The following is a 288,358-nucleotide window of genomic DNA, read 5'->3' as shown; positions in this document are numbered from 1 at the left end:
CTCTCATAGAAAGCAATCTTATGCTATGCTATGCTATAATATGCTATGCTGTAAAATAATAAATGTAAAAAACATAATATAATATAAACAATTTCCAAAAGTTCTTTTATTGAAAACCAGAGCATTTTGCCTTCATTTCCTTTCCAGCTTAAATTTATTCGTGGACAGTTTGTTCCCACTTGTTCCTGAGCCAATACTGTTCTTTAACTTAAACACTTCCTTCCTGTCTCTGGCTTTACCATCCTGATGTATTTAAAGACAGCAATCTTATCCCTTCTCTGCTTTTGTTCTGCTAAAATTCTAAGCTCTTTCAGTGTCCTTTCATGAAATAGACTCTTCCTTCCCCTGAGAATCATAACAGCTTGTTTCTTGCACTTTTTCGAATTCATCTCGCCTGACTATGAATGAGGAATTGAACACAATATTCCAGATCAGGTTGCATCCAAGGCTGCTACAGTCACATTAATATTCTTCCTTCCTCCGCTGGAAATGTCTCCCCTGACATATCCCAGTCTTTTACTAGCTTTTTTCACCATCACTTTACAATGGCAGCACACAAATTATCCCGTGATTGATGAATGCACTCAAATACACTTCCTTCCCATGGCATCCCATTGATAAACTCTAAGATTATTACAAGGGCTTTGCTTGATTTCATTTATTAGCCTTTAATAATTAAAGTCCTTGTACTTCATAATTTTATATGCTATTCTATTTACATCACATCGATCTGAATGCCAGCTATCTCTGAGTAACATCCTTTTACTACTCCATATTAGCACTACCTGCCATTTTCAAATATTCAACACATCTCATTAGAACATTTCTACTTTTTGAGTGAAATTTATTAATCACAACATCAAAGGACCTGCATCCTGAAAATGACTCTTTATTATTTGCACTCTTAGCACTTAAGCTTAAGACTTTACAGTTCAGCATTACCCATTTCTTTCTTTCCCATTAGCTGTATGCACGTTAAACCTTTTATATTTATCTCAATTTTTCCTAGCAAATCTCCATATGGAATTATTGTGAGCTTTATTAAAAGGTGAGTTATGCAATGATCTAGATCAATTAGATCTTTTAAGATATTTCTGCTACAAAACCCAATTATCTTTTGAAATAAAGATAACTTCTCGGTCTAGCCTAATCTTTTTTTCTGAGACCTGTTCTTTATTGTCCCATTTCATGTTTTTCTCATTTTTTCTTCAAAGCTTCCAGCTGTCCAAATCACAATTCCACAATCCTAACATGTATTCACTTACCATACAGTATTTTTCTCCTGCACCCTTCAACTCCACCTCTCCCTCTATCTTTCCTGATTTTTCTAATGCCCCAAATCCTTACCACCAGATTCGTGACTTAAAGTGTCACTTATTTCAAAATTATTTGTCCCCAAGGCAATTATATCTTGTTGAATTCATTTGAATCTTGTTGAATGGCTTCCATTTCTACTCTCTTATTTCCCACAGCAGGTAGGCAGCATCACAACCCCAATTAAAAATTTTGACCAGCCATTCACTTTATACTGAGATTTATTAGATTTGTTCTGTCCCTTCCCTGTCCTATCACACTTCTCAGCCCTACTTCTACCTTCATTCTCTTCCTCTTTGTTTTTTCTTCTGTAGAATATTATTACAGCTCTTAGCACATATATTCTGCTATTAAAAAATATGGGGAACTTTTACAACAGAACAAATTTGCAGCCAAATGAAACTTATCTTTCTACATTAATTTTCCAGTCCTTGCTGCTGACTCTGAGTGTGAGGGATAAACTGAGCACTCAGATGTATTGTCCATAAACTAAACTCGTGCTCTATGTAAGATGTGAAGAATGCTAGTATCACATACTTCTTAAAAGGTGTAACACATACAGGATTTTCAAGGTGATTTTCACATAAGAGTTTCTCAGACCAAGTTTTTTCCCACTCCCTACCTAAAGGAGCAGTGGAATCAGCTCAGGAATGCAGTCAACAGGACTTAGAATCCATAATGCACTGTAGTACTGAAAACACTTGTTGGTTTCCATCCTGTGATAGCATTCAGATAGTCTGTTTCAAATAACTCAGTCTTGTTCAGCTTAAGAAGCATAAGAATATGTCTTAACTCTTTCCTTTCCTTCATGGACAGGAGGTGGGGGCTGAGGGGACGGAGCAGGGAGGAGAAGCCAAAACTGCCTAGATATAATTTTTTTTATTTCAGGGTTAACTCCACCTGATCATCCCCTCTGTGGCAGATGGCTGATGCTAGGCTTGCTTCTGGATTTCTTATGGAAGGTGTGAGCAGGTACTGAACACCCCTAAACACCACAAATTAATAGAAAGTTCTCTTGTGCTGTTCCAGTGGAGAACACTGTTCAAATACTACAGTCCTCTGAGACAAGCTGTATTTACAGAACTCTGCCTAACTGCTGAGAGTGCCACTGTTTAAAAATTTACACCAACCTGCACTTGCACCTCAGCAAACCCACATTTTAGAAATTAATGAAAAAAATAATAAAGGCTCCAGTTTTCCTATGTTAGCCTTGAGGGCCACACATATTAATAGCTGCTACAACCTTTTTTTTTGTGAGATGTTGAATTATTTGGACATGCTGTAAAGCTATCTGGCACTTTGTGACCTAATAGAAAAGCAAACCTTAAGAATTTACTATTATACAACAGTAACCTGGAGAGATAAATACTCTGCTGAGAGGGAAATGTAAGTTGCAGAAAATTATTAATAGACATTGCTCTATGAAAGAAGAGTGACCTACTCCCAGCTAAAATTTCTTTCTCTCTTGTCTAGCATTTCACAGCCTCCCTTATCTCCTTCCAGCATGGAGCTACATATTTCTGCTTTCCCAGCTTGTATGCAGAGGCCTTTAACCCCTTAAATGTGGCATACCCAGCAGACAAGAAAAGAATTTTTTTGAAAAGATGACAACTGTTTTCAAGTCAATAGATCGAATGGCGTATTTCTTTTTTTCCTTTTCTGTTACCTTACTGATCTTAAAATTGACATATGAGTGTAGCTGTAGGAAGGATGGTAAAACAACTATGGGATAGAATTATGCATAGAAAGAGCTGTGGAATAGGCATGTGGAATACCACAAAAGAAGGAGAAGAAAAGTGAAGAATAAGAAAATATTTCACTGCGTTTAGTGCCTTTGGTGTAAAAAAAATTTGGTTTGGGATGTCACAATTTTGTGTCTGACCAAGACAGGTCAGAACAGGGTGTAAACTAGTTCTTTATGTGTTATGAACACCTCTTTTAATTATTTTTTCTTTTTTTTACCTTTTTTCTCTTTTTTTCTCTATTTTCTTTTTTTCAGCAGGAACATTTAAATCTATATCCACATTCACAGATAGATTTCTAGAAAATCACAGACATCATGTGCTGAATGTGCACCAGGATAACCAAAAGCAAGATAGTTTCAGAAAGATTGCTATATACCATTATCACTTAAAATGATGAAAAAAATTTGTAGAGTGCCAATCCACCTAGTGATCCAAGTGATTGGTACATGATCCAAGATGAAGAGGTGAGACAGTGAAAGGAAACAATCAGCAGGAGAAACAAGAATTGCTTCCCTTTACTATCTCACCTCTTCATCTTGGATCACGTGCATTATCACTCTCATCCAAATGCTGTGCAAAGCCAGAGGCAAATACAACAAAGGAAAATAGCAGAGGTCCATCTTTTAATTTTTTTTGCTTTTGCCTTCCGGGAACAGCATCACCCTGATACAGCTTGCAGTAAGGAGATCAGCAGTGCAGCTAGAATCCACTTGGTTCCTCCCTTCCCTTTATTAGTATCTCACTGGCTGGGGACTGGTGTCTCAGGAATAAATCACTGGAAATGGTTTCCCATCACTGAAAAGTACAATGTCTTGACTGAAGTGTAGTATGAGCAGCTTGGGATAATGCAGTCACGGATAAAAAAGAGAGGTGGAACTCCATGAAAATGCTTTTTATTACAGTTTACCAGAGCTCTGATGGTAAAGTTATCTTGCAAGTGAGCACATTATTTAGACATTCCCTAGGATCAGTAATCTTGAGCAGCAGTTTGCCTGCAGCTTCAGTGATCATCCTGTGACCCTGATGATAGGCACAGATTAGTGAGAACTGAGTTTTTGCTCTTCCAGGGTGACAGGTTCATTTGATATTATCTTGTGAAATGTACTTACATTTTGTGCTTCTTATTCCCCTTTCTATCAAAATGAGTATAATTCCTTAGTTCATCACTGTAGCATTGTGAGACTAAGACTTTCACTTTGAAGATCTGAGGTGTTTGGGTATGATATCTACAAATGAAAGATCCTAAGAGATGCCAGTAGAAAAATAAATTAAACAGTTAAAATGCAAAAATGGAGAAGTTTCTGTTTTCTGTCACTTCTCCAAAAATGGAGAAGTAGAAGTGCACATGAAAATGGGGGATGTGTCCACATTCAGAAAGAACATCAGACTACAGTCTGAGGTTATGGCAGTCTATCCTCAACTACTCTTTCTGGAAGATGTAGAAAAAGGATATAGATATCTGGATGCTTCATTAAAGAGATATTTATGGAGACATTTTAGAAGACCTTTTGTTGTCATTTAAAACTTGGATACAAGGTGAAATCTCATCTTTACAGACAATAATCAAATTTTTTTCATGATTTAAAAAAAAAAGCAGGAACTAAATCTCCTGAGGTAAAATTGTGAGGTTGATAGGCATTATCTCCATGAAGACACACACTTCTGTAATTCTGTACTTTCAGGGTCAAAGCTAAAGTTTGAAATATATACAAAAGACATAATAAAATTATCTATTTCAAGTTTAAGTAAGAAGAATTCAACTTCTAAGAAGCCTTAATAATGCTTTGGAGGATCACGTGAAAGGTCAAAGTTATCTCATGTTTTGCCACACTTATTATTGATAAGACAGAAAGTTAAAAATAATCATAATGTCCAGCTGCACTTTCTCTCTGGTGCTAATGGGGCCATTGATCCTTAAAATAATTGAACTGGACTTCACAGAAATCAGAAATATTGTCATTTGGGTCAGTGGCAGTACTCTTACCTTTCATTCTGAATGTCACAGTGTTTATAAATCAGCATCTGTGAGTTCTTGCCTCACATGGAAATGTAAGGTAATGCAGTTATTTGAAAATGGATAAAAAATTGTGGGAAATCAGCCTCTTTATATGGGATAATCGTAGCTTTATGGTAGCAAGCAGAGATTTCTAGCATTACAAAAAGATTATTTGGTTCATCTGACATGCCCTAGTGAGGATTTAGCAATATGCAGAGTTGACACACACCCCAGATATTTTGGAAGCCAAGGTGGAAGGCAAGATCCATGGGAGATCAGAGGACATATTTGCTCACCGAATGGCAGGTGTGTTCCTAATGAAACCGCGTTTACAAAGGCACCCCCTCAGAAAGAAAATTTGCTTCAGACAGATGTTTTTAGTTCCATGTGGAAAGCAAGCAGAACATGAGAATAGCTGCGAATGGATTTCACTGTGTGATTTTGTTTTGAATTAACACTGCTTTTCTCTCTGTATTCAGCCAGCCACAGCAGGTGGGGAAGTTGGTTTCCTTTATTTAGTTCAGAACTGAAAAACTAGACTTAATTTTTTTCTGGCAAATTTTGCTGCAGAGAAGAATTCATTGGTTAAGGATAAAACATCAAGGGGGAGGGCAGAATGCCATTGTGTAAGATCTATAAATACACATTGGGTTTATATATATATCACAAATGCAATTAGACTAGGAAGTGCTGTGCTACTGTTATCTTCATGGAACAAATGTTACTAAAAATTTCTCTGATGTATCCCCTATCAGATGCCACAGCATCTTTTTTTCCAAAGTACAAAACTGGCTTTAAAAGCTGTTACAATAATTTTACTTTTCTGGTGAAGGTCCTTAGCTATAACTAGAGCTTGCTCCTATCAAAAATGAAATTAAACCTTCCATGGAGGGTGGATGGGTTGTTCTTGATGTGAAAAGGCGTAAAAAACACTGTTTTAAGGAAATTTATTCAACACAATCTACATTGGATTACAGAGGCTTCCAATAGTATTTGGTTTCCAATGATCTTCAGAGGTCCACTGTGCCTGTACAGCTTCTGTTTGTTTTATTCTGTGAGGAATCAGTTACCAATAACTTGCTTTTGAAACACAGCCATCACATCACCTCACGTGATGTGTTAGGCACGAGCTACTGACCTACTATTAGCTTGATCCCTAAGGATCCATCCCAACTCCCTCTGCGTATGATCTGCCTTATCACAATGGCAATAGTCTGAAAACTAACATGAGCCACTGGATTAAATAATCCCTAAGAATGCATCAGTCAAAATACACAAAGGCATTTTATGTGCATATGGAACACACTGAACCCTTAGAGTTATAGATTAAATGAACTGAATTCAATTGCTATGGATGGGGAATAAAGTCTTAACTTGCTAAACCTAAAATGGATGTGCCAGGATCAAACAATTAGAGCAATCAATGGCAATACTATGTAAATAGGGCATCAAAGATAGACTGCTGGAACAGTCCATGGAGCTCAGCATTCAAGTACAGCACAGACTGGCTTTATTCTATTCCAATCCAGGGAATCAAAAAGGCAAGGAAAAATAAAGCAAAATACAATAAGCAGCCAAAAAACAGGCTGCTAAAGGCAAGGGAAGAGTGATATGAGAACAAAAAAGAAATGTTTCTCTTGCAAAGCAACACTTCTGGTTTTGATACACTGCATTTTCCCAAGGATTTAGGATTTATTCTGTAGCAAGCAGAATATATTTATGCATGCTAATTAAATGTAATTCTTTGTGTAGATAATACTTTTTTTTCACTCATAAATTTCACCTCTGAGGAATGTTACAGACTTCAGTAGATATTAGCACTTTTTGATTGTGTGTTTCCTGCTCTGCTGCCTATTCCCTAAAAAACATGTATTTCTTGATCTGGGTAGAAATCAATTGTAGTGTCCATCACCTGGGATTTTCAAGGACTCTTAAACTGTTCCTATTCCTGATTCCTTTGAACTGAGTGGTAAAATCATCTCTACTATTAGCAAAAACATAATTAAGACAACATTGTGTGGAAGTTTTCTTTCATATTTTTTTTCTTTTGATTTGCCTATTACTTGTTTGTTTCAGTTCTACCATTTTTGGCTTATAAACAGTTTGAATAATAATAACAGAGGCATCTGAGTATAAGCAAGTAAAAAAACAACCTCATTTCATGAAAATAAAGTAAAATAGAACTTCCACATAAGGTGTTTCTCTTATTTAAGGATGTTTTCTATGTAGTCAAATATGGATCTGTGTAAGATCTCATAAAGAAAATATTTTTTTACTAATGCATGGCATTCTGCTTCTATATGAAGCCCACCTGTAGAATATGTATAGCTAAAATTCTTGTCTGTGGTGGCTGTTCTACTCACTTGAACTGGAAGTTTGAAACTTCACTTTCAAATGGACAATGTCAGTTACTTACAGGCAATGTTTTTTCTGTTTCTGCCTAAAAAGTCATTTATACAAATTTCAGAGTTATCCAAAGCTCCTTCTTTGGGGACAGGGCTTGCAGTAGGGTTGGTTGAAACCACAAATGTTCAGTAACTGAACAAACCTCTGCTGCAGTGAACATTTGTGCAGCTTAAAGAGAGCCTGAAAGCACTCCCCCAAAGTGACCAATAGGGCCAAGATGAAGGGTTTAGACTAGCCCGATAAAATAATTGCAAGATCTATTTGGATTTCAGACACTCAAGGCAAATATACCCTCCAAATTCATCTAGCATGTCTGGTCTACCTTGCAATTATTACTACTATTTATTAAAAAAATGGGTTTATCCCTTTGTTGAACTGGGATATTTCTGAAATCTGTTTTATTTCTTCTTGCAGAGGAAAAAGAAAAGTATTTCCTGCCACTCCTGCGCCAGAACATGTCCTTTTTATTTTTCAATTATTCTCTCATCAGCTGTGTCCTGAGACTTGATTCCATATTGAAAGAGAGTTGAATTCTATCTATTCTGCTGGTGACATTCTGTTCTATGCTTGTGTTTATTTATCCTAGAGCACTAAAATCAGTACCTTCACCTCTGTGACATACATGACAGACAGCCATTTTTGTGATGAACTGAGTAAACAAGAAGTTTCTGGGAAGACAACTGCAGGTTTTGCCTGGATTTTTTTGATTGCTTTGCAGTTGCTCAGTTTCTTTGAGCTAAAGTTTTCCATTACTGGGCTTAATTGACAAATAAGAAATAAATCTAGTAACATGATATTATAACATGATAGTCTTTCTGGAGCCTGTGAAGAAGCATATACCTTTCAGTGACCTTTTTACTATAAAACATTTTCTGTTGGTGCAGTGAGATTTCACTGGACTGGGTTTGACTTACCCTTAAGGTTTGAATGCTGCAATTTCTGCACGTGACAGCACATGAAATTTAACCTGGGCAGGCTTGAGAGTTGAGCAGAGGGACACCTAATGCAGTTCAGCAATGGCAAATGCAGGCTCCTGCACCTGGAGAATAATAACCCCATGTACCAGCACGGGCTGGGGTCTGAACAGCTGGAAAGCAGCTCTGCAGAGAAGGACCTGGGGGTCCTGGTAGACCAACAGCGTCCTTGTGGCCAAAAAGGCCAGAGGGATCCTGGGGTGCACTGAAGACCTTTGCCAGCAGGTCGAGGGAGGTGATCCTGCCCCTTTACTCAGCGCTGGTGAGGCACATCTGGAGTGCTGTGTCCAGTGCTGGGCTCCTCAGTACACGGAGCTCCTGGAGAGGGTCTAGTGGAGGGCTGCGAAGATGATTAAGGGATTGGAGCATCCCTGTTATGAGGACAGGCTGATGGAGCTGGGCCTGTTCAGCCTCAAGAAGAGATGACTGAGAAGGAACTTATCAGTTTGTAGAAGTATCCAAAGGGAGGGTGTCAAGAGGATGGAGCCGGGCTCTTCTTAGTGGTGTCAAGCAATTGGGACAAGAAGCAATGGGTAGAAACTGATGCACGGAAGTTTCACCTGAACATGAGGAAGAACTTTTTCACTCTGTGGGTGACTGAGCCCTGGAACAGTTGCCCAGAGAGGTTGTGGAGTCTCCCTCACTGGAGTTAATCAACAACCATCTGAACACAATCCTGTGCCCTGTGCTCTAGGACGGCCCAGCTTGAGCAGGGAAGTTGGACCAGACAACCCACTGTGGTCCCTTCCAGTCTGACCCGTTCGGAGATTCTGTGAGATTCCTGAACTGTTACTACCAACAGATGCTTTACTCTCTGCCAGCATTTTTTTGTTCAAGCTGGAGACAAAATTAGATTGAAAAGGCTGAAGATAACCTAGCAAGGAAAATGTTCCTTGCAAAACAAAATGGAACATATAGTTTTATAAGAACTTATACAACCCCTTTTTAAGTCTTCTATTATCAAAAATAATATTATATATAGAAACAGACACCTCTTGTAATACACGGTTCACAAGACAGGATAGATGTGTTTTCTGGTCCCTGCACCTGAAAAAGGAAATACCTATTCAACATCCATTAGCACTTTTCTGCAGGCTTTCCATATCATTTAAGCAGAAAAAAAAAAAAAAAACAACCAAAAAACAAAAACCCAAACAAACAAAAAAAACCAAAACCAACCAACCAAACAACACCAACAATAACACAGAAACACTACCACCACAAAAAACTCCTGGGATAAATAATATCCTGGGTTTTTTTGTGTTAAACTTCACTAGCCTCACTAAAAAGAGTTAAATGTAAAGCATGGTAGAAAATATTTTCAAAGAATTGATTTTTTCTCTTGCAGAGAGTCTTTAGAAGAAGTGAAAGAAACCTAGCAGTGACAAAATTTGCCATCAATGGAGAATTTTTCTTCTCAGGCGTCTCTGATCCTTATTTCTGACTGACTGACTGCTCTTTACTCCCAAAAATCATTTTCAATGATCACCACTCAAAAGGTAGCAAATTCATATCAAATGTTAGGACTAAATATATCTCTCACAATGCATCAAACTACATTTTCTCTCCCTTTTGGAACCATTTTTAACATTGTGCCTGCAATTTAACAAATATAGACTGAGTATGCCCCTATACACCTGTAAGTACTATTCCCTTCATCAGAAAGCTGCAAAGCATTTCATCTAAAAGCTTCTATCAGAACAAAAAGCATTAATTTATTCACCTTTAGAAATTCTATCTTTCTTCGTTGCTAATAATGCTTTATTATTGGTGGTGGTCACCTTAGATGGAGATATTTCGCAGCCTTCTTCTGTAATGTTTCATCCACCATACAGGGAGACTGCTTCTTGATTCTGAGAAGTTTTCCTTAATATGCTAGTGACACCAATCCATCCCTCTAGAGGTTCTGGGAAACTTTGGCCACCACTTTGCTCTATTCCTGTTTCTGCAAACAGGAATAGAGCAAAGTTTTTTCTGTGAAAATTCTGTGTGTGAATAAAAGGCTAAAGTAGTATTTGTGATGATGCATCCACACACTCTGCTATCCTTTCATAAATGTGACAGAGAAATTATTCCATTTATTGTAAACATTTCTCACACTTGGTTCTAAATTTTCACAAAGCAGTTTTCATTCTCAGGAAAATGGATAGAGCTACTCACTGGTATCTGGCAAACAGAAGAAATTCAAGCAGGTGTGGAATAGTGTGTAAAAGTGATACATCTTCCTCCTAACCTGCCTCTTCATTAAGTCGTGGCTATTTTCAATCATTTACTTAGTAGTACTATATGCATTCATTTTTAATTTGCCTGCTTTCATGAGACAGAGTATCTGTACACATTGGCTTTCTAGAGTTTTCCAGTTCCACTGTAGACCCACATTTCTGATCTCAATAGATACAATACCTACACAGCAGATGTTCCAACATTTTTGACATTTCAAGTAAAAATATTTTGTTTCTGTAATGCATGCAATCTTTTTTCAAAGTTGAATTAGGCAAAATCAATCCCTTCTTTGAGAGGAAAAGCTCAGAGCTCTTGTGGTGGCAACTTTAGCTGGCTGTCAGGTGCTCACTAATCCACTCTCTTGCTCCCCCTCCTCAACAGAATAAGGGGACAAAATTGCATTAAAAAAACTCATGGGCTGAGTTAAGAACATAGACATCATCCACTAATTATCATCAAAGGCAAAGCAGACTCATCTTGGAAAAGATTAAGTTAATCTATTGCCAATTACAAATAGAGAATGATACTGAGGAAAAAAGAACTAACAAAAAAACCCCCAACTAACCAACTAACCACCCCAAAAAAGCCACCCCAAAACTAAACAAAACCAAAAAACCCCAATACACCAAAACCCTAGAAAAAAGACCCCAAACCCAAAAGCATATTCCTCCCACTCCCTCTTCTTCCTAGGCTCAACTTCACTCCTTCATTTCTGACACTTCCAACTCCTCCCCACCCCTGCAGCTTCCTTCAGGCATCTCCACCTGTTCTGGTGGTTTTTGGGGAGCATATTCTCTCTCATGCAATTTTTATTAATATATACAATTTTGGAATTTGGTTCCAGGAAAGCATTTGATTTCAAACAAAGAAGAAGAGCCTATGTGTTTTTAAGTATTTCTGCCTTAAATTCAACAGAATAGAATAGGGGAGGTAACTATGACTATATATATAACACAAGTCTTCCTAATCCACCTCTTTATGCTTACTTTTGATACAGACCTGACACAAATATTTTTCATTTGTTTTTCGCACAGTTCCTTCTTCATTAATATCTTCTGAATAACCACTTTGATCTTTCAACCCAATGTGTGTTCATATGTGTGTTTAACCAATTTTCAGAATTTGTATTACAAACAATTATTTTCTTCCTGGTTTTTTTCACCATGTAAGCATTTCAAAGGTAGAAGCCAATTTAGCTTCACAGAATACCTGTGAGTTTAGACTGTAAGATCAACTTCATTTTATAGCTGAAGAAAAAAACTGCCAAAAGCCTTTGCTAAAATGATTGTTTTCACCTATTGTGAACACTTTGATTTGAAAGTAGATATCAGGGATCTCTTTTTCAGCTACTTGACCAATTCACGTAGTTTAATAGAAAAACAAGTTTACAGCACCCTTGAAATTCAGGGATGTGTCTGTAAGCAACCTCAGAAGTGATCACACAAAGCAAAGTCTTTCCCTTCCCGAACTCCAGGTGCTTTGTGCCTCAAGCATCCAGACATATCTCTGCAGACTATGGCTCAGCATATTTCAGTCAACGCCTTCTTTCCCAGACTCTGAGCTCTACAAGCCTATCTTTGAAGTTATATTATCTCCAGAATGACAGTATTTCTTTCTATATATTCATCTGCTGTTTCCTTGCAACACTTTATCTTCAGATCTCTGTTTTCCTCCTCATCAATCTTGTCCTATGGTATTAGGCTCTTCAGTACAGCTAAGCCCTGGTGTATTTTTAAGTGTTTTAGGAAAAGGTTTGGACAGGAATGGTTGTGAGTCTGGCAATAAAGAGGTTACAAGTGATACTGAAATATGCAATTACAACATATTTGAGGACATGCTATTCAAAATGTACTTTCTGGGGTACTTTCAAGTCAGAAAGCTTTCGACCACATATTCCCAAGTCATCCTCACTTCACTGCATCAGAGCTGGAATTCTTCCTTTATTCTGCTTCCTCCCAAGTCAAGTACAAATGGAGTTCCTGCTTTAATCCAACTTGGATGATTTTTCTGTGGCATTAATACCTCTGCTATTCATTATCCTTTCCAAGTTTCACTTACTGTCCCTCTTCAGAAAGGGAATATTGCTATTTCCGTATAACTTTCCACTTCTCTGTAACAATCAATACACAACCTTAAAATCTTGTAAGGTGTCATATATCATATATCACCATATATCACAAAAAGAATGTAAAAAAATTTGTACATCATCTAATTTAAATCTAAAATCTCCAATACATCCCATGTTTCTTATCAAAACCAATTTCAGACATAGAAATAAAACTTTATCCAGACAAGCCACTGAAAACTTCCTCCTCTCTGATCTCTTCCCTCACTCTTCAGACAGATATTTTTGGACAGGATAAATGGAATCTCTATTCACTCCTGATGATAAAATATCTTTATCAAAGAACTGAGAGAGATGGCATGTTTTGTCTTACACTTCATAGTTGTGAATGCTGTATGAAACCTGGTCATATTCTCTTTCATGCTTTACTCTCCATGGCTCCGAGGGCTTTAAACTTCTGCAGAAATTCCTTCAGGTATTCAATTCATGCTGGAAGGAAAAAAAATTACTAAGAGTAAACTAGTTTCAGGGACTCCTTGCAATAGTTAAAGAAACCTCTATTCCCATCTATCTCAGAAGGAACTTTTGAAAGAACTTCTGCTTTTTTAATCTTAAATCTTTCTTATCCTGGTAATCTACCCAGAATAATCCTCAACTAAATAAGGACCCATCTAATATAACTGATTTCAAGTTTTAGTTTCAAAACTTCATCAGTTCTTAAACATAGTAGTTCTGATTTTTTAAAACATAATAAAAAAAAAAAAACTGCTTCTTTTCTCCCACTTGTTTTTATTTAAAGAAACCCTCCAGTGGTGTTACCTGACATTTAAGGAAGATACAAATCTATATGGCCTAAAGCTACTGTCATGGTATAGAAAATTCTAGCCCAAGTGATTAAAGTTTCAACACAAATGACAAAAGATAATGGGAAGTGTCTGGTAACCTAGCTAAATATATGTCTAATTACAGACAGTGATGATGACGTTTCTTGTAATATGCCTACATTTTTCACTAAAAGAGTAGACTTTTATTGCTTCATTCCTTTTCCGCTATTCCTGTGTCTTATCACATCTGCTTTTTTGTATGCTTTGTCCTCATCTTCACCACCCCAGTCTCTGATGCTCATATGGCACGACCTGAGTTCCTGTGTGGTGAATTCCTGATTGATAGCGAAGTGGTCATGAAATGAAACTAAGATGATTGATCACTCTTAAGAAACATTGATCCTTGACTTTAACATTATATCTTAATGTTTTACTGAATATATGAAATAATTTGAGCTTATAACTTAGTTGTTTAAAGGGTTATAAGTATAAAGTGTTTCATCTCATTGCTGTTTATTTGGAAAACTTCTGAATCACATATTTTATGGTGACTGACAACCTACCCTTGGCTCTGTATTAATCCCAAGGAAGGAAGCAGCCAGATCATTTCGCTGACATCCAGTGTGTCGTTGAATATTTACTGAGCTCTGAGTTAACCAGCACAATACTTGCTACTTCATATGCCAGTATTGTGGACTTAGGGTTTTGGCATTTCTTTCATTCTTTTGTGATATATACACATTTAGTGGCTACTTCATCATTCATTTTTTAAATTCAAAAATCCATACAACATCATATTACTGACAAAAAAAAGTCCTTTACAAAGTGCTTACTGGGATGAAGCTTCACGTTTGGGCAAGCTGCACAGAGGTCAGAAAACAACTAAGATATTTAATAATATAGAAAAACTGTTGACAACTATTACAGAAAAAGTCTCATGGATGGTTCCACCAGATAATTTTCCGTCATTTCAATAACAACAAAGTTGCAGTTTCAACGTCATGAAGAACTGACATGAAGTTGTGTTTTCTTGCCTATATCTCTGATGGTATAGTTTTGTATCTCTCTGGCCATTAATTCCTACATATTGCTGAAATGCAATACAAGTGTAATGAATCAATTTTAACCTTCTTTGCTAGCAAAATTTCTCTTTCCACATTGCATTATCAAACTGTACTCTTCAACCCTTTTTGAATCTTCAGAGTTTTGACAGCTGCACTCACAGACAATGCACATTCAACTTCCTCATTGCTTTTCATGTTTCCAGTAAGTGAATACTGAACAGGACATTTTATAAAGCCTGTCTTGTACAAAGGCTTATGTTTGCTATATCCAAACAGTTTGGCCACCTGTGTTATCTAAGCTCTCTTTCTTCCTAGTTCTTTTTTTGCCAGGCTGAGCTGAATTCTATTAGATTCAGTTAATGTGCACTGTCAAAGAAAAAGTTCTCTATGACTCGGTATCATGCACTTGACTGTAAAAGCTAAATATTTATCCTCCTCTCAGAAATATTTCCCCCATTTTCAGTCAAAATCCCTGTTACCAAATATTCCATAAGTCAATAGTGTGCATTAGCACAGAGGCTTTTGTCACAAGGGGTCATGTAATTGTCATTCTCTGAATTGCTGCCTTTCAGAGAAACTGGCATTCTGTAACTGGCTTTAGGAATGCATATTAGAGTGGTCAGCTTTTGAAGCCACTTAAGGTAGTTCACATGCTGAAATTGTATGTAGAATATGAGCATTCAGAGGTCTTAAAAACATTTTACTTGTCAAAAAACATGTTAAGATGCTTATGAATTTGCTCATAATGAATCAGACTTATCAGAGTAATTTAGCACCATTGGAAAATGTTACATCTATCTTCTATAAACAAAGGAAGGAACGATGATTAAGAAACAGATTACAGAGAAATTTGCTGTAGTGCCAGAAAATGCAATAACATCTCCCACCACAGAAAAATTTTGTTTGTATTCTAAGAGGGCATGTAAAAATTTAACACATATTTAACACCTAACTATATATGCACTATTATACCTAGAATAAGTAAACCCCTAAGCTCATGCAAGGCCATATGTGTCCTGACAGTATGATGTTTGAGAAGAAATTCAAGCTTCCTTCACATATGATGGGTTGATCATGTTGTTATTTCATCCCAAATCAAATTGACCTGACAGCCAACTCAATTTGCATCTTTTTCAGAGAGCTAGGGAATTTTGCCTTCACTCTCACTTTGTGAATATGTAGTTTTACTTTTCAAAGACCAGAACAGGGAAAGAATCCCACTTCAGTGTTTACTGAGATGTTTTATGGTTTGATTTTGTCCTTACTGGGTGCAAATTTAAGAACACCTGTATTAATGAAAGGCAATAATACAGCAGTTCCAGAGAAGTGTTCAATTCCTCTGAGGTGGGTTCTGCTATCCTTTCGGGAGCTACCACACACTACAGCCTAGACACACTCATGTGAAAATACCCAAAATTGGAATGGTTAGAAGAAAATTCCTTTACTTTCTGACAACCCAAAAAAACCACTGACCAAATATTTTTCCAATCAGACTCTACTCTAGATACATAGCAGCTACAGCCACTATTTCTCTAAATAACATTCAACTGACATACTCCAGAATAAAATTTGGATTTGCTTTGTGCTTCTGTAGTTCTCATACAGGTAACCTGTGAAATTATATATTTGCAGATATTTCTCTCTCTAGATCAGTCTGACATAAATTGGCCTGCTGTTTAATTACACCTCTAAATGTTATAGGTGGACACTAAAATAAAATATTGGCATGATGACTCCAGATCACCACAGCAATGACTGCAACTACCATATTTATGACAAAGTACTGGTTTATATGTCTCTGTGTTGAATTTGGAACTTCTTTTTCAGTTATTTAGTGGTAAATTGTTATTTTTTTCCTCTTTCCCCCACAACAATTCTTTAAAGACATTGCATATATTCTTCAAAGACATACGCTTTTAAAGGCAACATCATGCTGGCTGACAAAGGGCAAAAGATGAATAGAAAATATTCTTTTCTGCCAACTTATTCCTAATCCAGACAACAATCCAAGCTACTTATGCAGTTCTATAGAGATCCTTCTGTGCTATGCATTATACAAAACCAAACAAAGAGGTAGTTCTCCTGAGACTGCTTTTAATCTACTTCTAAGATGAAAAAGCTACACATGCATAATAAACAAACCAGCAGATTCATTAAAAATTGTTACTATAATCATTTATCTGTGGCCACAAGACTTACCTTTTTCATTTTCAGGAGTTTTAACATTGTCAGTAAACAGAGTCACATTTTTTCAAAGAGAAACTTGTAGGTGGAAAATTTAACTGGCTAATATTTGTACTGGTCCATCAAATAGCCTCAGTAGCCATGATTTTTAAAAAGCTGAAAATTGTAAATTACTTCCCCCAAAGTTCAGAAATACTGCATAAGGGTCTCATTAACCTCATTAATAGAAGGCATCAAAATAGCACATGATGTGATGACTACAGCCTGGAAGAAGAGCTCTTTGAGACCAGCATTGCAGAGAAGCACCTGGGGATGCCGGTGGATGAGAGGCCGGACATGAACCAAAAGTGTGCGACTGCAGCCCAGAAAGCCAGAGGTGTCCTGGGCTGCATCCAAAGCAGCGTGGGCAGCAGGGCCAGGGAGGGGATTCCGCCCCTCTGCTCTGCTCTGGTGAGACTCCACCTGCAGTGCTGCATCCAGCGCTGGGGTCCCAGCACAGGGAGGACACGGAGCTGTTGGAGTCTCCTATGAGACCTTGCCTATGAAGACAAGTTGAGAGAGCTGGGATTGTTCAGCACAGAGGAGAGAACACTTGAGGGACACCTGATTATAGCTTTCCAGTACCTGAACAGAGCTTATAAAATAGAGGGAGAATGGCTTTTTACATGGGCAGACAGTGACAGGACAATGGGTAATGATTTTAAACAAAGAGAAATTTAGATTAGATGTTAGGAATAATTTACTCAGAGGGTAGTGACGTACTGGAATGGGTTGCCCAGAAAAGTTGTGGAGGCCTCATCCCTGGAAGAGCTCAAGGCCAGGTTGGCTGAGGCTTTGAGCAACCTGGTCTAATGGAAGGTGTCCCTGCCCATGGCAGGGTGTTTGGAACATGATATTTTAGGTCATTTCCAGCCAAAATCATTCCATGATTCTATGATCTTCTTTGAGAAACCCTGTGCAGTCAGCAATGCTCACTTCTCTAGCCTAGCAATGGCAAGAAGAGCATTCATACCAGATAGACTCCAGTCTTGGTCTTTCCTGCATTTAGTTCCCTTAAAATGAGGTCCCTGCGCTGCTAGGGTTAGGATAGTGTAAGATTCTAGAAACAATTGTGATTCAAATGCTAAATGTAGCAATAGATTTTGAGACTTATTTGTTTTCAAGTTAGGTAAATACATTCTTTGTACATAACATATACTAAGTAAACTGAGAAATACTCTATGCAACTTACAATCATTAAATCACACTGTTATGGCAAAAAAAAATAATACATGTGCATTTATATGTTGCAGTCTTCAATCATCTTGAATTTAAAGTCATAAAAGCACACCCTAGATACAATAAAAGTCTGTTTTATTATATCAGAATATCTAGCAAGATTCTGATTTTCGTCTCTCTCTTTTTTTCTTTTTTGCATACTGTTGCAGTCTATACAGTCTATATAAAAATATAGACACGTCTCTTTATGAGTCATTGCATAAATTAAATTATATTGGGTCTAAGAAATATGTTGTCATCTAAATAGCAACCTCATTAGAGTTTATTATGAATATTACTTTTATTAAGGCCAATGGCACCTGGCCTGGATCAGCAATGGTGTGGCCAGCAGGACCAGGGCAGTGACCGTCCCCCTGTACTCGGCACTGCTGAGGCCACACCTCCAATCCTGTGCTCAGTTCTGGGCCCCTCACTGCCAGAAAGACATTGAGGGGCTGGAGCGTGTCCAGAGAAGGGCAACGGAGCTGGGGAAGGGTCTGGAGCACAAGTGCTGTGAGGAGCAGCTGAGGGAGCTGGGGGTGTTTAGCCTGGAGAAATAGAGATGAAAGGAGGTCCTTATGCTCTCTGCAAGCACCTGAAAGGAGGTCATAGACATGTGGGGGTCAGTCTTTTGTCACAGGTAACAAGTAATAGGATGAGAGGGAATGGCTTCAAGTTGCACCTGCAGAGATTTAGATTAGATAGTAGGAAAATTTTTTTCACACAAAGGGTTGTCAATCATTGGAACAGACTATACAGGGAAGTGGTGGATTCACCATTCCTGGGAGCATTCAAAAAACATGTGGATATGACACTTGAGGACATGGCTTAATAGTGAATGTGGTGATGCTGCTCAGCTGATGGTTGAATTTGATGATCTTAAAAGTCTTTTCCTACCTAAACAATTCTACAGCTCTATAATTCTATTACTAATGTACTATAATGCTGACTACTGTTTCTGTAGTTCCTGTAAAAAATCTGTATACTTTATTATGTGGAGAGTAACCCTCACAGTTACATTGCACCAAGATTTAAATATGCAACAGCAAGATTTGTAAACTGTTTTGTATTTCCTGAAGGGTAGCCACAGCAGAGAAGTAAAACCACTAAAATGAACACATGCAAGAAGAAGTAAATGAACTTAAAATACAGAGAGAAATGAGGTAACCAAGGATTAATAAAGCATATCACCAACATTCTCAAATAATGAGAGATGCATTTCATTGATACTACTAATAAAACTTATTATTAAACTTTACAGTAGGGCCTAAGCACCTACTGAACTGGACATAACACAAATGGCGGCAAAAGACAGATGTTACAATCTCTCACCCAAGAGATATAACATTAAATAAAAAAAAAGAAAAAAATTGTACAGTGGTAGAGTGTACCAATAAAAGTATTTGCAGAGGCTCAGGAAATATTAATGCCATTTTATAATGTACTCAAAAGATTTCATCTGGAAACTCCATAAAGTTCTAGCTATTCTCACTCAGAAAGGAGTTAAAATTGCAAAAGTAGGAGAGAAAACTTCCTAGCATGAACAGGGAAATGAGAAAGGTTGGCTTTACAGACAGCACTCAAAGAGCATGACTTGCTCATTTTACCAAAATGAAGGCTGTGATGTGGAAAGGAATTACAAGTAATTTTTTTTACAGAACTAAGGAACTAAGGGATGGTGTAGGAAGATGAAGTAGGATGGTGTCAGAAGGAAAGAGAACCAGTGTGGAGGTAGAAGAATCACATAAACTGCAAGAGAGACTAACACTGAAAAAAATGTAGACCAGACAGAAATAAATTTAGGTTGAAAATTAGAGGAAGGATTGTTTTATGAGAGAAGTGAGCTTCTGGAACAAGCTTTTGGTCGACCTGGTACATAAAGGGGAACCCATATCTAAATTTTACATGGCCCTGATCAGGTTGTCTCACTGATAGCAGGGAGCTTGAGTTTAAAGGCCAGGGCTTTCTTGCAGCTGCCACACTTCATATTGCTTCCAGGAGTTCATTGAGTTTCACAGCAATGAACCTTGATGAAATGACAGATCAGACACACAGAAGAAATTAGTCTTATTCTCCAGCACTGCATTATAAACCTTCCAGAAATTAGCACAGGCTTGTTGGAGTTTCTGTTCAGCTTTTGGTCTCTACTGTCAAACTCTGGTGACACTCAAAACAGCTGGCATGGTGGATTGAGTTCAGACACGTGAAGAAAATCACAGTACTTATGTGCTGAAGTCTTTTTTTCCTAGCAATGACTTTTCATAAGGTATACCACAGAGTGTGTTTGCTCTTAATCCCTGAAATTTGACAGGGTATAGATTTTTATAGATACAATCACCATGGTAGCCCAACACTTTCTATATTGGGACTCTTCAGCACTTGACTTGATCAGAGACACTCTTTTAATGGATTTCCAGAAGAGTGTGAATACTTTTATGCTAATTTTACTGTGTAAATTGGATTTAAAGAAAAAAAATCTCAGCTAGAAAAATATAATACTATCAAAATTCAGGTGACGCATCTTCCACACTTTCTCTGTTCTTGGAATTGAAAGAATTGATCCAGACACTCAAATGTATATTCCAGAACATCTGCTAAATTTTTAAGTATGAGCTCAGAAGAAAATACAGTCAGCAGTTTCCACTTGCTTTTTTATCCTTGCTATTACCAAATAAAAGTAATCTGAGGTCAAAAATGATTCCCAATAAAATGCAAAAGCTGTGAAACATAAATCTAAACTGAAGAAAATAATCTTATTAACTATCTAAATATGTTAGTAGTGTTCCTTAATCTTGAAGAAAAAGTCATCTGCTAGATTTTATTCTGTTAATAGCTGGAGGATGACTCAGAATAAACCAGAAAAAAGCTAAAGCAGAGAGTGTAGTAGGTCTGGGAGCTGTGTGTATAGATCTGTTTATAGGGAGAGATGTGCACAGCACTATGCAAATATAGAGGGTGCACCCACTTCTTGAGGGCTACAGCATCTCATGGCCCTGCAGACACCAAAGAGCACTGGAGAAACATGGATGAGTGTAAGACCAGGGGCAAGGCTCACCTGCCTCCTGTGCTAAGGGGAAAATTGTTCCATCTTTTGAAACCACTTATTTCCTCCCCTTGGAGACACTGATGAAGTTAAGGCTTTGCAGACAGCGAGGAATAGGCAGAAATAAATTGAAACATATACCATGACACCTCAAAAGGCCATTTAAAGTTATTCAAATGTACAGAATTTCCTACATGGCAAAACACAAGACATAGAGCAAGTGTTAATTTCCTGGAGGTTTCTGGGGACCCTCCATAAGTTTAGGTCAGGGGCAAAAAAATCAGAATAAAACCCTGCCAATCTCTTAATTATTATTACCGTTTCCCCAGGAAAAGGATCTCTGCTGCAAACAGCACTATTCATGCAAGTCTTTGTTGCAGAAAATGTCTAGCTTTATTTAACAAATATTTTATTGAATGGTCAGCTACAGGAGTGCTAGGAAAACCTCTATTTCACACAACATGAGGCTTCTACAAAAGTATAAGTTATACTCTTAAATCTCTTTCTTCCAGCCTTGCTCCAGCAGTGCAGTAATTTATTTCATAAATAGCCTATGTCTGCATGCCATTTGCATTTTTTGTGAAGACAAGACATAATTCTTCTATTGAGTGCAGTAATCCAGGAACTACTGCGTGGTTTGCACAGGAGTTGCAATGACTGGCCTAATGTGCTGGCTGAAACAGAAAAATTAACGATTCTCTGTATTACTCCTGCACCTAACTTCCCTCTTCATGTCCCAAAATAACAGCAACCTTAGACTACAGATGTTTAGGAGTTGTGCATGTTATATAAACGCATAACCGATCTACAGAGAAGATGATGCTGAGAGAATTTTTATGAGTTTAAAAAGAATAAAACTATTACAAAAGGAATTTTCAGAACTGAAAAAATCTTTAATTGCTGTAAGAATAGGAGAATCTGTTCAAAACTTCTACTTCAGCAGTTCACTGATACATACAGCAAATGCTTTTAGGGTAAAGGAAACAGTACAATTGGATATTTACAGATAAACCAGAATTTTCAGAGATGCAAATTTTAATTTAATCTTGTAATTCATCATAAAATAAATCCCAAATGCATTACAGAGCATCAGTGAGAGATGAAAAAGGGGGATAAAATTAAGACTGATTCATTGCTGTTACCCCAAGATAGTTGTGCACCCCTCCCAGTCTTCTCACTGGTGGGGCGGGGTACGAGGCAGAAAAGGCCTTGACTCTGTGCAAGCCCTGCTCAGCAGTGACCAAAACATCCCTGTGGTATCAACACTGTTTCGAGCACAAATTCAAAACACAGCCCTGAAATACCTACTGTGATTTAACTCTACCCCTCCAAAAGCAGTATTCCAGGAAAAACACCAGTTATTTTATTCAACAGTATTTTCTATCCCCAAATCCAGTTTTCCTAGGCTTCTTAGGAGTATCTTCTATGCATTAGGTTATTGCGGAAAAGAAAAATTACCTTCTTGTCTTTCTAACGTACTTATAACTCAAAAATATGTCTATTTTATTATGAAACACTTAATTTGACCTGATTATTTTTAGTTTTAAGTTTTAAACAAGTAATTTACATATTTCCATATTCTTCATTGGACACTCTGAAAATGCCACATCTTTGTAATCTCTTGCTACAGACCTACTATTTAAACTGGGGAGTTCATTCTGTTGTTCCGTATGCTGTATGCTTGAAATGTCCAGAAAAATTGAAATGGAAACAGCTTTCAGTGCAGAAGGTAATTCTACCAAAGTTAATCCTTTGTGAAAACATTTTCACTGGGATTTTTTTTTTTTCTTGAAAGGAGGGGTAGTTAATAATGAAGGGAATAAAATGTGACAGAACAAGAGCATGAATTAAACCTTCTTTAAAATTAATTAAACCTTTATTCCTTCCTCATTGTTTCATTTGTTTAATCTGTCTCTAGACAAATCCAGTGGTCAGATTCAAATATAAGCCCTGTTTTCTTTCTATTTCAGGCAAAAAATCAGAATTTTAAGAGCTCCTTACAGCCCTGATAACTCAGGACCCACAGATTTCTGAAAAGAGGCAAGGTTACATAGTAATTTAAGGACCTGCCTCTGAAAACTGCTGTGAAATGCTCTTAGTATCTCCTGTTCCAAGACAGGGCTCTTGTAGATGTCTGTGGATATTTTTGTAGCAGCATAATTATTGCTGGCAAGGACACCTCAAAACACTTCTTCTCCAAAACTTGATTGGTCCTATGACAGCAGCTGACCTAGTGACAGCTACTGACAATGGCTTAAGCACAAAAGTATCACTGCAAGGTGAGAATCATTTGAAAAGTCATTGTTTGATGGCCATTTTTTTCCAGCTATAATAAATAACTTCTTCTTCTTCTTCTTGTTATATTCTGTTTAGCAAAGCTCAGCAACCAAGTGATAAAAGGGCTGTTGAAATTCAACAGCAAAGTGAAAAGAAATGCAAGAAGGAAAAAATATTGATGGATGCTGAGGACTCCACATCAACCATCTTCACTAAGAAAAAACTGTGAGAACTGCTCTGGATAGTCCTCTGAAAATGTCAGGAAAACACTCAACCAGGAATTCAGGTAGCAATTGGATATCAGGGGTCATTCCAGAACAAATTGAGAACAAGCTACAAGAAATCATTGCAACACTTTTTGAACCCACAGTTTCCATTGGAAAGTTTCATAAAGTTCTGAATAAATTATTGCAAAAAAGTATCCTAGATGAACACTGTTATAGAATATTTTGCACATGACAAGCAATTACATAGATTTCAGCAGGGAAAAGAAATATGATAAATTTACAGGAAATATCCATTGACGTATAAAAGGAAGAAAGATATGTCTTTATGTATCATAGCAAGATAACTAGAGAACATTCCAGGAAATAATCAGGCAGTAAGTATAGATCAAATATGAAATTAAAATAAAATAAAATAAAACAGAATAAAACAGAATAAAATAAAATAAAATTAATAAAATAAAATAAAATAAAATAAAATAAAATAAAATAAAATAAAATAAATAAAATAAAATAAAATAAAATAAAATAAAATAAAATAAAATAAAATAAAGATGTAACTGTAAAATTAATGACTGCAGGATGCCATGAAATGTTAAAATACAGGGAGGGCTCCAGCTAGGTTAGACATTCTCATGAGGTGTGTTACTTCTGCGGTTTATTTTTGTTCTGCTAACAGGCCCAAACTAGCTCTTGATTATCATGATTCCATCTTCTAGATTATTATTTGAACTGTCATATTAGGAAGTAACTCAGCTGGATTCCCATCTCTGACCTACAAAATAATCAATTATTTACACAATGGTGCACTGCCATCAGGATACATCAGAGTTTCCCACATTGGAGTACCCAGCATGTATTAGGACATTCTTCTACATTACGAAAAGTACAGAAACAAACCCCATCAGTTTGAAGAAGAGAATCCTGCCTACAGCCCAAAATGGGCAGGAAGGGACAGGATTCTCTAATCTTCAACACAGGCTTTAGGCAGCTAAAGTACTCTGATCTATTCTACTAAAAAGAAACTGCTTGGTGAGTTCAATAGCACTTCTGAAACTTCGGGTCCTTTCCTCTGCCATCAAATCTCTCTGTGATTTAGCAACAAGACTACTGTAGATTAGCTAGGGTCTGTTAAATGGAGGTTGGCATAATCACAAATGCCAGAACAGCAATACATTTTCTCTGCTACTATAAACAGCAGGACTTGAAAACACACAAAATCCACGTGCTTGCAGAGAATCTTATGTAGGACTGTCTCTTAAGACAGGTTTTCAAAATACTGCACAGAGTGAGAAATTTATGCTTGTCACAAGCCACACATTGTTAATGCCCCATGTAAAGGGTTCAACCAACAGCAGCATCTGTTTGAAGCAGGTTCTGATTGGAGCTGCATCCTCCCCATGACCCCAGAGCTCTGCAGCCTTGCAGTACACACACACAGAGCTACTCCAAAAGCTCTGGCAACACCATACTTTACTTAATGTGGTGAATGCAGTTCATCACAGGGTACAGCAAGATCAGGGATAGCTCCAGGTGAGGCGAGCCAGGGGCCACAGTCCTACACCTACAGGGTGCAGTGCCACTGACACAGGGAGAGCAGCACAGGGTCCTGTCAAGAGCCCAGTGGTCATCAGGCAACAAGGGAGCAAGTCAGCAGCAAGGTCAAGCCAGGAAATCCATGCCATATCCTAGGAACAAGACACCCCTACAACAGGGCTCAGACAGGGACTAGTGGTCCTGGACTAGGGTTGAATGGAGCCCTCAGTCAGAGGTGTGGAGAGGTCCCAGGCGAGGCTAGTTAGGGCTGTCAAGGACTGTCCACGCCCTCAGGACCCCTACATCTATATGTAAGGGAAATTCTCCTGCACCTAACAATCATGTGCAAAAATACTTGTCATCTGAGCTGAGATGCAGATAACAGAAATGGAAAATGGAAAGTACTGGGCTGTAAAATCATAGCATACTGCCCTTTGCTAGTTAGCTCACTGTAAAAGAGTTATTTTCACATTTCCAGTGTAACTATCTGACATAGCTAAATTGAGTTTAAAAAGCTTTTAAAATAGAAATGTGTGGGATTAAAAAAAAAAAAAAACACCTCATTTTATAGTACTCTTACAAAAGGGAGGTTGTATGTGCCCTTATTGAGACAATAAGCAATTCATCAAAACAATGGTTCTGCTATAATGTGAGCTGTTGGTAGTACTGTGCAGAAAGCATAGAGCAGAACCAGGTGCCTGAGCCTTAAGGAAAAACCAGCAATAATGTTTCCATCCTGTTTTGCATCTCCAGAATACATTACTTCATTAACTACAGCTAGCTGCAATAACAGCACAGGTGAGACAGTGATGCTGTCTTTGATTATAATTCTCACCCACCCAGTCTGTGCTGGGAATTTACATCAGCATCCACCCTCTTTCCTTCTTGTCTCACTGGCTGTTTGCTTTCAGTACCCAGTAATCTCATTTTCCTACACTGGGGCTCAATAAATTCACTTCCCTAAGAAAAGACTAAGAAGTCCTGGCATCTTGCCAGCATTTGAAGGCATCATCACAGTGTGACATTTTCAAACAGTGCTGTTGAGGGTGAATACATGATCCAGCTTCAAACAAAGACTGACACTTACCACAGAACCTGCCTGGGTTACTTATAGCTTATTATGTCTTGTTCTTGTTGCTTTGCATGTGAATCAGGATATATGTAAAATCAACATGTATGGAAACCTTTCCATTCTCCACCAGTCACTGAAAAGGTTTTTCTTTATATTTTAAAATGTCTGGGGACCATCTTGCATCAGTCAATTTTAGTGTCCTGGAATAATCAAAACCTCTTTAAAAAACAATAAGTTTGTTTGAAAATTTATCTGTTTACTAATGGAATTTGCTGATAATGATTGCCTGGTCAAAGCTTTTATTACTTTCCAGTCTGTTTTCTAATAAAATTTACATCTGCAATATATCAATAGGCACATGATCAAGTTTGTTTATAAAAAGAGCATTTATGAGATGGAAAAAAATCAATACACTAACTTTGGATCCTAAAAGCTAATTTATAGCAGCATTTGACATTAAGTTCAAATAGTTGCTTCATTATTTTTGGGCAATGTTTATGAGAGGGGGAAAATCTTCTCCAGTGTTCAGTGAACAGGAACTACACAGAAAAACTTCTGTAACTGATATAACTTGATGAAAAATAGAAGTCTACTAACCTCTACCATACTGGGTTTGCACAGCCAGGTTTTGGAGGCAGGAGGCTACAGTGGCAGCTGCTTTGAGAAACAGCCTGAAGCTCCCCCCATGTCTGTTAATGCCAATTCCAGATGGATCCACCACTGGTAAAAGCTGATCCCAGCAGTGATAGTGGTAGTGCCTGGGATGACATAGTTAAGGGGAAAAAATTTAGTGTGCAGAAATAGTTGTGGCAAGAAAAGTGAGGAGTGAGAATATGAGAGAAGAACAACCAACAGCAAAGAAGGAGGGAGAGGATGTGCTCCAGGCACCAGAGGAGAGATTCCTCTGCTGTCCCAGGTGCAGCCTGTGGTGAGGCAGCTGTGCCTCTTCAGCCCATGGAGATCCATGGGGATGCAGAGATTCACCAGCAGCCCATGGAGAATCCCACGCCAGAGCAGGGGGATGCCCAGAGGAGTCTGTGACCCTGGCAGGACTTATGGCTCCATGGAGAGAGGAGCCCATGCTGGAACAGGTTTGCTGGCAGGACTTGTGACCCTGTGGTCATACAAATAAACTTCTGGGCCTAGAGACAAAGTCCTATACAGGAAACAACTTTTATAAAAGTACCATTCAGCAGTCATTTCTCACTGCCACTCTAGAAACAAGTTTATCTTTTTCTCTCATGATAAAGGTTTTTTTTCATTGCTTAATTTCATATGCCTCACTTTCTTAGAGATTTTCCAAATTACAGTAGCTCTGTGCCTCACAGTCTTCTTCTGTCCCAACAACAAAATATATGTAAATGACTAAAAGAAACCCCTAACCCACATTTCTGAAACTTTAGTAACCCTACAAAGTATCATGGTTGCTTACTAAAATGCTCTGACTTTGAAACTATCTATATGAGTTGATTACTTTACTTTAGACTAGAAGAAAAATCCAGCAGCGTGGAAAAAAAAAGAAAAGAGCAATGAAAGGACATGCCAGATTATGTGATGCTTTTGTTTCAGTTGGAGACCCAAATATCAGCCTACTTCTGCTCCAATTTCAATTTTGTTGTGTTATCAAGCATAACACCATTTCTGATGAACAATATCATCAACACTAAATCTACCATACGTGGGAAGCCTACATTTATAAATAATTATAACATATCCATATTTACCTGGGGATATCTAGGTATAAATCATAATTCTGAATGTTTAATTTTGTATCTGTATCTCCTCAACAATACTTTATAGATAAAAAAGACATTTATAGTTGAGGAAAGTCAAACTATGCCTGAATATTTTGCAGTACAAGAAGCAAAAGAAGACAGTGATTTTTGCAGATATGTCTCTTTCTTAAAGTGTGCTCACTTTTTGAGGATCTTCCCTGTGGGAGACAGAGGAGTAGAAACTCCTGCAATTAAAGGAGGCTTTGATTTACAACCCTGGAAGAGACTAGGTCTGGCTTAATTGACAGAGATTTATAGATCTTAAGCAAAAGGATTACAAGCTTGTGTTCCTATAATTATAAGTAAAATTGTACACTGGGTGTTCTGGTGGAGGGTTTTAAATATAATAGTGTGATTTTATATAGTTTAAGTTAAGAATGTAGATGGTATAATAGAGACATCTGTGTGTACGTGACATGAGAAGTTATTGGTCAAGACACAGCTGCATTGCAGTGAGAAGTGCCACAGGTGATAGGTCATTAATCTAAAACAAAGTGTTGTTTTAAGTACCTATTGGATTAGGAAGTTATAAATTATGATGTAACTCTAAATCTTGTGACTAGTCACCATTATTGGGAGGCGTTGTAAAAGCTCACGCCTCGACTGATGCGTTTGTTATTTTAAACAATAAATTTGTGTAATCGCCTAGTCCCATCCCTGGAAGTGATTTCCTGAACGTGCAGGAAATTTGACACTTCCCCACTGCCAAAGAACCTGCATGCTGAAGTTCTGAAAAACTGGTGACATGGCAGTAAATGCTCAGCAGAGAATTTAATTTCAAGCTCATTAACTTTCTGAAAACAATGCTTTTGAACAGAAAATTGGTTATCCGTTTCTACAAACCTAAGTCATGATCCTGAACTGAAACAAGAGCCCAGTTCACAAAGCAGAATTTAGAGATGAGACAGTGCTGTGCATCATGAAAAGAGGCTTTAAAATAATACAATAAATAAAAATGTCATCTTCCTTCAAAGCCTAGTTCTACATCTGTGCCTAAAAAGCATGAGCCACATGACAAAAGTCTGTAAATGTTCACTGAGACTTAAAGGTCAAAGTATATAATATCAGTCAGTCAATCTGTCAAGCATCTGTTTGCATTGATTTTCACAGACTGTTCTTTGAACACACAGGTGTGGGTTTTAAACCTTTTGCTGGCAAGTTACGAAGCATCACAAGGGTCCTTCCCCATACTTCAGCTTTCTACCTCACATGCCATCTTAGTATCTCATCCTTGCAACATGACAAATCATTCTCCATTGTACTAACTTTGAATAATTCCTCAGAGGTAGTAGGGTTATTTCCAGGTTAACTTATATGTGTGAATAATTTTACAGTAGCAAGACAACACTGTGTAAATATTTGGGTCATGTACTATGTCTGAGGTATATTTGAATTGCATGATTGAACATGGTCCCACATTTTTTTAACATAATACACAAATACCAAACTTTTGAGGTTTACATATTTTAATTTCTTAAACTCCTATTAACAATAATTGATAGGGATTTTAGATGTGCTGGCACATTGGGATTCATCTTTTGCCAAGGAGAAAACTCTCCTTGACAAGTGACTGCAGTAAGCCTTGACTGCTTGGAAAGAATCTGAGCATGTCTAAACCTCTCTCAACTATCGCTGTTTTTATTCGTACCTGACATCCTTCTCAGCCAGCTCCTACTTCTCTGTTTGTCTGGGGTTTGTTTCCTATTAAGAACTTTTTTGGTGGGCTATCCGAAGCAGTACACTTTGTTTCCTCATGTGCATAGTACCTGAAGGAATCCCAGAACACTTTAGCACTAACAACGAGAGCAACCTTAAATATCTTGGAATACATACCACTAGATTTCTACAAGGTTTCTTTCTTCCTCTGCCTGAGAAAATAGGCCTAGAGTCTTGAAAAGTATTTTTACTAAAAAGTTCACCAACTCAGTGTAAGCCTAAGAGCAACAGACTAACTATGAAAATGGATACTGTTTGAGAGAAAAAGTCACAACAAATTTCCAGGAAATTTTATCAGAAAACCAGTCTGTTTTTCAATTTGCTATAATGTTCAGTAGCTTTGAATATATGAAGATAGCTACACATTAACATTCCCTTCCCCTCTATAATTACTGAACATTTCTAGAGCTACCAAGGGAGAAATACAGCAATTTTGATTTCATGCGAAACAGCAATACTCTTCCAGACTATTTTCTATTGTTTTTATTGTATGTTTGGCACATTGCAAGACTTTTCATTTTGCAATTTGACAATGCTTTTAGATTCAGAATAAATTGGATATATTTTTTTCTTCACTGTAACCACTCTATATGTCAGTATTTTCACTTGCACGGATCAAATGCTCTCAAACTGTGAGATGAGCATTCCTGATGCGACTTAGATCTCTTCCAGAGCAAGATGTACCAAGTCCAGGGAAAAAACCAAAATCAGCATTCATTTTATCTTATTTTTCACCACTGGGGATAAAACAAACCTAGAATTTTCTAACTTATGATGGATAGAATTGGTGCTTCTTTTTTTTCATGACTTCCAAGTAGAAGTGAGCTGACAAAGCAAGAAACAACACCAGGACTGTACATCCAGATGTTGTAAACTTTCACAACTGTGTGGTATATCTAGAGGTCTATTAAAAAGAACTTAATCCACAGAGATTTCCATTTTGTTTACCTCCGTAGTGGAAATATACTAGGCTGGTTTCAGTTTGCATGTTTTTGATTTTTTTTTCCCCAAATCTGATGGTACTTTTATCAATAAGCCTTTAAGTTAACCTTTCAAAGGTATGATTTGATTATCTCTTGGGGAGAAATAATGAGGAAGAAAGTTGGTTGATAGAGTATTTCTAGAAGGGCAAGATTCTCTTCAGCTTTGAAATCGCATACGTTGAATTGGATGCTCAATTCAGGGGCGCAGGTATCCAGATATGGGGTGACAAGTTCATGTTAAGAACCAAAGCTTGGAAATAAATCATGCAATATGATTTCTTCCTCATAGTGGTAGGCCACGCAGTACGGATGAAACAAAAGATTAGGAAGAGAACAGATTACAATAATGTACTGATACAGTACAGACTGATAGTCTGCCTGTTAACGTGATTTGTCCTTTATTATGCAATATCTACTGCTCAATCTGATCTTGTTTTAAGCTCTTTCAAATTAAGAACATATTTGTTCCCTTAGGTCAAGATCGCCAGCTCCCAATTCCCATGTCAATGACATCTTCAGCTAGTGCCAATGGCAAATCTTGAATTATAGATAACAGATATTTTATTTTAAAAAGGCTAAATATATCTAATACTTCCCCATTTGCTAAATCTTAACTGTATTTAATAATGGGCACTTTGTAAAAATATTCTGCATTTAGGTGGAATAGCTGTATATTTAGATCTGGATAAACTAGCTCAGTATTACCAGTTTCAAGGTTTTTTGATTATTTGTGGGGTATGCCCAGCCCCCACCCTGGAGGGACGTCTGCTGAGATAAGGAGAATGCCTAAACCTCTCAGCAGAACTCCCCTTGGAAAGGCAACCACTTTTGCAGTTATGGCAAGAAGAAGAAGACAAAACCAGAATCCCCTGGGAGACCCTATGCAGATCCTTTGTAACCCATTGGCCTTTACCCTCTGACACCCACCCCCTGTATCCCTATAAAGCCAGCCCCCTGCCCCTGCGAGGGCAGAGCGAGCTCGTCCCTGGCTCCCCTTCGCCGAACTCATAAAGCTGCCTCGTGCGGAACAGCCACACGAGCCTCTCGTCTCTCTGCCTGGTCTGGCCTGGAGGTGCCCTGCAGAGCTGAGCTGGAATCACGAGCTGACAATCACTAAAGAGCTGACAGCTTCTGCACGGGCCCTCCTGGCCAGCAGCTGAGGGAAGACACCGGGCCTTGGGAACTCGATCTCTTTTGGGACCATCTCTCCTGACCGGTCACAGCTTCCTTGGTCAGAGATATTGACCCCACACCAGCTGCCATAATTATTCCCTCCTCTGCTCTGCAGAAATTCCCTTAATTTCTTGTAGTAAGTGATACTGCTTCCTTACTCTGACTTCATCCTGAACAATCACCTTTTTTAGTGAAGTCAGGACTCTCCCTGTCCTATAAAAACAGGGTTTCTGAGCCTTTGCATAAGTTCCTGTTAGAAAAGTAAATTTCACCTTCAGTTAAAAGCCTCCACATTTTCTAGGGGAAGAAACTATTAATTTGTGAGCATGCTCAACTAAAGACTGAGAGTTGTCAACATACTTTCTGTAGAAACCTACTTGTTCATACCAAAAAGACAAAGGCAATTATTATATCAGCTCTCATTCTTAAAGATAAACCTGTTCAATATTTAGAAGTTCACAATTTTCCCAGCTCCATCAGACTTCAAGAATTTACTTTTTTAAAATTTTTGTCTAATTTTAATCATTTTACTGGGTTTGCATAATGTGAAAGATCTATTTCTCCATATAGGTAGGTATAAATCTATTCAAAAGACACTGAACATTAAGAGGAAAATTTAAGAAAAGACAAGCACAGTGTCCAATATAATTTTGAAGAATCAACAATGAAGCTTGAGAAATAATTTTTTCTCAGTTTGACATTCAGTAGCTACCCTGTTGGACCACCTTTTTAATCCCTTCTTAAAGCTATGCTACAGAAGAAGAAAAGCCCTACAAGATTTGTAGCTAAAATAGTAAAATCAAGCAGTTAGAACTGTGAAAATCAAGAAGTTGGAGCTGCATTTGTGATTTCAAATCTGTTCCTTTTAAGACATAATTTACTTTAAACTCTCATCACTATAAACTGTCATTACACAATTACTGTGAATATTTTCCACATAATTCTTACACGGTATGTAGTCATTATTCAAGTGAGTAAATATTTAGTGGAAAAATTCAACCCATCTTTATCTACAATCACAGAATCATAGAATTATTTAGTTAGAAAATACCTACAAGAGCCTTTATGGGAAGATCTGATGAATGTGCTACAATGATGCACTGGCCAATAACATTAGCAAATACTAAATTTGACATATTTTCCCACATTAAGCTCCCTTGAATATATGTAATATTTATTTACATGACTGAAGTATTACCATTTTTCTAAGGCTGCCATTTCTTCTTCTGGGACTGTATTGTAGCCTAAATCCTTAAAATGTCAAAAAATGTTGAATGTAGAAATCCCCACTGCTTGTTGCTCCTGGTAGCCCGCAGCACTGTGAGGCAGTCTATAAAAGATGGAAATGAGCAGATATTTCATCTTGTGCACATGGAATAGCAGTAATTATTCAAAATAAATGCAAAGACATTTTCACTGAGAATGTTTCCTTCAAAAAACAGTTTGGTCTGTATAATTTAATAAAATATACAAAATAATTTTTAAAAGGGTAGAAAGCCTACTGAATGTAATGATGAAGATATGAGAGGGATTCAGCATTTTATTCATTGGAGAGTTAGCACAACCTACACACAGACAAACACAAGTCCTTAATTTGAAAATGAAGGGTTGAAGAACAGTTCACAAAATTTCCCCCAAGACCCTTTCAAATAAGTAAGACAAAATACCAGATTCTCATATTAATGATGCCTTTTCCTGGTCTTAAAATCAAGACTCAAACATGGTTAGAAGGGCAAAAGGGATTTTACCTTGGTGTTTATTTTAAGGATCCTTAGGTGCACATGTCCAGGTCAAATGCACCTCAATGCACACCACAACGCACACCCCCAAAAGATCTGGTGCCACATTATAGGTTCTACTAATTAGCATATTTATCAAAAATTCCCCAATGAGAGGCTCAAATGAGCCCCCCTCCCCAAGGAACCTTCCCTCTGGATGGTTCTTTCTTAGTTTACAGAATGTGTTCTGGAGAGGACCTTCATGTCTGGGGCACACTGATCCCCAGCTACGAAGCCTCTAAAATGTTTGGTCTCCTGGCTGAACAAACAAGTCCAAGAATGTAGGCTAAAAAACACTAAGAATACAGAAGTTATAAAAAGGTATAAAAGGGGTATAAAAGAAAAGGCAAAAAATCGTCATGGCATCATTAATAACATAATTTATGTATTGCTTCTATTAAAAGTGTTCTGTGAATATTCAATCTTGTGCCAAAGAGCATGTCACTTCATGAGTTTTCTGCTGAGTTTCCTTTTGAACATTCTCTGTACAACATTAAGTGCTCAGCTGAAAACCAGCAAGCTGTCACAGACAAACTCACAGGTGTATACAGACATGCACACAGGAACTACAGGCACCTGATTCCAGGAGGGTCCCTGCTCCTGTGGTTTCTGTCAAGGACTGATCCAGGAACCCCAGTTCGGAAAGGGCTGCGTGCAGACACCACGGTCAGGGGAAAAGGAGCAGGAGGCAATGTCCCAGGTGCCAGAGCAGAGATTCTGCTCTAGTGACCACAGTGGAGGGGATACCCACAACCATGGAAGACCCCATGTCCCAGTAGATGGATAGTTCCTGAAGAAAGTTTTCACTATGCAGAGCCCACTCTGGACCAGGGGGAAAGTGTGGACTGACCACAATTCTCACCCCTTACTACTCTACAAAAGTAACATTCTAAGAAGTCTCTATGAATTTTGCTTACTCTCAAGCTAAATAGACCAACATTTTTTATTACATTTATAAAGAAAGAAAAAAAATAACACACTGCATACTGACTTTTACAAGAACATTTTCTTTCTATTAGGTGTGCCAAAAAAGGCTTAAGTGTGATTTTTCCTCCATGGAACCTGTTAGACAGCTCAGGCAAAGAATTCCTTCAAATATTTAATACATGCAAAGTTTTTCATGCGTCATCAGAAATCATGTATACTTTTTTCAATTAATAAGTTTTAATTAAATCTTTCCAGAAACGTCTGATTATAGATCAAATCATGATTTTGGAAGGTAAAAAGAAATGTACAACTTCTCAGCTGTTGAGTAGCAGGTAATTGCCAGTGAAACACAAGAAAATATTTTTAAGCCTATTAACACTTTCCAGTGTTTCTTGAGTAACTCTTAAGATGTAATTACCAAGAAAACCACTTAGGTTTTGATTTGTCCACACTTCTATTCCAGAAACTTCTGATCTGGGCTGGAGGCTACAGTGAATGACTCTTGGCAGCTTTGGCTTAGGAAGTCCTGCTTTTCCTAACCAGTGAGATGGATTTTCAGAGACCTCGCTGGGCTTCATGCTTCGGCACAGCTATCTGGCTACTCATATTTCAAGTGCATATTTTAAAACTAACTTTACACCTCCAACCCGCACCAGCACCACAGAAACAACTGCCACCTAGACCTATTCACAGACGATTTGGTTGCATATGACATGACAGCTGCTGTTGATTCCGTCTTAATATCATTAACCTATGAAAATACATTCACCACAACTGCAGCCTTCCACACTGAACTTCATAAAGTAGTTCAAATCATTGTTTGCTGCAGGTCATTAAGAAACTAGTAAACAGACTATTTAACAATGATGCTAATGTAAATTTTCCATGACAGCAGTCACTGGTATCCTGCTGACAAATGATAATGTCCTCACAACGTGTCCTTAGAGCTCAGTAATTACTTCTGTATTCATGAGTGTATTTGGCTGGAAATTTACCTGATCTGAATGTAAAATCTCTCTGCAAAGTTTAAATGTGCTAAGTGCATCAGGTACATGTACAACATGAATATGTTCAAAATACCTCTAAAAGAAATAATATGTTCACCTCACACATTACACTATCTTCTTCCCACCACTCAAGGTTCTTCCTGAAATACCGTTTTATTGAACTGTTGCTTTAGCTCCTTACCTTACAAGATAACACAATAAGAAAACATTTCAAGGAACAAAAAGTGAAATGCTCCAAAAGAACTGTAAAAAAGATAGCTTTAAGAGTGTCTTGGCTACTTGTGTCAAACAGGCTTTTGATACTTCAAACATCACTTGCATATTTTGAAGCATGTTTTTATGATGATCATTCTTTTAAGCTGCTTTTAAACCTTCTAAACAAGTTGAAGGACAACATTTGAATTCCAGTAGTTAAGAAAGAATAGTTAATATTTTAAAATGAGATTTATATTTTAAAGTATCCACTACTTGATTAAATTTACCTCCAAGTGCATAAAGAAAAATAATACTGTATTTGAAACATCAGTGATTACATTCAAGAAGTCAATATTAGAGAGGGATAGTCTCAGAAAATAGGACAATATGCATTCTTAAAAGAGGGATAATGGGGATTACAAAGAAAATAGGGCACTTCACCTAACTTCAGACTGCATTCAAATGGAATAGATGTGTACAAAGAAAACTTAGAAACACCTGAAGAATAATAAAATCAAACAACGTGTATTTTTCAAAAATGAACTATGTCAAGCCAAGCTAATCTCCTGGGGCAGGATAACTATATTACTGGGTGAGCTGATTTTGGATGGTATAATTTCCTTGGTAGTAGCTGGTTTAGGACTCTGGTTTGTATTTGTGCTGGAAGCAGTGCTGGTAACACCAGGCTGTTGTAGTTGCTGCTGAGCAACACTTACACAGTTAAGGCCTTTCCTGCCTTTCAACCCACCCTACAAGCAAGAAGGCTCAGGGTGCACATGGAGTCGGGAAGGGGACATAGCTGGGACAGCTGACCCCAGCTGACCCAAAGGACATTCCAGACCATCCGGTACCGTGCTCAGCATATAAAGCTAATGGGAGAAGAAGGAAGGGAGGACATTCAGAGTGATAGCGTTTTTCTTCCCAAGTCACTGCTATGCATTATGGAGCCCTGCTCTCCTGGAGATGGCTGAACACCTGCCTGCCCATGGGGAGTGGCAAATGAATTCCTCGCTTTTCTTATGTGTCTTTTTCTTTCCTTATTAAACTTTCTTTATCTCAACCCCTGAACTTTCTCATTTTTACCATTCTGATACCCCAATCATGCCGTGGGGAGAGTGACCAAGTAGCTGTGTGGTGCTGAGGTGCCAGCTGGGGTTAAACCATAACACAGGGAAGAAGAATAATTTTGCAGTATCTTGAGTACAGTAAGAAATGTAATATTTTTCCATCTTAAATTCTCGTAGGAAAATAAGGGAAATGTCATCTAGGTGAAAAAAAAACATAAAGAGACTGTGTGTGACTTCTTGGAAAGCCCTTCTCAAAGAATAACTATCAGTATCAAATGGAGATTTTCTTTCAGACTGTATCCCTCAGAGATTTCAGGCCCAACTCCATTCAGTGCTTTCATTAAAAAGTATGGATTAAAAAGTTAAAAAATATTGTAGATGAAATCAGTATAAGTGAGGGTTACAGAAGTCTGGAGAACAAACTGAGAATCCAGAACTGTCCTAATAAATACATAATCTAGAATTAAAAATAAATTAATGAGAAAGAAATAAAGTTCAGAGTAAAATCACTAGTAAGGAGAAATGAATACATAAAATGCCAAGTGAGGAAAGAAGGACCTAGAAGTTTAAGAGAGTTAGGAAAGATCTGTGAGTCAACAGTGCAGTATTTCTGCAAAAGAAGGAAAGGAAAAATCTGTTGTCAAGCATTTTGCAGGTAAGATAGGGGTGAGAATCACTTCCTTCTACTTGTTTACAGGGACAATGCAGCTGAAGGAGTGCCATTGGCCTTCAGTGCCATAGTCCAAAACACACATAGTCACTCTGGAAAGAATACAGAAGAAAACAGCAGGAAAGAGAAGAGGGCTCAGAAATCCTTAGTAGTGAAGGAAGACTGCAAAAATAAGTTTCTCTTAGTCTAGGCAGACAAAGGCTTGATAGATCTTTTAGGATATGGCAGATTGTTAATAGGAAAGACAATGATCAATTGTTACCAATTGTTCATGTGAAAGAAAGACAAAAAGAACCCAGTGTAACTTGCAGTAAAGACTATATAGGTGATATATTAATAAAAAAAATATTTGAGAGGAGAAAGCTTGAACAGGACACCCTTGGAGAGTCTTTTAGCAGAAATTCTAAAAAAAAGTAGTAGATAAAAATCTCTGTAGGAAGCTCTGGTGTATTTGTTCCTTCCCAGAGCCAGAGGACTGGACGATATAACCTTTGGAATCTATTCTATCCCTGCATTTCTAATTCAATGACCACATGATGTGCTTTAGTAAGGACCACTTACAGATTTTTTTAAAAGAGTGCTCCAAGTGACATAAGGTTAGATAATTTCACCCTTTCTCAAAGTAGCATCTTCTTCCCCTAAAGGCACCCCTGCTTGCCTTGCACTTACTTACACATTACAGTGCTATTTAGCACAGCAAAGGAATGAGAAAGTTAACATAAAGTTTATTTTGAGTATTTTTTATAAGTATGTATACATCAATGATTAAGACAAAATCTGACCTGTTTTAAAAGATGATCAATGAAAAAACTTTCTACCAATAATGCCTAGTCCTTAGAGTATGTATCATTGCGTATCAACTATTAAATAAACCAACAGCTTATAAATTCATTTCTTTTCAGGGACATTAGTGCTAGATGGGATCATTACAGCACTAAATTGCTTCATAAACTTTACTTAATAATGCAACAGATAAACCCACCTCGATATGGCATCTTCACTATGTATTTCTGAAGAAGAAATGACTGGATAAATACTGACATGTCTTGACTGTCAGAATACTTGTAGGAGCTTATACTTACAGCATTTAGCGCATCAAAGACTGATTTTCTAAGGGAAACAGATTCTACTTCTGCAAACACAGCACATGGCTATAGCTGAATGACAGCAATTATCGAGTCTGCAGCTTTTGCGGTGTGGGGGACAGGGGCTGGAAGCCAGCTAGAGCTGAGCCAAAGAGACAGATTTATTTAAGATAAACTTTAACCCTACCATGGAGAGAATAATACAAGTTTGAATACAGAAAGGCCAAAACTGTGGGCTGACAATGCATCTTCAAATCCAGGCAATATTGTATGAGCTCTAATTAATGTGAAAATTAAGCAGAAAAAAAAGAATATGTGTGTGTGTGATTTGAGATAAGCATTGCATTACTTGATTGTATGTTTTTTTCTGATGCTGAGAAATAGCTTCATGTAAGTAAGTAATGCTTTGGTACAAAAGTATAGATTGTATGACAGCAGGATATTTGTCTCTCAGACATGCAGACAGGTCTGTTAGGGACTGGGAAACGCAAGACAAGATCACAGGATATAGGTGAAAAATATAATTTTTATTGGCAATAAACCTCACTAGAACTAATTTTTATGAGCAGTTTAGTGTATCAAACTGCAGTTACATTCTGTAAGTATGATTTTGCAGAAACAGTATTGAAGGTTTCCTGGTTATCATCCTTGAAATATTTTTTATCAAATTTGCTTCACTTCATGAGTTAAAAAGACAGGGCAGAGGCTTCTTCTCAGCAATTGCACCATTTCCTTTCTCTCCCTGGATCTGGAATTGTCCTTTTTGCTCATCCAGCATCATCAGTGCTGAGACTTCTGCAGTTGGAGCTGCTGAGGTGATTCTCTGATAGTGGTGGCACAAGCCACACCGAAACCAGCTCACCCCTTCATGTGGGTGACAGCACTTGGGAGGAGAGCAAGAGAAATGAGCTAAAAACTATCACCTTCAAACAAAGGTGAACTTTGGGGTGTTTTTTCACAGGTAATGACAATTAGGTCAATACAGCAAAATGCTATGGGTAGTGAACAGAGGTTATTCTTTATATGGTTCTGACATCTTCCTCACCCTGCTGAGTCAATTATGTCACAGAGGTTATGGCAAAACATTTTAATGAGAACTGGCAAGATAATGAAAAATATTTTTCATCAACTTTTTGGCAAAACAACCCCAAAGTACAAAAATGTTTAGGGGAGAAATTTTTTTTTCATGGAATTAGAGTGATGTTTTAATATGTTTTTGTGGATTTGGTTTTAGTTTGTTGGGTTTTTTTAAAATATAACCCAAAGAGACAGTCTTTTTTTTATTTAGGAAAAAACAATTTTTATTCATAAGAATTCACATTCCAAATATCTGTAATTATCTAAATCGAGCTTCTGTCTCCTGATTTTCTTCTGGTTTCTTCCCCTCTCATTCCACACCGAATTCAGTTTCACTACAAAGCATTCACCTGCAGGGGGTTGTCTTTGTTACTGTGACTGTTCTTTCCTTAAGATGTAGAACCAATGTCCTGATCCCAGAAAAAAAGGGAATTTTTAAGTACTGTGTGATTCAGAGGGGCCATATGCATGTTTCCTGTCCATGGCAGAGGAACATGTGGGCAAATGACCTTTCTTAACCTGTACCCTCCCCTTCAGGTAACAACCTGACTTTTTGATGTGGGTGATCACTAACCAGACTCCTCAAATATTTCCAGGGGAACCCTTCCTTTGCTACTTTAGAAAAGTACTCTATAGAAAATGAGAATGAAATACACCTATTTTAAACCCTATTTCACAGAAGTTTACAGACAGTGAGTTAGTCTAACTTGTACAGTACCTAGAAGACTAGCAATAACACGTTTTGAATTCAGGAATTATTATAAGTGATGGGCAGAAGTCAGCATCAACAGAAGTCGATATTTTTCCCTGTATAAACAAGACCAGATGGGCTCAGGTGGAATGCTTTTAAGTTGCTGCATTTTCCCCACAAGCACACCTCTAATTGATGAGGAAATTGCCCTATCCTTCAGAATTGCCTGGCATTTACTACTGCAATAAGCTGTATTTAGGAAAGAAACATTGCTTCAAACTTTTGTATTTTCTCAGGTATATCCCATGATGCAGCCCAGGTTATTAATATGGACAGAAAAAAAACTATTAAACCATTATAAATGTAATGAATATGAGATCAAATTTAAAGGGCATAGATTCCAATTTTGTTCTTTTATCAAATTCTCAGGGACTGAAGCTGTCTGGGAAGTATTGTGGAAGAATTTCACAATACTAATTGATTGAGAAATAAAATGGCAAATAAAATTCTGTATCAAAAAAAATACAAAGCAGTGCACATGGGAAAAATAACCTTAACTATGCATACACAGTGATAGGCTCTAAATTAGCTATTACCACTCAGGAAAGAGATATGGGAGTCTTTGTGGATAGTTTCCTGAAAACATCATCCTCATGCTCAGAGGAAAATGATGTTTTAGGAACAATTAGAAAAAAAATGAGTTAAGCAGAAACCAGTTTTACACCTGAAAAAATGTGTCCTATTTCATGTGTTTTTCAGAAAGACATAAGATGTGGCAGAGAGAATAGTGCCAAGAAGGATTGATATATAGTATAGACTATGAGATATGGGAATACAGAAAGTGACTGAAGGGTGATATTATATAACAGTATGTAAAGCTATGGATGATATGGGAAGGTAAACCCTTTTTATTTTTGCCTTTGGGAATTTCCAGGAAATGGTCAATACAAAATAAGGTTTAAAACAAACTAAATATACTACTTTTTTAGTATGGGGTTATAGAGCTCATTTGCATAGGATGCTGCCGGACACTGGAAGGAAATATAAGGCAACAACAACTGTAGGCAACTCTTCAACACAAGGACCTCCAGAAAATCTTTAGTTTAGAAGCCTCAAAGCTGTGACTGCCAGGAGGTCAGAGGACTCAGCAATAAATAACCTCTCCCAAGTCCCCTAAAGTTTAAATGAAAAGCTGGTCAGTTCTCATACTCTTCCCTAATAAACCTCTGTAAGTTAATGTTACACATAGGATACTGTTATAAATAGACATTGAGTCTAACTTAATTTGGCAGTTCTTAATTATATCAGTGTTACCACATTTTTCTCAGACTGAAGAAAAACCTGACTGATATGAGCACAACTTAAATTATAATCAGGATTTCTTACTTTTCACAACTTCTCATTTCATGGTCACGGTGTCTTATAGTATCCCTTTAATTTCTTCAGGTCATTAGGTTTGCAAAGAATGATGTGAACATGCAGCACACTAGAAAGGAGTAGGACTGGTGGATGAACACGTTCAAAGCCAGATGAATTGTATTACAGTTGTTCCAGTATCAAAATAAAACTCGTAATGAGAAGTACTATTAAAAAAAAATTAACTGTTCTCTCTACCCAAGAATTTAGATGAATGAAAAATAGTAAGAATGAAAATGGGAGGACAAAATCTTGCAAAATGGAAGAAATTGCTGTAACGCAACTTCCTGAAAAAGGGTTCTGCTACAGAAAGGAAACTGTATCTTCTTCTGGTGCTCTGCTCATCTATTCAGTACTGCTGGTATCACTTCAAAAGGTGACATGAGACCATGCCAAAGCATGGAGTGCAAAAAATTCTATGTAAGTGGTTCATATCTTCTTTACTTTTTATTGCCTAGAAGTGCTCAGCATTTCACAAAAGACATAGCCTTGTCCCAGAGTTTACAGTCTAAGGGATCTATTTGACAGATACGTGAGCTACAGCATTTCATAAGGCAAGAAAGGACAGAGTGTTGACTCAATTGGTTTTGCCATCACTTATTTATTACTGAAGCATTTCAAGTGGCCACACAGTGAAAGCTGCAATGAAAATTGTATTTGAAGCAAGACTAATATAAATGAAGGAATCCCTTTTTGGGATGGAGGTCTGTGCCCAGATGATTGCGCGACAGGGAGCCGTTGTGGTGCAGACATTTGCCTACTCTGACTCATTAGGAGCCCTGACAAACGCCAGGGGCAGGGTGTTGTCTGTTTTAAAGCTGACATTGCCTCTGTGCACCTGGAATCTGCTGGGAAGGGGTGATGATGGATCTTTATTTTTGTGTCTTTTGCTAGTGAAATTGTCCTTCTCCTTTTCTCATCTCTGTGCTCCTAATTGTCACAATCTATCCTTGACAATTGGCATGGCTTTATTTTCCCCCTTTCTCACTCAAGACCTCTTCTCCCTCACAACATTATGTATCTTCAGACACACAATGGCATGCCTTTTTACTAGATGGTGTAGCTGGGCTTTGTATTTTGGATGCAAGAACATATGAATCAAAGTTGCTACTTCAGCATGTGGATATTTATCTACTACACCCACAACACAAACTCTGTCCACAGTGGAAGGTGTCTGTCTCTTCCATACCCTGCGATTCTTCTGGGATTCCCATAAGATGAATGCCTCTGGTATCTTTTCTGTAGTTTTATTCCTCCTACCTAACATACAGCCTTCATCTCTTCTTTAGAGTAAATCTTCTCATATTATTCCAGTTCCTGCAGGGTCTTTTCATACAGGCATTTTGTTCAAGCACAAGACTATCTGATCAAGGAAATAGCCAACAGTTTCCAAACCTTGCCAGAGGGGAAAAAAAATACATATTCTTGCATCTTTTGCAGCAGGGGTCATTCACGTGCTGCAGCAGATAGTCAGCCTCAACCTGAGAATCTTCTCTCTAGTCATGGCCTCCAGCCAAGGCCAACAGGAGCTGTTTGTGCCCTAAGGCACAGCAAGCCTTCCCCACCAACAGTCAGCACTCCAGAGAATGACCTCCTCTAGTCTATCACTTCCATACAACTGATGCATTCAACAAAGCTTCTTTCAATAATTTCTTAATTTCTCTTACATTTCATTGTGGCACTCCAAGATCTGTCCCTTGCTCCCTTAATCACCAGCCACAGCCTTCATAGTCTGCCTGCCTATGAAGTGGGAACGAAGGGAATCCTGGGACCTCAGTTCTGAAATGACTTCATGCAGCACCTCCCCAGCTGCCACCAGGAAAACACATAGGCTCTCCCTTCTGGTCTCCTCTTGCTTGGCAGGGTACAGATATATTGGTTTGTGTGGCAAGGCTGGTATGGAAGGGTGTGCTGCAGGGGTGGCCTCTGTCACAAGACACCACAAGCTCCCAAAAGGAGCCAGTTTCATCCAGCTCCAAAACAGACTCATCGTTGCCCAAATCTGATCTCCTCAGTGACGCTTGATGGCACCTCTGGGATAACATATTACAGAAAGGGGCAAAAACCACTGCACAGCAGCTGCATGAGAAAAGAGTGAGAAAAATGGTGAAGAAACAGCCCTGCAGATCCCAAAGTCAGTGAAGAAAGAGGTGAGGAGGTACTCCAGGCACAGCAGCAGCCCATGGTCAAGGCCACAATGGAGCAGATATCCAGCTGGCCATCCTGTGGAATACCCTACGCTGAAGCAGGTGGAGGTGCCTCAAGGAAGCTGCAGCCCACAAAGAGCTCATGCTGGAGGAGGTTCTCTGTCAGGAACTGCATCCCATGGAGAGCCTCCACTGGAACAGACTGTTGGTGAAGAACTGCTCCCAATGGGAAAGACACACCCAGGAGCAGAGAAAAAGCACGAGAAGAAAGGAGCAGCAAAGTGTTATGGACTAACCAGAACCCCCACTCCTTATCCCTCTGCACTGCTCATGAGGAGAAGGGAGAAAAGTCATGAAAGAAGGAGTGAAGTTGAGCCTGGAAAGAGGTGTTTATAGTTTTGTCCTTGTTTCTTACCATCCTCTTCTATTCCTCACTGGAAATAAATTAAATTAACTTTACCCAGTTTGAGTGTTTTACCTGTGATAGTAACTGGTGAGTGATCTCCCCATCTTTACCATGACCCATCAGCTTTCTCACCTTATTTTTCACCCCCTGCCCTTTTGGGAATGGGAGAGCAGCTTTGTGGGCACTTGGCAATCTGACGAAGTTAACCGACCAGAGTGGCAGTGAGTCTAAAATCTTATCTCACCTTTCCTCCCCTCCAGCCTTAATCTCGATTGCATCCCTGCTACCTTTCCTGTTCCAGTTCTTCTGTCAGAAAAACATTTTGATCAATTACTTGATCATCTGCCATTCACTTCTTGAAACTTACTGAAATGGGATTTTTCCCCTTTGAAACTACAATTCTTTACTTTTTTTCCCCCTTCTGTCTTTTAAACAAAATTTCTAGAGTATCCCCTTCCTTTCCTCTGCTTTCCACAGCTGCAAAAATGATCCTGAACTGTCTGAGCAAGGGAGTTTCAAGTGGAGGACGGGGTTATTTACAGGAATAGCACTGAGTGATACCATTACAGGAATACTGGGTTCATCTCTGACAGCCAACATTAGAAACCAAAGCTAGAAAAATGCAGGTTTTAACAAATGAGAGTAGATATCAACTTGAACAACTTACCCAGGGAAGTGATGGATTTCCTGTCTCTTGAAGTCTTTAAATCAAGATTGGATGTTTCTCTAAAATATATTGTCCAACTCCAACAGAAATTACAGGTTTGATGTAGGAACTGGGTGAGACTCTTGGTCAGATCAGGTTAGAACACTGTATGTTCCACATACAGAGCCTATCATTGTGCAGTCTCAAATTAATTTAAATTAACATGCTGCTACTGTGTTCGAAAAAGACCAAAGCATATTGCTCAGCTCGATTAGCAGGCAGTAACTTGCTGATCCACTATAACGGATATATGTCTAAAATCCTAATATTTAATACTTATTTGGCATGAATTCACATGCCTATGTGCCAGCAAACTAACGAAATATTTTACCTGTTCCCAAGTTCACCTGCTCCTAGTGGAAAAGAACCAGCCAGCCATGGAAATACTATCTAATTTTCATTGCTTTTTATTTGTGTTTACGAAGTCAGAAAGTTAAATGATGAAGAATGGAGGAAAAGAGGAACCAACTTTTGGGGAGAATCCAGGGAAACAAAGGAGGCAAAGCAGGAAGAATAAAAGAAAATCAAGCAAGAGCAAAAGCAGAGGCCACAAAAAGACATGGGTAAATAATGTGAACAACCCTGCCGTTTCAGAGGAAAGACTGGAAAATATGAAGGGAAAGTAAACAGAAGATTTACTGAAACATAAAGGAATGAGTATTCTGAAAGGCAGGTTAAGTCTGTTTGCCATTGATCTGCAAAGAAATATTTCAGGAAGTAATTAATTTACAGGAACTCCACAGTCTCCCAAACACACGCACACACGTGTCATGCACACAGCTGCACACGTCCATGATGCTAAGTCTGTCTGTCTGTCTGTCCATCTCTGCTTTCAATGTTCTCTGCTTACTCTCCTGAGTATGTGGTAGATGCTAAGGAGCTCACAATCATTCTTCACAAATCACTGTCACCCTCTGCAGCAAATAGAGTGGTTGCCTTTCACCCTGCAACAGGAGAGTTTGAGGATACAAGGTGCAGTAAAAAACTAAGAAAGGAAACTTGAGTGAAAGGAGACAAAACTCTGATCTTGGAGCAAATACGTGTGTTTCAAAGCAGAGCCACAAAGTTCACCTTAAAAAAATCAATATTCTTTCTTATTGCCAATTAACATTTTAAAATTATGCTACTGCAACTCCAATCATTCCCTGTGACTGACAGAAATATGCTGTAAAGCCACAAACTAGAAGCTCCCTTCTCTGACATACAGCTATTGTTGGATGATTTCATTACCTATCATTTATTATATATATATCTTTTAATTATTAACTGCAATAGACCCAGACTTCTGGCAGCTCCTCTGGGAAACTTCCAAGGCTTGAAAAGAAAAATTCAAAGGTACAAAAAAAGGACTAGACACTAAAAGAGCTCCATTATTTTTTCCTACTTAAAAATATTAAGGAAAAAAAAGAAAAAAAATGGAAAAAAGAAAAAAAAAAAAAAAGAGAGAGAGAGCGCAAAAAGGAAGCAGCATAGGAACAGTGAAGTTTTCCTTTCCGTTCGCTCTCCCTCCCTTCAGCATGAGTGCCACAGCCCTGAGCGCTTCCCTGCTCCCGTCCCTCCGCTCCATCCTCTGCCGCAAAGCCCGGCAGCGCGGAGGGGTCCCGCTGCTCCCGCGCGGAGCGGAGCGCCCCCCCGGGGAGGGAGGGACACGCCTGCCCAGCCGCGTCCCCCTCTCCGCAGCCGCTCAGCACGCGCACGTCCGCCCAGCCACCTTCATTAATAACAATTAGTACTTAATAGCAGCAGCCCCAGTGATGGGCTGCCGCGGCCGAGCCTCCCGCGCCCCGCGCCCAGCCCGGGGCACTGACCTTGCCTGGCCCTCGCACCCTACGCCCGCGGCACAAACTTCCGCGCCGCTGCGCGCCCGCGGATGGGAGAGCGGCAGGAAAAAGGCGGGGGGGGGGCAGCTGGGGCAAAAAAAAAAAAAAAAAAAAAAAAATTAAAATAAACCAACCAAAAATCCCCACAAAACAATTAAAAATAACGGCAAATGCCGTGTGTGCGGCCGGCGCGGGTGGACTCCGCGGCAAGGCGCGGGGCGGAGCGCGGCGCGCACGGCGGCGGCTCCCGCCCGCGGCGGTGCGGGCGGCGGGGGGGGCGCACGGCGCATGTCCGCCCGCGCCGCGCCTCCGCCAGACGCTGCCCCCCGCCGCCAAACTCACCACCATCTTCTGCATGTGCAACATTTGCAGCCGGACACACACCGCTCCCCGGCGATGGAGACTGCGGGAAAAATCCGCCGCGGCGGCATGGCTTACTGAAGCGGCAGCCGGGAGAGAGGCAGAGCGCGAGCGGGAGAGGATAGCGAACAAATACTAAAACAAAACCACCAGACAAAAAAAAAAAAAAAAAAAAAAAAAAGAAAAAGGAGAAAACCTCTCTTTTTCTCTCCCTTCCTTTTTTTTTTTTTTTTTTTTTTTTTTTTTTTTTTTTTTTAATTCCTGGTTTTGTGTGTATCCTGCTCGCCCTCGATGCCTCTTTGAGCAGCATCCAGCGAGCGAGCGGGAGAAGGCGAGACAGAGAGGCAGAAGAGAAGATGAGGATAATTTGCAGACAGCTTGTCTTGTTGTTTTCTGGCTTTTGGGGACTAGCAATGGGAGCTTTTCCTAGCAGCGTGCAAATAGGTAAGCGCTGCATTGGGCTGCGTGCGTGTGTCCAGGGGTTTAATCCTTTGCGAAGTGAGTTGGAAAGGGGGCTCTGAAGGCAGTTTTTGCAGATTTCTCCTCCAGCACCATCCCATTTCCCTGCCTTCACGAATCATCCTCGTGGTTCTGTATATGTGCCTCCGTGTGTCCGTGTGTGTAAATATTTCTGTGTGCGTTCGCGTGCGGGAGGGAGGATGCTTGTCTTTTGCAGAACTCCTTCCAGCCCCTGGTGTGCGATATCGGCACGGCAGGAAGGGGTTTGGGGCTGATGCCCCTTGGCTGCTTCATCCCCCTCCGCCTCCCCTTGCTTTTGCCTGACTCCCGAAGGAATGGCGAGTCCTGGGCACCGGAGGTTGCGGTAGCCGGCAGGGATAGGGGGTAAAAGGCAACGCCGTCCTTCGTTTCTCTCTGTAGTTGGAAAGTTTAGGGTTTTGTAAGTGTCTCCCTGTAGTCCTGTGCCCCATCCTCACCCATTTCCCATCGCCTCCTGCTTCCCTCCTTTCGGACGTGTTTCAGATGGGACGCAGCTATCTGAATTCTTTCCAGCTCAGCTCCATCACTGCATCATTTATGTGGACTTGTAAAGATGCTGCTAATAAGGCTGAGCTGCTCCCTGCCTGCACATGGCTGCAGAGGAGAAAAGTTCATTATATTCCTCTTCACTGCAGATTATCCTACACCGAGTTGGTATTTTCTTTTTTTAATCCAGAAAGCATCGTTCCGCTTAATCAGCCCGCCACTTAACGTGAGAGGCTGTTGAGCAGCTGAGTTACCAGTGTGTTCGGTATCAGGGAGATGGAGGCTAAACACTTTAAAAGGTCGCTGTAATCATGACAAATCTGGGTATTTATGTATGAAAGGCTGAAAGCCGAGAAGTCAGAAAAGAAGCATGAATGCATCAGGGAGGTTAAAATCGATTTGAGACAGTGATTTAAAGGCAGTGGTTTTGATTATGAATATTATTAGTTCCTTATCCATTAAAGTCTTAGGACTTGCCTTACTGTGCAGCTTTGGGAGAGACAGTTGCTCAGTCTAACAAGACAGTAAGTAGCTTGCAAATTATTTACCCAGCTTCTTTTGCTTTTTGCCTTTTTTTTCCCCCCTGTTTTTTGTAGGTGGTCTCTTCATCAGGAACACAGATCAGGAATACACTGCTTTTCGATTAGCAATCTTTCTTCATAACACCAGCCCCAATGCATCCGAAGCACCTTTCAATTTGGTTCCTCATGTAGACAACATTGAAACAGCTAACAGCTTCGCTGTAACAAATGCCTGTAAGTAAACATGCCACTGATCTGACCACCTTACGGGTAAATTGCAGTATCAAGAACAGGAAAACACATCATTATCTTGCATTGTAAATACATCAGGAAGTCTGTCTTTGGTACAGATACCCTGCGCAGAAGAGCAAAAGGGGCAGCAGTCCTTGTTAGTTCCTAACTGGAGCAAAATCCCTTCTCCTGCCTTCTGCTGAGTAACCTGATGTGACATTTACTTTAGTGTTATTACTGTAGTTTCTTGCTTCCTGGTTTCTATGGAGATGAATTTTGTTGTTGTAAAGAAAAATTATGAATGTCTCAATAAGTGCATTAAACCCCACAGTTACTCTTGTTTGCTTCTGTGCATGCTGTGCCTTGAGTGTATTTGATAATATATGATAATGTGTGTACTCCCAAATGCTTTTCTAATGGCTGGAAAGGAGACAGGGAAGCAGTGGTGTGCAGGATAATAAATCTGAGTTGCTTGACGCTGCAGTTGATCTGGTGATGTCACTTGAGGCAGCCCTGCTCTTATATTCTAGGTTGTAAATGTCTCTTACCATTTCGTAATGCATACATCCTGTGGATATGTCTCTATGCATCCATACATTGGTGCCAAATCAAGTTAGTATCTGATCTACTTGATTTCACAGACCACCTCAACTGGAACAAATATTCTCGTCCTACTATATATTTTATAAACACACACACCCTCCCACATAGACACAGATGCACATACACAATGAGAGGAAGACAGAGCAAGAAATGCCCTTAACAAATGAGGTAATATTTAATTAATTTATTACTAAAAAAAAAAAAGCAAAGTCTAATTAGCTGAACTTGCTACACTTCAGTCACCTCAGGGTCTTTATCAGTGGTAAAAAAACATGTCCTAGATATGCCTAATCTCTGAGAGGGGCAAAGCATTATTTCTATTTATTTTCGTGTGTGTCTGGCTTCTTAAAAGGAGTTCATGTTATTATGTAAGACAGTGGTATACAGTGGGGCAAAGCTGAAGACTGTAGTAGCGTTACTACTTTGATGTTCATATTTCAGGACTCTGTAGGTTTTCCTCTGTGGCTCTTAAGTTTTTGAATCCCTCCTCTTCATTCAAGAGTGAATTGCCTCTGGAAGTAGATGCACTAAGCAACATTGCTGAGCGAGTTTAAAATAGCAACATGCTGGAGAATGTCTTAGTGTTCATCGTGCTTTTAAAATACGTGCCGTGTTTCTCTTCACTTTCTCACTGCCATCTCTGTGGCACTTTTTAATATGTAAACGTACAGTATGCTGTGCAGTTCTCATGAATAATTTATTGTATGATTGCTAAATTTATTTATACGAGTCTTTGCTACTTCAAGTTTCAGATGACCTTGCCACCTTATTTAAGAGGAAAAGCTTCTGAGCTGCCAAAATGGCTCCATTCATTTTAAGCAGGAAAGACTGATGTCCCATAAAGTGTGAATTCTGTATAAAGCAATGTATTAGTTGTGTTTACCATGGAAATCAATATCAAATTCCCTAAGGTAAAAACATTTCAAAAGATGCTTTGAAACTGGAAGGAATCAGGTCTATGCAGGTGTAGTTCATTGAGAAAATACTACAATTCATGTCAACTTTCGCAAGCAATCATATTATTTATTCCATGGAGACCAATGACACAGTACTTTTTTCAAACTTACATTTTTAGTAAAAGACGATGGGACTAAAATATTTGTGTACTAAAATCAGTAATTTTAGGTGATTTCAATTATTTTTGATTCTTCCTATGCATCTAGTTCTGAGAATTTCTCAGGCTGTTGTTACTTTCTGGATTAAGGATATTGCTCAGTATTTCCATTTGAATGTTAGTGAAGTAATTCTGATTTGCACAAATTTTAAATTGTCTAAAATTGCACCATTTTTCTGTGCAAAACTAAACACCTTAAATTCAAAAAGTGTTTGCTCAAAACTTTGCCCATTTACACTATTTGCAGCAGATTCTTCTCTCATTCCAACCACCTTGTTATTTTTGCCTTAATTTAACTGAGGAACATCTCTCCCATTATGTTTGCTGTCATTTATAGAAATAGTGATTCATAACCTGATCCTTTTTTCCCTCTTTAAGCTGAACCCAGTTTCAGTTCCAAAGTGTTTAATGGCTTTAGAAATGATGAATCCATGTAGTATGGGGGGAGGCAGAGAAGAAAGGGAAAAGTATATTTATGTGCTCATGTGTGTATGCTCATATAATTCTATACGTCTGTGTTAAAAAGAAATAATCCTAGAGGCCTTATTTATGTTTCTATTTGCCACTTAAACCCACATGTATTTTTTGCATTAGTCCAAGTTTGTATTTATTTCATGTTTTGCAGTCTCATGGCAATAATCTGACTACATCATCTTTTTAAAAACATTTTAATACTGAAGAATATTTTTTAAACAACAGATCTTCTCCTAATGAAATGTAGGCAAACCGACTGACAACTGAATGAACATATCTCATGTTCCTTAAGCTAAATGTGAGCAGAATCCTGCAAAAATCAATTGTCTGATAGCTGGAGGACACTGGCTTCCATGTGATTGAATTTGCTGGCTTGACAGAGGCTTCTAAAGCGCAGATGTGAGTTTTTCTAACCTAATTAAAGAAACCCCCACCATTAGCTCTGAATTAAGTGATTTCATGGCAATATGAAATGAAAACTCTTTACTGAACTGCTGTGAAACGGTGGCTTTGGACCTTGCTATTTGCACAGAAATTACTCAGAGCACATGTCCCCAAATACACAGCACAAAAGCTTTAGAACTGCTGGACTGAGATGAATATGCCTGTGAGTTCAAGCATAAAGCTCTGAGACATTACCAGTTTCCTCTGTTTCTGTTTCCATTTGCTTCAGAGGTTACTTGTGAAGATTCAGGGCCTGACCCCTTGCATGTGTCAGGGACAGTAGACAGATTATTCCAAAGGATTATGGATGGCATGCCAGCAGGTAACTCACTGCAGCACTGGAAAAACTTTAATGTTTTTTTTTCTTTTCACTAGGTAAAAAACATACATCAAAATGTTCACCCAAGAGTACTTCTGGAACTGGAATCATTTTGTGTATTCAGTGTCATAGCTAATTTCCAGTGGTTATGTGTTTTTGTTTTCTTCAAGCAGGCCTAGGACATCAGTATTTTTATTTTAAATCATGAATGCATATGAAACATGTTGCTTTAGCAGATAGAATCTGTTGTGAGTTAGCAAAATTGATCCGACTTACATCACTCTGGAGATTTCAGTCCTTTTTCTTTTCCCTTCACATTTACGTGTTTCATTTAAACTCTGTTCATTTCTTTTGCACTACATACATTATTCAGAGAATCCCTCTTACTGACAGAGCTGAAATTATTCCAAAACATGAATAGTACAAGATTCTTACTCATCAGAACACAATACACCAGAGCTGAAACATTTGTCTATTGGCATATGTTGGTTTGCACCTTATAAGTAGGAAATTCTGTTCATGATTAGAAATCTACCTGCATTCAGTTTGATTTCAGATGCTGGAGCAATACACTGATTTTTGGAGAGGACTGTATATATTTATTCTTTAGCTAAACGCAAAATAATTTTCTTCCCTCCGTGCACCATAGTACATTATTATATCTCAGCAATGCAGTCAACATTAAACATGCTTGAATACTTAGGAGAGGTAGTGCTATAATTTTAAAAATAGCTATTTGCCTTTCAGCTCTTGTTTTGAGGCTGAGAATTTTTCTGTTGAAGTTTAAAAAATCCTTAATGTATGGCAGTCTGCAGTTCTTGCACAGAATTACGCTAAAGGGGAAGAAGAGAGATTGATTCAAGTCTTTCATTAGTTTCATACCAAAAGTAAAGCTTTTTTCTCTTTGAGTCTGTTTGACTTCATGTGTATTCTGATATGAATACACCTAATAAGTGTAATTTAGGGAAAATCAGACACTTCTTTCCTCTTTTGCACAGTTCATTCTTACTAGATTTTAATCCCAGTAGGTACAACCCTCCAGAACATAACCTTGTTTATTATGTGCCACATGGATGAAAAGAAAAGTCCACTGGAATTAAAAATTTTGTATCTTGGAATAACTTTCCTCTTTCTTCAAGAGTTAGTGCTTTGATTCTTATGCCCTCTAGATTTATGTGGGGTTGATGACCTGGAATTGGAGGGTCTGATTCTGCCTCACCAGTGGGAGTGAAGTTTCTGGGGAAGGTCTACTGAGGTCAGAGGCAATCCTGAGGACAGACAAGAGCCTCTCTTGCCACCCTACCCCCTCTGTGTGTCTGTCTCTGGGCTTGTGCATGCTGCTGAGGGGAGAGGCAGTGTCATTTTGGAGTTAAATTTCTGCTACCTCCAGAAAGCTGAGGAAATAGACTTGCATGTAGTATTGCCCCTTATATTGTGACTGTCTGTCATTTTACCTACAGCAGTTTCAGCTTTGATTTACTCAGCTGCATCATAATGGGATTTTCATTAAATTTGGTTATTAATTCTGCTTTATAGTTACAACTCAATTTAGCAATAGAAGCGTAACCTTGGTTGAATAATCAGTGCCATTTAAAACCGTGGTGTTCTTTATTTAGAAAGTGAGGTTTCATACAGCTGAATGGTGTTTTGCTATCAAGAGCAGTGCAGTATTCCCAAGGATGCAGTTTGGAGTGTGTTGGGAGTTACCATACAGTCAGGTTTTAACTGCAAAAGCAAATAGTGTACCAGTTGGCTAGAAAGATGGAACTGGATTAAATTTTACCCTTCTAAGATAGGTTTAATTACAAAAATCTTTTTGAAGTGAGTGTGTTGCTTTAATACATTTTATTTATCTCAAGCTAGACTCCAATTACTGAAAACAATTTCTGTTAATATTTTTATTATTAGCACTTGCTGATGAAATCAAAGAACATGTGTGTACTTGGGTGTCATCTGCCATAGGAAGGATTCTGTATATTTTTAAGAGATAAGAACAACCATATTTGAAGAGTTTCATATCTCTAAATGTGATATTTGTAAATAGCCATACAACAGAGAGAAGATCAGCTGTCAATATCTCCAGTCCATCAGAGTCTGGTTTTAATTTTCAAGGTTATTGTTGAGAAAATAAATGATGGGCCTTCTCTGACATACAGTCAGATTTCTACCCTAAAAATCCAGAACATCCATTTCCCTGGCATTAAACACAATTATTGTCCTAGCATGCTACTGGAATGACTAAAACTCTAAACTCAAAAGCTTTATAGTAGCCTATAGAAATAATTTAATGTTCATTTCAGAGGATTACTAAGAAAGATTGTGTTCCTTCATTCCTCCTGCAGAAGCCAGTGCAGTGTGCTACGTGTTGTGTAGGACAGAGCACTTTAACAAGTAAATTAAATTGATTAACTTCAGCTTTATCATTGTAATCTAAGTTTGTATGCTAGTCAAAATAACTCATGCATTTCATTTTTAGGTCTTGATTGTTTTGAGACTTGCTTGTTCATGACCAGGGAAGACGTCTGCTTTGATTTCTTAACCGTTTTAGATCCTACTATGAATTGTGCAGTTTCAGATTGGGAACAGGTGAAGTTCTTTGTATTTAAATATGTTGGACCAAATAATCATTTCTCATAGTTCCTATTCCTTAATATATGACTGATTTAAGGGTATGAAATTTGTGCTAGTGCAAAAGTGAAGATGTCCCTATGATTGTACCAGCATAATTATAGGGGAAAATTGGCCTCTTCTGTGGATTTCCATTCCTCTGGGTACTTAGTTTGAGGCAAAGATTTTGGACTAGTACAGCACCAAGTCTGCTTCTGCAACTGAGGTGGGCATACCAAAGTTATGGGATAGGACACAAAGTCAAACTAGATAATTTATTCCTGTGTAAATAAAGAATTGTTCTGAGTTTTGGAAAATAAATTCACTCAAAAGTATCTGATCACAGTGTCTTGTTTGGAAATTTTGGTGTTGTTTTACTTTTAAAAATTTTCTCAGAAGTTTTAACATTTTCCTCTGTCTAGTTTGGCTTCTTACATAGCTTCTGATTTTTATTATGGTTTTTAAAGATCTTACTGGGTTTTGTCAATGTTGATATGGATTCAGTTGCTTGTCAATGCAGTTATATCTTAAGTAATCTCAAAAATTCTATATTAACGATGTCTGCTTTCAGGCACCCAAGTTCAAATAGAAAGGCTACCCTGCATTTTGGCACTCAGAGACATTCTAGTATTTTCCAGAGTCCTTAGCAGCACCTGCCCTCCTGTTGGGAACTGCTTACTCCTGAGGACTTGGGAGAATATGTCCTCCTCTGTGCAATAATGCATAGGGCAGGTGTCTTCTCTTGGTAGTGCTACTTCCTTGTGAGGACTGTGTTTCTTCCCTACTCTTTTTCCCATGGTCCAGATGAAGTGTCTGCCTGACTTGTACAAATAATTGCAGCTATTGAGTTCCTGCTTTCTTATGGTAAGAAGATGGAACCACAGTGACACATATCTTGTCAGCCTTGTCCTGGCAATGCACTGGGAAGACCCAGCTCGTCTTTCCTCTTCACCAGTTCTTCCAGAGCTGACTATAGAGAAATTTTACGTTGGACATAAAATACGTAAACGTATTCCCACGTTTAAGTGGGAATACCAGGATACTTACAACAGAGCTACTGTAATGGCTAGGTTTTGACCAGCTATGCTAACATTAATAAATTCCAATACAAACACTGGCCCTTGTCCTGCAGTTTTTTCCCCAGACAGAGCTGGTTTTGATCTAAATAGTGGCTCTACCTGAGCAGTGATTGCAGATTGGAACCTCTCATAAAGAAGGAATAGTAGGAATCCATTTTTTTTGCAAGGTGAATATGTTCTCATTTTTCATCTCATAGCTCAAATTTTTAAAAGTATTAAATTACTTAACTCCTGTTATTTTTAAAACCCAAAATGTTTAGACATTGGACCCCTGGTACATAATTGCCTGTTTACAAAGAGAGTCAGTTGGGCTACTGTTTTCTTGTGTTCCACAGGCTATTTCAGTGTTGTATTTATATGCAGCAATTGCTCCTGAAGCATGCAGGCTTGTGCAGTACCTTTCACTATATTCATGGCCAACATGCAGTTATTTTTTCCGGTAAATACAAATACAACCCAGGAGAAAGAAGTACTTACACGTTTCACTAGCTTATTTATTAGATTATTTGTGGGGAAAGGCATTAAACACAGTTTGAAGTCATATTAAAATACATAATTATTTAACTACTCAAAACAGCTCTTCTGTTTCTCACTTTCAGACCCTCTGTGGGGTAAATCTTGTGCCATTTCTGCATGCACAGTCTTCCAGTTGCTTCGATGGTGTATTTTCATAGTAAACTTTTAAACCCCTAAATGGAACTTCATTTTTAATTGCACATCATCTTTATGTACAGTTCAGGTATTCTTAGTGCATATCCATCAAATTGGTTTAGGAAAGTTTACAGGTAGAGAGAGTTAATTGCTGAAAAGAATTGAGACTTTTATGCTTTGCTTGCCCGTGGCCAAGGATATGGAATTTACATTTTCACATTGCGATGTAAGAGGGTATGCATATGTTAATATTAGAAATTATTTTGCAAAATAATTAGGAATTATTATAAAAAATATTCTGGTTTTGTTAATTTCTTCCTCAGGTATGCATTATGCTTCATTCTTGATGATCATCAAGGTCCCTTTCCAACCCAAACCATTCTGTGATTTCTTTTTATTAGAGATTTCACTGATATCACAATGTCAGGGTCAGATCTGTTTTCCCAGTGGGTAAAGTGATTCATGTAATACATATTCAAGGTAGAAACAGCAGAAAGAGAGGAAATAGTGCAATGAAAGTACAAAACATAGATTATTATTTATCCCCAAAAGCTTCCTGTTCTACTTTAATATTCCTGATGTTCAGTAGAAGTGTTTCATGTGAGTAGTTAATGTGAAATATAGATCTGGATGATGCTGTGTTAAGGTCTGGAAAACACTGAGTATAAGGGAAAAAGATATCAAACACGGATACATTCATGTAAAATTCAGGAGAAAAAACTATAATCTTTTTTAAATAGCATGTGTCCATCAATACACTGAGCCCTCTGTTTCCTCACCTAAGTTGATGAGAGGAAAAGGGAAGAAGATTTTACAGACATTATGTCTCAGCAGAGTAGTGTAGGATCTTCATTTAGTGATTTCCTCCAGGTTTTCTGTGTGGATCTGTCCCAGAGAGGTTTGCTAATAAAGGCCTCCAGCCTTCGTAATTTCCATTCGTTTAAACTGCGAGGAGTGTTTAAGAGTGGACTTTTCAAAAACACTGGAGCTGGGAGGATAATTTCCTTTAAAAATCAATAGTCATGGGCTCTTGGCTGAGTCAGGAGTTTTTCTCACTTACCCTCCAAGTAGAAAGCACAAGCCAAGTAAAAAGTTGGCTTCTGGGGCTGCTTGCACATCCTGTTAACACCATCTCTGTATCTAGCTGTGTGACCTCCAGTTGAGAGCTGGTCAGGGGTCTTTCTTTCTCAGGTCCTTTTTTTAAAAATCATTATCTTTCTTCAGTGCTTCTCTTGGGTGATGAAAGCAGCAGAGTAATACTGTAAGTGATATGTTATATAGATAATCATTAGAGTTGCTGTCTGCAGGCACAAGCAAAGGTCCAAGAAAAAGAGCGTAAGAGGAACTTCATTGGCATCTCTTGCAGGATTACGTATGTCCCATGAACGTGTGTGTCTGGAAGGTCAGGTGTCGTGCCATATGGAAGTGATCCAAGTTACAAGTCCTTACAGATGATGTAGGAGAGATGTGAAAGCAGTCTGGGGGAGGAAATGTTGACTGATGGCTATGAGCATCATTGCTTCCAAGAAGAAAAAGTAAAGGTCACCAAAATAAGTGGGAGTGTGGATAGCATGTAATAATGTTCACAGATTATTGTATTCTAAGGCTAGATGGGACCATTTTGGACACCCAGTGAGATCATCAAGATGCTTGTCAGCCAGCCTCAATACCTTTATCCAACCTGTAATTTTTTTTCCTGAATAAATCCAGTGTTGACTTGAAGACTGGAAAAAATCACAGATAAACTGTCACATCATCAGCACATCATTGGGATATGTCACCCAGTGTCTTTACCTGTGCTGAATGTAGGAGCCATACAGAGTAGGCAAGAAAAAAAAAAGTCCACTGGGTTTGTTGGTCTTTACATAATCAACATGATTTTCATCCAGTTTTCAGAGTTGTGCAGCTCCCAGAGCCCCTAAGATTTGTTCTGGATGGGTGGTACAGCACAGAAGGGTGGTGTGGGACGCCCTTAGTAGCATGGCTTAGGTATGCCAAGACATGTGAGGACTTAGTTTTTTCAAGTTTCAACTTGCCTTGAAAAATACTTAAGGTGGACACAAATGGTGGGGCTTTTTCCCTCTCATAAGAAAAAAACATCTCCTAACCCCAGCAGGGACTGTGGCTTGAAGCAACAGTAGTAGAAGCTTGGTAAATACGTTCCAAGACCATTAAGTACATTTTTGCTAACAAATGTATGCTAATCCCCATTGTTTGTATTCACAGACTCATCTACCTACAAGTACAACTTAATGGTCATATATGTTACACATATTTCAGTTTCTACGAGCCACAGAGGATGTGAATCTATTACTGCTTTCACCTGGAGTCTTTGGGCTGTTAAGAGATCAAGAGTTACGAATTTAGCTTTGGAAATCCCTAGTTTCATCTGCTTTGTGTGTCAGAGGAGATTGCATCCTGAACAAAACATGACAATGAATGAGATTTAAAACACAAGAATATTTGCAGAAAGCAAAAGACCGAATAAAGGAATACAAGAAGTGCTCCCATACCTGTCTTTGATGATCTGTTGCACTATTCTGAATAGCAAATGTATATAAGAAAGAATAAAAAAAGGACAAACCCTTTCTTTCCTTATACTATGTATGTCACTAAAACAGGGACAAATAGTAACAGGAGGCCTCAACAATTATTTATTGGTGTACTAATAGCTGTATTTACAATGTCCTGTTTACAACCACTCCATCCATTAAATGTTTTAATTAAATAATTTATCTTTCAGTTATTATTAAAATCAGCTGGAAAATGTAAAGCTGCTTTCAGACAACTCAGAAAAAGAACCAGGCACAGTTAATGCGAATCCATGTGTGCAGCAGATAATTGACAAGGTTTCAGCAGGTGCTGTGTGAGATGATTTGGAGCTCAGGTGGCAGGTGGTGTGCCCTGGTTCTTCAGGCAGCTTTGCAGATTCAGAAATGAGAGATTACCTGGAGTAAGGGCTTTAATGAGTTTGAGATCTTGCTCCTGAAGCTCCTGAAGGGCTCTTTGCCCACCATTGACCCTCAGTTGGGAGGGAGAAGGGGTTCAAAATACATCAGGAGCTGTGTTTTAAAGAAACACCGTTATTCAGTGTTGGAGAAAGAGGTTTCAGAGAGCAGACTGACACGGAGCACTACTTGCTTCTTTGGGTATTTTCTGCTTCTGAAAACAGCTGGAAGGGGTGGCTGGTGTGTGTGAACCAGGGATTATAGCTGGTGTGAGCTGACATGACTTTAAAAAACTTTAAGGTGAACATGTGGTTGTGCCAAGCTGGAAACAGTATAGAGGGGGAAGTAACACCTAGTCCACGTGTCCAATGAAGCACAGGAGGAGTTAAAAAATACCAGAAGAGCATAAGACTAAATAGTACTCTTCCAAGAGACACAAATAAAATTCTGTTCTCTTCCATCAGCTATCTTCCTCTCCCTGGCTTTTTATTGTTACATGCCCCAGCTTTACATAACAAAATGGGAGCAGTATTCAAGATGCACCACCAGTGGAAGCAGTTGACATGATGCTTCTCATGCTCTGCACCACCAAGAAGAGTATCTTTGCATCCCAGAAGCTAAGTCAGAATGTCCCAACCTTACCTTAAAGCTAGGGACAGGCTGTTGTGGCTTCTGGGTTCAGCACCAGAAGATACAGCAGCTTATTAGCTCCTGTAATGTATTGATTGCAGATAACTGTCAGCTTAACTACTGCAGGGAAAGGAAGGAAAGGGAAAAAGCAAAAAAAACATTTGCTTATTGGTTACAGACAGAAAAGAAATTATGTCCTTATATGACCTCATAAAATCTCTGCCTGTTCTCATCTCTGTCTTACTCCCCCAAGTCAGACTTGGACTCCAACATGTCAGCACTTTGAGGGGGTGGTGGTGCTGTACCACAAAAATCAGTTCATGCAGATGAATTGGATTGCTTCTCTCCACTCTTTTCTGGGTCTCTAACAGATGTTGAAGAACTACTGTATTTTTATTTCCTGATGAAAGACCAGAAAACCCATCATTCTTTCAGTTACTGTTTATGATGGGAATCTTTTGCTCTTCAGCTGGCAGGCACCAGAGCTTCACACCTTAATCACATTTTCTTTGTCAGATGTTCACATACTATGCTAAATGGGAGACTAGCAGAAAATCCTTTGAGCAATTACAATAATAGGATAATAATAATTATTGCAGTTCCTTGCACTTACATAGTGTCCCTGAGATTAAAATGAGATCCAGCATAATGTTACCCCTTTGAAAAGGTATGGATATCCCCTGCCAGCAGCATCACCTCGAGAAACTGCTCTCCAGGGCCTCACCCTCCTCCTCCCTTATATTTGATATGGTAAAGCAGGGCTGTACTGCCACCTTTCTATTCACGTCTGTGAGCAATTGACTGCACAAATGAAGTCATGAAAGAGAATGTGAACGAGAGGAATTGGCACCATGAACAAGTTTTTTTTTCCTCTTGTGCCTATAAAAGGCAGGAGAACATTAAAGGATAATCTCTCCAGTTCAGAGGGAGCATGCTTACATAAGATATTTTTCTTTCTTGACTGCACATCATGTAGGTCTTAGAAGTACTAGTTAAGAGAGTTAAGTGTGTGCCACCAAAAATGTAACACACAGGTATTGCTTTAAGCCTGTTGATTCCTTAAGATGTACATTACAATAATGTACTGCCTTCCTGTCTGGTACTGTCTGTGAAAGTATTGTCTGCAAACTGTTGGATTATTGGCACAGTAAATTAGCAGTTCCTATCCACTGAAATAAAATCCCTTGGGGCCTCTTCTTGGCCCAAATAAAAGTGTCTCACATTTAACTAAAATTAAAAGGTTCAATGTCAAGCTTTCAAAACTTTGTACCTATTGTTAGTGCTGTGATGATGATAAGTTCCTTATGGTATGTGACCATAATAAAGTACTGCTACAGTTTTTGCACTGAGACAAAAATAGAAAAGTGATTGAGAATCCTAGGGTTTGCTTTTTTTTTTTCTTGTTGATATAGGCTCTAACTTTCCACATTGAGAATACAGAACAATTCCAGCTTTTAGTAGGAACCTGCCCCTTTTTGTCACCTCTCTCAGCAGACAGAGATGGAAGCATTCAAATCCTGTCAGAAGACAGGAACAAAGCAGACTGTCTCCCTACATCTGTAGCATGGGTGACTGAAAGAATTGTCATGACCATTAATGTGGCTGGCTATCCTGATGCTTGACTTCAAGAGACAAAATAATGGCTCAGACATCCTAAAATCGAGGATGTACCACAATTCTGCTCCCTATATAGCCAGTTGTAACCCACATCAGACCTCCGCTGCAGGCAGCCTGGGTGTGGCCATTCCCAGTGCCACACTGGATGAAATACTTTTACCACAGGCCATCATCATTGTATGAGAAGGCAATCTCACTCTCTTCTCTTCATCCTCACCAAACAGATGTTTTTGTCCCTGATGTCTGTTTGGCTGTAATCCCCTGGAAATTATAGCACCTCACAGTGGCCTCAAAGGATTGCAGTCAGGGTTTGGTGGAGTATCTCATTTCTGCCACTGTTTACCCAGGTAATTCCACCTCCATTTGGCTTTGTGAAGGACATGAGGAGAGCAGAACATGGCTGGCAGTCCTGTCCTTCTTGGGGCCTTTTTCTCCTGCATCTACAGTTCATCCAGTAGAGCCCCTAGCCAGATTAATTTTTGGAGCTTGGACTGTTTTCTTAGGATTGTTACTTGTGTTTCGAATTATGCACTTGGTTGACATTTTTTCTACCCAAGAAAGGAGGTTTGGGATAATAGGAACAGGTCACTGAGGCCACACTACAGCATTTTGGGATGGTGTCTTAGGTTGGTGTCTTAGGTGTCTCTAAGGTGCAGAGACAGATACATGCAAAAACATCTAACTTGGTTTCTTCTGTCAGTATGGAGAGAAAGCACTATAAAATATTTAAATACCTTTAAAATGGTGTATTTTGGCTTTATGTGGAGAACTGTAAACCTTTAGGAGATGCTTTTCAGGAAGAGACTTTAAGTACTTTAGCACTGCACATCCTGGCAGGGCAAATTCTGTTGGAAGCCTGGATGGCAGTTAATTTACTTAGACCAAGTTGTTAATTTCTGGTTGAAACTGTTGCCCAGAAGTCTGTGTAAATGTGTATAGCTGACAGAGAGCTATCCTTCTGTACATGTATTTTTGTACTACTTTCAGCCACTTCAATGATCAAAATACTAAATCTAGCACTCAGACAGCTTTTGGATTTATGACAGTCCCTGAAGGACTTTGGCTTACAGTTATACATATAGGTAGTTTTGAAAATTTATGACAGAAATAATAACTCTGTGATAACATTCATCCAATTGCTTATTTAGAGCACCCAGTGGGAGAACAAAAAAAAAAAAAAGAGCAGCTAGAAATTCCCAGGGCAAAGCTTTGGCTCAGTGTTCTGCTGTCCCTCACAGGGTGGGGAATTCAGAGACATTTCAGAGACTTAAGGCAGTTTTCAGAATTTGCAGAGATGTAAAACCAAAGGGAAATTTGTCCCTGAGCAGCAAGTAGTCCATTTAACTGTATTTTAGGTGCTGTCCTTACATATTTCAACTTAATTTTTGTTTTCTAATATTCAGGGATGTGCACATGCACTGTAGAAGCATTTAGTGAGTCACCTCTGTCCCACTCCACATGCTCAGAGGATGATGGTGATTTTCAGCAGCTTGTTCTGCCCCTCTTGCTCCTCTGTCATTGTCCGTGGTGTTGCCCAGAGCACACTCCGGATCTCAAGAGACTACAGCAGATCTCTTGGGTGTAGGCAGTAATGAGGGCACCCTGGAAAAACAAGAACAGGCAGCTGGAGATGAGTGAAGTCAAGTCCCAGTGAACTGCCTGATGTGGTGTTGCCCTTCCTTCTGCCTTCCCTCTTGGGCTGTCACATCCACCAAGCTTTATGAAAGGAACCTGCCAACTATCAGGGATAATTTTTACATATATATATTTCATATTTTTTGTCATACCTGCCATCTGTGTTTTCTGCATTCTCTAGTCAAAAAGACCAACTGTGACCTGAAGGAAAGTCCTTCTGCAGTGGGGGCAGAAGATGTCCTTCTAACATGCATATCTTTGTTAGTGATGTGATCAAGCGTGAGCAAGAGATGTGACCATTCAGGTGTGATCTTTCAAATATGCTTGGGATGATGGTTTTGCTTTGATGTTGATTTTTTGTTTGGGTTTTTTTGGAGTTTGTTTTGTTTTCTCTCAAATTCAAAACCAGTAAGAATCACCTGCATAAATCTTAGAAATCTTAAAAAAAAAAAAAAAAAAGAGAACTCCGAAGTGGGTGAATGTGGGCAGAGCCGGTACTTTCCATTTCAGCGAGGCACACGGGGGCAGGTGTTGTGTTGGATTGATGCTGTTTCACGGGTCATTACCGCCCTGCGGAGGAGCTGCTGCCTCACCGCCACCGGGGATGTGTCAGTGCTCCCACGCAGGGCTGTGGCACCCCCTCACTGCAGGACGCGGTGTCCCTGCAGCTGCCATCCCATCCCAGCTGGGCCTAGGGAAGGGATGTGTACGCACTCGGGTGACAGGCAGGGCTGGTTATCGGATGGGGGTGAGGTTTAGCTGGTAAAGTTGTTCAAAAGTCGGGGAAGCAGAAGCTCTTTGAGAGTAATGGAACAAACCTGCCCTGAGCGCCAGCCGTGCGGAGCAGTGCCCACCTCCGTGGCTGCCTGCCAGCTGCTGGGCTCCAGACATGGAGCTGCTCACCTGCATCCCCACAGGAGAGGATGGTTGGGCAGGGGGCTGGAGAGGGCATCAGCATTTCTTCCATAGAGGTAAGAGCCTAAAAATGCTGATTATCAGCTTCAGGCTTACTGCAGGGAAAGTCCTGCCATTAAAAGCTCAATTGCAGCCACTAAGATGAATATAAGTGACTCCAAAAAGAGGTGATTTCAGAGGGAAACTTTCAGACTTTTTAATAAGCAAAATAATTGGTGCTTGTTTGTATGCCTTGAAATTACGTGGGGTTTTTTTTCTTGCTCTTCAGGGTTAATACACTGTGGCCATGTCATAAGAGCGTGTCTGCTAAGTGTTTCTAGCAAGACATCTTGAAATGCTGCCAGAGACCTGGAGATCTGCATACCTTGTTCTTAACACAGAGCGACAGCTTTGAATCACACATTGTACCACTGCACAGCCAGAACTGTAAATACCGAATTTTAATTATCAGGTATATTCATAATTTATTAATAGGAGGTAGACAGATAGACTGGGCTGGATTTGCAGTGCAAGAAAGATAAATGGAAGATGGTGCATAGATAATAGATGCTTCAGTAGAATGTGTAGAATTTTTCTTTCCTCCATTTTGTCTTGCTGCAGCTATTTTTCTTGAGCTCTCAAAGACATTCCAGGAAGAGGGGCTGGAAATAGGACAAATGTACATTCATCACTAATGTTCAGAATTCTGAAACTGAGCTTTAAGTACAATGTGAGCTGTTGAATGCAAAAGCTCCAGGATCAGCCATGATGTTGTGTACGTTTTGTGGCAGATATTTCTCTAGTTACTTAATAGCAGCCATTTAAACTTTGGATGTATTAAATAAAGTAATTCTTAGCCACGTCCATTCCATTTGTTCTTGGATATAGAAATTTAACTGACTTAATGTTAAATATTCCAGGAATTGCTTATCAATTTAGGTGATATGATAGATGATATGTCATTGATTTAATTACGTTAAACATGTTTAGGTAATAAACTTTCCACAGTCTTTCTCTTGTTAACATACAATCACCTGCTTCAACAGTTGTTTTTCAGGCTAAATTAAAAGTAGTGTGTAAGAAGTGTAATGTATATTCAGTATATCACATACTCAACTGTAACTTGAGTCTAGATAGCAGAGCACACGATTGCCTAACCATCAGGCTGGCTTTGGAGAAGTAATCAGCTATAAGAAAATGATGAGTACATAATTTTAGATCATTAGAGATAATTATTGTAACTAGGAATGCTTTTAACCTAAAGGTGAATAAATGGCACCTCTGCAGTATATATGCCCATGGCTTGAAATACCATTTTAAATGGAAGATGTAGTGGAAGAAAGAAAATGGAATTTCTTTGTTTATTCAGAATATCCTTTTCTCTTGTGTCTTTAGACTCTTAGGATGAAAATGACATTTAATACAATGCACTGTTTGTGTGAAGGCTTAGTGTCAGATGTATGTTACTTTGCTCCTAAATGGGATAGTTCTTTGACTGTCTGGATCCGGGCTTGGCTGGGAGGCTCCGCGGCCTCCACCAGTCCCCACACCTGGGTGTTTGGAGAGTCTGGGGGAACACAAACTTCCAGGGCCAGTACCTTATTTTACTCTACATCATGCAGTTTAGTTGGGAACATAATTCATAGATTTTAAGTGAAAAAGGTACTTGTAGTTTTTAAAAAGTCAAAAAAAGCCGGATACCCCATTGATTGCCTACTGTGAAAACACCTGCTTATAAAATGATATTCAGAAGCATACTTAAAAGGTCATGGCAGGCAGGTGAAGTTCCCACCGGCTGGAAAAGGGGAAACATAACACCCATTTTTAAAAAGGGGAAAAAAGAAAGACATAGGAAACTAGAAACCAGTCAGTCTCACCTTGGTGGCCAGCAAAGTCATGGAGCAGGTCCTCCTGGAAGTTATGCTAAGATTTAGATTAGGTATTAGGATGACATTCTTTCCTGTGAGGGTGGTGAGGCACTGTAACAGGTTGCCCAGAGAAGCTGTGGATGCCTCATCCCTGGAAGTGTTCAAGGCCAGGTTGGATGGGGCTTTGAGCAGCCTGGCTTAGAGGAAGGTGTCCCTGCCCCTGGCAGGGGTTGAAATGAGACAGCCTTTCAGGCTCCTTCCAGTTCCACCCAGTCTATGATTCATTCATTTTCTACTGATCAGGCATTTGGTGCCTTATTTCCAGGAGTGGTGTGCTGACGACACACGCTGTTCCATCAGCCAGAAAGCTAATGGGAGATGCTGTTCTCACTTCTCTGAAAAATAGGGCTGAATTTTTCTCCCAATTGGATCACCAAATGTCAAAGGCAGTTTATTTTGTCCCAAAAAAAAGGTTGGTAGGGTTTCTGCTGAAGCACATAAATGGTTTCACCCAATTACAGAATCAGTAGTTTGGTGAAGTGACTTTAACTATCAACTTCTGTTTCTGTTTTTGTTGTAAAATAAGTAAAATCAGCCAAAACCAACTTCTTTTATAGTTTCCAGGACAGCTGCAAATTTCAGAAAGATTCAGTGCTCAGCTATCTATGCTGTGTGTGCAATAACATCTCCTAAGCAAATATCATGGCAAAATGACTCGAGGTCCAATTTCCAACAGTTTATTCATGTATGCGCCAAACAGAGAAATTTCATTTTTTTTAGATGTTCTCATCAGCAATGATCTGCTATTTTAAAAACTGAAAATACGCAAAAATGTTGAAAGAGAAGGAAATCAATGGCATAATCATGTCAGGGCAGGATCCTATTCCCCATCACTGAGAGTTTAAGGGGGCACTTTTATACTTCAGAAAGAAATTACACCCTATCAGCTACAAGTTACTTGTAGCCAGCCTACAAGTGAAAATAATCATTACTTTATGATCCATCCAATATGCTTTTAGCAATTCTACTTTAAAACACAAGTTACAGATGTTCTTCAAGGCTCATCTCAGAAAAAAATTCTTTTTGTGCTTTTTCAGGAAAACCTATTATGTCAAAATCATTGCAATTACGTGTATGCGTAGAGTTAAGCATATTTCCTTCGAAATGCTCAGCTGAACAAGGCATTGAGAACATGTCATTGTTCTTCAGGCCAGAGCACAAATATTTTACAAATGTGGGGAACAAAGTGAAATACTTGCTTGAGGCTAAGGAACCAGTTGCCAGCAGGCTTGAAAGGGACTAAATTCCCTCACTAGCTTCTTGACAGATGGAGCACAGTCTGAGAGCCACTTACTTATTTAGATATAGGTGTAAGAAACTTCATGATGGTTGTGTTTTATGGTTGTCTTTATTCTCTGTGAATGCTCTGTCTGAAAGATAGGAATTTTTTTTTAAAGAGCAAATAAGCTATTACATGGCAATCTAATATTATGAAAGTAAAAATGGTGCATGCGTTCTTGGCTTTCTTGTTTTTATCTTAGAGTGTTGTCATGAACAAGTTTATAGCCTTAGCAATATGTTTTATTTTCCCTAGTAACATTAAAGCTGTCATTTAATTTTAGTGTGGGATATACAATTGCTAGTTGGTTTATCATCAAATTTAAAGGGTGTATTCCTGGAGCATGGAGCACAGTTTTTACCCAGGAAAATTAATTCCCTGATTGTAAATGGCAAGAACAGCTGCTGAACTATTGTTTTACTATTCTGCTTTTAATTTTTGTTCAAATAATATATTAAATATGTAGTGTAAGCTTCTCACATATTAATCTTTGCCTGAAAAAAAATTCTGAAAATAATCCTTCTGTTTATTGTTGGGTTGTTCTAAAGGAAAATTTATGTCTGTGCTGACTTTTTTAATAACAATTGAAGTATGGAAACAATTGTTTCCAGAGAGCAGAATGAAGCTTCAGAGTTTAAGTAATAACGGTGTAAATTAAAGTTATTTATTTCATATATTTTTTCTGCATTTCCTCAAAAAAGTTTTTAAGCAGCAGATTCAAAACAAACAAACAAACAATGAAACAACAAACAGATGTGTTTTTTGAATGACAAGTGGTAGTCCTATGGGACCTTTTTCTGAAGAAAAATGGGGATGCAAGCAGTTTGCATGGATTCAAGTTCAAATTAGCTGTGCACTGGCAGAAATCCATGAGTTCAGACCACTCAGAAAGACCCAGGAGCGGTAAATATAAATAGTTGAGTGCTGGGAACATATTCAGGGGAGTTACTCACTTCTGGGCACTTCCGGAGATAGGTGGATCCTCTACCTGAGGCAAAATTGCCATTCTTGATCTGGGGCAGGTTTCCAATCCTGTTACAATTACAGGCTCTTTTATGTGCTCCTGTGCTAATATAAGGACAGGCTAGACATGATGGCAAATCAACGTCTTTGGAGTGCTGGGACTGACCTGAGGTGTCTTTGGACAACTGAGTGTTGTTTCCAGGAAGCGAGGACCACCCAGGAATGCTGCTCGTGCTACTGAGCACCGGCCTCTTGTGGCTGTAGGTAATGGCACAAGATGGAAGGACGGGAGAGGCTCAGAACCAAGGAAGCAATTTTGTGTCCAATGCAAACACCAGCACTAATGAAAGCCTCACAGGTATTTCCAGAGGAGAATGTACCCTTTCTATGCATAAACATCAAAGGATTCGTAGGGTTACTGATTAGGAACTGCAGCTTCTTTTAGTTAAAGAAGGCATGGTTAATTAATGATTTTGCGTTCTGATTAGAAAATTAACATTGCTAATGCTGTTATTAGATAACTGAATTTCAGTATTATAAAAGCCTTTTGAAATGCAATTTGACAGAGCATATATCAGATTAAATTGGATTGATTATGGGAGTTTTGAAGTTGTTGATTTCTTTGAGAGCTCTGTTAACGAAGCATTATATTGTAACAGAATCCATTAATAGCACTGTTCTCCTAAGCTAACGGCCTATTACCCTCAGTAGGTAATAAAGTGCAGACGTGAGGCACCATGGCAGTCAGGGTAGGAGACAGAATTACTCCACTGTGTCCACTGCAGATCTTCATGTACACTTCTAATTTTGTAGTGCTGGGGGGGGCCCTGTTCTCACCGTCAGCTTGGGTCACCTAGTCCCACAGAGCACTGTCATGAAGCAAGACCATGGTTTGGCATTGTCTGTTAGCATCAGAGGACTGGCGTGATAATACCACGTGGCAGGATGGTGCAGTGACAATGTTCTGCCGGTTCCAGGAACTGGTGAAAAGAATTGACACCCTGGGACGTGTGATCCTCCCAAAATGGCAAATACTACCTGCGTATCCTCGCCTCCTCAAAGCTTTTGTTTTGCACTCTACATATGCCAAGGCAATTTCTACAGACTTGCTAACATGCGAGGTATCTAAGTGGGCAAGATAGTATTATGTGTTTCCCCCCCCCAGTTGGGGATAGTAGTCTTATGTCCCAGAAGTACTGAACTGATTTATTTACCTCATATCTCTGTGTAAAACAGACCTTTCTAAAAAGTGTAAGAGTACCTACAGACATCTACTGCATATTTAGGAACATCATAAAATTACTAGTGTAGAGTGATTCAGCTGATGGCCGTAAGAGTACTGGTGTTTTTTTCTTTTTGTTTAGATGCATGGCACATTCCTTTTTTTTCCAAGACAAACCGGTTAATAGTTGAACTTAGTGATCTTAAAGGTCTCCTCCAACATAAAAAACTCTGATTCTTTCTAGTTTTGCTCAGTTTTTTTCAGGTGAGGTACTTTTCTCCCTAGAAGCCGAAGCAACTGTGTTGTACTCTGGGGTACCATGCAAGAAATGAAAACTATGCACTGAATATTAAAATAAGGAGGCCAGCCTCAGAACTAATAGCAACTAGAGGTTTTGGCTGAATACCAGAAGCTCTTTTTAGTTCTTATAAAAACTTCCCTGCACTGGATCTTGGCCAAAACCTTATCTTGGCAAAACCCTATATATTCAAAACTTTGGAGAGAAAAAGCTTTGGTGTCTCATCTCTGAATGTTAGTGCTGCATCTGTGGAGTTCTTTGCTACTTTCCCATCCATTACTGTAATGGTCCCAGTGAAGGCAATGGGCAATGCCACGGTACAACTAAAGATTGTCATCCAAAATCCCATGGTGCATAGATACACCAAAAAGTTATTTTTCATCTTCTGAGATTTTTTTATAGCAGTGATGATGCAGGAAAAGAGATTTTCACAGCTGGCAGCTGAAAACTGGACTTTTTGAGGTCAGGAATATAAGAGGTCAAAAAATAAAATCTGTGGTGCTATCTGTTGTTACCTTTTGCAGTAAAATTGCCCTTAATGTAGATGTTTCCAAGTCCACAGTTAGATGCTGTGGTTGTCTGGGAGCCCTGAAAAAGAAGCAGCCTGAAAAGGAAACAACCAGTAGGGAAATACATTATACAGCAGTTCTCTTGCCATCCTGGCATGCAATGTCTGCTTCTTTATGCTTAGGAGATAAAGCAAAACTTTTGCTTTATTCTGTAAGGAGATTTTTGAGGGTGGCAGAAAAACCGGGGATGTGAGAAATGCTGTTCTTTCTGGAGATTTCTATTAAATCACATGCCCCACATATCCCTGCAGGATCTTGACTGTAAGAGGCGAAATCCGGGCTCGGTAGAGGTTAATAGGTCTGAGAGCAATAACCCAAGAGTACCTAAATGCACCTGTCAAAGACTGATAAGAGCCGAGGTCTGTCAGCTGCATTTCTGTAGTTCCGGAATTGTGTCAGCCCAATTTCCTCTCTATTTTATTACTTTTCAGTAGCACAAAATTCTTAGAGGAGTGTCTGGTGCCTTGCAACCCCTGAAACATAATTCAAATTATTTGCCACAGAACTACACTCACATACCTGGAATACTAAAATTCTGCCTGCAATGCAGGGTGGAGGCAGTGGCTAGTTAATTTTTTTTAAAGCCCCAACGAAACAAAAAAAGCAAGACATGACACTGTTGACTTTTGATGTTAGAGTCCTCTTTGTTAGACTGGGGGGGAGCTTTGGTGTAAATGGCTTTACACAAAGTTAGTTAGATTGAGTTCATTGACATTTATCTGAATTAACATTGGCTCTTAACTCCTTTAACAATTTTTTTCAGTAGTTTCAGTTTCATTTTGAAAAGTACTCTCCACACCCAGAGTTGGAGACTTGTGAAGCAGTCCTGTTGTTAATGTGGTCTCTTTCAATCAAGATAACAAAAGAGAGTAAAAAGCAGAAGGAAAGGATTTACTGCCATGAGACAAATAGGAAAGTAAGAAAAGCAGTTCCAGGGCACTGGAACATGAGACTAGTTGCCCTGTGACCTGTGCTGTTTCTACCAGGATGTAGAGATTTCTGGAGCCAATGTGTTTATCCATGCCATGGTAACTTGTTCAATTAGTTTATCTACCCTTCGGGACTTTGCTTAATCCCCTTCTGAATTTGTGTATCCTCCTGAAATTCCCAGCATCCTGGTATGGGAAGGGAGGTGCAGACACATCCTATCCATGACCCACAGTGTCTTTCCTGGTTTAAGTTATGAAATGAATAGGAAGGAGTCAAATCTTCAGCTACTGGGAGTTGCTTTTCTGGAGTTAATTCAGAAAGCTGCATCAAGCTTTGATTAAACCAGACAAAATGTTTCCTCCAAAATATCATTTAGCCAAACATGCAGATCTGTTGCTATTGATATATTTCATTAATCCATTTAGATTTTGTCAGTATGTCTGACAGCATGTTCTCTCCCTGTCTGTCTCATCTCCTTCAAATTAGGTATACTAAAATACCAATTTCTAGATTTAGTATTTGACATTTTAGTTTCGAAAACTACTTTGAATTCAGTGTAAAACAATGAAATTCCAAAATTACTCAAACACAGAAGGAGATTTTTTTTACTTTCAGATATGTTTCTGACTGTTTTACTGTCAAGGAAAAGAAAATCCCCATCCACATAAGATGTTGATTTCATTTGCAGAATTTCAAATAAACCAAAAAATAAGTTATTCGCACAGTTTTCCTCCTGCGTCTTCGGAAGACTCACATTTATTTTAGAAGCCTCAGATGACAATAATTTGTATTGTAATACTCACTGGTGTGCTCTAGTCTTGCAAATAATAAAAGAACATGCACGCCATTGGTACATTGCATGGAGTATCACAGGCAGTAGTACTACAATATCATACTGGATTCCCAAAATAAACAGTTAACTGTCAAAAATTAGACCCTTCATGCAGTCATGAAGTTGTTACAGTACTCCCTGTCCCCTTAAGATTCTGTGACTGCTCAGTCAATCAAAATCCAAGTGGAACAACTAGCTCTTGAGGACACTGGATTTGTCAAAGTCCTTTGAAGAGGTGGCATTTGATTAAAAAGATCAAAATGACAGAGTAAAATTGTCTGTAATATCTGTGACTTCTTTTCCTGAAACGACTGCACTAAAATTTTTAAACATAGAAAGTGTTTGAAGACTTCATTTTGGAAATTGTACTTTTATGATAAGTAAGCCCAGAACAATTTTAAAGTATATTACAATGTATGAATGATCAAAAATTGCAAATGATTTAATAAGTGGGCACAATTTTTTATGTCATGTCAGTGAAGAAAGACAGCGAAGCACAGCGATCAGGGACAGAGCTGAGATGTAGAAGACTAACCCTGTAATGTTACAGGTGGCTGTTCTCTACCAGAGTAATTAGAACCCTCCTTTCCTTGAGAAAGTAGAAATTCATTTGCTTGCTTTACTCTCAAATAATCCTTATGACAAATCAGTGTAACTAGATCATTTAGATTTTATTTTCCCTATATTTTTTTCCTCTCTGCATTTTATCACACTCTGCCTAATTAGGAAGACACCCATGATAGGTGATAAAATTGCTTGAATATTGGAGGCCCTTTTTTTGTTTTATTTTGAAGCGGCAGAAAGCAACTAGAATCACCACAGGTGTTCATATTCAGTGCTAAATATTGACCTAATAAATGTTTAACAGGAATTTATTTTGTAAAAGCCTTTTAAAAAAAGGCAAAACTTTTTAATTCAAGCTAAAATATAAGTTGGGGAGAGGATTTATGTTATTCATGTACTGGGAGTCATATCAGAAAATTTACTAGGATATGCATTTTTTTTTCTCCTTTTTTTCCCTTATTTTTTTTCCTATACAAAACTAGCACGTCCCTTTGTAGAATTTTAGTTTTCAGCATCACATGTGGTAATCTCTGAAATAAAGGCATTGGTTAACTACTACAGACTACAAATACAGCCCAATAGACCATATGCATCTTCTCCTATTTCCACCTAGGATGTTTCATAAGGAGAACAAGATTTTTTTTTTTTTCCAATTGGATGGGCTTCTGGTTGTGCAGACAGTGAATGAGACTGATTTAACATCAATATTCTCAGTAAAATTAGACAGATGTATTAGTAATCTTGCTCCAGTCTGTGTGCTGACAAGCAGTGCATGAGTAATGAAGAGGTCTTTCCAATGTGACCCTACTGGGGAGCACTAATGAACAGGGATGTGCATTATTAGTTGATAGTACATACCAGAATTAGAACAAAGAAATGCAATTTAGGGTGCTGCTTACATATCTAAGGTTCTAGCTGCTTTGTTTTAGGAAACAGAATAGGAGTGGGACTTCTGAGCTGGACCTGGACAACTAACGTTTTCCTTGTTTTTTAAGGAATTAATGCTTTTTCAAGAAAAATGTAGAAAGCTTCAAGAAATTATTGTTCCTGGCTTTACAGTCAAAAAAGCAGACTTTCTGACCTGTAAAAATATTTCCATTTAAATTGCAGTATGGGTGAACAGATAAATTCTTTTGAAATGAACAGTCATGTCCAGTTAAAGATAATGAACACTTTACTTAAAAATGGAAATACATTTTTTCAGGTTTTGACATCCACTGTTACCTCAGAACTAATAGTCAAACAAATGAACTGTTTTCTGGCTTCTTCTCTAACATGTGCTAACAGACCTTATATTTTGCTTCCTATTTGCTGATTTGGTGATAATGGGCAACAATACTTACGACAAAATCTTTTTGTATACTTTAGATTGCAAATTAACTCTTCCCGTGTATCGAAATTGCGATCAGTTCCATAGCAAGAGAGAAAGTAAGATATCACAGAATAAAATTTCATGTCAGAAACACTGCAATCCATAGGTGCTATTCAAGTGGGATTGTCGTCGTGGGGAGTTGTCAGAGGTCCAAGGATTAAAGTCACCATAGCACATTGCTCCAGGGTGGCATTAGTGGCACATGGGCACTGCTAAAACCCTCGACACAGTCATGCACTGGACAAAGGCAGATACTCGCCACCCAAGGCAGACACGATCTTTTGGTGCAGTGGTGTGGCTGTTGAGATGACTTTTCCGCTCCTTCAGACTTGCAGCTGTGTGTACAGGGGTGGAAAGGAGATGTGTGATGAGCTGCTGGCTGGAAGCGGAGTGTGGAAGGAAAGTAGCAACTGGTGCTGAGTTCACTCAAGGAGTCTTTGGCCCCTGGAACAAAGATATTCAAAGACACCTCCAAAGACATTGAAAGAGAGAGCAAAATATTTCGTGGAAAAAAAGCTTATCTCTCTCAACTTTTAAATTATAGATAGATGAGAATCATAGTATAAAGAATGTTTTTCACTGTTATTGAATAATATATGTTTAGGATAAGGAACACCTAGTTATTATCAGAGCATGAAATCATCAGTCAGTTTCAGCTGACCAGCTAATTTGAGGAAACATCTGGTTTGTGGTCTGGATGTCCCCCAGATGACTGAGGAAACCAAGAAAAAGTGCTTGGAAGCCAAGCAGTCTTCCACGTCCAGTACAGTGCAAAGTGATTTGTTTTGTTTCATTGACAATGGTAAAAGCTGCTTGGTCTACCAGACCACCTCAGAAGTGGTAATATTCAGGTTACACAGCTGTATGAGGAAGTTCAAGGCTTGCTCTTAACTAGAAGCAAAGTAAATGTGATTCTAATCCTCACGTCAAAAGTAGTCTTTCAAAATTTTTTTACTTTCTTAAAGCTAAAAGTTAGCCCCTAACCTGTATTCTGAATCCTGTAAAGTTGTGGAAATAGTGGAGGAAGGTAAGTAATTATTTGTGTAAGTCATTCTTCTGTTCATTTTGCTTAGATTGGTTTCAGTGAGAATTTGTTTGATCATTTGTATGTACAATAGATGCAAAACCAGCTAGCCCAGCCAAACTGGGTAATGGTCGGTTTTTACCAGTCTGGTTGTGGGTCTTCCAGGTGAAGTCCCTCTTCATTTAATGGAGATAAGATGAATTATCGTCCAGTGCAGAGCACCTTTGTCTGCAAAAGTAATGTCATTTTAGTACTTCTATGTACTAAAGGATTTTGCAAAGTAAGTATGTAAATTTTAGAGGAGGGAAATGCAAGAGACTTAATTTTGTTTCTTTTTCTTTGTTTATTTTTATACTAAATAATTCAGAAATGTGTGTTTCGGTTCTGTTTAGCTATTTTGCAGGTTCCTCTAGAAAAAAAAATCCTTATAAATTAGAGCAACATGTGCATATATATATTTATATGTGTTTTTATATATATATCTGTATGTGTATAGATGCAGGCATGCATGTATGTATGTTAGACTTACCCTAAACCTGGTTGTTGGTTCTGATGCAAGTTTGACACCTCTAGTGAAGTAACTGTAAATACTTTGGGAAAATAAGATCTTAAGGTTAATAAAGGCTGTGTGAAAGTTGTGCTCCTTTTGTTTATGCTTGCATAGATTAACATGTTTCTGGGAATGGTTGCACCAACCAAACTAGCCAGGCATGAGATTTCTCTGCCTTTAAACCATTTACTGGCTGCCATATTGGTTTTCTAGGACTGGCATGGAGTGCTGTGGGACTGTTGGTCCAGTTGTGGGCACTGGAGGAAATAATCCATGATTTGAGCTAGATAGAACAAAGATAGAACAGAAGAAAGAGCAGAGTACCCCGATTTCTCTGAATGGTTTCTCCCCTTCAGATACGCAGCCTTACGCCACATGAAGGTGTTTTCCTTTCTAGAAGCGTGAATGGAGATTAAAGCATTTTATCCCTCAACTCCCCCTCTTGTAGAGAGGCCAGGACGAGGGAGCCTGTGGGAAGTGAAAGCCCTTGGCTAAAATTAAGGTAGCTACAAAGAGCAGTGGAAGTTTTTACTCTCTGGAAAAGTTGGCTTTTGACCAAGGATAACCTTAAGGCTTACCCGGTGGGAAATTTAGCATACCTGTTACTGTGACCCTGCCCTAGTAACCTGTAGCAGCTGAGTCAGTTGGCAGTCCTGCTGTTTTTACAAGAAGCATTCATGAGCTTAAAGCAATTCAGGGTCATGAAATGAGTTTCTAAACCTTATGTTTTCACAGTAGAAAAATAATGCAAATATATTTTACTCTCTAAACCATTCCTTGTGTTCTAGTAACAGGCAGTTCATATATTTTTTGTTGTGGGACTGAAATATGTGATTTAACTATATAAATATTTTGATAACAATCTGAACAAGTGATCTCTTTAGCAAGCATTGCTTTAAAAGAACAACTAGAATATTAAGTGAAGCTGTAGTAGCTTATATTTTCATTTTACTGACTGATAAACATAAACATGTCTAATTAGACTGTTAAGGAAACCTTCCTGTCTGACCATTCAGGGAGCATTCTGGCAGTCAAATCCCGCTATTCAAGACTTTTCACTGCTGGGGCTGAAGCCGCTTTGCAGCAAGACAGCCAGACAAGGTTTCCTTACTGGCTCAACCCCAGGCTTCCCATAGCAGGGTCTGAATCCTTTAAGTAATTTAGTCAAGGTGCAGAACACAAAACCATCTCGAGCTGGGTTCCATTGAGGAGAGACCCCAAACAAAGGACACCCTGGGCTTTCTTATTTTATACCCTTTCAGTATAAGCTCACAACAGTCTGGGGTGCTCCTGCTGAGTCCTTGGCTCCTGCAGTGTCTCTGTGTGTCCGCTCTCCTGGCTGGCCCCAAAGGTGTGTCTGCTGTGCAAAGGGACAGCACCAGTTCACAGCCTTTTGCCTCGGGCTCCCATCATTTCCTGACACCCAGAGCCCAACCTGCAGCTCACACTGCAGCTGCACACTGAGCTATCTGCAGTAAATGCATTCCTCAGCAGGACCACCAAAGTTTGTGTTTGCTGGCTGTTCACAAGTTCCAGAGTGCTCTACTATCCCACATGCTGAGTTTCATGTAGTTTACCATTATGCATCATGAATTTTGTAGAATGGGCATTATAAAGCTTTACCTGATGTTTTGTTAGAGTCACAGTGGTTGTACACTGAGGATTTGTCATGCCTGACAAACCAAATAATAGATTCTCATGTACTGGGACCATTGCCCACCAGTACACTCAAAATTAAGCCATGAGGGGCATACTTAATCATACTGATTAGACAAGGAGAGTTAGAGATGCAGAGGAAGAATTTCAAGTTGAGTAAAACTCAGAGGATATATCATACCTGGTAAATCCCTATGCCAAGGTATCACCTCCTGCTTTCAGAAGAGGCAAGGGAAGGAGACACAGTGGAGCCATGTGTCTGCCTTTGTCCCTGCCAGCACAGCCCACCTTCATGACAGTGAACCTTGTGGGTGCAGTGACTGTGGCTGCTGTGGGCTCCTGTCAGTGTACTAAGTGCTAAGCATGGCTGGAAATTAAGAGAATTACCCTGTAACTCATAGGGGGCCTTTCTAGAAGGCAGTTGTCATACTCTGTTAAAGATTGCACCTCTTGGGCTCTATTGACTAAAAATTATAATTTAAACCTTTAAAATGTATATCACAGTGGCTGTAGACTGTAACATGAACCAGCTTGTACTGTTTCAGGTTGACTGACAAGATAATATGTATTTAAATAAACAATGACAGTGGGGCTCCACCAGATTTCTCTGGGATTCAAGTGGCAATTAAACATTGCCAGTCTTCTTTGTACCACAAATTAAGGAAGAGATAGAATAATCAGTAAGGAAGCTTACAGCCAGAAAACACCATTTACGTAAAGTGATCATTAATAGGAAGTCAGTATTTACTGCACTGCAAATACACAGTCTTTCCTTTTGTAAAGAATTAACCACAGGCCCATGGTACGTGTCTTTTCTCTACAGTGATGACTAGCATAGCTGCAAACAGCTATCAAATAAATATACTGCCAAATGCTATTACCACTTGTTCTTGCCATAGAAATAAGAAAAGCTTACACACAGTTCTTAAATGAGGTCAGTATAAGTAGCTCTGGGCAGTAATTCAGAATGTCCAGTTGCGTCACTTGCACAAGAGGACTGTGACTAACAATAGCTGTCTGGTACCAGGAATAGTGAGACCAGCTTGGGGTGGGATGCTGGATGTGGAAATTCAGGTTATGGGTTATCCAAGTGCTGCTACCTCAGGCTCAGACCTTGTGGACTTTATAAAGGAATCTGTTACTTCAAGATGTTGGGTTAGATTTGCAATACAAGGTAAAAACACAGCAGTGTTAACCTTGAGCTGACATTAAGTGTGGTGTTGCCACTGAATAACAGCAGGAATTCACTGCTGAGGAGAAGTCACACCTCAAAATTAAAATTGATTATGGACTTAAGAAGCATAAAATCAGCTCGAGTGAATGAAATAATAGCTTAACTGGCAGCATTTAAAAAAACCAACCCAAATTGCTCATTTCTATCAATGCACTGAAACAGGGACAAAATCTCACTAACGTAAACTGTAACAACATCTATTCATTTTCAAGGTGGAACTGCTTGACAGCGTGTTTGCTCAGCTCAGTAAAACGTGGTGGACTTGACAAGAGATAATAGAAATAAATCACTGTCTAAGCCTAAATTCATTATAGTATTGCAGTGATAACCTGTACGTAAGGTTGCACCGCCAAATTTACTCTCATAAAACATTGTTATAGCTGGGTAATAATGCTGAAATGTCAGTCATATTCAGGCAATGTTCAAATAATTAACAGACAGATTCATAACCATTAATATTATAATTAATATTAAATATTTTATTGCTTCAAATGTCCTAGCACTTGCCTTAACTGGAGGTGACTTCTTTTTGAAGCTAAAATAAACTCAACAACCTGATGTTTCCAAGTGTCTGAACAGTGGAGTTTCTTCACCTAGGATAATGGATGGATGGAAATGTATTTTTACATATATGCTTAAGGGAGTATAATTTTCAGTCCTTATATTTAACATTCATGGTATATTCTTGAGCGATGAAATATGTTCTCTGTCTTGCTTGAAGATAATTTTTACTAATACAAGTACTTTTTTTAAACCAGATGGAAGACAAAATGTGATCTGTGAATTCAAGACTATAGTGAGGGTTCTAGTGTTGCTGCTGAATTGGAGTAAAAAGTGTATGTGTTTCAAATTGAAAAAAAAAAAGTACATTTATACAATGGCTTTGAGATAGTTTTTAAAGCAGCATAATACATATTTTATATGTGCCGATCATAGTAAGGGGTTTCTAGAAAAGGGAAGTACTTTTCCAGATACATTCTTTTTTACAATAAACTTTTGGAAAAAAATGTTGGTTTTTTTTTCCAAGGGATTTCTGTAGATTGTTTAAAAAATGAGTAAAAAAAAAAAATCTTTAAATAAAACTGATGACTTTTTACTTTGGATTAAGAACTGTTTATGCTTTTATTTTCATTCTTTGGATATGAGTAATTGAAATCTGTACTTTAGCCTGTTTTAAAATACTACTTCAAAGGACCAAGGAAAATGAAATTAATGTTTCTCCAATGAACAAAGCAAAACTTTCTTCCAAAAAATTTTGCAAAAATACCTGCCATTTCTAACCTACTTTATGGTGTATGCTTCCTAGTAGTGAGAAGCACATGAAGACAGCACAGCTACATTCTTAACTGTCAACTTTCTCAGTATCAGGATGAATATTTTTTTTTTTTTGCAAAAAAAGGCAATCATATTTCCAATTAAAAAGAAAAGCCATGTACAAACTGGAGAAGCAAATGCAGTATCAGAGAAAATGCCTCTATGAATTGTGTAAAACCAAGTTACTATTAAATTTACTTTGCCTTTTGAAAATTTTATTATATAGTCTCTGTAAAGAGATGATCTGACATACCTGGGCACGCTATTCAACCATATGTCTTGGCTTTTCAGTGTCTTTTGTGCTCTTCTGTACTTTGAACAGATGTGATGTATTATTTAGTGTCAGGAAGCCATCACTATTTAGTTACAGAAACTCTAGCTATAATACTAAAAATGGAATATTATCTCCTCAGAAGAATTTACTATAAAAGTAACACCAGGCTGTAATTTTGGAGGAAGGATACAAAACGGATGACATTTGTGTCCACTATTGATTTGATTTGATTTGATTTAATCTAATTAAAAGCCAAATGAAATGTTCTCTGAGGAAATGCTGCTAAGCAAGAACTCAATATTTGGGCTTTACGTTTCTTTGTCAGCAGTGGCTCACCTAGCAGTTAGGAGCATTATGAAATCTTTTTAATACCTGAGGTGCTCCCAGGTTTCCTTGTAGGAACCACTTATAACATGGTTGCAGGCACCAGCCACAAGCCTCGCCAGGGTGGGCTGTCTGGCTGCAGTGCGAGCCAGAAATGTACTTTCCCAGCTGAAGACCTAAAATATCCTGATGTGCCGTCTTGGCTTGTCACCTCAGATCCTCATCAGGCTGTACAGCATTTCATTGCTGAGCAGAGACATGAAGGACGAGCTTCTGACCTACATTGTACGGGATGGCTATAAAGCACAGTCAGAGCCACATCAGTGGTACACAACTCTTTCTAATAGCATTTTGGGGAGGTTTTTTGCCAGATGAGGCTGCCTGTAGGAAGTGCAAGGCAGGGGAGTGTCAGGGACTATGATGGGAGCAGGGTTCTTTCTGCTTTGACAGAGAAAAGATGAGCTGGTGCTGATAGAGTGAGTCCATGTGGTTCAAACTGTTAGATAATAATTTCTAGGATGATCAGTTATCTTTGTTGCAAGAGTAGCTGCATGCCATTAACACTTCGTATGCAGCAGGCAAGATTGTGTTGTGGAGATTTGTTTGGCATGGGGGAACTGATGCTTTGATTTCTTTTTGATTTTTTTTTCCCCGCTAGATCCCAATAGATTCTTGGGAGCCAAAGGATTAATCCTTAGAAACCAGACCTGTGTGGTATTGAACTAGGACTATACTTTTTATACTGAAATTTCTGTTTTCTTTATACCATGTTTGTGAGTATGGCTGAGACAATACCGGGTAGTTCTTGGTTTGTAGGTGCTTTGGATTTTGGGTAGCATGGATACACTGTGTAAATTGTCCTAAAAAACCAGTAACATAGGTAAAGAGGCTTTACTTCTCCATAATCTGGCTGCCTTGTGTATTTTTCTCTTTGGACACTAAGGTACTGAAACCATCACATAGATTTATGACTTGCTTTGAGAACTTACAGCAGCTCAAGTTTTTTATGTGCCCATTTGTCGTCTATTTTAAGCGGACTTGGTGGATACTTTTTATACCTGAATCAGTGTATGAATCCCTGGATATTATTCATGCATAAATTTTCTTTCAAAGGCATAACATTTTTCATGCATTTAACTTTTCAGTCAAACAGAAGTGTAATGGTAAGTGTTGATTTAGTATAAAAATATGGAATGTTGAGTATATAAAATGCTAATTTTAGAATCTGAAGTATACTGAAAAGCAGATAGCTGAGAGCTGCCTACGTGAGTGTTTAATGAAGGTTTAGACTGCAGGGTGTCATATTATGGATGTGTCACACTCTGATTGTCTAGTTCAATTGTTCACTGCCACAAGTCAGTCTAATGGAAACATTTAATTTCAAGTCACAGATTGTGGTTGCCATGTTTACCGTATACTAGTATTGTCTGTGGTTGTAGTTTGAAGGGGGTAACATCTAAGACATGCTGTGCTATGCACTACAGCAGCGTAAGGAATCAGTCCCTGCCCAAGGGGCAGGAGATGATCAGTGGAGAGAGTAGGAGTGCCTTCCCCCAAAAAATAATAAATCAACAGTGCTCATATGAGCAGGTGTTGGTAAGGTAGTAGTGGTACTAAACTGTACAATATTTATGAATAAAACATGTTGGTATGAGAAAGGCAGAAGAAAATAGATATTTTAGCCTAAATTTTCTACTACAGATGTCTAATATCAAGTGCTTAAGTGCTTGAGAGGTGTCAGAATGTCTTACTATTGCCATTGAAATTAACTGATGGGGAGGCCTGGGGGCAGCTCTCTCAATCAGACCTGACTTTGTGGATTTGGAGGTGTTGGCCTTCATATCCTCCTCATGCGTGTGTTCCTTCATAGTTTGTATCCAGAAATTTCTTGTAAAGGTTGTTTATTTACTACATAATTAGAATTCTAGCAATTTCTTACATTTGTAAGAGTATACTAGAAAGGCAGAACCAGAATAATTAAATGACACAGGAGAGACCTGCCTGTATCCACAAACAGAAGTTAAACAGTGCAATTTTGTCAGGACCATGGATATGTAAACTCTATACCAACATCTGCAACATACTCTGTTATTCTCTTCCTATTTAAAGGTAAATCCCTGGCTTCTAGGAAATGAACTCAAGGGTTTTCCAGTATTTCTGGTACTGTAGTGTTTAGGACTTGATGCTCACAAAAATGAAAATCTTGGAAACTGTCCATTTTCCTGAAGGATGCAGAGGGAATTGGCCTTTAGCATCTATGGAAGAAGAAAATCAAGACAGACAATTCTTCAATATGAATTGTTTTCAGTGCTGTTAGGAAAGCTGCACCCTCCTCATTTTCTCTGGGTCCCTTTCTGCCTCTCCATGAGCTTTCTTTAATGCATTTATTAAATATTAACTATATGGAAATGCAATCTATTAAATTACAGGAAACAGTCATGTGATTTTATGCTTTGAGTTTTGCAAAATCAGTAAGGAAATACATTAAAACACCAGTAGAGATGTAGTGTAGTTACATTCACTTCTGCCATGTAAGTCTGTACTGAATTTGTCTTGTTGGCATAAAACCTCTAGAAAATTGATGTTTTTATACAAATGTCGTAACAATAGACTCATAACAAAATGAAAGCACTTGTTCTTTCTACCTTCTTACTTAAGTCACCTTTGGAGAGTATCTCAGTAATAGAAAGGTAAATGTAAACAATAATATTAATAAGCAATGTTTCAAGGCCAAGGGTATGCTTTCAGCTCTAATCTAGCTGCTTTTCGCACCTCATGAGTGCCTGCAGGGACTGAGAAGGGTGAGGCATGCCCATGCTGAATTAGGGAGAGGCAGAAATTGACAGAGGGCTTCAATTTGCAGTAGTTGTTTTACCCTGGTTTTTTACATCAGCCTCCTGAAAAGAAGTTTTTGGCAAGTTGTCTTGGTTGGAACTTGCTGAAAAACAGCCAAAGAAGCTTTATGGCTTACATGTGCTGATGCTGAGTGTGCAGTAGCATTGTTCCAGAATCTCCTTAGGAGGCTTCTTATGCTGTGGCTGCAGTTCCTGCCAGCTGAAGTGTCTGCACCAGGGTTGTTGGACCTGGAGGTGTTCCCTGGTTCTAAGGTCTGTCTGTGTATCCCACCTGTGCCGCAAATCCATACTCCGTCACAGACTTGTTTGTGAAATTGTATGCTTACTGCTCTCAAATTCATTTAATTTCTAACCCTAATTGCAGATAAGATGCAAGGCAGAAGTGAGATAAAACTCACCCTGAATAAATAGTGAGATACTGAATGGTGTAAACATGTTGGGAATTTTGCATGTTTCTTAGAAAGTCTTTGCTAACAACAGCTTGTTACTAGGTAAATCAGCTAGTGAGACTGGGATTCAGTCAGAGAATTCTTCCAGAGTGTTTTCTGTGTATTGTATCTTTTCCCATTCCAGTGCCCTGATATCATCTCAAGCTCCTGCCTTGTTTGGATATGTGCTTCCTTGGGTCATTCTCCACCCAGGAAAGTCCTACTGTGTCTCCTTGCTTGGCAGTTTGAAAATTTTCAGTCTGTAAAGGTCCTTCATTTCTTACAGCTACTATGTCTTCATGTCTTCCTCCAGTCTCTCCTGTCCTCTTCACCTGCATCACTAGACCTTCACCATCTCAAGCAGCTTTATACAGCACTTGTGGCATAAAGAGATTCTAGCAGATCTTGCCAGCCTTGCAGGTTTGGCATCCTGTCACTCATATGTCAGGAGAAAATATTCCTATGAAAACAGCTGCAAGAACATGCCCTATTCTCAGATAATTCACAACATATTTAGGAAAGAGCCCTTAGAGAATAAAAGCACCTACTATTTTCATTTGTTGTGGAACTGTTTACTGTTTTATTCATTGTTAATTTAGAAAATGCTTGCCATAAAACCTGTGCTTGTTTGAACCTAAGTGCCTGTGACTTGTTTGAACTGTTACAATATTCCTTCCCGTCATATATACAAGTTACTAAAAATGTTAGTTCAGTTTTAAATTACTTACCCTTTGTGCAGCTGCTGAAGCAAAAGCTTTATCATAATCCTTTCTACACAAGTGTCTGGCACAGAAGAGGACTAGTAACAGATATCATTAGTATAAAAAAAAAAATAAAGTGTCCATTTTGAACTGCATTAATTATAAACTTTAAATCCTGAATATGGACCCCAGTTCCTGAGCTCAATTACATAGCCTTACGTAAAGATATTTTCTCTTTTATAAAGCTTTTTTTTCTTTCTTATTTTTAGTGTGTGCAATCTAAAAGAGAAAAAGGACATCCTGCACTCATAAGCAGAGCCTGCTATGTAACCAGGGAGCAATAGTTCTGCAATAGACAGAAGTACTGTCGAGTTGCATTGTATCCTATGTGGAATTGGTGAGCATGTGAATTGATCTGATGTTACATTTTCTCTCAGTTGTCACCAGATAGGTCACCAAATTTATATAGCACCAGTCACTGTCTTATCTCTATTTTGTATTACCCAACATGAAGTAAAAAGCACTAGGTAAACAGCAGAATGGTTCAATACCCTGCGCTGATTTATGAATACATGCAATACGGCTGTGAAATAAGAAGCAATTGCAGTGTAGAAGAATGATGTGTAATTTTTGGGCATTTTTTTCAGGAAAGCTGAAATTATATTACCATTTTGTAGTAAATGTGCAGTGAAGCCCTTTCTTACGAGAGGATTTTAGTGTCCAATTAATGGCGCTGTGTCTTGCTCGAATTTGAACTCCTAACATGAACCATATAGTGTGCTGCAAACTTGCTTGAGGGAGCAAAGGGTGGTCTAGTCAGCAGTGCACCTGCATGACCTTTACATTTCTCTGAAGGATTGTGCAGCGCCTGTTTCCTCTCCTGCCTTCTGTATGGGGGAGGTGTAGAGTATCTCCTGCTTATCATGCATGCACTTAACTCCTGTTAATCCTTTTGGGAGCGACTCTGTGGTATCAGAGCAGGTATATACTTTTAATCTCTAAAGCAGCCCGCTAAGAGGTAACTGGGATTTATAGGTTTTATCAATTTGCAGCAGTGCGGGTGAATAAAGAGAGTCTTTAAAATAAAGCAACTGCTGACTCAGCTTACATAGAGGCTTGGGAGTAAAACTGAAAATTCAGCAGTGCTAGTCCCTCCTCAGGTATCAGCTGATTGAAAGTATTACCCTTTTCATGCCGATCCTCTGAGACTGGTGTAATGTAAAGTACTGGAGATATGGGTGTCTAAATAACAGTAGATCACTAGTGTTTGGAGACCCTTTAAAGGGTAGCTCCTCAGGGTATCCTTCCACAGCAGACAGGGAGAAACTCAAAATATTAAGGTTTGCTTTACATCTGAAAGCTAACAAAACTGTTTAAGTAAATTCAGGAAATTCACTGACATGGAGACAGTTCACATAGATTCCCTTTGCTGTGAAAAGGTAGGAGCATCTGCTTTTGATCACTTTTATATTCTGATTACCTGAGACAAGTAAGGTTCGATAGTCATCCTAACTCGAATAACAGCTGTCCAAATAGCTCACTGCCAATACATGTTGAATAACAGTATCATTGTGTAACATCAGATTTATGTAATATGCTATTTGTCAGATCACAGATAATAGAAATGCAAGTTTGTTGTATGGTGCTGGGATGGGCACATTTGGGATCCACATTTGTGAGCCAGCCTCAATAAATAAAAGATCACTTCAACCCATAATTAACTGTGTTACCCTTCCAATCCAGTCCTAATGGCTCAAATGTCTGTTTAATGTTTGCAAATATGTTGAAAAATGGAGCTGAACAAATAGTTTACAAATAAAGAGCAGTCAGAGATGCTGTTCCTGCTACTAATTTTAAATCAACATACTTTCAGACAGTTATCTCCTTACATACTGGTGATATGATGAGTAATAGGAAAAAGTACAGTGGAATAAGAAGGCTGATACATAGAAAATAAATATTATTTCGTGCAGTTAATAAAAATGAACAATGGTGTCTAGAAAAGATGAAATTTCAGTGGGGGTTCTGATATTCTCCTGTCAGTTAATTCCTAGTATCTGTTGCTTGATTAATAATTTCTATAAAATGATGGCCTTATATTTGTGTCACTTGATATTTTTTTTTATTTCTGACTATATAAAACCATTGTGCATGGTAGTAATTGGTTAGGGTGCTTTAAGAGCCAGAACCTTGTTCTTAATTGTCAGAAAAGGGTTTTTTCAGGTACTATTCACAGGTGCTACTTCCTGAAAAAACTGCATTCAATTTCATATGACTGTATTGCAGCCAACTTCTGAGTTTTAGAATGATAAATAACATTGAATTATATGTTTTAAGGATGCAGAAATTGCAGTATTTCTGAGTCTTACTCTCATTACCCAGTGCACGTTGATTTTGAATAAAATCTTCACGTATCTACTAAATGTCTTCTTCAGACTGCAGAATATAAGAAACAAGTACTGTGAAAGAATTCCATAAAGTAAATATTGCTTATACATGTAGAAACAGAGGCATTTTGAAATTTCAAATGCAATGAAAAAAAAATGCAAATAAAAAACCCACTGTGCTTGCAGATACTTATGGAGAAATTTCCTGGATCGTTAAATGCCTCTTTTCATTCATAATATGGAAGCATAGCAAGATGCATCTGGTATTTCTGTTGAAAGAAATCACATTCAATTTTTTCAACTTCCTGAAGCTTAAGACATTCATGATCTGAATAACAGATTTTACAAGAAAAAGATTTACAGGTTAATACTAAAGGCTGATAACATGAGAGAAGATATCAGAACGCTAAATTATATGCATAAATCCAGGTAATGAGGGTGTGGCACAAGTCTGGAAAAAGCTTTATGAACCTGGGATGTGTTTTAATTACTATTCTATATAGAGAAAATAGTTTTCTAAGAACTTGTGAAATCTGCAGTTGAATTACAAAGAAGATAACATTACACAAAATGAAGAAACATAAATTTGGAGTTTATGTTCGTTAACTTCAAAGTCTAGGGATCTGCATATCATCTCAGAAATGAAACAAAAGCTGAACCATAAATCAGCTGGTGTTCATTATAATTTACATACATGTATGTAATTAGAAGTGAATGGAACAGTAGAAAAATACCATAATTTACTATCTTTTCTTTAGAATTGTCTGTAAACATTTTGTGTCTTAACTGTTAGCTAAGTCACAGCTGTAAGTTGATGTCTTTCAAAGACAAGAAATTGCAAAGCAGGTCCCATCATGGATCTGGGGACTCCACTAGAACATTACTTATTGGGATATTTTGGCCTGAGGTTGTGGGTAACTGAATTCATTGGCAATGGAGCTGTTCTTTGCTGGGGCTATCTGCTGATGCTTTTAATGCTGGTAACTCAGCTCCCTGTTACTCCATGTTACTGCTGTTGTACATCTTGGTGTATGTGTGACTGCTGCCTTCCGTATTCCCTTGACCTTTTCCTTGTTTGAGTGTGGAGTCAAGCATGTTAGATTGAAATGCCTTCACTGTTGATTTAAGATTTTAAAAAAAAAAAAGGCTTTTCATTGGGGCATTGAGTCTAGGAAGCACTCATGGGCTCCATTTAGTTTGCTTTGCTGTTGTCATGGTGAACTCCAACATGGAGGTGAAAAAAATGGCCTGAGGTACTAACATTTGCAGCTCTTCCAGCCGCCTGCAAAATAAATATGTGTCTGTGACCTTAAATTCTAGGATGTAGTTTTATACTATGTGGTGAATTTCTGTCCCTAAAATAAAGGCAAATTTTAAAAATGAACCCCTTTGAAAAATATATTTATTTAAGTCTCCAAGATCACATTTTAATAGTTAATAGTATGGATTGTAACTGCATATTGCTGCTTTGAGGATGTATATCTTGGTTCTTGGCTTTCCTGAGGCAGACTCTAAGATCCTGTAATCCTCACTGGTCCAACAGCAGAGACAGTCTTGTAAACATGAGAGTTTTCTCTATAAAGCTGTCCTTGCAAAATATATCTGTGCAATTAGCCCTCTGTCACTCTCTTCAGCACTTGCTCCTGCAAATACAATGTTTGACTTTTCAATGGGTCTAATTTAGATTAACTCTTTGGATCAGGGTGGTAATTTCCCTGTCTGTTTACATCTGTGGTGCTATTTAAAGATGTCATATTGTTGACGAAAATCATAACTTACCAGACATGTTTTTACCCGGTAATGTCTGGTGAGGCTATCTGATTACAAGGTGAATGGGGAGAAAAAAGTGCATTGCTGGAGGGGCTGGAGAGCTTTTTTCAGACTTTGCATTTTCTGAGGTGCTATGTGAGGGAATTGTGAATGACTAAGGAATTGTGTAGTGTGTCCAAGGGCTCCAGTTTCTTTTGCAGTCACTCAAAGTGTAGATCATTTCCTAAGATCTCTTCTGTTTGAAAGCTGTGCTCAAAGGCTCTGTGGAGAATGTTCTGTTGCTGTCTGGGTACCAAGACAAGAGGGGACTCTCCAGCAGGCCCAGATTTCCTTTGGGCCCACTTATGCTGCTACTTTGGGCACATGAAATGACCTGAGAATGGGCATAGCTAACGAGATGACTTGTGGCAATGTCCATTGGGATCTGGGATCACATCTGTCACTGCACATTGCACTGCCTTATCTCTCTGAAGCTCAGAAAAGTCTCCTCTTGCAGCTCAGAATAATCCTTCCTTTAGGTGATGTTTCTGTCTTTATCTAGCTCTTCTTACATGACTTCACTTTTCTTAAACCATGAAATATATTCCTTCAGCACTGGAAGAAGACCTGCAAATATATCTGTCACTGGCCTCAATTCAGACTGTGGGAATGCGGCAGGCTGGCTGCTGCAGAACTTTCCCAGTAGTTAAATCTGTATCTGTCAAAGCTGATGTTTCATTTCTCTATACATCTCTCTACTCACATCCCCAAAGTTAGAAGCTGTGTCTTAGAATTATATGAGTCTGCGTATACAATTTTGTACTTGGACCTGAAAGCTTAGGACAATTATGGACTATTCAGGGCTTTTCACCTTGGCCAAGCTGTATCCCATCTTAGCCTGTGTGGCTGAGTATGTGTCCTGTCTGTGACACCCACACGCTGAAACAAGTTCTAGCTAGTTATCACTGAGGAGAACATTTATGTGCACAACCTCGTGTACAGTCCAGATCTAGTAGGTTTTAGCTATATTCATGCATGTAACTTGAGTGATCTGATATTTTATCCTTTACATATGAACTGAGCCAACTTAAGTCACTGACAGAGCAGCGATACAACAAGGGGGAATACAACAAAGCTGCTGTCTTTGGATTTGAATGTGAGATGGAGGCGGCGCTCTGTACGCACAGTGTTTGCATGGGAAAGATGGAGGTTTGACGAGTGTAGTGTGTAAGATTTCATGCCAGGAGATGTTCCTGAGGTTCTCCTGAAAGGTTTCCCATAGCGCATGTGAGTGTGGAACTGGCCACATATTCTACGAATCAGTGTCAGTATACATAGCTCAAAGAGGTAAAAAGTTAATGGAAGTGCTTTAGGATAAAGCAAAAGGAAATAGATTTAATTAAGGCATATAGCTCCGGGTGCCTTACAAGTATGTAGATTTTTTCCTGAAAACTGCACTGAGCAGTTTTGCAATTCCTGTCATTTGATTGAGAAAACCATGAAGTGTCTGTGGACTTCTGACTCAAACTCACACAGGAGGACTAGAGGGCAGAGTCAAACCGATGTTTGGTATGCATTTACAAGCTCATTTTCAGTCTGATCTTAAAATAAAGTTGTAGCTAGGTGCACTTAACCGTACATCAGTGCCTCTATGGGTAGTAAATGGGATGGTGGAGGGCTGTCATTTAACAATTTTTTTTCTTCAAACCCTTCTTCAGCAGAGCTTAGTATTTGAATTACCTGCTGACATTTTATTCTTGCTACGAAAATTGTGAAAGGGGAGGAGAGAAAGGCTTTATTTTTACATGTCCTGAATAAAACTGAATCATTAACCAATTTAAGTATTTAGTGCATTATTATAATTGATGCAAACATATAAGAAGGTGGCGGGGGGGGGGGTATTCCACTATTTTTTGTTACTGCTTTGCTCTTCACTATTTTTTGTTACTTGGCAGTTATGAAACAAGTATTATTGATGATGGCTTTAAAGCTGGAATGTCTAGTAGTTATTTAGCATCCTTGCTTTTTCTTTAAGATGCCTTAAGCTACTGGAAAAATCATTTACTATGTCCCAAAATTTCCTGCCTTATTAGTTAAAAGAAAATATTTCCCTACAGATATTTTCACATGTAATGCTATTTCCCGTATTTCACAAGCTGTTTGCAGTTTAAACTTAATCATATTTGCCTCTCTGTCACTGAGGCTCTTAAGAATTACCTTAGAGATCTAGATATTATTTGGATATTTATAGCATAATTAGATTTGACGTATGATACTTTGTTTATCTCAGTTAATGCCTAAAGGCTTGATTCTGATCTGAGATCTGCAGAGGCAGAGCACCAAATTTGGAATAAGCACTGTATTGGAAATGCTAATAGCAGTCTCTGTCCAAAATAGTTACCCTGCTCTCCTCCTGTCTCCTAAAATGTGTTAGATTGGAAGGATGTATTTGTATTTTTTTTAAGAATGAGGTAATGGGAGGAAGTGGAGCCAGTCTGCAGCATTTTAGTCTTCTCTCATGGTAGTCTCTGTAGATATAATTGTATAGCTAACAGAAGAATGCATTTTATTTTCTCAAATCAATATGTCTTTGATCCTTCAAATGTACCCTCCCACAAAGAGACACAATCACCTGTACTTTTGATTTATATTTTTTCTCTGCATTTTTAGTAAAGCAGAGATCCAGATATAAAATTCAGCATTCCTGGAAAGTGAGTCTGGACTGGTGATGCTCCCCACAGATCTTTTTTCTCATGAATCAATGAATTAGTCATCACCCAGAATTTGTAGTTTACCATCAGTAAATGAAAAATATTTTTGGTTATCTTTCTTCATATGCATTCTCCAAGGATAACTGCAGGCTTCTGACTGCTATGAATTCACATCTTTCCTTGCTTTATAAAAGTTTAGTATGATCCTATCACAATAAAGATACTCCCCATAGCACTACAGCTAATGCTGTACTGCTAGAAACAGTTGCAATATGTGTTAGCTGGTGATGCAAAAATTCTGACTGCTGAGTACTTGTGTTTGGAGCACACTGAATTACAACACAGAAATTTATATCCTTCCTTGTCTTGCATGTGCTGGCAAAACTCTATCAGCATCCTTCCCCCAGACAGAGGTTTTCATCGTATATCTGATAGCATAATGCTAATATCTTTAACTAAGCTGGTTTATCATGTCGATCTTGAAGGCTGGTGGTATTTGAAAGCAGGAACACTTGGCTGGTTTGCCCACACTGAAGGTATGGGGAGTCCTCCTGTTCAGCTCTGAGAACAGAGTGTACAACAGGAAAACCCTGGTGTAAACTGTTTCAGATGTGCACTGCTTTTGGTTGAAGCCCTCAAATATATGTGCCAAAAAAACCAGTGCTGGTACTGCAGCTCAGAGCTGGGCCTCTATAATTTAGCCACACTTAGCTGATCCCTAATTTAGGTGTTGGGTAATGCAGCCCGTGGACTCCAATTGTTAGGAAATATTTCAGCTTCATAACTGTCTCCTTTTGTCATTTGAACTCTGATCAGAGTAAATTAAATTCAATGGCCATAGTCATGCTTTGTGACTGCTATCCCTCTTGCAAGAGAAGCCCTTTTAAGAACATGTAAGGCTCCCAAAATGTTTATGTATAGGCGGTCTCTTTCAAGACATGGAGTGCACGTGTGGATTTCCTGAATGAGATAAAGTAGGGGAGAGGTGTTTTTGAATTACCTGTTTTCACAGACTGGAAATGCATGATTGTGTTTAGAAGGTTATTTATAATGTTATGTTTATGTTTGTATGGAAAAAAATATGCTAAATTGAAGTTTGCTGACATGCAATACAGGTTTAGCTACACTTAAGAAGAACAATGCACATAAAAATACTCTGCAATTCTCATAAAAATACAGGCAGAGAGACTGATTTTTTTCTGGTTTAACCTTTAGATGAAGAATGCTGTTTAGTATTCATAAGGCAGAGGGTAAAGTCTTGCTTTTTGAATTCTGATGCATTGTTGAAAAAAATGTCTAGTGCTGAAAATCACTGTTTCTATAGAATTTAATTTCTTGTTGGACTGTTTGTGTCATTTTAGAGAAATATGGCTTTATTAAAGAAAAGACAAATTAATATCTTTTACTCATTAGTCAGAGGTTCTGCATACACTAATTAGCACTATGTTATTTCTCAGATATTCAAATTATAGTGTACAAATAAAATGTAATTGCTAATGATTTGTACAAAAGTTATCAATTTCATTATTATAGAATGTTGATACTGTGGAAAATTATTATGCCTTAAGTATTTTAGACAAGAGTAGGGCCATAATTATTGTTCCTATTAGTATTCCAGTATTTCCCAGAATTTACTGAGTGCTTTAGAAATGTAGAACACAGCATAGCCTACATCTAAAAAAATGCTTAAAACAGCGAGAACAGATGTAATGTGCAGAGAGTCAGATTGATGGTAGGCAAATGTCTCATTATTTACAGGTTTGCTCCTGTCTGAGTCTAAATATAACACGTTCGTGGTATTTAAGCCGTTCCTGTCTACACTGATCCATCTAAGTCAGGAGTGACCAGCCTGTGGCTCTTGTGTAGGCGCCACGCAGCCCCTGCCACGGCCGTGTGTGGAACCACCGTGAGGCTGCCCATCACGGGCATCACTGGAGAAATAAACCCTGGAGCCATGGGAGCTGGAGGATGCTGCCGAGGCCGGAGGCACTGCAGGGCCTCCAGGCTGAGTTGAGCTGGGCTGGGAAACGCTCCCAGGTCATCCTTTGCGTTTGAACTGCTGGAGAGATTTGCATTTGCTTCCCTGCTCCACTGCCCCCTAGCCCCGTTCGGGGATGGGCTGTCTCTTTCATTCCCATGAATGTGATTGCACAGCATGTAGTAGCAGCTGGATTTTGGGCTGCTTCTAGCCTTTTTCCTCCAACAGTTCTGGCTAGGTGAATGTAGGCTTTGTACCTATGGCCTCTACAGTGCATATCTGAGAGCTGCCATAGGGAAGAAGAGTGACTCAAGGAGACACCTGGCAGGGAGCTTCTCCAGACATTTCAGAGCAGGTGATCCCATTGGAGTTGAACCATGGAGGGAAGTGAGGGCATAACTGTGAGAAATGTAACAAATGAGGTGTGAATAATGCCTTCATGAGTATTTGCTTTCAATTTGCCACAGCTGAAGATCTCAGAAGTAACACTGGTGAGAGCTCAAGGTGATGCTGTGATGAGAAGCAGCAAGGGAGACCCTGTCAGAGATGACTCTTACATGGAGCAGAAAGTAATGAGTGTTGTTTCTGTCAGGCCAGTGTGCAGGCATCACTGTGAGTTGAGCTGGTGAAGGTGCAATAGGAGAACAAAGCAAAGAAGATGTGTTATATGCAATGTGAGAAAAAAAGTATTAGACATGACTTGTGGGAGGGAGGTAGATGAGGAAAAGGGGTCAAAATTGTGTTGGGCTATATCAAAACTGCATGGTGAAGTAATTCCTGGCAGAAACAGAAGAGCTCTGTTTTGCCATGGTGAGTTTGAGCAGGTACTCTGAAATTATGAGTGAGGTTGATTTATAGAACTGAATAAATTGATACAGGCCATCACTGAAGAAGCAGCTTTGCTGTGAGTCACCTATGCAAGAATATTACCTAACAGTGTTTGAACATGCAAAATTGGAAGAAAAAAAAGAAAAAAGACAGCTTTAAGAGAAATCAGTGAATATGGGTAGACAACTGCATTTGACTGAGCCAAAAAAATATAATGGCTGTTCTCACTGTTTTCCAGTTTCTCAGCTCATGGTAAATTAACCTGTCAATCAGTTTGAATTTACAACAACTGAAAATCAGACCTACAATACTGAAACTAGGTAGCATACATAAAATGGGCAGAAAGACCCAATAAATAACTTATTTGACCTTTATATATTATTTATAAAGGGCTATGTATGCAAAGCACTAAGCATCTTCCATTTTCAATAACCAGCCTGCAGCAGATCCCATAAAAGCATTGCTTCAGTCTCATATTGAAGGAAGCCAGGTTTATCAGGGGGTTTACCTCAGGCAGTGGGATATGGTGACTTCTGCTGCCTTATTGACATGAACCAGCTGTGTAGTGATACCCAAAAGAAGATTTTAAACAAACCAATGCAAAAAGTAAGTGTGCCTGCATGGAACTGGTGGCAAAATAATGACAAAAAAACCCCAAAACATTGAAGTCCTCTGCTACAGATTAATTTTAATATGGTTTATGTTTAAGACCTTCTAAGATTAAAAAAAAACAGAAACCCATAACCTTAAGGCAGATGAACCTGAAGTTATGGTTTATGCAGGGATGCTAGCTGAGAGTGGACCATGTAGGAAAATTATTGGAGGTCAAAAAATTATTTGTATAATGTACCACATTTGTAACAATGAGCAAGAGGAAGCTGTTTCAGTTGTGCAGTTCCTCACATAGAAAGGGTTTACAGTCACAGTCAGGATTTGCAGTATTCTGCACTGGGTTATTTAGGTACAGGTTCACTGGTGCTTAATGGGCTGAGATCTACAGACTGTGCTTTGGATCAGTCAAAAGTCTGGTACCAGAAGCTATGACTCTAGCACATGTAATTTTAAATGCCTATTTGGAAACAAGAAAGAATTTCATGTTTTGTAGCCCATTGTTTCTCTTAATTTACAAATATACCTGCTTGTCTTTCTCAGATCTGATCAGGCTGACTTGCTGTTGCAATTGAACAAATAAACAAAAAAGCATCAGAAAGTTTTAACTTTCAAAAATCTGTAAAAAGTTCATCAAAGTTTTAATAAATCGATTTAGATAGGGCAAATAAACTACTGTAGTTTATATCATGGGGGTGCCTAAACAAGATTTTAGTGTGGTGTCTTCTGAACTAAAAATCTGTTTTCCCAGGGTGTTACGGTAGATTGGTTGATAGCAAAGGCTCTTACTTTTAAATACTGGCTGGGTTAACAGTAGTTCATTTCTTAGATGGGATGATGGAAATTTCTACTGGTGGAAGAAGGCAATATTCAGCTACAGGCTGTATTTGGCCTTCTTGAGAGAGGCAGAGCATTCATTGCTCACACTTTAAGCTTTACTAATGCAGAAAATTGTGTACATTGGGGATTAGCTGGATTTCCTGTCAGAACTGTGTTTCTTGTACAAATGACTTAAAGGTGTGCCTTTTTTCTTTCAAATCTTAAGGTTGTTTTGTCTTCATGAATTCCGTTTCTGCTGCAATAGCTCAGTTTAGCTGCCCGTTTTTTTACAGTGCATAGATTGGATCTTCCAGTGTATTTTGGAAGGTTGAACTTGATCTTGGAGGTCTTCTCCAACCTTAATGATTCTATGATGTCCTGTTGGTGTTGGTTTTCCCCCACCTCATGAAACTTTCTGAGTATTCAGCTTGTAGTTCAGTGTGTCTGAAGCAGCAGAGGTTCTCCCTCTGCTTATGGGGCAGTTAATCTACATGTTGGAATGGCTCTGTTGGTTCTTACTACTTGTCTTAAGTCATGCATTGCATTTATTCTGTCCTACTTGAGTGTGCAATTTGTGCAAGCCAAAGTATCTTTACTATCCTTCTCAAATTTAAATGTGTGCAGACTCACAGCTGTTACTTTTCTGTCCTTTAGAAATGTTTCTTCTGATTGCTTTGAGGAAGCAAATTTAATTTTTTTTTTTTTTTCATTTTCTTTCTCCCCTTTGTCTCTCACTTTTGTATGTTTGTATTGTTTGGTTGGGGTTTTTTTTAAGAACAAAAAATAATCTCATAAAGAATGTGGTTGGCTGACCTTGGCTAAGGTCCACCTTACCAGTTACTGTCATGGACAATACAGACATGATTTTGGGAAAATTAATTAAGCAGCTTTTCCCAGGCTCAGCTGCAGTCCTTCCCTCTTGTATCCTTCACTTTGGCTGCAGAGCTCAGCCATGCCCTGTGGTGGGGCCATCGCAGGCAGCCCTGGCCTCCTTCAGTGTGTTCCCTGCAGCCCTCCTGGCCAGTGCCTGGGTGCTGACACCCTTACAAAGAGACACAATTCAATGAAAGCATCCAAAGGAAAGTTCTTCTTCCCAACCCCAAGTACATTTTCTCCATTCTGTTTTCTAGTACTTTGGGGCTAAAGCTTTTTCTGGTGTGGGTGTGTGTATGAAAGCTTACTATCTTGTTTTATATATATAAATTTTATATGTTTCAAATTATTTTATTTAATTCCTGAGATTCTTCTGCTTCTTGCCTAAGTTTATCTCCCCCACTCCACTGGTTGTTCCCTCCGTTTTCTTCCCCTCCCACAATCAGCTGTTAATTAGAGTTTTCTGCTCTGTATTTACCAGACTTACTCTGCTTTTTGGTGGTCTGCTATAGTTTTCCCATAGTTAAGTATCAGAGCGCCAGTCCATGTCACTGGACCCATTCACTTCTTCCTCTTCCCATATGCTTTGGGCATGAACCTGGTTGATGCCCAAATCCTTACCCAAACCCTGCCTCTTTTACCCTTTTGCACAGCATTACCAATTCCAGCTTGCTTCTTACTGTACTTGTCCACTGCTTCCAGGAGTAAATGTGCTTTTCTTCTTGGACTCCTTTTATTGTTTCCCGTAGTCAAAATTGCTTCCATAACCCTCAGGCATTTGGTTGTACACTGGCATAGCCATACTACCTTTTACCTTAGCCTTCTTTACATTTAACATTTCTGTTAGGTGTATATTGATATCTTAGATATTTTCCATATATATATATATATATATATCATTTATTACATTTATTTTGTACATTACAATATATGATATATTAACATTTCCTCACCTTAAACTTTAGCCATCATTAGAAATGGCTTAACATCTTTCCTAGACTCTGTCACCGAACTCTTGTTTGAAAATTATTTTTCTTACTGTGTTAGGTATCCTGTATTATCTATATTATCCTATATCATTATGATTTCAAACTTTTCCTCTTCCACAGCTACAGATGACTTAATTATTGGAGTCTTCTGTCAATAGGATAACTGAGGTTGAACATGGGAATATTTAGACTCTGAGACTAAGTTTTTTGGGGGAACTAGTTAAATATTCCTGATCTGATAAAAGCTTAACAATAAAAAGGATGTTAAAATATCTTTGTCAAATCCATCTCTGGACAGCTTGTAAGCTGAGCACTGAGTTGTGTACACGTGGTTTTAGCTTAGAGAAATGTTATCTTCGGAAGTACAAAAATATAATCACTGCAGGGCTCTGTTTAATAAGTTCAAAATCTGAGTCACCAAAGCTTAATTGCAGAACAACTGGTATTTTGTGAAATGCAAGTTAACTAATTTAGTCTTACAAAATTATGACTTCCTGTTGTCATCCTTTTTAAAACTACTATCTATTTTGATGTGCTTGTTTCAGCTCTTGGCAGTGATGAAGGTGTATGTATTATTTATGATCCTTGAATGTCAGGAGGTGTATTTCCAGTTGCATAGCTCTCAAAGTTAGACTGCTCATTTCACGACAGGTTTTCTGAGTAGCACTAGTGTCAGTGATGACCAAGCCACGTGTTAAAAAATCCTCTTTCTGCTTTGCTTTTAGACATTTATAGAAATAATGAAGATCAGATAGCTGTATTATATGGCATATACTTACATATCTTTTGAATAAATTAAGATGGAAAATCAAAAAGACTGCTCCTCTACTGCTCCTTCTTCCCTCTGCCCTGGCAGCAGCTGTTGTAATCATCCTGTTCAGGAGGCCAGGGGAAGTGTTTTGTTCCATCATGGGAATTGTGGTCTGACCAGAGACCTCTGTTTCAAGTGAGAATGAAAAATTGTCTGAAAAAGGAAATTATTAAGGATGGACAGTTCCAAAACAAAATTTTCTGAGTCCATTTAAAAAACTGAAGTATTTTATTTGAAGTATAATTATTTATTTAGATTTTACTGATGAAAGATGGGAGTCTTCAGGTAGTTGTGAGTAGATGTCAGAGACCTCTACATTTATAGAAATTGTATTTTCCTAATAATATTCCTGTTTAGATGTCAGAAAAATAGAGGGTTTTTAATCTTATTCTACACTGTGATATTACCCTTGTGGCTCTTTTACTGATATTAGAACCATTAGTTCTCATTAGATATTTTTATTGTTTCGAAATTATTTGGTAGTCCTTGGTTTTTAACATGTGGGATCTCGAGAGATGAACAGATGAAAATTAGAGGAAGGCCAGTAAGTAATCATCTGTTCAATTAAAAATACTTCATGTTGTTTATGAAATCCAACCCAGACAAATGTCACAATTTCTGATAACTTTTCTCTTGTGTTAAATACACAAACCAAAAATAATTATAGCAAAAAATAATTTGAACATGTGCATATACACATGTAACTACCTTTTTACTTCATTATTTGTATACTGTGTCGTTCTCTGTTTTGTCCTTATTATGTATCTAAAAAATGTGCATAATGTGGTAGATGTAATTTAAAGACAATAGCCTTGCAAAAAGAAGATATTTTGTCACTGCCCATGGGATGCAGTACAGTGAGGAGAAAAATTGGCAGCATTTTGGATAAGAGAGAGCTCTCTATCAGAGACCGCTTAAGGCATATCTCACTAGCTGCTTGATTTCCTGATTGCTCAGCATTTTGCAGAAGATTGGAGTTACACTAAAAGCAAAGTTATGTGTTTTTGACAAATTATTCACTATTTCTTTGCTGCAAGGCTAGTGCAGAAAACAGCTTGCACTTTCCTAGTTTTTCGCAGAGGAGCCTTTAGGTGAAGCAAGGCGATAACCTCTCTTCACCCGGCCAGATGAGTGTAAACCAAAACACTGCTCAGTACTGAAGTGTCAGAGTGCTCAGTCAGGCACAATGTAAGCATCAGGAGGAGGCTGAAGTGCCGGTGTTTCCCTCAGTATCCATCAGCTCATTGCTTTATCTCTAAGGAGAAGCATCCCTGTCCCTCACACACTTTGTGGTGTAACGCTCAGGGCTGTGACTGCCTTGCCTTCCCAGGTGCCCTGCATAAAAGGAGTGAGGCTGTGCTAGTGGGATGGAACAAGATCGAGGCTGATGGTTCATCTACCTTGGAGGTGTCACCAAGGTTAACTCATCCTACACCCTGCATCAAAGCCACTTCCATAAAGAAAAAAAGATGTGTCATTGCCGTAGGAGACTGCCTCCTGAAGGGGATGCATGGCCTAATACACAGACTGGACCCACTCCTTAGGGAAGCCTGCTGCCTTCCTGGGGCCCAGGTTAAAGATATGAACAGAAAGCCTCCTACCCTGGATATGGCCCTCAGATTCTTATCCATTACTGGTTATCAGGTAGGCAGTGTTGAAGTTGCGCCAAGAAATCCAAGGGCAGTCAAGAGACTTCAGGGCCTTGGGATGACCGGTCAAGGAATGAGAAGCACAAGGTGTGTTCTCTATCCATCCAGTTGCAGGGAATAATGGGGCAAAAAATGGGAAGAGCCAAGAGATTCTCTTAAATGTGTGTACACCTGTGTGATACTCCTTAAATGCTAAATTGAAATATATTTCAAAGACCTGTATTTATTTTTTTCACAATTTTTCCACTAAGTTCAGGGCATAGATCACTTATGAAGTGTGTCCTCTGTCTACATAGCTTCCTAATTTTGATAATAAAGTGAATCTGCTCTGCCTGCATAGGAACTGACTTCCACAAGTGTTCTGTTACAGCTCTGTTCTGCCACTTACTTCCTTGAGGTAATGCGAAGATATGACAGTAAATAGAGAATAGAACGACAGGATGAAATATAACCTCTAAAGAGCAAGGCCTTTGCCCTATTCTGACATGTCTAGACCTATGCCTTAGGCTGTGTACAGTGTCAAATAATCAAATTGTGTTGTTTAAAATACTCATTGATATATGTTGTTTTATTTTCTGATGCTGTGGGATGACTTCAGGCTAGATTTTGCCCTTGTGTGTGCAGAAGCAGTTTTCACTGACTTTGTGGCAAGGTGACTCCACACAGAAGTGGGATATTGTCCCTCAGCCTTTATGGCAATGCAATTATTTAATCAATTGGAGCTGTGCTTTTGTGACACCTCATAGTGCACCAAATCCATAATAAATGATCAGTCTGGATTTCTGGGTTTAGTAAGTGATTTGGAATAAAACATGTTCCTCTGGGTGTTAATAACATTTTCTCATGGGCTCGTCCATGCATAAGTGGGTGTGACTTTCTTTATGTTTCTACAGTTGCCTTACTTGTGGTCCAAATTTGTATTGGGATAGAACAATATGATTATCAAGTGCAAATATGACCTATGTTAAAGTCCATATTTTCAGACATATATGCACATTTGTGTTCATTGATATTAACTATTGATAAGCCTTGGTTGTTAATGTTTTGGGGTGTTTTTTGTTCTAGTAGCTGTGCTGACTTTGATCATAGTAGTTACTTACTCCTTGCAATGGGCAATGAAAATTGTGACATCTTTCAGGCAAAATCTGTAAGAGGGCCTGTTAACCAATATCAGTACCCTGAGCCGTATGAAAAGGGGCAGAGATAGTAGATCAGAGATAGGTATTACTCACCTTGAGCACCAGCCATGTGGGAAAAGCCTGGGGGTGCTGGTCTTGCTCAGCCTGAAGCAGAGGTGGCTTTGGGAAGACCTGACAGCAGTCCCCAGTGCCTGTGGGAGATCATCTAGGAGATGGAGCTGGACTCAGTGAAGTGAGGCAGGGCAAGAGATAGTGAAAGTAAAGTGAATCAAGAGAGGTTTAGACTGAATATTTTTTTTAAATGCACCTATGAAGACAGGCAGTGGAACAGAACGAGCAGATTTATTGTGCAGTTTCTGTCCTTGGAGATTTTCAGCCTTGACCAGGTGAAGAACATGATCTGATCTCAGAGCTGACCTCCTGTGAGCAGGAGGTTGGACCAGAGACCTCCTGAGGTCACTCCCAGTCTGAGCTATCCTGTGATCCTATTGCTTCCCTCCTTCAAGTTTACTTGAAATCTCTATTTGCTTTTTCTGAATTTTGATCTCAGTTAAACTCAAGGATTAAAAGTACCATGGTAAGGAAATCCTGTGGGATTGTGCTGAGTTTGTCAGCTCTGAGAGCAGAACATTATGAGAAGGAACATGATGCTGGAGTGCTGGAGGAGATGCCTTTGAGTCTCCAATCTAGTCCTCTCTATTCTCACAGGCCACCAGCTGACAGGCCATCCCTCTTCTTCAGTCTAGAATGAAGGAGAGAAGAAAATTAGGCAGCTGGTTTGGTTAAACTATCTCTTGATCATATTATACTTCTACTTAGAGGAAGAATTACCCAGCAAGTGTGGATGAAGTAGATGATCCAGGCATTGAAAACCAAGAAAACACAAAGACTGGTGTTTTTTTTAGTCACCTCAGTGTGATTTCAACAAGGCACACCTTAAACACAGCTGAACCTGGAAGAAAGTTAAATTATCTAGGTTATGTTTTATCTTAGGCAAAAGAGTAACTAATGCATCTCTTTTCTTTTGTGAGTAGGTATAGAAGCATAACTATTGTGGAAATGCTACAAAAATAGGCTAAGAAAGAGACTGTAGAGAAAATCAAGTTTTAAAAGGACAAGTTTTCTGTGCTTCTGTGTATTATGCCTTTTTCACAACAACCCTTTTACTTCAAATCAAGCTGTGAAAAATATTCTGTATTTTTCTTCTGAAGCTTGAGTAGCATCTATGTTTCTTTGTTTACCCATAAGCAAATCAAATTAATCAGGAAAAGAGTAGTTAGATTTTGCATAACTGTGTTGGAGAAAAAAATACTTTGCTCTGTACATTTTTCCTGACTGATTGAGTTTAGATGCATGTCAGCATTTCTTTTAAATCTTTGGTTGATTGGAAAGTCATAATCAGCATGATCAGCATTTTCTAGAGTTGAAGAAGTTGATTTTGGCCAGTAATTGCATATCTGTGTAATAAAATCATTGTGGTACCTAACTACTAATTGAATCTTCTGTATGTTAGAAATGTAAAGATCATAAAACATTTTCAAGACAAATATAATGCAACTTTTTTTAAAAAATACATGCTATGGTAGCTTTGAGCTACCAGAAATTAATAGTTTTTAATGACAGAGGTACTTATATATGTTAGCATATATGCATTAAGAAATGTGTTGCAATCCTTTTTCAGGGAAAATTTCCATTTCTGTTAATGAAATTTTGCTTGAAAAAGAAGAGTAAGCAAGGTAAATCTCAGTGAAAGGAAAAACTTGCTTTATTAGAACTGTTTTGAGTACATCTTGCTGGAACCAATAAAACTGTGGAAAACTTTTCATTCTTTTAAATCTAATTTTATAACTAAAAAATATATATATATATATATTTTTAACCTGGGTTTTTTTAAATACTCTACTTATATTGGTTTCTTTTTCTCCAATGTGCCTGTAGGCAGTACCAATCCATTATCCTAAGGCAGTATTTTGATCCTTCAGAGCACTTTGGAGAAAACCAGCATGTACAGAAGCATTTCTGCACTTGCTGTTTTGTGTGATTGAGTTGGTTCCACATTACCACAGTCACATTTCATCCACCAACTCTTCAACCACTGTTAATATTTTTTTCTCGTTTCCCTTTCCCATATATAGCAACAGATTGACTGGGAATTACGAATAAATATATGCTAATTAAGACAATAAAGTAGTTTAAAGATACACAAATGTTAATAGGATTTGAAATAAGAGGTAGCTTGAGGCCACTGCTGTAACTAACAGGCCATTTAAAAATTATTAGCATCAGGCCCAGTGGACCAGTAGTAAAGTATAGCTGCCTTTTTAGTACATTATCAGAGCTAGCAGCCCCTAGACCCTGAGCTTTACTCCAGTGATCACAGCTGTGAACTGTGCTGAACTAATTTTGTTTATTCCTGCAAATGCCAGCATAGAAGCTACTTGCCTTACATAATGCCTAAGGTGATATATACAATATTTTATTATTCTTAAAGCAGTCTTTACAGTAAATTAATTTCAGTACATCAACAAAGACATGTTCTTGCATATCAAGCTGTTAAATGTTTTATTAAATTTCAGTGGTCTGTTTTGATGTACAAAAGAGCACAGAGTATATTGCTCATTTTGTTGACCAAACAATTCAGTGAAGTGACGGACTCTGTTTTGGTCAGCCTAAAGTTCAAAAATAAACAGAAAAAAACATAGGTTTCAATTGAGAAGACTGCTGTTGGAACAGCAAAAGAAGTTTACATAAGGAGATTTTAAATCTCTTGTGATAAACAGGATAAAAAAAATTTGTAATGGCAAAGTCTGTTTGACAATCTGCCTCCTTTTCCCCCAGACCCCACAGTACACCCGCCTTTGGTCCATTCACAGAGATAACTGGGTGCCAGCCAAACAATCTCAGCTCCCTTCTTATGTCTTCTCTTCTAAAACTATCACCAGTACATTTGCCAGCTCTGTAGAAATCCCAATTATAGATAGTCCATTTCAAAATGCCTTATGGATGAAGCCCCATTCCTGCCAAAGATGTGAGAGAACAAAATGAGAGAGCTCGTGCTCCTGTTTTAAATTAGTGAAATTGTGGAAATACTTATGATGGTGCCTGAAAACCTGGCATAGAGAAGACAGAATTAGCTGAAAGCTCAAGAAGAAATGAAGATAACTGCAAACATGTTTTTGTCACTGCTTCTTTTTTGTCAAACATTTTCCAACTACAAAAGTCATGATCTCTGCCTTCAGAAGGTGTATTTTTTGTGAAATGAAGAAAACTCATTGCATGTAGAAAGATGTGAAGTGGTGCATAAAACTGAATATTGACAGCTGCTTTAGGCTTGGACCAGCAATGCCCTCTCACTTAAATGATTCTGAATACATTTTGCCATCTTCTTGTTGTGCTTTACAGACTACTGTTCTCACTTATAACCTCACAACTTGACAATGTCATAGGAAGAGAGATGGAAACAGCATTTTGGATTATTGTGCCAAAAGCAGGATAGGAACCCAAATATCTGCATCACAGCGTACCTAAGGAGAGCAGTGGGGAGGTAGTTTTTGAGAAGCAGTTTGATTTCTTTGGGTTTATGATTTTAAATCAGTAGGTTGTACTGCCATCTTTTTGTGTGGCTGCAAGAAAGATTCTGGCATTACTGTAGTCAAGAGTGTAATAATTAAATTTAGTAACATCAATTGATTTTGACGCGAGTTAGCAGTTTTGCTCTTAGAGGAGAATACAAGGTATGCTAAGCAATTTCTGCCTATGAAAGGTGATGGTGTGTTTCAGAATGGCTACTTGAGTCAAGGGGAGATAGGTCATGCCAGGCATTCAAAGCCTTTACCTCTGTTACACTGTCTTCTTTTAGTTTGGAAGCCCTTAAGAGCTTCGGTTTTGGATAAAAACACCATTTTGTTTAATGTTTTACAAGTACAGAGTTACAAAAGAGGTGTTCATTCATAACAGAAGTTATTTTGTGCAGAAGTTAATTATTTCATGTGAAACATTGTTTTGTGTGTGGTAACGATGCTTTATGAGACAGCATAAACATTCTCCTCTCATCAACTGCTAGGCCCTCAGACAAGCACATTCATTTCCATAAGTATCTCCTGCCCCAGAATTGAAATGAAATAAACTCTCCTTGATAAACTAAACATGGAGAAGTATGTAAGACAAATATGTTAGACACAAAGTGATGTACTTTATTAGGCTTATCTGCATACTTCTTTCAGAGACACCTAAGGTAACATCTATCTTTTGATAGTAGAGATTTGTGTGTTTAAAACAAGCAGCTGTACAGAATAGAAGAATTTCTGTACAAAAACAGAGAACATGCATACATATTCTTCTGATATATAGACAGATATGTTTAGACATGTATAAGCTTCTTTTCTTAGGTCTTGTTTTAGCTGAAAAGTGTTCTTTAGAAAGCATACCCCATTCATGGCATTTGGCACTGGAAACTGCCTTTCGACGTCATTAAACACGGCATGGCCAGAATATCTTTTGCACTCGGGTCTGATGAGGCTGGTTTTCCATTTAGAAGGCAAATAGCTTTCACTGTAAATACCCTTGGTCAAATGGTTAATCTATATTTTATTTTTAAAAAGATAATTCCTTTTTCCCATTACTTTAGTTATTATGTAAGACCTATAGCTATTGCAAAATGCCTTTTATACATGAAAGAAGTTGAAAGATTAGTTTTTTAGAGAAAGAAAAAAACAGCTTGATGGCAAAAATAGAAGACAGTGGAACATGCATTTCTAATCATCCATGCCAAGCATTTGATTTTAAAATCACCCATTTGTACTGTGGCTGATTTCCCCTGGCATAATCATGGGAGGCTAAGAAGAAGCCCTCATAAAATGAATGGAGAAGAAACTTCAAGGCACACTGGGAAAAAATGTGCAGAGGGTATGGGGCTAGCTTGGGGTTTCTTAAATTTTGGACTTCTTCCCCTCCAAAGACAATGATTGCCTAATGTAATTTTGATAAGACATCCATAGTAGTCAGAGTCTACATCTGGAAAAATTCCTCAACTATGATCACTGCATTATCTGGGGAAAACAGGCAAGCTACAAGATGCTGGAAAAACCTCAGCACAGTGAGATAGTTGAAACAACAAGGCAACATAAAGGACCAAGTATAGAAAACACAATCTGTTTGAGTGTTCAGCATGAGATGTCTGAAGTAGCCATGGTTCACAGATATATATAGTCACCCAAGCAGGCTAAGATCCAAATTTCTGGAGAGAAAATCTCTTGGTATGGATTTGGTTTTGTCAAGTTAAGAGTAATAATGCCTAGGATTTTTGAGGGAGGGCTGCAGTGTGAAGTACAGAATGATGAAAGAAGTCTCAGAGAATCCATGCTGAACAGGTCAGTGATGAATAAGTGTATCTACATTTATCTTACTGATTCTTTGAAAATATTTTATTCTTGACTCCAACTATATGAGGAACTTAAGTGTTAGAATTTTGGTTTTCAGAAAACTGGTTTTTGGAAAACTCAGAAGAGCTAATTGACATGTCTTTTTGGAAATTAAAATGGGACTTTGAGTGAAAATTTACCTTGGCTTTCACTTCCCTATCCTTCCAGGTACCATTAAGCCAGTTCACTAGATCAAGGCTAGGAAAAGCAGTAAAAACAGTAAGATTGTAAAGTTTATGAGGTAATTCTGGGCTGTTGGAAGCACCTAAGTTCTGAAAAAGCCATCATTACTAATCCTCATGTGGAAGAAGAAACAATCCAAATAATCATGAAGTACATTTTAGATGTACATGGCAAAGTAAATTTCACATCTTTTAAAAATTTTATTTACTCTTCAGAACACACTTGCACTGTCACAGGATAAAACTCATGGGAGCATAAAATCTCTCATCCACTCTAAATAAAAGGTCCTTAAATGTGGGTAAACTAGTAGAACAATTGGCACTTGATATATCTCAATCCCTGAAATGACAGTGCAGAAGATACTCCTTGACTGGAGAATAGCTTCAGAAGAGCCTTGTGCACTTTGTCAGCGACTGCTGTCCTGCCAATACCTAGTCACAGGCTGCAGAAGGCAGCAGCACAATTTTGTTTCTAGATCCTCTGAAGAGTTTTGTCTCTCTGATCAAGCTGTATATGATCTCATGATGTGCTAGCACGTTCCATTTATCTGACAGCAACGCTGGTTTCCAGTTATGCTTCCTACCATCAAGAGGAAGGAAGTAATGGAAGGACAAACATTTTTTCAAAAGTATTCAGAAACTTTTCATATGCAAATCCTAGTTATGGGGATTAAAGAAATTAATGAAAATGTTTTTTTTCAAGTTAAAATATGTGTAATTAGTTAATAGTGGTTATTAACCCATGGGAAATTGGGAAAAAAAAACCAGGTAAGATTTTCATCACACATATCCTCTTAACATGAAAATTGTTTTCAGAAATTAGAAACCATGTTTTCTGGATCTTTAAAAGATACTCAGATCTAAGAGTGACCAAGGAAGCAGAGTTTTATTTAATGTTATTTATTCAACATCATATGATGAATGTCTGTTAATCTTATTGAGGCCAAAAGGAAACCACGGCTTCACTCATTCTAAATAGTAAACAGCAAAGTGGGAAAAATTATTTAAGATTATTTCCTTGCACAATAGCATGAATCAAAGTAAACAATAATTTAAGTTGCTGGTGAGGGAACTCTTGATGACGTGAAATCAGCTACTGAGGAAAGAAAGTAGAATCCCAGCCCCACCTGGGCCAACACATTCAAAAGCCTGGACAGAGATCGCTGCACTTCTGGGGACAGCATGTGTTGCCTGGAAGATTAAGGTGGAAGAATAAGAATTTGAGAAACAGACTCACCAACAAAAGAACAACAGAGTTCTAGTGATGAATCAAATGACATCACTTCCCTAAGGACAGACTTTAATTCTAAATATAAAACTCTAAACAGACAAAAAATAACATCTTTGGTCAAGTTTGAATGAAAACCATGCTGGAATGAATCTTCACACTGGACCAACTTAGTTACATCTTTCATGATTACCTGCCTTCTATTTCTTCCTTTGCCAGATTTTTCAGTGGTCTGGGGAGATAATTCCTAAGCCAGAGGGAGCAGTTAAATGTCTAGTCCCCTTTTAAAGTCACATGGAAGCGTTGTACCAAGCATCCTCAATACTTCAAGAAATGCTTTTCTTGAGCTTCCTCAAATTACCGTGGTGTTCATGGGGTTTTTTCAGTTCAGTAAAATCAGAACACAACATTTGACATGAAGAAACAGCATTGGTTCAAAATGTGAGTTAGAGAATCACAGCATCATTAAAGCTGGAAAAGACCTCTAAGACCACAAGGCCAACCTTCTTGGAAGAGATACAACAAACCAGTACATTAGGAAAATGTGCTTTCAAGAGAAAATCTAGGGTATGATTTAGGATGCTCCGGCATGTGCTCATGTTAGAAGATGATGGATCTTTATAATAACGTTGGAAATCCCCTGCCCCCAAAATTTAATACAATAATAGAATAATATAGGTTGGAAAAAGACCTCTAAGGTCATTGGGCCCATACATAAACATAACATGCAATGTCCACCACTAAACCATGTCCCAAAAGTGCCACAGCTGCATGTTTTCTGAACACTTTCAAGGATGGCAGTTTAAGCACTTCTGTGGCACTTCTGGGCACCACTTTTTTAGTGAAGAAATTTTTCTAATGTCCAGTCTAAACCTTCCCTGGCACAACTTTCCATTTCCTTTTGTTCTGTCACTGGTCACCTAGGAGAAGACAGTGACCTCACCTGGCTACAGCCTCCTTTCAGGCAGTTGCAGAGAGGGATAAGGTCTTCCTTGAGCCTCCTTTTCTCCAGGCTAAACACCCCCAGCTCCCTCAGCTGCTCCTCACAGCACTTGTGCTCCAGACCCTTCCCCAGCTCCGTTGCCCTTCTCTGGACACGCTCCAGCCCCTCAATGTCTTTCTGGCAGTGAGCCCCCAAAGGGAGAACAGTATTTGAGGTATAAATTATGGTAAGGCATTCATCAAAACAATTTAGGTCAGGAGCCTTATTGTATGGCTTCGCCTCTCATATCTCAGATTAAATTCAGTTAATTCCTGTCAATGACAGTTTTGCTGGCAGGAGTACTGCAAAATTACCGTGTATTTCTCCGAAATAAAGAAAAAATTGTCTCTATTTTTTTTCTGTAAACTACAAATAGTTTTTATGTATAAAAAAAACCTGTGGTAACACAGCTATGTATGAAAAGCTATTTTTATGTAATCAACTGCACACTTCATAAGATACCAGGCTATTTAAAATTGATTAAACTGATTTGATTTTTTTTTCAGCTCTTTTTCTTCTGGAAAGAAAAACTTATTTTTAATATGCCTATTTTTTGCCTTTTCAAGATAAATTTAAAAAAAAATGGAGGCCAGCATTGTAAAGAAGGGGGGCATCAAAGGGTTACTTCTTAAAACAAAATTCATATTTTCTTTGCTCTGTCTCATTAAAATAGGATATGGGGGAAGGTTTTATAAAATCTTAGATTTTGAGGGGAAAAACAAGCTGCAAAGTAATTTGTTTCACTACAAAGAAATGTTTGGATGAAGTTCAAATTTGAACTGAAAGAAGTAATATGTCTTGTAAGAAAATGAATCTATCCAAGAAAGAGAGAAAATGTTTAATCAGAGAAGCACAAAATGTTTAATCACACAGACAATCTAGATAAGTTATCAAACATGATTTCTCTAGATACTCATTTAATGAGGATGACTTTTCCCTCAGCTGGCAAACTGAAAAGGTGATAGGATTTTGCAAGAAGATCTGTGACCACCAGCAGTATCAGAGTTGAAATGTTCACCTCAATTAAGCAACTGGGAATTTTACGATTGATTCCATAAACCAGTTTTTTACTGTAGTCCAGTCTAATTTCCATGCAATCTGTTATGCCTCTCTAAGCTTTTATCCTGAAGCAGGAAAAAAAATTTCAAAGGTGGCTCTGGACATTTTGTCCTTGAGTAAACCTGCCAGTGTCATAGGAACTTCCTATCATGTTTAACTTTTTAAAAAACTTGTAGTTCTGAAAAGCCTGGAAGTCTCACATGTTACTGATATTTTTATCAGCTTTTAAAAACATCCAAAAAAGAACTTCTGTACTGATGTGGATTCTCATTCATGTGGCTATGAAAGGTAAATGCTGCATGAGGATTCTCTATGGGAGAGCTTTCAAAAAGAGAGTTTGGCAGAGTTAGGGATACACACGTGTATGTGCATTGCCAGACAGCTATAAATATCAGATCCGTGGTGTGCACAGGACTGGAGGACAAAGGCACAAAGACTGGTTGATTTATTGTAGACAGAGCAGTAAAGTGCTTTAAAAAATGAGAAAAGATTTGGTAGCATTCAGCAAATGTGAAATTCGTGAGGGGTGTTCTATCAAAGAAATTAGCCAAGGCACAGAGGAAAAAGGAATTTTGTAAATAAACCCAGTGGAAATTTTTTTCTTGTTCTATAAAAACATTCCATTGGATTTAAACTATGTGGAATTATATATTAATGAAAGTAAAATACTTTAGTGGTGCTCAAGTTTTCAGATGGAAAGTGTTTAAAGATTGAAGCAGTTTCCCTCACAAAAGTTTATAAACAGCCAAGCTACTTTGTGTTCTTTATCAAAAAATGAGAGTTGTCAGCACTTCTTGGGAAAATAGATATACATGATCTCTGAGAAATACCTGCAGCCCCTGGCTGCAAGGGATCTGTGTCAGTCAAATGAGATGGCCCTCAGAGAAGGCTAGCTCCAAATCACATTGAATCTGGGGATGGAGAGGGAATTAAAAATACAGAGGTATTTTTCCTAAATTGAGATTTTGGGAACAATCTTAAATCCATCTATCTAAATGTAGGTGCCAAGCCTTTCATAATTGTGTAGTTTCCTTTTGCAGCTAAGAAGGGAAAGGTACTTCTAGTGGATAAATCAGTACACTTAATTTATCACTTTTTTTTTCTATTTTAGAGACAGAAAAAAAACCCTAGAAATTAAACCCTTGACTTTTAGGTGGTAAGAACCAGGTGAGACAGACTCCTACACTCTCCCTTTGTGCCCCTGTTTACATACAAAGACAAACATGCTTTTTGCACAACTTCTTTTGCAATTAGCTTGAAGGAAACTTTAATCAATGTATTAATTCCTGGAGAGACAATCTTTCCTCCGTATGAAGCATGGAGAAGAGTTCAGCAGGTGGATCTGCAAGCCAGTCTTGCCTGGTCTCAATGGTCTTCTCTTTTATTCTGAGCATCCCTCAGGGAAACCCTCTAAAGTTAATGTTCTGTAGCTTAGTGATCTGGTATAAGACACTGTACACAAAATACCATATTACAATCTTCAAATTTATTTTAAAAGAAGAAAATACCATGCATGTTAGTTAAGCTAATTCAATTCCGTTTTCCATTCAATAGGCAAGAAATGCACTATCACTTTCTGATATTGCTTCAGGAATTGTCTTTGAGCAGAAATAGTCTTTTAGAGACAACTCACAAAAATGATTTCTGGAAATGTAACAATTAATTAAAAAATGTAGTAAGTTTGAATCATGTTTTTCAATGTTCTCACATCTGCAGCTGAACAAACAGAATTGCATATCCCGAATTACCATTTGATTTGGCACATTAAATCAAGGCTTTCATTGTTCTTAGGAGAGTATTTTTAAATGACTGGTAAGTCACTTAGAAGAGAGTACTAGAAGTAACCCACTGCTATGAGTAAAAAACACTCATGAATTTGCTCTGTTTGATGGATCTGTCTGTTGAACTCCATTTAACTACTCCTGCACACTTTTTAGTACCTGCTTAATCTTATGCATACAACCAAACACAATGACCTTTAGGACAAAGGCTTATGTGTTTTTAGGGGTTCAGAATTTACTATGGAACTGCAAGATACATGTCCACTAGGTATAACATTCACATACATTGGGCTAGCACTCAGAAGCACTTGAGACAGCTGGACCATTGTGCTCAACTTTTTACAGATATCTAATAGGAGACTGGCCTTCCTGTCAAGTGCTTATACTCCTCAATAGAACAGACAGTGTAAACTTTGAAAACTGAGACATGGGAATGCAAAGTGACTTGCTCCAGGGGACTGATTTAGTTTCAGAGATTCAGTACCCAACATACCAGACTTCTCATTATGCAATGTCTTACTATAGGAGGACAAATGTTTGAGAGGAATAAATACTCAAGGGGGTAATACTTGTGATTCATTGGGGATTTTTTTTATTTTTTATTTCTAAAGCTGGACCGATCTTAATGTAATCTCTTTTTGTTCACCTCAACCACTAATACAGTGTTAAATTTTAGAGCAATAAGCTGGTTTTGGTTAAAGTAATGCTGTGATATTATTTCTGGTTATAATGCTTTAGATATGTTGCTACCTGACATGTGATGTATGTCTCCTAAATGCAAGATAATTAATTTTCCTGAAGGAGTTTGTGATCGAAAGACAAAGGTACATGATGATTTAGAGGGTGCAGGGTCTATAAACAGAACATGAATAGGGTTTTGTTGAATGTTGTTGGATGTATTAACTATATAATGTGTAAAAAAACGCCTTGTTTCTCTTTTGTCCTATTTTGGATGACCGTATTTAGAGGTATCCTATTCTACTCCAGACAGTTCTTAAGATGGTAGTAAACTGGTCCTAATACATCTGTAATTTTTTTCATCTAGCCACTTTATGTAACACTGTTTTCTCTTTTATAATCCTGTCTGTCATCTTATATCAGTGATTTAGTTCATCTCATTAAGTTTGTCTCAGTGTTGGGAATTTTTCTTAATGCAAGAGCATAATTTAGTATTAAACAGGCTGTCTCAAACACAACTGAGGAAAAGCATATGTGTATCAAGTCTGTACTGGATTTGGGTGCAAGATAGTTTAAAACTGCAGAGGGATGAATTTAGATCATTTGTCTTTTAGTTCCAGAGTTCTAGCTAGCCTTGTGTCCTCTTCCAGGAGGTGGAGGTCAGTGGAGTGATCAGGAGGAGGTGGATCTGAGAGCACAGAGGACAGAGATTTTTGGGATGATCTGTGCAAAATGAACAGAAAGATCTTTGGACATTTTAACACAAAATGCCAACCTCAAAGCTATTTGAGAAATACTGCTTAATCTCATCTCAGATGTCAGAGCTTTCACAGACATAAGTTGATAAATCATTTGACCTTGGGAGGCAGGTTCATATTTAAATTAAATGATTCTCCCTTCTGTGCTTCATCTCACATGTAGAGCTTGCATCTCCATATGGGTAGGCTGTTCCTCTTGGAAGGAGTCCTTTAGGTTAGGAAAATTCACACAGTATTTTTTACATCAGTGCTGCCAGGTGCACAGCAGCTGAACAAAAAATAGTGTATATGACGGTGACCCATGAAGACATGGACCACAGATGGCATTGCAGACACACCTCAAATGAAAGTCTTCATGTGCCATTATGGTGGCAAGGAAATGTGACTCCCTAAATATGCTTTTTAAATTTGTTGCTCTCTGAAGTTTACCAGATCAAAGAATAGTAGAATAAGCTAAGTTAGAAGGGACCTTCAAGGATAATCAAGTCCAGCTCCCGGCCCTGCACAGGACCACTCACAACAGTCACACCCTGTGCCTGAGAGCATTGTCCAAATATGCTCCTTGAACTCTGTCAGGCTGGTGCAGTGACCACTTCCCTGGGGAGCCTGTTCCAGTGCCCAACCACCCTCTGGGTGAAGAACCTTTTTCTAATACCCAGCCTAAAGCTCCCCTGACACAGCTTCAGGCCATTCCCTCAGGTCCTGTCACTGGGCACCACAGACAAGAGATCAGTGCCTGCCCCTCCTTGGCTGGGAGGAGGGGACTACGGGGGCAGCCTCTGTGAGAAGATGCCAGGGGCCACTCTCATGTCAGACAGAGGGAGTTTTCAGCCAGCCCCGAAACAGACGTGCTGCTGGTAAAAGCTGAGCATGTCAGTGATGCTGTGGTACCTCTGTGACAACACATTTAGTAAAGGATAAAAAACACTGCATAGGAGCAGTGAAAGAGAGAAGCCTGAGGAGGAAGGAGAGTCAGACACAAATTGTCATTGACCAATCACAATCCCTAATCCCTGTCGGAATGTCAAAGCATAGGAGGAAGAGAAGAGACAGCAATGAAAGACTGTCCTCATATCTGAAAACTTCCACAATGTAAACTAGTCTTGAGTCTTTCAATTTGGGTGCTTCCATAATTTGGGTTTTTATAGCAGATGTGGGTGTCTGTCAGTATATCTGTAACAGCTAACTGTGCCAGGGCTTCCCACACAGGTGTTGAAAACATAGGGAAAAGCATTTTAAAATGCTCATTCTAGAACCTGTGTCCTGGAACACTCAGGGTCAGCGAGTCGTGACTCTGAAGCAGCATCTGTCATGTTGCTTTGGTGTTAGGCTGCAGGTCTTCCAGATTCCTACATATATGGTTCCTATAACTGGTACCTGTTTGCTGCTGAGCAAAACTAACACTGTTGGCAGACCAGCTGTACACTCCTTATTCTTTGCAAATACATTGTTTAGAGGATTTAAACTATCTGGGTATAACTTGGAAATAAGAAGTTGTTGGAATTTTTTGCTTTTCATTTTTCAGGGTAAGATTTGTGTTTTAAGTTAGGGAATTGTCTTTAGAACAATAGCAGGAGCTTTGGAAAGTATTTCTCTTATAGAGAAAGAAGACTACTGTGACTTGACCATGTGTGTCAGTAAACCCTTCAGTATATACAATTTTTTGCCATTTTGGCATTATGATATCTTTTCTTAACTGAAGGTCCTGTGAGTCACCTGTTCTTTTAAAGTGATTGTACAATCTGCTAGAAAAGAACACATCTAATTCATATTACAACTACTGCATCAGCACTATCTTGGCTATTTAAGGTGCATTGCAATGGTTTTTTCTGGAGTCTGTTCTGAGAGGAACAGGCTGGGTGGAGAAAGGATTGAGACTAGCCCTGGGGAAAAGCCTTGGAGGTGTTGGTGGATGAGAAGCTCAGCATGTCTCGGCAATGAGCACTCACAACCCAGTAAGCCAAAAGTGTCCCGAGTTGCATCCAAAGCAGCATGGGCAGCGGGGCCAGGGAGGGGATTCTGCCCCTCTGCTCTGCTCTGGTGAGATCCCACCTGCAGTGCTGCATCCAGCTCTGGGGTCCCAGCACAGGGAGAAGTCAGTTGGAGTCAGTCCAGAGGTGGGACACTTAGTTGTTCCCAGGGCTGGAGTGCTATTCCTGTAAAGCCCAACTGAGAGAACCAGGTTTCATCCTGGAGAAAAGAAGGCTGCAGGGAGGCATAATTGCAGCCTTCCAGTACCTGAAGGGAGCCTGCAAGAAAGATGGAGAGAGTTTATTTTCAAAGGCATGTAGTGACGGGACAAGGGGGAATGGTCTTAAACTTTAAGAGGGTTGGTTTAGATTAGATATTAGGAAGAAATTCTTCACTGTGACAGTGGTGAGGCACTGGAAAAGTTGGCCCAGAGAGGTTGTGGACTCCCCATCCCTGGAGATGTTCAAGACGAGGTGGAATGGGGCTCTGAGTAACCTGATCTAGTGGCAGGTGTCCATGCCCATGATAGGGAATATTGGAACTCGATGAACTGTAATGTCCCTTTCAACCCAAACCATTCTATGATTCTATGAGTCTGACCTCTGCATTCATCTCATCTGTGGTGAGACCAATGGCATTGAAAAATCTGCAGGAGAAAATAGTATGTGTAATATGGATAGTAGGTTGTCAGCTATGAAGAGATATCTGGTTTAAAGACAAATTATTATTCAATATTTTTCAAAGAATGGTCATAAAAGTGTTCTTGTCACTGCTTTATATTTATGAGGGAAAATATCTTGAACAAAATTTTCTTAGAATGCTAATATGCAACTGTTTTACCAAGCATAATTTAGTACATTTTTAATAAGTAAAATGCCTTTAGAAGTGTAAGAGAAATGGAAAAAGAACTGGGAAATCCAGGTAGTCATGTTTGCCTGGAGGCATTTTCTGAGAGCTGTAATGAGTCGTAATGCAAATCCTCCTGGCTTTGCTGATTTTTGTGGTCGCTGCTGATTACTGTAAAATTGATTCAGGAGTGTTGCAGCATCTCTGCATATGTTAAAGCTTCATCTCCATAGTGTCACAGGCATTTTTCCTCTCTGGGGGTTTTGTACTGAGTAAGAAAAAATTCTCATAACCCTCATCTTAGTATTTTTTCTTATCAAGGAGCAAAGAAGGACACTCTTCAGTTACTTCCCAGTCTTGATCTCAAGTACAATAGCACAAGTTTTCTTGGATCGGCTATTTCAGGACTCTAATGGTACTCAGATAATGTTTTATCACATTTGGATTTAGACTGTGGCAAGGATAGTTTCCTTTGAACATGAAGAATTATTATTCTGTTACTTTAAGTTATAAGAACTTCAGGGTCATATAATGTTATTTAATGAAATTTCAAGTTTGACTTTTTTCTCCATCCTGAGAATGAATTCAAGCTTTAACTCCACTAAGTGTACAATTTCACAGCTTGGCATTGATTTCTTGAATTTTTCATCATGTGGATTCCTACTGTAAGGACCGTGTATTACAAAAAGTACTCTGTGCCCCCGTAAAAGTGCAAAGTACAACAACAAGTACCTTTAGGAAGGATTTTGTCTAAACAAGAAACACATTAAGTAACTGCCATTTACATATATGAGGTTTGTGTTCAATTATTTCAGTTGTCAGGGTTAATTGAACTGTATTTAAAAATAGAGAAGCCTCCCATATCCTCACAGAAATATTTGTAAAACACAGAGAAATCCCTCTGCAGAGGAACATAATACAGGATGTGACTGAATGAATGACTATAGAAGGAAGATACAAGAAACAAGTGTTTGAAAAGGATTATTAATAAGAAAGTTTGGGGTTTTTTTTAAAAAAAAGGAGCTATAAAGGACATTTGCTTCAGAAATGAGAGCCTAAGTTAGGGCTTCCGCTGAAAAATGAAACTTTTAGAGGACATTAAAACAGCAGTAGAAGGTCATTTACATATTTAAATAAAAATACAGGAAATAGGAAAATAATTAAAGCTGTTCTATATTGATGATGGGACAGAAAAGCAGATAAAGGTGGTTTGGAGATTTAAAACTGATAGATATTTCATATTGATTTTCACTCAAGGAGAATGTTGATCTTAAAAGAGGTGTGATGACTAATGGGAACAGGGAAATTGCATCTTTCTTCCTTGGTTCTTCAAGAATTGGTTTACTGAAGGGCAGAAGCAATTACAAGTGCCTCTTACTAGACCTGTTAAGTAAGTTCTGATATGTATGATCAGTGAAGTTATAGAACAGATTTTGATGGAAAGAAAGCTTTAAAATATGGATATACACTAAAAATGGCATAAAATGCAACCAGAAGTTCCTAAGGTAGACAGTATAGGATTGATCTGTATATTCCAATTTCACAGAGAATGTAATAAAATAGACATGTTCTTACGAGAAGTGATTTATGGAAATGGGGACAAATGGAGTCAAAAGGCAAGCATGAAACAATGGAGAAGATGGCAACAAATTTTGGTGGAAGAGGAGGTACCAGGCTGGAGAAGCACAATTACAGGAGGAAGATAATAAGTGTCTAATTTTATAGCAGACACAGAGCTAAAAAGTCAGGGTACCATGATGGAATTTGCTGGAGAGGGAGATAAGTACATCAAACAGAGCAGACTAAGACTTTAACCATAGAAGTAAATAATTTTGAGGAGTACAGTAATAAGTGTGGCATGATGGAAAACAAATAATAGTGACTAATGAAAATTCTATGCTGTAAGCAGAAACTCATCATTTGCAAATGGCCCAGAAGGAAGGAGGAGCAGAATTTTGATCCCAACATGCTCATCAGCCATCACTGAGGTTCAGAGTTAGAAGAACACAGTGTTGTCTTAGGATATGTCAGCAAAAATACTTTATAGTAGAGATGGGGGAATAATGTAAAAAGAAGCAGAAAGCCTTCAGCTGAAATTCTCAGCATTTTGGTCATCTGTGTTCAAGCAAGATGAGATGGAGCTGGGAAAGCAGAGAGCAATGCTCCCTGTGATGACTAGTGGAACGGCAAGCCACTAATTTGGCAAATGCCGATTTGAGGGGTCTGTGGGAATCTGTTTTGTGTGGTCCAGCACGGAAAATACTAAGAGGGTTTGTAAGAAATGTGCATATTGAAGGGGAGCTTAGGGAAAAGAAGAAATCTTCTGAAAAAGCTTTACTGATATAGAGTCTGGCTATAAAAATGGTTAGGATGGGAGCCATAGCAGTGGAGGAGCACATAAAATCACAAAACTGTCCTCAAGCCACTTACCCCAGTTCTGACATCAGAACTGGGTAAATCACCCAAATCTTAGAAGAAAAATGCACCATTTGTATTTTCAGCTCTTTATGCAGTAAATGTAATGTGAAAAAAATTAAAGCTGAACTGATTTGAATTTGCTAACACTGTACCCTGACTGCACTGCACATGCAGAATGATTGTGACCTCCAGGCTAGTGGGAGGGTTTCTTAAGTTTTCCTGTGTTTAGGCAACATGTAAGAACGGACTGTGAGAAGAGAGGATCTGGATCAGGAGAGTATAGGAAATACATATACTTGTATATCATGATCCCCTAACTGACTGTTCCTTTCTCCATTTTCTGTGATTCTGGGATAGGTAACACTATTAATGATCACACAGTTTCTAATAACTTGATTTGTGCTTCAAAGGAATGGGATGTTTTTTCCTTAGACCCTTTATAAATTGATAGAAATGCAGTATTTGCTTAAGAAAATACCCATATGCCTGCTTTTATGTGCAGAGATCAGTAAAGTCCTTACCCAGTCTGATGAAATCAATAGAAGTCCTTCCCTGTGTCTTAAATGAGTCCAAGAGCAAATCAGAACTCAGAATATATATTCAGGTCATTTGTTTTCTGGTTTTTGGGTAGCACAGAGTAGAAACAAAAGGGCTGGGGCAAAAGTGTGATCACACTGACTTACTATGTTTTACTTAAACTGCCCTCTTAAAGTCAAGGACATTATTCATGAAGCAGGTTTTTTTTTACTCAATGTCTCTAGAAGTGTTTTAATGTACCACAAGGACTTCCTGCTTAAAAGGGAACAAAGGTTCTACATTGTTACAATTCAGAATGTCCAGATTTCACTTACAAGGTCAGTAACATTTTTTTGATAATTTTCACATTTTAGAATGTGAACATTTTTCAGTTAAAGGTAATGGAAATGCCTGATAGTATGCAGAGCTATGGCTAAACATTATATGTTGATTTTTTCACTGGTATGCAAAAAATACATGTTATTTATTTTGTATTTTATTTTAGAGCAAAACCACTATAGATGCTTCAATGAATGGGATCAGAAAGTCACAAAATGCTATTTAGCTATTTATTTATTGGTTTCCAGAATAAAACACATGTGAGAATTTAATTTAACTGTACAGGCAGCATTGCAAATCTTCAAATTAAAAACTGGTGGATGTTTGAATGTGTAAGTACGTATTTACAGATTCTGTCACTACTTACACTCTTTCTTTCTTTCTTTCTTTCTTTCTTTCTTTCTTTCTTTCTTTCTTTCTTTCTTTCTTTCTTTCTTTCTTTCTTTCTTTCTTTCTTTCTTTGTTTCAGTTTGCTCCCAGTATTCTAGAGGAGTTTTTGCCATTTTTGGACTATATGATAAGAGATCAGTACATACCTTGACCTCATTCTGCAGCGCCTTGCACATCTCCCTCATCACGCCAAGTTTCCCCACGGAGGGTGAGAGTCAGTTCGTGCTGCAGCTGCGGCCATCCCTGAGGGGAGCCCTCCTGAGCTTGCTGGATCATTATGAATGGAACCGCTTTGTTTTCCTGTATGACACAGATCGAGGTAAGTTGTGACCCAGCTTTCTTATCTTTATCGTTCAAATGACTTCTGCAAGAGCTGTGAACTTTTATGTCCCATTGAGAGCTTGGGGAGCCAAATTTTAAAGGGCCTTTGAGGTGAAATACCTCTGACTGAGTAGGTGTGTGGCTGAAGGAAGATATCCTTCGTCTGCAAAGATTGGGTCTTGGATTCACATAGTATGTAGTCGACCAGCCAAAGCCTGTGCTTTGTCTAGAATACTAAAATCTTACAACTAATGGTAGTGGAACAAAACCAAGGTGCAATAAGCAGAATGTTACAGCTCTATTCACTCTTCAATTCACTTCGTAAGTGACAGCAGCACAAAGAAGTAGAGAGGAATGGCCGCTTCTCTGCCTCTGCACTGGTGTAAGCTGAGATGGGAGTGAGCCTATGGGACTTCCAAGCTTTGGAAGCTCAAGGCAGAGAAATGCTCTGCCCTCAGACTGTGCCAGAGTAGTGGAGGTGAGAGGCAATACCTACCAGGCATGAGGTATCCACAGGCCAGCAGAGGGAGGGAGTGCTGCTGCAGCCCATCTTCTACTCCTTTCATCTGGAGTTACCTCTGTGATGGACTACACTTTTATAAAATATACAGTTAATTACAGAAAAGGGTGCATTTTCTATCCACAGTTTCCATTCCACATCCCAGAGCATCTCAGAACTGTTTAACTGGTAAAAAAACTGTAAGTGCATTACTGCACCTCACCACTCTGTGAGGAATTGAGAGGTAAAAGCTGTTCTCTGAGTTGTGTGTTCATTCTGCTGGGAAAGTCCTCTGCCGTTGTTTGTGGAATAGGATTGAGCCAAAATAGCTGAGCTTCTGTGAAAGAGGCAAGATTTTTATGTTGATGGCTTGCTTTCAGTGGGGAAGCATGCAGCATATCTGTAGTCAAATAATTATTTTACTACAGCTGTTTCAATATAGTTCCCCATGCGGACAGTCTATTCCAGAATTAAAGTGGCTTTATTCCAGTATAATTACTCTACAGAAGAAATAGGGAATTACACTGACCTAACTAAATCTGTTTAATTATTTGATTGTGGCTATAGAAGTTAATTTTCTCATATATACCAGCACTACATTTCAGTGAGTTTTTACCTTGATATGCTGCCTAAATACCTGAATTTGAATCAAAATGAATAATGTAAGAAAATGAAAGAGTTTGTATTGTATCATAATTGTTTGTTTGTTGTTTTTACCAAATTATTTTTTTAATGCTTGCTGGACCCATAAAGGAAGTTCTGGGAAACATTATAGGATAGATTAGATAACTGGAAAGAGGAAAATATGGCAGAATTTAAACACATTTCTATTCAAGATGTAGTTATGGATAAAAAGAAAACAAACACATAATTACAGATGTGGTCCTGCAAGTTCAACAGAAAAGAAATGCACAACCTGCAGTTACCTTTCTCATCTAAATTCACACACTTAATTAGATTGAGGCATTATTTTTAAGCATGTGATATCACACCAAGGACAGTTTCAGCACACAGTCTGTAACAGTACAGTTAATAATTAATTCTTATGGCACTGAACTCAGCAACTCTGAACTCATCAGCATGTCTTTGATAAAGACATGACATTTTCCAGCTTGGATTCAGGGGACACTACATTGGGTAGTCTCTCAAATTCTGGATAGGTCTTGTGATGCAGTTTCATGCAGGAGAAAGTAAGATTCAGTGTATCTTTGGTATTAAGAATACTGTAAAGACACATCATTGTTGAGTAAATTTTCTCTACCTTTACACAAGACAAAATTTCAATGTGGACCTGAGATACAGTTAAAAAAAAAAAGTAAACATCACCTTACTATCAGAGTAACTGGAAAAAGAAAAAAAAAACTAATTAATGTTGAGTTGTAAAAATCTCTGTCAGTGAGGCCAGAAATTAACCTTGTCGACATTTTTGTCAGAGATCCTTCCTTTACCTGCCAGATGTCTCCCTGTCTCTCTGAGCAGTCCCATCAAAGCAAATTGAAGGAAGGTGAACCCTCTCATCATTTTGTTGCTGGGCTTGCAAGTTGATATTTGCAGCTTAAGTGGGAAGCTATGAATAAGCTCTTATGGGGGAAGGTAAGCAATAAGCCTAAATTCCAGCCTGACACAGTAGCTAACAGTGAAGAAGGCAGTATTTAGCAGCTATCAGTATTGTAAAAGGCAGAAGTCCTTCACAGAAGGTAGAATGACAAAATACACTTGGGCAAACCTTCAGCAGCAGCAGTGGACAAATGAATGTTGCTTTCAGACCTGCTTTCCCAGCCTTTCTGTCCTGCCTTCTTCTTGGTTCTGTTGCATGTGACTCGGTTGCTGCTCAATCTTAGGGGTTGAACAATGAAATCATATTATCAAGGTAGGTTTCTCTGTTGCATCATTCCATTCATCTTTTTGACAGCCCCTCAGCTCCCTGCAGAACTCCAGTCTGTGTACTGCTGGAGCCACCGATGCTAAGATTTCAGTTCAGGCCAGGAATGGACTTTTGTTGCATCTCTCCAAGTCATTCCCACGTACCACACCTGGGGTTATACCCTGTAGCAGTCTTGCACCTCACAAACTCTGATGAGGTGGTGGCTTCAGCTATTATGTTAAGTCTCCCTTTCTGATGTTCTGCCAAACTCACAGACTGGAAAATCACTGTCCTGTGACAGAATGAAGATACTAGGGAGAATGGCAAAAATACAAAATTAATTGGATCTAGCAGGGGACATTATGGAAAAGGACAGCAGGTTTTGCAAGAGGCATTAGACCTAAGACAAAGATGAAGGAAAATTCAGCTCATTATTTAACATGGGAAAGTGAGCAAGTAAAGAGTGACACAGAAGGCTAAAGCCTGAAGGGTCCTTTTGTTTCAATAGATTTCTCTTTCTCTTATCCTCCTTCCAGGTTCAAAAAGGCTTAATCATGACCCGATGCTTAATACAATTAATATTAACAGCAAAGTGCCAGGAACACAGACAGGGCAGGGAAAAAGCATGCTGAAGAACATTTATTTGAGTTATGCAAAGCATAGTAGGAAAGGGCTAAAACAAAAACCATGCCTCCTAAAGATACCCAGAGGAAAGGGAAGTCCACCAGGAAAGAAAAGTTCAGGTAATATTTGATATTATCTCTAAAGGGAATTAAGTGAAAAACACCAAATGAGTAGAACAGAAGAACATTCAGTTTATATATGTTGTTTTATTGTGACTGAGAGGTATTTAATTTAAAAAGAGGTATACAATGAAGTGGAGCTGTGTATCTGTAAATCCATGGGATTTTTGACCTAGCATAAGTATGCCTGTAGTGTGATTTCACTAGTTGGTGACAACATTTTCTGGCACCAGAAAGAAAAATTTGGATCCTAAAACCACAAAAGAAGGCCGGAGGAGTTTGTGTGACATGTGAGAAGCTGTTCAAGAATAAAAATCGTAGAATAATTTAGGTTGAAAAACCCTTAAGGTCAAGTCCAGCCATTCACCTAGCACTGCCAATATCTAATATAGACTTGAGAGATGCAAGTATTGAGCCTGCAAGAGGTCAGTGTTAGTTTTCCACACTGTGTGTAGCCTTTTTGAGAGCTGGAATGGCTGAAGTTGCCAGTTAAACTGCAGAGATTACCCAGAGCTGAGGAGTCCCTGGATGGAGAGTGGTAGAGGGGCTGTAGAGCAGCATGGGGCCATACAGGACACCAGGGAGGATGGCAGCCAACAAGCTGGAAACTGCTTTCACAAAATTTCAGCATCCATTTGAACTCAGCTGTGTTTCCCAGCAAGAGTTTTCAGCCCCTGACTGTGACTGAAGAGTGGGAGCGCAAAGGGGAGAGCTACCAGCTGGCCTAGCAGTTGATCCAGAGGCAAGGACTATGAAATAGTTATATTCTCTAGAAATTAGGAAACATGTGTGAGCCTGCTTATGTGCCTTGTTAATGCTTTTTTCTTCCCCTTTCCTCCTTTTAATTACATGTTCATGAAGCCAACTCAGTCATGGCTGCAGATGAGGAAAAATAGTTCACTGTGCACAAAGTAAATTTAATTTTCCCACATTTCTGGATAGTGTTTTAATAGCAACTCCTTTAAAGTCGAAAGTGTTCTATGACAATCTAAACCTGGCAGAAGGGTTTACAAGTACTGGTGGCCTGTTAGAATTAATCCTACAGTACACAGAGTAGCAATCTCTCGGCTTTTGTCTCTAAGAACTTATGGAGGATAAGTGAGTCCCAGAAGAGAACAGAGATGTCTGGAAAAGGCAAATAATGGTACATTAAATTTAAAGCTTTCCCTCTTATTTCGAGGGAGATTATGAGTTTATTTACAATCAGTTTATCAGGCTAATCGAACTTCCACCTTTGGCAGAGTATCTGGCTCAGCAGTAAGGATAAGGTTTGGGGTATCCATGATTAGTACCTCCAGTGATACTGCATCAGGCCTGACATTCTCACATAAAAAATAGAAAACAGAGATTCAACTACAGCATGGCGATTTGAAAAGCAGAAACCATAACCCCAAAATTTTTGCTAATGGCATATTTTAAAAGTAGGAGCAGGTCTTGGGTGAGGTGCAAGGGATTTGTCTTTGAATTTGCATGACAGCACAGAAAAAGACTTTGGTGGGTAGTGAGCCTGGCCAAGGGATGATTGGTACAAAAAGGGTTCAGGGTTTAAAGTGATCCTGACAAATAGATAGATGAAGAAGATGAAATGTGATAAAGGTGGTGTAAAGGATAAACATAGCTGGGAAGAATCATAGCTACAAAGTGCAGAGTAACTGTCTCAGCGTTGGTACAATGGGATATGTTTCAGGGGTTGTGGCGAGACGTAAGTGTAATGTAAGTACAGAAAGCCATACTGGTTATTCTGAAATTTCGAAAAAGAATGTTGCGTGTGAGATGTGAAAGCTGAATATCACTCTCACCTGGCTGTCCATGCTGCTCAGTCACGTGTTGAGACTTCCACTGCAAAAGAGGACATCAAAAATTTAAAAAAACCAAATTTCCTTGCCCTTTGAAAGCACCAGATGCTGTTTTCAGCTATAGCAAGGGCCTTTAGTACAAATGTGGTACAAGGATCCATGCTGGAATGTCACTGTGATCACTGACCACCATATACAGATACAAGTTTCAAGGGTCCAGTGAAGAGAAAGAATATTTAAAGAAAAAAAAAGACATGACCAATTAGAAAAAGCTTTATGAATTGAAATTTTGCTTTATTTTCTTAATTGTAGGACAGTTAAGGAGCAAAGGTCAATAATCGTTTGTACCTGATGAGATCAAGGCAAGAAATAGAATTATGTAGGCAGATTTAAAGTGTTACTAGGAAAAAATGCTTCAATTAGGTTGGAATAATCTGATGAGATTCTTACTACTAGAGTAAGATTATTACCACTTCAGAGGTTTTGAAGAGGTTAGTAAATATCTGCACTGGTGATCTGCATTTCTATATCCACCTCAGATGATCTCTTATATCCCCTCAGGATCATGTATGTAATTGTCATGTCTCTAGGAAATTGGGAATGACTTCTACACAGTACTTGGGACACTGAAAAGATAATTTTTTAAATTTTCTACTATGGAACAACTTTCAATAATATATTATTTCTATTCAATTATATATATATATAGCCTTTGTAAAACATTTAGTGTGTTCTATTATTGAAAAATCAGATCAAAAATATTCTGAGTGATCTAGATAAAAACACTGCAAAGCCAGGCTGAAGGACTATCATTATAATATGGTACTCAATAAGTTAAGTTATCATTAACAGGGCATTTAGGTGCTGAAAGAATTGACCCTACATCGAGCTTTAGTTGATATTTTTACTGCACTTCTGAACACATTTTTTGATGACTCACTTGTGAAAGTAGTGGTAGTATAATAGCAAGCTGTAAAGTTATTTCAATACCTCAATTGAAAAAGCTAGACTTACCAAAGTCAGTAGTGATATAAACATATAACTTGCATTTTTATGTGCATAAAAATACTGAGTCAAGGCTCTTATTTCTGAAAGAAAGTTAAAAGGACCAAGTGTTACTAATAAAAAGCAAATTGCAGGTGACCTTACAACAAAATATTGAAAAAAAATGGTTTTGACACCAAGTGCTCTTTATTTATTAATTTTTTTCTGTGTAGCACTGTTAAGCCCAAACCAACATCATTCTTGCCTTAAACTGCTAAAATAATGTCACATAGTGTTTCAGGTAAACCTGAAAAAAACAAGTTATGTCTTGGATTGTAAAGAATATTATGTTGGGAATCTGTCTTTGTTCAATTGCAGTCATCCACTTGGTCTTGGGCCCTTTTTTCATTACTATCACCAGGAAGAATTTGGTAGGATTCCCACAATATGAATTTTTCATCCTACTGACCTTTGACAAAACGTTCGACAATAAAAAAAGAAACATAAGTTCATGTTTAGGTCCACTGAAAAAAGAAGGTTCTTACCTGCATCATGCAGTTATGTACCAAACTTTTGTGAAATAAAGATCAGTGTTGTCATGACATTGAAGAAATACTGATAAAACAAACAGCATTCAATACCTGGTCTCATAGTCTTTACTAGACTGCACTAACATCATGGTTTGTAGGTTTGAATTTTTCCATATTCCTCACTAGACCTGATAAGAAGCTCTTTGTCTTCAGCAAACACTCTACATGAGTAGTGCATGTCACACATACTGGGATCCAGCTACCACTGTGTTTGTTTTTTACCAAAGTTACATTGTAATTTAACGCAGGCCAATCTGAAATGGTACACAAAACACAGAAAAATATTGTTTTGTCAAATATCAGTGAGTTTAGAGACCTGCAGTAAGTTTGTCTTATGATCTACTGTTGTCTGTACTCAGTAACAGTAAATTCAATGCTTTTTGTGAAATAGAGCAATGTACTTTATCCATCAGTAATTGGCTTGCAGCAAATTTTGTTTTGCCAGTGTGAGATCATTAATAATTATACGAGCAACATGCCAGCTCGTCCTCATCTTCTCAGCATGTGGTAGCAGCTTGAAAATTCAGGTAATAAATGCACACGTGAAACTAAAACGCAGCTGGATCCTAAAATCAGCATTAGTAATGATACTGTGACTTTCCATCTTTCCCTTGTCTTACCACTAAAGAGAAGCAATTCTGGTAAATCAACAGGGTCATCATGTAATTTATTACATGTGAAAAATTGTCCAAGAGCTTTCAGAATGCTTCATTTAACAAAAATGCTTCTCTTATTGACTGAAATGATTGAACATTAGATCAAGGTTGAAATTAACAGAAAATGTGGGTATTAGAATCAAAAGCTGATCATCAGGTGTACAGATGAGTCTCCTAACTTTAGATGTGGCTCAAAATATGCTGCATCAGAACTTCTCTGTGTGTGTGGTCATCTGGCTAAACGCTGAGAATATGGAGTGCAGACTAATATGCAAATGCCATAAAAATACATAAATCATAAAACATTAAATAAACTGCTGCTTATTATATTGCTAGTGTGAAGAATTTGCTTTGCTTTATTCTGACTTAGTGGGTGTCATGGAGAAGACAAGAGACTCATGATAATTTTAAATACTACTTTTTAAGTTGCCATGCCAGTGAATCAGCTCTGCCCTTTCTAATGATTTGTTTGTGACAGTGTAGTAGAATCCTTAGAGCTAAGTTCTTTTCTCAGTAGTGTTTATCTCAGTTTCACACATGTGTAATTCAAGATTATGCCTGTAACTTCTATATGCTTTTATGTTCCAAAATCCAAATGTAAATAACATTGCAACTTCCAATGGCTTGTTCTAATAATATCAGAGAATTAGAGAATAGTTAATTTGTTGTTACCTGCATATATAATACAGTCCTTTAAATAAAAACATGTCATTTTTATCTGGTTTTTACACACATTCTGTATTTACTTGGGAGCAGGGAAGGTATGGTCAGTAATTCTGAATGTCTGTTTCTATTTGCTTAAGAGCTTTTCCACACAAGGATGTGGTTAAGAAAAAAAGTGACTTCGTACCTTTTTTTCTGGAAAAAGCTCATGTATTGGCATTTTTGTTCTTGATTTTCTGAGTAGTAGAGTTAAGTTCAGCTGCTTTTACAAGTTTCAAGTGGCAACTCTGAGCACATTTCTGATTTTATTATTATTTGATCCCAAATAAAAGTAGGTCTTTTATATATGCAATGATTGGACTTGTATTCATCTTTTCTGTGGATCAAACAAGTTACTTTCAGAAAGCAAAGTGTTAAGCAGAAATTTGTGTTACAGTTCACTGGTATTAGCTTTCATATTCATACTTGGGGTAGACCCTGCCCTTCTTTACATGTATCTCTATCAGTGGTGTCACATTTGACGAACCCTGCAAAGAGTTCTCTCCAGTGAAGGCAGCCTTACATCAGCCTAACCAAGTGCATCTTTTCTAAGTCTGAGGCTGTGCTATGTCACCACTACACACTGGTCAGTAGTAACACTGCAGACAGTTGATAGATACAGCACCCAGCAGCGTGGACCGCCAAAGAGGGCCTTGAAAAGACTCAGACGAGGAAGCCAGCCACACATCCAAATGCTTATGCTTTAGAAATTCCTTTCAGTATGGACATCCGACTCCTGCAGCTGCTGAACGTAGCCTTTTATATGGCCACAGGTGTTGGCTTCAGTGCTGGAGCACAGAGTGGTAGCAAACAAAGGGGAGTATAGTCAATGCTGCCAGAGACCAGACGTGGTGCCAGTGTAATACTGAATGTAAAACAAATACTTGTGCCAAGTTGTTTCTAAATGCATTTTAGATAGAAAAATTAGCTTGTCTTTTGGGAGTATTATCTATGTGTAGATGAATCTTCCAAGTTTTAATACAGTATAAAGCAGGCTTTTTAAAAATAAAAATAAATAAACAAGATACAGACTTACAAAGGTCAAGACATACTATTCCATTTTTTATGCAACTATTGTTTAAAAAATAATCAAAATGTATAAGACTAATTTAACTCTTCATGATCCCTCCTTGGCATATTTGTGAGACATTTATCCCTTGTGTAGTGTGAGTTACTTCTCCAGAGCAGGAAGTAAAGGTAATTCTGCTTTAGAGTAAATCTGTGTTTGTATATAAGGGCATTTCAGGAGTTGCACATTCTTAATTCAGATGATTGAACTGTCATCCTATCATTGATGCAATCTGTGATTTTAGGACTACATTTTCTGCATCTGTAAAGAATGCATTTCCGATGTATTTAGATGTTCACTATTCTGAGATGCATTTTCCCTGTAAATGGAATATATTTTAGGTGGTTCCCTCATAAATTACTGCTGAATCCTATTTGCATACATATTTATACAAATTGTCTTTGGTCAATTCCAAAAGGGGTGGTTGAAGTGTAGACATCCTTTTAAAATGACTGACTGCTTATCACAGTGCTACAGATGCTATTTCTGCCTCTGTACAGGGAATTTCCTGCACCAGTATTTACAGATAACAGCATTAACAGCTGCTTCTGTTACCAAAATTCCAGTGTATGTTTGAGGTATTTAGCATTTTTCAATTGGAAGGAGAGTTACCAAAGGGTCCTTTAATCCTGGGGTCTCAAAATCCCTCTTTTGTACTACTACCTTGGTGGGTTTTAATATTAATGCACACCTGGATGTTGCAGGATGTTTTCCTTTGGACAAGGGGAATACATTTTGCTCCAGTGTGACTTCATCTGCAAATGGCAAGCAGAACATTTAATGTAGTTTTGAAGATCTGGGCAAAATAAATGATGAGAGTGTCACCAAAGAGAGGGCTTGTGAAAACAAAACCGGTTGCTAGCGTAGGTCCTTGGAACAAATATGCATTTTATGTTAACTTGTCACTGGGGGAAAAAAAAAAGAAAGAAACTGTCCTGGGAGTAAGGACTTGTATCCTAGATCATCCCTTTCCTAAGGGTGAGTCCAATCAGCATGGGACAGTGCGCTTGGGAAGGCCCTATATAGATGCTTTTATTTCATAAAAGGTATTGGTGCCATATTTCCTCTGTAGTTGAGTTCAGAATAAGAAAACTAAATAAAATTGTCAAGCATTATGTACACATAATAAACAAGTCTTTAACACAGAAAAATAATAAGCAGCATTTTTTTGAGTGTGCTTTGTGGGACAAAGAAGTCTCTCGTACCAGAGAAATGCATTTGCAGATGCCTGTCATAAAATGGCTTGATATGTATGAATCAAATCAAGTGGAAAGAAAGCAGTTTACTTTGTCAGTAAACTTGATAAAAGTAAGGCATTGTGATATCCTTCCTGTAAAAAACAAAGTATTCTCCTTTATATAATGGGATAAAGAGAGTTTCAAATAGGTCTAAATTATTCAAAACTCTTCTAAGAATCTTTAGCTAATGGTAGTTAAATAAGGCAGCTTTGCCAAATTTGCATTATAAGCAGTTTACATTTAGAGTACAAAACAGGTCATGAACCTGACCGTTAAACACAAGTGACTGTCCCAATCACAGGCTTATCAATTATTTTTGTGGGGAATCTACTTTTGTCTGGATGCAGAACAGCTGAAGTCATTTAAATATCAAAAATATTCCTATCTTACAAATTCATATCATGCTACTGAAAAATATTCTAGCAGTAATTTTAGATTGTATTTTCCTTTTAATTTGTATTTTCATTCTCATTAAGCATTATATTAAAACCAAACTGTTTTTACAACCTTGAACTAGTTTGTCTCAACATCTCCATTATTTTGTTTCAAACCTATTCAAAACAAGAAATTCGTCTAAAATAGCCTTTTCCCATGAAAAGCATTTCCATACTTGTTTTTCAAGGAAAAAGTTGGGGAAAAAAGGTCCCAGCTAATTCTGTCAAATATTATTTTACTGAGAAAATAATATCCTTCTGAAGTGTTTAATAAATGTGTTTTAAAAGACCAGGAAATCAGTGTATATATCTTTATATTTGTGCCTTTCTCTAGATTGATTTCACATCCAATTTCTCCTTAAAATAAGCAAAGCATTCTGCCAGGTATTTCCTAATGCAGCTACATGCTCTTGATCTTGAGGCAGAATGAAAATCTCTGTTCTGAAGCCAAGGGTGACGTTCACAGTGTGCTTTTCTGCACAGGACTTCTATTATTCTGTGAAACATCCCCTAAGCCCCCCCACTCGATGCATCCTTCTCTTTCGTGATCTCTTCATTACCGCTTGTGAGAAGAGGAACTTCCTTTCTCCTCTACATCAGAATATCCATTTGTGGGTTCTGAATCTGTGGACTGTGGATGGAACTGCAGCAACTTTATCTTCTGTCACTTCAGGAACTCTGTTTGGTAGGGCCTCCCAAAACTCATCTATTTTGTTGCTTGCGTTTCCACTGGTTCAGGGAGGTTTAATTATTTTCAATTGCATTATCTTGTGAGTCACCTCAGGATCTACCTCTGCATTCCTGCTTTCACATATTTGCCCAGATTTATTGGCTTGATTCTGCTTTTCTTTTCCTCCTTGATAACTTATATTGGCTTTTTTTCCAAACCTTCTTCTACTCCTTTTGCCACATTTTCCTGTTCTATCAGTACATTCCAGTAATCTTGATCCATTTTCAGTTCTTATACATTATTTCAGACTCTGGGAGCATCCCACTGCCATCTATTTTTATCTCTGCTATTTACAATTATCACAGATCACGTTTTTAGCTTGAAAAATTAGAAAAACCAAACATGTAATTACACTTAAAATTAGCCTGTGGCTGTCATAAAGAAAAAAAAATTGTATTTTTGTCTTAGGGTGAACAAATAGTTATCAATATATTTTACTGCATCGGCATTCCAGTTTGAATGAAATGAAAGTCATAAAAAAACAAAAACCCAAACCAAAATCTGCGACCAGGTATCAATTATTTTTTGGTTTAGTCTAAATCATTTTATAATGAGAAAAAATTCCAGTTTTGATTTACTTACTTTATTTCTGCTAAAAATGTCTATGGATTTCACGTGCGTGAATGACCAAACAGCAAAAGGAGAGGTTCACCAAGTGCATTGTCTTGTATCCTCAACTGCACTTCCAAACTTGCTGTCAAGTGATAATAGGAAATGCATAGAGCTGCAGTATTTGATCTGTACCAGAAGATGAATTCACAAGTAGTCTAAACACCAAATTACATAATTTCTCCTCCCGCAAGTCAGGCACGTTGCAGTGGCCACTGCACAGCTGCTGGCCTGGGCGACATCCAGGCAGACACAGTCACAATTGTGTCTTTTCATCTGGGTCATTCTGAATTCCTTCAACAGGAAATGGAACACAAGCAGAAAAGTTTTAAAAACATCCCAGACATGAATCAACAAAAACCCCAAACATCTGCTCATCAAAGCTCATCAGAAAACAGTGTATTTTATTTACACTACTCTTCTGGGTGTGCTGAGAATGCCTAATGAGGCTAGAGATCACCGGAAAATATTGCTGGTATGAAGTGTCCATTTCACTTTCAGAATAACTGGCCTAATCTCCCCAAATGATGTGAAATACAGTGTATTTCTCTACCATTTTGTTATTTATTTTAGCATAAAGTGATACAGTTTTTTTAAAAAACACAGGTCACTTCAAATCCAAGCTGGCTAAACAAAGATACAAAATTTTAAACAATATTTTAATTTTTTTGAAGATAAAATGGTTCTAGTAAATGCAGAAACCAGGATAATAGAAAACACAGTTAGTGTAAATGCATTCATCAGAGATGCAAGAAACATTTTCACACGTAAGGAAATGCAGGCTCAGATCCTCAGACAGAGCAGCTCAGCATAACCTACTGACTGCTTCCTGTACTGCCAGGGAACTAGGCCACTGGGTTTAAACATTTGATATTATATAGCTTTTCTGTTCCACAAGACAGATCCTATACTCTGTGCTCATGCAGGATTTATGAATTTTTGTGTCTTTGCAAGAGGTCACATTACGGGGGCAGGCCTCATTTCGGCTTTGTCCATAGTAAGAGCTCAGATACCCTGTTCTTCAGCAGTTGGTGTTTTTGTAGAGCTTCATTCAAGCTATTACCTGGAGAAGTGGTTAATTCAAAGGTGGTTACTGACCTGAGCTACTTCACTTATTTCAGGGAGGGGCTCACCTCAGCTACAGTGAGAAAACAGTGTCTTTGGCTTTGTCCTTGAAGACATCCTCACACCTCCGTGCGTATCAGAAGGGAAAAAAAATTTTCTTTTGTTGGAGTAAAATTTGTTAGGGAGCAAAGGGAATGTTTTAATTTTACTTGTACACTGATTTTGTCTTATTCAGGCTCTTTAAACGGTTCTTGTCATCAAAACAGCACACAGTATTTCCTCTGAGGCTTTTCTGTTTGTGTTCATAGGGAAGCATCTTCCTTAGCTTTTAAAGGTCACTCTCTATTGGTCTCTATTGGTCTAAAGGTCTATCTCTATTGGTCACTCTCTTATAGACACAACCTGGAGATTATGTTTCTGTTAGTAAATTCCAGAAGCAGCAATACTTTCATAGTGTTGGTTTGGAGAAAGAGGACATCAGCAATGAATGACTGGAGCAGCTGTAAGTCACGTAATGGGTAATTATTCTTTGTAAGTGTAGAAAGAAATCTTATTCTGCATGTCTGCTGTGTAGCTACAAAATATTGCTGTCGATGCCAAAACGGATAAACACCTGCTAAAAGAACTGTGAAGAAGATTATCTCTTTCTTACACATACACTTATGAAACGTGTACTACACACTGGACCATCTCCAGGTTTTTTCTCTTTCTCTCAGCATTTTTCTAGCCATTGAATCAGTTGTTCACCCTGTCTGCCTGACCTGTGGAAAAGACATCTGCTATGGAGAGAGGCCAAATATCAACATATGACGTGTTTCAGTTTTGTGGTGCCAACCTTGTAGGATAGAACCCTTGTTTGTTTTTTATTCGACCTGCTTTTGAGTTTTGTCACATGATTTTGTCATTGGGATGTGGGGCCAGTACTCTTTTCTGCTTCTTATCCCTTTTCACCAGGCGGGAAAGAGCTTGTTGCTGACTTCTCTCTACCTGTGCAGCTGTAACAATGCTCTGCCAGCAATGTTAATGCTCCCTTGCCAGTTTTTAAACATTCTGCCAAGTAGAGAGAATTAATAACAAGATCTGAATCATCTCTAAAATAACCCCTGTGTCCTATTCCTCCAGAATGAAGTCATTTTTCAGCTCCTGTCCAGGGTAATAAGAAGGATCTGCTATACCCCCTGGGCTGAGAAGTGTGTCAGGGCGGGCCACACCCTTATTCAGCCTACCCTTTTGCCTCTGCAGCTCTAAATGTTTAAAAACCTCTAGGCCATATTTTACAGTCCATGTCGTGCTGCTCAGCTGGTGCAAAGTGGATGGGCTCCAGCCAAAGCTGGCGAACGGCCATAGCCTTCCCCTCATGCTCGTGAAGACATCTGGGACAGGGCAATGCTGTCCTTGTGCCCGTGGCTCCTCCGTGGTGTCACATGCAAGGCAGCCCAGGCCAGAACCCCCCACCCTTGGAGGGGAGCCCTCAGCTGGGCTCAGCCCTGTGCATATGCTGAGCAGCCCATCGTGCCATGGCTGACATTGTTCCCTCTGAGGACATCCATGCTTTAGAGCAGAGCTTTTGATTTTTAGACTAAAACTCAGAAGAGTTGAAACAATTGAAGGGTTTGAGCAGAGCTTAAACTAATAGGGAAAAACTAGTAAACCTGAACCATAGCTGATAATATGTGCAGTATACATGCCTACTATATCTTGAGCAGAAACTTTCCACTGCAATGTGGGCTTAATTTGTTTCTCTTTCTTTCATCTTGTTTCATCCTTTTTTACTCCATTTGGAAGCAGAAGCAAAGATCTTAATGAGTCAAGATGAACTGTCAAAAGTTAATAGTGGAAGATGCTTTGGGATAGCCATGCTCAGTTAGTATCACACCTTCAAGAAGTGCTAACAAGCATTCCTTTTAGGTATAAAAGTATTTAATTTTTATGTCAATGGGAAAACTTGGCCTTTAGTCTCCAGAGACCTCAGAGTCTGCGCAGAGCCGAGGCAAAGGAGTGGATCATACTCCAGTAAGCTGTGGCACCTGTTTCTGCTCCTTTCGTTCCTGTTGCAGCTACCAGTGGCTTGCTTTGGCTGGGTGTTGTGTTTTCCTTCCCCAGTGATCCGGAGAACAAGCATAAGCTGGTACACTCTGAGCTTCTCCCCTCTCTTCTCTCCTGTCTCTCTTCTACTACACATCAGTCATTAACTTTATTTCCTATTTACATGGTATCCTTTGCTTGTCTCCAGCTCTCTGTAGTGCTCTTGGTTTTCCCTTGGGCATGAGGACTCTGAGGCAACAGTTCTGCAGCTCTTTGTTTCTATTTCTTCAGCCTGCATCTTCTGTCTACTGTTTGGAAAGAAGGACAACTCTAACTGCTTGCAACAGCATCCCTACATACCACTGTGGCAATTCTGAGACTGTAGTGTGGCAAAAGGCAAACCTCTTTGTAGAAATGCAAACACTCTCGTAATACTTTGGCGTTCACCTGTCAGTGGCCGTGCCTTGGCCTTGTCCTGCCCTAAGCATGTGAGTTGCATATAAATACATCATATCCCCTTTTGCCACTGCTTTCATTAGTAAGGGGTTATACTACATTGGCTGTGATAGTAAAAGAGTATTAATTGGTATGTCTGAAAGAGCCATCTGGTACAAGCCACTAAATTCTTTCTGGTTCTCTGCTCCATTTGTAGTAAAGAGGCAGTTTCTGAAGGCCTAAAAAGTTATCTGGCTTGTAAAGAAAAATCCACTCTCTGGCAGAGACTGAAGTTATGAAATTTGATCTACTTAACTAAAAATCCTATTAGATGGATTTACACATGGCTCTCTGAGATCAGGCTGTCCAATATAAAGAATAGGACCTGAGGTCTTTTAATGGGACCTGAAGCCTTAAAGCTGTTTAATGCTGTCAGGAATTTTTTCCAGGTTACTTTTCCATGGTTCCTTCAGATTCTGTTGATAAAAACAATGCAAACTAGGGTCTGATCCATATAGACCTTGCAGTTTGGAATATCATTGTGTCAAATGACTAAATCTGTTACATTAGAATTTGATAAATAGTACTGCTGTAATCAAGAAAAAACTAAATTTTTTTGCCACAACTAGCTACGTGGCATGGCAAGATGGGTCTCCTTTGAGGCTGTTTTGTGCTCTTAAATAGTCAATTCTCATTTTAGCTTGCTGTTTTAAATCCATTTTTTCTTGACTTCATAGTGCTTCATCTCACCCCATTCTGCAAAACTATGTGACTTAATTTCAAAGCTATCAGTGTATAGTGTTTTCTTCCTTGAGTCTCTTGCTTGGAGAGCCAGGCGGTTTTGTGAAGCTCTCAGCACTCCTTTCTGTCCAAAAAGAAAACATGAAAAAGGAAATTTCTGTCCTCCTCCATTTTATAAAAGATGTGTGATCCCAAAAACTGCACTGGCTCAGAAATCAGATGACAAAACAAAAATTCAAGTATATATTGTTACCTTTAAATTCCTTTATTTTTATTAGTCTTGTATTTTTATTTGTTTTAAGTATCAAGCAATTGCTTTGAAAGTTTTTTTGCTTAGTTAAACTTTCGTTAACAAGATCCTGCCAAAAAAAACCCCAACAAATGAACCCCCAAAATCAGCACCCTGCTAAAGATCCTATGAAATCCACAATTTCTAATAGTTTAGTTAGTTGGGATTATCCCCTTCTCCATTATTGTCTTTTGATTTCTTCTTATCATCTAGATAATAATGTTCCTGTAAGTGAGAGAGGTGTTTGCTTGCATCTTGTTACCTTCTTTCCTGTAGCTGTCAGAATTTTCATAGCCTGGACAGGAGAAGGAAATGCATATAACAGCCTGCAATAACTAGAGAATAAATTTTCTGCATTTCCAGCAACTCAGGGTACTCAGAGTCACCCTTGCCAAAACTTGGTGAGAATGTTTTCTCCCTAAAGTGTTTGGTATGGTGTTTCTGGGCCCTGAGCAAACACCTTTTCCTCCAGCATCCTACAATCCAAGCACAAGAAGAGGACATTGATGTATTGGAGAGGACATTAATGTATTGGGCGCACGGAGCACTTACTGGTTGTGAGCAATATTGGTACAGTGTGTTTTGCAAGGCAGGGTAGCTTACTTTCGAAGTAAAATAGTATTACTTTTAGGTGAAATATTATTGATCTGAATTAAAACACCCTGCACTGGGTTTGCATTTAGTTACCCTAAATGATGATAAAAATGCAAGGCCTTACATATTGATTCCTCAATCTTGAGACCATTGAAGTTTGCAGTACATTTGGCAAGTGAATATTGACCTTCACATGATGATGGTTAATGTTATCTCTTAACACTAAAATCCTAGTCTCATCTAAACAGAAGTGTATATCTTCTTATTACCTGTCCTTTTCCCACATGGATTATTGTATTAAAAATGACAATATATGAATTTAGCTTGGCCTTACTTTGAATCATGCATATACTTGAATTTTCAAATAGGGTGTTTGAAATTAAAATAATGTATTAAAGAACTCTGGTGAGACATAGTGGATTTATAAAAATAGACAACTGCAAATACAAACACATAAATATTTATGGTGAATTTTCTGTTTATATTTTATGTAGCATAATCTTCCCATCATAGGATTAGGTTTGGTCTGCCACTGGTTTGTGTGACAAGACATTTAGAGCAGCTCACATCAATCAAAATAAATCATAGTATGTCATGAGTTAATATCAACACTACAAATGTGAAAAGTTTTTAATGCATGGCTATTGCATGTGCATGTCTTGTCCTGGATTAAAAGGACCATTTCGGGCTGAAAATGAAATCCTAGATGAACTGTTTTTCAATTAATAAAACAAGGGATACAAAGCTTTTAAAATACTTTGTGATTCATAGATACACTTCACAGAGTGCACATGGCAGTGGCTATTTCTTCAGCCTGTGTCGCGGGTTGGGTTTGTAACCGGGCGGAAAGACCAATTTAGTGTAGTGGTTTTGGTCTAAAATACTCATTACTGTTTATCTTCTGTGAGATAAGAATTAGGAGAAATGCAAAGCAGGCACCAACTTGAATGAATATAAAGAAGTTTATTAACAGACCTAAAAGAAGAAAAGAAAAAAAATTATACCACCTTTAGAACTCTCCTCCTCCCCCCACCTTCCTCCCTTCTCCCACTGACAGTGTAAAGACAACCCTTAAGATGTTCAGTCTGTTTACCACTTCCATAATAACCTTGTTCAGTCCATTTAGAAAGAGAAGTCTCTTTTTGCTCATGCTATGAAAACAGTATCACACCGAGACAGCCACCCACTTCCAAATATTGTTCAGTCCATTTAGGAAGAGGAGTCTCTCTGCTCACATGTGAGTCCCTTCCCCCGACTTGCAGCTTTTCCCGCAACTGCTTTCGAGGGTCCACTCTTGAAAGTTTTCTGGGGTACAATTTTAAGGTTGAGCTGTTCAGAAACAAAAAAAACAGAGGCCCTTCTCCTTCCCTGGGAGCAAAGGGTCATCTTCATCTTTAAGACTATCTCTGGAAGCATCTCTAGGAATTGAGGTTTTTCTCCTTTCCTCTTTGGAGCAAAAGTCCTCATCTGGTTCATCTGGTTCATCTCTCTCTGTCCAAACTTCTCATGAAATTACAGCTGCGTCAGCATCTGCCTATCTCAGCGCAGGTGCTTCTGCTTACGAGTTGAACACTCCACCCCCCATATCTTCATGAAATTACAACGGGATACTCTGATATATCATAGCTTCACAACAGACTTTCAGCTTTAAGCATCTCCTCTCTCTCTTCCCTCAGGTTTTCAGCTCTTCACAGCAATAAAAGGGTTAATCTCACCTCGGCCTTGCAGCTGGAATGTGGCTTATCGCTGTTGGTCACCTGGCCTCTGCCGGACAGAGGTGCCGCTTTGCTGAATCTCGGCCGCAGTGGAGGGGGGGGTTCCGAGCCTCTCTGGCCGCCCACGGCAAGGCAGTGGGGGGGGGTTCCATGGCTGGAACAGGCCCATGGCTCCAGGCTGGCCGTGGCCCGGCCCGGCCTGGCCCAAGCAGGGCCTGGCCGGGCCCACTGGCCCCTGCACGGGGCCTGCAGCCACCTGTGCCAGCGCCGGAAACGAGAGAGAGCTGGGGTGGGAGTTTGTCTATTCTTAAGTGTGGATCACAGAGGCAGTCACAACTTTAAGTGGCTTAAAGAATTGTCCATATTCAAACTGGCCAGCTGATAGGTTCTATCAGGTCCCAGAGGAAGCTGTAAGCACCCCTTAGCAAGGATATCCCTTCCGGGACTATGCTTGCTAACCTATGACAGCCTGATTCAGCTTTCACTGACAGTGGTAAAAATCAGGAGTAACTCCAGCAAAGGCAGTGGAGCTACCTGGGATAAGATGAGAACAAAATGAGGAATTTATTGTCACAGCTGTGAAGAAAATATATTGCAGTGATGGATTATTTCTTTTTGGACTATGACGCAGCTTGAAGGAAGGAAAAATAGTAGTGGCCTATAAGCAATTGATTTTTTTTTCCAATGCTGAATGAAAATAGAGCCGCTGTTAGCCATTGCTCTTATGCAGAGACACAACTGAAAAAGTACAAAGAAGTTGTACTGGATGTGAAGATCTTTTGCAAAGATATTTTTGCTTTAATGATTGGAATACAGTATTTTGCCTTTTTATAAAGGAAAGTATATGTCTGAAAATGGTGACAAAGATTTGGCTGGAAGACAGCTTGGAGAAGTGTATGCCAGAGACTGCCTGAAATATTCTTTGCAGATTAGGGTATTTTAATGTATGTAATTTTGAACTATTGCATTCTTCAATGACTGTTTAATTCTTTAGCTAATAAATGATGGGTGACTTTGGGTTAAACAGATCAATGAAGACTTTAATTTCTGGAGGTTTTTCAAACTGCTTTAATTCCTCTCAACTTTACATGCATACAGGTTAGTATCATGCTTATATTTGGTTAATACTGAACACTGCAAGTCACCACTACCTGGTGCTAGTAAAATTTAATAAGCCATTTAATTTATCTTTTTCTTGCTGTCCCTTGTCCTTTTCAAATTAGATCTAACACTTGGTTTTGATCTTCAGCAAAAAAAGTGCCACTATATTTTTCTTCTCATGAATCAAAGTGCAAACTGACAATTCTAACTGCTTAAAATGCAGAGGGCAGAAGATTCACTCAGTGATAGAATTTTAATAGTCAACAAGACTTCAATAAATTTAGTGAAAGGAAAGCAAAAGAAGGATATCACACTCTTATTTTTGTTCTGTAAGATTACAAAAGAGCTGCTAAGATGGGGGATTCAAAACTTCTATAGAAAATTACTTGGAACACTCTTTTAAAGTAGCCAAAGAAAACCTTTGAGGAGCAGAGTCCTAGGCTCAGAAAATGCCTAGTGGGATGAATCCAGATGCTGGGAAATGTAAAATGTTGTAACTATGGGACTATGACGAGAGAGGGAAAGGAATCTAACAATTAAATACCCAGGGACAGATAGCTGTAGATTTTATTCTTTGCCTTTGAAATTAATCAGAGGAAATAGAGAAACTATCTAATAAAGAGAATAAATAAGGCTGTTGTTACAAGAGATCAGGAGTTCTCTTTCTCCATTTGAGTGCATATGAACAAAGATATGGTAGATTTATAGATCTGTAGATATCCTAGATTGAAACAGCCATGGAAAGGTGGCCATTTCAAAACACTTGAAAAATTTTGTACACAGTTTTGCATTATACTGGGAAAATGATACTTACAGGATATTGCTGAAGGTATAAATGTAGCATACCTCAATTATCAATTGGACACTGTGATGAGTAACAATATCTTGAGCTATACTCTTGAGTAGAGCCAAAGAAGTACTATTACAAGGAAGACAACTCATGGCAGATTATAAGCCAGTAACTGAATGTAAGGGAGTGTGATAAAACTGATAGAGAGTATAATACAAAGCAACTGCCTTTTGGCCGTCTTGTGAGGCAGCTGGTGTTGCATACTGTAAGAGGTAGGTTCCTGGATGGGTTGGGCTTTGTTTTGTTCAGTGTCAAATATTAAAAGCTGCAAAGTACAAAATATGGCACTGACTCTCAAATACAGTGATATAAAACCTGTCTGTAAAAGTTCTCTTGCCCAAATTTCTCTTGGATAGTTTGTCCAATTGCATTCAGTGTGGTAGGACTGTGGTAATTTATCCTAGGTGACAGTAGGTCTCAGAGTTTTAAGATAAGCTACATAAGAGAAGAGACTTCAGCAAAACAAACACTGAGAAGTAATCAATCTTTAACTCCTGATTGAAAAACTACCACAAAGCTAATAAATTGTTTTTAAAACTAATGACAACATAAAGTGAAAATCTAGTTTTTGTGGGGAAGAAACATTTCATTCTGTTTTTCAAGCTGAATCATACAGTTTCCTCACAGGAAGCAGCTCCCATGTTTTCTGTTGTTAACTGGTAAAATTCACCTTCAGTTGATGACATTGAGGTAGTACAGCTGGCTAATGTCTGTGTGGAAAATAGGAACATTCAAATGCTTAAAACTAAATATCAAGCTACTTTTTGAACAGCAATATTATTGGGTTTGGGAGCAATAAAATTATAGATTTAGATGATGGAATAGTAGAAAGATAGCTATGTGTGTTTCTGTATCATTTGTTATTGTGTTGCCTAAGCAGTGTGAAAGATACTCATACATATGGTGCCATGACAGTCAAAGTTACTGCAAGCTCTTTCATCACAGAGTGGAAAACTTATTCAGATATCTAGAACAACAAAAAAAAACAGAGTACCCACATCCTAGAAGATGTAGGGGGTTGCCATAATCAGTCTTAGGATAGCCATCAACCCACAAAAAGACTGAATCTTATTTTCTGAACTAGAGGAGTAAAAGTTCTGTGAATACTGTAGCAAATAATTAAAGTGTCTAATGAAAATAAAACACAAAACCAGCAGGCAAATTCCTCTGTTTTCTGGTAGCTTAAAAATGCCATACTTCAAATGTAACAAGACATATATAAAGAGGAAAATGAGCCTAAAAATCTAAAATCACATTTAGTGATGTCTTAAACCAAGTTTTTTTGTAGATCTCTGATGCCTTTATCAGGTCTTACACATCTACACTGCTTAGCAAAAAGTTTTTGTGTTTATTGTTAGCACTTGCCTAAAAGTAATACTTGTGATAAACTGTCAATTAGCTAATTACTAAGCTGCTTCGAGAGAGATTGTCTCACTTGGTCTTTCTTCACTGGTTTCCAATTCTGTCTTACCTGTTTGTTCTGTTCTCTTTTTTATCCTTGACGGTCACTTCAACTGACTAAGTGACCAGCCACTGAGCACTGTGATTTGTGATTTCAACAGCAGGCATCTGGACTTCACCTCTACCTGTTCTGCTCTACATTACACATTCATTCTAACTCATGGACTGTTCACCCTATGATGAATAACTATGTTATCACTATCTACTAATTAAGAATAGGTGCTGTACCATATCACTACACACAAATGAACTCCAGCTGAATTATTTAGGCAACAGTCAACTGACTGCCAGATGTTGTCTGAAACAAGGTAAAACCTGTCTGCATGGTGTGGCAGGACACTGGCTCTTTCTCCTTTGATTATGGGGACTTCACTCTTCTCCCCATCTCTGTCTTCCAGCTTAGGGACTGGATGGATACCTGGCGTACAACTGATTTTACTAATAAAGACTGAGGCAAAGAGGTACTTAGTACCTGAGCCTTTTCCTCAGCCTTTGTCACTGTTTTCCCCTGCATCTAATAAAGGATGGAGGTTCTCCTTGGCTCTCCTTTTGTTGCTAATGCATTTATAGAAACATTTTTAGTCTTTTCCAGCTGTACCCAGATCAAGTTCTAGTTGGGCTTTGGCTCTTCTAATTTTTGCCTTTCATAACCACACAACATCCTTGTAGTCCCTCTGAGTTGCCTGCTCCTTCTTAAAGTCTCCTTTTTACACTGAGTTCTGGCCAAATCTCTCTGCTCAGCCAGGTGGGTCTTCCTTGGAGCTCATCTTTCAGCACATTTGGATGACCTGCTCCTGTGTCTTTAGCATTTCCTTCTTGAACGATGTGCAACCTTCCTGGACTCCTTTGCCCTTCAGGACTGCCTCCCAAGGGATTCTGTCAACTGAACTGCTAAACAGGCCAAAGTCTGCCCTCTGGAACTTTTTTTTTCACATAATATGTATGTATTTCCAGATTTTTAATGTCACAACAAAGTGATTTATAGCAACATCCTAATAATGAATAATGCAATTATAAATAATCAGAACAGCCTGAGCAGTAGTTCACATTGAGAGCCTGCGAAAATAAAAAAGCTGTTTATTGTTAATGAGTGAAAGAATATTAACTAGAAAGCCGATGCTATGATATGTTCCTAGTAACTTTTTACTAGAAATAGACATTCATTTGAAAACATGCTCATGTACAAATTACATTGTGAGAGTTAATCAAAGAACCTGTAGCTAAATTAAAGGAAATATAATTTTCCTTTTGGCTGATTCTTAACTTGAAAGGGGTCTGCCCCAGTTGCAGTTTTAAAATGAGAAACTGGGGTATACCCTTTAAAGGATTAATGTGTCTGCTAAAATGAAAAAAATGCAAAATGAATGAACAAAAAGCCATGTTTAGTTGCTATTAGAATTCTTTTCAAGCCTTCAGTTAGTATACAATAGAAACTTCTTCATTGAGAAAATACCATAGCTACTGCAGTTTTGATCAACACCCCTTCTAAGTCTTGGATGTTTTGTTCATCTTGGATTACATTTATGTATTCTGTCTTTATATGAGTTTCTTTCTTCGTTAGACTTTTAAAAGTGGGACCACAGATAAAAAGAGGGTGTGAGATTGTCTTGTTAGACATGGGCAGAATTTCTAACCTGACATTCTTTCTCTGTCTAGTTTCTTCTTCCTTTTCTTTGAATTATAAAGCATCATGTTTCTGATGGACACCACATAAATGCTGAAGAAATGCAGCACGTTGTACTGTTCCTGTCAGTCTGACTCAATGAGAACTGAGGGGTTATAAAGATGAGTTAGAGGACTGTGTCCATCACCTCGGCATTCTGCCATATACGGGGCAACAGTTCTCCCTGAACTGCTGCACCATGGGCCACTCTGCCATAGGGTCAGTCCTTCAAGCACAGGCTGCTCCAGCATGGGTCCCCCATGGGGTCACAAATCCTACCAGGAAACCTGCTCCAGCGTGGGCTCCTCTCTCCACGGGTCCCTGCCAGGAGCCTGTTCCAGCATCGGCCTCCCATGTGTTCATAGCCCTCTCTCAGGCATCCACCTGCTCTGGTGTGGGTCTCCTCCATCTCTGTGTCCCTGTGATCGTCCAAGGGCTGCAGGGGAATCTCAGCTCTGGCACCTGAGGCACCTCCTGCTCCTCCTTCTTCACTGACCTTGGTGTCTGCAGGGCTGTTCCTCTCACATGCTCACTGCGCTCTTCTCTGGTCACAGTTACATCTGTGCTATAACTTTTTTTTCCTCTTCTTAAATATATTATCATAGAGGCTTTACCATCATTTCTGATGGGCCCAGCCTTGGCCAGCAGCAGATCCATCTTGGAGCCAGCTGGCATTGGCTCTGCTGGACATGGGAAAAGCTTCTGGCAGCTTCTCACAGAAGCCACCCTTGTAGCCCTCTCTGCCACCAAAACCTGGCCATGCAAACGCCATGCAAACACACATCTGAGCCAGTAGCAAAACAGACCAATATCCCTGCTAAAATCACAGAATAATTTGTGTTGGAAGGGACCACTGGATGTCACATGAAAATTCTCCCACGCGAATATATGGGCGAACTTCAGCCTTAGAAAGGTTGCTCAAAACTTTCTCTAATCAGTTTTTTGTATCCTCAATGATAAGGATCCGAGATCTCTGAGAAATCTCCTCTTTTGATTAACTTCATTTTGAGAGTTGAAAACTCTGGGTCTGGAGCTTGCATCTGTTGGGCCTTTCTTTTACGGTACATCACCAGAAGAGTCTAGCTCCGTCTCCTTTATACTTTTCCATTACGTTGCTGTTGAGACCAGTAAGATCTCCATTAGCCTTCCCTTCTGTTGCTGCCTTCTGTCTTGTGTGAGGCCTGTGAAGGATGTAGTTATCTCAGTTTAAATTGAACTTTGTGAACCAGGAAAGGCTTTGGCCCAGTATATTTTCAAGTGAGCAAAGCAATTATTTCCCAAAGAGTTAGTATCTTTTGGATACTTCATTTTGAATAGCTATTCAAAATGAATAAAGAACCTTATTTGGAGTCACTTACATCAGTAATAGCCTTTTTCAATCTTAGTTATGCTGTCAGTAGTATAATTTTATAATAAGAAGATTTTTTTTCTCTGTCTTGAGGTAAAACTAACTGCAGAGATGAAGACTGCACATTGTGTTAGGCTTTGCTGGTTATATGCCCTGTTAGCAGGGGGAAAAACAAGCTGTGACACTGCTCCATTCCATATTCTGTAGATTATCATCTCCCCTCCACCCCACCCCATCCTTTTCCAAGACACTCGATGCAGTAACAGATCTTGAAAAGACAGTGAGTGTCAGGATTGAAATTTTTACTGGCTTCAGTGAGTAGTGCATGAGGAACTGGTCACACAAGGAGTAGGGATAATCTAATGGCATGGAAACGTCCCACTTCTTAGATATGCAAACACAGAATACTAAAGGGCTGAATTTTTTTGCTTCAGTGGCTTTGTAGATGGGGGCTGTTTCCCCAGTCTGCTGCATCTATGTGAGCTGATGGAGAAGTCTAAAGGAGGCAGAAATAAGAGGCCTGCTGTGTCTCTGACCCCCAGCACTCTCCTCACAGCAGCTGGGCTGTCAGGAGGGCATCTCAGTACACCTGGTGCATGCCTGGCTCTGGCTGCTCCCACTGCAAGGAGGAAGCAGGGGACTGAAATGTGACTTTCTGGGTCACCATGCACACCCGAATCTGCCCCTGAGCTATGCAATTACACATTTTCCTTATTCAGGCATCATGCTGACTATGTGATCCAAATAAATTCCAGAGCTTCTTTTCATGTAGCTGTGATTAGATAAGTTGGCACAATGGCTGTTTCATAGAACTGCAGTGCACTCTGTCTATGTAGAGTGTAGAGAAATGCTGAAAAGAAAATTCTGAAATAATTCTTTCTTCAGCTGAAATTTGGTTCAAGTTATAAATGAAGGGTGTTTTTGAAGGCAGTTTAACTGGATATTTTTCTCTCCTGGGAGATATGTGCAAAGTTCTCTACCCTGTAGATAAGGCAATGACAAACCTAAATTTGATGCACTAAACGTCATACTTCTACTTTTTTTGGTGGGCATACAAAGGAATTATGTTTACAATATGAATCAGCTAATTGCTCCTGATAGGTTGCTTGTACCAATTTAACTTTCCTCCAACAGAGACAGCTTTTTGTTTCTTTTCTTTGAAAAGTTGAGTGCCTCTTATACAGCATAAAGCTTCATAACCGAATTTAATGCTTTTATGAACATCAGCAGAAATACCTTTTATTGGTTTTGTTCCTGATGGAATTACTATGCAGGATGAAAATTTTTGATCTTAGTATAACTCCTCCAAACCATAAATATACTAATGGAGAACATTAAACATCAGACAATTATAAATGTTCATGTGCCAGAAAATTTGAACTATTGTTCTCACAGATTGTAATTTCTTTTTTCTGAGTATGTGCAGAACTATTCATTTCTCAGTACTGCTTTTTTGTACTTAATTTTCATTTCATAGCCACCTTACATGTGATTTATGATTACTGAAAGTTGCTCATTCAAATTTTCATTGTTATATTTGTTCACACAGCAAATTTTTCCAGTGTTGTATATGGAAGGGTGTTGTGGATTTTGATGTGGGGGTGAAAGAATCAAAGTCAGAAAAGGAGGGAGGATAATTAGATAGATAACAGCGTACATTCCTGAACGATGGTATGTAATTGTGTCAGAAGTCTGTCCCTGAACTGATGTTTTTCAGGCCTTGTACTAGAACTGAGACAACATCTGATTTGGATGCATTTGTATTGTGACTTTGCAAAAATGCAGGATATGATGAGATAATATAATAGGAAGCAGAAGCACTTGTAGCCACTGTAGTCTCTCCTTGTCACTGCTCGTGTGCAGCTGTTGTATGTAAAGACTGACAATTCTGTGAGCTCAGGATGAAAGCACTAGAGGGAAAGAAAAATCAGCTACATTTATTCCATCATACATTGTCAACAACAGCCAGGCTGCAATTTTAAAATGGATGCATTTGTTTTAGATCTGATTTTGAGCCACTGTGCCAGGACAAAGTTAAGAACAGAAAGTGAGGGAGATTGAGAACTAATAGTATCATCCTGACTCCTTTTTGGAAATAGGGTGTCTCGCATGCATACTGAAATATGTCAGTCTGGTATAGAATAGTGACTCCCACATACTTTGGAAATGCAAACAGCAGTGCTGCACCATCAGAATGGAATCAATATTATTAAATTACTAAAAATAGCAAAATTAATGAGGATCTTAATGAGGAAAATGAAAAAAAAAAATCAAGAAGTTTTGCATGGGTTTGAGAAAAAAGCAACCAAGTATGAACACAAAAAATAATTATGGTTATGAAGTGATTTATACAAAATTTTGCTTCAGTATTTTTCAGCAGTGGTCAAATTATCCCTATTCCATAAAGAGGGACATACTTGTGAGCAGTCATTGGAAGCCTTCATAGTTTTCATAGAGTCACAGTAACATAATTTGTCCCATATAATTCAGTAATGACACAGCAGAGTTTATTTACCCTTTTTTAGTTGGCAATTTTATTTATTAACAACTTCCTACTGTTTTGAAAAACAGAATGATGTTACATTAGTAACATACAAGTGTTCTATGACACTGCATTGTACCTACCCTGGGATCACTGAAATATATCATCTCTAGGTACCTGTCAAGGACCAGGCCTTGGCATCCAGCTACCTATTAAGAAAGTTAATATTACATGAAGTGAATAGGGGCTGGCCAAGTTCTTTGTCTGTAAAATGGGTTAGTACCTGGTGTCTGTTGCAAAAACATACACAATAAAGTCCATTTTTTGAGATGTTGAGATCCAGGAATACTAGAAGCTATTGAAGTCTATGAAAAAGGAATCTGAAGGTTATAAAAGAAGTGATAATTAATATAAAATAGAGGTCTTTTTTCTCATTTGCTCTGTTTTGTGATTTGTCAAATCACATGGCAAATTACTTCCCTTGTGAAGGGAATAAAATCTGTATGTTTCCTGTCACATCCTTGGAGCAGGCAAGAAGCCATTTATGACATAAACTGATGCCCCTTTTTTGCCTTTTGAACTATTTGTTATGTACTAGACTTCACATTTTTATTTTAAAAACTCCCCGAATTAGTAAAGTGATGTCAGCTACATGTAGAAGGCCAAAACAACCAGCTGATGATGATTCTTCTTCAGTATCTGTCAAATACAATTTTCCAAATCATGGAAAAGGCAACTTGCTCAATAACATTCTACCTCCTCTTATGAAATATATTTCATAGATTACATGCAGAAACATAGAGAGAGGAGCACACTGAGGCATCCTACTTTGTTTTTTCCTGCAGTCATTATTCAACTTTCTGGCTTCTCCTGAACTTACAAAAAGTACAACTATTGATAGTACTGAATTATCACTGTTACCTGGTAAACCCTGTCACTAGTGCTATGAATTAGCAAATGAGCAGCAGTGAGTTTATTTCTTATTTCCTTTCCTTTTTCATTCCTTCCTTCTGATTCTCAGTGTACTCTGGTATACAACTTTTAGCTTCATATGGCTGCAAAGATGTTTGAGGGAGTCTTGGTAAAACAGGAGAAGGTGGCAACAACAAGGCCCAGGTACAAAATGTCTGAGGACCATTGCAGTGCTCTGATTTTTCTGCTCTGTAGAAGAGCATTCAGTCCCCAAAATGGTATTCACTTACAAATGGCAGAGTTGCTGAAAGGAATTAATGTGGGAGTGTGACATAGTCATGACTATTTTTTGCCTCCGGTAGGATGGAATAGCTTCTAACAAAATATCCAGGTGATTGTTTCAGTTAGTATTATTCAAAGCCTTTGGTTTTAAGATTCTAGCTTTTCAGATGTAGAATTCTTGGTTCTCATAGATAGCTGACAAGGGATTCATTAAACATAATAAGAAATGAGTCAAGACAATGTGGGCTATGCCTACACTTCATGTTATGCTTTGATTGGGAGCTTGCTTTTTTGACCATTTTTGTCATATTGCATGGAGGTTTCCTGACTGCTCAAGAAACATTCCAAAAATGGGTTTTCCTCAACAACCTTAATGGATTGATAGCATGACAGTTTTAGAATGGAATTAGCAGCAGAACTACCCAAACACAAACTACCAACAAAATGGAAGTAGTATGTTCATACGAGTATTATTTGTTGGTATCATCATAGCACTTGAGAACTGTAGTAAGTTACTTACACATAGAGGTACAAAAGAAAGACACCACCGTTACTTACAGTGATGACATCTAGGCATTAAACAGCACAGCAAGAAGAGAGCAAAAGATGGGAGTTCAGCCATATATAGGGAGGCACGAAAAGTATTCTTAGCATCATGGCAGCTTTCTTACAGGTGTTATGGAAAAGCAGTCTTTCAGGGAGGGTAACGAGGTGACTAAGCAAATGCTCACAGAAGTTCTGCTCAGCCTGCAGAGCCACAAAGGAAAAAGCTGAGTTGAAAGCTGGAAAATTTAGTAAGTAGATGTGAGATTCTCATCAGTGCTCCTTGGCATGTGTGAAATAAGTGATAATATGGTGGAGTTCGTCAGAAAGGGCCTTGAAAGTGGAGAGAAATATTTAAATTTGATGCCATAAGGAAAGAAGAGCATAATAGCAGGAATACAAAGAAAGGGATATTATCACTGTAAAAGTGAGCTGAGACATTGAGTAACATTATGGATGGATATGAGTGAGGAAAAATTATGCCTGTCAGAAATTAATAAAATAATATTGAAATAGCTGAGAAAAAGTATGGAAGCTATGATAAGTTTGGACTGCAGGCTGGATACAATACACAAATACTAAGGCATTCAAACAGCAAAGATAATATAGTACCATTAGCATGTTTAATGTGATGAATTATTGGAGTTCTGATGTGTAGGTTAAGAGCCTGCCTTATAAATAAGATGTGGTGCTTATGTTATCCCACTATTTAAGTCAATAGGCAGGTCAAAAAGGAAAATTATTCATGTTGACCCTGAGCTGGTGAGGAAAGAATAGAAAGGCAGAGCACAATTTTCATCTGTCAAAAACACAGGCTAGACTCACAAATGCACAGGTTGTACATTTGACAATGGCTAAATATCTAGGAAAGTAGGGACAGAATACAGGTTTAAATGCTTAAGCAGAAACTTTAGCTGACACAGACAGGTAGGTGGGAAAGCAGATGAGATGATCTGAGAGGGACCTGGCAGACAAATATGCTTAAAGGGGTTGTAAGCAGTGGTTTCAGAAAGCTTAGAAAGAAAGGAGATTAAGGTAGTAATTGTAAAGGCAAATGGATGTAAGATTGGTACAAATTCTGGTTCTGATTAGGAGAGAAAGATGATAACTAATGTGTATGAAGAGTACATACCTGTATATGCATATTTGTAAGCTTATAAAATAAATACTCCAAAGGCAAACACAATTCCTTCTTTTTTCCACTGTTGCCTCGTTGCCACTTTATTTCAATATGAAGTATGTGGGTTGGTTTTAGAATTCAGCAATTTCTTGACAATAAAAAGGGCATAACACTGCCTTAATGTGTTAAGGGTCTGTATTAAATTGTTCTATTAAGAGCTTTGTTCCACTAATTATATAGGTAAGTGCTAATATAACTGGTTTCTATTACATTTAGAGTACAATATGCAAGAGGACGGATGTTGCTTTTCTAAACCTCCTTTGTTGCAGAAAAAGATAATGAGAGCTATATAAAGTCCTGAAATCATAGCCAATTTATCAGGCCTGCTATGTGAGCTAATGCAAGACTAGACATACTGCATTGTCTGCTGATCGTTTTATACCACTTTTAATGCCTAGAAATGAAAAGAAGAAAACTAATGGGGAAATAAAGAGAGAAGATGGAATATATATAATGTATTTTTGACACTTTGAATCTCACTCTATTATTAGTCTTTTATATGGAAAAAAAATCCAATCAAATCAGACAAGTATTCAGATTTTCAGTTTTATCACATACACAGGGATTTTAGAGGATGCTCCAAGAAGTGTTGCAAAATAATATATTTCTCATAAGGATCTAAAGTGAACAATGGTTTTCTTAGTGATGATGTTTCATGATATCATAATTATCTGTTATTTATACTACAACAGTAAATCCTGTGTCAGAATTTCTTTTATAATACTATTACTAGAAGTCTACAATTTGCTTTTGAGGCCTTGCTTTAGTCTAAACATTGACTTTTAAAATGTAAGCTAAATTATCTTGTTTTATGTAAGGAAAGGAGGAAAAAGATAATAAGGAGCAATGGTAATAATTTAGGCATTTTCATGTTCTGATAACATAAAACTTAATTTGATTCCTGGTCTGAACTGTTGCATTTAGGCCTAAAAATCAAAATTATTTGCATATCTGGTTTTTTAGGATGACATCAGAGGTCTTGACCTAGTGGGGATTGGGAGGCCATGAGAAAGCACCAGGCGGACAGAATAGTGGGAGAGGCTCTCACGTTCTCAGCTGGTGAAAAATTGTGAGTGTAGTCCCATCCCAGTTGTCTGTGTCTGAATTCAGAGAGCATATGGAACAAAAAAATGGGATTAGGTGTCTCTGTACAGCCACCAAGCCAGGACCCTGTGTGGCGTTACAGAAAGCAGTGCAGTGACTAAAAGGCTGGGAGTGTTGCAGGGCAGGAGATGAACAGGACCCAGAGCTGTGCTCTGTGTGAAAGGGTTACTGCAGTGTCCACAAAATTCCATATGGGCCAACTGGCCCAGAGCGTGGGGGTCAGGAGCAGAGCACAGATATGCAGGTGTGGTGCTACCTCTGCTAAGTGCAGTCAAGAGGTGGAAGTGGAAGAAACCTTCAGGCAGCTGGAGGAAGCCTTGAAATAGCAGGCTCTGGTACTCATGGGGGACTTCAGCTGCCCTGGTAAGGGGATAAGGTAGAGGGCAAGCAACATAAGAGATTTCTGAAGCACATCCAGATGATTTCTTGAAACAGCCAGTGAAGGTGATAACCAGGATAGACCTGGTGAACCTGCAGCTACCAGCAAGGAGGAGTAAGGCTGGAGATGGGCAAAGCAGTTGGCAGCCTTGTAAGCGGCAGCTGTGTGATTCTGAAGTTCAATCCAGAGAGGTAATGGAAGACTCAGAGCCCTGGCCTTAAGGAGAGCAGCTCATTTAGGGATCTTCTTGGCATGGTCCAACAGACTTCTACCCTGTAGAGGAAGGGGTTCAGGAAACCAAGTTGATCTTCCAGGACAGTTTTCTCAAAGCACTTAGATTATCCTTTTTGATGTGCAGCAAGTCGAGCAAGCATGGAGAGTGCTTGAATGGGGAGCTCCTGACAGAGCTCAAATGCAAAAAAGTAGGTCCACTGAAACTGGAAGCAGGGACAGGCTCTCTGAAGGATTACAAAAATATGTCTCAAGCATGGACCTGTGGAGTAGAATGAGAGTAAACAAAGGGGTGTAAAGTGTATCTGAAAGTGTATTGGCAGAAGAAGCAGGAAGAACCTCTGTGAGTCCAGTGTCCAGTGAGCAGTGGAAGAGTGGGCAGGTACACAAAAATCTCAATGCTTTTTTATCTTGATTTTTGCTGGGAAGACCTGCCCTCAGGCCTTCAAAATCAATAAGTAGCAGAATTGGAGTGAAGAAGGACTGTGTCAGAGACCTTTTAAGACAGTTGGTTTTTATTCAGACCCATGGTACCAGATGGTTTCTATCCAAGGGTGCTGAAGGAAGGAGCTGACATCATTTAAAGGCTGTTCTCTATGGTCTTTAAAGACCTTGTTGTTCAAGAGGAGGTTCATGATGACATGGAAAACTTCATACCCATCTTCAAGCAGGGGAGGAAAGAGGATTTGGGGAAGTCTTGTCTTTGGCTCAGTCTACTAAAGAGTTATGGAGTAAATTCATTTCTGCATGTATGAAAGACCAGGAGGTGACTTAGAATAGCCAGCATGGATTTACCAGGGTAAGACTGTGCCTGGCCAATTTGATTGCTTTTTATGATCAAAATACTGACTCCATGGACAAGGATAAAAAATGGTAGAGTTGTGAGTAGATGTGTTTAGTTGGACTTTTGCGGGGCTTTTGACATTTTCTTCTGTGCTGTCAACAACTGGGATACAGTTTGGGGGCATGAGTGCTAAGGTGGGTGTACTGTGAGCAGCATTAATTATACTGAATGGGTTGTGATTATCTGTACAAAATCCAGTTTGCAGCCAAGTATTGGTGGTTGGTGGTGGGCCTTAGGGTCTGTTTGGGTTTTACCCTAGCCAGAAAATATGTACCACACAGCTGCTCACTCACTGCCCACCACCCCACCCCACAGTGAGGAGGAAAATCAGAAAGAAAAAGTAAATCTTGTTGGTTGAGATAATAAGATTTTAATACTTGAAACATAACAAAATGTAACAATACTGGTGATATTAACAATAATGATAGTACTTAAACAAGAGAGAGGGAGAATAAAACCAAAAAAAACCAAATGATGCACAATACAATCACCACCTGCTGACCAATGCTCAGCCCGTCCCCCAGCAACATGGTCAACATGAAAGATTAGGTCTGCAAAAGCACTTAAGCACATAATTCCTATTGTTTTCTGTAAGATTTTTCTGATATTTTGTGGTCCTTGTTTTTACATTCTAGATCCTTTTGAGAAATAAATATTATTTTTTTCTCTAGTGGGTCTTGTTGCCTATAATTTAAATACTTATATTTTCATAAAATCACAGCATGGTTTGGGTTGAAAAGGACCTTTAATGATCATCTAGTCCAACCTTCCTGCCGTGAGCAGAGACATCTTTCACTACATCAGGTTGCTCAGAGCCCCATCCAGCCTGGTCTTTGAACAGTTGCAGTGATGGGACATCCACAGCTTCTCTGGGCAACCTCTTCCAGGGCCTCACCAGCCTCACTGGAAAGGATTTCTTCACTGCAAAGAATTTCTTTCTTATATCCAATCTAAATCTACCCTCTTTCATTTTAAAACCATTGTCCTTTGTCCTTTCACTACAGGCCCTGGCAAAAAGTCTCTCTTCATCTTTCTTATAAGCCCACTTTATATATTGAAAGGATGCAATAAGGTCTCCCCAGAGTCTTCTCTTTTCTAGGCTTAGCAACCCCAACTCTCTCCATCTCTGACTGTTCCAGCCCTCTGACCATTTTTTGTGGCACTTCTCTGGGCTCGTTCTAACATGTCCATTCTTTCTTGTACTGGGTGCCAGAGCAGGGCATATACTCCAAATGGGATCTCAGGAGAGCAGAGAGTAGATGGGCAAAATCACCTTCCTCAACCTGCTGGCCACGCTGCTTTTCATACAGCCCAGGATATGGTTGGCTTTCTGGGCTGCAAGCACACATTGCCAGATCATGTCCAATTTTTCCTCCAGCAGTACTGGCAAGCCCTTTTCATCAGGGCTGCCCTCAATCCATTCATCCCCCCAGTTTTTATTGTGATCAGGTGCAGGACCATGCACTTGGCCTTGGTGAACTTCATGAGTTTTTCACGGGTTCACTTCTCAAGCCTTTAAAGTTCCTCTGGATGGCATCCTATCCATCTACCAAATCAGCTGGACCACTCAGCTTGGTGCCATGTGCAGACTTGCTGAGCATGCACTCAATCCCATTGGCTACGTCATTAGTGAAGATATAAAATATTACTGGTCCCAACATGGACACTTGAGGAACACCACTCATTACTGGTGTCCATTTGGGCATTGAACCATTGACAGTATATCTTTGTCCAATGCAGTCATCCAGACATTTCCTTATCCTTCTAACAGTTCAGGCATCAAATCTGTATCTCTCAAATTTAGAGGTGAGAATGTTGGGGTGGATGATAGCAAAGACTTTGGAGACTTTAATGTAATTTTTACCTTTTTTAGCATTTAGAATTTGGGAGACAGAGAAAGGGACACATTAAGTACTGGTAATGAGATTGCATACTATAAACATTACTGTTTTCATTCCTCTTCTTTCCCAAAGAACTATGTTAGAAAGACAGGTATAGTTTATATTAAGGCACTTAACATATTTTCCTGTGTTTTAATTAATCTCTAAATTTACACACGTATGCATTTTTCTTTTTAAGTCTCTTTAAGAATTGTTTTTACATTTTACTCTCTTTTTCATGTCTTTTGTTGATTTTTCCCCAAAACACGAATGAAGGAGTGATTTATTTGGCAATTACAGGTTCATTTTGAGCCTGTGTAAAATCTTACCATGTTCAAGTCCGTATACATTACTAAGAGGAGCAAAAAAATTGTATTTCTTCATCCTTAATGTTTACAATATATATCATAATGGTTTCTTAAAAAGCAATATTGAAGACCCAACAGGCATGTGAAACTCATTTCTCATGCATGAGTTGCGCCTTTCCCTACCCCCACCAAAAATGCTGCCTAAATGGATTTTCTTAAGCACTCATCTTTATTAGTACACATTCCAAAGAGTAGCAGATTACTGTGCGTAACTCACGATGTTCATTGATTCATTGGAAACCACTGTTCTGCTCTCTGAGCTCCATATTTCACCTTCCTTCTCCTTAAGTATCAGGGGTTTTTTTGCATATTAAAGATTTTTCAAACAGCCTTGAGACAAGTGTCAGGGAAATTAGATTATCATACCTCTGGAGAACTGAATTTACTTGGATACCACTCTTCAAGGCGCTGTAGTATTCAATTATCTCCTGAGATTTCATGCTCAGTTATGTTAAATAGTTTATGAGCTTCTTAACACTTTTTAATGGTTTTGTATTTCTTTCCAAACTTACAGCAAATAAACAGTTAGTACTTTGAAAGGATGATTTTTAGTGTTCATGTGCAAAATGCTGATCAGGATGAATAAATCTTTTTTATTAATATTTGGTGCTGAAGACTTTTAGCCATGTTAATTCTTCAAGAATTCTTCAAGAAAGAGGGAGTCTGAGAAGACCTGCTAAGATGATCACACTATGCACCATTTGCATCATGAAAGAAAAGAGGCTCTTCTGCAAATTAAAAATTAATGTATTTCATCAATATATTAGGAGAATAAAAGTAATGGAAGAAATAAAACTTCTTAAACTAAAGAACAGTGTTGAGTCAAACACAAAGTAATGCAGAAATGGCCAGAAAAGCTAATCTATATTGGAAATAAGATTATTAAGTAAAAATGGAAGAACATGTGGAACAACTGCCACATGAGCTTTATGGAGAAAAGATTGTGACACATTTTTAAAAGGTAAAGTGATGATTCTTGTCTTATGGTTAGATTTTTTCCAGGTGTTTTGTCACAGAATGTGTTTTACTGTTTGAAAAGGGAAATGTGTGTTGTTCTAGTATCATGTGCTTCTAGTGTAGTGTTTCTGTACCAAGTTTTGAAAATGGCATACATACACTTTTGGGGAAGATACCATATTCAGCAGTGTATAGATAGGGAACAAAGATATTTGGTAATTTCTAAGTAATAAGGGTAGTTTTGTAGAGATCAAACTCACTTTTCAGATTCAAACATACAGTAATGATAACTGCAGAAGACTTTGAAAAGACTATATGCAGTGTAAATTACCCATTATCAATAACCAATCTATGAACTTTGAGTACAAAATAAGAACTTCTGCTGTTTTACTTGCTGTAAACTTTTTTCCCCCAGTCCTGGGCTTTGTATTGTCTTACTTTTGCAAATGTCATTGCCATTAGGAAAAATCAACATTATCTGAATAATCCAGGAAGAGTCCAAAATAAATAGACAGTGATCCTGTTCAAATTCTCCATGAAATCTAGGATTTAGTTTTGTAAACTGAGGGACATTAATATTGTCAGTCTAGGAAGACCAGTAAGGTAAAAGATAGATCAGGCTTCTGAGAAGATGAAAAACCAAGACCTGTCAGGATTTTATTTACTTGTCAAGAAAAAGTAAGTTTCTGAAAATGAGATGCCTGACCCTTTCATAGAGTTTGCCTCTCTGTTCCTTTTTTGTGTCTCACTGTCTGGAGAGGAGTTCTTCTGACTGTTTGGGTCAAGTAACTCCTCTCTTTTATTAGATACACCGGTCTTTGACAGGGCTTTTAGGAAATTAATTCACCTCCTTTTGGATTTCATCCCATGCCCAATATCTAACCAATATTTTCAGGAAGACCTTTTCTCCTCTTGCTGTTCACTGGGGTGTTATGTTTTACTTGTCAGATTAAAAAAAAACCCTCAGATTTTGACCAGTCAAATGAAATGGCCTCTTGAATTAAAAAAAACAAACAAACAAACAAACAAAACAAAACAAAAAAAACCACAAAGAAACAAATACACCAAGCAAAAAACCACCAACAAAACAAAAAAACCCTGCTAATTGGCAAAAGCCACTTTGAAAAGCATTTCCTGTCTTGCTGGCTGTATTTTGGCTGTATTGCCATATAATGGACCAAATTCCCTCCATAGTTACTGGAAGGATTTTGGGTTTCACTGGGACTGTACATACACACACAAGCACAAATTAATCTCGGTTTAGGATCATTTTTTTTCATCCATAGCGTGGGATAGTGAGTTGGTACAAAGACCTGCTTGTGGGGAAAGGAGAGGATTCAGCAGGCATCCAGGACTGGGCCCAGCTGCTTCCTGATGCCAGGAATGAGCCCTCTGTGTTTATCAGATTGCAAGTAAAAGCACCAGATGAAATCCTCTATTGAATTGTTAGAGGTGAGGTGGGACTACATAGCAGAGAAAGGTTTAATTCCCATTTCCTGATTTGGCATATTTGAGTGTGGGCAAGAGTAACAATAATGAAGGCTCTAGAGAATTGGAGGAGGTTTTAACTCAAGGCAATATACCTGTGCTACATAATAAGGAGCAGTCATGGGGTTTATATGATTACCACCAGTATCTTTGAACTTGATTACTTCAGTCTTTCATTAATCCCTAATTTCAGCCTTGGAGTGGCTAGACACTTAGAGTAGCTTGGCGCTCTGTTTTCTAAAAAATGAAGAATAAGTTACTGAATGTGATTTTATTGACTAAAATAGATTGTAGGGATGTTTCCCAAGCTGTTGGGCACTTTCCACAGACTTTTTACCTTTTTCAGGTGAATACATTATATTTGTGGATTAAGTCTTTGTTTTTGTTGAAAAGGAGCATTTATATAAAAAAAAAAGAAAAGCACTATAAAACAGATACTGAGATCCAACACTAAGTCTATGGGTCTGTATTTCTGTAAATTTACTGAGGTGTCTATAAACCCCTTTAAATGCAATGAAGTACTCTAATGAAGATTTAATCTTCAGGGAGAGTCCAACATGAAGTATCTTACAAATCCTGAAAAGACCACAGGAGCAATATCAGGAAAAGAAAATCCCAGGGTGCTAATTTATCAGATGTGCCCATTTTATTGTCTGCTCTTTCGGATGCCTGGTTTCCTGCTAAATTTTCTCTTCTGCTTTGTTGGAAAATCAAGACATTTTGCAAACTCACAAAGAGACAATCTAGTATAAAATTTGATTTTTAAGTGTATTTAGCAATCCCAAGTGACTGACAGTACCTAGGTTCATTCTTTTTAGGTCATTTTTGTAGGTTTATCCCATACCAGTAACTTGTACTTCAAATTGTATTATTTTGAAATTTGGCCTGTGACATTTATAAGAACTATTGTTTAGACATGTCTGCTGTTATTAGGGTTACTGTGTAAAAGGAGTTTCTCAGGACCCTTTCCAGAACACAGATGGAAGTTCCCAAAGATAAGGTAGGCATTGGCACAGGCCTTCTTAATATAGCAAAGTTAGGTATTTTGCCACATTTTAATTACACGTCTTAAAAGCATCAAGTCAGAATATCTGTGCAGCTGACTTTGTTAAACCTGAATTGTAATAAACCTGCAGGATAGGAAACCCTTGGAGTGCCAGAGTATAATGGAGAAGTGTGGCTTTTAGGTGAGAATGTGCAAGAAGATACGATGAGTGTAGTGGTTTGGTCCAAAATACTCATTATTGTTTATCTTCTGTGAGATAAGAATTGGGAGAAATGCAAAGCAGGCACCAAACTTGAAAGAATATAAAGAAGTTTATTAACAGACCTAAAAGAAGGAAAAGGGAAAAAAAAAATTATACCATACCTTCAGAACTCTCCTCCTCCCCCCACCTTCCTCCCATCTCCCACTGACAATGTAACAAGACAACCCTTGAGATGTTCAGTCTGTTTACCATTTCCATAATAATCTTGTTCAGTTCATTTAGAAAGAGAAGTCTCTTCTTGCTCGTGCTATGAGAACATGATCACAACGAGACAGCCGCCCACTTCCAAATATTGTTCAGTCCATTTAGGAAGAGGAGTCTCTCTGCTCACATGTGAGTCCCTTCCCCCGACTTGCAGCTTTTCCCACAGCGGCTTTCGAGGGTCCACTCTTGAAGTTGTTAGGGGTACAATTTTAAGGTTGAGCCGTTCAGAAACAAAAAAAAACAGAGGCCCTTCTCCTTCCGGAGCAAAGGGTCTTCCTCATCTTCATCGTTAGGACTGTCTCTGGTCCATCTCTAGGAACTGAGGTTTCTCCTTTCCCATTTGGAGCAAAAGTCCTCATCTGGTTCATCTCTCCCTGTCCAAACTTCTCATGAAATTACAGCTGCGTCAGCATCTGCCTATCTCAGCGCAGGTACTTTTGCTTACGAGTTGAACACTCCACCCCCCATATCTTCATGAAATTACAACGGGATACTCTGATATATCATAGCTTCACAACAGAATTTCAGCTTTAAGCATCTCCTCTCTCTCTCTTCCCTCAGGTTTTCAGCTCTTCACAGCACTAAAAGGGTTAATCTCACCTCGGCCTTGCAGCTGGAATGTGGCTTATCGCTGTTGGTCACCTGACCTCTGCCGGACAGCGGTGCCGCTTTGCTGAAATCTTGGCCAAAGTGGAGGGGGGGGGGTGGTTCCGAGCCGCTCTGGCTGCCCACAGCCCTGCTGGGGGGGTCATCCTGGAGCCGTGGCCTGGCCTGGCCTGGCCCAAGCAGGGCCTGGCTGGGCTCGCTGGCCCCCGCACGGGGCCTGCAGCCACCTGTCCCAGTGCCGGAAACGAGAGAGAGCTGGGGTGGGAGTTTGTCTGTTCTTAAGTGTGTATCACAGAGGCAGTCACAACTTTAAGTGGCTTAAAGAATTGTCCATATTCAAACTGGCCAGCTGATAGGTTCTGTCAGGTCCCAGAGGAAGCTGTAAGCACCCCTTAGCAAGGATATCCCTTCCGGGACTATGGTTGCTAACCTATGACAATGAGGTATTTAAAGACAGTATAGCTTTCAGATTTGAATATTACTGTGTTGCAGCATAAAGACCTTTTCTCGTACCAGTTTTGAGTGGCATGAGACCACAGGTTCAGTTCCTCTTGGGCTTCAGTTGACATGGGAAGCCTGGAGCGTGCCTGGAGCAAGTTACTGTTCCAACAATGGAAGTTGCTTTTCAAGCTGAATATACTGGTGAAATACCAGTTTGCTGCAAGTTACCTCCCTGGTAAATGTTCTGTAGCTCTTGTTAGCATGGGATGCTGGGGTTTTTTTAAAGTTTCTTTCTTAGCCAGCTATTAACTGTCCTGGATATTAAGTGACTCAGTACGTTCCGGGGTAGAAAATTGCTTTTGCTGTTGCAGTCCGCTGAATATGTCATAGACTTCACCTACATAGTTCTCCTCAGCCAGGAAGTAGCTAGTATTGACGTACTGGGATGCTGACAATGAATGGTCAAAAAGGTCATGAATTCTAAAGAATAAAACTATGCTTACCTATGGTGGACATATTTCACCATGTTTTAAGTGTTCAGTTTTCGAAAATAGTGCAAATAGTCATTTAAAAATCAAAATCTGTCGCTTCATATCTTTTTGAAATGATCATAAAATACATGCAGCAGCTTTTTAAACCATGTGCCAAAATTGTGCACATGTGTTGTGACCACCCTGAAGTTGTGAAACTGCATGTATATGGAGGATATATTACAGAAAGTTGTACAGAACAGGTGAACATTTCTGTCTAGAAGTGAATAATCTTTTTCTAGGGGAAAAGTATATCAAGACAATATTTAACATAAGAATAAAACATCAATTCCAGTCCAGACCATGATTTGTCATGTTTATTACCCAAATTCACCTGTAACATTTAATATGCTTGGTGACAGGACAGCAGTTTTAGTGTCTAGTCCTAGTCCTACAAAAAAGGGTCCCCTTCCTGCCTGCCTTCCTTACAGCTGTAAAGTTTTGCCAGCATACTGGGATTTCATTTTCATATCTGGTTCTTTGTTAGTTTTAACTTCTTTTTGTCAATTACATTTTCACCTGGCAGAGAATTAGTTGTTATACAGTTAAAATTCAGTGAATGTATTAAATGGATTTTGGAATTAAATGGTCTCAAATTTTAATTACATCAGATTTCAAATATTGGACCAACTTCTTCTCCCGTGAGTAGTTCTAGCTAAAGTCAATACGAATATTTTATGAGTTATGCAACGGGATTTGTCCTGCCTTTTATAAGTAATCCTAACACCCACACACAGAATATTTCTCTGGTTCTTATTCTATGAAAATGCAAGTTAGAATATGGACTGTGTAGTGACTTTTCTGTTACGCTGAAAAAGAATGATAGAAAGGAAAATGCCAAGTAAATTATTTAAATTATTTGCTCTTAAGCATATTTCAAAAGAAACAAATATAAATAAAAATAAGAATATATGTGTATTCAATATATGTCTAATTTGTATGGTATATTTTTTATCATCCTACTTTTAAATTAATTACTGAATATCCATTTAAAAGCAAGTTGTTTTATTTTCAGACTGATAAGTATGAATAATGCTTCTGAAAATGTCTTGTTGACCTAATTAAAAACAAAAGTAGGAATAAACAACTTGTCCTACCTCGGAGTCTGTTTGGTTTCCAAAGTCATCTTTTTTGATACCTTTTTCTGCACATGTACTTGGTACAGTACCTGGGACAATGAGGCCTTTGAGCGAAACATTACTTATGTAAATACAATTATTCCTATCAATGGCCCTGAAATTTTATCCACATTCTCTACTATAGGCTGTATAGAGGCCTATATTTCATGATAGTTGTTTCAGGATCAGAATGACCTTTTTAATCATAAAAATGCATTAACACCAGACTCTTCCACTGGAAAAGGACTTGTTCATTTTAACTACCATAGAGATGAAAGCTAAATAGTGAATATTACCATTTTCAGACAGTGATAAAACCTTAAAGAAATTTCTATTAAGTAATTACAACTCTTTTTCTTCAACAAATACATTCCTAAAATAAGACATTAAGGGTTTTTTAAGTCTTCATTTAGTAATACACAAGTCAACGTGCTATCATCAATAGAATGCTAAATGTATGCTGAAACTGGTATTTTGTAGAGTATTCTCCCATGAATAGATGTTTTATGTTTTCTTTATTATGTTCAGGAGAAATCTCTCCTTTTTGTCTGTCATGAACAACCCCAGAGGACACAACGTGTTGCTTCAGAGTAGCTCCAGGCCAAGGAAGCAGCCCGGCCCCAGGACAGAGGTCCTTGGAGGGGGTGTGGGGAACAACACTACACAGGATGACTTTACAAATTTACACAGTCCTCCCAACTGCAGCAAGGTTGTTTGGTGTAAATGTCCTGCAGTGTGTCAATATTGAGATTTTTGTCCTCCTATCATCTCCAGTGTTAACAGCTCAGCAGGGAAGCTCCTGCTGCTGCTTATATCTGTGCAAATTGTCTCTTATGAAACCATCTCATCAGGGACATAGGCAAATGTCCAGTTTCTGTAATGGTGATGTTTGTTTATTTACAATTAATTAGCCTGAGATTTGGCTCAATGATTTGGAACCTGAGTTAGCAGGTAACTTTAGCAGGAGGAATGAGGTCACCCTGTCTTTTGTACTTTGGGACACTGTACCCCGTACATCCCAGCCTGGAGTCACAGCACAAAGCTACCATGTGAGTGCTCCTTCAGGGTGCCACTGGGCATAATTCAATACCACAAGCAAAACACAATGTGCTTAAGAAGTTCTGTGCAATTTTACAGCTGTAGCCTGGTCTCCTGGAGACCCTTTAGGATCCCCAGCAAGGGAGCCAGGTGTGATGCCCGCTTCCTTCCACTGTGCTACCATTGAAAATGCCCTCAAGAAATAATTGCGGCCCACTGCTCTTTTTGGAATAATGCTTCAGGGCTTAGGTTGAAAAGGTTGGACATCACTGCTTTAAGAAAACTGGAAGACTCAAGTCTACATTGTATCTCTTTAGGAAAATAAGACAGTTGAGGTAATTTATAGCGTTTAAGATACTATATTGTAAAATCATACATTGTCAATCGTTTAAAAGGGCAGTGGAAGCACAAGCCAAAATGTGTAAAGAGAGCTATTAGTGGGCAGCAGGTTTTTTCCCAGTGTTTTTGAGCAATAAGCATAGATAGTGTTGTTCCTGGCAGCAGTGTGTAAGAAAAATTAAATAACATTGTTTATTTAGATGGATTATCATCTCCTATAGATTTTTAGAAATAGATTTTAGTTCCAAGTACAGAAGTGGAGACATCAAAAAAAAATTGGTGAAAGTAGGATTTTTCTGGTTTTGCACTAGTACAACTATAATGAGTTTACTATTTACTATTTTATTTACAACTTAAAGTCTAAAATGCCAAATACAGGTTCTAGGACTTATAAAATATCTTACATCTATTGAGCAGTTCCTGCATTCTCACTTCTCATTCCTCTCAGATACAGAAAGTCCCTCTGTAATGTCTTATTTTTCAGCTCCTTAAGTTTTTGCAGCCAATTCCCACATCCTCTGCAGCTTTTTCAGATACTCTTTTATAAAATAATTAGTCACTAAAGACGAGATTGCATTAAAGGTTTCCCACCTTTCTGATAAATATTCTTTGTACCATGCTGCAGAGTAATTTTCTCTGTCTTTCTGCCTTTGGCAATTATTTTATCATTGTTTTCATACTGTGGGTTTGCTGGAGATGTTTAGACTAAACCACCCAGGACATGCCCAGTCCTAATGATCATGACACAGTGTACTCAGGGGCATTCAGTGAAAAATGCAGAATTCCATGCTTTCCTGACCAGGAATTCTGAGAGGGTCTCTTGCTCCCACTGCTCTCCAGCATAACAGTTATGCAGATACCAAATTGTGCCTATTGTTTCTATTCATGGAGATGCCCTAAGTGGAAATACTTAAGCAATATCCATTTTTATTAAGAGATGTTTCCACTCTTTTGAAACCGTTGTAATTTTTTCTCCCTGGCAAGTCCAAGGCAGAAATGCTCACTTCTGCTCATTAAGACTTGGGATTACACCAGAGTGTGCTTTTCTGTGAATAAACAGCTGTTCAGGGGAAGGAAAATACCCAGCTCTAAAATGAACAAACTTCTTAAGATCATTTGCTTTCAAAATGGTCAATGCAAGTGCCATTGTATAATGAAACGTCACAGGCACTTAACTTTTATGGAGCAGTTATTGACTGGTCACTCTGTTCATTTTCAGACATTAATGCCAAGGTCAGTTAAAACTAACCAAAGTCCAGATCAACATATATTTCATATTAGAAACTTGCCAGGATTTTATTCACAATTTTCTGTCCTGGTTTGTTTTCAGACAGGCCAATCACAGCTTTCAATGTCTGTATTCTTTTACCTGTTATCTTTTCATTATACCTTGCCTATTTTCATGTTTCCCACTAAATGTCACTTCCTACAGCTGAAATTTAATTTGAATTATTAAATATATTCATTCTACCAGAGCTTTGAACAGGAGTTTATGATTACTTCTTGGCATATAGCTTGCCTCAGTGGGATGTAATAAATTAGTCTAATCATATGGTGAGTACTTACTTCGTTCTGTGTTTGTTCCTGCTAGGAACTGAAATTGTCTCTGTAATTGTATGCAAATCCCTTGACCAGAATAATCAAAGGAAACCTATGTGTAGCTGCCCATCCTCCACAAGAGAAGCATAAAAGAACCTAACTTTTAATTCTACTTAAATGAAATTTTGTATCTTCATATGTGAAATGTAGATACAAAATAGAAGAATAAAATTGAAAGTCTATGAGTAGCAGATACTGTGATAATATTGCTGATTGCTTTTTGTCCTGCTCTTTACATATGCACAACATTATAGTGTTCATGGCATTGAACCTGAGAAATACTGATGTTGGGATGTTTCATTTTAAACGTGGAGGAGTGTCTTCTCTGCCAAAACGTACATGAGACATGTGATGGAAGGTTTTATGGTTTTATGAATTTCCTTCAAGAAGGTGCCTGTTTCCTTCTACTGCCTGAAGAAGGACACTGGAGGAACTAGCTCAGAGTTAGCCATCAAAATTTCAGTTGAGATAAATTCTCCTGTAATTCTCTTACTCTAAAGCATGGTTTATATATTGGCCTCAAATCATCTTGATTTGCCTCTTTGACCTCTGTCAAATATTTTAGCATTAATTTTTTAAACATGGACACCAACAAGAGATTTAGCTATGTAGGAGTAGTCCATTGTTCTCTGTGAAGATCATATCATTCTCTTCCCTGTTTCTCTGTTTAAGTATCTAGATGTTATATTAGCTGTCTTACAGCATTGCTGGAAAGGATCAGTTCTGTATATCAATGACTCTGATAGCAGTATTTGTGAAGACACTCAAATGAGGCAAGGTTACCAAGTGCCCTTTGCTATGCCAGTTCTTTTTGGAGGAGTACTGAAAACAGGGAGAAGAGAGTAGAGGAAGCCAAAACAATCAACAATCTCTGTTCATTTCCCTTCTTTGAAATTTTTGTCATTTCTTTGCATGCTGCTTTGCACAGGTTCATATGAAGCAGTTACAGATATGCATACCTATAGATGTTATTTACTTGTATGTACATGTATATGAACATTTAAAAGAACTTATTAAAATGTTTTGTTGTTTTTGGGTGTTTTTTTGTTTTTTGGGGGTTTTTTTGTAGGATTTTGGGGTTTTTAAGAAACTCAGATTGTGAGCCATTTTCAGGGTTTAGTTGAGAGTGATATTTTCAGTCCTTCACATTAAATGCCCGGCAGGTGCATTATTCAACATCATAGAATCATTTAGATTGGAAAAAGTTAAGATCAAGTCCAAACATTAACGCAGCCCTGCTGTGTTCACCCCTAAGCCATGCACCTCAGTGCCATTCTACATGTCTTTTAAATGCCTTGCAGGATAGTGACTCAACTCCTTCCCTGGGCAGCCTATTCCAAGGCATGACAACCCTTTTCATGAAGAAATGTTTTCCTAATAGCCAATCTAAACCTCCCCTGGCACAACTGGAGGCCATTCCCTCTTATCCTGTCGCTTGTTACGTGGGAGAAGATGCTGACCCCCACCTGGATTATCTCCAAATATTCAGTTGTTGGGGGAGCAATTAACTTCTAATAAATTTGTGGTCCATGTGTCAGTTTATAAGAAACAGTAAGACTTACTTCAAATTCACTTCAAACAAGTGGTAACCATAACCGTAGCATGCAGATTTTAAGTCCTGTTTTCTCAGGGCTTGTTACATTTTTCTGGAAAAGGTAAATACTTAAAAATGTAGATTTCAAAAACATCTTAACACAAATGAAATTTAAAATTAGAAATAATGTGTCTGGGATCTACAGATAGAACTCATGGAAGGAGTAAGATCCTAAATATTATCTGCTGTCAGTAAATATGGACATGGCCACAAGTGCATAGAGATAGAGTTAAGGTTGTGACTTCCTTAAAAATGAATGCTTGCTAATGTTGCCTGTTGTTTCAGTCTGAAGACTGTTCTTCCTATTTTCTCTCTCATGCAGGTATTAGAAATGACACATCCAATAGGCAGAAATTGCCAGATATTTTATAGTAAAACACTACTTTTCCAACAAATCCCTATAGAAAAGAGGCAGAAGACCTGACATCAAGATCTTCATTTAGTACCCACAGTCAGTTCTGTCCTAGGGCACAGGTGTCTTATTGAGGCAGATGCCTTATGGGGAAAACTAATATGTGACAATATAAAGACAGCACCATAATACATTAACCAGAATAATTAGAGTACTGCTAATTTGAAGATATACCAGCTCCTGAGAGCTTTAGCCGGTGGTGTTCATATCCTTTGACATGGTTCTTTAGGATGTGATTTACACAAACGTCTGTGTACATTTGTATACCATCACAGGGCAAAGTAAATCCTGTTAAATTGAGACTAGAGGGGTAAGTTGTGGGGAAGCTAGCAATTTCTGAAAAATAGCTATGCCTGAATGAAGATACTGTGTAAGAAAGATAATTTATTAGTATCAGTCTAGATTTTAGTGAATTTAAGAATTTTGGCAAAAAGTAATAAGGTAAATATTTGAACATATGGTATTTTCTTCCAAAGTAGGTTCAGTTTGTCCTCTTTTCTGTCCTTTTATTAAAAATACTGATACACATTACCCCTAATGCTTGTCCCAAGATGACATATCAGATAACTGGTTATTTAGAGAGACTACATAGGTGATCTGGCAGAGGGTAAGCATAACACATGGTTCTAATTTTTCCCCACTGTTTTCTTTGCGCTTGTTGGCTTAATTGCTGGGGTTTTTAGGTAAATGTTTGCAAATTTTTGATAGCACTGTAATTACAAGCACTTTCTGATTTAGCATTTAAATTTCTGTAGTAAGAATTTGCCAGAATTTGCTAAGAATGTGTCTTCCTTGCTGCTTGTACAGAGGAGCCAAAGACCTCTAGTCTGACCCAGTCATAGCTGAAGCCTATGGCATAACTAAAAATAGACAAGTAAGAGCAAATAATACATAAAATACTAACAAGGTACAAAAATTTGGTTTTGGCATGTATCTGTAAGTACCTTTGGATGTTTTCATCTCCATGCATGCTTGTCATAACACACATTATGGGACTGCAAAGTCAAAGGCATTTAGTTAAGTGGGAAGGGTAATGGTATCTGAAAACTGTGAAAGCCCAACCAAAACTATCAGGCTGGCTTCAAAACCAGGGCTTTTCTTCAGTCCCTCTCAAGTTCCCACTTATCTCTATCACTTGGCACTTTGATGAGACACCTTTTTTTCATATAAAGGCTGCAGACTGAAATGCAAAGGGGGAAAATCTTGCTGCTGAGTGGGTGTAGCATAAATGGGAGCTGACATAGCTTGAATCTTTGATCATGAATTCCCATTGTGGTGTAAGCCAAACCTCCTTCCATATGCTCCCTGAAAGCACATTTCTTAGACTATGTTGTTCCACTTAAGACTTTTTTTTAAAAAAGAAGTCATGGTTGTAATATATTGACAGCATTTTCTTGTAGCTTTATGATCACCTCAGGAAGGAAGGATTATTAAATATTGCAGATGAAGCTGCACAGGTACCAGTCTCGACAGGATTAAGGGAGAGAAGGACAGAAAGTCTGACCATACACCATTACAAGGTCTTGTTTTGAAGGTAGCTCTCAAACACCGAGAAAATATTCAAGGTCATAGTTGTCAGGGAGGCAAGAAACATGAACTCACAGGTAGTTTCCTTTATATCATCAAATATTCTGAAGTATATGGAACAAAAGTACAATAGAGGAGATGGCTGAACTGGATCCATCATTTCCTCAGCTTTGTTTCAGAACCATCTGTAGTAAAATTGTCCTGATCATAGATGGTATAGGTGGCTTAATTCAGAATCTACATCATAGTAGATCTCTTTGAAAGTACACAGAACTTGGAAAGCTAAGTAAACCAAAACATGGATTTCTCAAAAACAGATTATGTGAGATAAAGCAATTTTCATTCTATTACAAAATAATTGGTTTTCTAGACATTGGAAAAAAAGTAGATGTCTCATTCTAGTGCAAGTTTTTATGGTTTCCATGAATTTTTTCCAAATGAGTGTATTGGGTTTGTGTGGCAGAGGTTTGATTGTGGGTCTGCCAGAAGTTTGCCCCATGTCTGATAGAGCCAAAGCCAGCCAAGATGGATCTGCCACAGGCCAAAGCCAAGCCCATCAGCACTGGTGGTAGCACCTCTAGGATAATGCATTTAAGAAGGGGAGAAAGCTGTGCAACAGAGATAAAAGTGAGATTGTGAGAGAGAAACAGCTCTGCAGACACCGGTGTCAGTGCAGAAGAAGGAATAGGATGCTCTCTAGGCCCCAGAGGTGAGATTCCCCTGCAGCCCGTGGTGCAGACCATGGCAAGGCAGCTGTGGCCCTGCAGCCCATGGAGGTACACAGTGGAGCAGGTTATAGAATTGTAGATGTTTTGGGTTGGAAGGGACCTTAAATATCGAGTTCAGACACCCCTGCCACAGGCAGGGAACCTTCTGATGCCTTGAGGTGGCTACCTGAAAACAGAGGCTAAACGCTGTTAAGAGAATAAAGTGGGTATTTGTTTGAAGGGCCTTCAAAGGCACACCTTGGGAGTCAAAAGCCTCTGAGGGGCTCCACCCAAGATGGACATTGAGTCATGGGGTTTTCACACTTTTATAAGTTTGGTCCATTTGCATATCAGGGTTAATTCTCCAATTACAATTTCAAGTAATGATGTAATAACCCCAAGTTTGCTCCCCCTGTCCAGAGGCTCAGTTTACATATTTCAGGGCCTGGGACAACAAGGTATCCTTGAGTTCAGGCCCAGAGAAGGTTTGTAATGTCTAACCAAAATGTGAAAACAGTAGCTAACAGGCTATATGAAGTTTCAGTGTTACACACTAGGCAGTACAGGATCTGAAAAATATAAAAGCTAAAACCTAAGGCATCACTTCCAGTAGACCAGGTTGCTCAGAGCCCTGTTCACTGTGGCTTGAATGTCTCCGAGAATGGGGCATAGACAGCTTCTCTGGGCAAGAATGACCTTCTACAACCATATCATATACATGGCTGAAGAAAGGAGAGGTGGAGGGAAGGTGTTTAAAGATTTCTTTTTTTCCTCATTATTCTACTCTGATTTGATTGGCAATAAATTAAGTCAATTTCCTCAAGCTGAGACTGTTTTGCCCATGACAGTAATTGGTGATTGATCTCTCCCTTTCTTTATCATGACCCATATTTTCCCTCATCCCATCCAGTTGAGGAGTGAGAGTGACAGCGGGCCTGGTGGGCACCCAGCATCCAGCAAAGGTCAACCCATGGCAATGAGCTAAAAAAATTTTGCCTTGATGAAATTTCTAGAAGATCTATAAAATACTGATCACACTTGAACTCAGAAAGAAGTATATGAAATTCACTGTCAAATAAAGAGGTATTAAGTATTGATCCATTCTGGTTGTAGGGGGTTTTTTTTCCCAGTATCCTTGTTAATGATTTGTATGAAGAAATATAAAATACATTTGTTAAGCTTGCAGAGGATAAAAATTTAAGAGGACTGTGTGTACTCTGAAATATATTTTTTAAATACATCACATTTTCACAATTGTACTTTGGGAAAAACTTGGATCAGTTGCAACATATCCAGAGGAAAGCAAGGAAAAATGTCAGAATCAAGAGTAAAACACCTTCCACAAGGAAAAATGGAGAGAATCATGCTTTAGAAACAGAAGTACAGATAGAAAAGAAATGTAACAGCAGTCTTCAGTTACATAAAGGATTGCTTTAAGGAAGAAGGGAACAAACTGTTCTCCAGGCCTACTAGAGATAGGACAAGAATGAGTGGCTTTAAATTATGCCAGGGGAGACCTAGGTTAGACTTTAGAAAACATCTCCTAACGATAAGGATAATTAAGCAATGAATATATTACCTAGAATGTGACAGAATCCTCTTTAGAGTTTTTTAAGGACAAAGAAAGATATCTATCTAGAATGTTTTAAATACAATTTATATGTCTTAGGGGATGGAGGGATTGAGAGGAATAGATGGAACTATTTATTGAGTTTCCTGTCTTACTTTCCAATCTTTGTATCATTCCTGTGAATTAGACCCAAGAAGGACTCAGAACACACCTGCAGTTCTATCTTCCACTCTGTCATCTGAATTGGCCAATCCGTATTGTTGAATGTTTTGACTCCAACTCAATCTGCAGAGAAAATCAAGGGTGCAGGGGATTGTGTTTAAGTTCAGGAAGCTCTATGCTGACCAAAATTTGAAACAAAATTAATATTAACATTAATAAAAACATAATAAACACAAGAATGAAAAATGAAATATACATGAGTTTGAGTGCTTGTAGTTATTGGTGGAATGTATGGCCATGCATCCCTCATAGTGTAAATTTCTTGTATGATTTTCGTCACTGTATTTTCTGGATTCATCTCAACAAGATTTGCCCAGATAAAATAAATGGTAGATATTTTCACTAAGCCTCATGTCCAAACTCCTTCAGTATTCATTGAAGAAAAAGCACCTTTAAGATAGATATCTAAGACCAAAAAATGGGGTTTTTATGGGATACATCTCTCCTTTGAAAGCTTGGATGATTAACTTAGACAACTACTCTATAAACAGCTAGAATTAAGCAACATGAATCCAGTTCTGAATATTAAATATATTGGCTTATCCTTACCAAATGGTTTATTGCTTATTCTTCACTTCTGCTGTGTGTTGGATTTATAAAAAACTTACCCTAATGTGAATTCCTTCAGTTGGAAGTAGCTTTCATAAAGTAGCTCCAGCACTGTCTGGGGCTTTTGGGATCATAACAAATCTTGGGAATGGGATTTATTCCTATTTGAAAATTAACTGGCCCTGAAAGAGAAGCAAATGAATCTGCATTTCAGTAGTGTGCAGCATATGAGCCCATATAAGCCCATCTTTGGAAAAGACCCATCGTCAGAGATGTTTTCTGTGCCTGAGGTCATAACAAATATATTGCATATGCTCTTTCCAAGTTTATTAACCTGTTAACTCGGTGATTCAGTACTGTTAGTCTGCTACCCATAGTAAAATAAAGTCTTAATATGTAAATATTGCATCCCCTTCACTGCAGAAAATTAATAATAGGTTACTGCACAAAAGTTCCAAAATGAGAATTATGACTGGGGGTGATACTGTTTGGAGCAAGCAGCTACTTCACTGTCTGTCTCCTGTCAAGACCATCAGGAATGATTGCCTGTGCTTAGAGGGTTGGAGAAATGGTTTCCCAGAATTAAAAGGCTGCTGGAAGATGAAAGTTATTGAAATTTAATTATATCACTGTAAGTGATCACTGACGTATTTTCTGGTGAAAGCAAGCAAGTAAGCAAGGGGAAAAAAAAAAAAAAAAGAGAGAGAAAAAAAGGGAAAATGTTCATTTGAGCAGAAAAAATAAGTCAAGATGGTGCTCCTCTATCTCTTCAGTTTATCCTGAACGTGCTGAAGAGATTTAGATACCAGATTTTACCTTTTATTTAAATTGAAATAAATGGAATTAAATCATTGCCTGCTGAAATGAAATTGGTTAGGGGAAAGCCTAGATGAAGACAAAAAAGCGTGAAAGGCAACTGAAATTGTAAAATCAAAAAGATTTCTCATGATTTCAGCTACTTGGCTGGAGGAAGGTTGTGTATAGGCTCCAATTACAGCAATGTTGCAGTGAGTAGGAGAAATCCTAGACTACAAAATTGCCCATTTTACACACTTTTGCCCCCAGGAAGATACCTGACTCTGAAGAAGTATTAATGTCTCTACAGCACCAGGTGCACATATGCTATTATTTTTCTATGGCTGATGCATTTTTTGATGAAAAAATGCCAGTATGTTGTGGAATGAGGAAAGAAGGCTTAAAAAATCTGAGATTTTGTTTGTAATGTATTTAACTGTAGTATCAACCCCAATACATAGATGTCTTGCAGTAGGGATCTCCAGCTTTGATTTTATAGGAAACAAATAGAATAACTTCTCATTTTCATGTTTGGGGAGGGGGAGTGGTTCATGGGGTTTTTTCCCAACATTATGAGTGTGTGTTATCTTTTGGGGAAAAAAAATTGAAAATAGCAGTATGGTAGTTCATCACAATTCCACCTGTCCAGAGAACAGAAAAGCAAGGAGAGAAGAGATGAAGAAAACAAAATCTTTGCAGGCTTGCCCTCTCTCTGTTTTGGTTCCAGGATATTGAGGTGGAATTGGTACTATTGGTCCTTAAGCAGCTGTTAATAGTATCTACATTTAAGCAGTGACCTACAAAAATCAGTTGGTAGACTTCTCATAGCAGGTCATTTGGGTAAAATTCCCCAGAATACAGTCCCATAAAGAGGAAAAAGAAGTCCTTCTTGCATATAATGTCTTTGCATTTGGGGAAGACTTCAGCTGTGCTTTCAAGGAAGTTCTGTTGGTGTTCTATTTTGTTCATAGATTTGCAAATTAAAAAAAAAAAAAAAAAAAAAAAAAAAAAAAGGCAGGATCCATGAAGGACCAGGAACTTCTTGATACAAATTTCCAGGCTTCAAAGTTATGCTTGGACACGACCATTTGTCTTTTTTAATAAATGAGTTATCTGCATTTCAAGGTTGAATTAGTTGATGAGGAAGGGTTACTATAAAAATTTGTGAGAGAACTTAGCTTACTTTTGTATATTGGCATAGTCCTAAACATTTTCTTAAAAAAGTTGTTTACAAAAACATGGATTGTGCAGCTCAGCTGATATGAGCTAGCCTAGGGATTTTTTGGTTTGCTTTCATGCAACAAATAGTATTTCGCAATAAATGGGAGGGAATGTATTCCAGAAAATTAATCATTCATCTGTCTGTAGCATAACTGAGGATAAACAGCAGGTAAACAGAAAATAAGTACCTTTTAGATGACAGCTATAATATTCATGTCTGCTGTCTTTACTTGGGCAAACATCTTTCTAAAGATTAGGAATTTTTCTTGAATAGAAATGCAGCATTCAGTTTCTGAGAACTATCCCAGGTTGGTTTCAGAGGTTTTTGCCTTATAAAATGTTTGCAGAAACCAATTTTTTTCCCCTGTCAGCTGTAGCCAATTATTTTGGACAAATAAGCATTCTCCACAGCATGTCTAATTTTTATGCCAACTGAGCCTGTGAATGCCTTTATTCATTCTGTGTAAACTTCATCCTTGTCAGTCTGGTATATTAGAAATTGTTCCTGCACACTGAATAGATGACCATACCACTGATTACTTGCATAGGGATTCTGAACCCTTCTGATGGAGGTTATTGCACCATACCCACTTATTGCTGTTTAGTTGTGTTGTGCCTATATGTGAAAACCCACATCTAAGTGCCAGCTACTGACAAGAAGCCTCAGAAGCTTCAAATACCTAAATGAAGGCAGTTGCTAATGAAATGTGGCAAGTGAAACCTTGATCCAAGATAGAAGAAAAGGTTTTCTATGTGTTTGTCTGATATTTGTCATGCTTCATGCTGGGATAAATTACCAGTTTGATCAAAATACATCTTAGTTAAGTTGTCCAAGTGAAATAAGAAAGGAAAGAGGGGATGTCAATTGCTGCTTCAAACACCATTCATTCTGAATCAAAGAAAATGTTAATTAGTGTCACGAAGCTGAATTAAGTAAATGTTGACTGCCTTGGTAGCAAAGATCAAGTCAAATTTACAATGTAAGTGAAGCAGGAACCCCTGTAACATTGGAGTGGTTTTAATATACGTCTATATATGGAAATGAATAGGAAATGAAGCAAGAAATACAATGTTTGGGAAAGAATCCCATCATGATTTGCAGAGATAATTACAGACAAAAAGGAGATTGAATATAGCAACAGGAAAAGCAGAATAATTATGCAGCAATTAACAGGAAAGCTGATGGTTCTTTGAAAAAAATAACAGTCATCGGGTTAAAAATATATGCTGAGTAGAGAAATGTTTTAATACTCAATATATTGAGTATTTGAATTCATTTCCTGCAATAAAATACTGTTTCATAAAATAAATGTCTCATTTATGCTATAAAATATGTTCTGCATTTTATGTATTTATTATAATTGTTAGTATTTTTATCTAAAATATGTCATCTGAATTGGAGGGAAAAAATCTAATAAATGTTCATTTTGGAGTGCTGGTGCGTAATGTCATAATGATAAGAAAATTCACAATTTTAAGTTAATATTTCAAAGACTGCAAATGTTATAGGAGCCAGTAGATAAATAACTACTCATAGGTTTGCAAGAAAGTCAGGTTCTCATGTGTCCTAAAAACTTCATATTGCCATGATACTATCGTCTACTTTTATTTGACCGGAGGCAAACTCAGATTTCTGTTGTGTTGTAGGTCTTCTACTAAATAGTTAGTTAGGAACCACACACTCAAAAGTGCTCTTTCTGAAATGTAACTTACAAAGATTCCTCTTGAAGTCTGTGGGAATAGCTCATAGTTCTTCTACAGGGAATCTGTCATGCAGTGGCATTTTTAAGTGCATTAAAATGACTCCTGGGGGTCATTGCACTCTGGCATGGGATCCTCTTGTTGAAGAGGGGAAGAGGCTACCCCTGGGCAGCCACATCACTAAGAAAAAATTTTAAGAGGTTAAATCTTTCATTTAAAGCTAGTGGGGAAAATTCTGCCAGATAATGAGTTAAAAGCCACAATACTTCCTGTTGTGGTTCTAAACAGAAGGACCTTCTCTGAATTGTGTCATTTGTATGAGCATGTTATTGAGAAACATACCTGTTCTTCTGTTCTTTTTGTCTTTTTTAAACATTAACTCTGGGTGTGAGGTGTACAATCTTCATTTCTTTAAACAAATTCCCGACTTACTATGGATGAAAAGTAAAATAATACATGCTTTCTGCTTCAGGAGTTGGTTAGGCAAGTCAAGATGAGGCTTGCAAGCTGTCCTAAGCCATGTCATAAGCTCCCCTGCTGCCTCTGTACTGCACATCCCCAGTGAGAAATTAAACAAGAGCGGGAAGAAGGTGAGGGGATGGTGGGCCAGGGCAGCCTGAGACTGCAGGCAGAGAGCCTGCCCTGCAGGTCCAGGGGGAGACCTCTGACAGGACACTGCCTTTCCCATCTGTGAATGGCCTCAAAGACAACACGGGCGGCATCAAATAGTGGTACAGATAAAGAGCAATAATCCTGCCAGTAGTAACAGTTAATGCTTCTCTGGTGCCCTTCATTCATTGACCTCTAATCTCTTTACATACATTGATTCAAGCTATATGGAAGCTCTGTAACAGTTTAATATAATTTCTATTCATACTGGCATATAAATGTGTTGTATAATTAAATGAAACAAAGACTTCTTCCTAGGAAGCATTAAAAGCTGCTTTTAATGCTAGGAAGCATTAAAAGCATTAAAAGTGTTGTTATTAAACCAACCCAAACTGAAGCATTTGAATGCTTTTGTGGTATGCAAATGCTTCCTCTGAATGAGTGGGCTCAGATTTTTCCTTTGCTGTGGTGAAATGCCCAGATACGGAAACTTTACAAAACTAATCTGAGAAGCTGAATCTGATGCTTGAGTGGAAGAGTTTGTTTGTATGAATCGTATGGCGATTCTCCATAATGCTCACTCCCAGCATTCTGATCACAGCCATTGCAGGTTTTGTTAATTGCCTACTGTGTGCAGATCATGACAAGCAGCATAGGTAGGGATACAAATATTGTCTTACTCCCTTCCCCGCAGGAACAAATGTTGAGAGACCTAATATTGATTGAGGACAATTCCTATTCGAAAAACGCAATGATTGTGTTACTAGTGTATTGTATCCTTCTCTTTTAGGTTATTCAATACTTCAAGCAATTATGGAAAAAGCAGGACAAAATAGTTGGCAAGTCAGTGCCATCTGTGTGGAGAATTTTAACGATGCCAGCTACAGGCGGCTTTTAGAAGATCTGGACCGAAGGCAAGAAAAGAAATTTGTAATAGACTGTGAAATAGAGAGGCTTCAGAATCTCTTAGAACAGGTAACACCTGCTTTTAACATTACTGTAAACACATTACTGAAACTCCAGATAAGATTGCATTTTGTTTATTTTCTCAATGGAAATGAAACTGATTTTTTTTTTTAGTTTTTTTTTTTTACTTCATGGGCCTGTATTTGTTTGTCCACTTGCCTGTTCCATTTTCTTTTCATATACAATACTTCTCTTAGCAGCTGGCATGTCAGGGCAGAGAGCCCCTCCTTTTCTCCTCAGGAGCTTGGTGGTGAAAGGTGCCAGCAGTCAGGGCAGCTGCACGTTTGGTCCCACTTTCCAGCACCTCCATGCCTGATACCTCCTGCATCAGGGTCAGAGGGCTGGTGGAACAATATGGTGTTGCAGAATTGCCAGTGTGCTCTTAGTCTGTACCTTCATGGGGGTAATGCTGTGTTTTGTTTGAGAGAAAAAAATATCATGTCTAAGTCCTTTATTCTTTATATTTGCCAAGTGCCATAGGTCATGTATTTCTAACCATAAAAAGCCTCAAAATAATTGTTACAAATATATAAACTGCTAGTTTTAGCGCCTTAGCAGGGTGTTTAGGAGCATGAAGAGCAATAGAATAAAAGTGCTATTGGACTGGGAAGAGAGGTCAGGTTCTTCCATCAGTTATTCATGGAAACATGCTACTGGGGAAAGAAAATACTGAGTCAGACAGACTGGCTTGAACTGGGTAGTATCGCTACCAGCGTGCAAAGTGAATATCGAGCCCTGCAGCTCTGAAGTGGCAAATCTACCTCTATATAGTGTTTATGTGTAAGCCCTTCCTGAAATGATGGAAAAAATTAAATGATGCTTTGAAAGAAAAATTTTGTCAAATAACAGGAAAATAACTTACAGTTAACTATCTGCTTCTCTTAGGATCCCGCATATTACATTGCTGTGGTGCAAGTTCACTGTTCGGTGCCTCCTGCTGCTGCAGGAATTGCAGGGAATGAATGCCATCTGCTGGTGCTAGACCCTCTGCCACCATTCAGCTTCTCTTGGTTAACGTATTAGAGAACTTTGAAGATTTTGTTGCAAAACCATTCATGATGCATCTGCCTCTGAAGTCACTGAAAAATGAAATGTCATTTTTGATACAGGAATTCATAAAATAGTACTCATAAATGCATAAAATAGTACTCAATGTCATATATACATCAATTTTGCTTTCACTGGCAGAAAGTAAAGAGGGAAACTGAGAATGAATAGTGTGGCTGATGTAACAAGGACTTTGACTATTGCCAAGAAAAGAACAGACAATGCTGTGTTTCTACAGATAGCTCATTTGGCCATTATATTCTTCTTTATTCTGAACGCCGTTATGTTTTAACGGATACTTTCTATGGCTTCTAAGGAAATCGTCCCCCAGTTCAGCCTACATTATAGTAAAGCAGAACATCTATGTGGGGGTCTTCTAAATTACATTCAGAAAAACAATTTCTCCCTCAGCTCAGTGTGTGCACATGATGGTACCTGATTTCTTTTAAATGGCGTGAAAATGTGACATAGAAAAAGTACATTCTGTTACCACAAGTCTTGAAGTACACCACCACCCTGCGTAGGTGATCCTGCTGGCTATCCACTCAGTTTCAAAGGAAAATGAAGTCACTGAGTACATGTTTGGATCTCAGTGATCTCACGTGTACATTTTACTTGCATCCAGGAGCTGCTACTTATTTTTCTTCTAGATCAGCACTTGCATAGTGAGCTCGTACAGGTCTGGATTTTGCATAGGTAGTTAATGCAGGCATGCTAAAAAATAAAAATGGAGTGTGTGGGCACAACAGACTGAATGACATGGTGAGTTTGTCTCACACCTCTACAGGACAAGCCTGAAAGCTAATTGAGCTGTTTTTTCATTAACTGCACAGGGAGACTTGAGGGTAGGAGTTAACACCTAACATGCAGCATACTTGTATCACTTTTAGGAAGTGATTTATCTGGCTACTGTCTAATTTTGGGTAGGATAAATTTTACCTAGGAGATGAGCTTTTTTGTACTTGTGCTTATGCTTATTTGCTCCTAAGTGTAAAATCTTTGTCCTAAATCTGTGCTAGTGAAGTGAAAGAAACTGGCTTGTGGGCTTACAGATTTTTTTTTCTTCTCTCAGTAGTTACTGTCTATGTATATAACATATACATACTTATATTTGCATGACCTAATTAAATTGGAAGTCATATATCATGTGAATTCACTTCTTCCCCGATATGTCTGGAGATTCTCTCCATCTTTCTACGGAGCAGTCACTGTAAAAGCAGGAATGGCATTACAGCCAGGCTCGAGAAAGTGTGCAGAGAAGCTCCAGCTTTACTCTCCATTCTGAAGGTCCTCATCTTCCTAGACAGGCTGACCTACAAATGGGCCTGAGGTGCTGGTTTGGGGTTCCAATATGACCTTCAAAGACCAAATGCTGCTTTAAGGATGGGCAGTTAGAAGCAGTCTCAGACACAGAAACATTTAGTTTTCAAAAAATAGGAAGGAAGAAATTAGCAAAAATAAATTAGCCCAATGTAGAAAATGAAAAATAATAACCATTTTCAAATATCAGCCATTGACTTTTTCCCTTTGCTTGAGGGCTTTAATAACCTGTAGCAGACAGGTAAGGTGGCTTCACAGATGGACTAAAAGTTGGCATGTTCTTCCCTGCATACACAGAGGAATTGATTAAGCTTCAGTGAGTCTAATTAACTCAACTTCTTTCCTGCCTAGTTCTCCTGTAATTGAGAGCCTAAGTTGTGACTATACTGTAATACTTTGCAATGTACAAGTAAATGTTCTGCAGAACATTTAGGAAAAGTAATTAAATCTCAGTAATGAGACCATAACTCAAAGTGCTTTGCCCTTAAATCTACGCTAATGAAGAGAGGGAAGCTGGCTTGTGGGCTTGTGGGTTTCTTCTCAATTGACCGCCCATGTACATACACGTTCACACTTCTCACGACTGCGTACCTCAAGCAGTGAAGTCTGGGCACTTTTTCACTGGCTGTGTTGTAGAAGTGAGCTTGAGTGCTCCTCCCCTGCCTATACCTGCTGCCCACTTTCTGACCTGGTAGTTTCTGCTTGCTGCCCTCTTCACCTGCTAGCGGAGAAAAACAGCACCTTGCTATTTCCTCACTTCTTCTACAACTTTATTGGCACCATCTCCTGTTTCCTTTTGTCTCCTGTATTTCTTAGTTTATTAGTTTTTCTCTTTTTTTTTCTCCTCTCCATGTACCTTGGTGTGTGTGTAGAAGCTACCCCCACACTCTGTACCTGAGACTTGTCTTCACAGAAAGCTTCTCTCCTGGAACCCAGTGAGGTATCTGAATTCCAGACTCCCCCCGTGCACAACGCAGGATGTGCATTTTTTATCATGAGGTCTTCCTTTTAGGTTTCATGTAGCTGTGACATTTTGGGCAGTGCCAAGTCTGTATTTCTTTTTATAGTGAAATACAGAGAAATGCAGTTTCATTTTCAGATTTCCTTTCTAGAAAGGGACAGTAGGGCTGGCATTACATTAAATCCAGAAGATGGATTCAGCCTGCACTCAAGGGTTTATATCTGGTTTGCTTGGATTGCTCCCTCTTGTCTTCATCTCAGCAAAGGTTTCAGACTTTCCCTCTCTAAGATATGCCAAGACTGTGATGGTTTTCTTATTAAAGCTCTGCTGCTCTTCTTCGGTCATGTTCACCCACACAAGACTGAATTGGAGGTATTTGGGGATTATTGGAAACATTTTGCATGGGTTTGGTGTTAGTGCCAGTTGGCATGGCTCAAAGCCCTGTTTAAACAAAAAACTGAAGCAAGGCATCCATTTCTGCGCACATCAAAGAGTTGTTCCCTCTATGATCAGTAAGAGAGACAGTGTCTTCAGCCTGAGTCAGCAGATCTCCACCTACACTTACTAACGTGCTGTAACTTAAACCTACCAAGATAATTTTAGCTCCTTTTCATCCTTTATTCTCAGGGTGGTGAAAGAACACCTTACCTTCTTAACAGCTTACAACAGCCATAACCAGGAAAACCTTTTTGTTACTGGAAGTGAAACTCATCCTTTACATTCCTCTGGCAGACCTTACCATCCTGCAGTCCCAGGCTCCGAAAGACACCACACAAACACCAAGACTATTGCCAGAAGTGTTTTGTTTACTTTCCCACTTTAAGCAATGCACATGATTTGTCTTTGGGAAGGGGAAGCAGGCCTGCACCCATTTTAATTGACCAGTGTAGTCGTGGTGTGTGGCTGGGGGAGGTGTGGCTCTTGGCATGGACTGCTCCCTCCCCGTGCCCCTCGTACTTGGGGCAGACCCACAGTCTTTAACACAAGGGGGTTCAATACTTGGCATGACCACTGCTGCTCCCCTGCAGAAATAACCCAAAACCAGTGTGTTTCACTGCTGAGCAGGAGCCGCAAAAGCAGTAAAAATAAGACAGAAAGTGTCTCTGTCAATGGCAGGGGGGTTGGAACTCAATAATCTTTAAGGTTCCTTCCAATTAAGACAATTCTAGGATTCCATGATCTTATGAAGATCTATTCCATGTCAGCTTTCCACACAGCTTTCAGAAAGTGTGTTTCCATTTTGGAGAAAGCACATGTGTGCTTAGTGGTTATAGAAAACTTTTTTATGCTTAACAGAATGTGTTCTAGAACCTTGTAAGTGATCTAAATCTGATTCGGGTCTCCCCAGTTTATTTACGTGGCCCTTTGTTTCATCTGTTCATACACAGCCATAAAAAAAATGTGCAACAAGTTTTTAATTCAAAACATAAAACCTTTATTTATGTTGCATAAGTGACTAGAGACAGAGGCAAAGCCCCATTTTCCTAAAGGCATGAAATTAGGGATTGTTTTTACCATTATCTTTACAGATTACTAGGACAAGACAGAGAAAGGGAGTTAAAACAAAGACACAGAAAAATAAAATTATATCTGCATAGTTTAATGTAACAGCTATAGCTTATATAGCAGAATGCATTTCTAGTGATTCATTTTCTGTCAAGGACCGTTATGTCCTTGTTTACCGACATCCCTTTTTTTCACGGCACTTTCAGCAGGTGGTCTTTTAAAAGCACAAAAATATTCTGTTAGAATGAAAGGATGAAAGTCAGTGAAAGGGATGGAAAATTCTCTGCTTCTGGGTCTCTTCTTTACAAGCTGTGTTCCTAAAGTGCTGCCATGAATTTAATACAAAGAACTTTCTGCTTAAGATGAAACGAATGCTTGAAGCCCATTGTAACATCATTTCCATTTCCTTCCAACTAATCCACTAACACTGGCAGCAAGCTGTACAGCATCTGAGCAGTCCAGGCCAAAGGAGTCATTTGCCACATACGGCACAGCAAGAAACACACAACTGTTCATTGAGAGTTTTGCTTCTTTTCTTACCCCTTCTTTTCGTTTTATTTTTCTTCCTGCCTTTTAAAAATAGTGTATCTGTTTGCATTTTTTCTCATTCAGTGAAAATCAGAAGTCAAGTCAGCCTGGGGCTGAAGGGTATACCTACTAAAATTAGAAAATTATTACTTTAAACTGATATGTATTTAATACTGAGTTTCTATCTGAAATGCAGAATCCATGTTTCAAAATAAATATGCCAACAAATTATTTATTACTGAGAAAGCTCAAACAAAACTAATCCACACACCTGTTTAAGCTGAAGTTATGAAACCCCAAGACAGGCTTCCCAATCTAACAAAGTGGTTATTTTTTAATTTTTTCCCCTACAGAATTTTATTCACATTAGTATTTATTTATTGATTGATTTGTATAAGTACAATCTGAAACAATCGAGAAACTACATATACCAGATGGAAACAGTGTTCAGAAGTACTAAAACAAGTGATAACCCTTTGGTTTTTCATGGGCTCTGTTTTTCTCCTAGACCACCACTTCCACAAACACCATAAAAGTTTTCTTCCCAGAAGTGTACTGAGCAAGAAGGCAATGGCAATTACTATGGCAAATCAAGAAATGTGTGGAAGGTGTCAGTACCCGTGACCCTGACTAGGAGCTGTCAGACAGGAGGTGTAGTGTCCTGGTGCTTCCTGTCCTTTCGGTGGCTAAAACAGATGGATCTCTGTTCTCCACCCAGTAGCCCATATTAATAAGAACTGTACAGACTTAATGCCTTAGATGTCTTAGACAATGTCTTAAAGATATTGTCTTCCTTTCAAATATAACTGAAATTGCCTAATGTGTTAAAAAATATTTTACTGGAAAATTGATAAACAGACCCAGAGACAGCTCAGTAGCAGAAAAGTTATTTCCTTAGGAAAGATGACTGAAAATGTATAGCAAAACACACACATTTAAAGAAATGTCCTGGCACTCTCTCCTAAGATACTTTACCTTCAGTAAATATATGTCACAGATTTCTTTCATTATTTCTTTGCTATTTTACAAGCAATGATGAAGTGCAATAAAACAGAGATATCGTGGTCAGATTTGAAGAATATCACAGAAAATAATTTTGAAGATTTTGGTGAAAACATACTTTATTTGCTCAGCCACTGTATTTGTTCTTTTTACTTCTTCAGAGACTAATAACCCTTGCTATTGGAGAAGCAGACTGTCATTTTCTCAGCCATAGCTGAGATCTCACAGTTATTTCTTCTAGTTTGTTCAGTGCTCAGAAATGTGTTCAGGTACACAATGCAGTCAATACTCCAAACAGATTTGATAATTACAATGAAAATTGTAAGCTAAGAGTCATTTAGATGATGAGGGGTAGGGTTATTAACTATAAATATTTCAGCCCTTTTCTTCTGGTCTCTGAATATTTTTTCCTTTTTGCTGTTAATATGTACCAAAAAGACACGTAAAATGATGTAAGGAAGCTTTCAAAACCATGAAGTGCTGAAATTGAAAATTAACAGTTTTGTTCCCCTGTCCCTTTTTTGCTAGAATTCTCATTGTCAGCTCGTATTAAGCACTGCAGAGCAAATAAGGCACCAAAAAAATAAAAAAATAAAAAAATAAAAAATAAAAATAAAAAGACTGGACTCCTGGAGCTCTGAGATTTGCTTTCAGACACATTTTGGAACTGGTTTTGAAATTCAGACTGTGACATACTGACATGAATAGTTCTATTCCATAAATTTAGTAAGAGAATAATTGGGATTGGAAGTCACCTCTCAAGATCACTCCTGCTGGTCAAGGGGGCAGCCTTAGATCAGGTTACTCATTCGGTCAAATTTTGAATGCTCCAAGGATAGAGATCCCACAACACTTTTATTTCCTGTTTCACTACTTGACTACCTCATAGAAAAAAATGAATTCCTCATATCTATCTGGAATTTTGTGTGTTGCAACCTGTGTCCTTTGCCTTTTGTCCTATTGTTGTACCCCTTGAGGGACAGTCAGGTACCCTCTTCCCTACACCATCCCATTGGGTATTTATAGGTATTGCTAAGATCAGCCTGAGCTTTTTGTTCTCCAGGCTGGTCCAGTCACAGCTCTCTCAGCTTCTCCTCATATGACAGATGCTTCAATACCCTTTGTGGTGTTTCTCTGGACCTGTTTCAGTATGTCCATGTCTCTTTCGTACTGGGGAGCCCAGCAGAGCTGAGCAGAGGGGCAGGATCACCTCCCCTGACCTGCTGGCAGTGCAGTCCAAGAGGCTGTTGGCTTTCTCTGCCATGAGGGTTCATGACTGGCCCATGGTAGACTCAAACCAGAAGCCCAGGAGCCTTCTGGCAAAGCCTCTTCCTACCCGGTGTGCACCCAGCCTGTCCTGCTGTGCTTGGTGAGTCAGGCTGAGAGTCAGGCCAAGAAATAAGGCACAGATGTACACAGAAGAGCTCCTTTGATTTGCAGTACTCTCTTTACACACCTATAGGCAGCTCTTGAGATAGAAATACCTTATGAGTGAGTGAACTGTGTATCATCTTGTATTGAATCTTGCAAACCCATAATGTGCTTGCATCAGAATGAATACTGGGGTGATCAGATCAACCTCATGCTACATTGTGTGACCACATCTAAAAAGTTCTTCACTAAGCCAGGCAGGTGCTTCTCCAGCATTTTGGTTTCTAATTCTCTGCTATTGAGTACACTGTTACTTCTTCCTTATTTCTAATAGCCCTCTCAGGAAGATTTTTACCAGAAATTCAGTTCAGTTGTGTCTCCATAATGACCTTCATGTGAAGCTCAGCAAAGCAAGCTGAAAACACAAGCTAACTGTAATTGCATTTTCCTAGGACCTTTATGTATACTTCTTTCTGAAAGAGAATATTGCTACTTCTAATTTCTGTCTTCTAGGGCTTTTCATATGCAGTAACATGACAGTGTGTGTTTCTATTTATACAAACAGATATGTCCATAAACACATCCACATGATGAGGACTATATTCAGAAAATAAATGTTTCTCCTTTCTGCATGAGTGGCAATGGATTTCCTTTCTTCTTCCATCTGTAGCAGTCCGTCCTCTCCCACTGTCTCCATCTGACAAAGTTGAAACCTCAGCATTCTGTGTGTTCAAAGCCTTCCAATGTCCACTGGGAACAGCATTTTCTTCTGAATTTTGCATAGTGAATCAGTTTTGCTGTCAGAGATCATCAGTCTAGCTCCTGGTGTACCAGATAGGCTGATCCAGTGTATTTTTTTCTTCACCTTGCTCTTGCCAGCCCATAAGAATTAAATAGGATGTTTCCCAGCAGATGAGGACTTTTCTCAGCTCTGTCAGTGCTCTGTGTCATCAAGATCAAGCCTCACTGCTCATCCAGGGCTTATTTGCCTTTAAACAGAGAGGTGAAAACTGTTATGGAGCATCTGGCACAGATTTAACACTTCAATGTGCACAGCTGAACTAGTATATAATAATAAAAGGAATTACATTGTCCTGTGTAATATTAAAATTTACACATGGATGTGAAGTTGTCACAAAGTACTAGTGTCATTAATCTTGTAAAAATTGCAAGCCAATAAACTAATTAATAACAGCTAACAATTGTTATTAATAAGCTTGATAGGGAAGTAGCTGCTCAGTGTCTTGAATGCTGTTCACAGTTGTCTAACTCAGTTGTTGAATGTGTTGCTTGACATCACTGACACCTCAGTCTTAAAGGGTCTTGAGATATGTTGCTGAGAAATATCATGTATGTGTTTGCACTGAAAACAAAATCTCTCTGAAAGGTAAAGTGGAGCAGGTTGTCACAGCAAGAATTAGTAGCAGTAGTAGTAGTAGCAGTAGTTAGTATTACCATCAAAATGAAAGCAAATAAATGTGTGTGCAGAGAAAAAGTACAGAAGATGACATATTCCCCTGCTTCTTGATCTCCTCTTATTTTGTCACAGGAGTGCTAAACTTGAAAAAGTAATCTTTGACTGCTGAACTTCTCAAAATTGATCAAATTGTAAATTTGGCTGGTTTTAAAAACATTTGTTTTCTCATCTTAGTTTCCAGTGTGTCTACTAACTGAAGATAGCACTTGGCATTTTTGCAAATCATATTTAGATTACTAGCATACTTTATTTAAGATAATAATAAATTAAAACATGATACTTTGCGATAAATTGCAGCATAATACAGGAAGGCAAAAATTACCCAGACACGTGAGTTACACAGAGTACTAGCTCAAACATTCCTGCAGAGTTTTTTCTGCTTCCCTGTTTTTTGTGAGCACAGAGGTGTGTTGGCACAAAGGATCACTAGCACAACACAGATGAGTATTTATCAGGAGACAGCACGGCTTTTACATGTAGTTTAATGGCATAATGTAGATTTCTTTATCTCTTGTTTCAGAAATAGCATGGGATGTCTGCAGTTTTCCCCCTTTGTCAATTAGATTTGCATGAATAAAAGGCAGGTTTAGTTCTGCTCCCACAGAACCACAGGAGCAAATCATTAGCCAAAGAATTTGGTGTGTGCACAGCACACAATAGTGTGGGCTGGCAGCAGCACTGTTAGACTTGGTACCACTTCAGGGACATAGCAACAACTCTCTGTGTATCTCAGTCCCAGAGGAAATGGAAGATTCATTAAGTGCCTTTTCTTCATCATTCTTTACTCTCCATGGCTTTTTTTCCCTAGAGGTCTATGGAGTTGCTTCTAAGCAACACTGTAATGTCAATACAAACTGATAGTTCTTCTCCTTGAAGGAGCCTGCCGCCAGCACTGCCACCAGCAGTTTCCTCACCCTGCAGAGCCAGGAGGAGCTCTGGATAGGCTCATTTCTGTGAGGAAGCTGGGATTTTGCATACAGTATTTGTCCCACATTGCACAGTAATAAGAAAGCATTTTGTTATTGCGGCACACAACGGATGAGGTTTGGACATGAGAAATAGGGTATTTCAGTTTCTGAAAGAGCAAATAGGCAGTAGGAGACAGAGGATGAATATGAATGCATCAAAGGATTTGTGAAGTGATCTTCTTCTTACACCCTTCATCTCTTTACTTGCTTCCTTTTTCCTTACAAGTCTGCATATCCTATTTAGGATAGGAGTAGGCTTTGAATGCAAACAACTTTAGCAGCAGAAGGAAGCAACTAGCCATGCTCAGGGCACTGGTAAATGACCTTTGAGCCACCTCTCCAGGTTTTCTTCCCCAGCAGCTTCCTGCACTGCACAGGGCTCTCTGCTTTGCCAGCTGGTGGTGAACATGGGGTCTGTGTGGGAAGCATTGTTCTCTGCCCAGGCGTGTGAGGGGCGTGTGTGCATACCCCTGTTCTGGCTCAGCACCTGCCTTCACAAGAGAGAAAAAGCCACATCCGCTTTGTTTTTTGCCTTCTTTAGCCTCCTCTCTAGTGGCTGTCCACCCTTTCCCCAATAAGAATGCCCTTTTCTGAGCACTAGTTGTTAAAATTAGGCTTGTTTCTCATTTGCTTTTTTTATGGCTTTGTGAAAGATTTATCCTGGCTTCAGATATTGTATAAAATCCCACTTCAGTTGTGGTTTATATCATCACCTTTTCTGCTGCAATATTTCAGCTCAGGTCTCAATCTTCTGTCTTTAACAAGTCTCCACACTTTTTATATTGTGTTAGACTGACTTCATTTTATTGCAGGTGTTCTTTTTCTTAAGGCAGTGGATTGTGACACAATAGCAAAGCGGAAAGCCTTTGTTAAAGTCCAATTGGTAATGCACAGCTATCACCCTTTGAAGAGATTTAACTGAAAATAAGTCCTTTTCACTCCAGCTGTACTGACCTCCATCTTCTAGAAATCATAACAAGGGACATTTCATTCTATAGAAGTTAAGCATTCTTCTAAAATAATTTATGTGCAATATCCATTTCACAGTAGTAGAGCACAGAGGATGACTTGGGGCCAGGTTCCCTGTTCAGATGCTGATGCAAGTGTGCGAATGGTTTTATCAAAGTCAGTGACCTTGCTACTCACAGAAAAAAAAAAGAAAATAATCAAAGCAGACACTGGTAGCCCTTCTTTTCAATAGTAGAACAGTTTCTGAATTTCCTAGACTAGGCTATTGTTCAGCTAAATGGAAAGAACAGTATCGTATGATAAAGTCACAAGGTTCAGATTTGTGTCAAAAGCCTGAGTTGGATCTCACTGGCCCTGCTTTTACCAAACTTTAAACTCAGTGGTGTAATTCTAGTTACTTTTGATTACCACAGGAATTCTGAAATCAGAATAGGGCATTTTCATAATTGTGTTATAGTAAATCAACAACTAAAAATTATCATAATGCACTGCTCTTTTTAGTTTCTTACATGTCAATGCATTTTATAATGTGATTAGATCCTAATGCTGATTTAGGTTTTTTTTGAAGTTCACCTTTCTGCAGACACTTACATATGCAGTAATATTTGGGAAAAAAAAACCAAAATTGTGTTAGATTCTGAAATAAACTTGATAGCCTGATGGCCTTAATATCTCACCTTTTTTTGATTCTGTTCTGTTTCATTTACAGAAATTAGGTATTCACTTATAGTGGGACTACAGGGTAATATATGGAATGACTGTTGTCTTCCCTGTTAATGGCAATTTGGGAAGCAGATTGTATTTTCTTTTTCATTCTTCTTAATACTGATGACTATTTAATAATTTCTTCTATTTTACAAATGAGCGTATAAAAAAGCTCCAATTCTAGTTAGTAGTCACCTTGGTCATTGAACTAAACCTGCAAATCAACATGAAATGAAGGCAGTTCTCACTGCTCAGCCTTTTGTTGTGTGAATCTTCCACGGGCCCCACAGGTGCTCAGGCCCTGTCTAAGTGCAGCCCACAGGTACACAGAGTATCTTACGGTGTCAGGAATGGGTTTTTTCGCAGTCAGTCTCCTAGTTCCTGAGTTTCACATCAAGGTTGCACTGCAAATACGTGAACTGGTTTTTGTTTGGATGAGGCTGAACAAGATGTGCCCTGAGGTGTAGTGTGAGTTCAGTCTGGTGACCAGACTAGAGGGAGTCCATGGTAAATCCCTGAAATGTGTGCTGTGGATGCCAGCTGCTTAACACCAACACTTTTGCTGTACAGGTCTTACCCTGTCAGCTGCCCTGTTTGCTTATGTAGATGTCAGACAATGCCACTCTGCCTTCCTTCTGGACTGTGATTGAACTTGGGCCTCTTGGTCTGAATTTAGGTGTGCACAAGGAAGTACTTGGGTTTTTAAAGTGCCCCCAGACTTAATGAACTTCTATAGCAAAGGCTTTCTGGAACACTCTCAACTGTCAAAATCTCAGGCCTGTTTTGGGTTCTGGGTAATATCTACTCTTACATGTATGGAATGGTGGAGGTCTCATCTCACAAAACTTTAGCCACTGTTAACCAGTTAAAGCACAAAGGAGAGTGTGAGAGTTCATATTCCAGACTGAGTATCTATCAAGCTCCTTCCCCTGTTACAAAGAGACTTAAGTTCATTGCCTCAATGTCTCTCAGGGAAGAAATGCAGTGAAGTGAAAGGGGGTTGTTCAGGTAGCAAGAATTCATATCCTGTTTTGTAGATCATAATCTGCAACTTCGAGTTTTTGAGAAAGAAAGGTGGCTGCGTATATATTTTGGATATTCAAAACTATAAGATGTTCACAAAAAGCTATTTCACTAAACAGGCATTTTTTCCCTAAACTATAACAAATTCCTGGTTTCAAAGTCTGTGTGACCAGTAGCTATAATACTTTCCAAATTCAAAATGAGAGTTGTACCCAATCGTGGTTGAAAATAGAAGCCATCACTTCTCTTTTCCGGCTGCGTAATCAGCATTTTTAGGGTGAAATTCATCTCTGTTAACATTAGGAATATAAAATGTAGGTGTCTACATCTGAGCTAATCCCCATCAACTCTTTTTCTAGTCAATGCAGAAAAATATGCACTTTCAGGGCACAAGCTGTCTAATTAGTTCTACACATGTGCTACAGAATAAGATGAATCATTTCCTCAAAGTGCCTGCTCTTGCCACTGACTATAAGGGAAGTTAAGACAACTACGTGATACATAACTGTGTACTTGTATCACTCACCCAAAGAAACAAGTTTTGAGAGAATACAATGAAAACATCAAATCACAGGTTTTTCAAAAATATCATGTATTATTCACATCAAATCTAGGAATTCTGCAGTAGTATCTACATTCATTTCTTAGGAACAAAAACAGAAATAAATCTCAAAAGGAGATTCGTCCAAGCTGAGGGGGAATAGATTAACAACAGATCTGAGAAGAAAGGTGATGGAACTAGATGATCTTTAAGGTCTCTTCCAATCCAAACCATTCTATGATTTTATCATCTTAAATTATGTCAGTCCACTTACAAACTTTCAAGTTGTGATGCTGTATTTATTTAAAAATGTATTTTTTAACCTATATCAGTTTTCCTGTAATGGGGAGGCAAATATTTTCATTACCATGCACTGCTGAATGAGTACAGATGTATATGCTTTGTTGGTGTCAGAGATCATATTCCTTTTGAAGCCATTGACCCAGCCAGGATTTGAAACTTTTTATTATATGGAAAAATGAATTACTTGACAGTATCCTCCTCACACATGTTGAGCTTATAATAGGGAAAGTTGTGACTTCTCCCTCTCTGCCACCCCCAGTAAAATGGTAGCAATGGTATTTAGTCACTGATCTTAATGGGAGTTTTATTAAGTCTAAAATTCATTTATGTGAAGGGTTAACAGTCTGGTCATGGCTTGGGGGGTATGGTGTATTTTGGGATTTTTTAGGTTTGTTTTGCTTTTTAAATACAAGCATTTTAGCTATAGACTATACATATGAAGCCAAGTTTGGGATAGAGTAGAAGAATAAAAGACAAATTGCTTATTTACATAATTACTTTAAAATAATGATATTAAAATATTTTTGACCACATACTTGTGCCAAATCCTTTGGATTTTCCTTTCCATTCTGCTGCAAAAGTGAATTAATTTAATGGAACAATAGAGTCCAGAGTCAAGCATTTCCAAGTCTTAATCCAGATTTAGATCCTGGATCCCTGGGTGTCTTTCATCAAATTATTTAGTCCTTCATCAGCTTTTCTTCATCTCCAAAATGTGTTTTTTCTCACTTCTTACAGCACTGGGAAAAAGGGCTGCAAGACACAGTGAATGTTTGCTCTGTCTTTTGTACATGAGGTGTGATCCCTAAAGTCAAGAAGTCGTCAATTCTTCAGGCAGAGTCTAGAGCTAAGATTTCAAAGCTGGAAAGGAGACAGATCCATAAGTTTCCCATTACTTACTGAGTAACCTGCACTTCTTGGAAAACTTTTAGCTTGTGTCTTATTTACTCATTTCAAGGGATGCTAAAATGCTTTATGGAGAGGTAAAAACCCCACATATTTGAGCTACATGCAGACTTTTTCTAAATGAGTGGTAGACTATCAAAAATAAGAGTTCAAAGGACTGTACTGTTAACTGCAAGCTGCATGTTACCGGTAGTACTGCTAGTTTCTTTAGTAAAAGCAGCTTTAATCTGCAATGCATCTATTATCACCATTTTCTACTGACAAAATATTACCTCATTTTCTTTTTTCAGCACATTAAATGAGAGTCATTCCATCATGGAAATTGCAATAATATTGATACGAGGTGCTGGTTGACATAGTTTCTATCTAAACCCTCTGGCTGATCTTGCCATATAGTGGTTGTTGCCTTTTTTGCGTTGCTCGATGGTATATTTTGGTTAAACACTCAGACAACCTTCCTCTGTCCTTGCTCATGCCCATTCCCAAAGCTTTAAGCATTTTACTAAGAGATGAATAACACTTGTAGTACTTGACCACATCAAGAGCAAACAGCTTTGATCCCAAGAGATGAAACCCTGGTTTCATTCATAAATTCTGCACTTATTTCAAACTAAAAAGTAAATCAGTGGGTAGGCTTTCTAGCTAATGTGTGATCTCCTCCTTCTGAATTTGTGTCCCACAGATAACTGCTCTATTTGGTAAAATAGTCTACTACAGTAACATTTTTAATACAGAAGGCATTTCAATTACCAGTTCATTACTTTACTCACTGTAATTTTAACTTTCTTCCATTATAAAGCCCCTGGAAAGTTATAGTTACGTTATTGCAGAAAGACTCTCAACATTGTATTACTGCTGCTATATATTTTGGTTTATATCTAGCTTTCTATGAAAACACCTTCATAAAGAAAACAATATGACATTGTTTTTCCTTTTTTGTCTTATTTCTCTCCCACAGATTGTGAGCGTGGGAAAGCATGTTAAAGGATACCACTATATTGTTGCCAACCTGGTAAGATACTTTTCTAGAATTATACCCCTGCTCGGTAAGTGAAACACTCAGTTTTACTTTGAAGTTACAGTACTTCACACAACATTTCCCATCTGTCTCTAATATGTTGCTGTACATAATATGTTTTTTATGATGTGTAAAAGAGCTTGGGTTTCTTATTACAGCCATCTAGATATAAAGGGCACAGTAATACAGTAACACTCGTAAATTTTATCACAATCAAGGTAGGAGAAAGAACTGATAGGGGTATCTTGAGGCTGAACTATAATTTACAGAAATACAATGATTTTTGACTCATCTTTTTATTATTAGTAACATAACAATTCTAGAGGTAACTTTTATACATTCTCCAGGGAACATTCATTTTCTGGTAAGAGCAGCTGTTTCCACTCAAATTACTTGTTCAGTATTTTTACTTTAAGTCTAAACTGGACATTCACACATCTAATGTTCAGAAGAGGGCAAAAAAAGAGTAAATGCAGTATTTTGTTATTTAAATGGCTCATTCTTTAAGCCAAAATACCTGCCTGGCAAAGCGCAGTGAATGCAGGACAGATTCTAATGCATGCTTTAAATTGTTCTCTTTCTACTCTCCCTCAAGGAATTTTAGTTGATGTGAAATATTTTATTGTTCTTTGCTGGACTTGAACCCTAACTTAGTATCACTTCAGATTATTTTTAAAGCCTCAGGCATTTCAAATGAGATATCTGTACTCTTAGGTCTTATAAATTAGATTTTTCAGCATTACAATTTTAAAGTTACCTAAGTAATTTTTCTCATGCAAAATAGTTGCTGTAAACAAGGAACTGGATGTTGCAGTGAGCTGCTAGTGAGGTGTGCAGTGGAGACAGGCACATCTGATCTGCTTCAGCAGGGGCACAATTTGTTATCCACTGTCCGTTCAATTATGTGGGTAATACGACTTCCTGATGCGTCACCTTTTATATTTACTGTCAGTATCCCTTAGGACATGAATCAAATCTCTGTCCTTAGCAGGTATTTTTTCCCCTGCGATATTGGGTCAGTACCCCAGTATCCCACTATGTTTTTTCATAAATATTTCTAGATTGTGATGTACAGTTATGTTTTCACTGATAAATACTAATCAGATGAATTTAAGAAAATAAAAATAAGATACCTCTGTGCTAGCCTTAGACAAAGCATCTAGAAAAGGAGCAGAAAGATTTATGCTTGCTTCTTAGTGCTTTAGCAGTTTGTATTATGCAGTTTATTGAAGTTCAATTCTGTCTCTAAATGCAAATTTTAGTAAAGAAATTGTTCTTTATATGTGCTGAAGAGATTAGCCAGAGAAACCAATAGGTCAGGAAATATATGTACTTCATTTTCTCTTTCAGTGTTGAGGTTCACTCTAGGTTTTCCATATATAACAGATCTGAGAGCTACCACAGTCCTGTTTAACAGAAGCGTTACTCTGATGTTGTTTTCCTTGCACTAACAGTGAGATCCTCATATGCTGTCTCTGCCTTCTAATGTCTATTATATTATCTCATTATCTCAGACATTTTCAGCCTAAACAATGAATCGTGGAGTAAATGTATTTACAGAATAATGTTGTTCATTTTTTAAACGTAAAAAAAAAGAGGGATGCATTTTTTTAAAGCACTAGTACAGTGCTTATTCAAATCTGCCAACTTTGATGGAAATTGGATTAAGCCTTTAATATTCTGCAGGCACTTTTCAGTTGATTTGCCAAAGGCATTTCTTCAAAAACTGTCTTCCATTCGCAGCAATGTGTTGCTAAGCTGTCAAGACCACCCTAGCAATAATGTGGCAAATTTATTTCTTGGCTTTTTTTTTTTTATTACACAAATGGAAGTTATGAATAAAGATTCTACATTATTCTCTGGTTTTAAATTTTGCCTTCTAATGGAATCCTGTTGTGCATTCTTTAGTCTGCCATGCTTACCTAGAACAGATTGGACCCACAGTGGTGTAGGAGGGAAAACAAAATCTTAAATTGATTTTCTAGGGATTCAAAGATATTTCTCTGGAGAGATTTATGCATGGAGGAGCCAATGTGACTGGATTTCAGCTGGTGGATTTCAGTACCCCAATGGTAACTAAGCTGATGCAGCGCTGGAAGAAACTGGACCAGAGAGAATACCCAGGATCTGAGACCCCACCAAAGGTACTCCCTGATCTGAAGCACTACCAAAGATATCACTCCAGCATTCTATTTTCTGATTAACATTGTTGAATACATGAATGAAGACTTTGATATTTATGCAGAGGAGAAGGCAGGTGATCTTACTGTTACTGGCCATTAGTCATGCCTATCCTCACATTTGCATGGAGGAAAAAAACTGCAACACATTTTGCTGATGTACTTAAATGTCTCTTGTCGCTTATCCTCCAACTTCACCCCTTTACTGACAGCAGTTATAGGTCAAATGCTTAACTGACAACTTAATTTCAATAAAATTTACATTAATTTGTCTAATTATCTATGTTTACTTGTAGTGCAGATCTTTCCTGACAGGTGAATTCCTCTGTATGAGATATTACTGCAATTGTAAATTTGCTAACTATAAATTTTCATATGGAGTTTCCTCTGGAAATTTTCCACCTCAAAACCTCGAGTAGAAATCACATTCAGGCATGATTTTAAAGTTAAATCTTATCCCAGTGTTCCTCTATCCTAATCCTTCACAGATTGATAACAAAATATTTCTTTCACATATAATTTTCCTGGCAGGCAAATCACAGCATAGATATAAATATGACTTCATTAAAGTAATTCTGTTACTATATGCACTAATGCATACCACACGTGGTTGAAAATGGGCCCCTTTGTGCTGGACACTATGCAAAGATAAGCAACCAGCCCTCCCTTGGCTGGGAGATGGGTAGCTTGGCAAAGTCTAGAGAAAATATCAACATGGATATTACAAGATATAGCTACAGAATTCAGTAAAACTCCAGAAATTTATGTGAAAATAAAAGCCGAACAACCACAAAAACAAACAAACCAAAACCAAGGATGCCGTGGGCTATGGAATGCAGACATCCCCAGTTACTGGTGACAGGAAAAATTCTACCTATAGGACTCCTTGCCACAAAAACAGGATTATTCTGTCTCCTTCTGAGAAGTCAGCATGATTAAATTGAATCACAAATAAATCATCTAGGGATAACCAAAATTTGAGATTATAAAGATAAAGCATGTCTCAAAGACCTTATAATCTGCAAGACGAAAGGAAGGAAATTAGATTTGAATAATGGAATTTGAATTTTGGAAATTGGAGAGTATATCAATAGCAGCCCTGGGCATGTGAACAACTTTTCCTGATGCAGTGTTTTTGTCAGAGTACCATACTGAGAGAACACCCCTTTGTTAATGTGGCTCCAGGCGAACATCTGCCGAAGACTTGCTCTACACGTTTCGTTTGGCATGTTAACAACCTAAAGCAGTCGCTGTAGTTAGTGTGGAAACACAGACTGCTCAGGGTGCATTTCAGGCAGAGAGCCAACACAGGTTTTCCAATTGGAAGAACCTACTCTTGATCATTCTTAGCAATTCCAGGGGCCTGGATGTCTGCTAATTAGCTGCGCGTTTTGTCAGTTACATTTTCTCAGTGAGTTACTGTCTCTTTCTTTTCTTTTGAATAAATTGGGTGGATGGGGTTATTCCCTATTGTATAAGGCAAGTGGGAAAAAAAAAAAAAAAGAAAAAGACTTGAATATTTCAGGTTTAATTTGTTTCTTTTATTAATTCTTAAGATGCAGATTTTTTACCCTTAGGAAATAAAATTTTAAAGCTGGACCTAGTGACATGTCCTGCATTTGTCCTTTAGACAAAATTGCTTTTGATTTTGAGGAGAGCTGTTTTCTAAATGAAGGTGTAGAAACTGCTGCATAATGAATCAAACTAGAATTATCTTGAAACAGCAGATTTTTTTAAAGACATGCCAACTCTCAAGGGCTGTGTTTGTCCATCTATTTAGTATACATCTGCATTGACATATGATGGAGTGCTTGTAATGGCTGAAACTTTCCGTAATCTTAGAAGACAGAAAATTGATATTTCAAGGAGAGGAAATGCTGGTGATTGTCTTGCCAACCCTGCAGCCCCATGGGGTCAAGGAATTGATATGGAAAGGACATTAAAACAGGTAAGGGGAAGCTTTATTCTAGTGATCTTTTGGAATTTTGGATACCAGTTGGGCGCTATATGCCTTCGAAAATAGTATGCACAAAGGTAGTAATAGGAGAGGGGAAATTATTTTGTACTTGGAAATTGGAAGCAGCTTGGGCTGTTCAGGTTGTTCTGATTTGTAACTTGGAATGAAGGAATACAGGAACTACTCTATTTGAAGCTACTGTTAGATCTTTTGAGATAGTTGGAACTTCCTCCAGTACACTGCTGAATTCATCTTACTATTGCAAATAACCTGACTGTACAATGTCATTTAAGGAAAAAGGTATAACCACATAATATAACCTTTCAAATATGTTTCTGCCATCTTCAATAGACTTTTCCCAGGGAAATCACATAGGTAGTTTTGGGGTTTTTTTCTTTAAAAAGAAATAACCCAGAGCCATTGTTCTCTGATGTCAGGATTTTGAATTCCTGATGAATATGGATGCCTAGAAAGTTCCAGATCTCTGTCAAGATGATTTAGCCTTTCCTTTGAATGGGACAGTAAAGAAAATAAAAATCCTGTAGTAGAATTTAAATCATTGCAAATGAGCAGACTCCACTCAGGAGAAACTGCTGAGGAGAAGTGACTGCTGACAGAGCTGGCAGCTCTGTGCCTGGAAGCCAAGGTTTCAGTCCTGGAGAAAAATCAACAGAGATAGAAATGGACAGAGGGAAAGAGTAAGTGATTTCAATCCGTATCCTGACTCTTAGGGAGAGAAATAAAGCATTTTGTATGCTTCACCTAATCTGTGGAGATGCACAGATCTGTAACAATTGAGAGAAACGTTAAGTCAGGCTTATGTGTTCAGGCAGACAGCATGAGCCTTCGAATTCTGCCAAAGAGTTTTTCATGGCCGGATCCTGATAAAATCAAAGCCAGCAGCAATATGGCCATAACTTCTTTGGGACAAGAACCACAATTTGGGTATCCTTCAGTGACACAGTAAAGTGCTGAAAGAAAGAAAAAGTGTTCTGGTTTCAGCTGAGGCACAGGTGGTGGAAAACTGTGACAGCCCCTAGTAAGGCTTCACATCTGGCCTTCTTCATTCTGATGCTTTGAAAACACCCTTTTCAAACCCTACCCATATCAACCCTGTATCATCTTTGCTGGGGCTAAGGTTGTTGTCAAGTTTACCTTGATGAGCAGTAAATACTCAATTTGTTCATTTAATCCACTGGAGTGGGACAAAGAAAGATATGTGAGCTCAGGCCAAACTTCCTTTAGGTTTTTTTCATATGACCCCAGGAGCAATGAGAATGGTAAAAAATGTGCTTCTCTTTAGAACCTGCAGGTGGAAGGTGTTGAGCTGCATAGCATGAAAGAAGAGAAGGTCCACTGTGTGTCTTTGTTAGCAGTTAGATACTGACATAACTAAGCCTGTTTTGAGCATGGTTTGACAGGAAAAACGAATATAAAGAAAGTAGCCAACTTTATTGCTTTGAATGGTTCTGCAGTAGTGTTTTTATGGTAATGTAAGGATGGAGCCAAGATAACTTGCACTGCTCTGTGACATTTGAAATAAAGAACATAAGACTGGATCTTCGTGGTGGTTTTTCTTCCATTTGTAGGTTCGAATACAAGGTTTGACTGGAAATGTTCAGTTTGACCACTACGGTCGCAGAGTCAACTACACCATGGATGTCTTTGAGCTGAAAAACACGGGCCCTCGGAAGGTATGTGCTCATAGCATTTGCTGTCCTTGTATCATATAAGTGACTTGTGTGTGATGAAAAGGTTATTCCAACTTGTATTAAAGTGGAATCTGCAGTTTAAAAAGGTGTAATAGATGGATATTTCTGGTGAAAGCAGTTTTTAGCTGCATTTTCTACTAGGTGTTATTATTCAGTGCCTCAAATTGGGGAATTCAAAAACAAGTGTGCATCTTGGAGTGGTGGGATGTCAGTCAGTCAAGCATACTAATGAAAACCAGCTGGATGACATGTTGCTAGGCTGCTGGGTGATGGGAAATGGTCAGAATTCTGAATAGCAGGTATTTCTTGTATCTTACCCCAAGGTTTCTGTCTGGAAAATTAATGGCATTTTTAAGCAGGTCGATTTGTATGTTCTGTGTAAATATGAATCATAGGCTGTAACTAACACAGGGCTTTTAAGGGTGAAAGGACAGAAGAGGAGAGAGGTGGAAGAGCGAATGACCTGAATACTTATATTTTCTGAAATTAATTGCAGTATCTAATCCTGTGTGCTTGATTGGTTTGGTTGTTTGTAAGCAAATGCACATTAATATATGTCTAAGCAGATCCTTCATGTCTGAATGCTCACTCAGCCCAATCACTTTAAAAAGATAAGCCTGGGTACTTTGTTGATCCTTCCTCTTCTGTGCTGAAATGTCTCACAGTATAAAACAAATAAAAGCAGAAAATGTACTCAGGCTCAAGAATTTTAATTTTTTTAGAGCTGTTGTGGCCTATTTTGTTTGAGAGATCATCAGAACAAGAAAAGGGGGCAGATGATGGTGAATAGGATATTCTTGGTGCTTGAGTAGGGCCAAAGCAATCAAAATTGAATTAAATACTCCTCTGCTGTTGGCCAGAGGTGAAAGCACAGTAAATAGTACCACAGGTGAACTGTGTATCCCTGGGGACAGTTGCCTGCCACAGTGCTGAGGAGGCAGAGTGTTAAACTGCAGACCAGAGCAGAATTACACACTTGGATGAAAAAATTGCCACTATATCACAGTATAGAGCTGTACACCAGAGAAAAGCATGTGCCTGCATATAAGGCCTATTGGTGCAGTTGTCCTTTGAAAGTGTGACAGATGGATGAAGAATAAATTGGGAAAGGTGAGTCTGACTTCCCTCTCTTGAGAAGTCCACTGTCTTCTGCCAGAAAGTATGTCTGGTCTTGCTACCAGTCCTGCTTCCTTCCTGTCTCCACGCTGCAATGTTGGCAGCCAGGAGGATACATGGGTGGCTGGGGTGCACTGGAGGAAACCATGAAATATGCCCTTTTCATCCCCTATTCCAGTTGTACAGGAGGGAAGGCAAGGTGCAAGAGATGTGTTTAATTAGGTCACAACTTCAGTAAATCATTAGGGAATTTGCTTGTCAGCAAACTTTTGAAAAAGGTTGATATTTCAGCCTTTGTCACCTGTTTTGGGAGAGGTGTCTATCTGGCTAGGCTGCAGGGATGTCCCCATCCTCTCTTCTTGCCTGCAGTTTCAGGGGAGGATGTTTGCAAACAGAGGAGTTATGTCTGTGCTGTGCTGGAGGCCCAAGGTGCTTTTCTTACCTTTCAGTCATGCCTCTCTGCTACTCTTAAGTCATGACCTGTATTTGATGTAACAAGTCATGACAACTTTGACAGATCTGGCTACTCACAAGAATTTATTTCTCATGTATTAGATATTGCTTTATATGTGATCTTTGGACCAGTTCTGTGGTCCAGCCTGATAAATCCTATATAATACATGAGAAATGGTTATACTTAATTGAACTAAGAGGCCTTCACTTTTAATGCCTTCTTCTCACATCCAACATAACATGACTTATGAGTCACCCAGCACTATCCTTTCAAAACTGCCTTTCCAGTCAGAGTAACACATGAAAAAGTGATTTTTGTTGCCCACGGCTTTAAATATGTAAACAGACCATTATAAAATGGCACAGCTAGACAGAGGCAGACTTCCATATCATTTAGTAAAATGGGAAATACTAGCCTATGCTCATGTTAGTTTCATTTATGCAGCACTTCTTACTTGGTTCTTCTCTGAAGAGCAGTAACAAAACCTGCTGCTGAGGGGAAATAGTGTGGGGACAAGGATCACGGAAATGTAATGGAATGGCTCCTGTTACTGGAGGGTTGTGATCAAATGATCCAGGCTTTTCATTGGGGCCCAGGGACTGCACCAGAGGCAATAAGCAGATGCTGAAACACAGGAGATTCTTTCTCAACATTAGGAAACACTTTTTTACTGTGAAAGTGACCAAGCTGTGGCACAGGTTGTGCAGGGAAGTTGTGAAATCTTCATTCTTGGAGATATTCAAAAGCCATCCAGACATGGTCCTGGGCAACTGGCTTTAGGCTGAACAGAGGGGTTTGACCAAATGACTTCCAGAGGTTCCTTCCCAGCTCAATAATTCTGTGATTGTGTCATTCACCATGGATCCTATCACCAAAATTTTAAAAAAGTGAAAAAAAAAAAAAGTAAACAAAGCATATACATTACACACACATGGACAAGACAGTCTAAGATTTCGCTCCCAAATTCCAACTTGGCAGCATGAAAATTAATTATAAAATTTTTTTGAGTATTCTCTTGCCTTTAGTGGCTTGTGAGCTCCAGCAGGATCACTTCAGTGGTTACTACGAGGAGCACAGGCCTTCAGAAAGGACACTATTCATTCAAATGCCAAACTGTTACGGCAAATTTACTTTGAGGCAAATGTTTTTTTCTAAAAGATAAATTCAGCCTCGGTATAAGCGGATGCAACTGCCATGAAGTTCAGTTGCAACCCAAATAGAATTGAAGGTACTTTTATAGCTGAATTCAATCCTACCCTTTGAGGAGTTTTTTCCCTTCTGGAGTTGAGGTATTTATGGGAAAGCATACTGTTATTTAGTGCTCCCAAAGTGACTGTGTATCTCTATACTTATACAAGTGTCATGACATATCTTTCATATTTATTCAGTAATCTAGTTCCAGAGTTACTTTAGCTCAGGTTTGAGCTGAACACATACAAGCTCACACCATTTTAAAGCTAAAATTCCTTTAAAAGATGCCTGCCATTTCTCAAATAATGCCTTTATCTCTGTCTGAATTTTCATATGGTACTTACTTCTACATTCTTTTTCCTCTTTCCGTCTGAACTTCATAGCAGTGAAGATTTGCACAATGAAAAATCATCATTCACTATCATAATAGTTGCCCAAACTGCCAGGTTTTGGTGTACATATTTTGCCTTTAGCTGGTCACAGTTTTTTGACAAGAACTCCACATTTTCAATAATCAATTGTATCTGTGGCTGAATGGCTGTCTGGATGAAAAAGAATATTTGGTAGCAGTGCATACTACTAGGAAGAAAACCTTCCTCTCCACTGTATCAGCATTGCTGACACTTCCTGTTAGCTGCAGACACCTAAATCAAGGCTCCAGTGCTGTAAGAGCAATCGTAAAAAAAAAAGGAACATTTCAACTAAGTATGCCAGAACTTGTGCATGGACAGTTTGTGCTTGTTTGCTTCACTAATAGAAAAAAAATCACTCACGTTCAGTCATACTGCTCTAAGGACTGTTAAAATGACTTACCTCTCCATGCATTTTTTTCAAGAAGGAAACTGATGAAATAGTAAATGTAAGAATCAAGAGGAAGGTTGACTGTTTTAATAATATGCAGAATATATATGTAATGCATATGAGACAGGAACCAGAAGCACTCCCCTGCACTTTTAAACTCTCGTATCACTTCACTGCATTGAGCTGAACAGGTCATGGAGGCAGAATCCTATGTGATGGGGAATTTTTGTCAGGGTTCTACAATGGCCTTGGAAATAGTATTGACTGCATAACTGATTTGATCATTTAGCCAGTTTCTGTCATACTGAAATTTTTCATCCAAGGCACAGTGTCCTTTTGTCCTGACAATTACATTGAAGCTCTGCCTGGAGCCCACTTTCCACTAAAATTCCCATTCCTCTACTAGTAAAATAGACAAGGCATTCCTCTCTCCCAGCTCTTGGTCTCATGAACTCCTAATTAATCAAGGAAGAGGGCAAGGGGCAATTGCTGCTGACTGGTCCCAGCTGCTCCCGGAAACTGAGCTGTGCCCGGTTGAATTGCATCTCTTTGATAGAAACCTTTTAAATCCTGTGTCTGTTAAATCATGACGGGAAGAAAGATCAGTCTCCTAATTCATTGGGTTCTCAGCAAGAGGGGGAGCCCCTTTAGGTGGAATTAGAGCACTGTTCTACTGACCTGTTTGTGTTCATGTTGTCCATTTGACATTGAGCTGAGTGCTGTCAGGGCTGGGTCAGAGGAAAAAGCCCCAGCAGCCTTGTCAGTGGATGCACAGACAGCCATGATCTAGCTGCAGAAAAGAGAATGGGCAAGAAGGGGGAAAGATAGGTTTGGGGGTTTTTCTCCATGGGATTACAAAAATGACTGATTCAAGTCTGCCTCTGGAGCAGCTTATGGCCAGCAGTGAGCAAAGGCAGCTGTTTCACCTTAAAGCTGCTCTGGGAAGGGTTGTGACAGCCTAAATGCAGCCAAGGCGAGAAAAATCCAATTTGTTCCACCTCCCTGTAGGTACTTCCCAGAGATACATTTAGTGAGAATTCACTCTCACCATGCTTTAGAGTCAGTGGGAAAAGGAAGCACCTTTCTATGAGGGGTGCTTATCCTACATGAGCTGAGTCACTGTCTACTGGTACTGTCTGTCCTGTGAGTGTGACAAAAGCTTAAATAACAGGGCTTCTAATGTAGGTACTAAAAGGTCATTGCTAGCAGTTAAGTGGAACAAGCCTGGTATAAGTCCCAGAGTTGGGGTCTCCTGGGAAGCCCATGATGGAGCAAGGAATTGAGATCAGCCATGGGATTGCAAAACTGTCATCCAGATGTCTTTCATTCCTCTCTCTAAGACCAGAAGGTCTGGAGGACTAATGAATGAAAATATTCTTGTGGGGAGCAAAAATATTTATATTTCGTTTATGCCCCAGGAAGGCTTCAAACTAATGAAAATGGAATTTAACTTGGGCCTCTGGTTGAAGTAGCCCAGATCATTCAGGAGCAGCGAAGAGGAAGTGACACCAGGTCTGACTGTGTGCAGCAGGAGTGCAAGGAGGTACACCCAAAGTGATAGATGCATACCCCCATATCTAACGTGACAGCACTTCCTTTGGACAGGATCGTCTTTGGATCACTCTGGTTTTCGTATAGTAATTTATATCTGTAGTCATGCAGAATGCAGACCTTACTGCAAATGATATACATTTTGTTTTGCAGGTTGGTTATTGGAATGACATGGATAAATTAGTTTTGATTCAGCATGAACCTACACTTGGAAATGACACTGCAGCCATTGAGAATAGAACAGTAGTTGTCACTACAATTTTGGTAAGGTGTTTCTTTTTTTAATGCTTATACTGGTGTGTGACACAATCTCATTTCTAGTTATGATCTAATTTAGTCTGCCAGTTGCTAGGTTAATGGGAGGATGAGAGCCATATATCTTAATTACACTGACTGTCATGTCTGCAGAGATTTTTTTTGGTATGCATTTAATATAATGATTCACTTGAAATCAGGTTTTTAAAACTGAGTTGTGGTAATTTTTTTCTTTTATTCAGTCTTTTCCATTTTTTACTAAAGAAGTCTCAGAGATATGGGTTCTTACAACATCTAATTGATAAATCTTGACTCAGAAAAACTGGAAGAAAATAAAAACCCAAAGCCTTTCAATGACAGACTAGAACAGAGGGTATAAAATGAGATTACTTTAATGCCAGCGTCCCTTTTTCTTGGTAAATTATAAACTCAACAATTGACTTTAGTAAGAGCTAAAATTCTACGTCGTATGGTTCAGTCAGCCAGTCAGAACTGGATTATCTACTGTTAAATGTGAATGAAAACATGAACTTAGTAGATGCATTCTTAATATGTTTATTCAGCATTGCAGTAAAATTTTCATTTTAATAAAATCTAAATATATTTGGAGTTTGATATTCCAGGATTATTGTGTTTTAAGAGTGGTTGCAAAGGAGAATGCAGTTGCTTCATTCATTTACATTTTTAATCCATAATTTTTCAAAACAATTGTTTCTTAAAAATCTGTATTTTAAACAAAATATTTAACAATTTTTTCCTCTGAAGTCAGACATGCCCTTTAAAGCTGATGCTTATCAAAGCCAACTGGCAAAGGGTGACCTTTACGTGACCGCTTTTAAGATTTTACATCTCAGTTCACTGCCCTTTTCACCTGCTTCATTTAGACAAGACATGTTAACCCAATAAACTCTGTCTCAAATGGGAAAGAATATTCTGTATGTGTTATTAGGAAATAATTTTTCTAACTTGATACGGAGTTTAAAGTAATCCAAAGGAAAGTGTCAAGACATTTTCTAACTAAAAATACAGTTAATTACCAGATTTTCAGCAGTGTATGTCAGCATTTATGCATTAAGTATGTCTTAACAAATCTCATGTTGAAGGTTATCATTTCAGGATACAAAACAACCAAACTACTATACAGGAATTCAGAATGTAACTCCTAACCAAACTGTGTAACTTAATTTTATTTTTGCATGGGAAATTTTAAATATATGTATCTCTTTCCTAAAAAAAAAAAAAAGAAAAAAGAAAAAAAAAAGATTTGGTGATGGAAAAAAATATACTTCAGTACAGTCCTCCTCTTTTCAGCCTCTGATGAAGAATCCTATTTTAAGAAATTGATCAAGGAAGAAAAGAGTCCCAAGATGCTGCGAACAGTCCTAACTAAGGCTCAAGTATTACCCACCAGTCTAGTAACATTGAGCTAATTTTTCCATATGGATTACTGTTCCTCTGACTGGATGACCAGGCACTGAACCACCAAGAAAAGTTCTGTGACTAATCTGAAATGTCTAGAACAGATGACGTTAACCTTCAACTTTGCCAAGCTGAGAAGAGAACGATGTGAATTACAAGCTTTCAGTCGAAATTTTCCTCTCAAACCAATCCTGATATGTTTGACTGAAGCTCTCACACACGAATACTGTAATTTCCATAAATAGCTCCAAGCTTAGGAAAAGCAAGTAAAATATAGTAATGAAAAGTAATATAAAAGGTTCCTGTTCACCAGAAAGGAAAAAAAAGGAAAACAAGAAAGCTTTTAAAAATGTGTTATCTTGCCTGTCCTGTTTGCATTGAAGCATTTTGATGTGCATAATAAATGTTATCTTCAAAAGACCTTTTCCAGCCCCTGTATTGAAGGGACTGGTGGGATCATTTGCAAAACCAAAAAACTGAATTAATATTCCAAAGCATGCCCTGTGTTTATGCAGCATGTCATTTTTGGATAAATGCAATTTATTGAAAGCAGCACAGCTTCTTGACCAAAACTGTCCCCTTTCCATGTTTCTAAACCACAGTGCAAGAGAAATATATTGGAATTTGGTTTGAATAAGAATATATGGTGAATTCTGCCTTATCATGACCATCTCCCACATACTCCTCTGGGAGCTGCACACATGATGCTGAAGGCAGGATAGAACCATGATTCTTAATATTGGCCTGCTAGGGCAATGTGTTTAGCATCCACAAGCATATGATCACACACAAAGAAAGGAAATACTTAACTAGAATAACTTCCAGAGTCCTGTTATTTTTCTCTTCTTTGTTATGTTGCAAATGCCACAGAGACTTTTTCACCTCTTCATTTCCCTCTTCATGTTGAAGGGAAGTTGAACCATTGTGGATGACACATTTAATTTTGGTTGCATGCATATTTTCCAACATTAAACTGAAAAGCTTCTGCAAGCAGTGCTGTCAGACTTTTCAGTCTTCAAAGACAGATGTCATGGCAGCATAGGAAAAGTTTACAAGTTTTCAGCATGGCTCGCTTTAAGTTTTGCCTGAAGCCAAATAGCACAAGTTGATTTGTCCTCTGTTTTTTCAGCTTTTATGTGTCTATGCTTACTTTGCTGTATGGCTGTTGCATAGAAACTGCATTATAATGAATTAGCTCTGCACTCAAAGAACTTAGTACAGCATTTTCTACTTAGCAAGATGTGTTCTTCATTTGTAACATAGTGAGAGCACGTAGAAGTTATTTTACATATTTGGTTTAGGCTCTCAGCCTATCCCCAGTTAGCTATGTGGTGCAGTAGCAGCCCAGAGACAGGAGGCAGCAGGGGCAGCTGATGTTCTTTACCATTTATAGTTCCTATTCTGCACCTGATGTGATGCACAGCCTCCTGCACATCTGGAAAGGACGGATTTCCTACCTGTGCAGAAGCATTCCCTTTGGGCTGGGACGGTAACACCTCCAAATGCACAGTAGGCCCCTTGCATGACTGGAGAAGGGATGCTCTTTGCAGCCCTGCCCTAACACTAAGGTAGAGTGAGGGACTTGTCTGGCTAGGGAGAATGATCAACTCTAATGCAGGTTCAGAAATATGGTCACAAGCTGTTGAGGTAGAATTTAGGGAAGTAGGCTGGGAAGACTAATCCAAACTCTCAAATACCTGTCATGATACAGCCAACTCTGTACTTAACTCTGAGACTGCAAAACTTAAAAATCACAAAATTCCTTTAAAACCAAAGCTTGATGATGAGCTGCATCTGCATTGTGGCTTACAGTTCAATATCTTAATGAGATACCCTTGTGTTGGCAGATTAAGTTCCAAGGGCAGGATCCAGTTCATAACCAAGTCACCTAGATGTAGATGACTTTACAAAGGGTATTGATTCGGTTGCTTTCAGTGACATTTAAGATGCTCTAGGATACACAGACTGTCCCCCATTTCTTACACTGGCAGGGTGACCCTTGCCTGTCTCATGCTCTATATGTGACCTCTCCATCTGGGTGTCTCAGCTGGTGTATGTACTTTTTCAGGCATGTGGGGTAAGTTGTGCCCCATGTATGTAAGGCCACAAAGATTTAGAAATTGATTCAGTGACCCATAGGTGGATGCCTTATACTGAGGGTATCAGACCTATCTGTAAAGGGCGTGCACAAAACACCTGCAGAACAGCACCTTGGGGTCAAGCAGATCACCTTAGGGCATCTAAGATGACAGGAAACATTCATTAGGTGACTGAGAACCACCATCACTGTTTTGACTGATATACTCTTTATAGAGTCTTACCTCAGAAATTCTAATTATAGCCTTTTTTCTCATAATAGAAAAATATTTTTTCATTAGAAACTTTATTAATTAAATTCTTCAGTAGACTGGAGAATAAAATGAAGTTTATTGCATGACAATAATAAAGACTTCAAACCGAATCCTGGACACTTTATTCAGAAAAAAAAAAAAGAAAAAAAGGTCACCAAAAAACCTTCCATTGACATTTACAGAAGTTTCTTTCAGAATAAAGTGTGATAATGTGTCCCACACCTGTTCTAAAAATCAGAAGTTTCCTTGCACAGATATTTGTCACGTTTACAAATTATTTTTGCAATGGTGAACATTTTGAAAACCACTTTAGAATAGGAAAATCAAATTTAGATCTGTTTGTTATTTGGGTTAGTTACTTTGTCCAGCTTCCCTTATAGTACGAATCATCAGTTGTGAGCATTTAACTGTACACATGAATTTGTGGCAATGTGGTGGAATGATTTGTTTACATCTATAAAGGTAATTGTTGCAGATATCAACTTGTATTTGCAAATGTTAAGTATTGTTATAAAATTGTGAATTATATGAGTAAAGCTTGCACCATTTCAAATATCTGTTCTGTGCTAGTCATTGGTCATTTCAATGTGGGCTTTTCCTTGATTCACTACCCCATAAAATACTATTAAGCAGCTGAAATCTTGCAAATATTGCAGTGTTAAACCTCATTCAGCAGTAAGTCAGAGGTGTGTTTTATATCAGTAGGTTAAAAGCTCATAGTCCAAAAATATAGTAAGTACAAATATGGTGGGGAGAGATAATCTTTCTACTAGACAAGGTGCTATAACTGGAAACAATGAAAAAGTAGGTCTATGTTTTCAGCTATTTCAGCTGATCTAACAGAAGATATTACCTCTCCACAGACTACTTGCATCTCTTGCGTTTTTAGACTACCATGACTACACTAACATTGCTACTAACTTCGAAAATGCTATTGCAATGGATTATACAGAATAATAAGCTCTTTTTCAGTGCCACAGATAGAAAAGAGCATCAAGATATGGCTAAGTACATGCTTATTGATCTATACAGATCTTTCATGACTTCACAGTGTGACCTTGAAAGTTTATCTGTGTAAGTTACTTGTTAGCAAACCAGTAAAACTTGCCTTTCAGTGTCCTTTCATTGTAACATCTTCACACCTCATCAATTTGAAACACCCTCAAAGTCTTAAATGGACAGGATTTAAAACTAGGGCTACTATTTGATTTTTTTTTTAAATACAGTGTTTATCAGAAACTCACATGCAGTCCCACCTGTATTCCACCATCAAATTTTACCTTGAAAGCAGATACCTGCTTATTTGTCAGGTAAAAGTAGGCACTGCAATTAAAGAGGTATAAAATAGGCTAGGAGGGAAAGCACAACGTAGTAAGCAAGTGGTTGTAGGTGTTGCTGTTATCTTTAATTGTATCATTTCACACTGGCAGGTCACACTCAGTGGCTGCTTCCTTGAAAGCAGTCACAGCAAGCCATGCTACCTTACTCTGTAAGATAATTGCATTACACAAAATGTTCCCTGCTGTATTTTGCTCTAAATCAGTGAGATCACAATAAAGAAAGGGAGGAGGATGGGGAAGAGAACCGATGTGGTTCCTCCAAGTACCCAACAGATCCCTGTCAGGTCTTGGTGGTCACTCCACTGGATGGGATGGCCTCTGCTTGGACCTACCAAGGACAGGATTGGGCCACCCCACTTCCCTTCTCAGTGTTCCCTCACAGAACTCCTGGGTAGGAGGGCTGAGGTTCATTTAACTTTTAACAGAAAAAATGAGGCATCTGTCACTTTGCTTTGCTGCACAGAAACAGTTAAAATGCTTTTTCTGCAGCAGCCCTGCCAGTGGTGAGGTGCGGGCAGAAGCAATGTCTGGGTTTTGGAAGGAAGAGCTAGCTGAGCTGGCATACTCTGTGCATGTCTTCTTCCATTGCCAGAATTATCTCCTGGTGTGACTCTAGGTGCATGCCTTTGGCCAGGGATCTATGGCTGAATCAGAAGAGCTAGCAATCACTAACTCTGTTCTTTGGAAAGCAAAATTGCTTTTGAGGTGCAGCAAGCAATGTAGCTGAAGCTTGTAAGGAGATTCACAAATGCAGGACACTGGACAGACGTGGTTGCCCTTCTAGCAAGCAGTTGGTTAAATCACAGACAGGACACATAGTATTTTTCAGGTCTGTTTGTTTTAAACCTTTTTTTGTGCAATAACATGTGGAAAGACCTCGATTTTGGCTCTTCCTCTCATGCAAACAAAAAGCCTATGTGAGGGAGGAGCATTTTATACATGCGGCCAAAATACTTCTGAAAATCAAGAACTACTGCAGAGATCAAGATCTTCCTGCTTTTCTCTCTCCCTCCCTCTAGAAGATCAGTAGTTGAGATCAAGGTGATTTAAGTGGGGATAGGAATGCAAGAAAAGGTGCAGGCTGCTGGTAATACTCCGCAGTTTTCCTTTGAAGATGCAAACTCTGTATGGGCAAAGGCATTGCACTGCACTCTTGTAATACCACCTATCCTCCCTTGTTAGACACCTAACAGAGACTACAAAATTGTTGTTGCTTACAGCTGATGTTCTTGTAGTTTCAGTGAAGCAGACATTGTTGCACTACATGTTTAAATTTTTTTTTTACTAGTTATGTCTGTAGGAAAGATGTGAATAGGGCAGAGTATTACCAAGGTTAGTGTCAAAAAACCAACATTTGCCAGTGCTAGCCTAGCACAGAGAAACTTAAGTTGCCAGTATTTTGTGATGTAAATTCAAACAAAGGGTGACCTAAGTCACCCTTTATATTAGACAAATATTTCATCTAGAACTGGCTCTGAATATGAATTATGTGAAGTGATTTAAAATACCATCAGAAAGTATAGTTTCATTGAATAATTTCTAAAGTCTGAAGTCACACAGAGCTAAAAAAATAACCTTGATTTCCCAGTGACATAGTGTTCACTATTGCGATAGTATGGTTTACAGAGGGAATGCAAGACCCACTTTTCAAGACAGATTTTACTTGTTTCCAATGGCACTCACTGTCCCAAAATATTTGGTACTTCTTTTTCATGCAACATGTATGGTCACTGTCAACTTAATACCATTCTTGTCCTTGCATATCACTTAAGTTCATCCTAAACAACCTTGCAGAATCTGCACTGTTTATTTTAAAGTGAAGGTGCGTATTTCCTTGGGGATATACTTCTATGTTCTCACTAAAATGTGTGTAGCCTCTTAGTAACTATGCATTCCTCAACAAGGAAGTCACTCAGGCTCTGCATCTGAAATGTCATAGGCAGTAACCACTCTGTGTTAGAGGATATGCTTACTTACTGAAGCAAGAAGTGTACATTGTACCTTCATGATCTCACGGTCCTTTGCACTGTATAGGCCCTGTCTCTATTCATGCTTTAAATTTAGCATACCCTGCACTAAGATCTTTCATTTAAAACAAAGTAAGGTTGATAATTCTTGTGAAATATATAAGCCAAATTAGTGTAAAGAGTATACCTTGCCAGAAGGATTTTTGTTCATACATTTTAATTTAAATGTGCTTATACTGTCCATGAACTTTTGATAAAGTGTGTGCTGTTCAGTCAGTTCATGACATGTTTTTTTTCCAGACTATATTTGGTACACTTCTCCTTTACAGTTCTACTTCTTTCATTATAGGAAGCCCCATATGTTATGTTCAAGAAAAACCATGACACGTTTGAAGGGAATGACAAGTTTGAAGGATACTGTGTAGATCTGGCATCAGAAATTGCAAAACATATTGGTATCAAGTACAAAATTGCCATTGTTCCTGATGGAAAATATGGAGCAAGGGATCCAGAGACAAAAATCTGGAATGGGATGGTGGGAGAACTTGTTTATGGGGTAAGCATACCAATTTTTGAAGCAGGATTTAATTTATCATAGTATAAGTCATAAAATAGGAAATATATGTGCATTTTATTTAGCCTTGGGATCACAGAAAAGAAACAGAATCTCATTTCAGATCTGTGTGCTTTCACTTATTTTCAAGACAAAATCAAATAGTTTCATGCAAGTTCTTCTATTTATTCAACTAGTACCCTGGAACATTAGAGCATCATAGTTTGCATATCCCTTAAAAATTCATTAATGTTAGAGATCATCTATTCCTGACACACTGTAAAACTTATTTGGGAAGAATATCACTCATTAATTCATTTTCATGGAATGGTGGACAGATCTTTTAAAAAAGATGGGATTCTTGGTCTAGATTGAGAAACGGAAAATCCACCATCATATATATTACACATAGGTAACAAACCACTACAGACAAGTAGATAATTAGGCAATTCAGAATGAAGACAGACTTTTAAGATGACCATCAATAATAAAATTTAAGAGCAAACCTGGTAAGTTTAACAACTGAGAACATTATGTTATAGAGTGATCTGGAGAAGGATTCTTCAGAATACCATAACACTTAGCAATTCTGTTGACACATAAAGCTCCAATATTTAAAGAAAATAGTTCCCACAAACCCAAAAAAATATTTGCAGTATCTGGGATTACCAAAAGTAGCAAAACTCAGAGCTGAGCTTGCTGATGACTGCAGTTGCCAGTATCTGCATTGAGAACAATTCAGAATTCTTAGGGAAACTTTTCATTTCAGTGATGGAATAAAAAAAAAAAAAAATCCTCAAATACTCAAGTGCAAATATTTCCACCAAGAACTCATAACGTGCCTCAGCTTCCCCATAAAAAAATTCCTGCATACCTTTTGATCCATCCCCAGTTGCATTTTTCACAATTCCATTGACAGTTTGGGCCATATGTGGCAAAGGCCTCATGGCTTTTGTAGCAGCTCCATTTCAGTTCCCTTCTGTCAGTTTAGTACAGCTGACAAATTCTCCATTAGCATCAGTTCAAGGGACTCTGCAGAATGAAACAGTTTCTGTGCTGTAGGAGTGTGGGAAATGCCCCAGAATTTCAGTGATCTCCCCTCCCCACAGGAATGAAAAGGTTATATCAGGTTCACAAAACTCTCCATGTTCTTAGAAGTTCATGAAGGAACCAAACTCACTTTTGTCTTTAAAGAGTAGAAACACTGAATCTCACCAAACATGTATATCTACTTCAGTGGCTTGAAAGCACCTCAACTCTTAGGATATTAAAAGAAAAAGATTTTTCAGACTTATTTTATCGAGTATGGAGGTTACTCCTTCTCTGGCTTTTAATTGCAATAGCAAACTCATGGACATCAATGGCCAAGCACTGTTTTATAGTAGAATGTTTTTTCAATAATCCAAGAAATTTTACTATTTATGAGAAAATCCTTTTGCACAAATGTACAGTTTCAGTGGCCTATCATCTAGTCAAAAATTATAGAGGAAACTTGATATTACGCTTTCATTTTCTGTTTGTTTGGGGTATTTTTTTTCCTTCTTTTATCTTAAACCTTATCAAACCCAAGCTGCCCTAGGACTAGACTGAAACACACAAAAGTGCTGTTATGAAGCTCACGCAGATGTGTCAACACCTGCAGCTGTTAACAGAGCTGAAATCAGTAAAGCTCACAGGCATGAAGAACCTGTATCAAATTACCCACATGAAGAAGGACAAACCAGAATACCTGGCCAACACTTCATTTTTTGTAATGGAAAAGAGTGAAGAGGAGGCTCTTTCCAGCTCACTGTTTAGGAAGGCTGCAGTCTCTCTGAGTCTGGGACTGGGCCCTGGGAATGAGCTGCAGCACAGCTCTTGGAGCTGCTTTTTTATTGAAGTCATCTGTTGCCCAGTACATTTGCTCCACTGTCATAAGACTCCTTGAGGTTTTATCTATCCTAGTGTATCAGTGGCACCAGGGAGTGTCCCTGTGCTTTGGAATTCGCCTCATTAATCTGCTAAGTTGCAAGAATGGTCTCTGGTATAATTTTGGCCCATAATTACTGTCCAAAACAAGTCCTGAGCCCAGCTGGACGCTGGGACTGAGGAGAGACCTTTCCCTATAAGCAGCTTGAATGCATCCATGCAGGTTTAGAGGTCGGGTGACTTTCACGGCAACAATGTGGTCTGTCCAGTGCCCCTGGGCCTTAGGGCCAAGAGCTACGCCAAGTGTGCTTTATGTACTTTTACAGGTGTAGCTTTGAAGGAAATTGTTCTTTCTGTTACTTACAAAGTTTTCTGCTAAAGATTTCCACAGGGAATCCATCAGGAGCATCCTCCCTGAAACTTCCTTGAGTCCTTGCCAGATGATTTACAGAGCATCAGGTTCCCAGGCCTATTCCACATAGAGAAAGCAGAAAAATCAGTCAGCCAGAGACTTTTCTGCAAAGCTCTGCTAGAAGAGTGTGTTCATCTTCTCTGATAGATCCCCTAATCATAAACACAAGTAGTCTGAGTAGCTGGCTGTGTTTCAAGCAACGCTTTTTATGTGCAGCCAGGATTGAGAGAGAATTTGCAACTGAATTAGCAAGTTGACGAGATGATCTGTTTGGGAAACATTTTACAGCTTTTAATTCCCTACCACATTAATGGATTAACAGACAGTGTTGTGCTGGCCAGTGAGATTGGAGCTTTTCTGTACAACAAAAAGGGTTCCTCTGCTCTCCTGATCTTACCATCATACCCCAATGCCCCTTAGCCCTATCCATATTACTGAGAGTGGGCATAGGAAAATTTTATCCCATGTTCCCTTAAGACCTGTATGGACCAGAGATTGGTCTGTTACCCGGACCCTCAGTTGCTGCACAGAGAAGCTTAGTCATTTCCTAAAATCTGTGGTTGATTTTTCCATCGTGTCCCAGAGGAAACATCATATAAAATGCTGTGGGGTACAGTTTTGCTAAGATTGTACAGAATGCTGTGGTGGGGATGGTTGCTTATTTTCCTGTTTTGTTTTTAGCACATTATTAAAAACTACCAGGAAATCTTGGTCACTTGTCCCTGATGTATCCAAATGCATGCAATAATCCATGTGGATTCTATTTGCCTTGATATCTATCTCACAGGAGAAATGCTGGCTGGGGATGAAATGCCATTAAGCATATGTAACAGGTGTTTCCAAATTCACTAGCAGTCAGCTCCAATTAAATATTCATTCTCCTGACACAGAATTCTTTTCTTTCACTGCTTAACAGAAAAGATCACAACTCATTTCTCTGAAAATCTCGGAAGCCATGAGCTTCTCAGATTGAAATCACTTTCTGCATGATTTTTCTCAGATAGCTTTACTACCTTCACAATACTTGGACCAAGCATATATTTTATTCACAAGGTTATAATAATGATATGTTCTGGAAAAGAAAATGTCTCTCACCATCAGAATCAATCTTGTCTCATTGTATAATATTGTCAGGATCCAGAATCCATCTGTACTTGGTAGTGGTGGAGCCTTGATTGAAATGCTGTTACGGATGCAGTTGATTTAACTGTGAAGTATCATTACTCTTTGTCAAAACAGATTTCACTGGCAACAAAATCATTAATTGTTTTTGCACCATGGTTATATTGTTAATCATTTAAATCCATAATTATATGGTGTACATTAACTGGGCAAAGCACAAATGCTGATAATTACCATGAACAGCTATTTTCATTATTTAGCTTTCGCAATGAAGAGTTTATGCAGGCTTTACATAGCACACAGTAGACTTACAAAAAGAATAATATGATCAGTCTGGGGGGCTGCAGTTTCTCCATTTTTTTGGCATTTAATTATGACCTAGCTATATATTGTCCCTTTACATTTATTGGCATGAAATGGATTTATCTACATTCTGAATTATCTGATACCAGATCACTATTGTAAAAAATGGGTTAAGTTCCTATTTCTCCTCTTTAACTCCTTCAAGTACTGCAGGCAGCTAGTTCTGATGTTGTTCAAATTCTGCATATCCTATTTGAGCATTTAAATTTGGTAAGATAAATCCTATACAGCATTTCACATATAATATGCAGTGTGCTAAGTAGGTATTTAAAATCTCCTAAATTCACTCTAAAATGGTGATGTCACTTTTCCAACTCACACTGTGAAAACTAACACCCCCCAGGGATTTGGGTTTTAATCCTGATAGAAATCTGCAGACAGAAAAAAACACCTGTTAGCCAACACCTTTGAAGATCAGTGACCAGGTCTGTCATTTACACTGAGTTAATGATGATACCACTATGTGACAAACACAGAGAAGATTGGCAGGAAGAGATCACAGTTGCCATGAGTCTTTCACTTAATTTCAAGGACTCCACATTAGGCATTCTCAGTAATCAAAATTTAGAAACACAAAAGACATTGACTCTGAAGAAGGAAACCATTCTTCTGGAGAAAAGTTATTTATGAGTTAGATGAAAAACAAAAATATGCAGAAAAGCCAGTAGCTCAGACCATCCTACAGTCTTTAGACTGCAGAAACTAAGTTTACTTTATAATATTCAGGCTACTTAAAAATATATTTTAGACATGTTACCCTTCTTCATATAATAGCTATTTTCATAAAATATCTATTTCAGCCTGACTTAGGTAATCACAAGGCATCAAGAAGTTAAATTTTTAAAGATGCTTTGTACAACAAAATGTAAATTAAAATTCAGAGAATTAGCATTGTTATCATAATGTTTACCCATGAAGTTAGCACCAGAGGTAATTTCTGATACCTTTGCAAAATTATGATTTTAGATGCATTGCTTAAAATATAATTACTTTATATAAAATTTTGTTAAGTGTTTGCATCACAACTATTTCAGAATGACAGATATAACCTGATATATAGCAATCTTAATGCAAATTTGCATTTTTGGGACATTGCACTGGAGTGAGTCAGTTCTTTTGAATTATTCACAATTGCAAAGCTGCCAAAACAGGTTTAAATTTTAACTATGCAATATTGGTTTAAAATTAAATTCCATAAAACATATGTAACTCCATATGAATTAGTGCATAAAATAGAAACCACATATTATTTTAAATGCATTTACCTGTTTCTAAGTTGTAAGATGACAAAAAAACCCTCCATTTCAATATTTTCTTTTCTTTAGCACACAGGCTGTTTACCTAACAGATTAAACTATTTGAGCACGTCCTTATTCTTCAGCATGTTTTAATCTCATTGAAACAACAAAGTTTTCACAAAATACAGTTACTCTCCTGAGCCTATAAGCTGTATAGAAGTCCACACTGGTCACAGAGCATGGGCTCTGCTCTGTGACTGTACCTAGACACACCACCATGATGACGAACAGGTGAAAGGTTTCAGCAGCTCTTGCATCTGTTCCCCTCTCAGAGGTGCATCCTTTGACCCAGGTCCCCATACAATTCCCCTCTGAAGTGCTGCTGTAATGACAGCTTTAGTGTAAAAGGCAAGGCTAGGCAAGGAGCAATCCTTAATGTAATGTAGCATCCCTAATGACAAAAACTATCCATTAGCTTAGCTCCAGTATTTTATAGTGCATGCAGTCATCATTATTAGCAGCCATAATCACCTCCATCAATAATGATTCATTCAAGATTGGCATCTTCATCCTAAAAACATGTTAGAAACACATTTTAAAATATTCCTGACACTAATGGGAATGGATTCAGCACACATTTTTATCCTTTTATCACAGGATTTTGTGAACCTCTTCCCTGTGTACTTGCCATTTTTTGCTCTTTAAAATCTGATTCAGTCCTATTGAACTATCCTTCCGTTGAGACACATCTGTGCATTTTGGTGGAATCACAGCAACAGTCAATCACTTTTGCAGCCTCATGCTATTTGGAGCTTTCTTGAGTCTATGAACTGCTTTACCTCCAAATATTATTATTTCTTATGAAAATATGACAACTAATTACTGTTTCTGGGATCTTAAAAAATCTCTATATGTTCAGTGACAATAGGGTCATTCTCGCTTTCCATTCTTTCTTGAATTCCTTTATTTAAATCTAAATTAATGCCTAAAATGATCTTCTTACACTGCTGCTCACCTCTGTAAGATTTAAGAGTCTTCTCCTTAGTGGAAAAATTAAGTATTTGCATAATTCTGTAAAATCAAAACCTGCAATGTGTATGTTTTACTGAAAGCATATTGAGTAAATGCAGAGTGTGATAGAAAGAAAGAGAAAAATGCTACAAAGAGCATTTAAGCCGCAGTGTCCTGCTGTTAATAACAAACCTTTGGAATTAGCTGCTTAGCCAAGTGTGTAAGCCAACATCAATTAATCTATACATCTATATTTCTTTTTTTCTTTATAGAAAGCAGAGATTGCTGTTGCGCCTCTGACCATCACTTTGGTACGAGAAGAGGTCATTGATTTTTCTAAACCTTTTATGAGTTTGGGGATATCCATTATGATCAAAAAGCCCCAGAAATCTAAACCGGGAGTGTTTTCCTTCTTGGACCCTTTGGCGTATGAGATCTGGATGTGCATAGTCTTTGCCTACATTGGTGTCAGTGTGGTCCTGTTCCTAGTTAGCAGGTTTAGTCCATATGAGTGGCACACAGAAGAACCAGAGGATGGGAAAGAAGGACCCAGTGACCAGCCTCCCAATGAATTTGGCATATTCAACAGCCTCTGGTTTTCCCTGGGTGCCTTTATGCAACAAGGATGTGATATTTCCCCAAGGTTTGTGTCAAATCTTTTTACATTTGCATTTTATCTTCCACACTGAAGCATAAAATCTTCCTTCGTTAATTTTCCTGGTAATGTTTTGAAGTTCATTCTTCAGGAAGCCTTTTCTTTTTTTTTTTTTTTTTAATTTTAATAGCCATGATAAGAGCAGCAGATAATCTGCTTTGAATTTCAGTCATTATTATTATTTTACTGATGTCAATGTGCATAAACCACGAACAGCTCTCAGAAACAGCAGGTGCTCACAGGGGAAATTCACTGGGTTGACTTCAGAAGAACTGTGTTGTTGCTAGATTAGTTCCATTGTGTTGCAACCATGAAATGCACACAGTTGTGCCAAACATCTGCCTTTCATCAAGGAATGTCCCACTTCCCTTTCAAGTTCTACAATGCTGCTTCACAAATATTGCTGTCTGTGAGAGACAATATTTGACTTTCTGTTTCTGAGAAGCCACGCTGCATTGCTCAGGTGTGCCTTACAGAGCACATGCCTCAGATCTAGTAGATGATTAGTCCTATAATACATGATTAATCTATAATATATGATTATCTAGTACATGATTAGTCTAATACATGCAGTCCTGAATTTCTCAATGTTTTAAGATGTTCTGGAACTTTAGTGGGCACTAACTAAAGCTTTTTAATTAAACCTTATGACCCAATCCTTCAAATTTAAAGGCTTCATTTTAGCCATTTGCAGTGAATTGTTGAGTCAGCATTGGCCTAATCCTTCTATTATTGAAGGTAGCAATAAAACTGGTAGTGACTAAGAGTGGATATACATTACTCCTCAGCAACCTTCTCGTCAAATCACAGTTACTGAAAAGGAAAACATAAATTTTTACTTAACAGAAATATCTCTTTCACTACAAAATTCTTGCTTCTTAAATAAGAAAAATGTGAATGTTCAAATGATTGTGGTAGCTTGTGGAATTTTTGAGAAGTTTGGGTGACAGGAACATTGTAATCCTAGAGCCAGCATAATCCATGGGCAATTTTTTTTAAGAGGAAACAGAGAAAGCTACTGATTTGCAGCTACCATGCTTTACTTTTGTCTCCAAAAAGAGACTACCTATCCAGTATTTTTGACAATTTTTTCCTGTTTTTAGGCATGTCCTGAAATAATAGGAACACTGAGATTACTGTTCAAGAGCAGTGATACACATTAGTACAGTGGACTGTACTGTAGATATTAAGATTCAAGAGTAGAAGCCTTTATTAATATTTCAAATGCAAATGATCCTCCTCCCACTGATTGTTACTTAATAACTAATGTTCAGCAATAATGGTGCCTTCACTCTCTCTCTCTCTTTGTGGCTCAAGAGACAGGAAAATGTGCATTATCTTATTCGTGTTTAGATCCCTCTCAGGTCGCATTGTCGGAGGTGTCTGGTGGTTCTTCACGCTCATCATTATCTCATCCTACACTGCTAACCTCGCTGCTTTCTTGACTGTTGAGCGAATGGTCTCACCCATAGAGAGTGCAGAAGACCTCGCCAAACAAACTGAAATTGCTTACGGGACGCTGGACTCAGGGTCAACCAAAGAGTTCTTCAGAGTAAGTTGGCACGTCCATTAGAGCAGCTATGCCTACCAACTGCTCTCATAAGATGCTTGGAAATGTGAAATAATGTGACTTTGCAATTATATGCAGTATAGTTTGTACCTCCTACAATACTTCAGCTACATTTTTACCCCCACAAGACCATTTGTTGGAGATTTCAGTTTTTTTGATCTGTGGAAAGCTTATTGATCCTGTCACCCTGGGCAAAAGAGATGCCCAGGGGGATACTGAAGCCAGTGATAATTAAAGCAGCATTGCACTATTGATTCATCTGAAGCTACAGTACTGAAGTGATGTGCAGCATTGAAAGCCTGTGATGGTAACATGGAGTCTTGCAGGTTTTGTTTCTGCTTATGGATTTGGCTGTGTGCATTTTGCTTTAGGGTCTTGGGTGGTGGGCAGGAAATGCATTTTTTAATTTGCTGACTTTCAGACGGATAATAAAAAGAAAATTTAACTCGAGGGGATGTGGGTGGAGCATTAGGAAATAGCCTAAGTAGCCATTCATATGCCTGTGCTGTCTCTATTGATTACTTCATTTTCATTTGCTCTCCTGCATTAGTGTGGTTGGTATGTAATCCTCATCATTTGCCAGCTGGAAAGCACAGAGCTCAGATATCACAAGGAGTACATAATAAACAGTCCTTCCTGCTTTATTTCATGTGTTCAGCAGATGAACGTTAAGTTCAGCTGACTGAAGTGAGTTTAGTGTTTGAACACAGAAATGCTGTGAGCCAGTAACACTTCCTTGAAAATTACACAGCTATATTATGACACAGGGTCATAATTTATGTGAAATGTGGAGATTAAGGAGTTTTTGGAATTTCAGGAAGATGGAATGGAAATTTCTTCGTACTGCCTACTTGAAAGGAGAGAGTTCTGTGTTAGGTACTCACGCACACCTTCACTGTTTTCAGTTTGGCCACGTTGAACTCAGTAAACCATTAATAAAATTTTCAATGCAATTTGGAAACTATAGACAATATCCATTTAAAGGCAGTGTCTCAAGTGAAATAACCTTTTTATTGCAACAGATATCCCCATAGAAGAGCTTGCAAATCTGTTCTATTAGCTGCAAAAACAGTATTGATACGATACAAATTTCACTTAAGAAACACACAGTGATTGGACCATCACATCCAGAAACTGATAAAAGAGTTCAGTTTAACCCAGTTTTCCAGATTTCTTCTGTTGACACTGGAGAAAGAAAAGCAGCCCTGTGCATGCTGTGTGGGACATGTGTGTTATGTAGAAATAAATCACACATTAAAGTATCTGCCTCTTTACTTGAACTCTAGAGGGATCCAGCTGAAATGGCTAGGGTGCTTGGTGCCTCATTTTTAATGGATACAGTTCACTGACGAGTTTCTAATGGCACCTGTCTTACTCTATAGTCAGGGTGTTGGTATACACAATATATATACATACGCTACAGATGCTCTCTGGGAGCTGTATTTTTTTATCCCAAGTGGTAGAAACTCATCTTGTGGTCCCTAGAAGCCCTGTTTTTATTCCAGATGTCTACAAAAATGTTGGTATCAAAATGTAGAAGGCCCACATAAGAATTGAAATATGTTGGTACTGATACAGCCAGATGTCCTGTTTTTTAATGAGCATAGTTCATCCTATTGATTATTTATATTCACCTATGGCTCACCCCTAAAGACTTCTTTAGTTCTTTTTGTGTAAAGTTAGGTATTTAATTCTTGAAACTCCAGTCTCAGTTCATCATAAGTTGAGGTGGTAACCGCAATATATGGGTACAAATTGTTCATTCTACTAGAATGAAGCTGTGATAAAACATGATGCTGATGGCCAGTCAGATTTACATAGTGTTGTATTTATTAACTTGTTGCATTTTCAAGAGTATCTAGTGCTTGCAAATTTTTTAGGTGATATGCAAAAATTAATTCCCAAAGAAACAATAGAGAACATAGGACTGGAATTGTTTTCTTAAGAGTTTCATAACACTTGTACAAGCCATTGAATTGAAGTCATGAGATATTTTGATGTAGAAAAAATTTTGGTCACAAAAATTTCATGGCTCTTTTAAATCATCCTATAAACACAGAAACTTTTTCAATATTTTATGCAAATTCTCATTTTAAAGAGAAGACACTATAATGAAGTAAAAATGTCTATGCAACAGCCCTTCTTTCACTTCAATCTTGAACGGTTCAGAGAAAAAAGAAGAAAAATCAATGTTGCTCTTTTTATTTTTTCTTTTCTTTCAAAATACAGAGGGAAACATTAAAAGTAACTACAAATACGAAATATTATTGCATATGCAAAATTTGAAGCTTAATCAAGATTTGAACTGTGTTGATCACTTTTTTTTAAAATGATGCAGTTGAGGCCCTGCTTTCAAATTATTTCTAATTTCTGTCACAGTATAGTGATTTTTAATGGTACTCTGTTCTACTTCTGAAAATATTTTTCACAAAACAGGGAGAAAGATAAAAATATTGGCAGATAATATTGACACAAAAGCTCTTTTCATAATACATAAATTAACACCTAGCCTGAAACAATAGTACAAGACTTGTGTGCCAAGTCTAACATTTAGTGGGTTTGGAAGCAATTCACTTTTTGTTATTAGAATCATGTGGTTTTTGTCAGTGGTGATTATCTGGCTGAAGATGAGCCTTCAAGACATTTGCTCATCACAGTGTCATTTCTGATCAAAATGTCAGAAACTCTGAACACCTCTTCAGCCTGTTTTAAATCTGGATTGAAAGCAGAAAAGAGAAAATAATTTTAAAGCCAACATAAAGAAAAAGAGGAACTTTGATACTGTTAGCTGTTAGGTTCTCTTATTTTCTGGTTTAGATGCAGTGAGGGTTGTACTTTCCAAGCATCTTGCTTAAGAGGGAAAGTAGTTAGTTTTAGCAGTTCTACTCAGAAAAGCCCAACATGAAAATTATCCCAGCTTGGCTGACTGCAGGGAAAGCTGCAATGTTTCCTCATATGATAATAAAAATTATCTACTGGTTCTCTCTTCAGTTTTCACTCTGAGTTGACATGTAGAAATTGAATGTTAACAAATAAAATTTTGGGAGAAGAAAATGTTCTTTCAGAGCACATACCTTGTTAGACTTTCCATATTTTTTATATTTTGATGGGCAAAGGAAACTAGATTCTATTAAAAAAAATATTTAAATGCAACCTTTTTCAATTGATTTAGGGCAGTGTTTCCTCTTACTAATCAAGCTGTTTTATGTGCTGCATAGTTTTAAATGAAAGTGACCTATTACATGGTTGCTTTATAAAGAATTAGATGTAATGGACGTTAAGATGTGAGAAATGTTTGGAAGTGAAGGCAGACAAAGGCAAGAAAATATTCTTGAAATTATGGCTGATTCATTACTACTCTCTTCCATTTTTCCTTTTTGTCAATTTAAATCCATGAAATTACATCAGTATTAAGCAAAAAGAATGCATTGGTGGCTTAGAGTATGCTCTGCTCCCAGCCACTATTATGTAAATGTGAAGTAGCTGTGACTACAGTGGAAAGAAAGGGTGACAAGTCAGGATGTGATTATGGACATACACAGCTGTTGTTGGTTTGAATGTTATTATATTTGACAGATAAAATTATGCATACAGACAAACTAAAAAAGGAAAGCATAATTTATGATGTTCTGCTATATGGTATTTTTTTTTAACATTTTTGGTTAAATGCCACTTATTTTCAAGATAGACTTAGGTCCCTAACAAATTATTTTCTAAGTAATAATACAATCATTCAGTAATTGGTAAAAAGAAGTGCTTCAGGGAAATTACTCCCACCTATAAAAAGGCTCAGTTCCAGGTTTCTTAAAACCATTTTCAATTTATATAATACTTAGATTATATGATTTGGTATTTGTTTAAATAATCTAAGGCCCTTTGTTTTGGGGCTTTATAATAATGAATATTTTCCTGGACTACTCAGCACAGTGTTGGAACAGGCTCATAGACCAAATCTTGCTTAGCTAGAAACTCCTCATGACTCAAATAAAAGCTGACTTGAGCATTAGGTTAAAAAGTCCTTTTTGCAGCATACATAGGGGAAGACAAGTGCCATCTGTTATTATAAAAACACTGTGTAGTGTTCAGCTGACACACTGCTGGTTTGCATGTATGTATTCCTATTGCTGGAGGAAGCAAAGGAGTTGTTGAGTGAAGCTAATGAGCATGGGAAACTTCTCAGCCTGACAGCATTTCCTTCCCTTTTTTTAGTGAAAAATTTTATTTGTTTTTATTTTTTATGAAGAAGTTTTATTTTTGGTTAAGTATTTACCTGTAGTTACTCCATGCATTCCCAGACAGGCAAGTTTCCAGCTAATGCACTCTAAGCCATGAATTCTTGTGCATTCTTTGAGAAAGTACATTTCTTAGTTATTGGCAGGATCAGAGTCTTTAAAATAAATCCACTGATACTGCAGTTCTAAAATCATACCTAATTCATTAAGAAACATGCTTTAAGGCATTTTATGTCCTTTAATAGCATATTTGGTCCATCTTGTTGTTTTCATCTGTTATTGTGAACCATGTGTTCAAATATTGTATAGCTTTTCTGAATATGAATCAGAAATGAATTCTGGAGTCTGAATTATGAAAGCAGAAATCTTACTTAAGCTATTGTGGTTTTGATGGTGTAAGAAGTGGGTGTTAGAGAAATGCTTTAAGATTCAGAGGAGTATTTATGGGGAGATTATTTTACTGTTTCTCTTAAGAGTACAAGCTTATTGTGGGCATCTATTTCATATATCATTCCCTAAAACACACTTTACCATACATTGACTGTGTGAACTTCATTTATCTAACAGTAAATTCAGCTTTGCAGAGTTTTTTTCTTTGACTGCTAGAGGGGAGCCAAACTTAAAAATATTATCTGCTATTATAGTATTGATACTTTTATTTCTTGTCTCTTTTAAAAGAATGGAATTCAAATAAAACCCTTCTCCAAGATTTTCCCAACCTCAAATGTCTGAAAAATTAAGTATGATTGATTTTATTTGAGCAGTGCCATTCTGAAACGTTGCAACATTCTTTTGTTCTAACTTGTTTTTGATTTTCTCCAGAGATCAAAAATAGCAGTGTATGAAAAGATGTGGACCTACATGAAATCAGCTGAGCCATCAGTGTTCACTAGGACTACTGCAGAGGGAGTAGCTCGTGTCCGCAAATCCAAGGGCAAGTTTGCCTTCCTGCTGGAGTCCACCATGAATGAATACATTGAGCAACGAAAGCCATGTGACACCATGAAAGTGGGAGGAAATCTGGATTCGAAAGGCTATGGCGTAGCCACACCGAAGGGTTCTCCATTAAGGTGGGTGGAATAGTATAACAATATAAAATGTGTTGTTATAGTATTCCACCTTCCCTGATGTCCCTGATATAGCTCTTTTTGTTTTGTGTGTGGACATGGTATGTTATTTTTATTTTCTTCCATTTCATTCTTTTTGATCAACAAAGGTAACCATTTCTAATTGCAATATGGATTTAGCAGCTATAGTTGGCATATGTTTCAAGGCCATATAAAAACCAAACTGGTTGAACACTAGCTACTTGAAGTCAGCCTCAATAGAATTAACACCAGTTATTCTATTTCATCAGCTTTTTTCACCAAATTCAACCCTTTGTAGGAGTATTATGCTTACATTATCTGCATCAGTATCTGCATCGATAATATGCCTACATTTTATGTTTTGTTTATTGATCTTGACTGCTAATTTCTGAGTAAGAAGCTGCTTGTAACATCTTTTTTCAAATGTCATCACTTGGAGGCAATTAGTCCTTCATTAAAGCAACTTCATTAAAGTGCCTTTTTTTTAAAGCACCTTCTTATTCAGAAAAAATAAGTTTGTGTTTCTAGCATTATGCATTTCAGTACTGCCTTCAAACTCACCAATATTTTCTTTATCATGGTATCAAATGCATTCAGTAAAGTAGGAGAGTTTTTGATTCACAGGCAGAACATCATTTGCATTTCATTTAAACTGTCAGGGGACACAAGTCAAGGTACTAGCTTTGTGTTAAAATTGGCAGTATTTACCATTCTGTTTCTTTAATGTTTAAAGCAACAAAACTTGCATTTTCCAGTGGTAGATTTGCCAATTTTCTTCAAAGCAGAAGAGCAGCTAGCAGTTGAAGGGAGTATGGCCTATGGCGTCTGACAGTGATAGGGTACACATGGGTGGGGGAAAGGGAATGCTACTTGGAGTGCTCAGCACCCCATTTCTCCTGGTAACAGATTACACATTTGAGCTGATGATAACAGATTACAAAGGGGAGGAAGTAGGTGTAAGGGAAGAGTTTCAAGTGCAGATGGAGCCATATTTCTGTGGAGGAAATAACTAAGGAGCTATTTGTCTACAACTGACTGCAGAGGAGACCATCATTACCAGTATGCAGATAACTAGACTCACTCATAACTCATCAGTTTAACCTGCACACAATACCACAAACATCAGTAGCTGTAACTGCATTATAGGGATGGTGAAAGGAGTATCATTAGAACCATTTCCATCCACAGCAAAAGAAGATTTGTATGTGCAGGGGAAAATCAGACCAGTTATTTCAGTGATTGAATATGAATTTTTGGTCCTTAACATTCAGTACCTCTCAAGGTTTAAAAACTGCCACCTTCACTGCTGAATAAAGTAGTAAGAGAACTTAAGGAGGTGAGAGAGGGAAAGTGACACTAAAAATATTAATTATATAGAAAAACATGTCCAGAACTCATAGAATAGTTAAAGATAGAAGGCAATGATAGTAAGAGAGGATGATCTATTATCTGGATATATTTTCCAAACACTTGTTTTTTATTTAACACTTCTGATAGAGTGATATCTCCTTCTCAGTGTTTCAAGCAACCTAAGAGTGGTAGGCAGCTGCAGTTTAGGGTAATAAGGAAATGCCCATTGCTGACAGTCATGCTTTACTGTGTCAAAGCTAGGGAAAACATTTTAGGAGTACTTTGGCTACTGTCATATATGTCCTAGCAGTGGGCTCTTTGCTTTAAGTGTGCTTTGTGGTGTTCTTTAGTCCCTTTCCCTTTTTTCTGCAGAGTATTCAATACCAACAAGAGACAGCCTGTTATAATGACCACTAATAGCCTGTGGAAGCTGGTTTGTGTCAAATTTGGGCTTGTTTCAGGTTTATTCAGTTGGCTAGACAAAAATACCTAGGAGTAATGGGGATGAGACGTAAAGCAGTTAGACGTAAGAGGGTCTAGTAAAACTAACAAGAGCAGAGAGGAAGAAAATGACCATGATTGTAAGGATCCAGTGGGAAATCCTGGTTCCATCCCAGCTGAAGACCAATCTCCCAGACATTTCAGTGAGACCACAGTTTCATCTAACTGGGAGTTGGCAACTATCATTAGGGTTATGTGATCAAAACCATGTTGTTTTTCACATCCTACCTTCAAATGTGTTTCAAAAAGGAGAATAGGAGAGATCCTACCCAACTTGAAAATTGGACCAAAACTTCTTTCAAGCTGTCTCAACTGGCTGTCCATGTCCATGCCTTTCCTGAGCCTTTCTTTCACATGTGCTGCTTGTTCTCCTGCTGCACCCCATTCCCTCTCTAGTCCCAGTGACAAACCACCAGTGCTGCTTACCTACTAAAAACATTAAGCAACACACTTAATGTTCTGGATGAAAATAAAGAACAAGCAATACCTCACATTCGTACCACCTCTTTCATGTATGTCTATAGAGAGTAGCATTTATGGAAGAGGGAAAAAGCTTCCTCCCCCTGTGCTTTTGAACAGAAGAGAGTCAGCTGTAAATTTTAACTGCATGTTTCAGTATTTTCTGAATGTTTTAAATTTTAGAATATGCTGCATTTGCTATTTTGACTGCATCCCACATGGTAGTGTTTCTGTCACTGATCAGATGACTTATGTAACTGCTGTCTGCACAGATAATTGCAAATATTGAACATGCAGTTTGAAATCCATGAAAGGCAGGCTAGCTGAGCTCATTACATAAATTAGTAAAAAGACTTTATTTGCTATGGGAATTGTAAATTCTGTTTTATTTAATAATCATAATTTCCTATCTGAGTAATATGTAGACCACAAATTACTTGATGTAGTTCACAAATAATTGCAAGTAGCATATAAATGTTAAACATTCGAACACTATTCTTGGTCTGGTCAGGACTAGGGAAAAATAACAATTTTTCTAAATAAATTATTCATATTGAATTACTCACTAAACTGTTTGAACACCTATTTCATTAGAAGTATTTTAGTCTTAATCCTCCACCTACCTACAATGACGTAAATCAGGAGTTTTTTCCCTGGAAATGTAGTAACATCTGAATAAAATTGGTGTGAGTGTGTGGAGAACTAGACCATATATTTTCACACATCTAACTGACAGAAAGTGGTTCTTCCTGTAGCATAGGGTTAGGGATGGTTCCCTGCCATCACATCACCGGGCCCATGTTCATCACAGAGCACGTACCCATCACTTGGCTCATGCAGATGAAATCCACCTGTCAGAGAGATCCAGGGACTGGTCTCTCTGTTGCTCATGACTGTACACATGAGCAGGGTAGTGGATTTTAATTCAAAACTCTTCCTTGTTGGGTTCCATGCTACACTCCTGCAGTGTTCAACCAGTACCTATTGGCTAATTGGAATGATTTATTCTCAGTGCTGGTGCAGTATTATGATTAATGCATATCACTGAATGGAGGAGAATGGGAAATGCCTGATGTGTGTTTCTTTTATGCCTAATGGGCAGTAACATGGCACATATCATGTGTGTCTCCTTCCTTCCTTCCTTTTCTGTGATATTCATTTCTATATAATGTTGTGAAAGACTGACGTGTTTGAGAAGGAATGTGGGATTGAGGGCAAAGGCTCTCATCACGACAAAGACTGAGTTTCTCTCGTGGCAGTACCCAACTGTTCTTACTGTTTCCTCCTCCTCCTCCAACGGTAGGTATCCTTCCAAAGCCACTGTGTAGTACTCAGTGTGAATTAATGAGCTTTTTCTTCAAAGGTGGTGCTTTCAAAGGTGGTTAAGAGAGTGCTGCTTGTCTGCTTAGCAAGACCTGCCTTTGTAAAAGTGTTGTCATTAGAAGATGTTCTCATGGCCAGACTTCTGGCCATTGTGGATCACCCCTGGGTCATCTGCCTTGCCACTTGCAGTAATCTGTGTTTCCAGAGGGCAACAGCTGGAGATCTTGTACTACTCAAGTCCTGTGCCTTGCATGCCTCTGCTTTTCTGTTTTAGATATGTAGGCATCATAAACAAGTTTGAATAGTGAAGAACATGAAAGAGTTCTCTACTCTAAGAGGTAATGAAAAAGGAATTAAGGGCAATATTTTCTCAAAGGTACACTAAAAGCTTTTTCAGCTTCTAGTATCTTGAAGCTGTTTTATGTAAAGGGGAATAACAGGTTGGGCTGAAAAATGAGGACTTGTAATTTTTTTTCTTACTGTTTTAACTAAGGACATTTGGCTGTCCTGTCCTGTAGTCAAAAGTATGCAGCATGGATGAGTGAAAGCTGCAAGGTCATGAGTGTCTGGTGAGACACTTTGAGCCCAGGCAGATGGGAGTGGCAGGATTAGATTTAGACAAATAATAGAAAAGACTTTGACTAGATGCATCAATGTATTTTAGAGATTGGTGATAATTGTTCACCAACCTCATGAAATCCAGAGCTCTAATAAGTTCCTGCTATTGGAATTACAGTTAATGTATATAAATATATGAACCTGGGATTCTATATTCCATTATTCAAGTCTCTATTCTTTTTATGTAGTAAAGGATTAACTCCAGTTTGACTGTAGGAAGAATTCTTTTTGTTCTGGAGAGGAAGGCAAAAAGGTCTACCTGGTGATATCTGCTGGTTTTTTGCAGTGTGACATCTGGTGACATGAACTGACTCTTTATGCTTTATCCATTCTTTACTGTGTTCAACATAAGATATGCAGTGTGGGTAGGGCATCAGTGATGCAGCTGTTGCAGATGTAACTTTCCGATCATTCTAGCAACTTAAGGGAAGAGCAAAATACAATGTAAGTGGGGCTATGGATTTTAGTTTCCATCCCATGCAAGGGAGGAGTGCTCTGGAGATTGCTTGGGGTGCAAAAGGCATCCAAACAGTGCCCTGTCAATAGTGTATGGATTCTCCTGTTTTATATAATATAATGTGCAATATCTGAAAGAGATTTACCCTAGGAGTGAGAGATCTGTGGTGGAAGGAACTTTTTTTTGAAGAAAAATTAATTTGTGGGAATAAGATAAAGATCTGTTGTGAAGGGATTGTTTGTGTGCATGGGTTCTATAATCTACCATCTTAATCTCAGTGACTTCATCTAGTTCTTTTCCTGAGGTGAATCTCTAAAATTGCTATTCTTTCATTGCTTCACTTCAGTGTGGTACTACAGCTGACAATGTTATCTTTGCTTTTCACAGATATATCTAGTATGGTTCCTTAGAAATGTAGTGTTGGAAGAAAACTTATTTTACTAATGCATGCTTATTCATACAAAATTTTGGCAGACCTTACACAGTATGGAATTTTCTTCTTCTTTTTCTTTTTCTTTTTCTTTTTCTTTTTCTTTTTCTTTTTCTTTTTCTTTTTCTTTTTCTTTTTCTTTTTCTTTTTCTTTTTCTTTTTCTTTTTCTCTTTTTCTTTTTCTTTTTCTTTTTCTTTTTCTTTTTCTTTTTCTTTTTCTTTTTCTTTTTCTTTTCCTTTTTTTTTTCTTTTTCTTTTTCTTTTTTCTTTTTCTTTTTCTTTTTCCTTTTTTTTTGTTAAAGTGATATTTCCTTTTCTTTTTTTCATTGACCTGAAACAAGCCTGGGAAAATAACAATATGATAGTATAGTTTCTTCCAGTGGGACTATTAAACTTTTTATCAAATGTTGTCCTTGATGTTTCCGGAGACAAGAGTATAAGGAGCTTATTGTGGAAGGAATTCCCAGCTCATCATTCACGGCCAAAGCTGTTTATTGTGAACTTAATATATTATTCCAAGATATACCCCAGTTCTCACTTTACCCTGGATTTGTAGGTCAGTGAGCTGGTAATTCACACCAAGTTCTGTAGGAAAACAGAGTCATTACACAATAGTCAACTGCAAGGACAGATAAAAATGTTTCCCCCAAAATTTCTTGCATGCTCTGGTTTCTTATGCTTTCTGTAAGATTGGATTTGTGTTTACAAAAGGATAGGTATGATATTCACAGATTGCCTCTGAGTAAGAGAAAAACTAGGAAAAGTGTTTGAGCTGACCATCCAATTTTTTACATTGTCAACGTTTATTTAGCACAGAGGATTTCTTCCACTGTTGTTTTTCAATGGTTTTGTACTGCAGAAATCCATGAATCCTTACAAAAACAGACTTTTCCCATCAGGGAAGCTTCCTTGTACAAGTTGTGTTGTATCATAAAGGAAGCATTTCCCTGGACCACTCTTCAGTGTACCCTATATTGTTCAGTTTTCAAAGGTCTTTAGAGATTTTTTATTTTCTTAACCAGTATTGTTGATGTAACTATTCTAGCTCGATATTTCTGTGTGTCTGGGCTGCATTCTTCACTCAATGGCATGGTCCTGTTTGTAGAAAGGTACAGAAATAGGTAAAGGTGGTTGGGCCATCCTGATAACGTCTGTGGCACATGTGCTTCTGAGCATGTTCTGGCACTTCAGAGAGAAGAATGGGTATTTCTTTTGCTGGTTAGCTGCCTTCTGGCTAGCAACACTGGCACATAAAGAGGCCTCCCCAGATCATTCTGAAGGCAAGCAACTGTAACGGTGAGGAGAGATGCAGAGGAAGCAGGTTTGATTTTTTTCCACATTTCTCTTCTCCTACCAGAATGTCTGGTCTTGCCCTTAATCAGTGTGTTATTCAGAGTCATTTCAGCAAAGCACCATAGGACCTAGAAACTGATGTTGTTTATATATGACATAAAGAAGATATAGAGAGAACTGGTGAATAATTGAGTTCTGAGGATTAAAATGAGTGATGTGAAAATACTGAGTTTGACCTCTACCCTTTTGAAGCAAGGGCCACTGGAGAAAACAAAAATCCCTGCATGGTTATGAGGTGCTCTGTTGATACTTAAAAGAACAGGATTTTAGTCAGCTTACCAGGATTTTACAAGATCATTTCTTTCCATGATACAAAATTATTTGAAAACTAGAATTTGATCTGTAGCATTTCATACATATGTAAACATTATCCTGTTTGACTGATGGTGTAGATCATACTGTATGACTTTACATAATATTTTTCCCTTCACTGTAGGCATAACAAGGCTTGAATTACCACCTCATTACCATTCAGTGTCAAAGCTTATAGCTGAGATATTTCTCAAGCAGGTCAGATCCTTCAGAGCTTGTTGGGTTTTCTATCAACTAAAAATAACACTTACTAGGTAAAAAGGCAGAGAATGGCCCACTGCTTAAGAAGGAATATAAAAGTCAGAGGTCAAAAGAAGATCAGTGAAGAGAGCCTGAAAAGAATGTTAGCAAGTTGTTCTTTCAGCTGAGCCTGGGAGGCATACTTAATTTTGGTTACCTGGATTATTTCTGTCTGAAAACAGAGTATCTATTTTAAAAGTAAAGATAAAGCCTTGGGAACAGAGATTAGAGTCCCAGCTTGCTCCATTCCCCAGTGATGCCTGTTGGATTAATTTAATAATTTTCAATCAAGATAAGGATCTTCCCTGTACAAAAATAGTGCAGTAAAGAAAGGGGGAAATTTGATGATGACTAATGAGATCCATTGCAAAATGTACAAGCAAATGTATTGAGGCAAAATCTTCTACTTGAAAGAGTTTTGCCCATTCTTGCAATTTTTACTTATAGAGGAAGGAAATTGTAATAATTCTGATTTAAGTCACCAAATTGCAGTGAAGAGCATTGCTATTGAGATAATTTCTGATTCTTGAGTCTTTGAAAGAAAACAACTCATTAGTGTCCATGATGCTGCACTTGCTGAATTTTCTCTGACCTGGGGGGGATAAAAACATCACTATATCTTTCAAGTGCTTCAAAGAGCCATCTCTGACCTGCCTTGCCTCACAGAGCCTATTTCTTCATTGCCACCAGCAGGAAGTTTTCACTCAGACTTCAGGGATGATTCATAATTGAACAAAGCTTTCTGTGGTTTGGAGAAGAAAGCACAAGTCGCAGGAATTTGTTCTGCTGCCATTTGTGTTTTCCTACTCTACGAATGACACTAGAAGCAACTGATGGAAAGCAAAGGTCTTCCAAGAAGCTCAGCTCCCATTTTGGTCCCACTGTTAGATTCTGGTGCCTCTCTGTAATATCATCCTGCTCCTTACTCCATGGAAGGTCTTGGGATTTTAGTGAGGAAAGTTGTGAAATTGAGTGTTTCTGAGCAGAAGCAAAAGAACAGAGCATGGAAACACCAGTAAAACTATTGCAAAGAAAGTTTTTTTATCTAAACACTTAAGTGGCAATAGGTATTTCTAAATTAGCGGTATAATCAGTGTAAAAGGTGAAACTACCATTCTGTCTCTTCAGCTTTAGTATTGGCTTAAAAGCAGAGTGAGGGGTTTTTTTTTAGGTTTTTCTTTTTTTACAAGATATTGATACAAGAGATTTCCAATTCTCTTGTATATTGATTGATTATGAAAAATGAAATTTCTGTACTGTTCTACAGAAGCGTTGGGCCAGTCTGGGGTAGCCAGCCCCAAGATATGCTTAATAACAGGGTTGTCTTCTACAGTCAGGAAGAAATCAAGGCAGCAAAAAGATCAGAGTTCTTTTCTCACTTGTCTGTTTCAGAATTGTTTGAATGCAAACAGGATAGGAGCTTCACAGTAGCAAATCTGTCCAAATGAAATTTGTAAGGCTGTTGAATTCTCCGACAGGTAAAAAGGGGCTTATATTTAAGTATAACCAATGAACCTCAGACTATCAGCAAAGGCCATAATGTCTCAAAAATACTGATACCATTGCTGTGCATGTCTTACTGATTTTCTGGACTTTTACAACCCTTTGATAAGCATTAATCCCCACCGTTTGCCAGTGGGATGCAAAAAGGTTATGGTTGTTTCCAGTCTATAGATCCCCTGAGAAATAAAGGCTGCTTCTTGGCACTTCAGAAATAATTTTCTCCTGCCCTTTTCCCTGCCATTTCCCCAATCCCTTGTAAAGCATCTCAGCAGAGGGCAAGATGCAGCCCTTTATATTTTAACAATGCTGCTCGTTATTATTTCTCTCTTTTCTTTTTATTAGAACTCTCTGGCTGTTTAGGTGTCAAGTCCCAGGAACTGCCCTTTGAAGTTGATCGTACAGTTCCCGACAACTAAAAGGCCTATCCCACTAAGATAATAATTGTTCAGGTAAATTGTAGGTAGACTAAAGCAAGGAAGCAGGCTGCTGAAAGGCATCTCAGCAGCTCGTAACAATACCTCTCTGTGGAAATGACATTTGGGGAACAAATAGCACCTGAAAGACAGTTTGAGATTAATCTGTGTGGTAGTTGTAAAACTGCCCACGTCCAATTGACAGTAAGTACTAGATGGACTCCAAGAGACATAAAATGGCCATTTAGTCTTTGTGCAGCCTTGATTCTTGTGAGAAATCCCCAACCAAAAGTAAGGAGAAAAGTTTGTTTTCTTTCTTGTGGTTTCTTTGAAGTGAGAACAGTATCTCAGGCTGGCACATTGTGTGACAGAGTAGGCATTATGGACTGAACATCCTAGCATGAAAGGTGGAAAGGTGTTGACAGCACAAAACAAGATGCAGTAATTTTAATGTATAATTTAATCTACTCTGTGTCTTGATGCAACAGCTCTAAAATGCAGCTCTTTCCAACCATCAGAATGTTCTCAAGGAGCTCAGGTTCCGAATAAAAATGGCCATATGTGTACCTCACTGAACAGTACAAGTTTAAAATATTGTTTTATAAAATGGTGACTTGTGGTTGATCAGTAATTTTTCCTCTTAACTGGTCTGCTTTTTGTGTGGTAGGAGGTAGAGGGAAAACTGGTGCTCTTTTTCTCAACTATCTCTAGCTATCTTTAGCTCAAGTCTCTGTACTTTTGTTGCTCGATGCCTTACTCCCATTTTCTGCTTTCCTTCCTCTGCTTCCTATTCCAACCAAGTCACTGAGTGAGAGCTTAAATCAAGCCTGAAAAAGGATTTAGCTCCTATTTAACTATATCTTTTAGCAAATCATATGATGTTAAACAATGCTGTGTGTTCTTCTGTTGAGACTCTCTTTTAACAGTTTTTGGCAGTACTGGCAGTTTTCTGTAGTCAGAGTTTGACTACAATTTTCCCTGCAGTTTTTTAAAGCCAAAAGTCAACGGGATAAAAATGATCCAAGCCTGACCTAATACAGAGACCTATTTCATTGTTACACTTCAGGTACTTCTTTCTACTCTAAAAGAACACGTGAAAATAATAATCTGCCTCCAACACACAAAGGAAATAGAGCTTTTTTAGTATTTTTGTCTCCCCTCTTGGTCAGGAATAGCATCTGTGCGCAGGAATATCCAGATCCCTTGCTAGCTTCCAGATCTTCCATTACTAGCAGCAGGGATGAATGAGGCCTGCAGGTGAGAGCAGCCCCAACATCTGGCAGCCCATCTGTTACTTCCAGAATATATACAGTTTTCTCTGAACATAGTTACGCATCAGGCTCTTTCCAGTCTGTTGCTTATATGGTTCCATTTAGTGCAGCCCAGATTTGTAACTATGTCTTTAAGAGGCTTTTATATGTAGAATGAGATCTTTGGATTCCATGGTGTGGATGCAGGCACCTGATATTGCACATTTTATGATGTGTTGTTTGTGTGATTTAGGTCTATTTTGGGTCTTAAAACTCTTAAGCCTACAGAAAAATCCATGGGATCTTGTTATTTCCTACAGAAAATCTCAGCTTTTTCTAGAAAACTTAAATTGTCTATATTCATGTGCCTAAATGTGGACAGTACTAGGCAATTTTTCAGATTTTTACATTTTCAACCAAACTTGAATTTTAAGGTTTCCACAAGAGCATGCTTGCAACACGAAATATGAAGAGATGGGTTTTAGAATGATGCTCATTTATTTATTGGTTTTAAATAAAAAGAAAATGCCCTCTGTGCAAAGCTAGGGGACCAACCCACATTCAGATGCTCTGCATTTAGCTAAGATCCAGCTCCTCAGGTTTTAATCAATATATGATAGTATTTTGATTATATTCTATACCTGCTGACACTTTTTGGTTTAAAACCACATGAACACTTGACAATTAGTTGTGATTTTTAAGTTTAAATAATGTGAACTCAGGCTATGAAAGTGTAGTTGAAAGTGAACAGAAAGTCATCACAGTTTCTTGAGGGTTTAGGATTTTTTCCTGTCACAGTTAAATAAGCAAGCTGCTATTTTTGGCACCTTTTTTAGATAATGGGCAATTAGCCAAAGCAGTTTCCAATTAGAGTGCTTTTAGTTCATCCAATTTGTAGGCCACAAGAAAAGATACTGTGGCATCAGATAAAATAATTGCAGGCATTCAGACTACAACATCCTTTTTCTTGGCCTCCTCATTTAAGAAAAACATCAATAAATTGAACCACCAATTTCGTGGAAGATGATCAAGATGGAGCTGGATATGGATCTGGACCTCCTCTGGTGAGGAGAGGCTGAGAGAGCTGGAGTGGTTCAACCTGGAGAAGGGGTGACTTTGGGGGGCGTCCTAGAAGCAGCCCAGAGTGTCTACAGGAAGGTCTTCAAGGAGATGGAGCCAGACTCTTCACAGCAGCGTAGGGCAGGAGTGTCAGTGACAATGAACAGAAAATGAAATGGGAGAAGTTCGGACTGGATGTAGGGAGGAACTATTTCCCCTGACTGCCTGAGGGCAGTCTGACAGTGACACTCTGCTCAGAGGGGCTGTGCAGGCTTCATCCTTGGAAGTTTACAAAATGTGACTAGTTGAAGCCCCTGAGCAGCTTGGTCTGACCTCAGGACTGACCCTTGTATGAACACAAAGTTGGACCAGACAACTCCTTAGGCGCTTTCCGGACTGCACTGTGCTATGATAATTTTTTGAAAATTATGGTTATGAAAAAGATACCTTCAGCCATCACACTGAACCTCCTGGAGCTACAGGAGTATTTGGAAAGTTGTAGTAGCTTATGGAAAGTGATGTTATGTTTCCTGCATGGTAGAAGGTCTTCTCCTGACCACCTGGCTTTAGTTACAATTTCTGTGAATTAAATGTCAAGCAGATCATTCTCATTTGAATAACATTTTCTTGCTGGAAAAGCAGAAGAGAATGAGAGGATCTGAACTCAGTGGAGTAAGTGGCAGTGCTTCCTACCTCTTCTTTGCCAGGGCAAAAGGAGCAGGTAACTTCCTAAGCAGCTTTATACAGCTGCCGAGTGATTGACAGCATGGACCTTTTTGGAACTCCTGAGTGGGTCAAAATATGGAAGAGTTTCTTTGTTTGTTTGTTATGGGAGTCAGGCCACTCAGGTTGGCTGTCTCCCACTTTCAGCAAGAAAAATTAGAAGTATGTTGTGGTTAAAGACTGAATTGAGGAAATATACCCAGAAGTTTAAGCTTAGTCTATCTCTGGGAGACCAGAAGGATAGATTCTCTATGAACAGTTGCCTGAAAAGACCCAGAGATTTTTGAGAAGCAATGAAGTTTGGTTGCCTGAAGTCATGTCGTACTGGTGAGCTTAGTTAATGACCCTGCCCAGATTTCCTGGGTGTCTGGGAGGAGATCAGTGCACCTTCTTACTTCAGATTCACCTTTGCAAATTGAGGGCAATGACAATTGCCCCTCTGCCTCAGAGGAATAGTGAAGATTAATAGCATAATGTTTGTTGCACTCTGAATATTTGAAGCCCATTCCCACTCCAGATGGTTGTATGATTATTTCAAATCCATGGAGGTGTGTGCGTCAGGACAAACACGATGGTAGATTTCTCAGTGGCTTTGGTCAAAGAAACTGTTCTGGAGAGAAACCTATAGGGAAATTGTAATTTTGACTAATGGTTTCTGAAACAGTCTGTGGTCTATGACCACATGTTTTGTGTTCCATTTAGAAAGCAATGACAGAAATCTCCATCACCAGTGGACCCTACTCCATATGGCTTTTTTTATTAAAATTGGCACATGGGCATGAGTTCAGGACAACATTAATTATGTTATTTGTATCTGCATATCCACTGTGGAGATCTGTTAGTACTTTTAGTACTGTGTTTTCTCTGTAGCCTGGCTGCTTGTATTTGAAACATTACGAGCATGAGTGTTACCATATTGATGTGATTGTGCTCAGTCCGACTGGTCTGAGAACTGCTATATTTGCATTTCACAGAGTGGTTTGGGTTGGTAGAGACCTTAAAGATCATCTATTCCCAACCCTCTGCCATGGGCAGGAACACTTTCTACTATACCAGGTAGTGCAGTGGATGAGAATAAGTGGGACATAGTAAAGTCCTGGAGGAACCCTTGTATTGAGTTGACTGTGGCCTTTCCTTCACCACCACCAGTGGCAGTATAGGGACACAGAGCTGTGCAAAAGTGAAGATGCTCCATGCTTAAGTGGAACCTGCTTCCATGCTGGGGGAAGGTGGAGAGTTTGCTGCTGTGTACATGGCTGCATCGATGGTGACATCATATAGCTGGTTGCCAGAGGGATTGGATTGCCCTTGTGATCATTTCACCTGATCTTGGACCGATATTCAGTTGGCTTCAGGGCATTTTAATTATCAGCACACTGGCTATTGGACCAACCATCTCATCTGGTTGCTGGCTCTGTTTATGTGTGTCTAAGCATATCAGATATTCCTCATTAACTTCTGCAATAATATTCAGACAGAAAGTCCTAGGAACTCTTCCAGCTAATCCCCATTTTGGCTGCTGACCAAATAAGGCTTTATATGGCACAACTGTAATTGCTTCATTTGTGTGGTATTGATCCGCCATTAGGCAAAACACAAGCCAGCATTTCACTAGGGCACAAGTTATGCAGTGCTCTTTATTGTTTGCATTGCCGTTTCAGCTCCAGTTCCTACCTGGGAAATGGCTCCCATGTTTTTTTTCTTTTAGTTTCTACTTCTAATTAAAGTAATGAACTTCAAAGTTGCTTGCATCATAATTAGACCAAAGCTTGAGAAAACGTGTCTTAGATGGAATCTTTTCATTTATTGCCTTCCTTCTAATCCTTCTTTATGAAAAACATCAGTATGGAGGCACAAAGAAGCATGTATGTAATGTTACAGAAATCCCTAATGCCTCTTCTCAGTCTAAGTTTGGACCTGCCAGAAGTGTATCAACCGTACAAATCTCATTAATTATTGATCTGTTTCTGGCGACCATAAAAGTCAAGAATCCATCCTGATTTCTGTGCTGCCAGTAGCTTTTGGCATACTGGCCATGTTTCATTAATAACTTCGTGGACATTGATGTCAGTGGATGAATTCCCTCAGAAGCAAACAGCAGTTTGCCCTACAGCTTTCCCATGTGGAGTTGCTTTACTAGGAAAAAATTATTGAAGACCTTGCTTGTATTACAGCACTTTCAGTACTGTACAGAATGCTGATGGTATTTGGCGTCACAGTCATTTCATGCTTCTTTCTCATTAAGGTGAGGCTAGGGCTTGGTGGCTGAAAGGTCTAACCAGACAGGCAAAAGGTTAGAAAGAGTACCTTAGAAACAGAACAAACATGGGCTTGTTCCTAAAATAAAGATAGAGACATGAACAGAACCACAACATCATAGAATCACAGAATAGTTTGGGTGTGAAGGGACTTTTAAGGGTCATCTAGTCCAACCCATCTGCAATGTGCAGGGACTGAGCAGGTTGCTCAGAGCTCAGTCCAGCCTGACCTGGAATGTTTCCAGGGATGAGACACCTCTCTGGACAACCTATTCCAGAGTTTTACCATCTTTTTTGTAAGAAATTTATTCCTTATGCCTAGTCTAAGTCTACCTTCTTTCCACCTAAATCTGCTCCCTTTAGCTGAAAACCACTACTCCTCATCCTGTTTCAGCAGGCCCACTAGACAGCTTTGTCCCCATCTTTCTTATTACTCCCCTTTAAGTATTGAAAGGCCTTAATAAGGTCTTGCTGGAGCCTGGTTTTCTCCAAGCTGAACAACTCCAGCTCTCTCAGACAGTTCTCATGGGAGGGCTGCTGCATCCCTCTGATCATTTTTTGGCCCTCCTCTGGACCCACTCCAACAAGTCTCTGTCCTTCCTGTGCTGGGGTCCCCAGAGCTGGATGGAGTACTCATGGGAGTGGAGGGGCAGAATCACTTCCTTTGGCCATGCTTCATTTTATGAATTCAACTGAATGTGGCTACTCCATGAATTCCTGAGAACAAATTCCTTCCCAAATGCAGCTGCTGGGCAGATGGCAGAAGTTGGGGTTTTTTCTCTCACTATAGGTCTTGCCACAGATACCTATATCTGTCACCCTCAAAGTGGTTAAATGCAACTCCTTTTGTATGACTCTTCTCTGAGGACATCTCAGAAATATTAGCTAGGGTAGAGGACTTTTATCATCTTTTATGGAGAATCATAAGCTGACAGTGACGTAGTTTATGGAAAAGGCATGCAGAGATGCTCAATTGAGCACTTTTACTTGTAGAAGTCACTCCATCATGCTCCTGATATTTTTCTGCCATTTCTGAGTCTTAAAGACACTAATCAGGTGCTCTTGTGAGATCCTGATGCTTGCAAGAAGGAAAATACAGCAACATATGAGCAGAAAACAGGTGAAGACCATTTCAGATGTAGCTCCTCTTACCCATCATTGTATGTTCATAAATGGTGGATTCAGACTTACATTAATGAAAAGTTGGAGGAGTCTGAGAGTGAAATCTTTTCAAATATTGCCAAATTTGAACCAAATCTCCAAAAACGCCAGGTATATTCAATACTGCATTAAAATCTTGGGTTTATTATTATGCCCTGCTACCCACTAAATAGAACATACATTTATATAGCATACTGAGATATGGGGCTGGTAGGAGCTAATTTTTGCAGTTAGCGCAGCAGGTTATTTTATTTTCCATGGTTTGTGGCAAGATTCAGCAATGAGTTCTGACTCCTTTTGGGGGTCACTGTAACATTCCTTTTGGGATAGGTGATTCAACCTAGGACTGGGTCTTCCTGGAGAGGAAGGCTGTGAAATGCTCAGTCGAATGTACAATATTTCTGGGACATGTTGAATGGAGTGAAAAATTAGAAGCTGCTGAAACAGCTGCCACCTGCTTTGTTTTGGAAGATTTTGATGTAGTACAATCTTCCTCTGCATAAGGTAACCAGAGTTGGTGATCCTAAAAGGCTGTGTAGCAATCCATCAGTGGTATCAAATGGATTGAAGTGGATGTAAAGAAGGAACAACTTTCTAAGTTACAAGGAACCACACCATATTTCTTTTCAATAAGCACTGAATTGCATCCAAACAAGGTATGTTTTCCTAGGCTCATTCTGGGTGAAAATAGTCACTTTGTGGTGTTCAGAAGTATAAATTTAAAATGCCTTACAAATACTGTTAAGATATTATATAAAGGAAAATTTAAATCTTCTGGCCAAGGTCAGTAATGGTGAATAATGTTTCCAGTCCTGTAAAATCATCCATTTGAAAAACAATTAGATCAGTTGTGCAGGCCCTAAACTGCAGCATTTGGCTTTTTCTTGAGATGGAGAGACATAAGGAGTTTCAATATGTGCCCGGGTAACAAAACATAATGTCATTGCAAGAGGCTTGCACTAATGCAGTCCAAGTAGGAGAGGAGAGGGACAGCGTGAGACATTGATGGATCTTCACTGCTGTGGCCCTCACCTCAAGCTGCTACTCCCTGACTTTCAGCAGGGCTTATCCAACACAGATGGAACCTCTGCCTGGCACTGAACCACATGCTGTGCATTGCCATGAAATCCCTACCTGTCTGTGCAAATACTGCCATTTTCTGTCAGCTGGGGGACCCTAAACTTAGGAGTTGCTGGAGAGGCAGGTGAAACAGCATCCAAACTTCCTGCTGCGACAAAACTGTGAGTCGAGGTCTGCTCCACCTAAGGTATAAAAAGCAAAAGGCTTTCTGCCAGCCATGCCAGAGGTGAATGTTGCCCCATCTGAAAGCATTGTGCATTGGGGGGGGAGAGACATGTACTTAAATACACCCGTTTTACACATTTCCATTTTAAAAATATTGCTGTAAATGCTCTCAGCAATATAAAATGCATAAAAACCACAAATGGATATGGGTAACTAATGTTTCTGAGGTGAAAGAGAGTTTTGAGGCACTTGGCAGTGGGCTAAGCTTATCCTGAGAGCAATTCCTGCAGCGTGGAGCCAGCGTTACACTGGTGCTCAGACACTTTTGAAAAATATCGCTCAAGCGAGGGATTTGCTGAGGGTGGTGAGACACTGGCACAGGTTACCTAACATTGTGGATACCCATTCTCTGGAAGTGTTTAAGGCTAGGTTGGATGAGGCTGTGAGCAACTTGGTCTAGTGGAACATTTGCCTGCCCATGGCAGGGGATTTGGAACTTGATGATCTTTAAGGTCCCTTCCAACCCAAACCATTCTATGATTCTATGACTCTAAACCTTTAAAACATGTATTCTGAGTTGCAGGTGTTAGACTGCAGCAGCCTATTCACATAATCCTTGCTGGAACCAGCAAGAAAAAATGTGCTTTGAAAGAAAAAACAAAATGCACTGCTAATGAGAACAGGATTAGGTAGTTGTTAGCAAAAATTATAATAGCTCAGACTTGGGAGAAACTAGCATTTCTGCTGCTGCTAAAGACTGTGTACTGAACCAATATGAATAGTTTCTCTAGGGAAAATTTTATGTGTTTTTTATTTACAGCAAAGCTTTGTATAAAACTGAGAAACAAGCTGAGTTGCAATCCCAGGTCAACTGCTGTTGGTTTTACACAAGCAAAATATATATTTAATTGCTTGTGCCAAGAAATGTTTGCATACTGTAATTGGAATATCTTGCTGTAAAGCAGCTTTCAATATATATAAATACTTTAAACTACAGTCATCAGACCTCTAGCTGGTGTAAATTGTCAGAACCTCTTTGAATTCTAAGTAGCTATGGCAATTTTTAGCAGCAGTGGGTCTCCCATTAATTGGAATTCCTGATGATCCTCAAGGTGCCAGTTTGGCTCATATTTGTTTACAAAGCTCAGCTCAAGGAACTAAACTGTGTACTATACTTAGGATATACATAGAAGCTGTAAATACTCACTACCCCTGGAAATTAACCATCTTATTTGGATGGATGAATGAAGAGTGCTATACTTATTTTAATTAGCCACAATTGAAAAGTATCTGAGTGCTGCCATAAATTTCCCATCTCTAAATAAATATACATCCTTGTAAAAATATTTTATTCTTATTTTTTGACTAATATTTTGATATATTTTTCTGTAAGAGATGTTTTAAATGCAGCTGGACAGGGGATTTTAAGATAATGTTTTTAAAAGGCATCGACTTCTAGTGCAGCACAGAACCTGCCCAGAGCTTTTTTGCAATACTTTGGTTTTCTACAGGCCAGTCAGTTCTTCAGGGGTATGTGAATTTTGCAAGATGGAATTCAGGAGGCATCCACTGTTCTGGTGGGTCCTTAGCTGGGCCTGAGCATTCTGCTGAGATGGCTGATCATGTCCTTTCTTTGATAAGCATGACTGTAGAAATGGAAGAGCTTAGCAGAAAAGCCTGAGAGACCCACAGCAGAAGAGCTAGTATTATTGTGGAGACTTACAACATGAATACTAGCAGTTGTTTATTTAATAGAAATGCTGGGCAAGCTGTGACAGCCAGTGCCAAGGACTCTACTTTTTTTGAGCTAACATATGAAAATGTTGATGAACATATGACATATGAAAATGTGAAATATGAAAACATAACATATGAAAATTTTGATGACTGCTGTACTTCAGTATTTGAAAACAGTTTTTTTCATACCAGTAACATGAGACCATGCAAACCTTTATAAATCTCAGTACAAATATTACCCCTGTAAGATCTTGAATGTATTTAAGAGGACATGCTTTTAAAGCAGGCCTTTTGTCATTAAAGTTTAGGTTATTTTTCGTGTAAAAATGTTCATGCATTAGCTCCCCTTTTTTAATATTTACATTATTGATCCTTCAGGCCTTCTGAGTACACAGTGATGTAAGCTTTGGCTACATCTTCCTCGTTAACTGAGTGCTTGTTTCATTCCTAATTTATTAAACATATTCAGCCAGTGCCATGCAGCTTTACACTTAATTTCTCTTGATGAATTGTCGAACACCCTTAAACTGCACTACATTTGTGTCATGTTACAATCTGCCATCAGTGCTTTTCAAAATATGGATAAAATAAACAGCTCAAAAGATGTGCAGGTCTTAATTTTTTGCTTGGTAAGGTTGCATTTTAATTCTTCCTGTTAAAAATCATTTGAATGGATGATAGATACAAGCTATAAAAATGCACCCACTTGTGTTTCACTAAGCACATTTAAGATAGATCTTCAGCTGCATCCTGGAAGTGCTAGGCTGGGGGGTGAGGAGAGGCTCCTGGCAGCTGTGGCCTCCTCTTCCCAAGCCACCTGGGCTGGATACAGATTAGATCATGAGAGAATAACTGCAATTCACATCACTGAAATAAGGTCACTGAACTTGGCTTTACCGAGCGCCCTCTCTGCCTTGTCTTGCGGGAGGATGCCCTCCAGCCTACACCAGGAGTGCCCAGGGGCTGGTCTGAATGATGGCTGCACCAGCAGGTAGCTGCAGGGAGAGGCATCCAAAGTCCAAGGAAGAAAATGAGCTTGGATTTGCTTGACACACATCATCAATTGCCAACACTTACTGTGATATTGCAGTCTCAGGAAAGCTTGTTCCTTTAGTGGTGAAGCACCACCACATCTGTGGGTTTACTTCCCATTGTGCAGTAGTTTTCTGATCCCCCCTTCTTTCCAGGCACCAGTTATGTAGGAGTATATATACAACAAACTTACAGGACAATGTGGTCATGTATTTTATCATAATAGAAAGGAAGTCTCAGTTATTTTGCCGGTTGGTCCATACCTCATGTATGGCCCACCTATGGGGCTTTGTTCATGTAACATTCAGGTACTCCTTGTTGAACCTTTTTGTATGTTCAGAGAAACTGAGGTTAACCAGAGATGCCATCTCTCTGCACCACGTGACTTCTAAGTGACTGAGTGATTTCTGAGACTTTGAAATCCCTTGTGGGAAGGATTTGTGAAAAGCCTTTTGGAGGGTTGGGGTCTCTGCTCTGTTTCTACCTCAGCAGCTGCAGTGGCAGCCCCAGCATTACTGGGATGATGGGCTGTGCAGTGTGGCTGCAATTTAAACAAGGCTGTCTTTGTGTATGTAAGGTCTCATTAGTGAGTCATGTTATTTTTGCACATCTTGCTCATTCACTATTGCAAGTGAACGACATCCTCAGCTCTAAGCAGCGAAACAACAGTGCCGCCGTCTGTGATGATAACTGCAGAATTGTGCTAAGAATCTGCCCAGGATGCAGGGAAGTATTTTTGGTATCTAACATGCCGGTTACACAGAATTTATGAGACTTAAGTTCAAGAAAGGGATTCACGAAAATGTCAAAGCTGTTTAAATAGCCAAGACATTTAAGCTTTCCTGTCAAAGCTCTACCGGCTGCCTAAAAGATTGTTATTAAATGCCTACAGCAGAGATTCTGCCTTTGTTGTAATGAGCACTTACAGACCTGTCTGTGCCTTTATGCCAGTATTCAGTATTTAGTATTCAAAACCGGATATTCTGAGACCTTACATCTGCCTCCACGAACCAGGCCAAGGCTGAATGGTTGAAGTTGTATTTGGGGATGATGCTGAATGGTGCAGATGGGTGGTGCTTTCCACCTACCCTATGAACCATGGTGTGTCCAGAGATTTTGGGAACTGAATGACTTAAACGCAAAGCAGCTGTATCTGAGAGTATACATATTTGCATACAAGTATACATACATCTGGATACATATTCAGCCTAACCAGGCTGGAGAGAGTCTTTTCTGTCTGTTGTGTGTATTCAAGCTCTGGGCATTAGGCTGTGAGAACAGACTTGATCTTATTGAGCAGAATGCATTTAATGTTTTAGTTCCTGATTTCTAAGGAGTGCTGAGTTTCTGTGCTGAAATTGATGTTGAAAGTGTTGCATTAGGCAAAATTTGGTCTCCCTTTTCATGATGTTCCACTATGACTGTCTCAGATTTCCAGCAGTGCTTGTGATGTGTGCTGTGGTGGTCCCTAGCCTGGACCTCCATCTCATTCCCTCGTGGTGCAGGGACCTCTGTGTGTCTTTATCAGCTGTGGAAATGCCCCTCCTGGGGTTGAGCATGTATATGAGCTGGATACCACAGTGCTGTGCACCATGGTGTTCAGGTCATTTGTTGCATGCCTCCCTCACTGCTTCTTACAGCCTGAAGTCCAACAGATATGTCAACTTCTAACCATTGATGTGACCCAAACTCAGTGGAAGTCAAAGCAAACCTCTCTGCCTGCTTCCCTGGGCCTTGGGCAAACACCCTGGTGCAACTCTTTTGGATAACAAATGAGGTATCCCTGTTTGGAATCACTGATGTTATTTTGCAAAGGACTGAGTAGTCACGTTGTCATCTGTCTGTGCAGTATTATCTTTTGATAACTGTATAAGGTGTATCTGCAGTTGGCACAGATAGGCTCTTTTAAAAAAAAGAAGTGATACTAATTAATGTTTTAAAGTGCTTACTGCTGTTTATTTATAAGGAGATGGACAGTGATTTTAAATGAGTGATAATGATTTAATTCTCATCAGGTTTTTCATACTTTAATTCTAAAGGCTGCTTAAAAGTAGATGTGATCCATACATTGAAATCATTGTCCATGCACCCAAGAACTTGTGAAGCGAGGGCTGCAGTTTTGTCTGAACTGGCTTGAACTGAACTGTACAAGGACTCTTGTTTTCTTCTGAGTAATGGAAAAGGCAGGACTGTGCAGTGACACCAAGCATTAAGAGTCAGATATTAAAGCCCTTGCTCGCTTTCTACTATTAAACCCTGACTCTCACAAAGACGTCAGTTCCTTTCTTGAGGAATACATTGTCTTTAGTGGGAGTTTGGACTCAGTGTGGTATTGAGGATACAGTCCTAATTTTTGAGATGAAAGAAAAGTTTCTGCCATGGAAACTCAGGTTTCCAAATGCCTTCGTCTGTGGCAGAACGAAGCATTGTCTAGGTTGGGTATGGGTGATCTAGCCTGGCTCTGAGGTCTTGGTATATAATTTTCAATGCAGTCATCACTGCATGTTTTAGGCTCTCAGTTATAAAATATCTGGGAGGTACAGCAGCGTTGAGCAAAGGGTCTCTGTGTTTTGCTGACCAGAGGGAAATTATTTATTTCCACATGTTGAGGTGGACCTGGATAAAAAAGCAACAGAGAAAGCAGTGTGAAACTAACCTGGTTTTACATGGCCTGCTAGACATGATGAGGATAATAATGTGTTACATTTATAAACAATACCGTTAATTTCAGAGCGATGATTGCAGCTTAAATCCACATTTACTTCTTCATCCTTTTTATTTCCATTTCTCTATTGTGCTGTGAAACTGTCTATGGATATGGCTAATAACCCAGCTAAATAACCCTCTCATGAATGGGTTTCATTCATTTATTTATTTATTGCTCTCGGATTACTATCAACCAGCTGCAGCTTCTCTAAATGACTGTGGGAAAATTTTCCTTGATGATCTTTAATGCTGTGAAAGATAAATTTGACCATTTGGCAAGTGAGGAAGCTCTTTCCCTTCAACATGAAAATTAAACATGAAAACTTATATTAGTTGTCAAAGACATCACCTAGTTGTTTTTAATTCATCTTGGAATATCCAAATGAAAGGTGTAAGTAGACACTATCTTGAAAAAAAGTTGTAAATTATCAGGTAACATCTTCACCCAAAATAAGATAAAGATTGAAAAGAAAAAAATTTTCCGAGGATTTCAGCATAAGGACTTTGTCTAATTTGGTGAGCTTTAATGTTCACACTTGACAGACTACAGCTTAGAGGAAATAGTTTGAAGATGCTTTTTTCAGATAGACAGATTGATAGGGCTTCCCATCTGCTTTAAAATCAGACTGAGATTAAAGTGGCTTGTTGAAGTGAGAGTTAATGACATTCCTTGAGATACATTTCATTTTTCGTGGGAGTGATCAATCCTGCCTGCATCTGTAGAACTGTCAAAGCAGCTGCTTATGTAATTGCTGCCCAGTGTGACAATTCAACATAGCAGCATTAAATTAGACCTTGGTTTGGATCCTGTTGAAGCGAGTTTTGACATTGACTTTGTAGACAGCAGACTCCAGATATATATCTAAGCCATTTCCAGAATAAGTAATGTTGTTCAGCGTCAAAGAAATAGTGTTTCCAGGATCATCGTTCATCTATGGCCCACTCCCAATGTCCTTAAAAAGGTAACATTTATGTTTAGTGTACTGGAAATCTGTCTGATAAGTGGCAAGGCTGGCCACACAGTTACCTTTCTGAATGGGGCAAACAGACTGAAAGCACAGGCTTTGTAGTTAAAGCTGAGTATGGAAAAGCTGTAGTAAATAAGACTGGTTCAAAAGCAATTGCTTCCAAGAACAAAAGGGACAAATGAACAATTTCATTCCAATTTTGCAATTGCTTCTCTCCCTCTGGAGTGTGAACCATAATTAGAGCACTTACACAAAATCACATTTGTCAGTCTGGCTGCTAAATTCCCCTTAAAGATTAATCCACAAAGAGCATTCTGTTATCACTCCCACTACAGTTCTCATTTTCACTTTCAGGGACAGACAAGCAATTACTTTATCTCTGTTAAAAATCTCATATAAATCTAACTGCAGGGAAGTTAGGTAACATCAGATCTACGCACAAGCAGTTTCCAAACCAGTGCTTCATGACCAGCCAGCAAGGACCTGTCTTTCATCCAGGAGGAGCTTCATAAAAAGCTGTTACCAGAAGACAGTAAAGGTTTGCCCTGAAGCTGACATTTGTCCCACAGATGGACCACTGTAGTAAGGGACTCTGCATAAGCTGTAACGTACCATTGTCTGTACCTGTTTGCCAGGAAGATATCTCTCTTAATAAGTGTGAGAAAAATTTCCATTCTAAGACCAGAAAGGACCCCCAGGGACCAGAGACCAGCCATCTCTAGAGATGCTGAATCCCAAGCCCCAGTGTCTTCTGGTGCCATATGATTTGATAGAGCCCTGCTGTCAGAGGATCTCTTCCTGGCCCATCTCCAAGTGCTTTGAAGGTGTTGCATCCTCTCGTTGTTGAAGTGAGGATGCCATTGACAGTCATAGTTCTTGTCATATCCCACTCAGACATATCTTGAGAGCATTAAACAAATTTGGAGAGAGAAACTTCATCTTTCTCAACCCCACATCATCCCCAAAGAGCAGTAGTTAAGCTACTGACACCTCACAAATACTTTGGAGATTAATTGTGCCACTGGCCATGTGCCTCTGCAGATCCACAAGCAAGCCTGGACAGACACCCATCAGAGAGAGTGTACATGTCTGATAGGCATGGATGCACTGGGGACCTCTGGACATAAAAATAGGAAGATACAGCTTTACTGATACTGACGTAGTTGTGTATCATTAGGATATGTGGCTGTTTAGGGTCTTAGTAATACGGATAGGAAGTCGTACACTTAAACAAGTGAAAAGTTTCCTTTGGAGATGATGAAGGCTGCATAGTAACCTTGGCAGATTAGTTATCAACTGATTTTAAAATGCTACAGAGTGACTATAGTCACTATCATAAATCCAGATGCCTTACATTTGGGTTTGTATGGTGGTCTATACTGTCTAACCTCTGCCATCCAGTCCTGATGCTCTCTGGACACCTAAAGGGAAACCTCTGAGCATGCACAGAAGCACCTGCATCCTAGGACCAGCTGTGTCCAAGTTCTTGGCTGAGTTTCAGTATGATTCCAGCAGCCTTGAGTTCATACAGAAGCAGTGGTTCTGTGCTTTAGCCTTCATGTTGGCAACGTCCCTCTGCCTGCAAAGATCCAAAGTCTCTCTCAGGTATTTCTCTCATCCAAAAAAAGAGCATTTAAACATGATATGGAGGACACCAGGCTCACAGAACCCCTTTCATTCTGTTATGCCCATGCTACTATGCTGCTAGCAAAGCAGGATTTGTCTTTCATCCAGTGGTAGTATAACATGTATAAACTCTCCAGGAAAAAGTCCTCAGGATGTCCAGAAAATCTTCTTGTATCTCAGGTCCTCAGGATGTCCAAGAAACCTTCTTGTCTCTTAGCTAATTGGCTGGCTTTGCTCTTCCCAGTGCTTGAGCTTCAGTTTGACTGCACTGTGCCCAGGTTTCCCAGTGCAGACACCCTTCACCACCACCTTCCTCCTCCATAGCGCAGGTGCTCTTCGGGCTGGGACACAGGGTGCTCTCCCAGAATAGCAGGGCAGTCCCTAGAGTCATGGCACTAAGCTAGATCCCAGGTCTTGCCTTTCATCTAAGTCTCTAATGTGCAAGGGAGCAGGACTCTAGAGCCTGCATCTCAATGTACAGATGTGCCAACAGCAGGGCTTCAGACAGACCTCTGTTCACCTTTGTCCAGTGCTCTCTATTGACTGGCTCTTAGTCAGTGTGTGAGCTGTTAGTGCTCCCCCTCAGCTCTTCCTCCCACGGCCTGTTTCTGCAGCCCTAATCCATAGCTTGTGAGGGATCAGTCTGAAGTGCTACATGTCAGAACTGTAGTAACACAGTGACTGGCAGTGTCTAGCACTGGCAGTCTGAATCTTGCCTCTTGAGTACGTGGGGATACATTTTCTCATCGGCTTGAAAAAACAGTCTGGTCCCATGCTGAACGTACTTTAAATACAGATTCAAATAAATCTGTGCAAATGGTTTTTAATTCCAGGCAGAATTCAGCATCATTTTCCAAAAATAGTTTGGGTTGGTTGATAGAATTTTTGCATTAAAATCCAAGCTGTTCTGAAAATCGTTTCTACAACTGGAAACACATTTTTCGCATTTGGAAGTAACCACAGTTATTTGTGCTGCCAGGGGCTTTGAAATATGGAAATGAGAGGTTTATTTAGTGTGTGGATCAAGCTTATAAACAGCTTAAGTCCTCATTCCTTCTAACATCTTAACAGCTGTGCAGTTTCTTACAAAATATGTTTTATCGTTTCAAGAAATGCTGTTAACCTCGCAGTTTTAAAACTGAATGAACAAGGCCTCTTGGACAAATTGAAAAACAAATGGTGGTACGACAAAGGAGAATGTGGCAGCGGGGGAGGTGACTCCAAGGTTAGCCTCAATGTCACCAAAAGCGGGTAAACAGTATGTGAAGTAATTGGTGCATCTGCTGGGGTCTTACCTGCGATGAAACAGCTTCACCAGTAGCACAGCACTGCTGGTACCTGCAGCTGAAACGGAGGTGTATGCAATTACTGTCAAAGCAAAAATATTCGCATTTGTTTAAGCACCCCAAGGCGAACTTGTAAATCACCAGTTTTCAGAAACCTGCATCTTCTGAAATTGTGGTGAGCCTTTTCCAAGCTTGCTCTTGTGAACAAGCAGTAAAATACCTTCAGAAGCCTGCTCACCAGCTAAGACTTTTTTCCTACTATATGGTACTACTCAGAATATTTTTCAGTGACGTTAGAGGAAAAGAGCAAAAAATCAGTGTGACTATCTCTGAGGGGTAATTTAATGTATGGTCCAGGCTCAGGAATCCACTATTGACACAAACACTACTGCTACAAATTCTAATTTTCACAAGTATCCTAAATAGGAAGACAAATTTCACATAAAATATCTTCATGCTGACATTTTCTGATATCTTTCCAACAAACTGAAATCCATGGTGGTTCCCTAGGCATAATTTACCAGAATTTTTTGGACAGGAATTGTAGGCTGCATGCTAGGCTGAGGTGTTAACAGCTTCACATTCTTTCTGCATTCCCCTATCTTCCATATGGCCAGTACCAGTATTTCCTTGCCTTCTTACAGCTTCTTTTGAGAAACTGCCTGGTGCTGAAAAGAAGCAAAACATGTGGAAGGTGGTGAAGTGGGGGAGAATTGAAGTACTAAAAACACCCCTTCTGTTCCAGGCCGCATGTAATAATATTTATTTATGTGCTTGTGTGTGAACAATATGTTAAAGAATGCTGCACAGGTAGCTGTGCAGGCGCAGAGCTAGTCAGATATAGATGATTGACTGATTTGTCAAACAGTTTATCTAGCTTTCTTTACAGTTGCCTGCATATATTTTTTCTTACTATTTTCTCTCCTTCTTTAGTCCTCCTACTCTTTCATGCTGTGTCCTGGCCTCAGGGACCATCCCTTGGGCTGTACTGCACTCACCCAGAACTGGTCTCCTAATCCTCTTCACTTTGCCTTCAATCCTGCTGCTCTACCTATTTTTCCCCACACTGCTCTGCTCGCCAGTAGTCAGTTTCAAAAATGGTCTCTATTTTCTCTTCCTAAATGTTCAGATATATTAAACCTAATAGCACTTACCTCCACTCAGGGCTGAACTTTTGCATTACTGGGGGAGGGATTTTTTTTTTTTTTTTTTTAATGTCACAGGCAGAGAATAAAATCATTCAAATGCCTCAATTTTCTTAGCATATCCTCCTCATAAGCCTGCAGTGGTTGCAAAGTGAGATGAAAGCTAGATAGCAAACTAAAGATGTTGTTAACTTGCTTTCCCTGATTACCAGCCGCAGGTTCTGTGAGTCATGAAGCAGGTAAAAAAGGGAGCAGCTCATAGTAGAAGGATAGGCAGAGTTTCACCAAGAAATGTCTGGAAGTGCTGAAGGAGCAAGTTTGGTGTGATGGAAAGTGACAGAAAAAGGAGTTGGGGAGAACAGGTAGAAAAGAAAGGCGAGGAATGTGGTTCAGGGCAAAACAGGGGACGTGTGAATGCAGGAGGGGGGAAGGAACACATTGCCAGTGGAAATAAACAATAGGTGACACAGGCAGTTCAGGATACAACAGACAACGTGGTGGGCAGGACAGTGTTAGCAAAGGATGGAGAACATGATGGAGCTCAACCCGTGGTTCTGGGACTATATACAGCCTGCCATGAGCATTCATATGACCTTGGGCCTGTTTCTTGCCACAGTTTTTCCCAGGCACAGCTGGGTGAGTAGGCAGTACCAGTGGTCCTGGGAACCTCCAGGTCTATCACGTGCCTCCACTGCCCGCGTTTGGTAGAAGCAGGCACATCATGCAGGTGAGCAGCCATTCCCATGCTTCTCAAAGTCTGCATTGCAGCAGCATCTGGTCTTGGGTTATAAACTACAGCCAGGCTGATTCCCCAAAGGGTTACTTAGCCATTTATCATCTATAAAATTCATTCCCTTGTTCAGAAACAATCTTGATCAATTGAAGTCAAGACCCTTTCTACTGAATTAATGGAGCGCTCTAAGTATTTTTTTTTTTTTTCTGCTAGCAAATTATCATTAGTGGAATAACCAGGACACTATGTACTACTTTTGTAAAGCTGATAGCTACCAGAAAGTCCTGAACAAAGTTCCTACCTTTTTAAGAATACTTATTTTCATTGTATGAACTTAAAAAGAACAAACCCTGAGCTTTTTTAGAAGCTCCAGTTTAAATTACAGGGCTTTGCACTCTCATAAATGAGAATAAGAAACTCCTCTTCTCTTGAAATAAATACAGCACCTGAGGCTTGACTGATAACTGTGCTGTTATTATTTGAGATTCATTAGTCAGAATATGAGAGTCTAGACCCACAATAACCCTTCATGATACTACAGAGGACTACAGAAATGAGGGAGCTTCATGAGACTTTAGCTGTTCTCCAAAGGTTTGTATTGCTCTGTAAAACAAGATATCTCCTACCTCCATTCTCTGCTCTTAAAAGGTCACCTCTAGCCTCCCCATTTATTGTTCCCTTTAAGGGACAATCTTCCAAAATTCAGAAAGACAGTTCAGAAAGCTGCCCTGTGTGAACCACCTGTGGTTTAGTGGTCTGATTAATTAGTTCATGGTTGAAGATAAAAGTGAGTTCCCCAAGTCATTTGAGTGCTTTTGAAAGTGCTACCTCAGATCCTAACTGTATGCCATCATTTCATGTGGTGCATGGGAAGGTACTGAAATACTGTTTCTGCCACTTTGCTCCATTTTTTTTATAAAAACATGAGTGGGCAGAAGCTGTGATGATGAAAATCCCTCCAGTCTCTGCTGGCAGCCCTCAGGAGAACACAGTGGCCCATGTTTTTTTCATTCAGCTGATGAGGCTGACCTTACACTCAATTAATGGCTCAGCCATGAGGGGGTAATGAAAATGCTCCTCAAGTGTACCCATGATTGCATTTTTAAAATCTTTGTCTACCAGAATTCTGTATTTGTTTTAGAATCACTCCATATTGTGATTTAAATGTTATAATTGGCCATTTCTTGTCCTGAACACAGCTAGCTCAGAACTTCATTAATGCCATTTTAAAGCACTGTGATTTTGCTGATGTTGCTGGCTCAAAATCCAGCCTGAGGCTCTTAAAAAACAGCCCTTCCAACAGCAAGTGATTGATGACAGGATAGGAGGAAATGAGTAAGAAGCCAAGAGAAGAGGTAGAAGGGCTGAGAACATGATGAAAAGTTAGAAAACCAGTGTCCCTTTGCCCAAGTCAGGCCATGCCAACACCGACTTCAGCACGTGGGTGAAGAACAGGGTCTCCTGTGCTGTCACAACAGCAGTTTTGCACTATGGCTACATGGGGCAAATTCTTCTTCATAGATAAAGGGATATTTTAGTTATAATTTCTCATATATTATCCTTATGTGAACTTGAGGCAGTTGGATCGTATGACAACAGAAATTCTCAGCAGCTGTACACTGGAAAAAAAATTACACTGATTTTCATAAACTGTGACAGTTTAATCTAGTTGAAGATTTAGCCCAACATTAGTAATTCAGGAATCACTAAACAACTTGAACAAAGCCCAAGTATATAGACATTTTCCACTGCCATATTAAGTATGCAATACTGAACTTAATGGGAAATTTAATTTTAAATGCTGAATTTGTCCCCTGTATATGACTGCAGTACATCACTCTTGCTCACATACAGCAAACCATGCCAATTTTTTTGTTTCTGTCCCCTTTAATATCAGTGGGACTATTCACCGATTGTGTAAGCAATGTAGTAACAAGTTGTAGTCTCTGAGTTCATGAGTGACACAGTCAAAATAAGTGACTTGCCCCAAGAGCCTAGGTGATCTGGACATGCATCTCCAATAAGAGCTGTTGAGAATCTCCTACTAAAATCAAACAAACAAACAAACAAAAGCCTAAAATACATTAAAATTCACTATACCTGCAATCACTTACTGTGGTTGCAAAGAGGTGTATATATGCTGCGATTCTGAAAAACATAAGCAAAAATCTTCCTTTTCCACTCTACAGCCCCTTAGTCTGAGCTTCTTATATGGGACCATGTGCATTTCCCATCACAGCTGAGTGATTTAAATTAGGACAAAAATCCTGTTTTAAAAGTATAAAATATTTTAAATATATAATTTTAAGTTTTTCTCAGAATGCTTCTTCCTCATCACAGCTGGGACTGTGTGAAGGCAGATGTGTGGGACATGTCACACAGCCTTGCTAAGGCAGGCAAGAAAGTGAGGGGCAGAGAGCAGGCTTTCTTGAGCTTCAGCAGGTTCTTCATTAAGAAAGTTTTCCAGCAAAATAAGTGGAGAGGACAAACAAGGGCCTGGCCTCAGTCACATCACTGCTGTATCCCAGTGAAAAGGGGGAACGTTCTCTGCTTACCATTGCCATTGAGACCAGTTATAAACTGAGGATAGTGTGGCAATTTAAAGTGTGAAACTGATTGTTTTTCCCAGAGGAAAACCTGAGAGCATCCTTGCAGACACAATGCAGAAAGGATGACATTAAAGGCACTACAGTTACAAAAAAGAAAAAATTCCCTGCTTGTGTCAGGCTTTATGTGCCTAAACTGTTATTGCTGAAAAAAAAAAAAAAAGAAGCAAAGGACATGGAGACATCTTTTTTCTGACTTGTTCCCACCTTGCTGGTGGCTTTGATAGTTCATATCTGTTCCTAGTTACCAGTTTAATCAGTTTAATCTGCAACAACTCCATAGGCTTCTGATTTTCCAAGTGAGAACTGCACCTGTATGCCACTTACCTTTGTCATAACCAGCCCTGTTACACTGATGGGATTTAGGAGCACTGGAATGTGGCTCAGTGCCAGTGCATGACATGTTACAGATGAAAGCTATTCAAATAATATTAATTATTTTGCACTTGTACTAGAAGCCAGCAGAGGATCATGTTGACAGGCAACTTGCCAGCACCCCAAACCCACTCATTTCACAGCTGTGGGACTCTCATGTTCCACTGTCAACCTGCACAGCCTGCTGCCAGAAGCCTGAAGGCAAACTGTAAGTTTGAATACTGGAAAAGAGCAAGAAATGGGCATTTTCATTTCTAGAAGCAGAATTTGCATATGAATTAAATGTGTGGGATTTGGAAACTGGATGAAGCTTTTCCTTTACGTAGAGTGATCACTTGAGAGTTCCTGGGAAATCCTCTCACCCAACTGTGGCTGTCAAAAATTTCTCCTAGGCACCAAGGCCCCCTCAGCAGTAGATGAAGAGACAGGCATCTCAACATCATCCTTTGTTAAAACTGGTATCAAAGCCCACCATTTGGAGGTACCGACCTTTTTCTATTAACTGCAGGGAGGTCTGGACAGACAGACAAAGCTTGGGGCACAATTTAGGGGTGAAAAAATTGAGGTGAGGTGAGTCCCTCCCCCCGCTTTAGGTACATATAGAAAGAGTAATCAGAATGTATGAAGAGGCAGGGTCCCTAAAGCTAAGAATAGCATCCAAGGCTCAGAAGCTGTTGTGTATTAAATAGATATATATAAAGCTGCACAAATACATTAATACATAAGCATTTGGGGATTTCCAGTTAAACCAGTTATAGAGTGTAACAAGCCCCTTTTCTCTTCAATGGAAACTATTTTAGTAGGTTCAGTTAAACTATACTAATTAATGTTTGCACTGGTTATTTATTTATTAAGCCTTGAATTTGTTAATGTTTTAGTAATGCATGGATTATGGCATATTATGGGAGATAAATTTTCCCATAGAAATCTGCTGGCACACACAGGATCATGTCATTTAACATCACCAGAAGGCTATCACATGCTATTTCTCATCTCCCTGCTTCTCTGATATATATTGTATTTGCATGCACACCTGCACATAAATAGATATCCATATGCCTACCACATTAAGAATTAGGCAATGATTTAAAGTGGAAAGTATATAAAATACATCTGTTAATAATTTCATACGTTTTTAAAACATATAGTGGTAGATCTGCATGAAGTGGGGCATTACCATAATACTCTGAGATGATTCAATGAGTTTAAGCAACTTCAGTGTAAACCCATAGCATTTCATGATTTGGAGGCATTGGATTAGGTTTCATTTCAATATTAAACTCTGTTACACCACCCACAGCAAATGCCACCAGTAAAAAAAAAGCTATTCCAAGCACAAATGTGTCATCAGCCTGGACCCTTGAAATATTGACATGAATAAGTGAGATTTAAGGAAAAGCTTTAAATTTTAAAATAATGTTGAAACAGGAAGTGAAAATTGAAGACTCACTGTCCTTCTTAGCTAGGGATAAGGGGATCTTTGCAGCTCTCCCCCCAAATTCTTTGCATGCAGACCTCCTATTTACAGGGTTGTGCTAAATGGTTATGGGCAGCACACTGCAGGAAGCATCTTCTTTTCTTGCCAGGATAATTTTGAGGGCAGTAAATGAAATACCTATGGCCTAATCATATTATTAGTTTGTATGCATACAAACTAAAAATAGATTGAAAGCAAGGAACACAAATTAATGTTTCCAAAGTCATGTATGCAGTTGTCTTACATATATCTCTGAAGGGTATGTTGTTAATATGTCTAAGCCAATAGTTTTGGGTTCACAGTAATTGCATACTATTTATTTACAAATCTTCCCCAGCAGTATGTGCCTGTTACCTAAAGCGATGGAGCAGGTCCCGGTCATATGTCTGTCTCTAAACCTGGGCCAACAGTACATGACATAGCACCCACTGTGGCCTCTGCTCTGTCACTTTGCAATGCGATTCTATGTAGTTTTACTTGAATAACATAAAATAACATATATAATGTTATTTATGTTATTTTCCACGTGAAGAACTCCTGTAAACCTTGCCGTTTTGAAACTCAGTGAGGCAGGCGTCTTAGACAAGCTGAAAAACAAATGGTGGTACGATAAAGGTGAATGTGGACCCAAGGACTCTGGAAGTAAGGTCAGTCGCTACAGTTCGGGACCTACTATCGTGTTCACAAAGCAGTAGAGGAAGTAATAAACAAAATGACATAGAGATAAAATAAGCAGCTGTAGACACAGAATCAATCAGCTTTGGCCCATCTTGATGGGGGTCGCACTTTAATTTAAGGAAGCACTATGCATTTTAAAGTCTTCAGTGATAAAAATCACCAAACATCATCCCACATATTCAGAGCATCCCCTGAAGAAATACAAAGCAGATTTTTGGGTTTGGAAGAGGCAGGCTGAATTAGTTGTTTCCTTCCTTCCTGGAGGGGATGGACTTCTCCCATTGACTGCTTAGGAAATGTCCCTTCACATCTTCTTTTGGAGCTGGCCTACCTCAGCATTGTCTGAAATGGAGAAATGCTAGCAGGAAGGACTGCCTTTCATCACTGGCCAGGAAGGTGGTGTCTGGCTGCCTTTGGGGATGTCCCTGGCTCCTTGAGGGCCAAGGAAAACTTAACTTGAGCTTTGAAGTGAAAGGCTTCAGTAATTAATAGTTTCTATAGCTTCCAGTGTTTATCCTAGTCCATACCCAAACAGTAATCCTGACAACTCCTTCTCTATATGGGGACAGACCCAGAACCAAGTATTTTCTGGTGGTTGGGAAACACCACAGTCAGTGCCAGCCCTGTATTTGGGGAGTCTGACATTTCTTCAAAGTACCTGACTCCATGCCAGCCTCTTCAGCCACAGCTAAAAGGAAAGAATGACAGGCACTGACTGCTTGCTGCCTGCATGTCCCAAGACTTACCTTGGTAAAATTAGCGTGGGAAACAAGCTTTCAACACATTTCACTTTTTCTGGCAAGTGCTTTGAAAAAAGGAGTGAAAACCATTTAAGAGGATGACAGAGTACCTGTAAATAACAGCTGAGAAAGCCTCAACCCACCACCTACATTAGGGCAGGTCTTTCTCAGTCCTGCCTCCTCCTTGTTTGCAAGCACCATGTTAACAATTGCCACCAGAGGAACAGTCACCTCCAAGATACTCATACTCCTCCTAGCCAGCTAAAAAGGCACAGACAAAGCAGAACCCGGCTATGAGCCCCAGTCACCTCTGTATGCCCATGGAAACCTTTGCTGTGCTCATCTACTGATTACACAATGAATAGTGCCTCTTTAAATTAAACATACAATTTTTTTGCAGTCTTCATAAGTTAAAATTTCATAGAGATTACAATCCGAAGTTAAGTACTGTCCTTACTTTAGCTAAAGATTATATAGTCTGCATAAGAATAAAGCTTTATAAGTATTTTAAGGCACACAATGTAGCATATGAAGTCAATCCTGAGAGAGTTCCTTGAGAACTGTGCTAAAAAAGCACATGGATTTCAGGTCAAAAAAATGTGCTTCATAACTAAGCAGTGAAGTATAGAGAAATATAGAATAGTTATTTACTACAATACACCCAAGAAGGTGATTGTAAAATTATGTATATTTAATAATTTTCTAAAGAAAATCCTCACTTTTATCTAGATTATGAATAATGTATAAAATTGCATAAATTGATATTTAGAAGTACACTGTTACTGAGCTTGGTAGTCCATGGGCATATTCCAGAACTGTATCTATAGTAAAATAAAACCAAAATACCATAATAGGTAAGAGGCAAATATATCACATGTATGGTACAGGGTGCACTTTAAAAGGAAGTGTTTGTTCAAAGAAAGAACTTAAGCCTTACATGTTATTTTCACCTGTTTTTTAAGTATCAGAAGCCCAGTCTAGATCTTTTAATGCCTATCACAAGTACAATTACTGGTTTTTGTAAAGATCAAGCAGAGTCTTGTCTGATATAAATGGATTTCTGGATTCCGAGGCTTCTGAAGAGCTTTACATAAATGCAGTTTCATATCAGTGCTGAAATGTCCCCTAAGGAGAGCTAGACATGTCATTGTTTAATTCTCCACGTAATGGAAGTAATGCTTTGCAGTAAGCAAGCAATGACATCCTGATATGTTGGCAATATACTTAGAATATTTTTTATGCCAACCAGGAAAACTAGTTGCTTAAAATATATTTTATAGATCCAGATAGGTCAAATTTTGCTGAAGTATGTAAACAAATGTCATTAAATTTCAGCTAAATGTTGTTATTTATGTCTATTTCTAATGTTTTAGTGTGTGGTTTGTGCTTCTTGGGATCCATTTTCCAGGGTTAACTGTGTCACTTCTGTTTTCCCAGGACAAGACGAGTGCCTTGAGTCTCAGCAACGTTGCTGGAGTCTTCTACATTCTGGTTGGAGGCTTGGGCTTGGCAATGCTGGTGGCTTTGATAGAGTTCTGTTACAAGTCCAGGGCAGAGGCGAAACGAATGAAGGTGGCAAAGAGTGCACAGACTTTTAACCCAACTTCCTCGCAGAATACCCAGAATTTAGCAACTTATAGAGAAGGTTACAACGTATATGGAACCGAAAGTATTAAAATTTAGGGGTAGGACTTAGGGCCTACTACAGCGAGTGGGTGATGCATCTTGTAACGCAGTGTTGTGACATGTCTGTCTAGTGGTGCTTGCTTCTGAACAGAGCTTTATATTTTGAAAATTTCAGTGCAAAGTGGTTCAGTTCTTTTGGCTGCAGATGTACAGTATATTATTCTATGTTGCTAATAGACATCTGCATTGCAAGGAATTTTTAACATGAAAAATACATTTTGAACAACTCAAAGTTGTCAAATCACTTGAGAGATGACAACTATTTTAAATGAGAAAGTAAATATCCAGAGGGCCAGTTTTTCAGTATTTGATTGGAAAATCTGTTTTCCTAAAGGTTTGCACTCTACTAGTGACAAGTTGCTGCAAGCCTGTATTATTCGATTTTGGCCCTGTCTGTAACCAAGATTTAGGATAGGCAACATCACTGAACCATAGTTAACTTAATGGAAGAAAAGGCACTGTTACAAGAAGTCTAAATGTTGTTTTACCTTCTCTCCCTCCTCCCCTCTCTGTTCCTTCACCCTCCCTTTGATACATGTTTTATGCTAATTGTGCGGCTTCCCCCCCAATATCGTGCTTCAGGTCAATTTTTGCCCAGAATAGTAGTCACAAAAAGTCACTCAAAATAGACCCTGATTATTGTCCTCAGCTTTCAGTAACAAACCTCCTCACCTAGGTCAAGACTAGTGTATTTTAGACATTCATGCAGTGATTTTGGAGGCTGAAGCACTGATGCTGCCGAGCTGCGTCCTGCATAGCTCCCCTGAGTAGGTGTGCAGGGATGGTTTACTAATGTACTTGCTCTCATCCGTACAGTGAGTATCTTGCCAACTAATCATTAGACAAATCGACTCTCTGACCTTTGGAAATGGCATGCAGCAGCAAATTGAGCTTCTAAATATAACTTTTACGTAGCTCCCAAGCTATGCTGGCTGCTGTATAAGTGAACGTGCAGCTAGCACCCCACTCTGTCATGCTAGAGCTCCCTTGCCTTTGCAAATAGCAAGCCACATGTCTCCTCTGTTAACAAAAATCTTCAGCTACATTTTCCCGAAATCACTGAGCCATCCCTATAGTGGAAGTAGGAAACACAAATCTAGGGAAACGAGATTAATAATATAATACTTATGATGCCGCCTAGAAAAAAAAAAAAAATGCTTGTAGGAAACCACTGGAGATACACTTATTATTTTTTATTTATTATTTATATAGCGCTGGAGTAGACGGCGCTGTACAATAGGTGAAGTGTGCCAAACACATAACAGGTCCCTGTCCCGAGGAGCTTACAGCCTAAAGGCACAGCCGGTACAATACCGAACCATACAGTACAGAGCAAACACAGAGTGAGCAGAGAATGCTGCTTGAGCAGGATAGCTGGAGCGCTGCGAGGAATAGGTGGGTTCTCGGGGCGCGAGGGAGGGGGCTGGCTGGGAAACTCTGCCCAACACACTGTTCTGGGTAGTTTTCTTTTCTTCCCTGTTCTAGGAGTCATGACCCTGGGTATATTCTGATTGTAACAGAGCTGCCAATTTCCCCATGTAAAAAAAAAAAGTGTTAGCTATGCACTTTGTTCACTAGTGAAAATGTGAGCCATAGTATGTGTCAAGAGGACTCCAGGAGTATAGGCCAGTGTTCATTACTCTGAACTGGGAACCAGGACTTCCAGATGCTAATATTAATCTCCCAAGTCCACTCCCTACTGTCAGCAATAAGGGTCTTAAAAAGAAGTAATCCTCTGCAAGTCATCGTGCAAAATGCAAGTGAGGGTGGTTTTTTTAGTGATGTGCTCATAACTCAAGAGTGTCCCCAGGCTGGTGTAAAAGCAAGAATTCCAGAAAACATATTTCTTAACAAGTTTACAGGGTGCAATGCATTCAAAATACAGTCTTAAAAAAAAACAAACAAAAAAATTAAGCTTTCATTTAAATACTGACCTGACTCCAATTGGCTGAGCATGCTAAACATGGCATGACTTGACAATCCCCACAGTTGCCACCTAGCTCTGTGATTCCAGTGCAACAGACACTGATAATACTTGCAGAATTTTTTTTAGTCTTAGTGTTTTCTTGTAATAAAAAAATAGAGCTAACTAAGTTTTGTATTTAAAGGAAAGATCATAAGCACCTTACTCTAAAGTTTGGATTTCTGTGGGATTTGTTGCAACACAGAGATGAATTCCTATTGGAAAAATGTATTTTAAACAACACAAAAAAGATACAAAAACTTTGCATTTTATTTTATTGAAAATTCATTTTCGGGTCAGTCAAAACTTCTGATAGTTAACATTTTAGGGTGCAGACTTTTAAAATTCACAGAAAAAGTTACAAGGATTTTGAACAAATATTTACAGACTTCTGAAATTCTTTTCTGCTTATTTGATGCAATATTTACCTGAGAAATTTCAAGTGAACTTCTTATAAAAATGCTTGTGCTATATGTGGGAGACTGCCAAGGCCCAGTCATCCTCTCCTGGCCAGACTGGCAGCAAGAGGTGCCTGTGTGCCACATTGTGCAGGGGGACTATGCCATCTGTTCCTACACGTGCTAGTCATAAACCCCTGCTTAGCTGGCAGCATTACAGAGCCCACAATGATGACTGCACATAATTCTGTAAAAATATGTCTGTCTTATGCATTTTGAAACCTTTGATATGTTTATTTATCCAAGAAGTAAAGAGATCATATTGGAACTAAAACCTGCTAATATGGAAAGATGCCTGGTGGTTCTAACCTGCATGAGTAACCAGCACACTGACTTTTTAAGCTAACATCAAACAATTTTAATGGTATATGTAGTAAACTAATATAAAATAGCTTAAATAACCCTCTTGACAATTAATGTTCATTACCATGATTTTTATCTTAGTTTCATTCAGTCAATCACGAGTTACCTCAGGGAAATTCACCCTGCCTGTGAGGCAGCTGAAAATGAAAATGAAGGACTAGTCTGTATGTGTGGACTGGTCTTTATGATAATGGACTAGTCTATATGTGTGGGATAAAGACATTCAGAGGGGCAGACAGGCAGTTGCCTCTGCTGAAGGCAGGGAAGAAAGTTTGCTTTAAGGAGGGAATAATCCCTTCCTCTTCCCCTGGGCAGTAGATTTGCCATTAGTATTAAGCCTTTAGTGTACAAGTGGAGCTGATACCAAGAGCAGTGAGGAGCTTAACATCCTTCTCTCCAGCTGCTCTAAGGCAAAGCCCTGCTGAGTTCCTCACCCCAACACACAGGCTTTTGAAGGGGTTGTCCCAGTATCCAGCCAGCCACCACCACCGCCTCTCCATGGCCTTCTCAGTGGGCCATGAAGCTCAGGAACCAGCTACCAGCTCAGCTGCCTTCTGTTGCTCTCCCATCCCATGCTGTTGTTTATAATTACAAAACTACAAAGAACAATGAAAAACATCATTATTACAATTAACTACAAGAAAAGGTGAAGTGTTACGGGATGGCTCAGTAAGTGCATAATGTACTTATTTTGACTTGTATACTTCCAATTTCATAGTCACAAGAGAAAAGGTCATTAAAAGTTCATCTTAGATATTTGTGCCAAAGACACCTCCATGTGACCCAAGTACTAGAGGAGCCTGAACAACAAAAATCCCCACACAGGCTAGGATATTTGTATTACGCAGACTGAGGATACCAGTTTCCGTAATTTCCATTTCCTGTTAGGAACAAGGCAGTCAGTGTTTTCACGTGATTAATTCCACAACTAATTTAACCAAAACTAATGACAAATTTGAAAATACCTTATCACTATTAACCACATACACTTACTGCAAGGAGACTTTCACAGTTTGGATAATATTCACAGTAAATTCTGAGACTTTTCCCTCTTATCCCAGCCACTCCTCAAACTGTGTCTGCATCCAGGCCATACATCTGAACTTGTAGCAGCACAGTTAAGCAGAGTATCAGCCTGGCTTGTTACCTATAGCATAGTTTAAAGTACAGAGCAGATGCTTACCTGGTTACTTGGCTTTATGCCACTGTCCCAAGTACAAGTTTGACCTGCTCCTCCTGGCTTTTTAAGTGTCTGAGTTGTCCTGTGGTGTGTTGCTGAGCTGTTGTTAGTCTCTGCACTAAGAGGACATGAGTTATTTCCTTGCAGCTTTTCTGTTCTTCTGTGGAAGGCTGCTGAGAAAGTGAGAAAGTGAGAAAGTGGTGTTCTTTTTTTTTTCTTCTTTTTTTTTTTGTCCTTTTTTTGTTCTTTTTTTTCCCCTCTGGATGCCTTTTATTGTCTTTCTGTCCTGAGTGTGTTGTCAATGGCCATAAAGTTATTTAGACTGAGCTACTAAAGCAGTTACATACAACTCGTATATCCCATACAAATCTGAGTGCTCTCACTCAGATTTCCCAGTGGGAAACTCTGAATGGCCATGAACAGATAGCTGATCAATGTGCTGGAGAGACACAATGATGACGTTCTGGGAAATTTAGCACATCTGGAGTTAGCCATCCCTTTTCCACCCAAGTTTGCTTTCTAATCTGGTTTGGACTCTCATCCCTCTTCCACACTAAAGCACCTTTAGCTTTTTCTTGCCATTGACCAGAACATGTTCTCTGCACTTCTGCAGACAGAGTACCAGTACCCATTTGCAGTGGGACTCAGGACATGCACCATGTGGATCTGTACCACACTGCATTGTGTCTGTGCTTTGCAAATGCAGAGATTTTTATTTGCTGTGGGGAAGTAGTTGAAGTTTTTGGTACCTACTTCCTCATCACCTCTGCCACTCTTTTTGTATCCAGGTGTTGTTTTACATCAAGATGTTTGGTAACAGTCCCTGTCACAAAGTACAGTGGAGGCAGGGAAAGTTTTCAAAGGATTTCCTTTACCAAAGCTGTGGTTTTTCGATGTAAGGGGAATGCCATAAGGCCCTCTGTAAGCTGAGGCCTTTTCCTGAATTTGGGTGCTCTTGAAGGCTGAAGTTTTTAGGGTAATTGGTTTGGAAAGTTGCTTTTAAATCCAAGCTCCCGTCTGTACCACAAACAGCTGCTGTATTTTTGACAGCTCTTTTTGAAGGAGCTACTGATAACAATGCAATATTAGACTGATGCATTTCCACAGAAATGCACCAGAAGCGGTGAAAATGTTTGGGAGTTTTAAGGACTCTTCCTCATCCCTATATACTCATATATAAAATTAACTCCACATATCAAACACCAGCTCAGGATTTCACTGCTACCTCAGAAGAAGAAACTGGGCTCAGAGGGATAAAGTTCAAAATGTAGAGATTAGTAATAAAGCAAACAAAATGACTTTATGATGTTTGTCATCCCTTTGCTCCTATGTGATGCATCCTCCTATCTCCCTTTTTTCCCCAATTGGTATTTCAGACTGCATCCCTGCACACCATTTACATAGCTTCTTCTGACTAGAAATCAGATTTCCCCACTAATTAATATCTTAACATGGTTATCTCTGAAATCTCTTTCAATGTAGTATAGTTTGGATGCCTTGCTGCATTGTTTGACCTTAGACACCCTAATTTTAGTCATCTGGAAATCACTTACTTTAAACTAGTCCTCTTGGCTTTTTTTATAATCACATGAGAGAGCCCTGTTAGATTAGACTACTGATTTTTGGATGACTAAAGTTAGATGGCATAACTATAAATCTTTTAACAAATCCAGATTTTTTGCTTGAGTAATTTAGTCCCTAAACAAGATATTTTGTTCTGATTTACCTGAAACTAAAGATTTGTAAGTAAAAAAATTTAAGCCTTCTTATGGAAAATTTAGATATAATGTAGAAAAAATGTAGAAAACTGTATTTTGTCTCAATAAATAATATTTTCTTTGAAAGTTATCACCTTCTCTAATGGTAGGAAAATATGTATATGAAAGAGATTTGAGGACAGTTCTCAGATTTCCTGATACTAAATATTTGCTCTGTGAAAATAAGTAACAATTTCTTTAGATTTAAATGATAGAATTGCCAGAGGGATAGCTGATACAGCTGGTGCAATTTATAAACAATTTTCAGACATTCCTAGTTGAAGGTCAAAGCCTATAAACACCTGTGCATGACTTTATTCACAGATGCTAATGCTTTCAGGTTCCAAAAGGTCTTCTCACTGTATATAAATTTATTTTGAAGCAGTTTAGATGAAGGTATTAACTCTTCAGTTAATTTCATGATCAAATTCAGATTTTATATTTAAATCAGTAACAATTTATTGTTATGAAATTTACCCTCAGAATTGCTAGTATTTTTTCCCCAGTAGACTTAAGTGCTATGTATTATATTTATGATGATTACTATTTTTATATTTAACATTAACATGAAAAAATGCAGATGTCTAAAATTTAATATTTTGGTGTTTGCTGTGTCCTGGTTGGCTGAAGGACAGAAACATTATAACACTTTCCTCTCTTCTGCTTCTTCTTCAAACCTAGCTTACCTTTTCTGAAGCCATAAGAAACAAAGCCAGATTATCCATCACAGGGAGTGTGGGAGAAAACGGACGTGTATTGACTCCCGACTGCCCGAAGGCCGTGCACACTGGAACTGCAATTAGACAAAGTTCAGGATTGGCTGTAATTGCATCGGACCTACCATAAAAACCAAAAAAATAATTGAGTGCCTTAATCAAACTGTGTTGGTGACTGATGGGAACACAGCACAGACTGTAACGACATGGGAGTGTCATTGATGAACTAATAATTTGGCTGAGAAAGGGAAGTACGTCCAAATGCGCCAGACATCATCAGCAACAATGTGTGCATGAGCTCAGCTCGGAAACCCAAACTCAGATTTTATATCAGGAAAATTCATAATTTAGTTTTGTTGGGGGGAGGGGGCTGGGAAGGGTGTATTAACAGCAACAAATTTCACTTGAGTGGACTTAAAACTAATAAGACTTGCCAATTTAGCGCATTAAACTGTGAAGAACATGCTCAGAAAGGACACCATTTTGGTCTTTGTCTTGACAAAGAGAGACAAATAGCTATAGAAGTCAATGAACATGCTAACCTGTGTCTCCAGAACATCAATATATACAATGGAAGAATACTCAGCTGTTCAGCTGTAGAAATGAATCACTAAACTGTGATAAAAAAATAATAAATATGTAAATCCTGTGAAAAAAATAAAGAAATTATTTACATTTTCTTTGGAAAAAGAGGAGTATTGAAACATGCTTGCTTTTTAACTGATGTAAATTCAGTAGAGGACAACACAATTCTTTTTTCTAACCATCTTAGGGAAAAATCATTGCAATAATTGATATAAAATGCCATCACTGTAATAAAATTCAGAGAATTTTTTTTTATAAAAGTTGTTGGTCATCCTCTTGTTTGCTGTTACCTTCATTCTGTTCCATCATTCTGTGTTCCACAGATTTGCATCTGTCTAATACAAGAAACAAAATGATAAAATGTTTAGAGTACTTCATCAGTCTGCAGTGTAGAATCAAAAGAGACTACGGGTCACTCATGTTACAGATATTATTTATAATCTTGTTCTGTGTAAGAAACTGTGGTTTTTGTACCCACCAAAAAGAATAAAACAACAAATGTTCTTATAATATTGACAGAGCTCGAGTTGTTTTCTGATCATTAGGGATGCCACCTGGAAAATAGAAAAGGGTTGCTCATTTCTTACAACAGGATTCAGGATCTTATCAGAGTCAGTCAGAGTCCCTGCACATTTTTGAAGTGCTTTTAAGTCCACATGAAGGAGGGACTCTGAGCAGCTGAAGAATTGTCATGATTATTCACTAGGTATCTTAGTACCTGTCACTGAAACCCTTTCGGAGGTGTTAGGGAACCATTTAATGATAGTGTTTGTCCTCTGGGTAGGTCAAGGGACGAGATGCCAGGGAGCAAGGAAGTACAAACAACACTCCTTGAGACTGATGTGATGGATGATAGATGATAGATGCAGCCTGCTTGGTATCCAAGAGCCTCAGTTTTCATCCCCCAGCCTATCAGTGGCACGCCTGGGAAAGACTAGCAACCACCATTTGAATAAAAGCCAGATGTCAACAGGAGCAGGCATGACTGTAGGTGCAAAGTTGCAGCAAGTCTGTTCTGTGATGCTCATTTTCCTTGGCCTCACAAGACCTGGCAGTGGTGTCCTAATCCAGAGTGTTGCCAGCAGTGTAACAGCTCCATGCCAGAGCCCAGACTGTGAGTAATCACAGCTTGTCATTTTTCCAGGCCTATGAGGGCTCACGTTCCAATGGCTTAAATTTCCCCAAGCCTGGTGCTGGTGCTTCTCTCAGCTGCCAGGACTCTCATGCAGAGGAGATCAGGCCCCAAGTGGAGCCTAAGGATGCCCAGCAATGACCAACCCTCAACTACTGCCAAAAACAGCGGCCAGACACTACTGAGGTGATGCTCCTTCTGTGTGCTGCAGAGTAGCAAAGCAGGGGTTCGTTTCAGTCCAGATATCAACTATATAAATACGAGTTTCTTGCCTCAAATACTCTGTAGACAACCCTTTATATCTAATGAAATAGAGAAATAAAGAACGAGAGTGAATGACTTCATCTTAAAGTAGACCTTAAAACATCAGCAGCTGAACCACAGCAGCAAGAGCCTAAATCCTTCCACTCACCTTAATACAGGCTGAGGGAGAGCAGTTCTTATACAGAGCTTGACAGTGCAGGCAAACATGAAAATAAGGTGATGCTTACCCCCCTGAGGCACAATAGCTGTAATGTGTGCAGGGGTCTCAGAGAAAAAGACAGATAACACTACAATGAATCACTGTGACTAAACTTACTTTGTATCCGTGTCTTACTGGCATGTTTAGCACATTCATGAGTTACTGTGAAGTGTTCTGTGTTTCTTTGGCTGGGTTAGGTGAGTTGTCTGGTTTTTCTCTTTTTTGAGTAAGCCTGAAAGCTCCCTTCTTTTTACAGCTAAATTTAAAAAAGCAACTTCTGGGTGGGTTGGTTTTGGGCTTGTCTTTTTTTTGAAGAAAAAAGTGTTTGCCTCCATTTTTCACAAAGTAACATATTAGAGGCTGAACAGATTGAGAGACTGAGTGTGAAGAATGCTGTCTATTTTGTTTTACTGTGTCTGTCTGTTTTCCAGGAGCTTGTCTTCATCCTTTCCTTGTCCACAACTGTGAGCAGTGCCAGGGCCGTCTTGGGATATTTTACTATCTTCCAGTGTTACTCCTCTTATATGCTCCCCTGTCTCTTTAACACGTTATTTTTCACTTTCAGTAAACAGCCCATCACTGCTGTTAGGAATGTTGCTCCATGGAGCTCATTTTTAATTCCCTGAGTCAGGTTTCCACTTGTCAACGAGGCACCCAAGTCCTTTGAGAAGTCCAGTGTCAGTAACCACAGAGGATCCACACCAAGGATTCAGCAGAATTGAGCAGTGTGAGCAATGCAGCTACGAAGCTGCATGGCTGTGCAGTGGCGTGACCCACCAAGGGCATGTGGCCAGCAGCCACAGTGGGGAATCACCACATCCTCTTACCACTTCCAAGCCTTGTCCTTGCCAAGGGAATGCTTTACTGAAGGAAAACTTGATCAGATGAGATGGAGACTCCCACTTTGCTGATGCCTGTCGTAAGCAGATATAAATTTGAATTAAAAAAAATCTGGATGGGAAAATGCCACAGCAGAGAGAGTTGAACTACAGTTCAGGTGATTGAGAAAGCAATCTCAGGGAACTGGTCTGCTGCCTCCACAGTAACTTACTCTTTTGTCTTACTCCAAGAGGGTAGCTGCTGCATGACTGCTGTGACCACAGAGAGCAGCTCTGGGGAGAAGGACTTGGGGGTGTTGGTGGGTGACAAGCTTGACACGTCTTAGCAATGTGCACTGACAGCGCAGAAAGCCAACTGTATCCTGAGCTGCATCCAGAGCAGCACGGGCAGCAGGGCCAGGGAGGGGATTCTGCCCCTCTGCTCTGCTCTGGTGAGACCCCACCTGCAGTGCTGCATCCAGCTCTGGGGTCCCAGCACAGGGAGGACATGGAGCTCTTGGAGCGAGTAGAGGGGAGAGCCACTAAGTGTACCACAGGTCTGGAACACCTCTCCTGTGAAGACAGACAGAGGGTTGGGGTTCAGCCTGGAGAAGAGAAAGGATCCCTGTGCAGATGTCTCAGACAGGCTAAGGCATCTCAAATGGTACCTGTGAGGAGTAACTGAATTGTGTCTCTTCAGATGAGTTGTTTTCAAGCATACATGGACTAGATCTCCATGGAGTATGAAAAGACTTCAGACATGTAGTTATCCTATAGATTTCTAAATTTAGCTATCATGATGATGAAATGAATTATATCAGCATTTATCTGCTTTTAAAATAATTTCAGTTTCAATGTAATCAAGAGCAATTATTAACACTCACAACACTATTAAACTCATCTGCAAAATAAGTCTTCTGAGCTGGTGTGAATCACACTGTAGGACCAGCCTGCTTTGACATTCACTGTTATATTAGTAGTTTTTTGTTCTACCCATTCAACCCTCCCACACTGGTTGTGTATTCTATTAAACACCTATTAAATTTAAAATCAGTACAGACTTGCTGAGTTGTCTGAGAACCTCACGGGCAGAATTAGTTTTATGCAACCACTTGTTATTGCTGGATTTCACCTAAAGACTATTCTGGGAGCCAAATGTACATGTTCTGAATTGAATGTGCCTCGGTGCAATCAAGAACAGAGCCTGGGGAAAGGAGTACAACTTTATACAACTGGTTGTAATCATTGTGTGTGGTGAAGGAGGACAGTGGTACCTGTTCACCTGTGTTGCTTAATAATTCTGTAATAGCTTCTGCCCTGACAGGATGTCAGAATGAAGAACAAATATTCTTTAATATTCTTTAATATTCAAAGTGTAAGTATACTTTCATCCATGATTAGAAAATTACAGCAGAAGGGACCTCCTAAAGCTCTCGACCTTCAGAATTTACCCACACTAATGCCAACACCAAGAAAAGAAAGGAAGCCTGCAAGGAGCTGCAGATATTTGTTGTAGACATGGATTAATTAACACTGTTACCACAAAATGTGTAATTGGTATGCAACAGCAAGTTTAGCTTCAGCTGCAATGTCTAAGGATAAAATGTCACCAGGAGAATTATAAATAGAAATTTAGAGCCACTTCCTTTTCTAAGTGAGAGGAGTGTTACAGATTCCAAATAACTTATTGATTTCATAACAGTTGCATTAAATGTAAGGTCAGGCAAGCTGAAACTAGTAAATAGGAAACATGAAATAATTTAAATTGGAAGGGATTTCTGGAGGTCAACTCCTTCAAACTTCCCTTTAAAGTAGATTCAGCTTTGAAGCAGATCCAATTTCAAAGCTTAAGAGGCTTCTCATTGTTAATCTATCACAATTTTAGCATCTCCAGTGTTGAAATTGCATAACCTCTCTGGGCAACCTCTTCAAAAGTTCTGGCCACCCTCAATATTTTCCTAAGGGCAAAATTTTCTTCAATTTTGTTGTTATTCTGCACTGAGAGTAGAATCAAAAGCAGCAACACATATCCCAAGCTGCTTACCTAAATGAAGATGTGCATCATCATTGGTATTGCTGAACCCAGAATCTGGACTTCTCTGTTAGGAGACTAAGGCATGTTATCATGACACTTCAGAGGAGTGTGCACTGCTGTCAGTCTTTCCTTAGGGCTAAAACAAGGATTCACACCCCCAGCTCACCAATCCATCATCTTCCATTAGCACCAAATACTGAAAAGTTTTAAAGGCCAGACCCTGACTGTCTTTTTAGATTGTTGTATCTCTAAGAGGTCTAAAGACCTTCAACAAGGCTAAACTGTTAAAGTGGACTTTTAAGTGCTTTAATGTAAGTTACACATTTTCCTAAGCCCTTGAAAAACAATTATATTACTTTTCAAGTCTTTGTGTATTTTAGCTATTCCTGTAAGGATTCCAGTGCTAAGGCACTGATTCTACCTAGCCTTATGCCTGATATTAATTGTTCAAATCCATGCATAATGGTGTAAAAACATAACCACTAGTGTGGATGGAAAAATCTGATCTGGTGAGACTTTTAAACGTATTTTGGTGTAACTGTGTAGAAGTTGTGGAGAATTTCGAAGTCACGAGACTGCAGCAGTTTAAATCCAGCCATTCCATTAAGAGTCTTTCTACACATTACAGTAGTCATGAACTCCATAAATACATAACAGAGGTGGTGTCTTCCCTTCTTCCCTCTTATATTCCAGCTACCTGCAGTACTGTCAATTGCTGGAATTTCCCTGACATTTCTAAAACAACTTTAAGAAAAAAAAAAGCCTTTTTGGCTATGGGACAGAATCAATATTCTGCAAAAAACTTCATCTGTTAAAAGCTCCATCACAAAGATTAAGAAATAACTGCTGGAAAGCCTATAGAAGTTGCAATGGCATTCTGAGAATATCAGATATTTGGGGTCACACTCAATGACTTTAAACACCTCCAATTTAACTATCTAGGATCTCGTAGGATGCAGTATAAATAACTGATTTTAGATGCCTGTTGGTGGGTGGGATAGTTTTGCCCTAACAATCCTTTCTGAGTTTCATTGGTGAAGACAACCAAGAATGACTCACTCAATAGTTGACATTTATGCTACAGGTGCCTACATTTGGCCAGATGACTCCTACTCATGGTGACCCAAGTCCAGCCAGCACACAGTGAAATGGAGTGAGTCTGGCATGTTTGCAGCATCAGTGAGACGAGCTCTGATCGCAGTGTCAGTGACACAGGGACACAAGGATGGAGCTGCTGCCATCGCTTCCAAACTGAATGCTTATCACCTTCAGCTACATAGTACCTGATGCCCAGAGGTTGCTTGTTTGCCACTCTGTGTGTAAACACACAACTTTGAGCTCCCTGTTGCTCTCACAGCTGCTACTGAGATACCACCAGCCCCTAGCGATGACTGCTTTCCTCCAACTCCAAAAGATTATGTTGCTTGGTACACATTTTGCTAAACTTGCCACTTAATTAATATAAGCCGCTGGTAAACTGGTGGGAACCCTGGTTACAGCAGCAGCTGGATGCCCCAAAATCTGAATTCTCAAAGGAGAGGTGAGAAGAGGTGGGGAGATATTTCCTCGTGATAAGTCTATCTTCAGCAAACCTCAGGCATGATGGTTTGGATCAAGAGGGCTGAAGGCAGGTCAGTGCAGCGTGAGGCCCTCTGGAGGAACATAGAAACTCTCTCTGTGCATTTCACTAGATACATTTTCATTACAGCTGGAACTTGAGCCTGTGTTTCCTACAGCTTAAGTGAGTTAACTCTTGGTAATAAAGAAATTTCCATTTTCATGTTACTCCATTAATGCTTATTTCTTCACACCAAGTGGAATGTCTACAGAAGAAACCCCAGCCAGGGGCAGACTGGTTTTCATCCTCATCACAGGAACTGTTCCATGAATTGGATCTAGGATGATAACAAATAAATTGGAAATACATGAAAATGACATCATTTATATAAAGACTAGATATAAGACTTCATTTCTTCATTTAGGGAGTATCTTAAACTAGTTCTAATACGAAGCAACAAAACAAAGTCACTGCATTAAACAGTGAATTGCATCATTCACAAGGAAAATATACAAAGGTGCTTCCTTTTAAAATAAGCAATTATCACTCTGAATAATGTTGGGAAGAAACGCCTGCTCTTTCCCCAGAGACATTTCTGGTACAAGGAGGCCATAGCAACCCTGAGGAAGGAGGCTGTCAGACAGGTTGAGTTACACTGATAACCATGTCAGGTTAAGTTAGGTTTGATATTTTCCAAGTGTGTGATCAGTTGCTGAAGGCTTTGAAGTGGCAAGCGTGATGCAATTGAGTTTGAAATTCCTGCAGAGTTCCTGAACAGAAGGGAGGGTTTCTTTCTTAAGCATGCAGGCACAACTTCTAACCTGTCTCCTCTTCCTCCCCATCAAACAGAATCTGTTTCAGGAGAGAGAGTGCAGTTAAGGTCACTGCTTTCAGATAGGTTCTTAGGTTCTTGGAAGGCAGGAAGTTGATGTGGAAATGCTGCTGCATCCTTCTCCTCCCATTTTATTTGGTCACGGGGACATGCAAAGCCTGAGAGAAGGCTTTAAGACATCTAAGCCATTAGCAAGCACTACTGATAGGATTTGGTCCATCATGCTGATGTATTTCCCCATGCATTCAGACCTGTCCACCTGATTATCGCATCCTCTGTTAGGAACTGAAAACCAGGAGTCACTGTGACATTAAATTAACCTAGGAAAAAAGAACTGACAAGCATGAACCCATTCTTCCTACTTTTGGCAAATTCTGTAGAATGTTTCTACCCAAAGAGGAAACTGGCTGATGCTTTCACTCGGCATTTTTGTAACCATGCTGTTTTCTGCAGGCCACTGAAGCTCTTTGGGACTGCATGTGGTCATAGAGCATTAGCAATTTGTGGTCAACCTGAAAAAAGCTCTCTGGAGATTTTATTCCCACAAGGCAACATAGGCTTTTGACTTCCCATCAACATGAAGTTCACCCAAACCAGTCATACTGTCTCATCTTGTTATGAGTCTCAGTAATAGTCACAATCCACAGCCCACGGACACTTCACTTTACGGACCTGCTCTACTGGTTGCTGCTTGGCTGCCTTTCCTCTTTACAGCTCCCTTGCTTTCCCCCACACTTTCTTAGTTCTCTTTCCTTATTTCAAGCCCCACTACAACTCTGGTCTCCAGCACGTTCCTGTCAGATCTCCTTCTGCCAAAGCCTGGCTCACCGCTTGGTCATGAATTTCTTTCACTGCCCTGAGTTTTTCCACCTTTGCTCACCTACATCAAGCCCCAAGGCTTTCTCCCACCCACTGGAGTTTCTTCCACTCACAGCTATTCTTTGTGCCAAGATGATAAAGGTTGTGATCTTGTCACCAGGCAGGCCCCCCTTGCAAGGCAATGTCATACCTACAGTTCTGCATGACAGCTAACCTTAGACTAATTTCTAAACCTCTAAACTGGTTACATTGGTGTCCCTGGGATTCCTTCCAACTGAACCAAATCCATCATGAAGCCCCATATCAAAATCTTCCTCTAATTCCAGCCTGATTAGTAGTGACAATAAAAGCACAAGGATTCCTTTCCATGTTCATTGCAGACAGAATTCCTAAAATTGAGAGATTTTTTTATCTACAGGAGTAGGAGGATGTTGGTGCATTTTCTTCCTGACTTTTTTCAGTAAAGCTACAGAGCCTTCATTCTGCATTTCTGAGGTGGATTACTCCTGCTTAAGTGTACAGTTTTACATTTGTGCATCTTGAATTGCATTCATTTTTTCTAAACTATTTACCAATGTCTTAGCTTCATATGAAAGTTTTCAGCATTTCATATGAAATAGAAAATAATAAGGGAGAACAAAAGGGGAAAGTATGTTTTAATAGTGAGCAACACTATTTCATTATGACAAATTACAAGTGCTAGTAGAATTTAATAAAATAATACTTCATTCTAAGGTTTTCTTATTAAAATGGTGATTTTCTGCACATACATGCAGAAAGACTGCATTTACAGAATTATTTTCAAAATTATGGTAATGCAATGTTTTTGTGGCATTAGCAACAGATTATTTTAAGTTTTGCATAGTGATAGAAGTGATGTGGTGACTTCGTGGAACTGAGTGACATTATGGTGACAGTTTGGGAACAGTTCCTTTGTTTACGAGCTTGGCTTTGAAGAAGAAAGAGAGATGAAGCTTTGCAAATCTAAAGTTTCTCAGTGTAAAAAATGCCAAATATCCTAACTTCTCTCTGACCAGATTTACAGCTGAAAGAAGATAAATATTTCAACATTACTTCCTCAGGCCCATTTACTTTAGTATCCCTTAGGAAAATAAGATTTATACCCATACAGTAAGCTTGCACAAAGGGATAAACACCACATTTTAGTAAATTTGATATATTTGAAGGGTTTCCCAGTACTTAGAAAACAGAAGTAATTTCTAGGCAGAGTAATATTTTTCCTTTCCTGGTATGAAGTCGTCAATCAGAAAACTTTATCTTCTGTTTTTCAATTAGCCCCCTTGGATAAATGCCAAAAACCCCATTTATTCAGTAAAATGATGCCAGGACAAAAAAATGCCCCTTTCTAGAACATCCTTTCTTATGTTTTTTGTTAGAAGAAAGAAGAGGAAAGAAAATATTTGTACATTTTCCAACTGTGGTATTGAAATTTTTATAGGGAATCAGCACATGCCACTGAGCAACATTTCAATGTGAAGACTGGTGTCAGCCCACAAAAAAAAATGAAAGAATGCCAAATTCCACAGTTCCAGCTACCATTAATGTCAAACAGAAAATGCGCAATTGAAACAAAAACAAAGAAAGAATTCTAGCAGTATTCACAATTTTGGACAGTACTTGGAGCAAGTCCTTGGAATGAGTCACAGAAAGGCTTAATCTTTTGTACTGGTCTGTTCCTAGTGGTCAAGCAGAAATCCAAACATCTTGTTAGAACAAATCCAGTGGAAGATTGTTGCAAGGAAAAAAGAGAGCAGCTCCGGAAACACCAAGCCAAGAGTTGTGTACAAAGGCTTGAAGGGGACTTACGGCACAGCAGGGAGAAGTAGCAACAGCAGAAATCCAAGTTAGACATTTGTAAACAAAACTTTTACAGAAAGGTTGGTCAAACATGGAGACAGGCTGCTCAGAGATTGTGGAGACTCCGTTCTCAGGGGTAATTAAAAGCTGCTAGATGTAGTTCTGAGCAATTTGATCTAACACTGAGGTGGGATGTCCTAGCTCTGAGTGGGGGTTGGTACAGAAGCTTGCAATGGCCTTGACCTTCTTGCCAGTTAAATGCTATTCTAAAAATATTTTTCAGTGTAGGACTGTTTCCTTCCTGTCACTGGCTCTGCAACATGGAACAGTATTGTTCCTAGAGTGGACAATCTAGAGAGAGAGAGAGAGATAGGAACAGTCATTTTGTGGCCAAGCAGATCCTCCCTAGTGAACTAAAGTGAAAAAGGCAACAGAACTGGCTGACATGAGACTTTGGGGCTGTTCTCAAAAGTACATTCCATAAGTGGGATTTTCTGATTTCCAAACCCTTTGCAGACAATGTGGCAGCAATGAGTCACAAAGATGAGGGAAGCAACAAGTTTCCTGGGACAGAAGGAACAGGCTGCTGAGCAGGAGGCTTACGCTTAGCATGTGATACAGCAGTGTGTGCTGGGAGATGATGCGGAGGGTGCAATTTAAGGTGCTGATCATACACAAAATTTAACCAACAGCACACCCACAGATCCTGATTTGTCCATCCCAATGGGGAACTGGCATTCTTGACCAAGGATTATTCATATCTGGAAAATAAATAGTATTAAAAGGATGAGACTATATATTAAACCCTTGCTCCTTATAATGCCCTGCTTCCCCACAGCCCCTTTGCTCTCTCTGCTCCTTCCATGACCAGGTAGCACATATTTCCCAAATCTCTTTCACTAGGAGAATCCCCATTTTGCAAGATCCATGTGTAGTTGCCTGGACTTCTACTACCTGCTGGCACACAGTTCCCTATATAAAGGAAAGAGGGATATTTTCATTTCTAAAAGAGATTTAGGGAAAAACATAGAGCCAAAGGAATGGGGAGAGCTGCTATAGCAAAGTCCCAGCAGAGAAAAGGAGATGTGTGATAGATGCAGTGCTGAGGTGGTTATCATTGCTGGAGGGAGCAAACATTGGTAGCAGAGTAAATGCAAACTTGCAAATGAATCGTAGAATCATTTGGGTTGGAAAAGACCTTCAAGATCGCTGAGTCCAGCTGTGAACCTAGCACTTTCAAGTCCACGACTAAGCTATAAAGCCCAAGAGGTTGCTGTTTTCTGGTGTTCATTTTGGAAAAAGATATCATAATGGCAGGATTGCAAGGAGATAAGGAGCATCTGCCAGCATACAATATAATTTATACCATATAAAGATAACAGAGAAAAAACAGTGGGGTGTGGGCTGGTCACTTGGTTTCACAAGCTAATTTTTGTGTGGTGTATGCTGACTCCATCTCACAATACCCACCTACCACCTGGAGTGCTTATTTTCTTGAGGCACTCAGACCTTGATCATTTATCAGCACGGACAATTTGGACAATCCCTTTCCCTTTTCAGAGACTCACAGGTTTACAGTTGAAAAGGGAAAATTACAAGCAGCTGATCAGAGGTCACATTTGTCACAACCCACAGCACCTCCTGTGCTGGTGCTTCTAAATGCCACTCAGGACTGACTTAAACCCTACTTTTTTTAGGGTTAAACACAGCTTTTTTTCTGCATCCAGGAATTTGTTTTGCCTTTATCTGTTAGAATACCCTACCCTCTGAAACCTCTCATGTAGATATTTCTAGACTTTAATCAAGCTATGTTGTCATGACATGTTCTCTCAGATAAATTAAACTGATCTGTTATTTAAGTAGCTGATTGTACAGCAGTTTTCTTCAACCTGGAGTGGCTCTTGATACATGCACCCTTGGGCTGTGTCAGCACAATGCTCTAGTCAGCCATATTTCATACTCCTAAAAGCTTTGTCAATCTGAGACCACTTAGGCAGGAGGAAGAGAAACCTCTCTGCAGCCCTGTGAGACCCATTCAGAACTGTGCAGTTCAAGACAGAAAGCTCTGCCTTGCCTGGTTTTAGCTGTAGATCTGCCTGACCTCTCTTCAGGGACGTGGCAGGTTTGCAGCCCCAGCAGTGACCCAAGTGAAGAGATGCTCCTACCTGCTGCCACCTTTCCCCACAAAAGCAGTCAATGAGGGCACCCCCCAGACCCAACCACAGCCACCAGCCTTGGATGGACACTCAGAGAAGAGAAGAATGAAACCAAGCTCCCACCCAGGACCCTAGGACAGATTTACCCCCCCAGAGCTGATCCTGGAGCAACTGGCCAAATCCCAGGGCAGTCACAGACTGTTGGAGGGAGGACAAGGTGGGATGAGAGCCCGACCACGCTCGGCAGTGAGTTATTATCACATGCTGCAGTGAACATGTGGTGGCTTTTTCCCTGCCTACTCTTTGCGGGCCGACAACCTTGTTTCAGTGGGAAATGTGATGAGTAGGTGAATATGTCCCCTGAACTGGTATTTCAGGCAGAAAAGATTAATTTATGTATATTTGATAATTGGTGATGCATTTCTTATTTTGATTTCTTTTGGATGATTTCCTATATACCCACACATACGCAAAATAAAGGACAAAGTTTTTTGGCTGCTGCATTTTGTATATATTAGTAGCATGGTTGGTGGGTTGGGGTTTTTCTGCCAAATACATAAGAACTGATAAAACTTACCAAACAGACTCCATTTGAAACTGAAATTTCTTGTATAGCACTGGGAAAAATACTGCACAGGCACTAACAGTGATGGCTGCCCCCAGACCACACCAGTAAATCTTGACATCAGCCTTCCTTTACAGAAAAAACAGACTGCAGTTATCCTTCTCTGTGTTTTGCTTCTGGAGATGAACTGCCTGGTATTTTCGTGGCAAAGCTGCCTGTCCATTTGTAACCCTCTTGGGTCAGCTTGGTGATGTTGTCAAACTTGGGTGCTGATGTATGGGAAACTACTGAAGGTGAATGCCTGAGAACTGATTTGAGCCACTCTTTCTGCTGGTGACATCAATATGCTTAGCTCTTGCAAACCTGATTGTCCCTAAAGAGTCTCATCACCTATGAAACAGCATCACTCAGGGCTGCAGACGTTGATAGTAGTTACATTGGAGGTCAAATTTCAATAAGGAACAAGCCAAAAATGCTAAAGTTAAAAACTTTGGAGGCATTTGGGTTTAGTTCTCACAAATACCTTGCTAGAATTTCCTTTAGTACTTGTTTAAAACAAGTTCCTACCTTTGATCAGTCCCTATTATTTCCCTTCCTTTCCTGGTGTAAAAAAATCTTTATATTGGGCAAAATTTTTCCAGGCAGCCCTTGTACCCAAGGTTTGGGAAATCTAAACAGGACACTTCAGTTTTACTCCCCATCTCACTACACTGGTTTAAAAACTAATCTAAAATTTCAGTTTGACCTCGAACTCCAGGTTGAATACAACAAAGGAACAGAGATAAGTCTAGAAAAAATATCTCCAATAAAAATGGAAGATTAATAAGATCAGTGTGGAATTTACATTATGGAAATACAAAGACTGTCAGAAAAGTAGCATTATGGGAAGATATTGGTTCACCTGAAAATATAGTCTCAAAGCTCCCTGTTTGTTTATTTTCTGGAATTCATTTTTAGCTATCAAATTAAAATTAACTCTAAACAATGCCATTGTGCCACATAAACTGTATGTCCTGGGGTGACTGCATGCTACTGTATTCCCTATCGCCTGCCCTACGCCAGACATGAATCCTGTGCCTTCCTGTGTCTTTAAGCTGTTTCTCAGGAGAGGGGGGAGAGAAGCCAGGCAAAATTTTCAGAGCAGGTTGTGCTCAAGGACACACACACTCCCCTGCGTTCTCTCACTGCTGCAGCAGAGTGGAGAAAAGAACTTTTCCTGCTTTTCCCAGCTCTCAGTTCCTTTTCTCAGGAGAGAGAGATGGAGAGTTAAAATTCTTTGCTTTTTTTTTTTTTCTTTTCACTGGCCTGCTAGCTGAAGCAAGAACTCTTCTGGACTGTTCAGCAAAACCAGAACAGCATCGGGAGGCCCTACACTGTTGCCCAGAGGGGCCCACGCTGAACCCCAGCTCTGGAGAGGAGAGAGCTACACCCACAAAGGACTTTGAAACTACCCAGGTTTCTTCTCCACAGTGAGAGGTTTTATTATCTAACGCTGTTCTTTTTCTGTGCCTGCGTGCACTTTCCTTGTTAAATAAATAACTTTTTTTTCACTTTCCTGTGAGGAATTTCTTCCCGAACCTGTGGGGGAAGGACGGCTGAAACCTGCCTTCTTTGGAGGGGATGTTCCTTCCAGAGTGTTTCCCTATATTTGTCTCAAACTGGAATACTGTATCTGTCACAACTCTGGATCTGCTCACTCTTCTAAGACACTCATCCCAGCAGAGCTCTATAGCCCAGGCCTTTGGCAAGAAATGCTCCATCAGGAAAATGTGCTATGCAACTAGCCCCAGCAGCTCCTGTCTGCCCTTCCAGTTTTATGATTTCCTTTTCCTTGGATGCAACACTAATTTTCTGGAAGTCTCACCACAGAAGTTCACCATTATTTTTGGAGGAATGATTTCAGACTAAAATCCATTTATCTCAGTATCATACAATCAGTTTGAATAACCAGTATACAAAGGACCTTACCTCTTCCTTTCTTTTTTTCATTCTCACAGAGGCACCTTTTTTTGCTTAGTAGACTTTGAATCTCTGCTGATGACATCCTCTTGGCCACTTGATAGGGAAAGTGGTTTAACATTCCTTAGGAGTTACTAGTGTTAATTTGGTCTCTTCCTGAGAGTATCTCTGAATTCTCCAACTGTTCTGGCTCTCCACCCTTTTCTTCTTTGCTTGCTCCAATTATAGAAGCACAGCAAAGATGGGGAGGCTGTGAAGCAGATGGAAAACCTGAGACAGGACCTGAAATGCTTGTGCCATGCTGCACAAGAATAATTAAGGAAAACAACAACCTCCTTCCCTCCCTTCCTGAAGGAATGTTGTGAATTGCTTAAAGAATCACCAGCAAAGGTATCAGTAAAAACAAGTTTAATATAAAAGCGACAGCACGACAAAGTTCACTGGCAAGGTTCACCCTGCTACTTACTAGATGGTTAAAGCACAGTGAGGAAAAACAGCAAACAGAAATCCAGGGTCAATCAATCCAAACCAAAACAAACTGAAATAAACACAAAACTAGCATTGTGGAGGCAGTCACAAAGGGGAGGACTAGCTTTGTGGAGGCGGGGGGGCAACAGGAAGAGAGTAAAGGATTTATATGGGATTTACAACAGTGACTTACTTACAGGCCTAATTTACTTACAAATCTAAAGTACTTAGGAATCCAGGAGAGCAGCATTTCTCCCACATTGGCTATAGCATATAAACACTTGCATGCACACAGACACTGTAGTCCAGGAGAGCTCAAAGGGTCTCATTTTGGACTGCTGTTTATAGGGCCACAAGAGAGTAGGCTCTAGTCATAACGAAGTTTCATCCTGGCAGCACTTCAGGTCAACACACTTTCTTTGAAGTTTGAGAACAAAAATGTCATTCCACTTGGGTTGTTATTCAGGCAAAAAAAAGTTTCTATGGCTGTCCATTAAAAAAAAAAAGGGCAGGAGGCTGTTAGGCAGCACAAGTTCCTGGGAACAGATAGTGTTTCTGATAAGGTCAAGAGGAGCTCAGTCCAGGTACTGTTCGTCATAGGCCAAAGCCACTCGAGCATTTCCCAGATCATAGTATGGCCTGGGAGGAAAGGAGAGATGCACCATCACACCTCCCACTCATGAATACCACCCAACCAAAAATGTCACGTGTGTCAGATTTGTAGTGTGCACCTCTGGTCCATGGGGTCCATCTCCATCAGAACCTGTATTCTCCTAAACCTCCTTTGGTTTATATGCACACACACACGTACACATTCCTGTCCAGGTCTCCACCAACTGAAGAGCAGTAGAGACACTGCTGAGTTTTCTGTGCTTCCCTTGGTGCAGGCAATGGTGAGGATGCCAGCACAGTGCTCGTCACGAGAAGGACCATGGCCCTGACACCATCTGTGCCCTGCAGACCATTCTGCTGACCCCAAGGGAAGCTGGCAGATCAGGTATGGAGGTTGCTCCCTCTCTTTGACAATGTCAGAGCAGGTGCAGGAGAAGGTTTTCAAAGCCTGCTCTACTTGAACTGTTTTTCTTTTTCCCCTAACCTCTTTCCGAACTCTTGGATAAAAAGCTGTGAACTGAAGTTCACAGAGCTTGATTTCTTTCCCAAAAGACTTTTGTTCTACAGGAAATAACTATTTTCTACAAAAAGAATAAACATATGAACTACTCAGACTTAGCAATGCTCATGGATCAAAAGGGAGAGTATGAAGAGAGCACAAGGGATTTATTTTCTGAATGGATTTGCTCATCCTGAATAAAAGCTGGCATCTTTAAATAGACTGAATTTTCTTTTCTGGCAAACAGTCCAGCCAAACTGACAAGCTTCTGAGTACAGCCTCCTAAATAAACAGCCCTGTCTCCGTCTTGCAGAAACATTGCAACTATTATAAACACTTCTGATGGAAAAACAATCTGAAGGAAGGGAAGCTGGCAGGCTCCAGGAAGAAGGAGGAGCCGGCACGTGCACTTTGATTCACTGGAAGGGTCCTTTTGTGATAAAAATTAAGTAGGGCAAGTGTTTGTGTTCACTCCTGCCTCTGGAAGAACTGCTTCCTGACAATATTTTGTTATCAAAATGTTTGTTAGGGCAAAAAAATTTAGATTATCTACATATTTATATGAGGTCAACTATAAATCAGTTCTTTATCTGACAATGCCTATTTGAGCTGACAGAAATGCTTTTTCTTCAGTGTGAGACAGTTCAGAGGCTGGTGGAAACCCTTAGCTTATCCTTTAGAAGTAAGAGCTTCCCTGCAAACCATTCTGGATTAGCCCACCTTTTACCCTCCATAGTTCTGAGACAAAAGATATCCCCAGCTCCAATCTGTAAGACAATCAGTGCTAGTTCTTTTAGCTGCAGACTGCCCTGAGTCATTTAGAAAGCCATTAGTACACCAGCCACCAGCCCTAGAGCAGACCATGTGCCAGTGCTCTGGGAGGTATCTGCAGGGAGACCTGCACACATCTAAAAGCAACTGTACTCTTGCCCAAGCCCTGTGCAGGTCTTGAAAAGTAGCACCCACAAAATCACACAACAAAAACAGATTTTATTTTTTTTTATGTTTTCATTAGATTGGTCCATTTTTGTCTCCTGTCCTCAGCTCTGAGATTTTTTGTGTACTAAACACAATACTAAAGAATAGTAACACTTCCTTAAGCTTTGGGGCAATTGGAAGAGGACAGCCACGGTTCAGTAGGATGCTGAACCTCTCCTCCTCCCCCAGCTGCTCAGAGTTGGCACAGACTGACCCCCAGGATCCCAGGCTTAAGGACTCTAATACTCCCCAGAGGTCTGTGCTGATACCACCCACCATCTTGGCTGCATCTCCTGAGTTCTCAGGTCCTCTCCAGAAATCCTGAGGCATATTCCGTAAGGAGGAATCACCAGGCAGACCTCAGTTCTGCAAGTGCTCAAGGTGCTGAAGTGTTGTTCAGCATATCTGAACCCAGGCATGTTAAAATTAATAATTCATCTCTTCACCTTTGCATATTCAATTTCCCCACTTTTTCTGCCATGTTTTTACTTTTTTAATTGCTGTTTTGATGCAATAGTGCAAAAAGATGCATACCACTGATGCCATGAAGATTTTTGCCTTTTCTTTTATACCCCTGTTATACCTTTTTACAACTTCTGTATTCCTAGTGCTTTTTGCCTACATTCTTGGACTTGTTTGTTAAGCTAAGAGACTAAACATTTTAGAAGCTTCGTAGCTAGAGATCAGTGTGCCCCAGACCCCAAGGTCCTCCCCAGAACACATTCTGTAAACCAAGATAGAACCATCCAGGGGAAGGTTCCTTGGGGAGGGGGCTCACTTGAGCCTCTCATTGGGGAATCTTTGATAGATATGCTAATTAGTAAAACCTATAATGTTATACCCAAGGTTGGGGAGGGGGTTAGAAACAGAGAGAGACATAGAGAGACTCGGCAGGGTGCATCTCGATGCATATGACCTGGACGTGTGCACCTAAGGATCCTTAAAATAAACACCAAGGTAAAATCCCTTTTCCCCTTCTAACTGTGTATGACTCTTGATTTTAAGACCAGGAAAAGGCATCACCACAAGTGGAGTGACTGATCAAATGATCTGTCATCACAGTATTTCTCCAAAATTCTCTTGGGTGGAACAGTTTGCTGTTCTCAGAAACAACCTGAAGTCCTTCAACTAAAACACTTTTGTGTTAGTAGCACATGTATAAAAGAGTAGTGATGTTTCCATTTCAAAGTCAGTTGAATACTTGAATCAATAGAAAAGCAGATTGATCCTAGAGAGCCAAGAAGAGAGGTGAGATGCTATCCATTCTGTAGCTGCCATCGTTCTTGGCCTTCACCCGTGTCCCTGGAATTCACTTACTGACTCCATCTCTGTAATCCAGTTCCAGACCTGGTGCATTTGTGTTGTTCTTTTATCATTACAGCTTGCCTTGCATGTTGGTTTTACTCATCTGCCATGTAGGGGATGCTGGAAGGAGCTGCTCTAATGGAAAAGCAATGCTGTGTTTTTTCTTCTTGAGAACGGGGAAGAGGCAGTGGAAGGCAGCCTCTGTCCACCCAGAATGCTCTGTCTGATGCCTCGTTTCCCTCTCTCCTTGTCTCTCTACTTGTTAAGTGTCACAATTAACTCCTCTCAGCTGTTTTAATATCCACTGTCACAGCAGAGTGTGCACTACCTGCTTCACCCATCTAGTCCTCCTGCTGCCCTCTCTCCCTTGAATGACTTCTAACTGAATTCTGAACCTCAGACCTTTCCCAAAGTTTTGGTAAAAAATGACCTTGACATAATTTGCAGACACAGCCACCTCGCCTTGCTTTGGTGAGATGACAAAACCCCCATTAGGGTACTGGTACCTTTGGTTTCTGAGGGATTTTTAAGTTTGTTATTTCTGACTAGTGGGATCTCGCTGGTATTCCTTTGCAGGGAGAATTTGTATACAAAAAGGATGGCAGATTGGATGTGAGATGGAAAAGTCTGAGGTGCAGCCCTGAGCAAAAGAGCAATGAAGACCCGAGAATTTTATAACATAAGTAGGAAAACATTCTATTTATGTTCAAAACCTAGGAATAGGTTGTGCCCTTATATCTATAAAGATATTCAAGAACAAAAATTTTGCTTTATCAAACCAAAGCAAGTCAGTCTGGACAGAAATTCTGTCCATGAAATTGGCTCCTAGCAGGCAGGTCCTTTTCAGAAAAGTGTAAATATGCCCCTCTAGGATCAGGCTTTCCTCTGCCGTAACCTTAGGGCACTAGGATGTCATTTGTCCCTAAAGGCTACAGCCCTCTCCACCCTTACTCCCTTGGTGTGGCTGCCCTGGCCGTCCCTGTGACCCATGTGCACTCTTGCATTCCATACTTGCAATTCTTCCCTTGTTAATAAAGGACACTCCCTGTGTCTTATGACTGAAAGTTGACTGCACTTCAAAAAATTGTTTTACTCACAAACACTTCCATGAAAGAGAAGAAAACCTTTGGAAATCTTTTTTTCACAGGCCTAGCACTGAGCAATAGCAGTAAGATGATGAGCTCATTTCACATAACCCTTAGAACAGTTATAAGAAGCAGGTAATGGTTTTCTCCAGTACATTAAACAGGTGAATAAAAGATTGGCAATCCATTAACAGAATAACACACAATAGCTTTCTGCGGAAGAACATTTAATTTTTATCTTTACTGGTTTGCAAACCAAAACTTTATAAAATGCTTTTCAAACGTCAATTCTCTCCTTTAAGTTCTCATTTCTGTAATCTCTACAGTGAGATAAATATTGGTCTGAAGAGAAGTATTCAAGTCACTAAATTGACAGAGGAGCAAAATTAAAAATTTGCTTCTTCCTTTAACTCTTATACACTCTGTGATGGGGCTATCCATCACAAGTGAGCTATCTCAGGATTAATCACAAGTCTGGCACAATGTAATTACTGAACCAAAAGCATTGTATTATATAGCATGAAATGAAATAGCAACTTTGCCTTCCACATTATGAACCCGTTGACTAATGATGGAGTGGTGCAATTAGAAAATATGGAAGTAACAAGACAAGGTAATTCACAGTCTACTAATGTATAGACTAAAACTACTGATAGAGTGAAGCAGGGAAATTAAAACCAATAAAACTGGAACAGAAAATAACAATGGCATTCTTAATAAACTGTAAAAGGAGAGGATGGAAGTGTCCTCTAAAGCAGGTCAAGTTTAAAAGGATTATGCGCAGTGTCTGAAAAGAGCTACTTCTGGTCTTGTGTCAGTGGACCTATTTTTTTTTTCTAGTATGTTTTGTGATGGTTGAGAACTCTTGCATTCATTGGCATCATAAGTGTGACCTAGCATCAGGAGATTTTCCTTTAAGAGACTGGAGAGGAAAACCCAATGAGTTGTGGGCAAGAGCTCCCATTGCCCAGAGCTCCCTCCCTGAGTCCCATTTGATGCTGCCTGAGTGGCAAAAGGCTGATTGCTGTGTCATTGCTAGATCACCTGGGAACACCAAGCCAAAAGCACAAGTGGCATAGCTAATGCTTTGAAAAATCATGGGTTTGGTACAAATTGGCAAAAAAAAAAAAATTTAAAAAAAAAGAACAAGATGAAAAGATGAAGTACTACAAGTTGCCCCAAGTCCATACTAAAAGAATTCATCCCTGCCTCCTCCTATTTTCTTGGGGCATGCGTCTTCAAATAAGCTGATTATCTGGAAACAAAAAAAAAAAAATACCCTTTCCTTTCCTTTCCTTTCCTTTCCTTTCCTTTCCTTTCCTTTCCTTTCCTTTCCTTTCCTTTCCTTTCCTTTCCTTTCCTTTCCTTTCCTTTCCTTTCCTTTCCTTCCCTTCCCTTCCCTTCCCTTCCCTTCCCTTCCCTTCCCTTCCCTTCCCTTCCCTTCCCTTCCCTTCCCTTCCCTTCCCTTCCCTTCCCTTCCCTTCCCCTCCCCTCCCCTCCTTGCCTCTTTTTTCTTTCTTTCTTTTCCTTTTTTGTTTTTAAAGCCTGGATTAAAACCTTTCCATAGTCCTAACACTAACTACAAACATTCTGAGTCCCTGATGCAAAACAAACCCATTAACCTAAGGAGTAATCCAGCCCATTTATATTTCATCTTAATGTTAGCTTGAAACCTCAACAGCCCCTGAGTGATGCAGGTATTCAGACTTACAGTGATATAAAGAAAGGAAAATGAAAAAGAGAATGAAAAAAGAAACGGAAAAAGGAAAAAGGAAAAAGGAAAGGAAAAAGAGAAATGCAAGAAAAAAGGGAAAAAATGAAAAAAAAAAGAGAAAAAAGGTAAATACTACTGCATTTGGTGACATTTTCTGACACCATCTGACTCAAATTCACTAATTAATTTCAGCAACAACAGAGAAAAAGTAGTGTTTCCTCCTCCCTCTTCTCCCACCTATCACTTCTGTCAAGGCTACTGACTGACAGAGAGTAGGATTTTGAGGGTATTTTTGTGTTTGTAAAATATCAGTCCTAGGTCTGACTCCATCTCCTTGGAGCACTCCGTGCCTTCCTGCAGGGAGCTTTTGGGGGAGAATGAGCCTGAGAGGATACTCATCACTGATGCTC

At 38.9% G+C, this 288,358-nt stretch overlaps 1 protein-coding gene and 2 long non-coding RNA genes across 5 annotated transcripts; 1 reads left to right on the top strand and 2 right to left on the bottom strand.

Annotated features, from left to right (window-relative positions):
• Nucleotides 1-47,559: 47,559 nt before the first annotated feature.
• On the top strand, nucleotides 47,560-267,102 carry GRIA4 (glutamate ionotropic receptor AMPA type subunit 4). Of its 3 annotated transcripts, none has more exons than XM_069014697.1 (16): nucleotides 47,560-47,647; nucleotides 48,784-48,942; nucleotides 119,461-119,700; nucleotides 176,394-176,578; nucleotides 192,155-192,208; nucleotides 194,200-194,358; nucleotides 196,175-196,342; nucleotides 197,941-198,045; nucleotides 203,330-203,440; nucleotides 210,858-211,064; nucleotides 217,388-217,758; nucleotides 219,124-219,322; nucleotides 224,395-224,642; nucleotides 257,539-257,653; nucleotides 259,862-259,996; nucleotides 266,513-267,102. In XM_069014697.1, exons 1-16 carry the CDS (start codon nucleotides 47,560-47,562, stop codon nucleotides 266,675-266,677), a joined length of 2,709 nt encoding a protein of 902 aa, XP_068870798.1. In that variant the 3' UTR covers nucleotides 266,678-267,102. The 3 variants fall into 3 exon arrangements, with proteins under 3 accessions (XP_068870798.1, XP_068870807.1, XP_068870818.1); XM_069014706.1 differs by lacking the exon at nucleotides 257,539-257,653 and adding an exon at nucleotides 250,495-250,609; XM_069014717.1 differs by lacking the exons at nucleotides 210,858-211,064; nucleotides 217,388-217,758; nucleotides 219,124-219,322; ... (2 more) ...; nucleotides 259,862-259,996; nucleotides 266,513-267,102 and adding an exon at nucleotides 204,743-204,805.
• LOC138110057 (uncharacterized) lies at nucleotides 262,348-267,155 on the bottom strand. The gene is made up of 4 exons (XR_011150776.1): nucleotides 267,090-267,155; nucleotides 266,518-266,624; nucleotides 264,078-264,247; nucleotides 262,348-263,490 (listed from the first exon to the last, which is right to left on the bottom strand). It is a non-coding gene; the product is annotated as an uncharacterized lncRNA (long non-coding RNA).
• Nucleotides 267,156-267,616: 461 nt separating this feature from the next.
• On the bottom strand, nucleotides 267,617-281,528 carry LOC138110063 (uncharacterized). Its single transcript, XR_011150778.1, has 3 exons — nucleotides 281,297-281,528; nucleotides 269,779-270,118; nucleotides 267,617-269,641 (listed from the first exon to the last, which is right to left on the bottom strand). It is a non-coding gene; the product is annotated as an uncharacterized lncRNA (long non-coding RNA).
• Between the last annotated feature and the right edge of the window lie 6,830 nt (nucleotides 281,529-288,358).

The sequence above is a fragment of the Aphelocoma coerulescens genome, chromosome 1 (genome assembly GCF_041296385.1).
Source record: "Aphelocoma coerulescens isolate FSJ_1873_10779 chromosome 1, UR_Acoe_1.0, whole genome shotgun sequence".
NCBI classification, from domain to species: Eukaryota; Metazoa; Chordata; class Aves; order Passeriformes; family Corvidae; genus Aphelocoma; species Aphelocoma coerulescens.
This window is presented reverse-complemented; position numbering and strand designations above follow the sequence as displayed.

What these genes read in the sequence shown, in the direction of transcription:
- GRIA4 (XM_069014697.1), top strand. Translation starts at nt 47,560, where the DNA reads ATGAGGATAATTTGCAGACAGCTTGTCTTGTTGTTTTCTGGCTTTTGG. An exon ending in TCCTAGCAGCGTGCAAATAG is followed by an intron (nt 47,648 to 48,783) that starts GTAAGCGCTGCA and finishes TGTTTTTTGTAG; the next exon opens with GTGGTCTCTTCATCAGGAAC. An exon ending in GATCTGAGACCCCACCAAAG is followed by an intron (nt 194,359 to 196,174) that starts GTACTCCCTGAT and finishes CCATCTATTTAG; the next exon opens with TATACATCTGCATTGACATA.